At 37.8% G+C, this 288358-nt stretch overlaps 3 protein-coding genes and 1 pseudogene across 15 annotated transcripts; 1 reads left to right on the forward strand and 3 right to left on the reverse strand.

The window, feature by feature from the left end:
* Positions 1-41362: 41362 nt before the first annotated feature.
* Positions 41363-62112, reverse strand: LOC141575412 (ankyrin repeat domain-containing protein 26-like). The gene is made up of 11 exons (XM_074354505.1): positions 61911-62112; positions 59668-59822; positions 59001-59168; positions 56600-56633; positions 56180-56321; positions 53812-54022; positions 52468-52651; positions 51483-51620; positions 49546-50058; positions 47938-48090; positions 41363-41623 (listed from the first exon to the last, which is right to left on the reverse strand). Exons 3-11 carry the CDS (start codon positions 59147-59149, stop codon positions 41510-41512), a joined length of 1638 nt encoding a protein of 545 aa, XP_074210606.1. The 5' UTR covers positions 59150-59168; positions 59668-59822; positions 61911-62112; the 3' UTR covers positions 41363-41509.
* A 3423-nt stretch (positions 62113-65535) lies between these two features.
* On the reverse strand, positions 65536-81135 carry LOC141575414 (ankyrin repeat domain-containing protein 26-like). Of its 8 annotated transcripts, none has more exons than XR_012502958.1 (12): positions 81002-81135; positions 78787-78939; positions 78123-78174; positions 77675-77744; positions 74942-75002; positions 74667-74854; positions 73255-73384; positions 72789-72850; positions 70219-70312; positions 68081-68247; positions 67758-67786; positions 65608-65717 (listed from the first exon to the last, which is right to left on the reverse strand). XR_012502958.1 is itself a non-coding variant. In XM_074354510.1 (12 exons), the coding sequence occupies exons 2-10, from the start codon at positions 78815-78817 to the stop codon at positions 68426-68428; spliced, it is 756 nt and encodes a 251-aa protein (XP_074210611.1). In that variant the 5' UTR covers positions 78818-78939; positions 81002-81135; the 3' UTR covers positions 67560-67574; positions 67758-67786; positions 68412-68425. The 8 variants fall into 8 exon arrangements, 5 of the variants coding, with proteins under 5 accessions (XP_074210612.1, XP_074210611.1, XP_074210610.1 ...); XR_012502957.1 differs by having other exon boundaries at positions 68081-68302; XR_012502956.1 differs by having other exon boundaries at positions 68081-68493.
* A 1397-nt stretch (positions 81136-82532) lies between these two features.
* LOC141575415 (uncharacterized) lies at positions 82533-218597 on the reverse strand. 6 transcript variants are annotated; one of them, XM_074354515.1, is made up of 9 exons: positions 102690-102837; positions 99051-99138; positions 92111-92363; positions 90455-90500; positions 88378-90386; positions 87587-87701; positions 87251-87424; positions 83972-84078; positions 82533-82670 (listed from the first exon to the last, which is right to left on the reverse strand). In XM_074354515.1, exons 5-9 carry the CDS (start codon positions 88590-88592, stop codon positions 82574-82576), a joined length of 708 nt encoding a protein of 235 aa, XP_074210616.1. In that variant the 5' UTR covers positions 88593-90386; positions 90455-90500; positions 92111-92363; positions 99051-99138; positions 102690-102837; the 3' UTR covers positions 82533-82573. The 6 variants fall into 6 exon arrangements, 3 of the variants coding, with proteins under 3 accessions (XP_074210616.1, XP_074210615.1, XP_074210614.1); XR_012502959.1 differs by lacking the exons at positions 82533-82670; positions 83972-84078; positions 87251-87424; positions 87587-87701; positions 92111-92363 and adding exons at positions 104092-104181; positions 112960-113170; positions 116279-116494; ... (1 more) ...; positions 119006-119102; positions 218407-218597 and having other exon boundaries at positions 89454-90500; XM_074354514.1 differs by lacking the exon at positions 92111-92363.
* Positions 218598-229905: 11308 nt separating this feature from the next.
* Positions 229906-236058, forward strand: LOC141575413 (hepatoma-derived growth factor-related protein 3 pseudogene; annotated as a pseudogene).
* Positions 236059-288358: the final 52300 nt, after the last annotated feature.

Below are 288358 nucleotides of genomic sequence, written 5' to 3' on the forward strand. Positions count from 1 at the left end.
CCTGGGTCCTGCACTACAGAGGGTCCCTCTGGTCCTGACACTCCCTCTGGCCAAGCCCTCCATGGGGTGGAGTCAGCAGGGCCAAGGGGACACGCCCATTGGCTCCACCCCTTGCTCTGGAAACCCAGTACACCAAATGCCCTGCCCCAGCAGCCCTTGACCCACTTCTAGTATCTGTACCGGCTCTCCCCGGAGTTCAGGTTCTCAGGGCTCACAGAGAGGCCAATGGGTGGCTGTTGGCATGGAGGTTATGGACAGAGCCCGGATGGGAAGTCTGAGTGTCCCCCTGTGCACATCCAAGGCCCCTTGGGGCATGGGATGGAGCCAGCATTGGGAAGAAAAGGGTCAGGCTAGTGACCAGAGACTGGGAATCGGCTCTCTCCACACTGGCACTTTCTTTGCGGAACTCCCCTGAGTCTGGGAATCCTAAAGTTGAGCCTGGCCTTCCCCCTTAGAATGAATGTGTATTTGTAAAGGCAGGAGTTTAGAACCTACCGCACTTAAAATGTTTACATATGTAGGGTGGGAACTCCCAGGTATGCTCTGGCCCTGCACTTCCAAAGGTACAGAACAGTTATGTTGGCTCTGCTGAGACTGCAAGAGGCAAAGACCATCTCCAGAGAGGAGGGGCTCCTGCTTCATGCTCCGAAGTCAGGAGTTTCTGAGCGGATGAAACAATGGACACTGAGACCCTCGACTGTAAGGACAAGTCATGCTCGGGTAAATGGTAGCATTTTGGTTCCTTTAAGTTTGCTACTGAAGGGCTGGGACATTTCATTGTGCCTTGAAACTCCAGACCTCTTTACTCACATAGGCAGGCAAGTTAGTTGAGCCAGCTCAGCCTTTATTCCAAGTTCCTAACCAGAAGGCTATGAGGTTGAAAGTATATTTCTCAGACTCTTCTGCAGCAAGGGTTCCAGAATTGGCTTTAAAAATGCCCATCAGATATTGAGATTTGCAAATATTAACTACTATATATAAAAATAGCTTAAAAAACTAAATTTCTTCTGTATAGAACAGGGAACTATTTTTAATATCTTGTAATAACCTTTAATGAAAAATAATATGAAAAGGAATTCATACATATATACGTGTATATGAATGACTGGAACATTGTGCTGTACATCAGAAATTGACACATTGTAGCTGAGTATACTTGAATTAAAAAAAAAAAAATATATATATATATATAATGCCCATCAGCAGCATCTGAGTGTCACTGAAAGCAGAAACCCAGGTGAATGGAGGCAGAACTGGGTGGAGGAGCTACGTTAATTTGCTGGGGTGAATGCAGCCGGCATAGCAGAGATGTAGAAGTAATGCTCAAAACTGCACCTCACTGATCTGCAAGTGAGTTAGGGTAACAGCTTCCTGAAATCCTCCCTGCCCCTTCTGATGAACCAGCTGTCTGGCTTTTCTCTGGAAATCACTAGGCGCAGCCTGGAACTCAAAGGTAAAAATTAAAAACTGCAGTCAGGCAGCGAAGAGAGTGGCAGGACGCGTTGGACAAAAGTAGGTCAGAATCAACAAGGAATGGGGAGGGGATAGAACGTGTGCTGAGGACCCTGACTTCAGTGGTGGATTGTCTGTGTTGAGGACTCTGAGTCAGTATGAGTAGATGGATTGGTGTGGACTAAAATCATGGCCATTGTTCAGATAAGTGTGTGATTTGGAATATATTTATTAGAGGAGGGTTTTTCTTTCCCCTTCAACATTGATCATTTCTAGGGAGCAGAAAAATACTCTGCCACACAACATCTAAGTGCAAAAGAGATGCTACGGGATGATGGTGGTATGAAAAATTTCAGTTCTGCAGTTCCAAGATTTCCGTAATGAGGTTCACAGCAGTAGGTACTTAAAATAAAATAAGGTACTTAAAATAAAGACATCATCATATGTACATATCCTTAAAGATACACATATGGTGCTATAAGTGGTCCTGAAATGTGTTCTGCATTCTAAAATCCAATGAAATAAAATCAGTAGCTCAATATGCCTGTCGGCTCTATAAACATGATGTAGCTAATGAGCACAGAATGCAAGATCAGCTAGGAAATTTGAGATTTGTCTTTTCCAGTGTCAAAGTTAATATTTTTTGCTTTACTAAAAAGCTTTTTTTTAATTAAGGCTGTCAGCATCCATTGGTATACGGGGTTCAGTAGATGTGTTCAGATGTTCTAGACAGTGAATCAGAGCAAAGAATGAGGTTTAGACAGTAGTTAAATGCCTCACCCATGTGATCAGCATCCACATATTGCTAAACTGAAAATCCTTAAAAGTGAGAACTTCATCAAAGCAACGAAAAGAGAGGGAAAATAAGAGCCACAGACTAGTGGAAGTTTTGTAACGTGTAAATATGACAAAGGGCTATTCATGAGCATATTTTTAAAAACCCCTACACTTTAATAAGAAAAACAAACTGACAACAGGTTGCACACTGCTCCCTGTAGGAGAAGCCATGCAGATGGACTCTTATGTGAATGGGGCTGGAGCTGTAGAATTAGTTAGTCTTGCAAGTAACTCAGTTAAAAACAAATGCAAATGGGATATACTTCTAGAATATCTGAGTAAAAATCTTGGAAATCTTACTCCTCTATGAAGTAATGACAATGGCAAAATTTGTCAAAATTAACCTTTGCAGAACTCTGGAAATTAAACAAAGGTTTCCAGCAATCCGGGGAGTGTTTATTTAAAAAAATAAATAAATAAATCTCCATAAAGATAGTGAGTTTTGTGGCATTGTAACTTGATCTACCCCCATCTCCGTATCCTCACCTTAAATGGTGGCCTTTAAAAGCAACAGTCTCACAATCAAGGTAGGGGCAGAAGTGATTTGAAGTTACCCAAAAAATCCATCCCCAGAGAGCTGTCACTATTTGACCTAACTGAAACTCATGCTGTGCAAACAGCCTGTCCCCGGAGTGTGTGTGGAAAACAATCAGCAGTGAGTATTTAACATTACAACTGCCTGAGGCAGTGGTACCAGTCGAAGCTAACTAGATGCTGACTAGGAAACTTAGAAAGCAAAATTGAGTAATGAGATGTTCTGGGGGTGGAGGTAGGGTTAAAAACTCCAAAAAATTCTGGGAATTGTAGAAGGCCGTACACATGTGTGGCACATGGCAAGGAAAGATCTGAGAAAATCTTAAGCCTTCAACTCTGGCTGAACTTGAGGTTCTGCATAAGCAAGTACTAAAGGCTACAGAAGAGCTGCAGACTGCCTGCCGGTGCTGAGGGCATCCCTCAGCACGCAGACACACAGCCACCTGGCAACAGCTCAAACGATTGGCTCCAGGCTTTGAAAGAAATCACTGTCCAATCATTATTACAGTGATGACAACTAGGCTTTCTGCACACACACTGATCTCATGGCCATGCATGATAAAGAATACAGACTTTACAGAATTTGTTCAGAAAAGTAACTAAATAAATAGCTGCAGCAGCAATGACAATGGAAGCAATGATAAACCCTGGAGATGAGGAAAGTCTGGCTTTCAGATCTGCCACGTTGTAATATTTTAAATGTCCAGATTTCAACAGAAAAATTACAAGATGTACAAAGAAACAGAAAAGTCTGGCCATAACACAGGGGAAAAAGTAGTCAATAGAAACTCCCTGAGGAAGCCCAGACACTGGACTTACTAGACAAAGACATAAATAAGGAATTACACATATGTTCAAAGAGCTAACCGAAACCATGCCTAAAGAATTAAATTACGTGAAGATCTCATTGTACAGAGAATATCAATAGATAAAATTTATACTAAAAACCAACTAGAAATTCTATAGATACAAATATAATAACTGAAATGAAAAATTCAGTAAGAGGTTTCTCTGTAGATATGAACTTGTTGAAGAAAAAGTCAGTTAACTTAAAACTACTGAGATTATCCAGTCTGTGGAACAGAAAGAAAAAGGAATTAAAAAAAAAATGAACACTGTGTCAGAGATAGGTGGGACATCAACAACAATACCAATACACACATAATGGGAGGGCCAGAAGGAAGGAGACAAAAAAAGGGATAGAAAGAATATATAAAGAAATAATGGCTGAAAACTTCCAAAATTTGATGAAAACATTAATTTGTACATCCCAGCAGCTCAACAAACTACACATGGTATAAACGTAGAGACATCTAAAATAGACACATCAGACTCAGTGTGTCAAAAGACAAGAACAAAGAATCTTGACAGCAGAAAGAGAAAAGTGGCTCAACATATACAAAAGCTCCTCAGTAAGACAGTTGATTTCTCATCAAAAACCATGGAGACCAGAAGGCAGTGGGATGGTATCGTCAAAGTGATAAAAGGAAAAGACTGTCACCAAGTATTTTATAGCCAGCAAAATGATTCTCCAAAAAAATTAAAGGAGAAATTAAGACACAACTACAAAAACAAAATCTGAAAGAATCCATTGCTAGCAGGCCTGCCCTACAAGAAATATTAAGGATAGTCCAGCAGGTGTAAATGAAAGGACACTCACCTGAAAAATAAAGAACACTATTAGAGGTAACTACATGAGTAAAAAACTAGTATAAATAGAGTATTACATGTAAGTGCTTTCTTCTATTTGATGTAAAAGACAACTGCATAAAACAATACTTATGAAACTGTGTAGATGCACTTATAAATGCATAAAGGTGTAATTTGTATGACAGTGACAGCATGAGGAGGGGGAGGGAAAAGATTGATACCAAAGCAAAGTTTTTGTGTACTATTGAAATTAATTTGGCATTCATGTGAACTAGATTGCTTTAAAACAAGATGTTAATTATAATCTCCAGGGCAATGGAGGAGAAGGAGGAGGAGGAAGAGGAGGAGGAGAAGAAAAAGATAAAATAAACAACAAATTATAATGGCACACTTGAAAATGCCTACTTTGTACAAAAAAGTGTAGTAATAGACGAATGGGGAAAAAAAGACATATAGAAATCAGATAGCAGATGTAACTTCAACCTGATAAGAAATTACATTAATGTAAATGAATTAAACATTGTAATCAAAATACTAAAGGCAGAAATAAATGGAATAGACAATAGATGAACAACAGAGAATAATCAACAAAAAGAAAAGTTGGTTCTTTGAAAAGATCAACAAAATTGACAAATTTTTAGCTAGTACTGAAGAAAAAAAGAGAGAAGATTCAAATTACTAAAATGAGAAATGAAAGGAAGGATGTCACTACTGCCCTTACAAAAATAACAAGGAATATAAGGGAATACCATGAATAATTATATAGCTAATAAATGAGATAATGTAGACGAAATGGATAAATTTCTAGAAGGACATAAATGACTGAAGCTAATTCAAGGAGAAATAGAAAACTCAAATAATCCTACAGTAAGTAGTGACTGAAATAGTAATCCAAAACATTCCCACAAGGAAATGCTAGGCCCGTATGGCTTTGCTGGTGAATTCCATCAACTACTTAAAGAGGAAACAAAAACAAAAACAAAAACAAACAAACAAAAAAACAATGCTTCACAAACTCATCTAAAAATAAAGAGGTGGGCACACTTCCCAATTCATTCAATGAGACTAGTATCACACTGATACCAAAACCAGACAAAGGCATCAGAAGAAAACTAAACACTATCTCTTATGAATATAAATGCAAAAGTCCCCAACAAAATACAACAAATCCAATCCAGTAACATATAAAATAGACCACAATTAAGTGGGATATATCCAGGTATACAAAGGCAGTTCAACATACAAAAGTCAATTCATGTAATACACCATATTAATAGAATAATGGATTAAAAACTAGGAATAGAAGAGAACTTCCTCAACTTGACAGACAACATCTATGAAAAACCTGGAGCAAAGATCATACAGAATGGTGAAAGACTGAATGATTTCCTCCCAAAATCAACGTTGTACTAGAGGTTCTAGTCAAAGCAACCAGACAAAGAAAATAAAGCCTCTAGATTAGAAAGAAAGAAATAAAACTATTTCGATTCCAGATGACATGATATTATATATTGAAATCACAAGGCATCCACAAAGAAAAAAAAAGAGAGAGAAAAGAAAAAAAAAACTTATTAGAATTAATAACCAAGTCTGACCAAAGTTGTAAGACACAAATCAATATATAAAAAAGTAATTATATTTCTATACAACAGCAGTGATTAATCTAAAAATAAAATGAAGGAAACATTTTCATTTACAATAGCATCAAAAAGAATAAAATACTTAGGAATATTAAGAAAAATATGTGGAATACTGAGAAAAATGTCTGAAACTTGTATATTGAAAAATGAAATACTACTGATAGAAGTTATAAATGACCTAAAATAAATGGAAAGCTCTTCTGTGTTCATGGATCAGAAGCCTTATTATTGTTAGGATGGTAATTGTCCTAAAAATGACCTACAGATTCAATGCAACTCTGGCTTTTTGGCAGAAATGAACAAGCTGATCCTAAAACTAATATGGAAATGCAAGATACCCAGAATAGTCAAAACAATCTTGAAAAAGAACAAAGTTTTGAAGTTTCCTAATTCAAAACTCACTAACAAAACTGTAATCCATGCAGTGTGGTACTTGCATAAAGGACAGACAAATAGATTGAGAGAAAAGAACTGAGAGTCCATTAACAAACTCTTACACGTAGCCAGTTAATTTTTGACAAAGGTTCCATAACAATCCAATGGGGAAAAAATAATCTTTACCAAAATGATGCTGGGACACCTGAACATACATCTGGAAAGAAAGAAACTGAATTTTTATCTTAACACCATTTATGAAAATTAACTCAAAATAATTCACAGACCTGAAACTATAAAACTTTTAGAAAATGAACAATGAGAAAATCTTCAGGACTTTGGATTACAAATACTTCTAAGATATGACACCAAAAGTACAAACAACAAAAGAAAAAAAATGAAGTAAACTGGACTTCAGTAAAATTAAACACTTCTGTGCTTCAAAGGACTTCATCAAGAAAGTAAGAAGACAATCCACAGGATGGGTGAAAATATTTCCAATATTTTCCCTGATAAGGGATTTTATCGAGAATAGACAAAAAAGACTTAAAACGTGACAATACAAAGACAAATACAATTAAAATGGGCAAAGAATTTGAATAGATGTTTCTCCAAAGAAGACATATGAATGGGAAATAAGCAGATAAAAAGATGTTCAACATCAGTAGGCATTAGGGAAACAGAAATCAAAAGCACAATGACATGCCACTTCATACCAACTAGGATGACAAATATATATGATATATGATATATAAATATGTATCTATAAACCCAGTAATAAAAAGTGTTGATGAGGATGTGGAGAAACTGGACTCCTCATACATTACTACTGGAAATATAAAATGGTGCAGTCACTTTAAAAGGTACTTTAGCAATTCCTGAAAATATTAAAAGTAGAATACATCCCAGCAATTCCATTTTTTGATATATCCTCAAAAGAACTGAAAATATGTGTTCGCACAAAAACTTGTCCATGAGCATTTACAGCAGAATTATTCATCATCAAATGATAAGCAATGTGGAATATTTATAACAATGGCATATTATTTGAACACAAAAAGGAATTTGGGTACTAATATATATGCTACACCATGGATGAGCCTTGACAACGCTGCACTAAATGAAAGATGACAATCAAAAAAGGCAGAATACTGTATGGTTCTAGTTATATGATATGCCCAGAACAGGCAAATCCGTAGAGGCAGAAAGTAGAGTGGTGATTGCTGGGGGCTAAGGGAAAGGAAGGTTAGGGAGTGACTTACTAAAGGGTACTGGTTCCTTTTGGAAGTGATGGCTACAGAACCCTGAAATGTACTTAAAACCCTAATGCACACTTTCAAAGTCTGCATTTTTATGGTATGTGAATTATATCTCCACAAAGATGTTATTCTTGAAGCTGAGCCCACCTATGGAGCAACTGGCACAGCACTGACTGCGGCATCCAGAGGGGGAGTGACCCACCCACCCACTGTGAAGGAGAGCAGCACCTGACCCAGTGTTGGAGGGGCGCGATCTTCTTGCCGACGGACACTGTGAGCAGCACAGACGAGGGGGCCAACAGAGCAAGCTGAGTCCGTGAAACAGGGCAAAGACACAAAGACCTCTCAGTAAAACCATTAAGAGCGCACAGTCTCTAGGAGAACACATCTCTTTTTTTTTTTTAATCTTTTTATATCTGTTTTGTTTTCTATTACATTTTATAGCTTTACTTTTTAAACAGTTCTATATGTTTACAGTTCTCATTTCATTTTTAATTCTCTTGGTTTTGATCTGTTATTGATTATTCACAGGTTTCAAATATTGTGTTTTGATTTTTTTCTTCTTTTTATTAAGGTTTTTAAAAGACATCTCAGCTCGATTCCTAATCTGCTTCAACTTGCTCTTCTATTATAGATTATACACTGTTTTCAAACCTTCTTTTCCTCCATTCTTTTAAAATTCTTTCTCTCTCTCTTGTTTTTAAACTTTATTCCCACATAGGCTTTAGATAGATAAATAAATAAACTCCTTTAAGGACCACAATAGATAACTGATACTCCTTAAGTCACAGTGCCAGAGAGGTATGAGCAGTATGAAGAAGCAGAGGCAGTACTCCCAATTAAAAGAGCAAGAGAAATCCCCTGAAAGAATGACCAATGAAATAGACATTGATGGCCTACTAGATCAAGATTTCAAAAAAGAAGTGATCAAATTACTGAAGGAACTAAAAGAGATAGTGTTTAGAGACATAAAATATGTCAAAAACAAAATAGAAGCTATAAAGAAGAGCCAAGTAGAATTGGTAAATTCATTGGCTGAATTGAGATCTGACCTAAAGGCTGTACAAAGCAGGCTAGATAATGCAGAGGAACGAATAAGTGACCTAGAATACAGGACAACAGAAAGCACCCAATCAGAACAGCTGAGAAAAACAAATAAAAAAACAATGAAAACAATATAAGGAACCTATGGGATAATATAAACATGCCAATCAATGCATAATAGGGGTTCCAGAAGGAGAAGAAAGAACAAAGGGGATGGAAAAGGTATTTAAAGAAATCATGACTGAAAACGTCCCAAACCTAAAGAAGGAATCAGACACCCAAGTACAGGAGGCTCAGAGGTTCCCAAACAGGAAGAGCCCAAAGAGACCCACACCAATACATATCATAATCAAGATGGCCAGACTGAAGGATAAAGAAATGATCCTAAAGACAGCAAGAGAAAAACAAAGAGTGAGTTACAAGAGAAGGCTCTCAGCTGATTTCTCTACAGAAACACTACAGGCCAGAAGGGAGTGGCAAGATATATTCAAAGTCCTCAATGGAAAAAAAGATGCAGCCTAGGATACTTTCTGCAGCAAGGCTATCCTTTAGGATAGAAGGAGAGATAAAAAATTTCACAGAGAAGCAAAATCTAAAAGACTTTAGCAACATTAAACCCATCTTAAAAGAAATATGGAAAGGTCAACTGTAAATAGAAAAGAAGCAGGTTGCTAGAGAAAAGAGAACTCATAACTGGAAAGGTGATAACTACCATGAATTACAAATAGAATAAACATGAAATTGTAAAAGAAGACATCTAAATCATTGAGTGGGAGAGGGAAGCAAGAAAATATAGAGTATTTGTTCTTTCTTCTTCTTTTTTTTAAATGTTTTGTTCTCGGTAGGATGGGTTTAAGATTACATTACTATCTGTTTAGTACACACAGTTACAGTAATTGGTTAACAGACTTACAAAAAAGTGTAACCACAAGTCAAAAACTTACAAGTGAGTCACAAAAACTAAATACAATCCAAGATAATATGAAGGAAAATTACCATAACACAAAAGGAAGAAGAAAGGAACAAAGAAGAAATACCAAATCAACTGCAAAAATAAGTTCAAAATAGCAATAAACACTCATCTATCATTAATTACTGTAAATGTTAATGGACTACATGCTCCAGTCAAAAGACAGAGTGGCAGACTGGATAACAAAGCAAGAACCTTCAATACGCTGCATACAAAAGACACACTGTAGGGAGAAGGACACATATAGATTGAGAGTGAATGGACGGTAAAGGATATTCCATGCAAATGGAAACACCAAAAAAGCAGGTGTAACAGTACTGATTTCAGACAAAATAAACTTTAAAACAAGGGCCATAAAGAAAGATAAATAAAGACATTTTATAATGATTAAAGGAGCAATACAAGATGTGGATATTACAATCATTAATATATATGCACCCAACATGAGCACCTAAGTACATAAAACAACTACTAACAGAGATAAAGGAGGAAATTGATGGGAATACAATCATTGTCAGAAATTTTAACACCACATTAACATCACTAGACAGATCTTCCACACAGAAAATAAATAAGGCAACAGAGAAATTAAATGATATAATAGAAAAATTAGATTTAGTGGATATTTTCAGAGCATTACAACCGCCCAAAATAGGATATACATTCTTTTCAAGTGCACATGGAACATTTTCTAGGATTGATCATGTACTTGGTCACAAAAGAAGCCTCAACAATTTTAAGAGGATAGAAATTATCTCAAGCATCTTTACTGACCACAATGCCATTGAAACTAGAAAGCAACTACAGAGAAACAAAGGAGGAAAAAAAAGGAAAGCATAGAGATTAAACAACATGCTATTAAAAAACCAATGGGTCAATGATGAAGTCAAAGTTGAAATTAAAGTATACTTTGAGACAAATGAAAATGAAAACACAACCACACAATACTTATGGAACGCAGCAAAAGCAGTGCTAAGAGGAAAGTTTAGGGCGATACAGGCCTTCCTCAAAAAAGAAGAACAATATCAAATAAACAATCTAACCCACCAGCTAAAAGAACTAGAAACAGAAGAGCAAAAACACCCAAAAGTCAGCAGAAAGAAGGAAATAATAAAGATCAGGGAGGAAATAAATAAAATAGAGATTAAAAAAATAAGGAAAATAATCAATGAAACCAAAAGCTAGATTTTTGAAAGAATAAATAAAATCGACAAACCTCTGGCAAAACTCACAAAGAAGAAAAAGAGAGAGCACAAATAAGCAAAATAAGAAAGGAAAATGGAGAAATTACAACAAATAACATAGAAATACAGAATATCATATGAGAATATCATGAAAAACTACATGGAAAAAAATGGATAACCTAGAGGAGATGGACAAGTTTCTGGAAACATATAGTCCACCAAGACCGAATCAAGAAGACACTGACCACTTGAACAAACAGATCACTAGGAATGAAATCGAATTAACAATAAAAAAAACCTCCCTACAGATAAAAGTCCAGGACCGGACAGCTTCACCAGGGAATTCTACCTCACATAGAAAGAAGAACTCATACCAGTCCTTCTCAAACTCTTCAAGAAGATTGAAAAGAAGGAATATTCCCAAACTCATTCTATGAAGCCACCATCAACCTGATACCCAAACCAGGCAAAGACACCACCAGAAAAGAGAATTATAGACCAATATCACTGATGAACACAGATGGAAAAAGTCCTTACCAAAATACTAGCAAATAGAATCGTACAGCACATAAAAAAGATTATACATCATGCTCAAATGGGGTTCTTCTCAGGGACACAAGGGTGGTTAAACATACGCAAATCAATGTCATAGTTCACATCAACAAGAGAAAGGGCAAAAACCACATGATCATCTCAATAGATGCAGAAAAGCTTTTGATAAAATTCAACAACCATTTATGATAAAAATTCTCACCCAAGTGGGTATTGAGGGAACATATCTCAGCATCATAAAAGCTATATATGACAAACCTACAGCCAGCATAGCACTCAACAGTGAAAAACTCAAAAGCTTCCCACTAAAATCTGGGACAAGACAAGGACGCCCACTATCACCACTCCTATTCAACATATTCTTGGAAGTCCTAGCCACAGCAATCAGGCAAGTAAGAGAAGTAAAATGGGTCTAAATTGGAAAACAAGAGGTAAAAGTGTCACTATATGCAGATGACACGATACTATATATAGAAAACCCTAAAAGGTCCACACAAAAACTACTAAAGCTGATTGAAGAATTTACCAAGGTAGCAGGTTATAAGATTAATGTTCAAAAATCAGTTGCATTTCTTTACACTAATGATGAATCAACAGAAAAAGAAAGTAAAGAAACAATCCCCTTTAAAATAGCACCCAAATTCATAAAATATCTAGGAATAAATCTAACCACAGAGGTGAGAGAATTATACACAGAAAACTATAAGCCATTGGTGAAGGAAATTAAACAAGAATGTAAAAAATGGAAAGGTATCCCATGCTCTTGGATTGCAAGAATCAAAATTGTTAAAATGGTCACACTGCCCAAGGCCATCTACAGATTTAATGCAATTCCTATCCAATTACCCAGGACATATTTCACAGAACTAGAACAAATCACAATAAAATTTATATGGAACCATCAAAGACATAGAATTTCCAGGGCATTACTGAAGAAAAAAAGAAAGAGTTTGGAGGAATAACTCTCCCAGACTTCAGACAATACTAAAGAGCTACAGTCATCAAGACAGCATGGTATTGGTACGAAAACAGACTATAGACCAATGGAACAGAATAGAGAGCCCAGAAATGAACCCACAAACTTTTGGTCAACTAATCTTCGACAAAGGAGGCAAGAATATACAATGGAATAAAGACAGTCTCTTCAGCAAGATAAACATAAGGCAAGATACAATAAATCTCCTAGAAGAAAATACTGGCAAAATATCTGACATATATCTCAGAAATGTTCCCCTAGGGCAGTCTACACAAGCAATAGAAATAAAAGCAAGAATAAACAAATGGGACCTAATGAAACTTACAAGCTTCTGCACAGCAAAGGACACCATAAGTAAAACAAAAAGACAACCTACACAATGGGAGAACATTTTTGCAAATGAAACTGACAAAGGCTTGATCTGCAGAATATATAAGCAGCTCATATGACTTATTAAGAAACAACCAAATAACCCAATCCAAAAATAGGCAGAAGAGTTAAACAAGCAATTCTCCAAGGAAGACATACAAATGATCAATGGGCACATGAAAAAATGCTCAATATCACTAATTGTCAGAGAAATGCAAATCAAAACTACGATGAGGTATCACCTCAAACCAATCAGAATGGCCATCATTCAAAAATCCACAAATGACAAATGCTAGATTGGCTGTGGAGAAAGGGGCATCTCCTACACTTCTGGTGGGAATGCAGTTTGGTGCAGCCACTGTGGAAAACAGTATTGAGTTTCCCCAAAAGACTAGGAATAGAATTGCCATATGACCCAGGAATCCCACTCCTGGGCATATATCCTGAAGGAACCCTACTTCAGGATGACACCTGCACCCCAATGTTCATAGCAGCACTATTTACAATAGCCAAGACATGGAGACAGCCTAAATGTCCATCAACGGATCACTAAAGAAGTGGTATATTTATACAATGGAATACTACTCAGCCATAAATACTGGCAATATAGGGCCACTTGCAGCAACATGGATGCTCCTGGAGAATGTCATTCTAAGTTAAGTAAGCACGGTAACAAGGAATAAAGAGAAGTTACCTCCAGGTACAGTTATTTTGATTAAAATATCCATACAGAAAGCAAGTCACCCCCACGACTGCTGCCAGGAGGAGCATCTGAGTGTAATAGCCCAGCCAAGGAAAGTAGATTCAGACTTTCTCTCCGTAGAATTTCCTGCAGAAAGACAGAAGGTAGTTTCAGAAGACAAACATAATCAATCTGTAGCTTCATCCTCATGTTAATTTCTTTTTTCTTTGTTTTTTTGGGGGGCATAATAAGGTTTATTTATTTGTTTTTTAAATGGAGGCATTGGGGATTGAACCCAGGACCTCATGCATGCTAGGCATGCACTCTACCACTGAGCCATACCCTCTTTCCTTCATATTAATTTCTGATTCTAAATCAAGGGGGCTTTAAGTTTAAACCTCTGACTCAATTCACACTTAAAACATATGCGTTTTCATAGCAGCCCCCAAATTCTACCGTGAAATAAGAAGTATTTTACGTATCATAGAAGTACAGATCACTGGTTCACCTGCTGAAGAGAGATAAATGAGACCAGAGCAAAGGAGGGGACGAGGCCGACTCCGGAGCAGATGCAGGGGATCATCACCACCCACTGGACAGTCTGGCACATTCAGCAAATCCCCCCAAAGATCATTCTTAACAGGCTTGACACAAGTGGACATCAACAACTGGCTCAGTCATCTTCTCCTGCCTTATCTCGGGAACGTCCCTGGAGCAAATGCATCGTAAACCACAGATAATAAGGAAATGGCTGATAATGATAACAACTGGGAGTGCAATGTCTCTCTGACAAAATATTTACAAAACTCATTGTGGCAATGGGAGAGGGCAGGAGAGATGTGACTGAGGAAGGCACTGCACTGTATTCTTTGTATCTAGCATGCCTGTTGTTCTTAGGTTTTAAAAACTCTTCAATGTTTCTCAGTTAATCTGGAGTAGATGGAACAGGCCAGGGAGGCAAGATTAGAAGAAAGGAGGCAGGGCACGAAGCGGTGCCAGGCTGGTCCTGAAAGGGAGACAGACACAGACAGGCAGACGCAGAGGGCTTAGGAATGAGGCGGAACAATGAGACGGCGGCTCAGGTGTGTTTGCTGTCGCTGATACTTCCCTCAGCTGGCTCACTGCTGACTCGGCAGTGCTGGGTAAAACCTGTGGATTTTCTCAGCTCTGAGTTCTCTCTGAGGCTTCTGGCTCAGTCTGGAGCTGGGCTGAGCTCTGTGGGCTTAGCCTAGAGGGGACTCAGCTCTGAGAACAGCCTGGAGTCCTGGGAAAATTCACGCAGGAACCCCCTTGGGCTGGACCAGCGCTCACAGGGCTGCTGTGAGACCAGCTCCATCGTCAGAGACCTGGGCGTGGACCATTCCATGGGGAAAAGGGCTGAGCCCGATGCCAAATCAGATAGGAGGGGCAAAGTGTGTTCATTCTCATGTGACTGGGCTTTGCGGCCTGGCTCACGGATGGCAGGCTCAGGATGGTGTCTGGCAGAGAAAACCCTGGCAATGGGTTTGAGATGTCTTGGACTCTTTCTTGTTAAGTTTTTTGTAATATATTCTAATCAACTATCCGTCCTGAAAATGCCACATTCAAAACTGAAAGAATGTTAGAAGTTGCCTGCTTCAACTGCCCAATGGTAAACACACCCTGCTACAGTTAGAGAGCTGGTCAGGCAGCCTCTGCCTGCATATTTACAGTGACGGGGAGTTCATTACTTCCAAAGGTTACATGTCGGCAAGAAGGTCAGAAAGAATTTTTGAACCTTAAACAGATGTCTACCCCCTAGTCCTTGCTGAAATGCTAGGAATAACGAGGATCCCTTCAAATGTAGTTTTGTCTGATTGTTATCTCTCTCTGTGAAAAACACCCCAATTCTTAACATCAATTTTTTCAAAATTCAGCTTTGATTTCTTTTTATCAAAGTTATACCATACATTCATTAAAGAGTCAAACAGTTCTCGAACACCAATTGTAAAAAGAAGCAGTTTCCAACAACAGCCCCATTTCCTGGCCAGAAGCAACCACGTTCAGCTCCTACTGCTGACTCTTGAAATAATTACTCCCTTTCTCTGACTAATGTCCTTGTAACACAGCCTACTGACTTTTTCAGCTTTATGTATCACCTATTTAACCTTCTATTTTGGAAAATGAGGATTAAGCTCTCTTTCAAACCCCATCTCATCTACACACGCAAACCTTCATTCTTCCAAGCTTTTGATACAATTACATTATAATTTTGATCAGCTCAGTATCCTTGCTTTACATTATTATGACTCTGTACAGACTGTTCACAGCTGTAGCAAGTTGTCTGCTAGGCTTACTTTTTTCTTCCCTACTTTGTTTTTCCTGGAGTTAATAATTGTCTTGGTGGCTCATAGCTTAGATTTCTGTGCACTTAGCAATTCAACCCCAGAACTTCTCCTAATGAATAAATTTCTCAATACTTTCCAATACATTGTCTACAAATTTCATCTCCTTGAATAAATCTCTTCAGATCTCCTTCAACCTGGATTAACGACATGCTAGTCTTGTCACAGAGCTCAAGGGGCCACTAGTGGGAAGCAACAAAGGGAACACATGGACCAGGAGCAGGGAACAGATCAACATATTTTCCTTAGCAAAACATACTCAAAATAATGGGAAAATTGTTTTCTTTAGAAACACAAACACACACACAAACCCCAAAACCCATAAAGAATGATTAAAGAGCCTTCAGACCCATAGCCCTGCCATCAAATACTGTATAATATAAAATAAAAATAACAAAAGGAAAATACCATATAAATATGAATCTCAAGGGTGATGGGGTACACTCAGTGGCACAGTGTGTGCTCAGCATGCATAAGGACATAGATTCAATCTTCAGTACCCTCACTAGAAAAAAAATTAAAAAGAAAAGAAAAATGTATCAACTTTAAATATTTACATATATACAAACATCCTCTTTTAAAACTGTGTTCTACAGGATAACCCGGGTTAATGAGAAAGTGCCTCTTCATGACTGTGATCCTGCTGATAATTGAGGGAGAAAATTAGAGTATGACCACATCAAATAAAATCCCTTATGAAATAATGATCCCGGGTGACAATCATTATTGGCTGCTGTCATCACAAAAAAGAGAGTCAACTGGACAAAATGTACCTTGTGACAGGAGTACAAAACTTCACATAACAAGTATTCTTGCACAGAGTTGAACCTCAGTCAGATCAAGCTTTTAGGGGAGGATCAAATCACTTAGCTAAAGCCAATACATAGGATGGAGAAACAAGCCTAACACCACAGGGGAGAATGAAATCAGCCACACAGTAAATAGAGAAACCCCTCAGCAATTTCAAGGAAAATGAGAAACAGGAAAATTATAGATTAGAACCCACTTGAGAGATATGCTAGCTGCAATGTGTGAACCTAGTCTGGATCCTGATTTCAACCCCCAAACTACTTAAAAGTGTACTTTTGTGACAATCAGGGAATTATTTTGTAGCCCTAAAAAAAACGGAATATTCCAATTGTATTTGAAAGAGACCTTGTCATTTCACTATTGAAAGGTTAAGCTATGTAGGATTGCCTTCAAAATGATCCCATAGTGGGGGAGGGGAGGAGGTGGCGATGAAAGATGCAACAACAGTGACTCTGAGTTGATAATTCTGGAGCTGGGTGACTGATACAGGCAGGCTGGCTGTGCTGTTCTCTCTACTTCTGTACATGTTGAATCTTTCCATAAAATATGAAACAAACAAAAAGACGTCAGTGTTTTAAAACCCTCACTTTCAAGGTTAAGAGGTTTGCCCAAGTAGGTGGGCACCTGCATGGGGCACTGAGATTAGAAGCAACAGGCACCTGGCTCCAGGCCGACCTGGGGCTACCTTGACCCTCCTCTTCTCCTCACCATCCACAGCCAGCCCATAACTGCATCCTGTCAGCCCCACTCCCCAAACGCATTCCTCCCTGGCTCCCACCATCTCTCATCTGGCCCAGTCCAAGGGCCTCGGACCCGGCCTCCCTGCTTCCTGGGTCCCTGCAATTCATTCTCCACAGTATCTTTGCAAAATGTGAGTGAGAGAAAATTACTTTAGTGCTTAAACTATCATGACTGCTTCTCACTGCACTTAGAGTCTACACTCCTTTCCGTGCTCCTGACGCCCTTCTAAACCTCGCGTCTCGTCACTCTCACCAGCGCTGGCTCCAGTATCTCCTCAAACCTGCTGAGCACATTTGTGCCTCGGGGCCAATGGACAAGCTGCCTCTATTCCTGGGGTGACTTATCCCAGATCCTCAAAGTCCAGCCTCCTTATCGCCATCTCAGCTCACATGTAACCTACTCAAAGATAGCTTTCTTGACTCATTTCCCCCCAAGTCTCCCATCTCAACACTGTGTTATTTCCTTCATTTCAATCTGACATTGTTTCCTTATTCACCCGATTATTTTTATTTGCTCGGTTGTCCTTGGCCTCCCTCCCCCCAGCAGCCTTGCCCAAACACCATAAGCTCCCAGGAAGCAGCCGGCAGTGGTGCTCTGAGAAGACACATGCTGAGCGCGACATTACACTCACCTGGTGTAGTGAAACGGTGTCAAACAGCAGATACAGCAAAGCAGTGAGAATTTCTCTCTTATTTTATTTATTTATTTATTTTTTAGTTGTACAGCATCAAAGTTTTCTTTTTTTAACATTTTTAATGATTTATAATCATTTTACAATGTTGTGTCAAATTCCAGTGTTCAGCACAATTTTTCAGTCATTCATGGACATATACACACCCATTGTCACATTTTTTTCTCTGTGACTTATCATAACATTTTGTGTATATTTCCCTGTGCTATAGAGTGTAATCTTGTTTATCTATTCTACAATTTTGAAATCCCAGTCTATCCCTTCCCACCCTCCACCCCCCTGGTAAACACAAGTCTGTATTCTCTGTCTGTGAGTCTATTTATGTCCAGTATTTATGCTTTGTTTTTGTTTGTTTCTTTTTGTTTTTGTTTTTTAGACTCCACATATGAACAATATCATATGGTACTTTTCTTTCTCTTTCTGGCTTACTTCACTTAGACTGACATTCTCCAGGAGCAACCATGCTGCTGCAAATGGCATTATGTTGTTGGTTTTTATGGCTGAGTAGTACTCCATTGTATAAATATACCACATCTTCTTTATCCAGTGCCCTGTTGATGGACATTTAGGCTGTTTCCATGTCTGGCTATTGTAAATAGTGCTGCTATGAACATTGGGGTGCAGGTGTCATCCTGAAATAGATTTCCTTCTGGATACAAGCCCAGGAGTGGGATTCCTGGGTCATATGGTAAGTCTATTCCTAGTCTTTTGAGGAATCTCCACACTGTTTTCCATAGTGGCTGCACCAAACTGCATTCCCACCAGCAGTGTAGGAGGGTTCTCCTTTCCCCACAGCCTCTCCAGCATTTGTCACTTCTGGATTTTTGAATGACGGCCATTCTGACTAGTGTGAGGTGATACCTCATTGTAGTTTTGATTGGCATTTCTCTGATAATTAGTGATATTGAGCATTTTTTCATGTGCCTTTTGATCATTTGGATGTCTTCCTTGCAGAATTGCTTGTTTAGGTCTTCTGCCCATTTTTGGATTGGGTTGTTTATTTTTTTCTTATTGAGTCGTATGAGCTGCTTATATATTCTGGAGATCAAGCCTTTGTCGGTTTCACTTTCAAAAATTTTCTCCCATTCCGTTTTACTTCTGGTTTCCTTTGCTGTGCAGAAGCTTGTAAGTTTCATTAGGTCCCATTTGTTTATTCTTGCTTTTATTTCTTCTAGGAGAAAATTTTTGAAATGTATGTCAGATAATGTTTTGCCTATGTTTTCCTCTAGGAGGTTTATTGTATCTTGTCTTATGTTTAAGTCTTTAATCCATTTTGAGTTGATTTTTGTATATGGTGTAAGGGAGTGTTCTAGCTTCATTGTTTTACATGCTGCTGTCCAGTTTTCCCAACACCATTTGCTGAAGAGACTGTCTTTATTCCATTGTATATTCTTGCCTCCTTTGTCGAAGATGAGTTGACCAAAAATTTGTGGGTTCATTTCTGGGCTCTCTATTCTGTTCCATTGGTCTATAGTCTGCTTTCGTACCAATACCATGCTGTCTTGATGACTGTAGCTCTTTAGTATTGTCTGAAGTCTGGGAGAGTTATTCCTCCAGACTCTTTCTTTCTCTTCAGTAAAGTTTTGGCAATTCTAGGTCTTTGATGGTTCCATAGAAATTTTATTATGATTTGTTCTAGTTCTGTGAAATATGTCCTGGGTAATTGGATAGGGATTGCATTAAATCTGTAGATTGCCTTGGGCAGTGTGACCATTTTAACAATATTGATTCTTCCAATCCAAGAGCATGGAATATCTTTCCATGTTTAAAGTCTTTTTTAATTTCCTTCATCAGTGGTATATAGTTTTCTGTGTATAATCTTTCACCTCCTTGGTTAGACTTATTCCCAGATATTTTATTACTTTGGGTGCTATTTTAAAGGGGATTGTTTCTTTACTTTCTTTTTCTGTTGATTTATCATTAGTGTAAAGAAATGCAACTGATTTTTGAACGTTAATTTTGTAACCTGCTACCTTGCTGAATTCTTCAATCAGCTCTAGTAGCTTTTGTGTGGACCTTTTAGGGTTTTCTATATATAGAAACAAGTCATCAGCATATAATGATACTTTAACCTCTTCTTTTCCAATTTGGATCCCTTTTATTTCTTTCTCTTGCCTGACTGCTGTGGCTAGGTCTTCCAGGACTATGTTGAATAGGAGTGGTGATAGTGGGCATCCTTGTCTTGTCCCAGATTTTAGTGGGAAGCTTTTGAGTTTTTCACCATTGAGTACTATGCTGGCTGTATGTTTGTCATATATAGCTTTTATGATGCTGAGATATGTTCCCTCTATACCCACTTTGGCGAGAGTTTTTATCATAAATGGGTGTTGAATTTTATCAAATGCTTTTTCTGCATCGATTGAGATCATGTGGTTTTTGTCCTTTCTCTTGTTGATGTGATGTATTAAATTGATTGATTTGCATATGTTTAACCAGCCTTGTGTCCCTGGGATGAACCCCACTTGGTCATGATGTATAATCTTTTTTATGTGTTGTTGGATTCTATTTGCTAAAATTTTGGTGAGGATTTTGGCATCTATGTTCATCAGTGATATTGGCCTATAATTCTCTTTTTTTGTAGTGTCTTTGCCTGGTTTTGGTATCAGGGTGATGGTGGCTTCATAGAATGAGTTTGGGAGTATTCCCTCCTTTTCAATCGTCTGGAAGAGTTTGAGAAGTACTGGTATGAGTTCTTTGTATGTTTGGTAGAATTCCCCGGTGAAGCCGTCCGGTCCTGGACTTTTATTTGTAGGGAAGTTTTTAATTGCTATTTCTATTTCTTTTCTAGTGATCGGAATGTTCAAGTGTTCAGTTTCTTCTTGATTCAGTTTTGGTGGACAGTATGTTTCCAGAAACTTGTCCATCTCCTCTAGGTTATCCAGTTTGGTTCCATATAGTTTTTCATAATAATCTCGTATGATATTCTGCATTTCTATTTTGTTTGTTGTAATTTCTCCATTTTCCTTTCTTATTTTGCTAATTTGTGCTCTCTCTTTTTTCTTCTTTGTGAGTTTGGCCAGAGGTTTGTCGATTTTACTTACTTTTTCAGAAAACCAGCTTTTGGTTTGGTTGATTTTTTTCTATGGTCTTGTTAATCTCTATTGTATTTAATTCCTCTCTGATCTTTATTATTTCCTTCCTTCTGCTGCTTTTTGGGGCTTTTTGTTCTTCTTTTTCTAATTCATTCAGGTGGTCGGTTAACTTGTTTATTTGAGATTGTTCTTCTTTTTTGAGGAAGGCCTGTATCACTATAAACTTCCCTCTTAGCACTGCCTTTGCTGTGTCCCATAGGTTTTGAGTGGTTGTGCTTTCATTACCATTTGTCTCAAGGTATTTTTTAATTATAGCTTTGATTTCCTCATTGATCCATTGTTTTTTTAATAACATATTGTTTAATCTCCATGTTTTCCTTTTTTTCTCCTTTGTTTCTCTGTTGTTGATTTCCAGTTTCATGGCATTGTGGTCAGTAAAGGTGCTTGAGATAATTTCTATCTTCTTAAAATTGTTGAGGTTTCTTTTGTGCCCAAGTACATGATGAATCCTGGAAAATGTTCCATGTGCACTTGAAAAGAATGTATATCCTATTTTTGGGGGGTGTAATGCTCTGAAAATATCCACCAAATCTAGTTTTTCTATTGTAGTATTTAATTTCTCTATTGCCTTGTTTATTTTCTGTCTGGAAGATCTGTCTAGTGATGTTAATGCAGTGTTAAAATCTCCAACTATGATTGTATTCTCATCATTAGCCCCCTTTATCTCTGTTAGTAATTCTTGTATGTACTTAGGTGCTCCTATATTGGGTGCATATACATTAACAAGTGTAATATCCTCATCTTGTAACATTCCTTTAATCGTTATAAAATGTCCTTCTTTATCTTTCTTTATGGCCTTTGTTTTAAAGTCTATTTTGTCTGAAATCAGTACTGCAACACCTGCTTTTTTGGCTTTTCCATTTGCATGGAATATCTTTTCCATCCTTTCACTCTCAATCTATATGTGTCCTTCTCCCTAAAGTGGGTCTCTTGTATGCAGCATATTGAAGGTTCTTGCTTTATTATCCAGTCTGCCACTCTATGTCTTTTGACTGGAACATTTAGTCCATTAACATTTACAGTAATTAATGATAGATGTGTGTTTATTGTCATTTTGAACTTATCTTTGCAGTTGAATTGGTATATCCTCTTTGTTCCTTTCTTCTTCCTTTTGTGGTTTGGTAATTTTCCTTTGTATTATCATGGATTTTATTTAATTTTTGTGACTCCCTTGTAAATTTTTGGCTTGTGGTTACCCTTTTTTGTAAATCTATTAACCCATTACTATAACTGTTTTTATTAAACTGATATTAACATGATCTCAAACCCATCCTACTGTTAAAAATTTTTTTAAAAGAAAGAAAAAAATATTCTATATTTCCCTGCCTCCCTCTCCCACTCTCAGTGATTTGTATGTCTTCTTTTATAATTTCGTGTTTACTTTATTTGTAATTCATGAGTTATCACCTTTCTAGTTGTGAGTTTCTCATTTCTGTAGCATCCTGCTGCTTTTCTATTTAGAAAAGCCCTTTCAATACTTCTTTTAGCATGGGTTTAGTGTTGCTAAATTCCTGCAGCTTTTTTTTTTGTCTGTGAAACTATTTCTTCTTCTATCCTCAAGGATAGCCTTGCTGGATAAAGGATCCTAGGCTGCATCTTTTTTTCATTCAGGGCTTTGAATATATCTTGCCACTCCCTTCTGGCCTGTAGTGTTTGTGTAGAGAAATCAGCTGAGAGCCTTATGGGGGTTCCCTTGTAAATTACTCTTTGCTTTTCTCTTGCTGCTTTTAGAATCATTTCTTTATCCTTGACTCTGGCCATATTGATTATGATATGTCTTGATGTGGGTCTATTTGGGTTCTTCCTGTTTGGGACCCTCTGAGCTTCCTGTATTTGGATATCTGATTCCTTCTTTAAGTTTGGGAAGTTTTCAGTCATGATTTCTTCAAAAACCTTTTCAATCCCCTTTGATCTTTCTTCCCCTTCTGGGACCCCTATTATGCGAAGATTGGGATGCTTTACATTATCCCAAAAGTCCCTTATGCTATTTTCATTATTTTTTATTTGCTTATCTTGTAGTTTTTCTGAATGGGTGCTTTCTATTGCCCTGTCTTCTAGATCACTAATTCGTTCCTCTGCACTATCTAGTCGGCTTTGCACAGCTATTAGATCATTCCTCATCTCTGTCAATGAGTTTACCCATTCTACTTGGCTCTTCTTTATAGCTTCAATTTCATTTTTGACATATTTTATATCTCTAAACACTATCTCTTTTAATTCCTTCAGCAATTTGATCACTCCTTTTTTGAAATCTTGATCTAGTAGGCTATCGATATCTATTTCATTGATCTTTCTTTCAGGGGATTTCTCTTGTTCTTTTAATTGGGAAAGGTTTTTCTGCTTCTTCATCTTGCTCATACCTCTCTGGCACTGTGGTTTATGGAGTATCAGATGTCTATTTTGGTCCTTAAGGGTTTTATCTATCTAATGCCTACTTAGGAATAGAACTTAGGAAAAAGAGAAAAAAATAAGAGAGAAAGAATTTTAAAAGAAGGGAGAAAGAGGGTTTGAAAACAGTGTATAATGAATAATAGAAGAGCGATTTGAAGCAGAGTATTAATCGGGTTGAGACGTCCTTTTAAAACCCTTAAAAAAAGGGGGGGGAGATGAATAGATGTATTTGAAACCTGTGTCTAATCAATAACAGGATATCAAAACCCAAGAGAAATAGAAATGAATTAAGAAGTAAAAATTAAGAGAGTAATAGAAAATAGAACAGGTAAAAACAGATTTAAAAAAAAAAGGGGGGGGGGTTGTCGGTGTTCTCCTGGAGTCTGTGTGCTTTTAATGTGAAGTCTTTTTGTCTTCGTCCTGTTTTGGAAGCTCAGCTTGCTGTTTTCAGAGGCCCTCCGTTGGCGCCCTCTTCTGTGCTGCTCCCAGCACCTGTCTGCAAGCAGATCGCGCCTCCTCCTAACACTGGGTCAGGTGCAGCTCTCTGCTGTGGGCAGGCGGGCCGCTGCCCCTCCGGATGCCGCAGTCAGATGTTGCAGACTGGCCGGGTAGGAGGGAGGGTCTTGCAACCTCCCAGCACCTCGGTCAGGGGCTGTGTTCCTGCCCGGAAGGCGGGAGGGGCGCTCTCCCTCTACCTGCACCGCCGCCGGTAGCTCCGCTGCTCTGTGCGGCTGCACGCTACGCCCTGGTCGGCGCTCCTCCCTGGTCGGCGCTCCGCAGGTGGGCTCGGGGAAGACCGAGGGACAGCCTTGTATCTGCTCCTAGCCAAAACCCAGCTCCTTGTTTGTCTTTGCGGAGCAAGTTCTCTGAGGGACCAGGATGGAAGGATCCTATCTGCCCCGGGCGGCAGGCCAGTCCCAGTCTGGCCTTTGAGGCTGCTAAGCCCTTCCGTGCGGATGCAGGTTTCGCCCCCGCCCCCGCCTGGGTTCTCAGCACGGAGGATATGGCGGCTGTGCCTGAGCCCCGCCTCTCTTCCCCCAAAAACTTTCCGCGGGTTTTCAGAGATGGGGGTGCGCACCCTTCCCCCGAGAGCACATCAACCTTTCTGTTTTATGGCGGGCCCAGGTTGTTCTGCCCTGTGCACCCACAGCCACGGCGCGCAGCCCCTTGTAGTCCCCCAGGGCTGCCTCCGTGCAGCCGCCCCCGTCCTCCGCCCGGCTTGGGCAGCCTGGCCCTGCCCGCCGCTGCCGGCCCGCGTCTCAGGCTGGGTGTCCGGGGGACGCTCTGTGCCCGTTTAACATCGTTCTGTCAGACAAGGGCTGCTCTGTACAGATCCGAGCCTCGGAGGCTCCCCCTCCGTCCCGCTGGCCTCTCAGTTGGAGAGGGGAGACCCAGCGAGCGAGCACCAGTCCTCCTTTGCCGCTCCCTCCCCGCGGGACCCGTCCCATGCTGCTTTGCCTTTTGTTCTTTCTTTTTTCCTTTTCTCCTAACAGATTTTTGGCGTCTTTATCTTTTGAAAAGGGCGATGTTCTGTTGGAGTTCCGCAGGTGCTCTGGTTGGCTGAGTGGGTCTGTAGATGTGGCTCTTGGTGTATTTGTGGGAGAGGGTGAGCTACGAGCGTCCTTCTACTCCGCCATCTTCTCCGTCGGGAGCATCTTTTCATGTATAGTTTAAAAAATAGTGACAATAACAAATACTGGTGATGTAATAGAAAAGAACATATCTGACTCCACATTAGATCTGTTCCTTTTCCTTTAACCCTGTGCCCTGTTCTCTAGGCTTAGTCTTGCTGGCTCTGCACCTTTTGGGAAACAATGTTACCTGTAGCCTGAAATAGACAGGAGAGCCTGTTCTCGGGGCTCTGACCTTTAAGGCTGTCAGCACTTCTGCACTCCTATAACAACAAGCTGCAGACTAGAAAGTAACATTTGTTTTGTTGGAGGTTTTGGAGGAGCACCATGACCTGGCGCACGTGGACAGCTGCGGGAACAAAGAATTCCTACAGCGAGAAGTTTACAACAACTAACACGCACCCCACCCTTTTTTTTTTTTTTTAATAAAATGGGCCTGTATTCTGACTGGGGGATGATGGTTCTCCAAGGCATTAGTCTGCCATCCTCTCAGTCGGCTGGCTTTCCAAATAAAGTTGCCATTCTTTGCCCCAACACCTCATCTTTTGATTTATTGGCCTGTCCTGCAGTGAGCAGAGTTTGGACTCGGTAACAGTTTCACACATACAGCAAAGTGATTCAGTTATACATATAAATATGTATATATTTCTTCTCTTCAGGTTTTTCTCCATTATATGTCATTATATGAAATTGAATATCATTCTTTGTGCTCTACAGTAGGACCTTATTGTTTATATATTTTATATAAAGTCATGTGTGTCTGTTAATCCCAAACTCCTAATTTACCCCTCCCCCACCCTGTGCCTTTGGTAACCATGTTTTGTTTTCTGTGTGCAGTAAGCATTTTTAGAAGCAGATTTCAGTGAGTTATAGGTGATATACATTTAAAATTCTGGTAGATATTGCCAAATGGCTCTTCAGAAAAGACCGTACAACTTTATACACCCACTAACAGCATTTGGTGAGAGTGCCTTGCCAACACTGTACATTATCAACCATTTTTCATTTTTGACAATCTGAGAGGTCAGATTCTCACTGTTGCTTTAATTTGCCTTCCTTTTGTTAGGATTGAGGCTAGGTATCTCTCTGCCTCCCCCTCCCAGAACACATACACATCCTTGTTCACTGGAAAATACACATACAGAAAAAACAAATTTCTACTGTAGAGCACAGGGAACTATATTCAATATCTGGTAGTAACTTATAATGAAAAAATATGAAAAGGAATATACGTATGTACATGTATGACTGAAACATTAGGCTGTGCACCAGAAATTGACACATTATAACTGATTATACTTCAATTAAAATTTTTTTAATTAAAAAAAGAAAATACACATACAGAAATGTGCACAAAGCTTTATTTTACGTGTGTGTATGTGCGTGCATACACACATATTAATGAATAGATACCAAGAAAACACTTGTGCAACCATCACTCAGGTCAAGAAACAGAACATGGAATGTGACCAGCTCCCCAAATCACACCCTGCCACCAAGCTCCTCTCTGATCATAAGCCCCTCCCTCTCGCAGAGGTAACCACTATCTTGTGGTCACACCCAAATAATACAGTCTATTTTGGCCTATATTTGAATTCTCTATGGATGGAATCATATTACACACGTCCTTTTGCCCCATGTTGTGTTTGTGAGATTCATGCCCTGTTGCATGGTGATAGGGTGTCATTTCACACGATTAAAAATCATTTCAAATTCTCTCTGTACTGGGGGCTGGGGATCTTCTCTCTCCCTTCAGTGTCTCATTGGTGTTGTAAAATCTCCCCACATTTCTAGGGAGAAAGATTAAGAAGGTGGGAAGTGGGCTGGGAATTGGGAAGAAGCTGAGGCTCAGAGAAGCCACACAGACAGCAGGTGCCAGCCCAGATTCACATCCACGACTGTCTGACACCGGAGTCCAGCTCACTGCCCCATCCCAAGGAGATGAAGCAGCTTCACACAGACCAAGGGCGTCCAGGGTGATCCGGGCTCCATACAGGGCACACCCCAGACAGTGAGGACTGTAGGGATGCAGAAGAGAGTGAGTTCAGGGAAGACTTCCTGGAGGGGGCAGCAGTTGACCTTTGCTCTGACCCTTCTTCCTCCCCAAGGCCCCTGTGCCCCTAGCCCAGTATGGGGGGGCTCCAGATGCTCTCACCTCTGGGCAGTGTCTTCTTGGAAATGACTTGTCTGGCTCCAGATGGGTCCTGAGACAGGTTAGAAGGTGGAGGCCATGGGCCTGTGCTAGGCTTCTGGGAACCCTGTGGTGACTTACCCTCTGCCCTCCCCTTGCAGACACAGCCCTGGACTGCGACCTGAGCTGTGAAGTCAGGCAGGATAGGGGATTTGTGGACAAGGTAGGGGGTTTTCTGGCTGGACCCAGAATGGGGGATGGAGTTTGGAGCTGCTCTAGGCTGGGTTAAGAGGGATGAGGCCCCTCAGGTGTCCCCCTGCCTCCTGGCTGATGCCGAGGTCGGGGGGGCCAAAGAGGAACCAGGCATGGCTGGGGGCCATTCACTGGGAGAAAAATCATCACCAAGAATTTTCAGGCATACAGGTGCCCAAACCTTCCTTTGAAGGGAAAACTCCTGGATTTTCAGTCTAGACAGGTTCAGCAAACATTTTCTGCAAGAACAAACTAGTAAATATTTGAGGCTTTGAGAGCCATGGTGACTCTGCTGAATTACTTGGTTCTGCCACTGTGGGATGACAGACCGCAGGCAACACGGAAACAAAGGGATGTGACAGTGTTCCAATAAAACTCCACTTAGAAAAAGAGGCAGTGGCTGAGCCAAATGTGGCCCTTGGGCAGTAGTATGTCAAGCCCCTGATGTAGGTGAAAAAGGAAACCTACCAAGGATGAAACTACGAGCTTTGGGCTGGACTGTGCTGGCACTTAATGCCCTGGGAGCTCAGAGAAGGGTCAGGATGGGTTTTGTGAGCAAGGACTCACTTGAAGTCCACTTAAGCTGGGCTCCAGAGCGATGCCAGAAGGACGACATTCCAGGTGCGGGGACAGCAAGGAACAAGACCTGGAAGGAGGAATGGATCTTACAGTCAGGAAGTTGCCTAGGGAAAGAGGATGTTGGTTGGAGACGTAACACGGACATCCATGAAAGACAGCTGTGTAGTTAGACTTGACTGTGTGGGCACTAGGGAGCCATTTCCATTTCTTGAGCAGGAGTGGACCTATCCTCAGAGGGTGGGGTGAAGATGAACAGATGGGGTTCAGAGGCTGGCCAGGGGGACACTGAGGAGGGGTGCTGGTTGGTCTGGGACCTCACCACCAGCTCTGCTCTGCCGTTGGCAGCAGAAGTGGGCCTGGGGGCTTGGTGGGTTTGGAGCCATCCTGCTGATGATCTGTGACAGGGACAATCTGCACTGTGATGACCAGGATAACTGAGAAGCACGTGCACTGCCTGCAAGGAGAGGGGGCAATGGGGAAGCTTGTGGTCCTGGACTTTCAGCATCACTGCTCAGCTACCCTGCAGGGATTCTGACCCACATGAGTGGCTCTGAAGGCAGAGCTCAGGGCCAGAGTTTCAGCTCCTGATACACCGTGATGTTCCTTCAAACCTACCTCAGACTGGCAGCTAGTCCTCCCCAACATCCCCAGTGCCACCAGGCACACACACCAGGGCAGAGCTCTGGACATGAGCTGACTCCCCTTTCTCCCCCTCTAGGGGAGTGGAGAATGCTGACATGACTTAAGTGCCTACTGTGAGCTGGGCCCTTTCCCAGAACTCTCTGACTATTCAAGCCGGAGGGCAGCATCTCCTCACTTCAGAGGTGAGGCTGCTGAGGCCACTGGAGGCACTCCGCCAGTCTGCAGCAGATCCAAGCTTTCCTATTCCAGCACCAAATCCGGCCTCCTCCCTGAGTGCTCTAAGTTCCTTGGCCCTAAGGATCTCAGGGGCTGAGGAGGGTGGTCCGGGGGGGTCCTCAGTTCCTCTCCCCCACTTTTGGCCAAGATCCAAGCAATTGCCTGCGGCGAACATCATTGCTGGGGCTTGGCACATGGGGTCTAATAACCACAGGATTTAGGGGCTCCCAGGACTGAGGGGGGTGTGGCCCCTACAAGCTCCTGAACCTTCTGGCTGAGATGAGCACATCAGAGCCAGAGAGCTGAGGGACACACAGCAGGAGGGAATGGCCGTGTGGAGAGCCGGGGGACACAGGGGCTTTGCTGTCTCTGCCCGGAATTTCTTTCTCATCACCCGCATCTTCAGCCTCACCTCTGGCAGGTACTGGGTGCCTGCTGTGGGCCAGGCACCATGACAGGCATGTCACGTGGTCCTTTCATCCTCATAGCCTGAAATTAACCCTTTGGAAACGTTATCATCCCCACTCTATAGCTAAGGAAACTGAAGCCCGGTGAGAACAGCAACTGAATTCCAGGGATGTCCTCGCCTGGTGGGTTCTGAATCCCAGCGCAGGCTGACTCCTGAGCTCTGCACTGACTCCCTCCACTAACAGGAACTGGGAGTCCTTGGGCAGTTCCTGTGGGATCAGTCTTCTATGTGGATTATTTCAGAGCTGCACGCCCATCCTCTGAGGTAGGGACCTGTGTGATCCCCATTTTGCAGGTGAGGAAACTGAGGCAGCTCAGAAAGTTGAAGGGCCTTGGCCAAGGTCACAGAATCCACATTTCCTGGGCTCAAGTTGAGACTTATCTGAATCCCAGCTTGAAGAGAGAATCCCTAAAGCCTGCCCCATCCAAACCCCTCATCTTATGGCTGGTGAAATGGAGACCCAAATGGGAGCGGAGGCTCACCCAGACCCCACAGTGGTCGTCGGCAGCAACGGGACGCAGGTCTCCATGGAGTCCCTCACATATAGTTTCCATTTTACAGATGGGGCAATTGAGGCGTGGAAAAATAAATGGCACAGAGAAGGCTAAAGGAAGTCAGTGTGGTAAACCCAACTTTAGCGCAATGAGATTCCTGAGGTCTCTTCCCCTACCTGCCAGATCCCCCAAGACCTGTTCGGGGGCAGGGCTCCTGGCTTCAGCCAGCTTGACCCTGGGCCCGCCTCTACAAGTTCAGATTTTCTGCCACTCCAGCCCTGAGCCCCTGCCCCTGGCCTGTGCGGTGCTCTGCCTCACCTGTGCTGGTAAGCTGGGGGACTCGGCCAAGGGCGGTGTGAATTTGGTGCTGTATGCCTTCAACTTATAGTACAGTGCTGCAGGTCAATTAACTCTCAGTAAAACTGGAAGAAATAAATTGCGACTTGGGAGACACAGATTTGGGTAAAACTGAGTGTTTCAAGGACGGGAGTCAGGGGCTTATAAAGACAAAAAGCCAAGAGGCTGTCAAAAGTCGCCTGATGAGGATTGTGACTGACACTGACGTGAGCCAGTCAGGAGACACGTGTCCTTAAGGAATCACAGGTTATTTCAGGATAGTGGCTCAGTATGTAGCTGAAGTTTCTGGCAGGTGTTCCGGATGACTTCATTAGGGCAATGAGTGCTCACAGGGCCGGATTCTCTGTGGGCTGAGATGTGCATAAGTCACACCTCCTTAGTGAGCCCTCTCGAGCAATGCAGACTCCATTTTTATTTTTCTTTCACAAAGGCAGTCTTCTATCTTTCTGTCTTGGAGCAGTGACCCCAGCTCAGCCTGGAGGACATTCAGGTGAGCTTCAGCTCACTGGCTAGTGCTGTAGGAATAGCGGAGTTTGCCATCGATCTCTTCCCTGCAGGCGTGGCAGCGCCCATGCCAGCTGTGAATGAGCACAGCTACCTGTGCTCAGGCTTGTGCTGGGGTGGGGGCGGGGAGCGTCCCTCCACCCTTCTAGGCTCACCTGGCTGGTCTAAGAATTAACCTGGCATAAGGTAGACTAACAGGAGAAAAATAAAAATTGAATAACACGTATACTTCCTGTGTATACCCATGGGAGACAGCCAGGGTAAACTGAGTGAACTCACCAAGAAGGCTGCAGCCCTCACCTTCAACATCATCTTCAGCTAAAGACTAAAGAGGAAGCTGCAGGCAGCGGTCAGTTAGAGGTCAGCTACATGGAATGCCCGGAGGCATGAGAAGTTCAGTTAGACAAGGGTTGGAAAGATGTCACGTTTAGACGTGGGAGTCATCAGACTCGCTGCGTGGGAATGGAGGAAGGGAAGACACACCAGAGTGGGTGGGGACGGACTGCTGGTGGGGAAGCAAGCAGATCTCTCAGGAAGTTTGTCATCAGAAGTAAGACTGGTTCATGTGAGAGGCAAGAAACAGGGAGATGTTTACAGAGAGGGGAATTTGAAATCATCACTGAGGAGGAAGGTGCAAATTAACTAAATAAAAGTAGCAGGATAGCTGGGCAGTGTGACTTTTTTCAGCAGCACTTAGATGCCTAGGGGTACGTAAGGGGGAAAGAATGAGAATCAGTCTGTTGTGTAGTTGGGAGTTTTGCCAAGTACACTGAAAGGATGGGAAAGGGAATAAAGGATCTAAGTAGGAGTTATTAAAATTTTAGCTCCGGGAAATTGTTGAGAAGGAGAGTATTTCCTTTACCGTCTTACATTCAGTGATTGGGAACCTGCAAATTAAATTGACTAAAGCAGATTACTGTGAGAAAAAAATTACGTATGAATACATGCAAGAGTTCACAAAGCAATGGGATTTGAAGGGGTGGCTAGAATTGGGGGCTTACATACAATTTAATACGTGACAGGAAAAGGAGAGAGGCATTTTCTGAAAAACAAATGACTTCTTGGTGAGAGGGGAGAGAAAGGGCACTTATGGTAGAACAAGTGACATTTAGGAAAGATAGATAATGCCTTAGGAGAATGTATGGGAGAGATGGCAGGTCTGTGACAATGTCTGTTTGAGTCTGGTGCTCCGAACTTGTCTCTAATTTTAAGACTGTTTCCAAAAAGTAAGTAAATAAATAGAGAAAATGAAAAGCCTGAGTCAGATTTCATTTCTCCATGAGGAAACATCTGTGAATCAGTGTTTCAGGTAACATACAGAAAATCTGATGGCACTGTAACGATTGTGATCCATTAGAACACTGAAACAGCCACAGCAGATCCAAACGCTGTCCGTCTAAATCTTTAGGTCGACAGTGATTAACACTGGAAAATTCAAAAAAGCTACCAATCAACACGGCTCAATAACAACGACAAATCTGGTCGGTGGTTGGGTGCTGCTTAAACAGCTGGCATCCGGGCTCAGTTTGAGTATATAATACACCAAAGTGCTGAGTTTTATTCCCAAAATCTGCTTAAAAGTCAATGAGATGCAGAGAAACGTGGTTTAAAATACTACATCAGTTTTAATCATGCATATACAATACAAGAATATTTCCCTTTAATAAACATTGTTAGTATCTTACTTAGCGGGAAATAATTAAAATGTTAGGCAAACAGCCCAGAGCAGGTAAATGTTTACTATTTCAGAGCAGGTAAATGTTTACTATTTATCTTGTAGATCAGATACTTTTCTTCAGAATTTCCACATATTCTTCACGTGCTTTTGAAACCAGATCTGGACTTGGACTTGACTCGTCCATCGAGCCTACGAGAGAGTCTGTAGGACTTAGATTCAAGTTCAATAGTAGCTGGGAAGAAAATGAAAGAATTAGATTTACTTAAAATACTTCATAGGTAACTAAATGTCAGTTTATTTTTTAAGAAAAGCTGAGACTCTTCTAAGTTTTAAGAAGAATGAAAAATACCTACATATGATTACAACACAAAATACAAGATTACTACTCTAGACTTTGCCCAGGGCTGCACGTTGAATTAACTGCTCCTGTGGCTAAGGATCAGAGCACCTGGTTTTCTCACTCTTCATTCATTTACTCAGCAACCATGTGCTAAGGCACTGTGACAAGCACTGGAACCACAAGATGAAGATGACAGAGTCCACCCTGAAAGATCTTGTACCATAAACTGGAGAAACAGATAAACAGGCAGTTTAGGTACAGAGACATAAATGCCATGACAGGTATAAAAGAGGGCAGAGTTGGAACACTCAGAAGGGACGTCCAGCTTTGTGTCAATATTGTCCCCTTTGGTGGCCGTGATGTGTAAGCAGATACCTGAAGGAGGAGGAAAAAGTGTGGGAGGGAGAGGCAAGGAGCAAACACAAAGCAGAGGCAGGAAGGGCGCCAGCGGAGCTGGGCGCAGTCTGACCAGCCGCTGGAGCACAGGGGCAGAGCAGGGGAGTAAAGAGATATGGCTGAAGACTTTGGCAAGAGCCAAATCGATGTGGGTGTTTTTCTTCCAAGCTAAGGAATTTGGAATTTTTCCTGAGGGCAAAATGTTAACTAGTGACAAAGTGAATGACAGGAAATTAATTGTCATCCACCAGGGGACAGGTACATGAACTGTGATTGCTTGAGTCTGGGTTTTTTGCCTCAGTCACTACCAAACTCGAGAAGCTGATGACCTCGATTCTTTGTGAGAACAGGTCTGTGTGCACAGGTGACAGGCCCACGGGGACAGCAGGAGAGGAAGGGCACAGCCAGAAATAGAGAACACAGACTTCTTGAGATTTTTTTTAAAGCTGTGGATCATGATGAATAAATGAGGAATAAGTACATTTATCATTATGAATGAAATTATGCTTTCACATTTTTCATTAGCTATGTGTAAGAAAAAATTTAACATAGTATCTGTTATTCAAACAACAGAAAGAGGTGCCATTTACTGTTTACAGTGTATTTCGGAAATCAATGTCTAAATTTAATTCAGAAATGTTGGCAACATACCTTCTTTTAATTCTCTGTCTATATTATTCTCCAACTTCTTCCGCATCTGAAATAAGTCAAATATTATTTTTAATGTTTAAGTTAAATAAGAAACACTATCATAGGAATGACAGCTAGCTTATGAAATGTGGCCTTTAAATAATACTTTTAGAGACTTGACCTAACTTGGGGATTGCTTAAATAGAAAAAATAATCACAGGAATAAAATAAAATAAATTCCTACTCACTTTGATTTTAGATAATAGAGAACATATACGTAAGGCTATTTAGATTCCCCTGATGGAAAGCACAGTAAACACTGCCCTGTCGGATACACATAATCTCAGAGGGTGATGCCTGATCTTATTAGCACAAAGAGTTTAAACAATTCATGTTCTACACTGAATGCATTACTTTGCATTTCTCAGAAAAACTGCCCTTTATAAAAGTTTAGTTTTTTTAACGTTAATGGGTTTTTCCTTAAAATGAGCTTTTCCATTCCAGCACTTTTAGAAAACAAATTTTAAGGTCTGTCCTTGCTAATGGTTTTAGCACAGAATCGTAGATACATAAAATGAAAAAAAGGGCTCTGTTATGATGTCAAGTGAAAATTCTACTGGCAAACAAGTTCAGCAAATGTATTTTGCTCTCTGTATATGACTAAGATATTTCTATCAAAATCTGCTTGAAGAAAAGGAGGCTAGCGCCAGTTTTCAAAGTTGGTTCCTGATTCACAACTTCCTTGAGTTAGAAATAAGGAAAACAATACGTAATTCTTTAACTGTAACTTTGTTTCTGTTCTAGAAGTTGGAGCCAACTATTTGAAACGACTTAATTAGTTATGTATTTAATTATGAAACGTGTGGGGACATTTCAAACTACGTGTCCCCACCTAAAATGTTCTTTTAAAAATCTTTCTTATAAAAGTCACCCGGCTCACTAAACAGGGTCTAAACTAGTACACCAGACATAATAAACACTGTGGTGACAACAGTGACACAAAAGCCGACGCCTTTGTAAATGTTAGGTGCAAAGACAAAATTTGGGGCTACCATTTGCCAGTATTTTCAGAGACTGTTTTCCCTAACACTCTGACAAGAGCATTCTAGAGAGGCCTTCTGCCATCAACAACGTGACATCAGTGCCAGGTGGGTCCTGTGAAGTGAAAAACGCCTAACAGATGAAGGGAGAAGCCCTTACTGAAATAATTTCATATAACCGTTAATAAACACTATGCAAAATGTAGATCACATTTTTACATGAGTTGAATGTAAGATTACTACCTTTTCCTCTGCAAAGCTATTTTCCTAAATAGGTACTTCTGGGACCTTTATGTTTATTTCTAGGTGAGGACCCCCATGTCCCGATGGTGGAAGTGGTCTGAAGTCCAACATTAATAAGGACAAGGCACCTACAGTTTTACTTAAACTTTTCCATTTAACAAAAACACAGAAAGATGAGAAAATTATACACAGGAAGACAATGTATCAGCAAGTTTTAATTCTAATGATTTTTAATTAGGAGGACTCTCTCATAACTGGCAGTTTGCAGACCATGTCCCACAGAAATGGAAGGTCCCACTGGGGACACTGCAGGATTGAGGTCAAAACTGAGGTCACAGGCTGGAAGATAATGCTGCCCTCTCTTTCCGAGATCAAATTGATAAAAAGACACTTGCCTCACACATATACACACAAGTTCATTTCTGAAGTGAATATATTTTCAGATTATTGATACTTTTTAAGTTAAAACTTGGTGTCATTCTTATTTTAAATGTTATAAAAATTAGTACAATTCCAGAAATGTAATAGAATCAAGTCATTTAAACACTCTGATTCATCATCCTGTTGTAAATAGGTTAATGTATGAAGGAAATGACACTTGTCAGTTTATAACTATTAAATACATGTATTTTGCTACAGAGAAAAGAAATGAAAATTTGTTGATCAAGGAGCTGAAAAATTAAGTACAGAGAAAAAAGTGAATGAAAGAAAAAGAACTGGAAGAAGTTGAGTGATTGTCTTTCAAAAGATAACACGCTTCCTCATTTGTCCATTCAGACAAAATGAAATGAGGGCAGGAGGGAGTCCACAGGGCAGAGAGCTGATACCAGAAACAAGGTTACTGAACTCTGCCTCTGCCTCATGAGAAATGAGCTTAACTAATGTGATAGTTTGATTAGAATTAAAATTCAGAGTGGATGTGCCCTGCCTTGGAAGCCTACTTTTAAAAGAAACGTGACCAGATTCTGCTGAGACAGTGCTGTGTCATGTAAAAAGTTAAAGTATTAGAACGTTAACCATTTTAGCTCTGGTGCACTGATATAGTCCCATTTAGAAAAAGGGCTGCTAAACTGAATGGACAATTGAGAAATTTAAAAGTTACTTAAATAAATCATTAGAAAATGTTTGAAAGTGTCAGTAATACACCAGAAGTCCAAAATCAATGAGTGTAAAATGTAGTCTTCCTATTTAAAATAGATTTGAAGGACATTTATTAACTATTGTGGCCATGCTTCATGTTAGGCACACCAACACTTAAAAACTCTTGAACATAAAAAAACCTCTAAAACAGAGAAATTTTGTGTGTTATAATATTGTCTGGAATCCATTTTTAAGTTTTCAATTCTCAGAAAAAAATTCTATGTGCAAGAAAATCTAACAGTGATGTATCTGCTCAGGCTAATTTTAACCTTTTGTATTTTATAGTAATATAGATAACACAACTGAGTAAAACTGTAAAATTGCTTCTGGCATGTAGGACAAAACATCCCAGAAATAAACTAGAATGTGAAATCTGAGGGTAAAAAATTAGCAAAACAGATACGGGGTCCATCTGTTACCACTACAACGATGTCACGTGACAAGGCTGTACGTCAAGCAGCAGTAAGAGAGGCAATAAATCCAAGTGTTATGAACTGGAAAAAACTTGCTTCGACAACCAGCACGACTGAAATCAGACTTAGAGCAATACTTCTGTGAAGTTAGAAGAAAATGCTGAGTAAGCTGGAACTTCACAGTAGGAACAGTCCAAAATGTTAAAATCTTGCACATAAAGGAGAATGTTAAATTCAATCCCAATGCCATTTTTAACATTTTGCTTTCTAGAACCATAGCTGAAAAGCTGTGCAAGTCTGTTGTTTTGTTAAGCCCCATGCAAAAACCCATCCCTTCGTCATTTTAAACAGTATGTTCACACCTCTCATGGCATTACTTTATGTTTTCCCAGCAGAAATAATTACATCCCTAGCAATTCCACAAGGCATCTTCTTTCTCTAAGTCTGACTAAGAAATCTGTAAGCAGTAACTGTACAGTAACTCCTATGAGGCTCCCGGCAGTGCTGAGGGAGACGTGTCTCTGCACCTGGACAGAATGGGGCTTGTTAACCTCCCTGCTAAACCTAGCATGATTCGGCCCCACGGCCCCACAGAACTACGTGTACCTTGGAACTACAACACTGAGTTTAAAATAAATCATTTTCCAGTGTATCTAGAAGTACTAAAAAATAGACACCTCTTTCCTCCAAAAACATCAAAGGAAACAACTGTCCTCAGGAGTCTTCTCCTGCATTGCTTTTGCACTCACACTATTCCACCATCATCCTGTAAAGTGACCCACTGTCGATTTTTTGGTGACAACTAATGAAAACATTTCGAGTTTGCATCATGCTTAGCCACTGACAGAAGTGTTAGCCATGCATTTTTTTTTAACACCATGCAGTCTGGTTTCATGACTCTGAAGCACTTAGACTCAATTTACCCACAACATTGTCTATGAAACCTGAGCTTTTTTCTTCTTCGATTTATTATGACATGAAGCCAAGTGAGAAGAAACAGGTTGACACCTCACTTAACAAGGGCCCGTGCTACCTTTCCCTGCATCAAGAAGATCATGAAAACACCATCAAACCATAAACCAACGCGCACCGATTTAAATGGGTATTTTAACAACAATGATACACAATGAAAACAGGTTGTAATTTAAAGACTCCCTATCACTGCCACCTCGGTATTCCTAGTGAGGGCAAGACAGAGACGTAAGTGAACTTCATTTTAAAAATTTAAGTATTTCCTTTACTTGACTACATACTTAGAAATGTTCTACAATTTCTCAGTAAGATATTTTATAGCAATTAAAATAACAATGCTATAAGTAAAATAGCAATTAAGGATGTACTCTTACAGAAGAAAATGATAAAAATTTTAAACTTAAAAACAGACCTTAATGTTTTTAGTGTTACAAGTTTATTGAATTCATAAAAAGAATATATCTTGGATTCCTTTAAATAAAAAACATCTGCATGTGGTTAAGTAGCTCAATGTCAATCATTTACTTATGCTTAGGGGTAGAAAAACTGGGGTGCAGCAAAACTTGAAAATGACTATGAACCAATGCCAAACCGAAATCAATCAGAAGCTAAGCCAAACATTGGAAGTGGATCTCTAGTTATTTGGCAATAATACTTAATTTCTAAACTAGAGTTTAAAATGGAGCTTTTTAAGAAATTTAAAATTTGTCAGTTCAGTTGCATTTATTGAATAAAGTTAATGACAGGTATCTCTTGAAAATTACAAGTCCAGGGACTTTAAAAAAGATTATAAAATTTGTCTCCTTTATTAACACAATTAATTATGGCTTTTACTTAGTGGGCAGAAGTCAAATAAACAACTCAGAATTTCATCAAATTAAAAACAAGAATTGTATCAGAAATCTGAAAACCAAGGAAAAAAAGATAATATAACTAACCCTGAACAGATCGCTTATGCTAGTCGAAGGGTCTGAAAAATTCCTGAAGTTCCTTCTTCGAGTAAGACTCCTTTCGGTCTCTACGCTAGTACTAGAACTTTCATCAGAAGGCGGTCCGTCAACAGGCCGTGCGGGAACAGAGCCGAGGAGAGAACTCTTGTGCTGCTTCTCCAGCTGAAGCTCAGTGCTCACTGCTGCCAGCCTCTCATTAGCCCTGCGAGGATTGCAAAGCACAGATTTCATTCATTTCATTTTCTTCCTAAGTGATGTGTATTTTTAAAGTTGCTATAATAGTAAACAGATTGTCCCATTAAACTGTTTTGACACCAAAAAATACGACAGCGCAGACCTACTGTAAACAATTACAGTTTAAAACTGTCCTAAAGAAGGACGTATATGCCTGGGGGGCCCTTAAGTAACGAGTACTTCAAAGTGGGGAGAGTCAGAGATGGAGACGCCCCCACAGAGGATCCCCGCTGCCTTCTGCACTGGCTGCATCTAGACATGTTCACCCTCAGGAAACCAATTTAGAAATAAAAACTAAACCATCCCTCAAAGCCATTTTCAAGCATTTGCTTTCACCCCCCTTATACACACATTTCACTCACTACCTGGGAGACATTAAGCATGCGGCACTGAGGAACAGTTTAGAGACACCACCTCTGGGGGGCACCAGGCGGCAGAGTCGATGGTGGGAAAGAACTACGACAGCACCAGGGGCAGTTTCAAGTGTCCCCCAATGTCCCAAAGCTCACTTTGTTACTTCGCTTTTACCAGAGGCCTACATCAGCACCTGTTTTCCATAACCAAAAAAAACCTCAAGCGGATTTTCACTTTTATGAAAAAAAAAAGCAAAAAGCCAGAATAGCACTGGGTGTTTGTTTCAGCCAGAGCCATCAGAGGGGCAATGAGCACCCCGAGCAGCGAGAGAGGCCCCACTGAGCTCCTTCCCCAGAACCACACTCAGTATCCCGGCATCACGCCACCACGGCTTTGGACTGTGTCTGTGAGCGCCTGTGCTTTATGCATATTTATTTTATGCATCCACCAGCAAGATGTGTCCTAAGGTAACTGCCCCTTTGCTTTACACCGACAACTTTCATAGAAACACTCTACTTTTGGATAGCGGGGAGACCTGTAGCTTATACTGTTATTCAGGCACCGGAGGATGGACCTACACTTTCTGTCTTCCACACACCCTCTCGGGCAGGCCACCATATTCTTTTTAGCCACTTTCTGAACCACTATACTGCCCTTCACCCCGATGTTAATTTCCCTGTTTCCCAAGCATGCCTTGACGTAGCGGAGACAAACTTAGAAGGATACAGTACTTCATCTCGATGCCCACGACCGGTGACACCAAATATCACAATCAAGAAAGTAAATTTACCAAACACCAGAATGGGGCCCCTTGGGTTTAAGTTGTACTCTTCCAAAACACAAGTTAATTTTAAACTCATTAACACTTCTATTTATGGGAATTTCAGCTAGAAATTTTGTGATAATATGGCTGTCTAAATTACAAAGTTTGCAAAACCCCTAGCTTAAAGACTAGATCAGGATAAATATATGCAAATATAAAAAATAAAGTCATGTAAAAGCAACAAAAGGCAGCGAGATGCAAACTGCCCTGGACTGACATTTTAAAGGGGAGTTCATTTACTAACACCATTTCCCAAAATGACACTATCTAGTCAGCTCTCACTTGCTACTCACTTCATGAACTTGGCTCAATAAAAATTATGCCTTAGAGGCAAGTTAATGAGCTAAATTGTTTTCTATAATTCTACACTTTAACTTACGAGTTTAGTTGGCTTGCCAATGACATTCCATTTTCTAGCTCTTCCAGGTACAGCTGCCTGTATTTTTCCAATTCTTTTTCATTACAATCAAACTGAAAAGTTTTACTTTTCAGTTCAGTTTCCAGACCTTTAACTCTGTGTTCCACTTGACTTACTGAAGCACGTTTATACTCTCTTAACAAGTCTTCTTGAGATGCTGCTTGGGCCTACAGCAAGTTAAAAGGATACAATTTTAAAAATACTTATAACCTAAGTAATTACAGTACATTTTTTCCCTTTAGTTTTGAGTCAGTGATTCAGAGAGCAACTTTTAAGTGTGAAAAAAAGCTGAACTTTAAAATACTTATCATCAATGTCAAGTGAATTAAATCTGAATTACAAAATTAAAGTTGAATCACTCTTACATTAGTACTCATGTAATGTGATAGTTCAAAGATTAATAGGATCAATTTAAAATTTTAACAGTTGAACAATACAACCTAACAGTAATCCCAGAGTGTGGTACAGTATTTGAGTCACAATATATTCTTTTCCTCCTAGTCGTCTTCATTTACACCAATTGTTCTTAAAAGTGATTCTCTAGTGAGAGATGTTCTGATAGATCAATTTAGTGATAGTAATGATGGAAACTGAATTATTTAAAGGGAGTAACAAATGCGGCCTTCCTTCCAGAAATCTACAAAACAAACCGCTATATGGGAAGTAGAGGAAACACATAAAATCTACACATCTGAACTGTAATTCTCAGCGAAGTGAATTACAGCACGTTACAGATCAATGCTTCACCTGTAAGAACTGGCTGATTTCTTCCAATCTTTCTGCAATATCCTGTCTTGCTTTCTTTTCAGTCTCCTGTTTGTACCGCATGACTTGACTGAGTTCTTTCAGTTTTTCTACTACATCCCATCTTGCTCGCTCCTCAGTCTCCCGTTTGTACTGCTCCACTGGACTGTGTTCCACTGCGTTCATTTCTAGGTGACGCCTGAGGTGCACTACTTCTTCCAACTGCTTTTTCTCCTCCTCCAGTGTGTCAGATTTCTTTTGCAATTCTTTCATAAATAACTCCTTTAGAAAACGTTGTTTCTGCACTCAGATGGAGAAGTACTGAAGATGTAGATTCCACTTTTGCTGGAAGATCAGCATTCTGCATGAAGAACATAAAACTGTTTGGTAATGATGTTAGCAGACTAAGAACAGCCTAACTCTAAACCAGCATCAAAGGTTGAAATAAATTCAGTTACAATAAAATGGTATCTGCCTTGTGGAATGGAGAAACTCAAATTACTCAGAAAGTCAAGAAAAAAGCTCAAACCACCAAGAGTCACAAAACAATACTGTTTACTGTCATCATCTTATACATTTGTACTTGATTTTACACTCTTATTTTTCTGTAATCGGTTCACGTCTTTCCTACATAAAATGACTACAAGGCACCTCTTAGTAGAAAGTCTCTTACCCCTTCCTCCCCCAAGCCTTAACTCTCCATGGCTTTTAAAGTTTTAGGGAGATCACATTGAGTTACTTAGGGCTGAATTAATAAATGCCTCCCAAAACAAGACTTTGAAAAAAAGACTGCAATTAATACATCTTACAAATATGGGTTCTAATGCCATAAGCCTTTCTCTGAACCACAAATATTTTATGCTTATTTGAATTGCATTCCAAGGAGAAATGAGTGATTCGCAGAGTTAAGGAGAAACCCATCTCCTAGTGTAGTGGTTTTAAGGTGATCCATACATTTTTCTAAAGAAAAAAGCCTTAATTCTTGTAATCCTTTGTGGCTCTCCACAAAACAAGACAACATACTCAACAAAGACAAACAGAAATACTTGCTGGATTTTCAGTGACATTGACTTGGAAGAACTACTTTCCTTCAGATAGAAGGATTATTTGGTAAGACAAGGCAGGCAGAGATGGTGGTTGTAAAACAACTCTACAAATTCCTTGGCACTTCCTCTGTGAAATTCCCTCCCCTGAACTATGTACTGGCCTCAGTCAACTGGTTTCTAGGGGACAGATGTGGGGGCACTGCTGTGTGATTTCTAAGGCTAAATGGCTTCTGACTTTCACTCTGTAGGGATGCTCACCCTTAGAACCCAGCCACCATGTTGTGAAGCCCAGGCCACCTACTGAGTCTTTGTACATGCAGCTGTCCCAGCTGATGACCCCAGGGAATGTCCTTAACCAAAGCCAGCTCCAACTTCCAGATATAAGCATGAACAAGCCTTTAGATTATTCTAGTGCCCGCTTGATGCCAAGTGGAGAAGAAATGAGCTGGCTCCACTGAGCCTTGTCTAAACACAGATTTGTGAACCAAGCAGATGCTGTTTTGAGGCAGTTTATTATATAAGTTATTAGCAATAAATAACTGGCACAGACACTGATATTAAAAATGGGGCACAGCCATTAAAAAAGAACCCAAAATGTGGGGATGCCTTTGAACCTGGAGGTAGGTGAAACCTGAACAGATGTAGAGAAGAGTAAGAGTGAAAATCCAAAGTGTCCCCGAGACTGTTAGTGGAAGCCTGAGGGCTCTTGAAGGGCTGAGACTGACGGCTTCTAGGCCAGGGAAGAAAATGACACTGAAACCGGAGGAAACGGGACTCTTGCTACCAAACAGCTGAAAGTAAAATTGATGAGAGAGATAAGCTAAAACAAAAAGATTATTAAATATAAAGGAACCAGGATTCACTGGGTTCAAATATCTGTATCCCATTTAAAGCATCTCCACATGCCCAACTGTCACATAATGGGTAAGCAGAGAAATGGCTTCCGGGCTAAGATCAAATCTAGGCTGCTGCCAGGAAAACAATCTAAAGATGAAGCCAAGACTTTGTTAAGACCTTGGAAAGATTTAAGGTGCCGCCTCAAATTCCTTTAAAGATCTTAAAAGCATAAGAATTTCAAAGGCATGGTCCCACAACAGCTTCACAGGAAGCCCAACGTGAAGTTTATCTCAAAAAGACATGAGAGTAGCTTTTCCAATGGCATGAACCCCAATAAAATTCACAGGAAACTCAAAAGTTTTAAAGAGAACTGTGGTAGCAAAAACACTGCTTGCTAGCTTGGACTGAAAGAGACAAAGACAGTGCAAAACAGGAAGAGGCCTTTGGGTTTTTCTTAGAAGGTCTACAAGGAGGAAGCTGGCTTGAGAGAACTACTCAGCTGCAAACACAGGTCACTGCTCATGAAAGGGACAGAACAAAGAGCTCAGAGAGGGCAGCGAAGGAGAACCCCTCCCAGGGTTAGGACTAAGTCCTAATCAAAGAGCCAGCATCAGGCTGCATTTCAGAACTGCTACGGACCAGTGTGCCTCCCATCTTGCATCTGTGAGTGAGGGAGTCCTTAGCAGTTTAGCAGAATGTTGGGTGTGTGGTGGCTAATAACCCGTGTCTCCTTATCCTCAAGCCTCAGCACTGAGAGGAGTGCACCCAAGGGGCTGCACTCCAGAAACCATGCCCAGGAACCTCACCCCACCTGAATCCGGTGAAGATGGGAAAGTAAGACCTTGGACTGGAGCCTGAGCCTACCACCACAGCGACCGAGACCTGCTCAGGGACTGAGTGGGGTAAACGGATTTCTCGTATGGAAGCAATAAGAAAACATTGTGGCTAGTGAGCAGATTATGCTGGTTTTTGAATGTCTCCATAAATTTTCAAAGTTAATTCCATAAAAAAGGTAGAATGGGGGCCAACCTTAAGTGCCCTCCTTGTAAAGAACAGCAAATGGTGAAAGGGGCACCGAGTGAACTGCAGGGCAGGTCTGAAAAGGCAGTTCAGCTTCTGCCTCGCTCTTAACCCTGGAACCCAGTCTCACGAGGGCAAGCTCAGGCCACAGAGACAGCTTAGGTGTTCCAGGGGAGGTGGTCCACCTGCCCGCCCCACCAAAGCCACAGTCCACCGCCAACATCAACCATCAGACATCAATGGATGAAACTGCACGCGATTCCAGCCCCCCGCCTTCGAGCTGCCCCACCTGGAGCTGAGAGGAATAGAGGCCAGCTGTCTTGGCCACACTTTTCCTAAGTGTAGGTTGTGAACAAAATAAATGCTTACTTAAGCCACTGAACTTTGGGGAGTTTGTTAGGCAAAAACAGATGAACAGAAAAGTGGATAAAAACGATAGTAAGAAATGTAACTTGAATATAGTAGAAATTGGTCTCCCATAAACTGGAATATAACAAACGTTGAGATTAACTTACTAATGACAAAGTGCTGATAAGAAACAGCAGGTAGCTGAAAGAAAGACCTCAGAACTAGTGAGAAGGAAGGTACTTCAGAGTTCCCCCCAATCACAGTTTCTTACAAATTGACATGTATTTCACAATTTTCCCTCAACTTTGAGGGTAAGGAAGACTGGTAAGCAAGGAGACATAGGATTTGAAGTCTAATAACTGAAAAATAACTAGAAACAGTCAGTTTACCAAAATCAGACTTTTTACCTCATTTCAATTAACTGAACTTCTAAGAGACAGGCAGCTTTGAGAATTTATTAATCTAGCACTCACTCTTCATTTTCCTTTCCTCAGAGAGAAAATAAAATATTATGGAACCGTAAGTATAGTGTCCTTTGGCAGTATTTAAATTAAATACAATTTTTCCTTTACCTGACTTCAAAGCTGGTTGGTAAGGGAAGGTAGGACTGTCTCAGCTTCATGTTGTAGCACAATGCTTCTCTGTGTCACACAGAGTGGCTTTGAACTTTTGAAATTCAGACTACTAGTCTGTTATCTGTTTCTGATAAACTGATTGAATATTATCTAATTTTTAACAGCTGTACTCTTGAAAAATTTTCCTTGGATGGGATGAAATACTTATTTCATTAATTATGCATTCAGCTATAGATTACAGCTAGGCATCTCTCTTTTTAAGTAAAAGGAGGTAGACACAGGGAGCTGAGAGTGCAGGATCTACACCAAGAACAAGATCGGCACCAGTGTTACACACAAGAACCAAGCCAAAAGAGGACTTGATCGTGAACCGCAAGATGATGGATTAGAGAGGCTTCCAAAGAGGAAAGTTGAATTAATCTTTTCCAGGCTTAATCTTTTGCCTCTAGATAGTGAAACCTATGGATGAGTCTATGAATTATAATGAGTGCAACATAATGAAGTATATTGCAGACTGAGTGAGCAGATCCTGTGACCATGATTTGATGGAAACTGGAGTGAAGTGGGAGGCAAGGATGAGAAAACAAAGGTCTGAATGGGGGCAGGGATGGACTTTATCTTTGCAAGCCTACTTTCTGTCACACAGTCATGTCAGAGTCAGCAAGGCATAAGCTGGCCACAGGCCCTTTCAGGAAGCAGCAGATCTCCACAGAAGTAGTTACAGATACCCCATGACACTGACTTTTTGTTATTATGTAAAACAACTGGTACTATGCAAGATGACTCAGAAAGAGTTCTCGTAACATCTGACTTGGTACCGGCATAGGACAGACATAGATCAAGGCATCACCACTGAGAATCTAAAAGAAACCCTCACATTTACGATCAACTGATTTTCAATACGAGTGTCAAAATAACTGAATGAGACAATAATAGTCTTTTTAACAAATGGTACTGGGACAACTGGATATCCACAAGCCAAAGAACAAAATTCGACCTCTACCTCATACAATACATACAAAATTAACTCAAAATGAAAGAGCTAAAACTACAAAATTCTTAGAAGAAAACACAGGTGTGTGTCTTCATGACTGGATCTGGCACTTGTTTCTTAGGTAGGACAGTAAAAGACAGAAATAGATTAACTGAACTTCATCAGTATTAAAAACTTCTAGTCTTCAAAAGACACCATCAAGAAGGTAAAAAGGCAATCTCCTGAATAGGAGGAAATAATCGAAAATCCTACATCTGATCAAAGATTTGCACCCAGGATACAAAAAGAACTCTTACAATTCAATCATAAAAAGACAATCCCATTTTAAAATGAGCAAAAACCTGGACAGGCCTTCAAAGAAGATACACAAATGGATAAGCGCATGGAAAGATCCCCAACATTCTCAGTCATCAGAAAGATGCAAATCAAAACACAATGAGATGCCAGTTCACACCCACCAGGAGAGCTAATCACCAGTGTTGACAGGGATGCATAGAAACTGGGAGAATTACACACTGTGGATAAAAATGTTAAATGGTGCAGCCACCCTGGGAAACAGCATGGCAGTTCCTCAAAAGGTTAAACACAGTTACCGTATGACCCATATGACAGCATTTCCATTCTTAAGTCTATTCCCCAAAGAAATGAAAACATGTTTACATCAAAACTTGGACAGAAATGTTCGCAGCAGCATTATTAACAATAGGCAAAAAGCAGAGGCAACCCAAATGTCCATCAACTGATAAATAGATAAACGGTTTAGCCCCACAACCGAGTAATGTTTGACAATAAACAGAAATGGAAATACTGACAAGCGCTATAACATGGATGAACCTTGAAGACGTTCTGTCAAATGAAAAAAGCTAATCATGAAGGACCACACGGCATGTGATTCCATCCATGGGAAACACCCAGAACAGGCACATCTATAAAGACAGAAGTCAGCCTGGTGGCTGCCGGGGGCTGAGGGGGATGGCGGGCTGGGGGTGATGGCCAAGGGATGCAGGCTTTCTTTTTAGGGTGATGGGAATGTTCTAAAATTGACTGTGGTGACAGCTGCACATCTCTGGATATACTAGGAGATACTAACTATGCATCCTAAATGGGTGACTTATATGATATGTGATTTTTTTTTTTTTGGTGCAGGAAAGTAATCAGGTTTTACTTCTTTATTTTTAGAGGAGGTACAGGGGATCGGACTCAGGACCTTGTGTACGCTAAGCATGCACTCTACCACTTGAGTTATGCAATCCCCCCTATAATATGTGAATTATATCTCAATAAAGTTAAAAAAAATCCAAAGGCAGGATCTAGACAATTTTCTTAATTGTCTATTTTGGGTGTACATTCATGATCTGAACTCCTCCATGCTTTGACAACATGTCTAAAACGAAGAGAAAATGAAGGCAATGTCTAACTTCAACTGGTTAGTATAATGACCTTTCTGCACAAGGTATTCTGAAATCCATGAAGTAAATACACACAGATTCTATATCCATTCACAAAAGTGAAGATGCGTTATGACAATTTTCTGGAACATGCCATGAAACATTATCCTCTGATTTTATCTAGCTTGCCTCGTGGTGAGAGATCACTAAAAAATACTGTTTAGTAGGGAAAAAAAGTTAACTTCTGTGGGGAAAGGTGTGTAATTTTCAACTTCTCTAAGGGTAAATATCATAAGAAAAAATATATAAAGAAATGGCAGAATGAAAGTCAAAGTTTAAGAAACAAGTGCATTATAAATAAAAGTGTAATTATAATGAAGATACAAAAGAAAGCTGTCCCTGAAAAGCTAGTGTCCTGCAATGCTCTGCGCTGCACTCACGGCTGACGTGCTAGATTTCACACGTACTGGGTTCGCAGCTTGATGTGACCTCCTCTCTGAGTCCTGTGTCTCATTTTCTGAGTTAGTGTGATGATGTGCTGTCACCTCCAGGGAAGCTTCCAACATGGACACTTTCTTTCGGGTGTCAGTCAGCTCTTGCTGAAGCTGTCTCATACAGGCCTAAAGAGAGAACTCTGTTACTGATTTTTAAGTCACCTTATCATTAAGTTACATTAATAAAATATAACTCCAACATATGGACTTTGAGAACTATCCCCACAGACATCAATTCACCTTCTTTTTCTCACAGGCACACATTCCTGTTTACTAAATTTCATTAAAGACACAGAAGGCATGACCCTCCTGCCTTACTGACAGTAAGTTAACTTAGACAATGGATACAGCCCCACCAGCCATTCCCTGCCCCTCCCAGGAAGTGGCCAAGCTTTACCCCCACTGAAGTCTCAAACAGAAATGGGCGTGTGGGTGGGATGAGTGGTGGTAAGTTCCACACTGTGGAACACTCTCCCTCTTTCTCATTAGAGGCTAAGTTCAGAGTCCTTCACATGTTCAATCTGGTGTTTAAATCCTTCCAACAGACTCCTATCTCACAATAAAAATGAGGTTATTCCAATGGCCTCTGGGCACCCGCGACAACCTGGCCTCCCCTGCCTCCTGGACTGCAGTTCCTACAGCTCCCCCCACCCCTCCCACTCACTCCCTTCCTGCCACTCAGGACTCTTAGCTGCTCCTCCTCAGTCTGAAAATGGGACCCCAATGCCAAACTCGTACATCACAGAGCGCTCCAGTTCCTTTGTACTGGACAAACTTACATCCAAATGACAGTAACTGAGCCTTGAAATGAGAATTGTGAGCAGATTATTTAAAAAAATGTTCAATGTAAATTATAAATAGAACAGGGGAGACTAAGTCAAACAGTTTTGCTAAAATTTACATTTGTCTCAAATTATGACTGAATGAAAAGCAGATGCCTTTAAGGAGTGGCGAGGTCATAACAATACATAATTTGAGATGGAAATATTTCAATTTAATTCCAGCTGACATGTATACAAATAAAATTATATCAACTAAAAATATATGAAAAGCTACTGAATGAAAAGTACTGCAAGATACAGTGTTTACACATCAGTTCATCTGGGAAATCTGGATTTGACTGTCAAGGTAATCCACACAATTGAATCTTTTCTCTCTCTTTTTTTTCTTTTACTTTTTTTGTTCACCCAACTGAATCTTAATTTCAAAATACTCATTTTAGGTCTGAGCATTTCATTTATCTGCTTCATCACGACACTAAAATGTGGTGACAGGAAGATTAAAATGATTTCGGCAGTATAAGAGGAAATTACTAAGACCTCCCTGTATCTGTCAACAACTTACAGCTTAATCTCTTAGAATTTCAGGTGACACGGCATCTTTACTCAAAGTAAAGCACCTCTCAGGCCTAACTTTTGTTTGCTGGATACAAGGCATGCTTTTAGGCTGCTTTACAATGTACATATTTACAGCCCACACATTTTTTATATTCAACTAGTTTCAACACTCAGCTTTCATCGGATACTACTTTGAACTTTCTTTGAGGAAGTCTGAAAATCAGTTCCCTTTCTGGGTACTTACTTCCATTTCTGCTCTGTCCGTTACATACTGATACAGTCTGTCCTTTAAACATCTGGATTCATCGATTAACTCCTTGTTTCCTTCCTCCAGCATCAGAACTCGTCTGCTCATGGCTTCAAGTTTTCCCAGGTGATCCAGAAACGGCGCTGGGATATTAAGTATTGTCTTTTTACTTTTGGCCCCACTTTGAGCAGCTTCCAGTTGCTGTCGAAGCAACACGTTTTCGCTTTCTAGTTCACATACTCTCTCCTCCAAGAACACCTGCTTTCCAATGTATCTGTTGACTTCCCCTTGTTTGCTCTGAGACAAGGATTCAGTTTCCTTGTTTGAACGCTGGGCTTGGCCTCGGTCTCTATGCACACATTCAAATACCAACGTCGTTGGTCTAAGAGCATCTCTCCTGGGATGGAGCTCAATTTCTTGGCCACGGAATTGACGTTCAGCTTCAGGAAGTTGCTGAGGAAGCACCTCGCTGTTATCTTCTGGGTCAGACAGCTCAAAATCCTTTGTGTCCTGTAAGTGAAACCCCTTATCTCTTACTCTGAACTGTACTCAATAAACTGACATATCATAATTTCCTTTGAAGTGAAAGACTAATCTCTAAGTTTATACAACAAAAAGTTTGCAATATCTGGGTATCCAACTGGAAGAACTTAAGGTGGATACAAATCTCAAACTTTAAACAAGCAGAAATCCCCAAAAGTTTAAAAATTTAAAGACAGTGAATCCATGAAAGTAAAAAAGAAACCACAAAAGGATGTTTAAGAAGCTCAGAACTGGGAAGGCCTTTCTCTGAAATACAACAAACCCAAAAGGCTTAAAATAAACAATGAATAAATCTGACTACACTTAAAAATTATATCTGACATCTAACCTTTACAGCTACCCCCAAAGGAAGAGCCTTAGCTCTGTATATATTTGGACAGGTTAAATTTCATAAAAAAATTTTCCTGAGAATACTCCATAAATATTCTCCCTTTCTAACATTTTTAGAGCAAGTTATAAGAATTACATCTACGGATAAGTGATAAATCTAAGCACTGTACTAAGCACGTCTACAAGCATCAGTTAACTCAGCTGTGACAATTCTGGAATAAAGGGTTAAAAACACAAGCAAGCTGCAGGGTTACCCCCAGGTCTTCTGACTCTCTCTTACACCAAACCAACACTACTTCTCTAGGACAAATATATAAACACAAGAGAAGCCTTCTACTTCCCTAATGGTGAATACACTAAAGGTAAAGAAGCTCAAATTTACAGAGCTCTTCTTAGAAAATCAGGAGACTATTTGCTTCTGCAATAATTTTTATTTCTTCTTCATGGTGTTTATAACAGTAATGGATGTGAAGTAGCAGGGAAATACAGTGAACTGTTTTATTAAAAATAAAATACTGATCAATAAATTATCACTAAGTATAGATTATGGTATGTCACTATATTCAAAAGCTCCTTGTACTGAAATCGCATACCACATGGAGCAGAGCATTACTTTTTATCACACGTAGGAGAACGACACCCAGACTATGGTTTCTGAACCGGCTATACTTTTTCCTCCTTACCATCAGTGGAAGTGATAAAGTAACCTCTCCATTCATCTATCAAAGGAGTGAGATCACTGCCAGAAACTAGAATGCCTGCTGTTAGTAGCAACAGTTTTGAGATCATGGAAAGTTCATCAATTCCTATAGGAAATATGAACAGCCTCTCCTCGGATGAGGCCATTGTGAATGTCACTATGTCACTGTTGCAGGCAAATGGATTTGAATTCAAAATATTGCTTTATCCAATGAACCAGAAATGAAACCCCCAGAAAATATATTTACATATATAGGCTTTTAAAACCCTCTATACTTTCTATACCTATAGTATTGGTTTTTAAACTATGTAAGTATACAAATTCATACACACACGTGTTTGAAGATGACTAAAGAAAATACCTCAGCATTCATTTTCTTGTTAGTCTTTTCTGCCTCCTTTTGTTGGGAAAGATGATGGGCCAGGATTTCATCTTGTATTACTCTGGCATTCTGCTCTCGAGAAAGTTGTCTCTGAGCATCATTTTGCTCTTCTAAAACCTGGAGACATATTTCATTAGGTTTGGGGTTTTATACCATGAAAAAAAGTCAAAAAAAGCTTAGGAGGGGAATCTTAAACAAAAATTTTTTTAAACTGTTAAAAAGAAGTAGCCTTTTTAAGCACAGGGATCTTTACTGCACATAAATAACTCAAATTCTAATATATACGACAGCTAAATTTATCACAGAGCAAAAACACAAAGGATGCAGTATCATGAAAGAAAAATTTTTTTAACACTTTTTAAATTGAGTTATAGTCATTTTACAATGTGTCAAATTCCAGTGGAGAGCACAATTTTTCAGTTGTACATGAACATATATATATTCATTGTGACTTTTTTTTTGTTGTGAGCTACCACAAGATCTTGTATATATTTCCCTGTGCTATACAGTATAATCTTGTTTATCTATTCTGCATATTCCTGTCGGTATCTACAAATTTTGAAATCCCAGTGAAAGAAAATTTCTTTATAAGGCATTTAACCAATTCCATCACAGTCTCAAGGCAATTCAGCCTGGATTTTAACTTCAAAAAGCCAGAATTAACACATGGATTTGAATTAGACTTGTTACTCTGTTGAATGGACCAAAACCGTCAATCCTTATGTTAATGATTAAGCTCAATTTAACTTCCATTCCTTCATTCAGAAAAGACACAGAGCATCTATTAGATGCCAAGAACATCAAGAAATTAGTAAGTTAAGCTCTAAATGTCATAGTTCATCTTTAGGATGAGATAACTTTCATTTGTTTTAAATGAAAATACAGATAAATTCAAAAGAATATTATAAATAATATTGATGAAACAGTGTTAGAGATACGCAATTTTCACCTAAGACTAATTTACCTGGTTTGGTTTATTCCTTATGCTCTTCCGTTTGCATTCTAGTGCCCGGGCAGTGCTTTCAAGTTCTTGGTTCGCGGAAACTTGCTCATTGCATTCTTTCTCTTTTCTTTTTAAGTCATCCTTAGTGTTTTCATATAATATATAAGCATTTTTCTTCTTCTTTGTTTCTTGTTCCAATGTTAATCTGCAGTGAAATATGCTTACCTTAAAATTTATTTTGTTAGAAAATAAAAAGTTCATTTTATGATCTGGTTCTTCACAAGCTGATTTATTACCCCAATGGAATTTCTATGTTCTCAATTTTTTTTTCATTTTTAAGTCTCACATTTTAAATTCCTCACTTCAATCTCTTCATAAAGATAGACTATATATATGTATATATATATATATATTTGAAAAGTAGCAATGAAAAGACATAATGCTACTGAGTTTCAGTCAAGAGTAACTCTGGTCAATAGTGTAGGAAAGAAAATTTGCAATTCTTCAGTAAGGTTTGAATTGAAAATTACCCTTCCCCCCCACATAGTCATAAATTACTCCTTCATTAGGACAGAGAATTTAGTCATTAATTAAAAGAGAAGTTACTATTTAGAAACAGGTTTATAATTTCATGAGAAATAAAATTTCAACTTCATGAGATATTACAGGGACTCCTACATGATCTCCAGGGGAAGGTAACATCCGCAGATGTCTTTTCCAGAACACTGACCCACTAATTAGCATAATCCAAGGCGAGGCTGGGGAGTCTACTCCCTGATGCCCTACACTTTATGTTTCTTCTTTTGCAGCACTTTGAACTTACCTTGTTGAATATTATTTATTTTAGTAAATCATTTTTAAATCCCTTTTGGTACAAGGCAGGATCCCTATTAATTAAGAAATAAAGAGTAACCCGTGCTTTCAGCATACACCTTTGAACTGGTCTTATCTCTGTATGAGAGAGATGCTGAATAAACTAACCAGTAATCACTTTCCACTTAACTTTTTAGTCCATCCATTCATATGTTAAGAGTCAAACTGCATAAATTTTTTTAAAGTTTCTGCCTTGAGAAAAATGGTCATTTCATAATTCTGCAAGTGGGAATGTAAAGTAACATAAACTTTCTGGAGGACAATTGAGAGATAAGGACCAAAGATTTTTTTAAAGAAATATAGAATGAGTGTGTGTGTATATATATATAGCTGTTATTTCCAAGAGTCTCATATTCCACAATATTAATGAAATTTTCTCCCCTGTAAAATCCCAAAAGGTAAGTTAGCAATTTTAAGACTTTTCCTACATACCTACAGTATTAAAGTAAACATAGAGTTCAAATATTTCTTTAAAACCAAGAAATTCAGTACCTCATGCTGCAGAGCTGTCGTTCCCACTCCACATTTTGAAGTTTTAACTGTGATTTTGCTTCTCTTGTTTTCAACAGCTCTGCTTGTAGCCAGTTCACCTTATTTTCCATTTCTTTAATTTTTCCTGTAAGTAGTGCACAGTCAGATTCTTTCAGTTCTATTGATCTGAATGAATGAACTGGATCCTCAATTTTCAATAACCTATCAGAATCTGCATTAGGAAGAAAACAAACATAGAAACAAAATATATGAATAATTTTTGTGTATAAAGGACTGTGCATTTTCACATTCATTCATCCATATATTGAACAAATGGATATTGAGCATCTATAACATGGAAGACATTCTTCTAAGCTCTGCAGATATTAAAAGAATGACAAAATAATATTATGAACATTATGCAAATAAATTTGACAATTCAGATGAAGTGGGTAAAATTCCTTGAAAGAGAGAAATTACAAAAGCTCAATTAAGAAAGAGCAAATAAGCTAAAAAGCCCTATATCTTAAAAACCAAAACAAAAGTCCTATTTAAAGACCTTACGACAAAGAAAATTCCAGTCCCAATGGTTACACTGGTGAATTCTACCATATATTTTAGGAAAATTTAATACCAATTCCACACAAAGTCTCCTCGAAAAACGAAGAGGAAGAACTATGTCCTCATTCTATAAAACTAACATTACCCTGAATCCAAAACCAGACAAAGGTATTACAAGAAAGAAAACTAATGTCATGAAAATGGAGGTAAAAATTCTAAACAAAACATTAGCAAATTAAATCCAACAATACAGGAAAATTCATCACGACCAAGTGGGGTGTATCCCAAGAACGCAGGGCTGTTTTAACACGTAAAAATCAATGTTATTCATCATATTAACAAACTAAAAAAGAAACCATATGATCATGTCAGCGGATAAAAAGAGGCACTTGCCAAACCTCAGCATCTATTCCTGATAAAAACTTCCAGCAAACTAGGAACCAAGGGAACGTCTTCACTATGACAAAGATCCGTGCTAACCCTACAGCTGACACCATACACAATGGTGAAAAACGGAATGCTTTTCCCAGAAGGTGAGGAACCGGACAGGAATGGCTTCTCTTACTCCTTCTATTCAGCACTGTACTGGAGCCAGTGCAATCAGGCAAAATAAAGGACCAAAAGACATCTAGATGGGAAATGAAGAGGTAAAAGTGTCTGCTAATCAGCGGGGAATACGATTACATGATGCGAGTCAGCTAACTCCAACCTGTGGGCTGGGTTGCTTGCTTTGGTAAATAAAGTTTTACTGAAATACAGCCACATCCATTAACTTGTGCATTGTCTATGGCTACTCTTGTTGCAACACTGACAGAGCTGATTAGCTGTGACAGAGAATGTATTTATTGGCTGCAAGTCTTAAATGTGAACTCTCTTTAGTAAGACAGTAGTTTAAAGAAGAAAAATCTTGACCACCTTTGGTTACGTAGAAAATCTGAGAGAATCCATAAAAAGGCTACTAGAACTAATAAATGTGTTCAGCCAGGTTGGAGGGCACAGAGTCAGTATACAGAAATCAGCTATATTTCTATCATCAGAAACTAAAATTTAAAATATAGTATTTTGAAACAAACAAATAAGTAAAAATACACTATTTACAGCTGCACTGAAAAATAAGAAATACAGGTAAACATAAAAGACGGAAAGACCCAGACACTAAAAACTCTTAAAATATTACTGAGAAAATCAAGGAAGACCTATATAAATGGAGAAATGAACTTTGTTCAGGGTTAGAAATTCCATTTTGTTAAGAAGTCAATTCTCCCCAAATTAATCTACAGATTCAACATGATCTACATCTCATTTCCAGGACACTAGCAGACTTTTTTTTTTTCACATTGACAAGATGATTCTAAAATTCATGTGGAAAGAAGGGTAATAAAAGGAAACAAGATGAAGCCAGAGGACTGTGGCCTTTAACCATGGAGCTACGAGAAGCAGGAGCTGGATTTTAGGCAAGGAGGTTAACAAAGACCTGAATTTTAAAAACTATCTAGTAATCATGCTGGCGGCGTAGACCAAGGTTCCAGGAGGGGGAACAGCGGAGAAGAAAATCCTGAGGTGATTTCAGCGTTCTAGGAGGGAAGCAGTGATACCCTGACCTTGGGTGAAGGCGTAGGAGCAGCAGAGTCAACAGAAAGCACAGGGAGTGGGAACGGTCACAGCCCCCGGCTGGCAGCGCACAACACATCTGCTTCTGCTTTGACACAAAGCAGGTTTCTGAGACGCAGCGGACTGTAACGGAGCTGTGCTCCCTGGGGCAGTACTAGGTGTGCAAAGGTTACCACGAGATACTTAAAAAGGCTGTGTAGTCATATGGGGGTCCTACCTTTACTCTCCAGGCCAAGTTGTTTGATTAGCCTCAGGGTACTCTTACAATTAGGGGAAAGCGACTTGTGATCCTCAGAAGCTGTTTCCGGTGCCAGAGTTAAGTCATCGAGGTCATCCACAGAATTCACCTGCTCTGTGACCTACAAATAAATAATGCTATTTCACAGTGTCTCCAACATAGTTGTAAAATACGCTCAGTGTACAGAGGTGATAAATATCCATCTTTTTATGAGAGCAAAAACACAGACAATTCTCCAAACAACTGATTTTCGTCAGAAGGCTAACTTTATCAATTATGTTTCTAAGTTATTTTTAAGTAAATGTCTCTACAACAAAGGAGGATTTTGTTTTTCCACTCTATCTTTTATAAATTTTTTTTTACTACAGGAAAATATTTTTGATTAATATTTTACTATACCTTGTCCTTTTTAGTAGACATTTTCTTTGAAGACCTGAAAAAAGAAAAAAGCCATTCCTTTAAGCCAAATACTAAATATTGGAAATACAAGAAGTATGTAAATCTATTTTTTATATAAAACCTTTGCATTGATAATTTTCAATAAAAGGGATTAAACAAAAAATGGAAACAGTAACAATAAAGGACAAAGAAAGCATATCAATTATATTATTAACAAAGTATTAAATTTAAATCAAGCAGACAAGGAAAGGAAAAGGAAGAACATAAAATTACTTGTGTTATTTGATAGGAAAAAATATACCAGGATTTTCTTGTTGTTGTCTTTTTCAATAAAAACTGGCTTTCATGGCAATAAAACCTATTTGGAAAGTATTACTTAAGTCCTTATATGAAAGAAACCGTTTTCTAATAACCATGACATCAGCTTTTTTGAGGACTTAGTGTGCAACTGCTGTGCATTATTATCACCACTTTACGTGTCTTAAAGACATTTTAATCCTCACAACAATCCTGGGAGGTAGGTAATACATCAGGTACTTTACCCAGAAAGAAAATGAGGCACAGAAAGGCTAAGTCATTTGTCGAAGCCCCTATGTCTGCCCAGAATTCCAACCCAGGCAATCTGGCTTCAATACTTGCATTTCACAGTATGCTAAGAAACTAATATTTACTTTTAAGCATTTTTAACTAATGTAGTAAATGAATCTCTATTATTATTCTATGTCTAGGTATAATTATAAGTAATAATTTCTGGGGCATATGTCCAGAAGGAACCCTACTTCAAAATGACACCTGCATCCCAATGTTCATAGCAGCACTATTTACAATAGCCAAGACATGGAAACAGCCTAAATGTCCATCAACAGATGACTCGATAAAGAAGAGGTGGTAGGTGTATTTATACAATGGAATACTATTCAGCCATAAAAACCAACAACATAACGCCATTTGCAGCAACATGGATGCTCCTGGAGAATGTCATTCTAAGTGAAGTAAGCCAGAAAGAGAAAGAAAAAAACTATATGAGATCACTCATATGTGGAATCTAAAAACAAAAGCAAAACAAAACAAATACAAAACAGAAACAGACTTATAGACATAGAATACAAACTTGTGGTTGCCAAGGGGGAGGAGGGTGGGAAGGGACAGACTGGGATTTCAAAATGTAGAATAGATAAACAAGATTATACTCTACAGAACAGGGAAATATACACAAGACCTTGTGGTAGCTCGCAGTGAAAAACATATGTGACAATGAATCTATGTATGTTCATGTATAACTGAAAAATTGTGCTCTACACTGGAATTTGACACAACATTGCAAAACGACTATGATTCAATAAAAAAATGTTAAAATAATAATAATAATTTCTGAATCTTAACACCTATTTTTTAAAAATAAAAAGACTTTAGACCTAGGCAATACTGGAAATCTACTTTTAATAAAGATTTGCTTTTGCTAAAGACATTAATCAGCTGGCATTCATTATCCATTCAGCTGTTTGTTCATGCATCTGACAGGTCCTTATGGAGCATGATGGCTTTTTTAATTTAGAACTTAGTAATCCAAAAGTAATCATCTGTGATAGATTGTTAACAGTTTATTATTCTATCATATATAAACAAAATCTTCCCCTTCTTCCTAGAATCTAAACAAATATTAAGTTAATATAATCTGGTATTTTGTAATAGCATACAAAACCATAGCCACTCATGATGATATTGTCAAGGACACTATAAAATATAGAATCATCAAGGAATGATTAAACCCTATTCAGTATGGCCTAAGTGTTTGTATAGTCATTATGAGTATACAATTTTTAAAAAATCTATGGACAATGGTGTAACTTTAAAGTCATTATCTGCATATTCAATTGCATAAGAATATTACGCTTCAGAACTAATGAATAAGCCTTACAACAATACCATACATGAATACTTTACTACAGTATTTTAAAGATAACAGTACAATCAATACACTTTCTAATATCAGAAATTCAAAGTTAAATTGAAAAACACGTCTTCTATGGAATCTCATCCAACAGCACAGAGACATCCCCTACAAACTATCATCTCATCATTAAAAACAGAAAGGGAACCCCCACGAGCCCCACGTTCCCCTTCAGTTATCACCCAGTCCTCTCCTGCCTTCCCAGGGAATGTCCTCTGAGGGGCTGTTCACACTGATTCCCTGCAGCCCGGCTTCCCTGGGGACGTATTACTGAAACTACTTCCGGTCAAAGGCACTTGTCCTCATCTTAGCCTTTCGGCAGAGTTCCTCCGACACAGGTGAGAATCCTCTTGCTTTGGCCTGTGCACTATATGCTGCTGTTCTATTTCCAGAGAAGGTAATCACTGCTAATACGTCTTCAGCTAGAAATAAAGAATTTGTAGGTTTTACCTGCCACAACCTTGATCTCCTTCACTTAAACTGCTGTTGTCATTCCTGTGTAGGAGACCACCAGCCAGCGAGGCAGTCTTCGCAAATACACGTGAAGTCACAGATGCTTTTAATGTCCGTTTTCCACTTTCATTCTTTACTCCCTTCATGTGCAAGCCAGGACAGCTACTTTAAAACAATCCATAAAAAAGCCTATTTTTAAAATATAATTCTACTGATAAATTAAAAAAAAACCAATTTTTGTAAAATTCCAACTCTTACCCATCTTCAATCATTTATTAATTCACAAAATGGTTAACAAGTGCCAACCATATGCAAGGAAACACAAATTCTTGCTTCAAAGACAGATTTACAATTATGATACAATGTGATACGCAAGAGCTGACATATGAAAGTAAAGTGAGCATGAGGAAGGCTTTACAGAAGAGGGGAAATAAACAGGAATCATGAGCAAAAGAGACAGGAGGAAATTATTCTACTTAAGAGATTAAGAGATTAGAATGTGAGCACAAAGATTAGGCACATGGCATTTAGTTGTGTCCTAGGAACCTGGAAGGAAGAGTACAAAATATATGGAAGCAAGTAGAGAGATGAGTCTGGGAAGAAATTCTGAACAACATCTAGGAAAAGAATAATTACCTACTGCTGAATACTGATATAGGCTTACCTATCAGAATCTCCTTTCTGCAGAGCAGGAAACCGCTGGTCATCAGTTTTTCCCCTCTTCCTCTGCTGAGTTAATCCTTCATGATAGCTGCCATCACATATAGTTTCTGATCCTTTCAGTTCACCACTTTTGCTCCTGTTCTCTTCTACTTCAACCTTCAGTGAAGGTTTCATACAAAGGGTAATTATTACTTTATTCATTATAAAGACTTTGTTATCATTCACTTTATCATTTGACTCAGAGTTTGCCCTGATTTCAATTGATTAAGATATTTTTGTGCTTATTTTAATTTTTATCATTTCAAGTCATTGGAATGTTTGTAAATTCTGCTTCTTTCTGTTTGAGGAAAAGAAACAGAATTTCCAAAATTTCAAAAAGGACTTTCTGAATGTTGTGCTCTTACATCCACTCTTCCCCATGTGAATGGCAGAGACAGAGAAACAGAAAGACAAAGGCATAAAATTTGTCCTCTTCTGTCTTTACCACCAAGATTTTGTATTAAACAGCCAGATTTAGAAGATGTCGAACCTTGGTGCTTCAGTAACAGAAAGGAAACATTCTTCTTTCTGTGCTAAAGCTATCCTTTCCCCACTACTTTTTATAATTCTTGTTTCATTTGGATCCTGGGGTATCAAAATGTGGTGTTTAATAAAACATATAAACCCATGTTTACCGAAAGGAGCAGAGTGAAACTGATGAATTGCCAGTTAGTGTGGAATTCTGCAGAAGGAATAATGCTTCCCAATTTCACATTCAATAACCATGGCCATTTTATAGCTAGACGGCATAGGAGTAATGAGTGATCTACCTTAGCCCCACTGTTTACTGAAAACGGGAACACAACCAAGAAAGGTTAAGTGATTTGTCCAAGTTCCCTAAAGCAGTATTCCCCAGCATTTTACGGTGTCAAAAGAGATGATACAATTCTGTAACACTGAATCTAATAAGCTACCAAATAAATTCATCAAATTGATCAGATAAGTGTGACTTCGGCAAAGTTGGGGGCAGGGCTCATCTCCTTTTTCTATTAAAGGGGAACACCTTCAGATTTCCATCTTTAACACTCTTTGCACCTCACACAAAAGAACACACACATTTTAAAAATCTATTACTAGAACTAAAAAAAATCATTCAGTGCATCTCAAAACTCAAGTTTCTCAAAACTCAAGTTTTCTCCTTTGGAGATAAATACTGAATTTTTTTTGCTGAGGGTTCATACTACCTATATGGTAGAATCATACATGTCAAAACTTCCTACATTTTATTAAATAATATAATGTAAGTGTCTGCCTCAACAGAAACACCCGGAAGTGGTGACTCAAGAGTATGTGGGAGCACATGTATTCTTAAGAATATCTCAAAGTGGCCATGATGGAATTCTAAGTGTCCAGTGATCAGTAAAACAGAGAAGCCTGCACTCATTAACGCACAACACACGGATCAGTTTAGTGAGAGCACGTGCTTATATACCCCTTCTCTCAGTCACTGCTTCCTTCCCATTCTATGGATGTGCAACTTACATTTAAGCCAATAGATTAAAACAAAAAAACAAAACCCTTGAGCTTATATTTCTTAAGCTATTTCACTCGCATTTATTCCGGCTCAGAAGGTCACGTGGCACACAGCTGAATTACTTTCCCACTTCATACGAAAGACTGGCACAGAGACTTAGGTTGATTAAGGAACAAAACCCAGGAAAATGCTTCCCTGAGTTCCTGTTATTTAAATGGCAGAAATAGTCTGTTTCTACACAATTACATATTTAGATGACCCCGTTTTATACTTAGGCTATTTTCCTAAGTGGAAAATCAGATCAAGTACGGATCAGAATGGAAGAGATTATTGATATAGAGAAAAAAAACAAGAGCAGTAGCAAAGGAACCTCTACCTCTTTTTGAAGCTGAATTTTCTTTTTCCAAAGCCAGGAATTCTACTTGTAACATGCCTACCTCATTGTTAAACCTTTCCATATCTTGGTGTAACTCTTTTAGATATACTTTGGATGTTCTGTTACCATTTGATGGAGAAGAACTCACATTTCCTAATTCAGGGTCCATGATTTTAGAATTACTAGCATCACAGTTATCTGCAAGCAATGGCTTCTGGAGCTGGTCTTGTATTGGTTTGGTTTTCTTACAAGTATTTGAAACAGCAGACATATTGTGACTTTCTATTTGAATCATGTGTTTCATCTCACTGGAGAGGTCAAGCCACAAACCAAAAAGGCTTTTTGGGTCACTTACCTGAGGTGCACGTCCAATGTCTGATTTCCAGTGAGTATTTTGGCTCCTTTTCGGTTTTCTTTTTGTAGCCAATTCTTGGTCTTCATTCACTGTAAATGGAACTCGGTTCCTTACTTCATTTTCTCTGTCATTACGAAAACTCTCCTTGGTTTTGTTAAAAACGTGTTCAGTGTCTGGCTTATCGTTTTCATCCAACTTATTTTCATTTAAATAAAGTTTTGAAGATGACTGGCAACCATACTTGACTCAGACTTGGAATAAGATGCAAAAACATTTTCAAGACTGGGCTCTTTGTGTTCAGAGACTGCCTGGAATCCTATAGAGACAGAGGCTCCAGGTGCATCCTTTTCCTCAAAATCAAATGTATTATCTGTCACGTTGGAAGGTAGTTCCTTTAAGTCACCATGTAGTTCAGAGTTGTCAGGAAGCGGCACTACCTTACGATGAAAAGTAATTTTGCCTTTTTCATGGATTTTACTCATTTTCTGGTTTGACTTCTTTGTGATAAATTCTGAATTATGTTTCCAGTCGAATTTTCCTTGTTTGACCCACATGTCCTCATGCTTCTCCACACAAGAATGTTTTGAAGATACAGGTATGTCCTTTCTGTCATTCTCCTTATTCACTTCTGGTTCTCTAGGCGTTTTTTGCAGATGCACAAGTGAAAGATTAATCTGGTTGATTTGATCTTCAGATTTCTTTTCTTTCACAGTACGTGCTTGTGAAACACATTTATCCTTAAGTAGTCAAGTACAGATAAAGAAAAATTAGAAAATAATTAAAATTTAACAAACTTCGTAATCTATGTTGGGCTACTCACAAACTAAGAAGTGAAACATAACTTGCCTTAGCCTTGAAATAGGAGAAAAACAGGAACTCAGAAACCTAACTTTGTCACTGTTTGTTTGAACTAAACAATTCACACGTGTTAAATCTACCAAGAATTAGAGATTAGATTTTTAACATTACAAAGATTTCCTCACTAAAAAATATTTCACCTCTCGTACTTTAAATAGTGAGCCCCTCCAGTGCATGTAAAGATTTTTTTAAAGGACTAATAACTGGAGAATAAGCAAACTGTAAATTATTAGGTGCCAAAATCAATTAACATCAATCAGAAAGAGGAACAAATTCCTGAATTTTAATGCAAACGATATACTATGATAGTGATCTATCTCAGTATGTATTCTCTGCATCCACTGAGTTATATTATACTCTAACATTCACTAGTGAGAGTGAATGAAAGCATTTTTAATAATATTTACTGATTTCCTACCCTGAAATGAAATAAATTAGAAAGTTTTTGTTTCTTCCCTAACAATAAAGGTCCAATCCTGGAAGGTTTGATTCTCTTATTAGGCAGTTGGGTTGACTCTATGACCCCTATTCTCTCCCTGATTGTAGATTCTGAAATCGATGACATAGAGATCACAAGACAGAAGAAATCTTTCATCTTGGCATCAATGACATGCAATTTGAAACTGCAAATTTTGGACCACTGGGAATGACTGTTCCTTACATGAAACTAACTCGGTGGCCATCACTGCTATATTAGTTACAATTTCAACTGCTTATATCACATGATTTAATATTTGATATCACCTTATCATGTGTGGAAGTTATAAAAATGGAAGAAGTAAACAATATTCAGGAAGGTTTTTTGCCTCAATTCCAAGGATAAAGTTTAACTATAAATTGCTATAGATCCTAACAATAAGTTTTGTAATTAGATAAAATGCTATTCAAAACTAAATATTAAATAATTATTTATTGACTCTAAAAGTCTAGTTTGAAAGGCAATGTCTTTTGAATTTGAATAACTGTGTTATTAAAGCACAGAAAACAATATAAACCAGAAGTTTAAATTTACATTTTCACATACCTGTGAGAGGTTATTTTCACTCCCATCAAGTCTTTCTTGCTTTTCCTCAGATGCCCTTTGTAAGTCTAGGTCTGCTGAAAAATGAATATGCTTAGTTAAACTTCACTACTTAGAACAGCTAGATAAAAGGCATCATCTTTATAAAAACATAAACATTTCATCAATTGACAGTCTAAATTAAGTTTAATCTTTAGCTGGATATTTACTTCTTTAAGAACTACTTCTAACTATCTAAAACTTCAACAAACTATTTGGGAAATACTAGATGTTACCAGATAAAGGCATACAAACATCTCAAAGTTTCACTCACAAATTGATTCACCAGACATGAACAAAACAAAGAGAAATAAAACAAAATTTAAAAATACAGTAGAAATATACAAAGTCACAATAGACTCTATTCTCTCCTCCTAACAGTACCTTTTTAACAACATACCAAGCTTCAAGAGCAATGTTATTCATGGTCTCCAAAATTACGGTTACTTTTTATGCTTTTATCTTTCCTTAACCTGAAATGTTTCCCTCTATTGTTCTGACAAATTCCTTTTCCTCTTTGAAGACTCAGCTGCTCTGTGAAGTCCTCCTTGATTGCAGCTGTCTTTCCACAGAGACACAGGGATCTCTTTCCTTGGAGCTACCTTGGTACCTCACAGATTTTTCTAGTGTGTCTTCACCAGCTGAACTGTAAACTATTTCTTTACATGTCTATCCTCTTTGCTCCCATGCTGTAGAGGACAAACTCTTAAAAGTATCTGTGTATAAACAGTATTTATTAGAAAAACTTTGAGTTTAGAGCTTGTAGTCACTACTATAGGAGATAACTGAGAATCTTTTGTAAATACAACATTAATTCTGCAGGTAAGGAAAGAAAAGATAAAACTATAGGAGCAGAAAAAATATTGTATGACTTATTACTACAGCTCTGATTATATCACTGATTAAGGCACTAAATTCATTGGTATATAAAGTAGAACACATATTAAATATGGTTAATCAACAGACTGGGTATCCTAGAAGAATTAGAATTGATATCCCATATATTATTTTTAAGTGATAAAGCACTCCTTAAAAACCAATATCCTTTTCGACCCATCAATCCATTAAAAATAATAAAACAAGCTGATATACTGTGTGGACACAGTTAAGAAGGAGGTCCTGTGTAGCAAAATCCCAATGACTGCCACTACTGCTGGGAAAGCCACTTCTAAAATACAGAAAGGCAGAGAATATACTAGAAATACTTTGATATTTAGTTGCAGAGGTGCTTTTTCAGTTACACTGACTATAGCTATAACAAATATTTATAAATTCAGAGCTAGGTAAAAATAAAGCTAAGAAACCATACTTTGAGAAGGGAATCTTTGGATGTCCACCTAGGTTTCCCAACTACTCACAAAGCTCTAGACATCATCCTCCTACCCACTCTCAGGAGTGTGCTAAATACTACTCAGAACGAACTTACTTTCACCTAATTCTCTTTGCTATTTAATATGTTGCTTTGGTCAGAGGATGAATGTAAATGTCATGCCAAAAGGTATTGTCTGGTTGTAGGTTGCATAAAAGGAGTAAACACAAAGGAGATCCTGCCACAAAATGATTTCTGCAAAGTCGGAGTGTGGTGAAGCCACGCACAGGTAGACTATGGCTAGTTCTCTATGCTGCTTTATTACCTTCTTTGCTGCTTCTCTTCTCTGGCAGCTGTGACTCACACAGGCCACGGAGCGCTGCATTTTCTGACAGAGACATGGCTCCAATATTCACCCGGTCTTTATCTACCAGGGCCGTCTGCCTCAGTTCTGTGGGTGCTGACTGGTTTGTGGTCACTGATTGTGATACCAACGGACATTTCTCAACTTTCAAATGCTCGGCTCTTTGACCAGCCTTATTATTGAGGCTCAGACTAGTAGAATCCCAGTCTGAAGAACCTGAAAACAAAGTTTCCACTTATTAGAATGTGAATAACAATACAAACTTTTACAAATTCTCTTCCCAGAGCAGCAGCCCCACGTCCGCAGCCCCACGCCCTCCTCTCCCCCAAACACACTGCTCCTTCCCAGCTGGTTGTACTTTACATGTCATTGCTGTTCATATAGGGAACCACTGTCTCTTTTTTCTAAGTTTAATTTTCTAGTATTACTAATTTGGATTCACTCATCACTCTCTATAAAACAGTCAATATTCCATAAGAGCTTTAGGAATCATTATGATTCTTCAACATATGAATTTTTTCATTAACAAAATGTATGTCTAACCAGCCATTTACTGGACGTTTAAATATGCATGACTGTATTGAGTCCTAGAGACGTGGGCTTTAAGAAAACTTTTACTGAATGGTACTACTTAAATTACAATGAGACAGTCTTTCCTCAATGTACCAATATCTTCAAAATTCTTACCTTAAGCTGTGGATAAACATCATAAATTTATATAAAAAAGGATAGCCTTGAGTGACTAATTTTTTCCATATAAAAATAGGGTAAATCTAGGTACAAACTAGGTCCAAAGAGTACAGAGTGCCACGAGACAGGAAATATATAACAAAAATGTTTTCCTTTTTTAAAAAGAATTAAGTTGTCAGATTCAAACTTTTTAAGACAAGTTAAAGAAAAAAAGGCAAGAAATGTATAAGTGAACTTTAAAGCCCACTTCATCACAAGGGCCCCTTTATTATTTCACACCCATGAACCCTGTTTAAAACAGCAGTTCTCAAGTGTCATCTGAGAAGCCCTGAAGCCCCATGTTCCCTCCATCTAGGGAGTCCAGGAGGCCAAAACTATTTTCACAATAATACTGAATGCTATTTTCATTCTCATTTTTTGTTAAGTGTGCAGTGGAGGTTTCCAGACACATGACATGTGATAACATCATAGCTCTAATGGCTAATGGAATGTTTGTGTGTGCTTGTTTTTTAAATCTTTCAGTTCTATTTTCTAATATACTAAACATCAATAGATACAACCCACTTAAAAGTTCTTCAGAATTCTCAATAATTTTTAATAGTATAAAAAATATCCTAAATCCAAAAACTTTTAGGATTATTGTTTTAAAAGATCGTATCTACCAAACATTAAGGTAGGACTAATTCCATCATTTTTAATAATCAAAGACACCACACACACACAGAGAGAGAGAGAGAGAGAGGGAGAGAGAGGGAGAGGGAGAGAGAGAGAGCATGCTAATCAAAACATCCAGTTGGCTTAAAACCTTTGGGCTAGGGAAATAACTCTCTGGTAGAGCACATGCTTAGCATGCACAAGGTTCTGGGTTCAATCCCCAGGACCTTCATTAATAAATAAATACAGAAATAAATAAATATCATCAATGTGATAGCACTAGATGAAATAAAGTCAAATATGACTGACATATTAGCAAGTGAAGCTTTACCCTACATAAAGGTCAGAATTCAATTAAGCATTTTAAAACTCTGGAAAAATCTTAGAACCTAATAATCAATCTCTCAGAATCCCTGAGAAGTATAGGGACTCCAAGCTGAGCACTTTAGTGTCTCCCACCCTCAATAGAAACATCCAAGTCAAAGCTGACATTTTAAAAGTCTATTTCTTATGCTTATATATATTTTTCAAACATGGATACCAATAATATCTGCCTTACTTATGTCATCTTTCAATTAAATTTGAAGAAATAAAAGGAATTAGGAATAAGAAGACTGTACTTCTCTTCAGACTTAAATTTGTATTGCAAAATTTACCTGATTTGAATGTTTGTAAATTCTTCATTTCTCCTGTTTTATTAGGAACACAATCTTTCACTCCAACTGCAGGCTGAATGGTTTTTGAAACAAACCGATTAATAATGTACATTTGATACAATCTGTAGTAATAATTTGGGGGGGGGGTCTAGCTCAGTGGTAGAGTGCCTGCTTAGCAGTGCATGAGGTCCTAAGCTAAATTCCCAGTACCCTCATTAAAAAAAAAAAATCAAGATAAAAGTATAAAAGTTTTTACCTTCAAGTGAGGATATTTTTCAGTAGAATCTAAAAGCCAAAAGGGACACATAATCAATTATATGTAAATATGAAAGCCAACTATCCATTCACACAGTTAGTACTGAGTGCAATCCTCATGCTTGCTTTGGAAATGGACACGTTAGGTTTCGGTGTCTTGTTTTTCAGGGGCAGTTAGGACAGCAACAAGACAGAAACATGAGTCCATTATAGACACTCAATGAAGAGCAGGAATACAGGCTTAACAGAACATGCAGTTAAGATCTCAAAAGCACGATTATGTTTCAAGTGACTTATTTATAAAACAGAAACGTGCACATGTACCAGTGTGAACTTGCTGCCTGAGGAGGAGAAACGCGATCTCCAATCACAGGAACAAGTCACGGCTCCAAGAAGACAAATGTGAAAGCTGACGGTAAAACGCAGCAGCACATCTTTCGTGCGCCTGACACCATGAGTCTACAAGTACTTATCATACTCTTCAATTCGTTCTGCGATTTAGGAAGTCCACAGCTGTGACGGCAGTCCATTTGTATGTGCAATTCACTTCTCGTCAGAGAAAGTGATATGAATTGATCGGCTTGGATACACACTTTAGAATACTAGCTCATAAAAATATTTTTCCCATACCCACATGGGCTGTTGGCATGCCTACATTTCTTGGATCCTCTAGCCATCCAAGTTTCTTGATCCACTCATGCAAGAAAGAATGTATACTGAGTTTTCAATATTGAAATCTGGTGATTAAAAAAAAATTTTAATTGCCACAGAATTATTAGATACTAAAAGTCTTTTATATTTCAAAACCTGTGCCGTATTCACTGAAAATAACAACGTTAGCATTTATGGAATGAACCCTATTAATTTCTTTTGTTTCCAAAATTAGTTTGGTTTGGTAAATCAGGCTAATGTTTACAAGGATTTTTGTGAAACAACTATCTTATCAAAAAATTAGGTATCCTGAAACAAACAAAAAAAAAGCAGTCAATGCTTCATGTTCAAGTTAATCTCATTTGAATAACAAATACCAATACAACATATATCTTCGAAGCCTGATAGGAGGAGTGGCTGTGGTTTACCCCAATTCTAGGCCCCCTCCTGATTCCAGTATTCTCTGGAGTGGCAATGATCTAATCTGGCTTCAGTGCAAATACACTGACGCCATCGAAAAGGAGTTCTCTCAAGTTTCCTCCTCAATTCCAAAATCACCTACCTGCTGCCTTTTTTTCCTCCTTCCTTCCTTTCACTTTCCTCTTCAAAGGAACCTCTACATCTGTGGTCTTAATTCTTCCCCTTTTCTATTCTTTTGATGGACGATCCCCACCACTTCTTTTTCCTCTCTGCTTAGCAGCACTATCTTACATCTCTAATTTCTACTTCAACTCTTTGCCTCCCTCTGGCTATGAACGTGCTCAGAAAGAAAAACAAAATCATGCTTTTCCTTGTTGCTGTTGTCTTTAACTCCTCAGTGGCTCTTCTTCCAGACTCCCGTAAACACAAGTCTACCCTCTGAGTGTGATCTGAAGACCAGAAACAAGGGCATCACCTAAGAGCTTGTTAGAAACGCAGACCCACTGCTCAGAATGTGCACTTTTCACTGGGTCCCCAGGTGACTAAAATTTGAGAAACTCCAGTCTATACCGAGTCTGCTTCTACAGCACTCGGACTTAACTCATCCCTCTGAAATCCAGCCGCATGCGTCTCACTGTAACACTTCCCCAAAAGCTGCATCAGGAGTTGCAGACTTTTCGGGGGACTCTTTACCAGGCTCCAGCTCCCCTGACCTCCCCAGAAGGCACCCTGCTCTCTTTCCCTCCTCTTTCCCACTCTTCTGTTGGCCTATGAGACACCATCCTATAAGGCAGCAACACACTGCATGACACAAAGGTCCAGACATTGACAGCTGACCACACACGCCTGTGCTCACCCACAGCAGGCACACCCAGCTCTGCGTGATCAGGTACCCCCGTCCTCGCCGCCTTCCTAATGGTCGGGGGGACGAGGGAGTGAGACATCCTGCTGTGCTTCCCGGACAAGCTTTGGTGCTGGAAGCAGCTCACTTCATACCCGTCTCATTTCAAACACTCTTCTCTTCCTTCTTCTAAAGAACTATTCTACATTACCAACTCCTGCCAGGGACCCCCCCCCTTTTTCCTTCATTTAGTCCCCTCCTCTCTACCTCCCTCATTCTTCACTCCCTCCTTCCCTCCTCCTGGTTTCCTGACTGTCCTCAGGTCACAGAGCATCTTGAAAGAAAGCTAACAACTGAGCTCCTTAAACAGCATTCTAGTTTAATCTGTTGCTGACACCTGGTAAGATATACAATTTACTTCCTTTTCTCCTCTTTTTTCTCACTATATGTTCAACAGGTGATTTTCTTTGGCTGAGAGAATACATCCAAATCCATGTTTTAAATCAACGTTCTGTAAAATGACTTTTTTTAAATAAAATACAGTACTTACTTTCTATTTGTCCATTTAATGTATTTTTTTCTCCTCGACCTGCAGCTCCAGATAAATTATCAACACAGTTCAGAAGTTGAATCTCAGAGATACTCTGTTAAAATTAATATTAATAATGAATTAAAGATTTCCTGATCCCTTTCTAAGAAAATACCTGCGTTTCCTACCTTATTATTCTTTTTTTAATTTCCTACTTTAAAAGCAATTAGACTCGAAAACAAAATAAGCATATCCTGGAAACCCAAACATTTAAATAGAAAATTTCATATACACTCTTCAGATCAAGTCTATCTTTTATCTTCAGTTGGCTTTTGACTCTGTAAACTGAGCATGGAAATCTAGAGCAAATATTTTCACAGACAAAATACTGACTTACATGCAGATTTCAACAAAGAATTAACTTCAAAACACCTAATTCCATTTTGCATTCCTCGACAAAAGAAGAGGACGTTTGAAAAAAATATGTATTTTTATATGTGTAACTGAATTGCTTTGCAGTACAGTTGAAGCTAACATTATAAACTGACTACACTTCAATAAAAAATACAATTAAAAATATACATATTTAAATATTCTTTAATAAATGTGCTATAAATTTAAAATGTTTCTTAGTACACATATTGTGTTTAGTATTAAAATAACACACATGGCATGAAAACAAGCCTTCGAGTCTGTCATGTTGAGTATTAACAGAACACTGTGGAAACTGCTACATTTCAGTAAACAAAGGCTTAGCAGAATCTAACTCTTATTTGATAAAACTTTTATTGATAGGGAAAATAGTTGAATAAAGTACCAAAGTAGAAAGAAAAACATTTGTTTAAATTAACAGCAGAAAAATTTTAAATGTAGCTATGCAGCTCTTCAAAAAAGTACCATAAGCTTTACTTTAACAAGGGAAGAATAAGAACACTGTTTAGCGACCACCCGCATGTGCCAGGCCCTTATGATGCACATTCTTTCTCTACACACAGCAATAACAGTGATTCTAAGGACGGTTACCCACTCACTGCTTCCTGGCCACTCCAAGATGCTGGAGCACCGTGATGAGCAGACGGGACCCGCTGTTCTGTCTGGAACATCCCTCCCCTGGACCTTTGTGTGACTGGCTCCTTCCTGTCCATCATCTGGCAGCTTTGGTCACACTCAGCTCTTGTCTGACTACCTAAATTCCACCCTTACTCCACCCCCGTCCTAACTACAAACTCCCCCACTGTTGTCTAACCTAACGCTCTCCACGTTCCTTATGTGAAGGACTTACTGTCCCTGATAAAGGGTTCCTGTTTATTTGTTCTTCTGTTCCTGCCACTACAGCCTAACCCCTCAACTGCTACATTCAGTGTCTAACTGCCTGGTGCATAGCTGGTGTTCAGGAACAGGAATTTATTTAAGGTCAAAACGTCTAAATTCCCCAGAGGGCTTCAAGTACCAAAGCACTATATACCTATCGGAGATGTCCGATAATAGTCTACCGACACTCAACATAGCCCAAATGAGAAATCCCCGCACCCACTCTAACTTTCCCATTTTATTGTCCTTCAGATTTTAAAAAAGTGTCCTCAGCATTTCACTAGGTCCCTAGTGGCCACTGTGCTCATTCTCTTACATTTCTATAGCACCCTTTACAGTTGACAACGTGTTTTCACATTTGTTACCAGTTTTGTTCATGACATAACCTGAGAGGTAGGTATCAGTACCATGTTTTTGAACGAGGTCACTGACATTCAAATAAGTCAGACAAGTTTTTCCAAGATCCCACAGTGGGTCAGAACCAGGATGCTACGTCTGCTGACTTCAAATACAGTGCTGTGCCACTAGGCAGGAGCTGCCGAGATCCAAGAGTTCAGGCTCTTCTTACCTCTTTCCATGGCTGTCACCTTGGAATAGGTCATCACTACCCTGCACTTAGCTTCCTTCAAGTCCGGTCACCATAGAGGTACTCAGTGCACGCTATTTTCCCTACCCAAAATGCGCTGTCCTCAGTAAAACATCACTAAACCAAACTGCTGGTATTTTAACCCCACATATTTATTACTATTCCCCATGCTTTTGCTTCTCCTGAAATGTTCATTGCAGATCTACTTGACAATCCAAATATAATAGTACTTTCAAGTCACAGGCACTGTCTTTTCAAGGACAAAGTGGTTAAACAAACAAAAACACCGTGTTTTTTTTTTTAGTACAACCTGTTTCTCTCTCAATCTCACTAGGAGTTTTACACATTCATTTATAACAAAGAAACAAACATCTGGTCACAGGCTGACCAAGAATTATTTTTAGTTTTTAGAAAAGGTAACTTCAGAACCCAAACCGATTCCCTGTGACTTCTAAGCCTTGGCTTTTGCACTACATACACCAGTTTCATTATGTGAGTCTGGAAAATTAACACAAGTGCACTCTGCAGTGGTATGACATGTAGCACGGAATGACTTTACTAAGTGTGGGTTAAAATGAGGAAAAAATTTTGCTGGGAAAATGCAGAAGTGAGAAAGTGAAGTCAGAACATCCCTCCATTTATGTTTTAATATCACGCAATGCTTATATCTGAAAATAATAATAGAAGGCAGCACCTCAGAATCCAAGGGTGATTTGACATCTTCCTTTTCTTCTAGTCCTAAAGCTGAAGTTGTGCCTACAAAATGCAGTCACGAATACATTAATGAGAACACATACCACTGGGAAGTTTAAATATATATATAAGTCTATCTTGATTCATGAATATGTCAATAAATTAAAGTGGCAGAAAAGAATTTCAGAAGGTTGAAGCATTTTCTGGAAGAAAACTTGGTCGTAGTTGGGGTATTTATGAAAGAAGACGGCAAAAGAAAAACACTTAAGAAATGGATATCATATTTGGATCTACACACTTTAGATTTTTTACACTAGCTTTTTTGTTTTTTTCATGGCGGCACTGGGAATTGAACCCAGGACCTCGTGCATGCTAGGCATGCGCTCTCCCATTGAGCTATACCCTCCCCCCTCCAACCACATTAGTTTTAAACAGAGAAGAAAATCCATAGATGCTCACTGACTTACCACCTCTGTCACTTTTGTGTACTCCATCAACAGAAATCAATTTGCTATGATTTGCTTGCTCCTTTACAACACTGTTGATAGTCTGAGTGCCATTCTCTTTTCCCCCAGTTTTCGGCTTTGTTGTTTCTTCCTATAAAAACAAAACAAAATGTAACAAAAACCCAACTTCAGAAAACATCATATCCTACACTTGGTCATTCAGTCAGGAAGACAACATATATTTACTGTATGCATCAGATCATAGGCATTACCCTGGGAGAAGCTGGCAATCTACATAAAAGACAGATTCTGCTCTATATTCTAGGGGAGGTAGAGACACATGAAAATGAATCAACACAGACAAGTATCATTCAACAGCTCTACACCTGCAGTGAACAGACACAGTAAGGGCACAAAGGAGAGAAGAGACTTGCTGCGTGTCAATAGCTCCGGGAACGCTGGGAAGACCAGACTGTGTCTTAAACGACAGACCCAGTGCAAAGAGCAGACGTGAAGGGGGTTCTAAAAAGGGCAGCCTGAGCCGAAGGTCGAGGTGTGAAACAGCATGAGAAGTCACATGGAAAACTAGAACTCAGTTACTGGGGACAGAATGGAAAGACAAAATTTGCTGGATTAAATATAAGACATCACTTCATCAATTTAAATGTGAGGATTTCTAAAAAAAGAAATAACTTCAAGTTAAAACTAACTTCCATTGGGAACTATATTCAATATCTCACAAACAACTACAATGGAAAAGAAAGAAAAAGAATTAGATATATACATAGGTATGTATAACCAGATCACTTTACTGCACACCTGTAACTCATACAATACTGTACAACAACTACATTTGAATTAAAAAACAAACTTCTATAACCAAAAAGAAAAAAGGTGAGGATCAACTTTTCTTTCTGCTGTTCATAAAATCAGCTATATGTCCTTCAGAAGAGTCTGAGCACTTTTTTCCATGAGCTGACTTTTCCTTCTCTTAATTTGAATTTGAGACAATTTCTATCATAATTTGTACTATAGAGTTCCTGCTCTCACTTAACCCCACTATTTCTGCTGTTTTTTTTGTATAATCATCTCTCTCATTTTGACACTCATTTATCTTGTCCTTATTAGATGAATCTTTCCCCTTTGTACCCCTACCCATCTTCATATTCATCCAGCCGTTCTTTCCTCCAGCCGTTCTTTCCAGTTGCTTTCTTATTCTTTCTTTTCTTAATGGCATATTTGAGAACTGTTTATTGCCACCAACCTTTACAAATCTCAGTCCTGCACGTGTACCTCTCTTGTTATCACACTGTTTTCTATTGTGATCTTGAGGACTTCCATTCCTGTGTAGGATCCTTTTCATCCCCATGAGAATCAGGGGGACGGTAAGTGAAAAAGCACAGGAAGGAAAAGTTAAAAACAAAACGACTTACCTCTGTAACACCAAGGACTGCTGAAGACGTGAGAGGTTCCGGTGCTGGGAAGGCAGGATGAGAAAAGCCTGAAACTTCACTTGATGGTTGGGAAAAGGTTCTAACCGCATCTTCATTTTCATTATTAGAATTATTGTCCTCAAAGAAGGTGCTAGTTCCTGGTTTCAAAACACCATCTTCTGCCTCTGCTGTAGTGAAAACAAGGTATGGTAGATGGAATTATCTGTAATTTCTCATCAGTGAAAACACAAAAAGACAGTCTTCAAATAACTTACTGTTTATCATGGGTTCTTCCCAGGCCTGAATTAGCTTTGCGAATCTTGGATGCCGGACTTTCTAGAGAAGAAAATAGCAGCTTTAAGAACAACAAATACGAAATTGAAAAAAGTAACTGTAACATTCCCCATTCCTAGATGATCTAACACAAAGAGCGCTGGCTTTGGAGTCATTCAGATATGGATTCAAGTCCTGGGTCTGTCAGTTACCAACCTACATCTTCTCATGGGGTGAGGATGATGAGAGATGACCTCAGGGGTAACAAAATGTTACTTTCTTTACCCCTCATTGATTATTATACAAACACTATGGTATCCATTAGATGACTTTCTTGACCAAAATGATCTAGAACAAAAACTTATCCCTCATAGTTTACAGTCCTATTGAAAAAACTAACATTAAGAAATTTAAAGTAATTGTTATATTTTGAAATATGCTTGCATGATTTATATATGTGTGAATGATCTCTCATGGGGGAAATATGAGAGTTTACTTTTTAGCAGTATCTTATTTGGATGAGTTAGAACAACAAACAGTATAAGCTACTTCTATTCCATTCGCCAAAAAGCTAAAGACAAATGATTGTTCAAATTCAGTTACTTCTAAGAAAGAGGAATAAAAACAAAACTAATTCTGAGGGGCAATGACTCATGAGTGAAAGCCACACACATAGTAAACAGAAAACTGTCACTAAATATGTTCACAGAGGCAGAGTGAGATGGACTGAAAGAACAGACACTGAAGAAGTGTTTTCTGCAAAGAAATATTAGCTTTGGGACAAACCATTAAAAAAAAAAAGTGGGGAGGAGGAAGAAAAGAAAAAATGAGACATGACTAGTCAAGTACAAACTTAAGGCAAGAAAAAAAGGAAAATGTAAGTATAACAAGGCATGTGGAGAAATATATATATTTTAGCATTTATATATAATAGATCAGGAATGTATCAGTATTGTTAGGGATATACCATGAGTGAAAGCCTCTGTTTTACCTTTTTATTACATATATAAAAACATATGAATTATATACGCAAGTATATTCTTCAACAAATTTTATAAAAATATCAAAATACATGATATATGAAACATATATATAAAACAAAGGCCTTTGTTCATAGTGTATCCCCAATAATGCTGACCTGTATTACTCTACAACTGTTTGTTTGTAAATACTACTATAAGTGAGAGTTAAATTTTGTCACTCTCAGACACTCAATTGAACATGGTCGTCTCTCACTACCTGAATGCTGCAAATTATTACTAGAGAGAGAGAAAAATAGATTTTAGAAAGTTCCTAACATATCAAATTTCCACCTAGACAAAGAACTGGTAATCAGGATTCTAAGGATAATATATAGCTTGAAAAGATATATTTAATGGAACATGAGAGGGGGCTAAAAGAAGGTTAAAAAGTTTTCATCTCAAATTCTAAGCTCACAGTTGGTGGATACTGAAAAACAGACTGTAACCTTTTCCTACTTATCATATACTTCTTATCTACTTCCTTGGCATTTATGACATACTTCCTCTCATAACAACTGAACTTTTACAGCCTAAATAAAGGGAAGAGAAATTTAAGTCATATTTTTAAAATTTGAATAGATTTCACTATGACATAGTACGCATATTATATTACCTGTACCATCAAACATTTCATTATGATAGAGTGTGCATGTTACAGTACGTGCAGCATGATGCAGAATTCCATGTCTCTTCATGCATTCACATTCCAAAAATAATAAAATGCTTCTTACATTTAAGACCTCATTCTCGGTGCTCCAGGAAATGCACAATTATGTTCCCTAATCTCTAGCGGTGTATACTGATGCAGGGGCTATAAGATGAATATGTAAATAACTATACTACAAAATGTCTGAAACTTGAAATTTTAGAATGGGACACGAGGACTGGACACACTTTTTAAAACTGTAATACAAAAGAATTCTGAAATAGGTTTCATCATATGGTTGTTATTAAGAATCTACTTTTAAAGCTGGCTGTTATTTTAGGAAAAACATGTATTCTTCAGTTAGATGCAGAGTTTTGAATATACTTGTAATGGGATAATTTAGAAAACACAGAGGAATCTCTTTATAATACGGATTTTGAGAAACAGAATTTTAATTTCTAAATTTCTAGAATTTCAACTATTATTTTAGTCTTAATGCAGAACCAGAGATAGAAATAAAGTAAACAAAAAACAAAAACAAAAAACAAAAACAAACCCTCTTTCCTCACAACTCTCTGATACCAAAATAAAAAGTGTCCAAGGGGGAAAAAAAAAAAAGATACATGCTATGTAAGTTTTGGAACTGAAAGGCCCCAGGAAGAGGCCATGATTATCACAGTAAGTAGCTGTGTGCACTGAAGATGTCCCTGAGGCACGAGTATTATACAAGTGCTGTCAGTGTGGTTTGAAAGTCAAAGAATCCTTAGCCTTGGCCAAGCTTCACACCTCCTCTGTTGTGGGAAACCTTTCCACAATACAATTTTCCTGTCACGATCTATTTTCTAGTCCATTTTGCTTCAGCCTCATCTTCAGTATTTATCAAAGTAAAAAAAAAAAAAAAGAAAAAAAAAAAACCTGCCATATTTTCATAAAATGGTTTACTCTGACCAACTTTCTCATACAAACATAAAACAATGATAAGCAGAACACTGCTAAATTTTAAGAGAAAATACTACACAGAACTAAATTCAGAGCAGAAAAATTAATTTCACAAGAAAACACTTTACCTTGGGAGCAAGATCTAAGTTACCATCTGATGGAGGCCGTGAATCATCAATACCATGTTTGGGTGAAATACTTTGGAGAAAAATACACATCAAAAATGAGTGAGTTCATTTCTTTAAACAAACAAGTCACACAAGTCTATGCTGAGGGATGAGAAAGCAGATTTGGGAGCCAGGCTGCCTGATGGTTAAGTCACAGGTCAACTACTTGTTAACCATGGAATCATGGGTCAACTAGTCAACCTCCTTAAACTACAGTTGCCTAATTAACTACAAGTAAGCTATAACAGCACAGCTACTCTGCAAAGCTGTTGTGGGGACTGTATGAGGTAACAAATGCTAAGTACATAATACGGTGTCTAACCCACAGTAGGACACTCAAGAAGCCTTGTTTCTTTTCTCTGTGTTCCCTTAGTCAACATGTAATTTTTAAAAATCCATAAAATCCTACCTGCTTACAGAGATGTCTTCAAACCTTGGTGCAACCTTAGTCACTGAAATCTCTATTAAAGAAGAAAGTAAAATAGTTTATACGGGCAATAGAAAAACACAGAATATTAAAAGTATAAGACCAATGTTTTTGTTAAAAAGCATTCCATTGGGACCACACCTGGAGACTACACACTTGAGTGAATACTGGTATACTCCTGGTAGGTAATTAATGCATAAAAACCACTTCCCCTCCTTTATATTTATCAAAAAAAAAAGAGGGTGTTTATCCAAATTTGATATTTTAAAGTGAACTGCTGTTTTCAAGGACCAAAATCCCAACCAAACTTTATGAGACTCACAAAAGAATGATAATCATTAGTAGAATCAGTATCATAAACTGACAGTGTCAAGCTTACATAGCGTGGTGTTTCTGGACGACACCCACGGGACAAACCCACCCCACCATTTGGCTTTGTCAGCCTCGTGTTATCTGGGCACGGTCATCCCTATTCGCTCACATACGGTCTAGGGCTGCTTTCACACTGCAATGGCAGACATGAGTGGATGTGACAGACATCACATGGCCTAAAATATTGACTCTCTGGCCCTTTACAGAAAAAGCTTGTGCATCCCTGCTTTATGTCATAACAGGAAACCCTAAGACTCAAATCGAATCTTCTTACTCTTCTGCTCAACATTCTTCACTGAATCCATGCAGCTGCCATTGCTGGTTCCCAACTCGACAAACACTTCTTCTTCATTGTCCTTGCTGGACAATTGCAACTTTTCTTGGATATTTTCTGCCCCAGGATGAGAAGAAGGTAAACTCTCCTTAGCTGCAGAAAGAGAAATGATTGTTTTACGGTCATCACAGTAACTGCATTTCCTTTCCCAGTGGCTGCTTTAGGAATGAGCATGTGATGTAGCCCAGCCAATAAGATGCTAGGGGAAGTCTACGGAAGCGTCTGTTTCCTTCCTAGTTACAGAAAACATGCAGAGAGAAGCAGCCCTCCTCGCCTGCGGATATTGTCATGTGAGAAGATGATGCTTGGAGCTGCTGCTAATCAGCAGACCAGGAAAGGCGACATCAAACACCAGCAGCCTCACAGCTGAAGGAGGGACAGCATCTGGGATCCTGATTTCATCACCGAACCTTCTAAACAATCCTGACTCCTGTTGCTGTAGCCACTGTTACTTAGGGCTCCTATTATTATTTGCAGCTAAAAGCATTCTGACAAATTTCCCAAGGTCTACAGCAGACCTCCTCCTTTCTATACTACTAGAAAGGCTTTCAGAAGCATGCCTGAGCTAGGTAGTCACCTCGTTCCCAATCACTCCTACAGCATCCTTTCTGCACCAACAAAATGAAACTCATAGATCCTGCAAAGTTCACTGGCACATCTTAGCCTTTGCACCGCTGTCCTTTCTGCCAAATGTAATCTTCAAAGATGTTCCACCCACCAAACACTGCCCTTCTGCCTCCTTCCCTGGCAAACTTCTACTCGCTCTGCATGGCTTACCTGACATCCTACACACTTTTAAAAAACTTCTTTCCTCACCATGGACTTGAAGTATTTGGCACATGTTAAATACCAATAAAAAATACATAAAGACAGTTACAAAGTCCTCGTGGGCTCTGGGACACAGTAAGCACAGAATAAAGTAAAGCCAATCATAAAAATGGTGATGACAGTAACAAGCTCCCGGAGGCCAGGAACTGTGCTTTTGACCTGTTTGCATTCTGTAACGTCAGAGTGGTGCTTACTACCTAAAACACACTTGATAGTCATCTGTTAAGTGGATGAATTAACAGATAAGAATGTTTTCTTTGAAAGTCCTGTTAAAAAAAAACAGACATTAACCAGGGGCAACTCTGTTGTGCTATGAGCACCTTGAAGACCAAAACTCTGTCTTTTACATCTTTGTATTTCCTACAACAGAAGTTCTTTGCTTGATCAAGGTCTACCAAGTTAAAGGTGCCCTCATACAGTTCAGACTGAACAGCACGTGAGGGGTCACACCTAGGCAACAGTCGTCTTTTTTTTTTTTTATGTGAAGCACTTCTATGCTTTTATTACAATTTGTTGAGTCCTGAGTTGTGCTATTTGAATACTTATAATGACAATCCTTCAACTAATGGCAATAGAAAATCTTGTTCTAACAAAATATAGTTTCATGACAAGTATCCCCAAAAAAGAAGAAAACATCTGACTCTCATGAAGGCAGCATATCTCATTGTTTGCACTTCTGAGGAATGAAATTGGTGAGAGAGCCCTTGTTCGTGTAATGATGTGAAAAGTAACCAGTGCTTCTCAACAAGGCACTGCTTTCCTGACTTCTGCCCTATCACTAGGTACCTTTAAAAAACAATCTCTTATTAGCATGCTGCACACTGGCCCAGCTGTGCAGTTCTAATTGTTGGCCATTTGTTTACAGCACCGGGAAGGTATTGCCGAGCTCCCAGTTTTAAAGACAATCACTTTTTAGTGAGACTAATCACTATGCAATAACTAGCATTCATTTACCCAATGTAATCCATTTGCTGTAAAAATTAAAGATCCAGTTCTGTAACAAGGCCAACTTGTTATAATGTTACAGGAAATGTACAACAAAGTAAAAAACCTATTTTTCTTATTTACACAAAGATATAATACGGGATTTCAGGGGCCATGATTAAACAAATGAATTTCTTTTAAGACAATATTGTCTCAGATTTTAAATTACCTACAATTAACTTCTTAAATACTTCTGAATACTAGACCATTAAGAAAAAATTAATTAAAAAAATAAAAACACATGAAATTTACACACTGGCTTTCATCACTGCCCTTTCATTATCAAAATTTCCTCAATCTTACTTCCGTATCTACGGTGGGCCCAACAACAGTAACTTATTACCAGAACTCTGTCCTAGGTCGCTATTTTGAGGGGAAGTATTCGGTATCTTTCCGGCTCTGTAGTCGACAATCAGTTGGTAAAGGCTATGTATAAAGTGATAAATAAATATTAGTACTTGAATGCTAATATGAAAAACAATTACCAAATATATTAAGTTCTTAGATTATTTCAGACAATATCAGAGGTAATATCAAAACTTCAATTGTCCCATATATTTCAAATTTGTACAATCTACACTTTTAAATTTAGGATGTATACTTAAAAAGGAAAAAAAGTAAGGTGAAGTAGTCATGAACTGAGGGCAGTACAGCTCAGTAAAAGTTAACTAGAGCGACCCTGACATACGGAAAGTATCTCGAACTCAGAAGTCCCAGCTCTATAACCAACAGCTGTTTGTTCCTGGACAAGGTGCTTCTCTTCAGCTCAAAGTCTCCCTTTATAAAACTGGGATCTTACTGTCAGGCAGTTAGTTATTAATACTCGTAAGAGTATTATGAAGATTTAATGAGATAATGTATCCCCCAGATGCTCAGAGAAACAGTGGAAGAATGGAATAATTTGTTCTTGAACTTTAATGCTGGAACTATTTGAGAATCCCAAATAAAACCCAATGTGTGTTTTTTTCATAGGTGTAACATCTAAATGTGGCAGTTTTCAGAAAATGTTACAAATTACGGTGACTAGCTGTTCTTCGTGGTTTATAATTCAGGGCACCTCAGCTACTATATAACTTGTAGTTAAACTTATTTATACATATATGACCTCATACAAGCATATGTATGAGAACTAAACAAGCTGTCACTCTTAAGTTTACGTGTCCATCGCCACGAAGACCGCGGAAACTGGATCAGCACAGGCATCCCGGGAGCAGAGGTCAATCATGACCCGACTGCAGGACCAGTTTCTTTTTCCTTTTCTTCTTTTAAAAATTTTATTAAAGGTCTTTAGAGAGCAACATCCAGACCCCAGACCCAGCTGCCGAAGAGATCCTGTTAAAACCAGTTTTAGTACCAATGCTGCAGCAACAGAATCAAGGGAAACAAGAGAACGATTAGAATGCCCTCGCCCTGCCCCAATGCCTTGTGGGAGAGGACTGTCACTGTGATCTTAGGCAATCCCTTAGGTTCTTGGAAAATTCAACAGCAAGATTACAGAAGAAAGTCCCCAAAGGAAAATACAGGATTTTCTGCTCTACTAAACATTTTAAGACCCAAACAACTAGTTAGAAAAATCAGATATGTGACATTATTTGTACCCCATGCATTGGGGTTACACTGGAATGAAATGGAGAACAGCAGGACCCTAAGGATAAACACCTTACAAACCCTGAGATAAAGAACCCTGTGCCCACTGCTCCATCTCACTAGTCTGGCCTTTTGCTGGTTTCCAGCTGATGATGTGGAGGGTCTCACTGCCATCCCCAAAGTGCCTGCTCCCAACTAGGAACTCTCACCTGTCACGTAACAAGTAACCGTTAGGTCATTTTCAACCTCAGTTTAGAGAGAACTGGCACTTTAATGTAAACACTTACTGTTCAAAACCATTACAATAAGCATATTCTTCAGCAGTCCGTCAGTGTGAATCTAGCGAATCGGCATTAACACGTTTCTCAAGAAGCAGCTTGACTATGTCCGGTGAGTCATGATACACAGCAAGTGTGAGTGCTGATCTAAAATAAAAGAGACAACTTCACCCTTAGGAACTTAGTTAGCTTAACTTAAACAGTTAATTTGATCTATTTTACCAAGTTAATATCCTGCCCACCCCTGGAGAACTGACCATTTACATGCTTGAGTGCTCATCTTTGCAAACTACCTCCAAGGCTAAAACAGAGGGACAAAAAAGAAGCCTCCTGTCCTACTTGGGTAGCACATAGTAAAAGTTGCTAATTTAAAGTCCTCTGATGGAGAAGGATGCTGAGGTCACTTATCTGAAGTAGGTAAAGATTTAAATAAAGGATTCCCCATTTCTTCCCTCGTCTGAAATACAATACTTTAAAATCAGCTAGAGGTCAGGTAAGGAGAAGCTGTTTGCAGGCTGAAAACAGTAATATGAATAAAAAAGGCAATAAAAATAGTCACGGCTGCAGTTAATCACGCTGAGAAGCATGTGCCCGGCACTAACCTGAACAGTCTACGCATGGTCTTTCTTAGGCACAACCCCCCTTGAAGGATGTACTACGACCCTCCTTTACGTGACAGGAAACATACTGGTTGGTGATAAGTCATGTCCCCCAGGTAACACACCTGGCCAGCCGGAGAGCTGGGAATTCAACCTCGTCTGACTCTAAAGCCCAGCTCTTTCCTCTTTATCATCCACCTAAGACTTGTCTTCTTTAAAGGGAATGTTTATTCAATAATTAAAGCGATTTTTCTTCCTTCTACCATTATCAATTAAAAATAAAAACATCAAACTGTACTAGAAATGAAAAAGGATAAAAACTGACGAGCCCACAGTATCTGGTCATAGTTACTCTCTTAGTGATACTCAGTGATAACCTAATAACATCAGTATCCTTCAAAGAAAGTAATTTAAAGCAGAGTCATCCAAAAAGCAAAACAAACTCCTCTTTGTTTAGTATGCATCTTTTAAGAAAAAAATATATACCAAGAAGAGGTTAAAACAAATTATAAAAGAATGAAGAAATTCAACAGTCTCATAAGGTAAATAAAAACTAGAGTCCATACTAATAAAACTAAAATGAAACCCCTGAACTATTTTAAGACTGTATGACCAAAAAAATCAGGTTGCAAATTACATCAGTCACTATCATAAAGGAAGATGAATCCTGCTGCATACTGTTCTTTGTGACACCAGGCAGAATAATTGCTTTTCTACCTAACTGATGATGTGTTGATTCTAACTTCATCCTCTTCTTATTAAGTTAATCTTTCTGATTGGCTGTTACTATTCTAGAACAACATTAACATTAAACAAAAAGAGAGAGAGAGAGAGAACAAACTATTGTACCTTTGCAGCTTGTCAACTGCATGTACATTTGCCCCGTTCTCCATCAAAAATTTGACCATTTCTTCTTTGTTCTTCCTGACGGCGAGTAAAAATGGTGTCATGTTATACTGTAAAACAGTAAAAACAGTTGACAATGTACAAAATTACATATAAATTTCAAAACTGAACTTAAAAACTTAAATCTTTGAACTTAAACATACACTATAAAGTAAATAAAAAGTAGCCCCTTCTTCCTCGCCGCTCTGTGCTCCTTCTCTTTAAAAGGTTCCTCCTTGACCTCATCCAAAGTTTCCCTGTGAAGTCACTCTCTGAAACCCACTTCAGACATTTGCTGGTTCCAAGAACCTTCGCTTCTATTGCAGCGTGTGTCAGGCATTCTCTAGTTACCTTACTGCTCAACTACTACTCCCGACACTAAACACTGCTCCAGAGAGAGAACCATTTAGCTGCCGAATCAACTACATTTCTAAGGAGCCACGCTGAGGAGAAAGATACCATACTGTCTGCAACATGCATAACCTATCCAATTACAACTACGACTGATCTCATAAAGCTTGCAGACATTCCAATGGGAATATGACTACTTGCATGTAAAGAAAAAGTTTTTCTTAAACCAACTTATAAATTCTAATTTGAAAAATTCCATCCCACTCTTAGGGATTATTATAAAATATGAAGTAGACTATAAATTAATATAGACTATCTTTAAAATCTTGAAATATTTATCAAAATATACAACAGGAATTGTAAATTCAAATGCTTACAGAGGCAACATAGGTGGCCCGAGTAAGTGAAGGTCACAAGTGAGGACAGCAAACTGGAGAACACACGCCCCACCGAGAAGGGGCCACCTCTGCAGAGCAGACCACACAGGCCTGGGCTCAAGGGGGACCAGATTTGATTCTTTAGGAGAAGTTCTGAAGTGTAGATTTCTGCACAAGTCTCCTAAATTTTAAATGTTGACTCAATGTGTGGAGACAAACTGAACATATCCAGGGCCATGTTTAGTCTATAGCACACTTGTGTTTTTATGTTTGCTGTGTTTCCAAACAGTTGGGTATAAATCAACTATTTGTATGTAAAACCTTGCCTTTCTTTAGAATCATACGTCTTACACACAAAAACACTGGGCCCCAACATGTAATAAAGATTGTGATTAAGACTCATAATACCCACTTCAAGAATGTTTCCAATGCCTACTAAAACTACAATCTACCTGTATCTAATTCTCCCCAATTGTTAATCAAATGGATAATTAGTTCATGAGATGGCCGAAACTAAATTATTAGAACAATTCCAATTTGTTACTAATGTCATGGGTCTTGATGTTTAAAACTGCCATCTTGCATGGTATACTTATATATAATGCAATACAACTCAGCCATAAAAAAGAATGAAATAATGCCATTTGCAGCAACATGGAAGGACCTAGAGATTATCATACTGAGTGAGGTAAGTCAGAGAGTGAAAGAGAAATCCCATAGGATATCACTTAACGTGTGGATTCTAAAAATGCGATACAAATCAACTTATTTACAAAACAGAAATAGACTCACAGACATAGAAAACAAACTGATGGTTACCGAAGGGAAAAGGGGGTGGGAGAGGAATAAATTAGCAGTTTTGGACTAGCAGATACAAATTACTACATATAAAATAGATGAACAACAAAGTCCTACTGTATATACTACAGGGAACTATACTCAATATCCTGTAATAAACCATAACGGAAAAGAATATGTGTGTGTGTGTGTGTGTGTGTATATCTGACTAAGAATGTATAATAACTGAATAATATATATAACTGAGTAACTATATATATAACTGAATGAGAATATACATAACTGAGTAAGAATATATATATAACTGAACAACAATAAATATATAACTAAGAATGTATATATAACTGAATAAGGATATATATAACTGGATAAGAATATATATGTAACTAAGAATGTATCTACAACTGAATAAGAATATATATATAACTGAATAAGAATATATATATATAACTGAATCACTTTGTTGTACACCAGAAACTATCACAACACTGTAAATCAATTAGACTTTAATTTAAAAAAAGCTGTCATCTTGATTATGCTAGGGCTCACTGAATCTAACAGATATATTGCAAGAGTCCGTCACACAGCTTTAACCAAAAGAAGGCTCATGATTTCCTATTATTGCAATCAGAAAAACCCTGTTGACCTAATGACCTGGATGGGAACAAAAGGTGCAAAATCTTTAAAGGGTCCGACTCTACTTATTGAATCCCTCACCACAAGCAAGTTTCTAAGACTGTCTGAGAGCCACTGAATGATCAGTGGTTAGAAAGGAAAAGGAGCTATTCTTCCAGGCAATAGATACTGCCAGTAATATTGCCAATAAACTCCTCAATCACAGAGGAAGAGACGGATAAAAGTCAGGCTAACATGGCTGCAAAGCAGAGCACTGAAAGCAGTAGCATCTATCAAACCCCCGCTCTTCCAGAGATGTCTTATTTTTGAGATCTGTGAATTTACATGTATTACATGAATCCATTCAATAGTCCTTAACCAAGGCTTGTATCAGAATCTCAGGGAAGTATTTCTAAATACCTGCGTCTAGACCTGAGTACATTTACTCAATCAAAATCTTCAGGGGTGAGCCAGGAGAAAAAGCAGGAGGACCAGCTGCGCCATCACTTGCTCCCCACCTACAGCCACAGCCCCGCAGGGGAGCTGCACCAGGCTGAGCGTGGAAGACCCCAAGGTGAAGGTGTACGTGGAGGGCCACGTGGCCACCAGCACAAGCGAATGCCCCTGCTGGCTGTCAAACAGGACCTGACCTCACTTGCCCAGATTCGAGAACCTGGGATCCTGGGGTGCTCAGGGCCTGTGGCTTGCTGCCTCCCCTGCCCAGGTGCAGTCACCCAGCTCCCCCTGCTGGGTACTGGGTTCCTTCCTCCTCCCACCCATCCCCAGGCAGGCACCCAGCCCCTGCCATCACTTCACTCCCCGCAAGCCTTCATCTTCTGTAGGCTCTGAGCCTACCACCCACTCCCAGGCACTTCCTAATGGGAAGTTGTTCCTTCTGGGGTACAAGTGTGGCTGGGAGACAGAGCTCTGCCCTTTCTGTGGGCACTACCTCTAGCCTCTGGCCTTGGCTTTGGAGTTGTTTCCATGATAACAGGGCCTGATGTACTGTATTCAGTAAACATATTACTATAAATAAAACACCTGTAGCTAGAAAAGACCCTGTATTCCAAATATCTTGTAAATAAAGTCAGTTGAGCTATACCTCGTTTATCGCCTCAATATTTGCATCATAGCGGAGCAGCTCTGCTGCAACTGATGTATTTCCAGCCAAGACGGCGTAATGCAGAGCAGTGTTTTGAAAGTCGTCCGCAAGATTTGGGTCAGCACCCTGTTCCAGCAGGATACTGACACACGCTTCTTTCCGGCATTGTACAGCCTGTTGGTATCGCAGCAAGAAACAGACTGTAAGTGCCAGGCATTCCAAGTTAACATTCCTCAAGTTCCAACAGTTCATTATATTTAAAACAGGTAAATTCATTTTTATTCTAAGTAATTAAATCAAATCCATCTCACGTGGACACGGTTGGCTGCTACACACCTTGATGAGAGCTGTCTTGCCTTCCTTGTCACGAGCATTCAGATCACAACGCCACCCTATAAGGAAAGTCACCACTGGTGACTGGCCGCTCGTGCAGGCTAAGTGTAGGGCAGTCCTGCGAACGTAAGAGGACTGTTTAGGAAATTAGAGCATACTAGTTCAAAGATAGTTACTCACGTAATTGTAAACATTCAACAGCATGCTATTCCTACCCCTTTAAAACTAACATTTAGTCTTCTTATCTTAGTTCTTTCTATGGGGAAAGAACAGTATTTATTAGCTCTTATTACTCACCACATTAATGGAAGAACTACCTGTTTGAATAGAAAGGGCATGCCGTTGAGATTCAGCTCAGCTTGGGTCTGACTTCTACTTTAACACTGTCACTTATTAGCTCTCAATTAGCCTGTCTGTGTCTCAATTTCCTCATCAACAAAATGGGCATGAAGTAGTAGTTATCTTACAGGACCCCACTGCGATGCTTAAATGAAAAGCTATGCAAAATGTCTGGCAGTTCCTTGCACAAAATAACAGCTCAATAATTGTTAGGTAATATTATAATTGTTACCATTACTATTTTACAAAGACAACATTTCAATTCAGTAAAATGACAGTATATCTACTTTGCTGCTGCAAAGATGCGAGAGTACACTGTACTTCAATGATTCTAACATGCTCATTGTCTCACACTTCAACATCTCTGACATGGGAAGGCAATTTAAAATTCATGTCTTACAACCTTATTTGGCAGCTCCTCCCAGGCCCGCCCCGCCCTGCCCCGCCGCTGTTACCTGTTGTTCCTGTCTCTGCTGTGCACGAAATTCTTCTTACGTAACAGCAACACCTCCACTGTGTCCAGATCGCCAAGATATGCGGCTTTGTGGAACTTCTTTAGTTCGTGCTTACGGATGGGATACCTAGGCACGGGGTGCTCATGATCCCTGCGCTCTCTCTGACGGGCGCTGAAGCCCACCCAGCTCACAAACTTAGCGAGTCTCTTCTTCATTTGGCTTATCGCCTTCCGACACCGCTCACTTCCCTCCTGGCCTCTTGCCGCCTCCCGATCTCAGCGCTGGCGCTACAGAAGAGCCACAGAGGTCTCGCTTCCACACCTTGGCTGCAAAGCTCAACGGCTTGGAATGTTTCGTCCGGAACAGTCGTAGCCTAGCAACAGCACTGACCCTCAACTGTCCCTCAACTGTCCCTCCAGAGCCAGTGTCCCTGTGAGTGCGCACAGAGGCCCAGAGGCCCGGTGCGCACGTGGGAGCCTAATGCATTTCAAATCTCTCCAATTGCTTGTGGGCCATTTTGGATTCCTTTCAAATGTTGGTGCTAGGTGGCTGAGTGTTTTGGGACATTTCCAGAAGTGAGGCTTGCCCCTGAGAAAGTCATGTTTGTATGCAACTGTGGTTAGAGTGGGGTGGAACCACAGGATGCTGAAGGCCTAGTCCCCCAGAGAGCTCCCCACCAAAAATCTCTATCTCCTTATCCCTCAGTTTATTCCTTTCCCCATCCCTCTGGGCCCCAGCCAGTCTCCAGGGAACTTAGCAGATGCAAACAGCAGAAAGCTGTTTTCATGGTTTCAGAGACTGTGGCAATATGTATCATTAAGTACAAACTTGAGAAACCAACACACGCTCTTGATGAAATGAGAACGTGTTTCCGCACGCCTGCTGACCCTGCTCTGTGGCTCAGCCTTATGTTTACATGCTTTCTTCACTTTATTTTATTTTTTGCTTTTATTTCCACCAATTAAATCTTGAATCAATCCAAGGCTTATTTGGGAGCATGGTATAACATTTGAGAACTTTTTAACCACATAACTATGAAAACACCATGTCAGTTACTCAGCGAGGCCATGCTGCTGGCTGACCACTGGCAGGAGGAGTGGAAGGCAGGGCAGGCCTCTTCTTCCTGCCAAACTCCATCCTTCCTCCCTCAGCTGGCTAATTATGATTTCTGGCCCTGCCAGGATTAAAACTGCAGGGGGCAGTAGAGTTCCTAAGTGGCTGACACTCCTGGGAGCTGGTCTTGAGTGGACTCAACCTGGCAAGTGTTTTGAAGCTGACTCTCTCAGGGGCATTTCTGGACCCACACCTGCCGTCACCTGCAACTCCCCTGACCTAAGTGAATGTGGTGTTACTAATTTACCCTTTTAATCTATCTTTTCTATTAACATACACTGTTATTTCCTTCGTCTTAAAAAAAAAAAATGCGTTCACCTTCCAGCTGTGGCCCCATCTCTCTGCTCTCCGGTACACACGCCTCCTGCCCCTGCAAAGGAGCTGTTCCCATTTGCTTCCTCTGATTCCTCTCATTTTCCATCCAAGCAAGCATGTCCACTGACTGCAACTGCTCATGACAGGGTCACCCACCACCCACCAGGTGCTGACTCCACGGGGAACTCTGTCCTCTCCTTGCATGGCCCGGCAGCCACACTTCCCACCGTTGCTCTCCCCGACTTCCTCAAGCCCTTTCCTCACGGGGCTTCCCAGGCCTCAGGCTGCTCTGGTTTCCTCCCACAGCCCTGGCCAGTCTTCTCAGTCCCAGGCCCTGAATGCTGGCACACAGCACCCCTGAGGCTGTCTTCTGGCCTCTACTACTTTCTGCTGCTGCCCCCATCGGCCTTAGGGCTTTATGTATTCTCTAGAAGTTGACAACTTCCAAACTGCTATTTCCAATCTAGACCTCCCTCCTGTATTCCAGACTCAAATACCCATTGCCTCTCAACGTCATCTCTTGGAAGTTTAATAGGACTTCTCCTAGGCCGGCCCTCTCATGTTCCTGCCCTCATCAGGGCCTGCCCTCACCTGGTCCTCCCCACTATCTCCTGGGCTTCCCCTCACCTGGGCCTGCCCTTTCCTGGGCCTGCCCTCTCCTGGGCCTGCCCTTTCCTCGTCTTGCCCTCTTCCTCCTGGGGAAGTAAGCCAGAAAGAGAAAGAAAAATACAGTATGAGATCACTCATTTGTGGAATCTTAAAAAAATAAGACAAAATAAATACGAAACAGTAACAGACTCATAGACATAGAGTACAAACTTGTGGTTGCCAAGGGGGTGGGGGGTGGGAAAGGACAGACTGGGAGTTTGAAATTTGCAGATACTGACAGGCATATGCAAAATAGATAAACAAGATTATAAAGCATAGCACAGGGAAATATATACAAGATCTTATGGTAGCTCAGGACGAAAAAGAATTTGACAATATATGTATGTTCATGTGTAAGTGAAAAATTGTGCTCTGCACTGGAAATTGACACAATACTGTAAACTGACTAACTCAATGAAAAAAAGGTTAAAAAAAAAAAAGAGTGCTCCATTCAGAGCTATGGTTACGTGCTGATCTTTCAGGGACAAAGACTAGGTTGGAACTAAATGTACAGACTGGGAGATAAAGGGATTTCAACTACTCTAACCACTTCCTATTGAATGAAACAGAGAAGCCAAGCCCTCACATTTCAAAGGGTGACAGGGAGTCAGGGGCCCGGTACGCCCTCTCCCACCTAGGCCTGGGTGGGAACAGTGGGCAGCCCCGGCCAGGGCCACAGGCAACAGTAGCCTCAGCTGTGCCCATCTGGACAGACAGACTGGCATGGCCCCACGGGCTCTGGGACTGCAAGCCCCATGGTGGCCATGGGGGTCATTACCATTCTGGGCCTCTGTGGCCTCTCTAAACTCACCCCTCCCCAATCCCATCTTTCAGGGAAGGATCTACAAACCCAGCCAGAGGGGATGCAGGACAGTGGGGCAGAGGAGAAAAGTCATTCCAGGCATCTCCCAGCCTCCCTGCAGCCCCACTCTCTGAACCTGGGCCCATGTCAGTGCAGAGACCCCTCCCACCTCTGCCTCCTCACATCAAGAGTGACCTATTCGTTGGAGGATGAGGGTGGGGTCAGACCTCAGTCTCTGGCTGTGACTTTGACATCCAACTGCCTCCTCTCTGCCCCACCCACCATGCTGCCTGTCACATGGCCCCTCAGGTGCCCCTTCAGTCTCCCACCTGCACTCCTGCCAGGAAGCTCCCTTCCTCCCTTAACCCCTCCAGACTCTCCTGGAGCTAAAGCCTGGACCCACCTCTGCCTCCTGCCTTGGCCAGGCCGGCACTGTTACCCTCCCCCCATTTCAAGGTGAAGAAACAGGCTCAGACAGGGTCACAGTGAGGAGGCGGGAGTACCCACCCCTGAACTCACAGACTGACCCTAATCTCATGACCCTGGGGTGACCTGCCCTGCTCAAGGAGAGGGTGCTGGCCGTGTGCCAACTGCTCACACCGGGAGGGCGGGCGCTCCTGGCCCGGGTGAGCGGGGATGCAACAGAGCTGTCCTGGCCTCAGGAAGCCAGCACAGCCCACCCTGGACTCACCCCCACGTGAACCCTGGGAAGTTCCTTCTGCCTCTAACTTCACTTTTTCCATCCTTCCTAAAGCCTCTGGCTGGCCATCGCCCCACGCAGAGCTAGGCCAGTGGGTGGAGAAGGGAGATTGAAGTCTGCACCCCAGTGCCCACCCGGACTCCTGGTGCCAGCACCTCTGCTCTGCTGTCCGTGCACATGCCGGCCTCCTGCCCACAGGGACTCATTGCTTCTTGTTGCCTGGGCCCAGCAGTGACCCAAGGTCGGTCACTGTTCTGCAGTCCCCTCCTGGTGTCCTTCCTGACAGGCCTTCTAGGCACAGCAGGAGCTGGGCATGGGTGGCCTCCTGGTTAAGAAGGCACCATGAACATCTCCTTTCTTTTCTAATAGAAAGGCAGTGACTTCAAGAAATTGATACTTCCGGGTAATCTAGGAAATAAAAGATAAACCTTCACAAATCCTGTTCCTGGAGTCTCAAGATCCTGGTTAAGATGGGGGAAAAAAGCTTGATAATAAACAATGAATTCAAACCCTAGTTGTACGCTACTTTACAGTATCACGTGCAAACATCTGACTTTCCAGTCTTGGAGTGGCCCATTTGGGACACTAACTGAACCAGGGTCACCATTTTTTTCCACTTTATAAGTTGTTATGCACCTGAATTATGTGTATCCACGACACAAAAGGTAACATGAACATGTAAACAATAATAGTATACTCCAGAAACTGACAAGCGTAACTATACACAAAATATTTAGAACAAAATGACAATGACACCACTACACATTAGCTTGTGGAACCTCAAACTGAGAATATCTAGTGAGTAAACAAGAAATATCAACTAAGCTACGATAAAACAAAAGTAGTACAGAAATGAATGTCGTACAAAGAAACAAGAGACAGAAGTTTTAAAAAATCCTCAATTCGTCTCTGAAAAGATTAATAAAGTAGAATAATACTTTCCTACTAAGAAAAAAGAGAAGCACACATAACATATTAACAGGTTAACACTTTAAATCAGCCAGTTTATAAATCTCCGCCATCTGTGACGCCTTCCTGTCTGCCCCTCACCTGCACGTTCAGACAAACTGTTCATGCTGTTACTTCTACCACCGTGTTCTCATACGCCCACTCCTTTCACCCCGGGGGCCCTTCCACACCTCGACGGCCCTTACACACCTCGACTGCACTCCAGCAGCCGCCCCTTCGTTACACTGTCCAAATCTTGCCTTCCTCATTCCCTTTTATACCAATACTAGAGCTCTCTTCAACACAAAGCCAAACACATCAGTCTCACTCACAAAAGCCATCAAAGACGCCTATTTTTTTAAAAGCAGAAAGTCAGCCAACCTCTGACCCTAAGTAAACACAGGAAACAGTCCGCTACACCTTCTCACCTCCCACTCCTGTATCACTGGGTCATCTCCTGCTCCCCGAGGGGACCAGCCAGGTGCTTTCATGATCATGTTCCCCCCAGCCTACAGGACACTTCCCTTGCTTCTGCCTCTCAAATTCCTATTCATAATTCCAGTCTTAAGTTTCAATGCCACATCTTCCATGAAAGTACCTCTGATCCATCAGTTACAGTAATTCCCTAATTCCCAACAATCCTTTGTCACTCTCACTGTACCTCTTTTGTAAAACACAATTCTACCTGCATTGGAACTTTTAATTTACATTATCTGTCTCCTTCAAGAGACTACAGTTCTTTGGGTGATGACTGTGTTTTAGCCATCTGTGCGTAACCTTTAGGAACTAGGACAGTGTCCTGTAATAAGCAAATACTCCAGAACTCTTAAGTGTACAGTCAGAATTGAATCTGACAGTAAATGGTAATTATGAGACTACTACTGAGAAATTTATCTTCACTAGAATTCAATGAACTGACTTCTCCAGACACATCACCCACAAATCACTACAGTGACCTTGGGGAAGCATTCTTCCTACGTTTTCCTCAATCTTTCACGTAATGTCTGCAGAAATTACTTTCATAACAATAAATTGAAAAATAAAAATGCAATAAATGCAACAAACCTAACAGTCAAATTGGCTGAACACATTCTGACACTACAAAAATAGTAGTAAAGGTTTAGCTGAACTAAATATGAAAAAGCCAATCAAGCATTTACAGAAGTTCCAAAAACAGATAATCTACACAGAATTAGGGTAAAGGTATTTAAAGGAATGTGTGGGCTAAGGAGTCCAAGAAATGCGTCAGTGTGTTAAAAGGGTAAAACAATCTAAAAATCACCTACCAAGTGATTCTCTGAACCTCAGAAGGGCTATTGGAAAACATCAAGTCATAGGAAAACAATCCAATTCAAAAGTGGGCAAAGGATTTTAATGGACCCTTCTCCAAAGACATACAAATGGCCAGTAAGGCCAAGAAAAGATGCTCAGCATCACTAATCATTAGGGAAATGCCTATCAAAACTACACTGAGATGCTACCGCACGCCCACTAGGCTGGGCACTATCAAGAAAACAGACTATGACAAGTGTCAGTGAAGACGTAGAGCCTTGCAACCCTTTGTGCACTGCTGGCAAGGATGTCAAATGATACACCACTATGGAAAATGATACGGCAGTTCCTTAAAAAATTAAAAATAGAATTACCACTTAATCCAGCAATCCCACTTCTCAGTGTATACCCAGAATTGAAAGCAGGGACTCAAAACATATTTGCACACTCATGTTTCTAACAGTATTATTCATAATAGTCAAAAGGTGGAAGCAACCCACAGATGGATGAATGAATGGATAAACAAAATGTGGTATATACATAAAACAGATTATTTAACCTTAAAAATGAATGAAATTCATTTACAAAAATGAACTTATTTACGAAACAGAGAAAGACACACAGACAGAAAACACATTTATGGTTGCCAAGGGGGAAAAGCGGTGGGAAGGGATAAGCTGGGAGTCTGAGACTTGCAGATACTAACTACTCGATAAATAGAATAAATACCAAGATTCTTCCGTAGAGCACAGGGAGCTATATTCGGTATCTTGTAGTCATGTATAATGAAAAAGTATGAAAAATAACCTATCTATGTATATGTATGACTGAAACATTACGCTATATACCAGAAATTGACACAATATTGTAAACTGGCTATCTTTCCATTTAAAAGAACAAAAAGGATGAAATTCTGACATGCGCCACAACATGGACCAATCTTGAAGACGTAATACTAAATGTAGTAAGCTAGACAAAAAGGGACAAATGTGGCTTGATTCCACTTATACAAGATACACAGAATAATCAAATTCAGAAAGGAGAATGCTTAACGGGGCTGCGTCGGGAGGAGGGATGGGGAGTAACTGTCTAACGGGCACAGAGTTTCAGTTTGGGAAGCTGACATGGTTCTGGAGATGGATGGTGGTGGATCGCACAACAATGTGAATGTACTTATCGCCACTGAACTGAATACTTAAAAATGGCTACAACAGTGAATTTTATGTTATGTATATTGTACCACAATTTTGTAAGTTCAGTAATTTTTTACTATCAAGGAATGTCATGGAAACTATGTATCTGTGACAAAGACTTAAAATTCTAAACTGTCAAACTTTGCTGCATTGTGCTAAAATTATATAAATTCAACACAGAAAAACTGGCTACTACTTACTGACTAGAAGCCCACTTTGCTGTTGTTCAGCACATTATAGTAATTTTTAGGGTGTTAGTAGGTAACTCATTTATAATAACCAAAACACAAGTACAAAAACATAGCCAAAAAATTCATCAGGATCAGTGAAGAGCACCTAAGTTCCTGTACAATGACCTCTCCTGACAATTAGCAGCACAAAATCACAACGGTCTCTCTCACTTCCTACTAGAAGCCCTTGAAAACTAAGACAAAATTGGGATCACTATTAAAGTGGACAAACTAATTATGCAGGTCAATGTAATTACTATTTAACAGATACAGTTATCATTCAACATTTTTTAAAACGTGGGGTCCACGGAAAAACAAATCGTCAATTATACTCAAGAACTGACGTTCATCTTGATGTGCTCTCTCTGGAAGCTTGCTTTGCAGTCTCTAGGAGGTGAAAGGAACACTTTGTATCTCCCATCCATCAATATCTGAATTAACATATTTTAAAGATAAAACCCAAGAAACAACAAAGTTATTAAGAGTGATCTCTGTCATTTAGATGAGACTTGCTCTGTATACAGAAAGCATCACTAGTTGCACTGGAACAGATTCAAAATACCAAATATCACCATTTGTGCCCCACTTTCGCTTCCGTTGTGCCACCACAGTCAATCATGATGTTCTTTAGGCAAAGCAATCAAGTTTACGATTAATCCAAACTTACAGTAAGGGAGTAAAATTCATACTGGGTTATGAGAAAGAGGGATGGGTGGGAATAAAAAGGACATAACAGGTCTATCGCGACAGCATAGTGCACAGCCTCGGGTGTGGCCTCTCCTCAACACGCAGCTGCAGGATCCCCTACTCTGCTGAATTCTGGATTCTTACACCCCCTTAACTGATGTTCCAAAGGCTTCTTAATACAAGCTGAAGCTGATCTTCATCTACCCCTTCTATCCAAATCTGCTCCTTTCCCTGAGGTTCCTCACAGGCTCATGTCAACCTGAAGTTCAGAGTCATCATTAATCCCCTCTCCTTCACCCCGTACCACATTCAAATGATCAGTAAGTTCTCAAATCCACCTCCTCTCACTCCACGACCACTGCCACGCCCAGCTCATGTCCTCACTGAGTCACACCTGTACTACTGCAGTACCCCCCAAGTGCTTCTCTGCTTCCGGTGTTCCCTCCTTCTTCTCCACCCTCCTCTCATAGATCCTCCTTGGGTCCACAGAGCAGTCTTTATGAAACATAGTATCACATCAGCTCCTTGTTTAGAAACCTTCAGTTGATCCTGTGTGAAATCATAACCAGTCCCAATTCTTTATAGCACGTCTTACAAAATCTTTCCAAATCTGGACCTAACGTCTGTCTCTAGCCTCACCTGCCTATACATGGACAGTTGTGCCCCCGTAGGGCTGCCGGTTCCTCTCCTACAGGCTCGCATTCCTTCACATCCCTGTGCCTTTGCAAATGGCCATCTCACTCCCTGAGAAGACCTCCCGCTTCCCCACTCCCTATCCATGCCACGAGTACTTTTACTTACCCTTTAAAATTAGGTTCACGATATCATCAACAAAGAAATTGCAAGGGAAAAAAGAGATGTCGGGGTAATGCAGAGACTAAAAGAGGGTAAGAGCCTACACAAATGCTCTGTGGAATAGTGTTCCTGGCCTGTTTCACAATCATACGGCTAGAAAAAAACAAGAAGCCAATAGGAACCATTTTTTTAAATTAAAAATAGGACACCCCTTATCTATTCCTAGCTAGGTGACAGTGTTTAAAAGCTGATACGTAACATTTCACACCCACGACGATGGCTACCGTCAAGAAAACAGGAAACAACATGTGTTGGTGAGGATGTGGAGAAGCTGAAACCCTGGTGCACTGCCGGTGAGAATGTAAAGTGATGCAGCCATTATGGAAAATGGTACGGTGGTCCCTGAGACAATTAAAAATACAATTACCATTTAACCCAGCAATATCATTTCTCAGTATATATCCCGAAAAATTGTAAGTAAAGACTCAAAAAGTATTTGCACTCATGTTCGTAACAGCGTTATTCACACGAGTCAAAAGGTGGGAGCAACCCAAGTGTCCGTGGATGGATGAACGTAAAAACTAAATGTGGTGTATAGTTAAAATGGAGTGTTACTTAGCTTTAAAAAAATTAATGAAATTCTGTTATGTGCCACAACACGGATAAATCTTGAAGATCTTATGGTTTAAGTGCAGTAAGCTAGAAACAAAGAGGACAAATACTGGGGAGGGTATAGCCCAGTGGTAGAGCGCACGCCTAGCATACACAAGGTCCTGGGTTCAATCCCCAGGAACTTCTCTAAAAATAAACAAACATACCTAATTACCTATCACCACCAAAAAAAACCAAAAAAACAAAAACAAAAAAAAACAAACACTGTTCGATTCCTCTTATATGAAGTATCTAGACTCATCAAATGCATAGAGTCTAAAGTAGAATGGTGGTTGCCAGGGGCAGGGAAGAATGGGAGTAATTACCTAATGAGTTTGGGAAGTTCAAAAAGATCTGGAGATGGAAGGTGGTGATGGCTGCAGAACAATGTGAATGTACTTAATGGTAATAAATTTTATTTTACAACAATTGAATAGAAAAAAATTTTTGAAAAACTGATAGGACAAACTGTTGGCGAGAATGAGGAACAACCACAACTCTCATACATCACTGGTGGAACGTGAAATGCCACAATCTGGGAAAATGCCTGCTAATTGCTTACAAAACTGAACCGATGCCTACCCTGCGATATCCCAGCCCCACTCCTTGGCAGTGACTGCAGGGGAAGGAGAGCATTTCCGTACAAGCGTGGTCACAGCAACTGTGCTCGGAATAATCAGAAGCTGGAACTAACCCGGGTGTCAGTCACCAGGAGAACGGCGAAGCGGTGGTGTCTTCCTACAGTTAAACAGCGGGCAGCAGTAACAGGCACAAAGACTGACACGTGCAGTGACAGAGATAAGCCTCAAAACGATTACGCTGAGTGAAAGGAGAATTCTACTAGAGTAGCTACTGAATGATTCCACTGATATGAATGAATAAAACAGGCAAAACTCATCCACAATGGAAAAAAAATCGGAAGTGTGGTTATCTCTGGGGGATGGAAGTGGGGACTGACTGTGAAAGAAAGGACTTCCTGGGTTGAAGGTGATGTTCTCTATTTTGTTGGGGACTAGGGTTACACAGATGTATGCATTTGTTAAAACCCAATAAATGCCACAATTAACACTTGTGCATTGCATATGGTTATTTTACCTCCAAAAAATGCCACAAAGAAAGCAACTCTAGTTAATGACACATGTGATAGAAATACTTACAGATAAAATGTACCCTGTCTGCAACTTACTTTGAGACATAAGAAATTAAGATGGAATGATGAAAACTTACAGTTTTATACATCAAATAAAAAAAGATGGGACTGATAAAATGGATAGGGGGCTAGACAGAAACATGACAAAGCACACAGAGTAAAATCTTACCTCTAGTATTAAAAAAGGCACCATGAATATCTCCTTTCTTTTCAAATAGTTAGGCAGTGACTTCTTGAAGCTGATACTTCTGAGTAATCTAGGAAAAAGGAAATGACAAACCTTCACAGATCTTTTTCATGGAGTCAGAAGATTCTATTAAGAATGAAAAAAAAACCCTGGATAATAAAAAAGGAATTCAAACCCTAGAAGTATGTTACTTTACAGTATAACATGCAAGTATTTGACTTTCTAGTCTTGGAGTGGCCCATTTGGGACTCTAACTGAACCAAGGTCATTCATTTTTTTCTACTTTTTATTTTAAAAGTTGTTTGTGAACCTGAATTATGCATATCCATGACACAAAAGGTAACATGAATATATAAATAGTAATATACACCAGAAATTGACCAGTGTAACTACACACAAAATACTTAGAACAAAATGACAATGAAACCACTACACATTCGCTTGTGGGATCTCAATAAAAATTCATAAACTAATTTTCTAGGGAGTAAATGAAAAACAGCAATTAAGCTACGATAAAACAAAGAAAAGTAGTACAGAAGAGAATGTCACAGAATCAACAGAGAAACAACAGAGGTTTTTAAAAATCCCCAGTTAGTCTTTGGAAAGACTAATAGAGTAGAATAATACTTTCTTACTAAGGAAAAAGAGAAGCACAAATAACACATTAACAGGTTAACAGATCAAAGAAGGAAAATATGTGATCATCTCAATAAATAGAGAAAAAAATCATTTGATAAAATGCAGCACAGCACCCGTTCCTGACAAAAATAAAAACAATATAAAACACTCTAATCCAAACTGGGAATGGAACTTTTGTAATTTAATAAAAAAAAAAAAGCTGTTAAAATCCTACAATAAAAGCCGTATTTAATATAAAATGATAGACACATTCACTTTTAAATCAGGAACGACAGTGCACACTGTCATTGCCTCTTTTCAGTAAAACCCCAGAGCTCCTAGACCTCTGACAGGAGACTGAGAAAAGCATAAGATTGGAAAGGAAAAAAACTACCATGGTTCTCACAAATATTATGGTCGTAATAAAAATCTAGACACTATTTGAATGAAAAAATACTTCAGCCTCGTTGCTAGATATAAAACAACATGCTAAACTTAGTAACATGCACCAAAAGTAATCAGTAAAAAATGTCATTTCAAAAAATTTTCTTTAGAATGTTAACAAGAAGTTTAAGTATCTGGGAACAAATTTAAGAAAATATGCAAGAGACAAGTAAGATGTTATATTAAGTGACAAAACCTCACCAAAGAGCACAAAGGGCATTTTTAAAAGGCAACCATGGTGCTGGATGTGAAAACAATACCATAAAATATCAATTCTCCTGGAATGAATCTATAAATTCAATGCATTTCTTCATCAAAATCCTAGAAAATGTATTATTTATAAAGGTATGTGACAATGTGATTCCTAAACTGATATGAAATAGTAAGAGGCCAAGAACAGCCAAAGGGTTTCAAAGAAAAAGAATGACGAGGGAAGAATTTTCTTTCAACTAGTAAATCTTATTCTAAAGCTGTTTTCATTAAAATCTGTGCTATTAGTATAAGGAAAGAAAAATGACCAAAAAAGAGAGAACAGAATCCGCAGAAACATCTACGTATATTTGGGAGTTTGGTGTATGGCATTAAAAATAAGGGAAGAAAGGACAAAATGACACGTGGATCATCAGTCATCCACATGGAAATAATATATAAATCCCTCTCTTGGTCTGTTTACAAAAATAAATTCCAGATAAAATGTAAAAAACCAAACTATAAAACTCATGTAAGAGGATATCCTTTATGCCATTAAAGTAGGAATGGAAATAAAAGTCACACACACAAAAACTTAACTTTAAAGGAAAATACTGATAATTAAAATGGAAATCACTGAAAACGAATTTAAAAAATATGCCATAACAGCATGGAAGGAGGCACCTCCAACATAAAAGAGCGCTTAGCATCAGAAACCCAGAAATAACAAGAACTTTGAGAAATCAGTGCAAAGGGCAAATCCTTACTAGGAAAACGGGCCAGTGATGTGAACAGATAGTTCAGGGACAAGAAAACCCAAAGTGTCATTGAACACATGGAAAGCGACGAAGAGTCACGAGTGATCAATGAGAACCATCAGAACTGGCAGAAATTAAGAGTCTAAAACAACAAGGCTACGTGTCATGCTCTATCAAATAAAAAAAGACGTAAGACGTCTAAATATTAGGAACATGCAAGGATGTGGAAAAACAGCAAACTAAAAACACGGATGAGGAGAATGGAAACAACTAAGAAATCAACTTGGCAAAAACCAATGGAATTAAGCTACTCTAGTCTAAAGAATCCCACTTCCGGGGATATTAAGGCACATTACTTAGAGAAACCTCACCTGAGTACCTAGGAGATACGCACAAAGATGTCCCATGGAGCAGTTTGTAACGGCCAAGGACTGCAGACAATCGGAACGTCCACGAATAGGGAAATACATGAACTGTGGCGGGTCAGTCAGTAGACTGCTTTTATTTATTTACTTTTTTTATTGAAGTATAGTCAGTGTACAATGTTGTGGTCAGTCAATAGACTACTGTATAAAGGTTAAAATGAATGAACTAGATCTATACATATAAAGATAGATAAAAATTAATAAAAAACAATTTGCATTTGGATACATACAGTATATCATTATACAAATTTTTAAAATATATAAAACTGTATCTTGTGTTCCTTAGGTAAATGCACATATAGGAAAAATAAACATGGATGGGAAGGAGAAACTGCCCAACTTCACGTGGGTGATAAGCTCAGGGGGACATAACAGGTAATGGGTGCTTTATTTCTAAAACAAACAACAAAACAACAAAGATAGAAGCCAGTACAGCAGAGTGTTCACATTTATAAAATTGGGTTGGTGGGTATACATGTACCTGATGTTCTGTACATTTCTATACATTTGAAATATTTCATAATTAAAAATTTTTAAGTGTGTGGGCAGTTCAGGAGGTGGATGTGGAAAACGCAGTTTACCGTTTCATGAGTACTGACAGCAGAGGAAAGGAGACCTGATGGAGGCTTAAAAACAAATTTTAAACAGGGAATGTGCTACCTCTTCTCCTAGACTACAGTTCACGTGTATATGCGTATACACACAGGTACGCACGTATGTGTGTGCACATTCATTTTCATTTGGAAACAGGAGAATACGAGGAAAAGAGGATCCAGGGAACACCTGCGCTAAGGCTCCTGGCTGCCATTCAGCCTGTAGGTCCCAGCACAGCAGGACCATGTGACATCAGTGCCTGCAAGTTAGAGTGTGTTTTGTTCTTAGTATTTTTATGGTATTCCTTTTTCTACATTTATCAAGTTGGCTATAATGGCTGTGAACCTTGACTAATAACAATGATGGACACGTGCTGTTTCTGATTTTACTGGAATAAACAAAGAAGAACTTTATCACAGCAATGGAGCCCATGCACCATGGAGTCAGACTGTCTGGGTTTAATCTCAGGTGCTAGCACTTACCAGGTATAAACTTAAGCAGATAATTTAATATGAGTCTCCCTTTGCTCATTTATACAATGGTGAATGATTAAGGGAAGTTGACTCTTGCCTCCTCTACACCATTGGTCTCACCTGAATGCTTTCTTCCAGGCGGCAGCACTCCAGGCCTGGCAGCATCTCTATAACCCGGTTGGGGCTGAACGGACACAACAGCTCAGTGAACTGCTCTGCGACACACGGAGACGTTTGCGGCAATTCTTGATTTACAACAACATCTTCTCTAAAACAAAAAGCATTATGTAATCACATCTATAATTAAAGCTACAGGTAAAAAGTACGTTACCAAGACTGCTTTTTGGCCAGGTAAAACTGCAAATTACATCAGAGACCTTCTAAAGCATGGTATTTCTCATTTAAGTGGAAAAACAATCTTCAGTAACAATATTCAGCGGTGGCGCCTCTAAGTCATACTCACACTACAGGGTTAACTTTCTATAAATTGAATCTAATGGTATAGTTCCCTTGCGTAAAACACTTAGTAATTCTCCAGCACACAGAAGATTCAGTATATTATTTCTTAGCTTTACATATTAAACTGTTCACTGTAAGCCCCCAAACCCTATTTTCCAGTCTCTATACTTCTAACTCTTCCCCCCGACATATTTATAGCTTCATCTTCTGCTGTCGCCCCCACGTCATCCTCTGAAAATGCATGACGCTTTGTGCCTTTAAGTCTCTGCACACCCAGGACACTTTATCTAGAACTCCTGCCCAATTCTCTGCCTAGACAACTGATACCAATTATTTAAGCCCAGTTCGTGCGTATCTAGGAACTCCTGTCTGACTCTCTCACACAGTCGATCCCTCTCTCCTCTTGTTCCTGCAGCACTTTTTTACTATGTCTGGTGTAGAGCTTTTAACACTGTACTGTGCTTATACAAGTGCTTCTCAGCTCCTATGAAAAAATTAAAGAAAACAATGTACACTTATCTGTGCCCCCCAGAGACTACCATACTGTGGGAGGTGGGGGGTGGGGGGCACAGTAGTGGGAAAATGAAGCGTGTCAGTGAATGAACTCCGCATCTCTGTCTCTTATGCCAGCTGCCTCCCACTCACTGCTGTGGTTTCCATCCTGTGTACGTGTCTCCTACTACTATTACTGCCACGTGGGGACCCTGGGTTGTGCTACATGTCCCTGTCACCGTCCTGTTCCCTATCTCTACCACTCAGTGGCCATAAAGGTAGTGAGCAAAGCACTCTCCCAGCAGTGCCGTGGTGATGACGAGTGGAATACTAGCTGCATGATACATACAGTACTTCCAACTGAGCATCTCAGTATTCAACATTAATACAGCTATATTCCAATTAAGATTTTCCAAGAAAAATTCTAGTCATCATTAACACAATGTGAGGATGACAGAAGTCTGAATAAATTACATGAAACCCAAAGAGAATACCGTTGCAGCTACTACAGCAGAAGATATGGGGTGGGGGCTTCTGTGGTTATGATGTCTAGGGTGAGTGCAAAATTTACCTGAAGTTTTTTAAGGACTGTTTCAATCTGTTTAGAAAAGTGAGTAGCAACCAGCTCTGCAGCTTTACCAGGCTTCAGGGACACAAGTTCCTGGAATGAAAGGCAAAGATGAAATGATCTTTAACATTAAATTTAAATAGAATTTCCACAGATGTGAAGCATGATCACCTCCTTCAAAATTTTCATGGGCTTCTACACTGCCTTTCAGGAGACCTCAACACAGGGCCTCAATTTTAATTAAAGGCATATTTAGCAAAATTTTAAAAGTACCATGTGAAAAACCTGATTTTGATATAAAAGGTGTAATTCAGAATTCTTAGAAAATGAAAGCACTAAACATTCAGGACTTAGATGACGACACCTACAGGATGAAAAGGAAAAAACACCTCCCCAAACTCCCCTCAGGGAATTTCATCCTTGATCTTAGAGCCCTAAATTTAAACAAATGAAAAAAAGGAATATAGCTGCAATTTCTCTGGCTAAGAATTCTGAAATTTTACTTCTGATGCCTGGTGGATTTTGAAATCAGAAGTGTCTTAAGAAAGGAACTTAAGGTCGTAACTCTAAGAGGTTGACCGCTCTTGGTAAGGCCAATTTCTGTTGAATCTAAGACCTCCAATCTGCCCTCTCTTTGAACCTTCCTCAGTACCACTGGCTCTTCTTTTCTTCTTGAAACTCTTTTCGTGCTTGGTTTCTGTGACCCTGTTACACCTTTTCAATTGCATTTTCTATTGCTAAAATGCAAAGATTGGCTACAGATCAACATATTATATTGCCAAATAAAAATAAGTTATTATGACTGCAAAATTTATGATATATCTAGTAATTTTATGATAGTATTTGTAGATGAATAATAATTAGCTGATAGAAATAACTAGTTTATACCACTTTATACATCTCAAAACAGAGAAGGTAGTATCACAAATAAAAAAGAAAATGTTACTACTGATCTTCAGACATTAAGAAGAAAGTATTATGAATTAATGTTGAGAATCTGAATGGGTAAATTCCTGGAAAAGTATAATTTACTAAGCTGATGTAAGAAATGGAAAAGCTGCGCTGATTTTTAACCACTAAAGAAGTTGAATAAATAGTCAAAAATCTTCCCATATGGAACACTCTAGGCCCAAATAGCTTCACTCTAAGTCCTAGCAATCATTTAAGGGAGAACTATTCCCAACATTAAATCTCATAAAGAACAGAAAAGAGGGAAACTTCCTCAGCTCACTGTATAAGGCTAACAAAATTCTGATACCTAAACCCAACAGAAGATAAGAAAGAAAAGGAAAATCACAGATCAATCTTATCGTGAACACTGATACAAACAAACATCCTAAATAAAAACAAAACACAAAATGTATAAAAAGGATAATATACTAGGATCAAGTTACGGTTATCCAGAGTTCAAGGGTGCTTTAACATCAATAAAATTTATAACGACAACATAACGCCATTTGCAGCAACATGGATGCTCCTGGAGAATGTCATTCTAAGTGAAGTAAGCCAGAAAGAGAAAGAAAAATACCATATGAGATTGCTCATATGTGGAATCTAAAAAACAAAAACAAAAACAAACAAACAAACAAAAGCAAAGCGTAAATACAGGACAGAAATAGACTCATAGACAGAGAATACAGACTTGTGGTTGCCAGGGGGGTGGAGGGTGGGAAGGGATAGACTGGGATTTCAAAATTGTAGAATAGATAAACAAGATTACACTGTATAGCACAGGGAAATATACACAAAATGTTATGATAATTCAGAGAAAAAAATGAGACAATGAGTGTGTATATGTCCATGAATGACTGAAAAATTGTGAACACTGGAATTTGACACATTGTAAAATGATTATGAATCAATAAAAAATGTTTAAAAAAATTTATAACGAAAATATAAGGGAGAAAAGGTAATAAAATTTATTCTTGAGAAAAACTGTTAGCATACTAGAAATAAAAGCCTTCCATAAAAATTTTATTGTAAATATTGCACACGTTAGAAATAAAAAATTTTTAATTATTAACAATAGCACTACTGTGCTAAAAAATATACAGTTGTGACAGTAAATCTAACAATCTAGAGATGAAAAATCTCTACAGAGAAAATTTAAAAACTTTATAGAAAGACAACTGAATAAAGGGTTATGCCAAATGGTCACTAAAAAGAAGAGTCATGATGTAAAGATGTCAATTTAAACTGACATTGAATGACAGATTCAGTGCAACCCCTATTAGAATCAGAAGGTTAAAAACGTTTTGGGGTGGAATTTGACAAGTTGATTCTAAAGTGTATTTGGAAGTATCAAAGGTCAAGAATAGTCAATACTCTCTTAAAGATATCAATAAAGTAACAATATTTAGGACAGTGTGGTACTGATGTAGAGACGAAGATCAATCAAACAGAAGAGGGCCCAGAAAAACAGACCAAGCATATAGACCCTTGCTACACTCATGGTAAGGCCACACTGCTGAGCATGGGGAAAGGCAACCTTTCAAAATAACTGCTGCTGGGAGAGCTAGGCATCCATATTTTTTAAAATTAGATGACTCTCCACCTCAAACCATATACAAAAACTGCTTTCAGATGGATGTAAGATTTAAAGATGGAAAAAAAAAACTTCTAGATAATAATATAGGAGTACTTTTCCTTTGATATGGAAAGAAAAAATTATTTTGACTACTTGAGAAAAAAAAAGTTTTTATTAAAAAAGAACCATAGAAAAAAGCCAGAGAGAATATTTACAACAGGTATCACTGACAAAAAGACTTAACATCCAGCTACATAAAGAACTCCTACAGATCAGTTAAGACAAGAGACATTCCACCAGAATTTTTGAGCAGAAGACTTGAACAAGCACAGAAAGGAAATTTAAATGGCCAACAAACATAACAAGGCTACCAATCTCATGAATAATTAAGAATACATAAACTTAAAACATAATGAAATATTACACATACACTAGATTGACAAAATTTTAAAATCCAGCAAAAATACACAGCTAATGGCAAGGGGAGGAGGGTTGCCCTGGGGAAGCCTTTGGTTTTGCCCCAGGCTTCCCTGTCTCCCCAACACCTGGCTTGTGGGCACCCTTTGCTGTCCCCGGTGGCAGGACACATATTTCCCAGTTTACTTAGTGGGGGTTGGTAAGATGAGGTCAGCTGGTACTGGTCAGGTGACCCCCACCCCCCCGCCCACCTGTGGCAGCAGAGGCCACCCCCAAGCCAGGCCGCAAGGGAGACTGGAGCAAACAGGCCAGCTTCTCCAAAGCAGGCCCCCTCCCCCAGCTGCCCCCTGCTCCCTGACTACACCACACCCACCTCCTGAGAGCTGGCTGACCTGGGGACCTGCCTAGAGTGAACCTGGGGTAGCAGAGGCCGCTCCCAGGCCAGGCCAGGCCAGGCCACAGGGAGATGGGAGCAAATGACTGGCTTGGAAGGGGCAGCCCCCCTCCTCCCGTCGCTGCTGCCTCCGCTGCTACCATCCTCCCAGCCCCCTGACTGCACTGAGCCCATGGTATTACCAAAGTGGGTCCAGAGGGAACATATCTCAACATAGTAAAAGCTATTTGTAACAAACCTATAGCCAGCATAATACTCTACGGTGAAAAGCTGAAAGCCTTTCCACTAAAACCTGGAACAAGACAAGGATGCTCACTCTCACCAGCTCTATTCAATACAGTATCAAAAATCCTAGCATAGCAATTAGACAACAAAAAGAAAGAAAAGGGATCCAAGTTGGAAGACAAGAGGTAAAATTGTCATTCCATGCGGATGACATGGTACTATACACAGAAAACCCTAAAGGCTCCGCACGAAAACTGTAAGAGCTACTGAAAGAATTCAGCAAGGTAGCAGGACACAGCAACAACATACAGAAATGAGTGGCATTTCTCTACACGAAAGTAATAATCCCTTTTAAAACCACCCAAAAACATAAAATACGTAGGAATAAATCTGACCAAGGAAGTGAAACACATCTGCAAAGGCCTACAAAACACTGACTAAGGAAATTAGAAAGGACTTAAAGAAATGGAAATATATCCCATGTTCTTGCATTGGAAGAATTAATATTGCTAAAATGGCCATACTACCCAAAGCAATCTACAGATTTAATCAGATTCCTATCAAATTACCCAGGACATTTTTCACAGAATTAGAACAAATCATCCTAAAATTTATATGGAATAATAAAAGATTCAGAATTACCAAAGCATTATGGAAGAAAAAGAACGAAGCTGGAGGAGTAACCCTCCCAGACTGCACACAATACTACAGAGCTACAATCAAAACAGCATGGTATTCATACAAAAACAGACATACGGATCAATGGAACCGAATGGAGAGCCCAAAAGTAAACCCACAAACTTCTGGTCAATTAATCTTTGACAAAGGAGGCAAGAATATACAGTGGAGTAAAGACAGTCTCTTCAACAAACGGTGTAGGGAAAACTGGACAGCTGCATGCAAATCAATGAAGTTAGACTACTCCCTCACACCATACACAAATATAAATTCAAAAATGGCTAAAAGACTTAAACATATAGACAAGATACTATAAACCTCTTAGAAAAAAACATAGGCAAAACATTACCTGATATATAATACCTCAGCAACATTCTCCTATGCCAGTCTACCCAAGCAACAGAAAAAAAAAAAAAAAGCAAAAATAACCAAATGGGACCTAACTAAACTTATAAGCTTTTGCATACCAAAGGAAACTATAAGCAAAACAAAACAACAGTCTATGGAATGGGAGAAAATAATTATAAATAATTCAACTGGCAAAGCCTAAATTTCCAGAATATATAAGCAGCTCATAAAACTTAATAACAAAACACAAACAGCCCAATCCAAAAATGGGCAGAAGACCTAAACAAGCAATTCTCCAAGGAAGAAATACAAATGATCAATAGACACATGAAAAAATGCTTAATATCACTAATTATCATAGAAATGCAAATCAAAACTACAAAACCCCAGTCCGAACAGCCATCATGCAAAAGTTCATGAATGATAAATGCTGGAGAGGGTGTGGAGAAAAGGGAACCCTCTTATACTGCTGCTGGGAATGCAGTTTGGTGTAACCATTACGGAAAACAGTATGGAAATTCCTCAAAACACTAAAAATAGACTTACCCTGTGATCCAACAATCCCACTTCTGGGTATATATCTGGACAGAACTCCAGTGCGAAAAGATACCTGCACCCCAGTATTCATAACCCCACTATAATATAACAGCCAAGACATGGAAGCAACCTGAATGAAGCAACAGATGACTGCATAAAGAAATCGTGGTATATTTATACAATAGACTACTACTCTGCCATAAAAAAGGATAAAATGATGCCATTTGCAGCAACATGAATGGACCCAGAGATCATTATTCTAAATGAAGTGAGCCAGAAAGAGAAAGAAAACTATCACATGATATCACTTATATGTGCAACTTAAAAAAAAAAAACAAACCACTATGAGCTCATCTACAAAACATGAACAGACTTGCAGACTTAGTAAACAATCTAATGGTTACCAGGGAAATGGGGTGGGAAGGGAGATTTAAAAATGTTTGCCACTATATGTAAAAGACTTTTTTTTTAATTTCTTCTGCATAGCACAGAAACCTATGTTCAATACCTGGTAATAACCTAAAATGGAAAAGTTGCTACAGCCACCAACTGAGGAAGAAAGAGAAGAAAGGAGATGTAGTTATCCTGGGCTAGAGCCCAGTCCTGGGAAAAACTCATGCACCCCAATGTTCACAGCAGCACTATTTACGATAGCCAAGATACGGAAACAACCCAACTGTCCGTCAACAGATAACTGGATAAGGAACATGTACATATACACAACGGAACACTACTCAAACACACAAGAAGAATAAAACAATACCACTTGCAGAAATACGGATGGATCCGAAGACTGTCATTCTAAGTGAAGTGGGCCAGGAAGACGAAAAAAAAAAAAAAAGCCATATGACATCATTCATATGAGGAATCTAAAAAATAGTAACAGTAATAATAAGGCCACAAATGGACTTAATTATCATTTTGACTTCTTGAATATGTGTAAGCACATCGGACTGTCCATGATTAGATCACCACATTCTGTTGATTCTTACTTTGTAGTTGGCTTTATTCCTTTAATAACTATGTAAGTTTGAAAATCTAACCTCTTCCTAACAATGATAAATAGTACATGTACGTAAACTAAAAAATAGTGCAGTATAGCGTATGTACGTATCTACATGCAATATAATGTGTACGTGTGGTTGAACTGTAGCAATTCTACCTAATAAAACTGGAAAAGGGGGTGGGGGGGAAACAGACATACAGAACAATGGAACAGAATAGAGCGCCCAGAATTAAACCCACAAACTTCTGGTCAATCAATCTTCGACGAAGAACACGCAGTGAGTAAAGACAGTCTCTTCAGCAAAAGATGTAGCAAAAATTGGACAGCTGCATGTAAATCAATGAAGTCAGGCTACTCCCTCAGACCATACACAGAAATAAATTCAAAGTGGCTTAAAGACTTAAACATGCAGACAAGACACTATAAATATCTTAGAAGAAAACCAACGGCAAAACATTACCTGGCATAAGCTCTCAGCCATGTTCTCCTAGGGCAGTCTACCCAAGCAACAGAAATAAAAGCAAAAATAAAGAAGCAAACAGGACCTAACTGAACTTACAAGCTTTTGCACAGCAAAGGAAACCATAAGCAAAGCAAAATGACAGCCTACAGGATGGAAGAAAATATCTGTAAATGATTCGACTGACAAAAGGCTTAATTTCCAGAATATATTAAAAGCTCATAAAACTTAGTAACAAAAAACAAACAACTCAATCCAAAAATGGGCAGAAAACCTGAACAAGCATTTCTCCAATGAAGACCACAAATGGCCAACGGGCACACAAAAAAATGCTCGAGTATCGCTAATTATCAGAGAAATGCAGATCAAAACTACAAAACCCCAGTCAGAATGGCCCTCACTCAAAAGTTCATGAATGATAAATGCTGGAGAAGGTGTGGAGAAAACGGAACCCTCTTACACTGCTGGTGGGAATGTAGTCTGGTGTAGCCATTATGGAAAACAGGATAGAAATCCCTCAAAAAACTAAAAATATCCAGCAATCCCACTTCTGGGTATGTATTCAGAGGGAACTCCAATGCAGAAAGATAACCTACGCCCCAGTATATACAGCACCACTACACAGATTAGCTAAGACGTGGAAGCAACTGAAATGAAGCAATAGGTGACTGTAAGTTCTGATATTATTTATACAACGGAATACTACTCTGCCGTAAAAAGGATAAAACAATGCCATTTGCAGCAGTATGGATGAACCTAGAGACTGTCATTCTAAGAGAAGTGAGCCAGAAAGAGAAAAATGCCATATGGTATCACTAATACGCGCCATCTTAAACAAAAAAGAAGACACTGTGAACTCCTCTGCAAAAGAGAATAAGATTCAGACTTGGTAAACAATCTTACGGTTACAAGGGAAAGGGGGTGGGAAGGGATAAATTTGGGAGATGGAGATTTACAGATGTTAGCTACTGTATAAAAACGGATTTTTTTTTAAAGTTTCTTCTGTATAGCACACAAGCCTACGTTCAATACCTGCTGATAACCTAAAATGGAGAAGTCGCTACAGCCACCAACTGAGGAAGCAAGAGAAAAAAGGTGAGTCAGTTATACTGGACTAGAGCCCAGTCCTGGGAAAGTCCTTGCCAGCCACTGAGACTGTCCACTGACCGCACTGCGCCCTCCTCCCAGGAGCAGGCTGACACGAAGACAGGATTCCTATGTGAATTTCGGGCAGCAAAGGCCGCCCCAGGACAGGCCTCTGGGGAAATGGGAGCAAGTCCCTCCCCCTCCCATCGGAGCGCAGCAACCCCTCCCCGCCGCCTCCCCCTAACAGCACCACGCCTGCCTCCCTGGAACCCACTGACTTGGAAACAAGTGTCCAGCGAACCTGGGGTAGCAGCGAGAGGGGCGCTGCCCCCGGCGAGCTGATCAATTTGCCCTTATCTCCCCCCGCGGCAGGGCCTGAGGACTGCCTCTGCTGCCCAAGGCACTTCCCGAGGTCAGCCTGCCCCTGGGAGGCGGGCGCGGTGTGGTTGGCAGCAGCGGCAGCGGCAGGTTTAGGGGTCCGCCTCTGCGAGCCTGTGGATTGCTTCAAACTGCCCACCGGCGTGTCCTGGCCTTGACCTCTGCTGCCCCAGGTTTGCAGGGCTCAAGTTTCAGGTCACCCTGCTCCTGGAAGGGAGACCTGTGCTTGTGCTGTCAGGGGGCAGCGGCGGTGGCGGGATTGGGGCTGCCACATGCTAGCGCGGGGATTTGCTCCCATTTCCCGCTGTCGCTGCCGCCGACCCCCGACAGCACCTCCTCGTCTCCCAGGGGCAGAAATGACCTGCAACATAGGCCCTGCAAATCTGGACAGCAAAAGCTGCCCCCAGGACAGGACGCAGGAGAGACGGGACCAAATTCACAGGCTCCCAAGGGTAGACCCCTCTCGCCGCCCCCGCCGCCCCCGCCGCCTGACAGCACCGCACCGGCCTCCTGGGAACAGGCCATGGTCCGAGGGCCAGTCGGACGTGCTCCCTTGCCATTCAGTGCCCTCCCACCTCCTGGGGTGGCGGCATCCGCTATCCCCTGTGTATAAGCGGCAACGAAGAGGCGCCCGTACTACTACTGAGCGGGAAGGACAAGTGGGCACCACGAACCACGCGGTGGCCCCCGACACACCTCAGGATCCTAACGGGTCGCGAGGCCCGGGCCTCAGCTACGCACCGCTACCCGCGAGCGCAGCCCAGGCTTCACCCGCCGGCTCCCGACCTGCCCGCACACACCAAGCGCCCCCTTACCGGCTCGGCGGCGGCAGCGGAGGCAGCAGCAAGCGGCGGCCCAGACCCCAGGCAGCGTTCCTCCTCCAGGAGCTGGTCCGGGAGCACTCGGCTCCCGCCCGGCTTTCACACGCTCCGGGCGGGTCCTGTCGGCGCGTCTGTGCGTCCACGCGCATGTGCGCCCCTCCTCCTCCCGCCCGCAGCGCGGACGCTCGGGCTGGAAATCCTGTTCCTGGGGAGGTGGGGACTGGTGCCAGGCTGGGGGCAAGGGCCTGGCAGTGGGGCGGGGGGGCCCATCCCTTTACCCGCCCCACCGGGTCTCCATCCTTAACACCTCCATCCCGTCACCTACCGGTCCTGGCACCCAACCAAAACCACGACCAGCTCAGGGCCAGGCCACATCCCCTAGCCCCCACTCCCCCTGCTCGCCTTCCCTCCCAAAACCTGTGACTGCCCCCCCCACCTACAGCCAAGCCCCCAAGTCTCCCACCGGACCCACGAAATGGGACTTCCTCTTACACCGAGATCCCCGCCCCGACACTCCACCACGCTAGTAACCTATGGCCCCCACGCCACAAGCTCACCCCTCATGCCTCACTGCAGGACTCCCAACATCCCAAGATGATCCCCCTCACCCCTCAGTGGGGTCAGTTCCTCTCTGAGCGGCCCCTCACCCCTCAGCGTGTCCCCCCTCACCGTGGGATCCCCCCCACTCCTAGTGCATCCCTCCCCCAGGTGACCCCTTCACCCATCACCTTGCGTGTGGGGCGTGGAGGTCTGGGCTCTGGTCCCCATGGGGACTGCCACCAGCGGGGATCCAGCCTAGTGTGCTGCTGCACAGCTAGTGTTGGAGGCTACAGGGTGTGGCGGGTGAGGCTGGAGGCGGTTCCAATACCTGCCCCTGCACCCTGACCCCTGCTCTGTGCTCTGTGCCTCCTCTGAGCCAGCGGGTCAGGGTGGTCCTAGGCTGCCCACCACTGGCAGGTGGGTCATGGTTCGTTGATGGCCCTGATGATCATCAGGACCCCTAGGGCGGAGACATTGGGCACGTGGACCTGCAGGGGTGAGGGTGGTGCGGAGGGTGCAGCTGAACCTGGGGACCGGTAGCAGGCAGGTGGGCTATGTGCATGGCCTGGGCTCAATCCTGGTGGGTTCAGGGACCCTGTTTATTCACGCCAGGGCAGAGGGAAGAGGGATGGGAGCTTCGAAAGTGTCCAAGCCAAGGCTAGAGAGCAAAGCAGGCAACTGCACTGGCCAGGCCACCTTGGAACCCTCCACAACCCTGGTCTTTGCCTACGGAGAGACTGACCTTCACCTGCCAATGAGACGTCGCCTCCCCCTCCCCCCATATAGTTTACAGGCAATTGAAGGGACTTTGATAGGTAATTATAATAGGAGATCAGGTCCACAGTTATGGTGAACCTGGCAGGGCTCCTGCGTGAACCCCAGCCTGAGGCAGAGGAAGCCCCACTCAGAAATATCCTCTTACCTCTTACCAAGGCACTACGTAGTAGAAAAAATCTGACTCCGTATTAGATCTGTTCCTTTTATTTTAACACTCTGTCCTGTTTTCTAGGCTCAGTCTTGCCAGCTCTGCACCTTGTGTAAAACAATGTTGCCTTTAGCCTGAAATACACAGGAGAGCCTATTCTCAAGGCTCTGACCTTTAAGGATATTAACACTTTTGCACTCCTATAAAGATAACAAGTTGCAAAATAGAAAATAACCTTTGTTTTGTTGGAGGTTGTACAGGGGCACCTTGACCTGACCCATGTGGACAGCTGCAAAGGATTCCAAGAACATGAAAAGTCCTACACCAAGAAGTTTGCACCAACCAACCACATCCCCTCCCCCTTTTACTAGAAAAGGAGCCTGAAGTCTGACTTGGGGAAGATGGTTCTCCAGGACGTCAGTCTGCCATTAACTTGGTCTGCAGCTGTCCACGTTGGTCAGGTCATGCTGGCCCTGTAAAACCTCTAACAAAATAAATGTTATTTTCTATTCTGTAAATGGTTGTCTTTATGTTGGTGCAAAAGGGTTAATATCCTTAAAGGTCAGAGCCTTGAGAATAGGCTCTCCTGTCTATTTCAGGCTAAAGGCAACATTGTTTTACAAAAGGTGCAGAGCTAGCAAGACTAAGCCTAGAAAACAAGGCAGCGTTTAAGCCAAAAGAGCATATCTAATATGGAGTCAATTTCTTATTTTCTTTTACAGTATATTCTATTTTTATGGTTTAAGTTTACAATTATGAAGTTCAGCCTTTTTCCATTTTAAATTGTGCAATTCAAGAGCATTAAATGCATTTACAATGCTGTGAGACCAACACCACTGTCTGGTTTCAGACTACTTCCTTCCTCAACGTAAAAGCTTGTATCCAAAGCACAACCCATGTCCTCCCTCCCCCAGCCCAAGACAAGGCCTAATCCCCATTCTCTTTCTCTCTCTCTCTCCACCCATCCTGGAGATTCCCTATCAAAGAATTCATAAAAAAGGTGGCTTTTTGTGTCTGCCTACATATCTGAAGCAGGGACTGGTGAATTATTTTTTACATGAATTCGCATTTTTGTATTGAGAGGAAAATCCAGATGGATTAAAGATGAGATGCACAAAATGAAGCCCTTTTAGTAACTATACTAACTCTGTGCATAATCTTGGGGTAGGCACTGCTGTTCTAAGTGTGAAGCCACAGCCAGAAGGGAGACGCTTAGCTCTTCCTATGTCAAAACAAAACCAAAAGCAATGTTACAGAGGCCACAGGGAGGTAGGCACCGTGCAGTCAGAGGGTGGCTACAGGGAGGGGTGCTGCCCTCCCTCAGCAGGTGGACTAGCTCCCATCTGTCCTAGGGCCTGTCCTGGGGGCGGCCTCTGCTGCCCCAGGTTCACAGGATGCATGTCTTCATGTCAGCCTGCTCCTGGGAGGAGGGCGCAGTGCATTGAGGGGGCAGCATCAGCAGCAGTCAAGGACTTTCCCAGGACTGGGCTCTAGCCCGGGATAACTACCTCTCCTTTCTTGCTTCCTCAGTTGGTGGTTGTAGCAGCTTTTCCATTACAGGTTACTACCAGATACTGAACATATGTTTCTGTGCTATACATAAGAAGCATTTTTTTAATCTATTTTTATATATAGTGGTTAACATGTGTAAATGTTAGCCACCATACATAAAAACTCCCAAATTTATCCCTTCCCACCTCCTTTCCCTGGTGACCATACAACCATACAATTATTTACTAAGTCTGCAAGTCTCTTTCTGTTTTGTAGATGAATTCCTAGTGTCTTTTTTTTTAACATTGCACATATCGGTAGTATCATACAGTATTTTTCTTTCTCTTTATGGCTCACTTCACTTAGAATGACGATCTCTATGTCCATCCATGTTGCTGCAAATGGCATTATTTTATCCCTTTTTATGGCAGAGTAGTATTCCATTGTAGAAATACGCCACATCTTCTTTATCCAGTCATCTGTTGCTTCTATAGTTTGCTTCCATGTCTTGACTGTTGTATATAGTGGTGCTATGAATACTGGGATGCAGGTATCCTTTCGCACTGGAGTTTCCTACGGATACATATCCAGAAGTGGGATTGCTGGATCATAGGGTAAGTCTATTTTTAGTTTTCTGATGAATTTCCATACTATCTTCCATAATGGCTACACCAAACTACATACCCCCAACAGTGTAGGAGAGTTCCCTTTTCTCCACACCCTCTCCAGCATTTATCATTCATGAACTTTTGAGTGATGGCCATTCTGACTGGTGTGAGCTGATACCTCATTGTACTTTTGATTTGCATTTCTCTGATAATTAGTGATATTAAACATTTTTTCATGTGTCTATTGGCCATTTATAGTCTTCATTGGAGAAATGCTTGTTTAGGTTTTCTGCCCATTTTTGGATTGGGTTTTTTTTTGTTATTAAATTTTATCAGCTGTTTGTATTTTCTGTAAATTAAGCCTTTGTCAGTCAAATCATTTACAGGTATTTTCTCCCATTCCATAGGGTGTCGTTTTACTTTGCTTATTGTTTCCTTTGCTGTGCAAAAGCTCGTAAGTTCAGTTAGGTCCCATTTGTGCATTTATTTGTGCTTTTATTTCTAATGTGTGGGTAGACTGCCCTAGGAAAACATGGCTGAGGTGTATGTCAGGTAATGTTTTGCCTATGTTTTCTTCTAAAAGGTTTATAGTGTATTGTCTACATGTTTAAGTCTTTAAGCTGGCCATCAGCGTGGCCATTTTACACAAAAGCACAAGAGCAGTGGAAGCACTCTGCACCCTCAGAGCATGGGATGCACCAAGCTCTACTTACGCAACCCTCAGTGTCTCCAGCCTCCACAGGGAACGTGCGTGAACAGATACAGCACCAACTTCGTAGTGAACACTTCTGTTAAAACAAAACAAAACAAAACAAAATGTTAACTTTTCATTCTTGGACTCTATTTATTCAAGCCAATTAAAGAGAGGAACAAATGGGAAGTCTTTGGATAAACAGTAAAAGCTATACTTTTTGGTAGGAGAGAATATAACTGGAAATAAAAATAGCAAAATAATAACAACAGTGATCTGAATACACATTTGATTTAAACACATCCTCTCCTCTTTTATTCCCTCTAATCCCGTTCATTCCCTCTCCCTCCCCCTGGGCCTTCTCTCCCTCCCCTCTCCTCTCCCTCCCTGCCTCCCCCCTCCCTCACTCTCTTTCTCTCCCTCTCCCCTCCCTCCAGTGAACACATTCACCTTACCCATCTAATTTCAGTCCACAGAAGCACTCAGCTATGAGTTCAGGTGTAGTTTAATATATTATATTTCAACACATGCATATGGTTATTTGAAGTTCTAAATTCTATTCCAGATATTTAAAACATTTAGAAGAAATGTAAGAACCCATTAATTTTAATGTTTTAATATAACAATTTGCTAAATGGTGAGACAGAAAAATATAAATATCAACAGAACAGTCTCACACACACAAAGAGAAACTTCTCTGGATGTGCATCACACACACCCAAGTTCCAAAGCTCTCATTACAACAGGCTGTTAATATGCCAAACGTGATGCTAAGTAATGTACATACTTAAACCTAAACTGGTCTCTGTACCAATCCCTTAAGGTTCCTTTAAGGAAACCAAAGCTTGTGCATGTACCGCTTACTTCCCGAGGACCCACTGCCTCCCTCTCCACTGGGCCTCACACTTCATCCTCTTCACAGGGGCTTTTACAGAACAAAACTTTCTCATTTTGATGAGATCCAGCTTATCAATATTTTCCTTTCATGGACATGTTTTTTATGTCAAGTTTTAAAACTGTGATCTCCAAGAGTTTTTCTAAATGTTCTATAGTTTTGTGTTTTACATTTACACAAATGACCCATCTGAATTAGGGTTTGTATAAAGTGTGAGGCTTAGGCTGCGGTTCTTTTGATCTTTTCATTTTGTTCTTTTTTCCTCCTATGGGCATCCATTTGCTCCATAAGAATGTCTTTTAAGTCTAGGGGAAAAAATCTCTTCTTATCTTCTTTTCCAGTCACTTTGTGCACTTTCCCCCATGATCCAGACCCCTGCAGTCTTGGTCCAATGCCAAATGAGATTAACATGAGAGAGGAATTAAAATCACATAAACTACTAGGGACAGTGGTCAATTTTATCTTCTATGTCAGTAAATAGAAGACAACATAAAAAGGACCTGAACCTCTGGGCCATTTGAGAACTCTGATTTTGAAACTGAGTATGAGACTGAACATTCCAGAAAGAAGATTAATTGAAACTAATGAACATTTAATGAGGTTTTAAGTAGCTGAATGTTTCACTCCTCCCACTTAGTTTACTTCATTCAATGCTTCTTACCATGTTTTAATTGGACAAAAATTTTCATCAATTCTATTGACAGGGAATCAAAACATAACATGAGTAAAAACTTCAGAGGAGGCCAGCAAATGGATCACTTTAGTGGACAGATAATGTTAGTGGCCCACTCTCTATTATGCAAATGGCCTGACGAGACACATCCTGAACTTAAGGAACTGTGTCAAGGCAAGAAGGTGCGAGGCTCCAGGCTCTGGGCTCAGGTACCAACCTCCGCTGCTCTTCGCCATGTTCTCCTGAGGGGACAGTGAGGCACTCGTCCATGTGTCCATGAAGCAACCTGAGGACGTCACTGCCGATGAGATACCCTGGAAAGATCAAAACCAGTCACACTAGAACAGTCATGGTCAGATGCTGACAGATGGACAGATCACCTGGTTCAGCCTTCTATTTTCATAGTCAAAGATCCAGAAGCCTAGTGAGGCTTAGGTAACTGGGAAAAATCGCAGACACAGGTGCTGCCACCTGCCTTCTATCTCTGAGCCCTGGGCTCCCAAGTCTAGAATCCATGACTGTAGCCTCAAAAGACCCTCCACTGAACAGACAAGCCTGGATAGGCTCAATTCTGGACCATCTAAGTGAGAATGATCAGAACAGAGCTATTTCCCTGGAAACCCTGAAGCGCAGGCACTACTGTGCTCCGGGTCTAAGTCCCGCACCCCGGAGGATGAGACATCTCGACGTTAGCCTAAATGAGCAATATCCTGAGGCCAGAACATTGGAGAAAATAACCCCTAGAAAGCTCACGTGTAAAATACACACAAATAAACAGAAATGTAAAAATAAGGAAGGACAGATCTTAACACAAACTTCACTTTTAAGTAACAATTTACATGAGAGTCTTTAATGTCATGCATCTGCGTTACAGGCTACTTTGACACAAAGAGATCTAATGCATTTGCTCGTTATCATCATCCCTATCATCATTAGGGATGACTGTCAACTCTGCATCAAGGGAACAGCCTCCTCACTGCTGTGGTGTCTTTACTTTGGGCTGCTTCGCTTCCTGAGCTGATGGGGGCCACACTCCAGAGGGTCTGCTGGAAGGCGGCATCCACGTGCAAGCTGCTATTGCCGTAGGACAAAGTGCTGCATTGGAGGCAAAACGAGGCATCACTTCAGGCTCAGGGTGACTCTTCACACGTAAGTGCTCCTGGCAACTCTAACCGAACATCACAGATTTGGAAATGTCCATAGACAACATCTATTTCAATCCCGTCCCTCAAAAATTAAGAGACTGGTCAAAAAAAATTAGTTTATATTTGATATTATGTATTTTTCAGCTTCATTCTAAGAGTTACTACTTAAGCCACTAACAGAAAACACACAAATGAATCACCTCACACCATTCAGAATGACCATGATTAAAAAGTTCACAAAGGAGAAATGCTGAAGAGAGTGTGGAGAAAAGGGAACCCCCTTATGCTGTAGGTGGGAATACAGTTTGGTGTAGCCACTATGGAAAACAGTGTGGAGATTACTTAAAAAATAAAAATAGAGTTACCATACGATCTAGCAATCCCACTCCTGAGCATATGTCTGGAAAAAACTCTAATCTGAAAAGATACATGTACCCCAATGTTCACAGCAGCACTATTTACGATAGCCAAGACATGGAAACAACCTAAATGTCCACTGACAGATGACTGGATAAGGAAACTGTGGTGTATTTATACAATGGAATCCTACTCAGCAATAAAAAAAGAAAAAAATAATGCCATTTGCAGGAACACAGATGAACCTGGAAACTGTCATACTAAGTGAAGTAAGCCAGACAAAGTAAGCAAAATACTATATGATATCACTTATATGTGGAATCCAGAAAAAGTGATACAAATGAACTTATTTACAAAACAGAAATAGACTCACAGACAAAGAGAACGAACTTAAGGTTCCCAAAGGGGAAAGGTGGGGAGGGATAAATTAGGAGTTCACGATTTGTAGATACACACTACTATACATAAAATAGATAAACAGCAAGGTCCTACTATATACAGCCCAGGGAACTACATTCAGTATCTTATAATTCCCTATAATGAAAAAGAATGCATATTTATAATTGAATCACTATGCCATATGACACTGCAAATCAATACTTCAAGTAAAAAAGAAAACACATAAATGAATGTACTATCATACATTTATTTGTTAAAACAGACTATTTTGTTTTAGAGGCTTAAGTTTTCTACATATCACGGTGTGACACTGTTTTGACAATGAAATAGGTAAAATCTTCTGGACTGATGTCTTAATTTTATAGGGTTCTTTGGGAACTTTTATCTACAATTTGATGTAACAGTCATTAGATGGCAATACTGCCCAAGAGGTATCAAAACTGAGGCCAATAAATTTCCTTCAAAATTCAGATATTGCCAATTTCAGATGTTCCTTCTTAAAAACAAATGTATTAAAAGAATATATTTTGTATCTTTGAGAGCCATAATACATGAGTTCTGAAATGATAAGTAAAGAAAAACAAAACGATGAGTAACACCAAACGCTGTGCTTATTTCACTATTACCTGACCACTGCAAGAGTTTCAGACACTCTGAGCACAACCACCTGTTTCCTTGGAGTCATCTCAGTAAACATCACCACCACTCCTACAGTGTTCCTACAACACTTTCCAATGCCGATGGTTGCCTAAGCTCTTAAAGACTAACTGCGCCAGAACTTTCCCAGAAATCTGACTTCCTAGTTAGATGAAGGGCAGTCACAGCATGAAGAGTCATCCTGGTTCCCGCTACAGGCCTTTCAACTCCAACGGTCTCTTCTGCCTAAATATGCTAACCTCAAGGCACCAGCAAATATGGGGGTTTCATTTTCTTTCTCTTAAAAACAAGACCAAAGAAGTTTCTGACAGTTGACATACATACCATTATCTTATCAATAATTTTTCCAATCAATAAGATTGAAAGTTTGCCAGTGGATGCATGAGATTTAGCAACAACCGGCTCTTCCACCTCCTCCTCTCAACCAGCTCTCTGCCTCTTCACAACATCCCCTTCACCTCGGCCTGTCAATCCTGTGCAAATCCCGGCTGAGATGCCTTTATTGAATTAATTTCTTTCCAATATGCTAAAACTCTTTAACTACTTACAAATTAATCATATGCCATCTGCTTCCACAAATAACAAAACACATTCTCCTTCATGGCCCTCATTACACAACGTGATTGTTGAGTGTCTTTTTCTTGCTGCCTCTTGTAAGTTATCTGACACAGGCTCACAACTGAACTCCCAGCACCAAGCAGGGTACTCAATAAACAAGGATGTAGAGGAGTTAACACAACCTTTAAAATCAAAGGAGCATAAGCTTTAAAAATATATTTTAAGTTGTTCCATAAATATTCCTATTTCAATGACCTAACACAAGCGCACACACGTACAAACCTGTAAAACCATATGGATTTCACTAAACCATCAGAGAAGATGACTCAAAATACCAGCGTTTATATTTTTACTACTGAATTCAGGTGAAAGCTCATGCCATGTTATGATAAACAGATTTGTTAATTCATCCTGGTTCCCTGAATATACTACGTGTAAAGCATGTGCTGAATATTAATAGAGCACAATCCCCATCCCAAGGGGGCTTGTTATCAAGAAAGGTAAAATACATCCACAAAATGCTGTGAGAGTCAGTATTTTGGAAACGCCAGCTGAACTGTAATCAAAGTGCTGTAAGAACTGGGAGAACAGATCACTTCAGCCAGCCTAACTGGAACAGAGTTCACTGTTTTGGGCCGTGAGGACAGGTGGTAGTTCCCCAGCAGATGTGGGATTCCTGTGGGGTGAGGCATGCGAGAAGCCAGTAGGACCCTTTGGCCTGGGCCTCACAGTTACATACTCAGAGATGCTGTCTCCAAGTAAATCTGTATGTACATTGGGTTTGAGGTTAACAATATTAATGATGTTAAGGGGCTAAGTGTAAGTATTTAAGACATATCAAAACTTTTAGAAACTAGTTTGGAGATTTTCATTTTTAATATACCAGAAACCTCATAACTGGAAGTGGCCTGGGCCTCCCTGGCCCTCTAAGAGGGAATGGTCCCCCTAATTAAGGGAATGGTACCCAAAGGGGCAGAGATATGGGAACATCAAGTACAGCAGAGTTTCCTCTTTGAGGCTTATAGCATAAACTCAGAAAGAGAGTGAGAGACAGGCCCTCAGACAAGAGAGGTGTCAGACCAAGGACTGTATACTTCAGGCAATAAGGAGCTTACTGCAGTGAGAACATAATAGGAGGAGAAGGAGGGTTAAAATGCAATTTTCAAATCATATCTAAGCTTAAAGATAAATAATAAATATGGAACTGTAAAAGTAGGAAAACTTCAGTCTGTCGGAGAAAGTAAAAAAAAAAGTCCTTAAGATCATATTACACCATTTAAAGTTATCTGCACCATGTCCACTCTTCTCAAGAAAACATCCTCTGGGCAAAACTATTTTGGATGCTTCTACCGAATTTTGCCACTTAAACAACAAAGGAAATCTGAAGAATCTCATTACTGTCATTGTTTTGACCTCATAATGCAGCTGGCAAATAGTTTGGGGAAATAAAAATATCAGCTATTTTAATTTCTTCTTTTTTTCATTTGTACTTACATTACTAGCACAGTTACTGATCTGCGTGTCTCTGAAGAACATCTTAATGCCAGCTGCTCACTTTTTGAGCTAATTTAGATAGAGCTAGAGTATTTATAGTAGTAGTAATAATAATAATATATATGGTATTAAACCATATTTAGCACTTGGAGGAATATTTATCAAGATTTGGATAAATATAAGAAATAGAACAGACTCCAGGGTTAAAGTACTGAGTATTTCAGGAGCCATGAAATTCGACAGTATGCTAGTAAATATGGAAAACAAGAACAAAGTTCAAATGAGTTTAACAAATAAGATAAGTGGCAAAGCTCAATAAGGAAATAAACCAACAAATATTCATAAAAACTAAAATCATACTAAATATATTCATGATAGTGATTTCATAATTACTGTAGAAGTTCTACTTCTGTTCTTTAAAACATTCTCACTAGAGTACTATGAAAATCTGGACCAGCATTTTCTGATGCCTTTCAGTTTAAGAACACCTGAAAATTCGCTACAGTCAAATGCTTAGTTCATGCTAAGGATGGTTTATCACATCTTTAGAAAGAACTGGGTAGAATCCTGGCCCTGTTTACTCAGCTGTTGTGTGATCTTGGGTAAATCACCTAAACTCTCTGAACTTCAGATCCTCCTAAGGATGAAAAGATTAAGTGAAAGAAAGCGTGTGTGATATCTAGCAGCATCTCTATGTGAATATTAAAAAGTGGTAATGATGTTACTATTCTAAAGCTTTAAGGTAGAAAAGAAAATACTGGCTTGATTCAAGTACAGTAGACAAAATGGTATATTATGATGGGGAACATACAGTAAAGGAAAGAGACTGAATGTGACTCACAGTATTGCTATTTTCTTGGCTAGAGGTTACTGAAAGTGTTGGGATATAAGTGCATCTCATAAGGGTTAGGTGATTAAACTGTATTATTTCTATTGTAATGAGTTATCATATTAAGGCAGAATGGATCCAAAAGAAATGATAGCCAAATTTTAGTCTTGACTTCATCAATAAAAGGACCAACTTTTGTTAAGTTACTGAACCCGAATGCCCCAAATTCCTCAAGAGGAACCAAGCAGAAGGGGTAAAATCACTTCTAAAGTGTCTCCAAGTTCATTTTCTAAACAGTATCCATGGTGACCACCTTGCTTGCTTTGATCACATCCATAACACGTGTTTCTGCAGTTTTTAATGCAACAAAAACAATTTAAGTCATGGAAACAAAAACCCACACAGGAAAGCCAAAGCATTAGAGGAAAGAAAAGAGTGGAAATTCTTATTGCTCCACACTCTTACCGATTATAATACTCCCAATCTGTGAAATAATAACTTTACTGTGCTTTTAGTTTTCATTTCCCCAATTAATAATCAGGGTTGACAATGTTTTACTTCTATAATGGCCCATTTGTATTTCCTCTTTTATGAAAAGCCTATTCTTGGGTATCTCTCTTTTTTCTCTTTGGTTGTCATTCTCATGTTGATTGATAGGAATACACTATGTATTCAGGATACTTCTAGGTCTTAAATTTTATGTTTTGGTGTGCAATAATCCAAGTAATAAAATTTGGTTTTCCTTTGATGGTCTATACTTTTTAATTTGTCGTTAAAATACATTTTCATAAAGTACATGGCTCTTTAATGACATTATTCCCCTTTTTGGTTTTATTTATATATATATGAATAATACATATATAAGCAAATACCAAGAGAAACTCTTCAACGCTTTTATTTTGAAACTTGATCCCAAGTTCCCCACATCTAGAAGTGGAAGATGGCATAAGATAACAGCCAGGTAAACTTAAGGGTGCATAGAAACGTCTATTAATAAGTAGCCTTTGAAATAGGAAGCCCAAGTGGCAGAGCACATATACATTCTTCTGGACACTGAGTTATGCACAGAGGTTAAGAATAATCAGAACAGAGATTTTTCTCTTTTCTTAACAGCAACTTACATTTGTGTAGCATATTAGATACTTTCACTGTACTTTACACACTTTATATGATGCTCAACACAACTATAATGAACAGGGAAAAGAAAATATTATTGTCACTTCAGAACTAAAAAAATATAGGAGGTGCAAGATTTGCCTAAATTGAGAAAAGCTTGGAGGCAAGCCCAAGTCTCCTGCCCTCTAGTCTGGGACGCCTTCCTCAACATCACACTACTTTCAAAGATAAGGAATAAACACTGCCAAAACTGAGAAGATGGCATTTTTTAAAACTGTGACTCATGGATGTAGTCATGTACTTACTGCTTATAAAAGAACTGTTATTATATTCAGGAAGAATTCTATTGAAGAGTGAGGGCCATGACAGGCACAGAGACAGAACTAGAGTACAGTAATCTGCGTCCCCCCCACACTACTCATTTTCTTCTAAGTCAAGATTATCCCTAAGCACAGATCTCTTACCCTCACAGAAGACTTGCACAAAAGAGAAAAGCATGGCTATGGTGATGGGAATTACTGGATTACCTGATAACTAGGAATATCTACTCAGGTAAAAGATGCTTAGATTTGGGCTCGTAAATCTATATTCCCAAGCGATACAATAACCATATAAAGTAGAGTACACTCAAGTGTATCTGAATCACCGCCAAAACAGTTCTTAAAACTTGTGACAAAGAATGTCACCTGACACATCAGTAGACAAAGGTTGTTGTAGTCATCAAGCCCTCAGCCACTGCAGCCACCCACTAACTCTGATGGTGCACCCTGAGGATGGAGAAAACAACATACTGGCCCTAGACAGCTAACGTGCACATCAAAGGAATGACTTCAATGAGCCCAGACTCTTGCATCTTCCCATACCTAGATTTGCAAAGCACTAAATCCCATAACTTGAGATATCTGGTTTTTAATGAACAGTAATCTTCTGGTGTTCCAACTACCTGATTTTTGTTGCCAAAACTCCTACATATCCCGACTCCTCCCCTACCTCTTCCCTCAGAGCTATCTGAGAAGCTGTCACCCACACTTAAGTCCTCAGCAGGTCGGCTGAATAAAACGTAATTCTCAATTTTAGATTGTGCATTTTTTTTTCAGTTGACAAACTGGAGAAAATCTTTATACTTGACATGGTTGCAAAAACTATCATAATTTACATGATGGGCAGGAAAAAGTAAGAAGTAGATACATATGTATTTAATATCACTAATGCGTAAGGCTTTCAGGTAATATAAACAATAGCTTTTATTATTTAAAAATAAAATTTAAAAGGACAACCACAGGGCTATTTTCGTACTAGTACATACAAGAAAATAATTATTAATGAAGTAAACTCTTTGGAACTTTAATATAGCTTTGTTTGTATTAGTCAGGGTTAGGAGGAAGACTCTAACTGTATCTTTCGAATTTTGCCACACGTAAATGTATCACCTATTCAAAAAATATATATAATTCAAAACCCCTATGTTTTATATCAAAATTAACTCCATAAAGATTAAGAACACAAGAAAACTATGAAAGTACTAGAAGAAAACATCAATAGATATTTTTATAATTACGTGGTAGGATTTTCTAAAGACATTCCTAAAGGCAGAAATACAAAGAACAAAAATAAATAGCTTACTAAATACATTTTTTAAGCTTCAACATAACAAAAACACTTTAACCAAAGCAAATGTTAACAAGAAAACTGGGAATTCTATTTATTTTTTTAAATTTATTTCTTATTTTACTTAATTTTTGAGGGGGGAGGTAACTAGGCTTATTCACTTATTTACATTTAGAGGAGGTACTGGGGATTGAACCCAGAGCCTTGTGCATGCTAAGCATGCACTCTATCACTTGAGCTATATATACCCTCCCCACTGGAAATTTTAATATATACATGATAGTGTGTGTTTGTGTATATGTGTTTAAATGACAGCTATATGTCAAAAAAGACAAATATTCTAATAGAAAAGAGGGCCACGGATATAAACAAGGAATTCACACAAACACAGTAAACATGAGAAATGGTCATCCTCATCAGTAATCAAAGAAGTACAATTTTTCCAAAACAAAGAACTTTGCCTTTCAGAATAGCAGGCTTCTTATTTTAAATAAAAATGCCTGGTGTGGATGAGAGAATGGGAAAATGACTCTCAAAAACATGGCTCATGGGATTGTAAACTATTCTAGACGGTAATATGGCAGTAAATATCAAAAGCCCTAAAAATTATATGCCTTTAGCTTAGAAGTTCCATTTGTAGTAGTTTATTCGAAGGAAATAACAACACTGCTCAGAAAGAGCTGCACGTAGATGTTCACTCCAGTGCTGCTTATAACAGAAAAAATTACTGAAAACTAACAAACACATAAATAACAGAGCTGGGATTTTAACTGCAGGCCTTTCTGCCTTCAGTGTCTGTGCCCCTGATGAATCTAGAGTGAATGTTCTTAGTCTAACAGTCTTCCTGTTAACCTCCTAACCCTGTAGCAACCAATGTACGATGCAAGTACATTCTGAGGGAGACTTGAGCTGACCACCCTGTAGCAGGAAACAAGCTGCACAACCAAGGGACACCAGTTAACCAACACAACTAATGTTCATGATTCTAAGCAAGACTTAGAATCTGCTAGTGTAATAAATGCACCTGGATCCAAATTTCTGTTAAAGGATATGCTTTATGTATTTCTTACCATAACTGCGAGTCACTGACACATTTTCTATCACATCAAAAAGTTATGTTAAGCTATTAAATTGGTGATAAAGGAAAGTCAAATATATGAAAGCTTCTGATTCTTAATTCTGTATTTACTAGCTTGACAGCAGATAAACTTATCAGTTGGTAAAATAAGAGAAAAGCTTTTGAGCAGAAGCTTGAGGCCTGGTATTTTTAAAGATGTATTACCAATTATCACTAAAAATTTCATGAATCAAGTAAAAACATAAAGCAATAATACATTTATATTTCCATTAAGTTAAGCCTGGGTTACAATGGTATGAGTCAGTTTGTTTTTCAGAAAGCAGCTTCAAAGGATGGAATAACAACATTACCAACAACTAAATAATCCCACTCTAGCTTAAGACATTCTTTAGATGGATAGGCCTTAACAGGTGAGGTTACTGGTTTTATCAGGATCATCTTATCTCTTGAGAAACTCTTTCTCTAAGGTAATAATTAGATTGCTTTTGTCTTTTGTCATTGGAAAGATACAAAAGTCATCAGACTAGCCTACGTTTTATGAACTTCATTACTAAGAAATTTATTAATACCAAGACAGAAAAAACCTAAATAAAATTTCTAGTTGTAACTGGAAGCTCTGTTTTTAGTAAAGAGGACTATTTAACATTTTAAAACACGTTGACTTGGAGAGCTCTGGAATTAACTGGATTACCAATTCTTTCAGTGAATTAAAACCCTTTCTACCATCTTTATTAAATGGAGTTTCTGCACTCTGCGCCTCACAACTTTTTTGTCTTCAATTCTTCAACAGGTAGTATGCTACAAACAGTATTTACATCTTTCATGAAAACACAAGAAACTACGTATTCTAGCTTTTGCAACCGTGCATCTTACAGAGATGAGAAGTGATTCAATGAGGAAGATCTTGAGTGAGGCTAAGGTGGAGAATAGGTATTTCTTCAGTTTCCAAGCAGAATTTTAATTATATATTTAAAAATTTTAAATTTTATTATAATTTTATAATATTATAACTATAAAACAATATTATATTATAATTTTTTAAACCTGCTAATTAAATATTTATTTCAATTTACTGGTGTTTAAAGAACAGATGCAATTGGCTGGTTACTACAAAGTTAGTGAGTAACTGTTCGGTGCCAGGAGCTCTACTTTTCCACTAAATTTACTGCAATTATTATAAAACAGTTACAAAGACCTGGTTACACCTCGGACGGATTGGCAGGAAACTCAACAGATTTCACTGGTGCCTTTATGTCTTCAGCATGGAAGGAATCTCTCCAAAAACTGGGTCTCTCTAGCAACTGCATGAGTATTTATCAAAAATGTGGAAAAGTCACATGTATCCCTGCTAGCATCAAGTCACTCTCTATCATCACTGTAACTACTATCTAATAACAAACTGTAGGAGCATTATCAGGCAAATTAGGAGAGAAGTGCTTTGCCCACCTCAGCACTGAAGATCTCATTTTGTTTTGTGAATTTCCAGCAACTCATGGCAGTCAGTGAACACACAGGATCACTTAAAAGTTTACAGTGGATCAGGCCACACTCAGTATGTCAGCAACAAGAGTATCCTTCAAGCCTCTCCCATTTTCAGAACAGATCAAATACCAAAATGAACATATACCTACATGTCAACTGGGAAACAAAAGGAAGTACAGCTAACCCCAGGTAGCCATGTTAACAGACTAAGGGACTGCAGAAAATTAAATGAGTAGGACAGTAACCAGAGGGGGAAAACATTAGCTAAAGTAACCAGATTGCCAACTGGGCAGAGAGCTCCTACTGCAGGGAAGAGATCGCTCAAATATTCACTGCCTGTATACCATCTTATTATGACCTCTCAGTAATCCTCAGGAGGCCTCCCGTATGGGATGGCTCTCCCCTACTTTACAGCTAAGGCAAATGAAGTGCTTCTTGTCAGGTGACTTGTTCAAATCCCAACAGAGGAAGTGAAAACCCTCACCTAGAATCTGGGTCACCCAAAGTCAAGAGCGACACTTCCTCTGTTTCCACCACGTGGATGTGAACGCCACCAGTCAACTGTACTCTTCAACTTGAGAAACAAAACTGAGAGGTGGCATCTTAGCAAAGGAAATTACTTTCCAGACATGATTCCAGGTGAAACCTTTGGTTTGTGCTCTTCCTCCCAGCAATTTAAAACACATTATGAATTTGTCAGCAGCGCCAAGGCCCACCACCCTTAGCATAATTAAAACCCACTAGGTTGGCTCACTGTGTAATGGCACCACGTGTGCTGTGAGAACATATTCACCTAAAAGCCCCCTGGAGGACACTAAACATTCACAAGCCACAATAAAACTTAGCAGAACATGTCAAATGATAAAACTTTTTATTAGCAGACGTTGTAACTCACCACTCAGGAATACTGTACTTAGATTCAGCCCCTACTGCTTTATGACTTTGAATTCTTAGGTGAGGAAAGTATCTACGGTGCATCAGAAAATCTCTTCTGGCTCAGAAGCCCATCACCCCAAAAGTGTCATTCCAGCCCTGAGGATTTTCTACTGCAGAATTCTGAGAGAAGCTGCATGTTCAAAGCCCCCGCCCCCAACCTAATAATCTTATTTTGCATGCTTCTCCTTATTGTTAACCTTTTAAGACTCAAATCCTATGTTTCTTCTTCTCTCCTGAAATACGGTAAGTTTGCTCCCCTCTTCAGCTTCTTCCCTCCAGCAGGTCACCTGCTGAAAGCCACATGCGGGCAAAAACTATCTGGTCAACGATAACTCAATTCCACCAGCAGAATAAAGAGGAGGAAATAGAAAAGGAAAAAAATAAAAAATAAAAAGAATTTACGACGAACTCCGAGCTGAGAGCAAAACCTATGTAGATCCAGGCAACCAAAATCAGAACTCTAAGAACTCTAAGGTAACACTTGTTTAAATGTTGCCCATTTTGCCCACGAGAAGTGTCTCCGAGGTCCTCATACCCGTACTGACCAGTCCGTCAGAGTCGCACACATGACACAAAACGAGCCCGCAGTGCTCTTACCAAACCGTCCTCCGTCCTCCGAACAGAAAGCTGGCCCCACTCACCCCGAGCGCGCCGGCGGCACCTCCTCCGAGGCTAACGCAGGCCCAGGGGGCCAGCGGAACGAAGCCGGCCAGGCCCGGGTCAGGAAGGCCGCGCCCTCTGGGACCCGAAGACTGGAGAGGAGGTCCCAAGACGGGGTGGGGGGGGACCTGAAGATGCGGGAGGACCAAAGACTGGGGAGGGGACCCGAAGACGGGGGAGGAGGACCGAAGACGGGGGAGGGGACCCGAAGACGGGGGAGGAGGACCGAAGACAGCGGAGGGGACCCAAAGATGGGGGAGGAGGATGGAAGCTGGAGCCACAGCAGGCCCACGGCGCTTCCGCTCACCACATCTGTAGAGCCCAGAACACCGCTCCTCGCCTCCGGCACCGCCCTTACCTTTAACATGAGGGAAATGCGTATCCACATATCCACGACTGCGGCAACACCTCCAGCGCCGGCGACAGTCCTGTCAGAATCCGCACGCTCCCCAGGTCGGGACGCGCCTTCTCGGTCTTTCCACATCTGAGGCGAGCACCGCACCGGCGGCCAGAAGGCGGCAGAGTCCCCCCCCCCCATGAGAACGCGTGTCCGCTGTCAGGTGACCGCAAGGACTCATCTGATTGGTTAAGGGAAGGGCCGCCTTTCTTCTGAAGGAGCGGAGGACTCAAATGCGTCAGAAGTAGCGCTGTTACTTGTGTTAAAACCTGTAAAGAAAAATGGTTTCTTTTCTGGCCTTTTAAAGGAAGCCAACTACAAAGTTAATACTTGAGGGCTTCCAAGGTATTATGAATACTCTCTCACAGTGAAATTCTCGATAGGAGTTCTAGAATACTTTTTTTAAACTAAGAAACAAATGAGTTTACATGATAGAGCATTTGAAGATCTGTCCCTACCTGGAAAAGTGCAATAGTCTAGATGGACAAAACTTTTTCCTCAAATGCTCTTGCATTCTCTAAGCATACTCAGAATTAACCTAATAGTCATAAATAGAATTGAGTCAGTGCTTAGTACAGTGATTTGTTATGCTTAATATAATGCAGGTCATTCTGTAACTAACTGTTGCCTTCTCCCCTAGTAAATGAAAAATAATTTGAATGTAAAGACCCAAAGAGAAGCTAGCATTCACAATGAAAACCAAACTTTAGGTTTTAATAAATCTTTAATAAACATTCAGGTAAGTAAAGAAGATGAAGTCTACCTAAGTAGAAAAAATCTGAAAGAAGTTAATTAATGATATTGCCCTGGCTCTTTTGAAAGATACATATTCAATTAGGAAAAAACAAAAATGAACTACAACATCTTATTCTGTGGAGAACTTAATGATATGCAATTTAGCTCCTAAATCTAGATTTTATTCCAAACTAAAAAGATTTTATTCCCAATTTAACTTTATCATCTAAGATATCTGAGAGAAACATGCAAAGGTTTCAGTGCTGTCCTTGAATTTTCCATTTTTCTTAAATTCAAGAAAAGAAAGCAACATATAAATAGATAAAATAATCCTAATTGTTATATATAACTCTATATAACTCCCATAATTGTGACCATTTTGTTTTCAATGTATTTCAATCTAAATGAGAGCCTCTCATGTAGATTCAAATAATATTTTGTTTCCTAATATTCTAGCTGAAGTTATTCACAAATATAATTTCAAAAAATATTCTTGGTTAACCAGCAATTTTTATTCCATATATTTTCTTGGGTAATACTTTCTCAAGAATATTATGAAAATATATAATTTTGTTAATATTTACCCTAACTTCAAAATTTTAGCTAAGATAAGTTTAAAGTTTTTAGTTTCTTAAAGATTCTCCAAGAGATTTAGATGGAAAAATAAATCCTTTTTGATATAGTATGTTTTTTGTGGTAATTAATGTTTATAAATGCAATGACCACCTCACCTCCAAAAAAGGTGTTTTATTTTTTTTTTTAATCAAAGATTTCCTGTGTCTGGTAATAATATAGCTCATTTTTCTATTTTTTCCTTTCTTATCCTCATTAATAAAAAACTAGTAAGTTTTGGACCCCATGCCATTTTGACATGTAGTTACAGCTTGTCCTTTTATAAAAGAAAATTAGAAACCGCTGAGTGTTGTAGATATTAATGGTTGTTAGAAATGTATAATAAAAGACTCTCTTTCCAGAGCATAGCTAAGCTTTTATGTCACTATTCATGAATGACTAACGCATTCAAAGGAGAAGAGCACTGATCTCCAAGGCTAGGATGATGGGCAGCGAAGAGGGAAAGAGAGGCTAAAAGAAAGCTGTTTGTCATACGTGAAGATCTAGTAACAGGCTTGCCGATAATGAGGTATTTTAGCTGAATTTAGAAAAAGAAACTTTTACTAAGTGTGAGGTTATCATTCATGGCATCTCCAATCACCAAGGACAAATCTGCTGGATACCTTTAGACAACTGAATATTTTAAAAGCCCATTAACAATCCAAATTCCAGAAGGTAATAAATAGGATCTTAGGTAATGCCACAAAACTACACTTTTATTATTTCCTTTCTCCTACCTGCTCATATATATGTTACTCAAGTTGCAGGCACTAAAAGAATCATAGGTCTCTGCATTTGTTTTTGTCCTTTAACTACAAGTAAAGGAATCAAGCTCTGTGTTTAATAAAATATAGCATGAGCTTATTACAAGCATATGGAGTAGCTTCCAGAAACCCAGGGAAGACTGAAAATCAAGACTGACAAGATCCAAGAGTTTCTGGTATTGTGATAGGAGGAACTAATGGGCAGTCTCATTAAGATAACCTCGTAAGTAAGAATCAGTTCCTGATATTTTTGTTTAAATGTTTTTCAGTTCAAAATTCAAGTTCTGGAGAGAAAAAGCCATGTGATTATCAGAGGAAAGTGTGTGCATGACCTTATTTGTAAGGTTGCATGAAAAGGTGGACAGGTGTAATTACCCAAGGGGAATATGGAAGTAGTATTAAAAAAAAAAAAAGAAAAAAAAATGAATCTTGGGAAGAAAAAAAGAAAGTTATGAGCATCCTTCAGATCTCTTTGAGTGTGTGTGTGTAATAATTTCAAATGCACAATGACTATTTACATACCGTCCCTGAAGCTGTGCATCTCAAACTGATACTGATTTGAACATGGCCTTTATAGAATATTTGTACCATCTTTGATCTAGCAGTACCTTAATATCATGTAGAAATATACTAATTTACCAGGATAGACTGTATGCTTTTCAGATTGAGATGATCTATCAATACATTAATCCCAAGCATATCATTGCTGAACTAAGATGAGTGTGGAATTTGGACACAAATTAATTACCAAGTAAATGCTTGAGGAATCTTTGCTGTCACTAGGCTGGCTTAGAGATACAGCCTAAGTATAGAAAGATTATAAAAGAAAGCAATTTTGTTCTTTGGGACTAAAATTATAGTTCTGCTTCTTTAGAATAATTTAAGAATTTGTATTATGACTGGAGAATCAAATTTTGCTTTTTTAAAATAGATTTGTAATTTACAGAGGGAATGAGATTCTCCAAACAATATTGCTTAAAATGTAAATAAATAAGAGTCCATAAAATAATCACCCTACAAGCCTGTTAGATGTATCAGTCATTCATCTATGCATTTAAGAATTAATGAGTCTTTTTTATGTTCCAAGTAGTGTTCTAAAAACAGGGGATATATTTGGTGGTGGTGGTGGGAGGGCACTCTGCCTTCATGAAACTTTAGTTCTACTGGAGGAAATAAGAAATAAGTGCACCCAGGAATATATGGTATAGTGCCAGCTAGTTGTATGTACCATGAAATAAAAAGAAGGTAAGGAGATAGGAAAAAAATAGGGTTGGAGGTGATAATGTGGAGGACAGATATTCTAGATGGAGTGATTAGGAAAGTCATCTCTAATTATCATTTGAATAGAGAGTACAATAAAGAGAACAGACAAGCACCTAAATCACAAAGATATTACCTAAACTGAAAGAATTGGTCAATTAGCATCTGATATGGCTTTGTTATTCTTTAAGAATTCTATCACCCAGGATCCTATTGGCTTATTTCTTTTGTTACCCTATAAGCTTTTCCTGGGATTTCTTATCCACTCAGATATTAATGATGATAAAGACAATGATGTGCAAATCCCTATCTGGTATCCTGAACTTCCTTCCGAAACTTCAGACTTTATATTCAACTAACTGATAGCTCAACAGGAATGTTCCAGAGACACCTGTTACACATCCTATTAATGCTAAAATAGACTATTCTCAACATCCTTCTCATACTCCTCTATGCAGTAACCAAATAAACCTGTAGCCATCCATGACTGTTTTTCTTCATGGAACTCTAAGCCTCTATTTATTTGCTCTTAAATATTTCTTAAATAAAAGAGTAAATTCTGTCCACTCCTACTTACCTTAAGTCTTTTTAATGTCTTACTTGAACTTTTGCAACAGCTTCCAAAATGGTTAATACGCTTCAATTGAATATCCTCGAGTGCGTTCTTACACTGCCCTCATTGAGGTAATTATCCATGTGACATTGTTATGCTCCTTCTTAAAACCATTCAGTGGCTTCTTATTGTCTAAAGGATAAAGTCCAAGCTTCTTATATGACATGTTCATATAAGCAAGCCTAAATTTAGGCATGCTATTTTGATCAAATCTAATAAATACCTATTTTTTCAGAGTTCATCTTAAACTCTCAAAGACTTGTAGCAAAATCTGCCATGTCTTGAAACTTCCTTTTTGGATTCTATGATTTCGTATTTAGCAGACACTTAGAAGTGCTATATCCAGATTCCTTCTGATGGCTTTTATCATTTCTGTATACCATGCCTCCCTCTCCCATTATTCTTGCTGCTAACTTCCTTCACGTGCAATTATAATTTTAGACTTGCTTGCAGTCAATTGCAGCTTTGACAGAGAACAGGAAGTACCTAGGAGTCAATAACCTCGGGGAGCAGAGTTTGGTGAATACCGTGGGGAAGTATAAATGTCAAACTTATTTGCATTGAGTAGGGAACAATTCTGAGGAGCAATTCACCTTCAGATCTTTCCTAAGGAGTCAGGCTATAGTAAGACTGCCTGAAATTGCACACTTGCTTGATTTCTTCCCTACTTCCTCACCAGTTTCTCCAGGAGCACTTTTCTAATAAATTACTAGAACATGAATCATTATCTAAGGTTGGCTTCTGAAGACATAACCTATGACACCATCTTCTCCTGTTTTCCCTCACATCACCTGGCTCTTCTTCGTTGTTCTCTATTGCCAGCTTTCCCTTCTCCATCCAACATATAAAGGCTGAGCTCCTCAGCACTTAATCTCAGATGCTTTTCTCACTGCACAATATGTCCTCTCCCTAGGCAATTTCATCTACCCCTACAGCTAATACTATGAGCAATTTTTTTTTTCCTTTTTCAACTTATACTTTCCTCTGAGCTTTAGACAATGTATTTAGCACTCCCTTCAATATTCCCACTTGGATGTCTCATAGGCAACTCAAATACACATTGGAATGAAAAAATAATCTCAACTCCCACATATAGGGGATCACACTGTGGAAGAAAATCAACCAGAGAATTGCTAGCATAAGAATCTATTAACAAAAATGATAGGCATGAGAAGGCTCCACAGGGGCAGTCAAACCTCGGGGAACAGGGTGGAAAGTTTTATGGAGCTAGTTTCAAGAACAGACAAACTTTTTACATGAATGAGCAGCCATTGAACAATCTGGTTTATATCAAGAGGGGTGGAAAGAAATGGGTAGAAGCTAATTTATGTGTGAGAGGACACGAAAGAAGGGCTGAATGATCAAATATATGCAAAGGCCACAACGGGAAGGTCTCAGTGTTTCAGTCTCCCACAGCATCCTCCCTCCTCGGTCCTCATGACTTCCCTCCATCGTGTTTGCCTCAGTCTAGAGCTGTTAGAGCAGGCAGATAGCTAGATGTGAGCAGAGAAAGGGGGATGCAGGCCAAATGGCAGGAACTGGGCAAAAAGGCAGGGAACAGGCCAAATGAAGAAAATCATACATCATGTAAACAACAGGGTTCCCTGAGCAGAATCCCTCCTCCCTTCAGGAAGGTGGCGCTGGGATGAAAACCAGGGAATATGACCCCCAAACCCTTCCCTCCCCAATTAATATTCTGCTCATTCATTTTTACACTCTGTGTAACCAACTTGCCAAGGAAACTCAGGGCAGCTGCTCACCTAAGACTGCCCGCTCTCCCCTTGAGAGTGAACTATCCATCCCTTAATAGATCCTCACTTTACTTTCTGATAATCTCCATGTCTCGCCTCTGAATCCTTTCTGCAATGGGACAAGAACCTAGGCAGTAGAGCAATCCACTGTATTTCTCCTGATTTACACTAATAATCTTCAGACGGGTCTATACATACTCTGAATCTTCTATGATTTATTTTTATAATGTTTCATTAAGTATTTAGTAATTATAAGATATTATAAAAGGCTAAGAAACAGATAAAGCTGAAATACTAAACCACTCATTTCTCCATCAGCTAGCTTAAGGAACCTCGATGTGCTTCTTCCTGATCCTATTCAATTTTATCTTCAGCTCGACATGACCATTATCTTGACTTTTAGTTTTAACATTTATTCCCATGCTGTCCTTAAAACATCATCATTTATGTCTGTATCTCTAAAGTATATTGTTTATTTTTCCTATGCTTAACTATAAAATAACACTTTGAGTATTATTCTATGACTTGCCTTTTTCAATCAAAATAGTATTCCTGATATGCATATATGTCATGCAAAACTGTTGTATAATATCCCATTGTACATAAATATAACATAACTTACCTATCTATTTTAATGTTGGCAGATTCGGGGGCATTGTTCCTTTTTAAAAATTAACTAATAAATTAATGAATTACTATTTAAAGATGTCATTTCAAAGAACATTTCTACATATGTCTTCTGATATGCACATGTAAGGGTTTCTTCAAATACAAGAGTAGAAACACTAGGTTGTTGGGGATCTAAGTCTTCAGCTTTACTAGTGATGTCAAATCCAAAGCATGTTACCAATTTCATATTTATAATCGTACCAATAATGCATGAGAAATTCAGCTGCTCTCATTTTCTTCAAGATTTGATAGTGTGATCTAATCCATTCCTCATCTAGCAGCTACTATGATGACCTTTTTACAAATGCAAATCTGATTAAGTCACCCAAACCCTGCCTAAAATCCTTTAATGGTTTTTCATTGACCCTAGAATAAACTCCAAAAGTTTAACATGTCAAAGGATTCTTTTTGTTCTGTCCTCTCCATCATTCAGTATTTTATAACACTCCCCCATGCCTTTTATCACCACACTGGTCTTAAGTTTCTTTTTATTGCCCCAAGACCTTCAAACATAATACTTTTTCCTGGAATTCTTTTTCTCTACCTCTTTACTTTGCTCCTTTAGTCTTATGTTAAATGTCACTCTCTCAAGGAAGCTTTTCTTGACTTCTTAGAATTTATTAGGCCCTCTCATCAACTGCCATTATTATTCACTGTGCTGTCAAAATACAGTATTTATCACAAAAATAATTAAGAAATGTCATGTGTATTTTTTTAATGTGCCTGCTAATAACCTTTAGGATCAAATGAGGTCAATTAAAGTCTCTGGTTCTGTGGTTCACAAAATTATTTGGAGCAACCAGCAAATGCTTTCAATAGTCACTGCCCACTATACATGGTGAATGGGAACGACTATTCTCTACACACACACACACACACACACACACACACACACACACACCACACACACACACACACACATTATACTTCATGTGAATTTTCATTCCAGAGTGTTGGGTTATTATTCAGCAAATATGCATGTCCTCTTTACATTCTCGATTCCCCTAATGTATACATGAGGAGGATATTCTTCTGTGCCATCGATATTGATGTTGGTCATGATCCACTTTGACCCATGGAGTGTGAAAGGTATGATGGAAGCTGAAACATGAAATGTGCTTGCCCTTTTAGGCATGCTGTCTTGCCTTCTACCATCACCATGAAAAGGATATGCTTTAGCTAGCTTGCTAGTCCCTTAAGAATATGCTTGTCACACAAGGCAGAACTGAGGCAAGTGCAGATCAGGCAAATACTATCTGATTCAAAGCCTGAGATATGAGTGATTCTTTTTTGTAAGCCACTGAGATTTGGTGGTTAACTGCAGGCAGCAAATGTTAACAGATGTACTAGATAAATTCTTAAAAGAGATGAAACTCTTGAAAGGACATAAAATTAACAGATTTAAGTTTTCTCAAGTAATTATCAATAACATAAAATAAATCCAATTTAAGTTAAGATAGAAATAGCTGCTCAGACCCTTTTCCCCAAAATAACTTAGATGAGAATAAAACACAAATTTAAACATTAGAAAATTTAAGTGGAGGACTTCTTTTAGACTCTGATTATCCTTTTACCTTATAAATCCTTTCATGCACGTGAGTATAAAACAATGAACCACAGCCATTGTGAGCTAGCTATAACTGACAATTTCTCTTAACATTTTAAGGGCTCGCTTTAAACTGAACATTTTCCATTAGATGTACAGAAAAGGTTATATAACCTTTTTTTGTGATGACCCTTACTTTTCAGAACGGAAATATAAAATACTTTTAACCAATTACCAGCTATTCCTAATGTCCAGATTTAGCTTTTTAGTCATAAAGAAAAAATGTCATTTAAATTTCACAGGTAGTCAGTATATCATAACTAAAAGCATATAGTTTAGGTCATGCAGATGACACAATTCAAATGCAAGATATATCTGCTAAGACTATTCCTGGTTAAAGTAACTTCTGCAGTCTGAAAGCTCCAAACTCTTAGGCCAAGGAGAGTAACATTAGAAAAAGCAGTCTTTCTACCTCATCACAATATTAGGTTTATGCCAAAATTTGCCTGCTTTATTAGGAGAGTCAGCATCCCCTTTTCACAGGGTGGTGGTCTTCTGCTAGGATCCAAACAACCCTCACATGCAGAAATAGGGGATTTAACGAACCCTCATAAATGTTATGACCAGTCCTCCTGGCTATACTCAGTCCTTCTAGGAACAAACTTTTTACTCATGCCAGGCTGATTCTGTAATCTGATTCCAAATTAGGATTGGAATTCAGGGACAGATAATTAGATCTACTGTCTACACCTAGAAGTCAAGTGATGCAAACATGAGCAGTTTAAGGTGGTCATGTGGATTCTGAAGATGGAAAATGAGGTCATGTGCACAGAAGAAAGTAAAGGCAGTAAAGCAGATATGCAGAGACTGCAGATGGAGCTTCCGAAAGGCTTCTCAGGTCCTTTCACACCTTTACTAAGAAGCCTATGCACACGTATTTCTTTTCATATAATGGAAGGAGGAGAGATTCCAATACTAGGTTGTCCATTTGTCCATCTAACTTACCTGTGATCAAGTGAGCTATTTCACATCTAAACCTAACATCTGCCATCTCAACAACAGTCCATGAGAAAATGCCTCTAAGGATTCCAATTCTGGTTTTTTTCCTCCAAGCTGACATTCCCATGCAAAAACCTCACCTTTCTCAGCTGAATGTGCATTAGGAGATTGTGTACTGATGGTTATAACTATGTTGGTAGAGATGGAGAGAAGCATTGTAGTACATTTTATTGTGGATGTATACTGGGGGGGGTAATTATTAAAACTAAAGATGTTTTTTATTTCTTTTTATAACCAGAAGATATTGCTATTGGACTGAACTGTATCCCTCTCCCACCCACCCAATCCATATATTGAAGGTCTAACTCCCATTGTGATGGTATTTATGGTGTTTGGAGATAAGGCCTATCAGGAGATAATGAAGGAAATAGGGTCTATAGGAGATCATATGGGCAGGGCACTGATCCTACAGAATTAGTGTCCTTATAACGAAAGACAGCAGGAAGCGCTCTCTCTCCATATATCCAAGAATAAAGGCCATGTGAAGATGCAAGCAAGAAGATGGCCATCAGAAACCCAGGAAGACAGTTCTCCCATCAGAAACCAGATTTACAGTCTCCTGGATCATAGACTTTCCAACCCCCAGGATTGTGAGAAAATAAATTTCTCTTGTCTAAGCCACCCACTATCTGATATTTTGTTGAGGCAGCCCACACTGACTGATACAGATATTTAACAAATTCCATGTGTAATAAAGGCTTATTTCTACCTGCTAGTCCCAATATTCACAGTGAAGCTGGGTAACTGAACAACTTTTAAGTTGCTATAGCTCATGGCACATCTCCACTGAGATACATATTTTCCATGAAAAAACACACTGCTTCCATGGCATGCTTAAGGATGACATTTTTCTTGGACAAAGTCAACTTACACTGAATATATTACTGTGCAGAATTATGTCTGCCATACTAACCTGGAAGGTACTGTCATGCAGAAAGAGAGAGAAACTCACAGACAGCAAGGTATAACAGCATAATGGGTGTGCTAATAGAGATATGGGTAACTTCCTATGGGAAGACAAAAAAGCAATTGATTAGAAATAAAGGGAAACTTTAAAGAGTTTTGTTTTTAATTTAACCTCCCTTGTCTGAAAAATAGGATTTGATGGCATTTAAAGTCCTCTGCTATTCTGAGATTTGTATTTTATTTATTACATCAGTGTTCATTTGCTAGAGAGAAGAACCAAAGAACAAATTAAGATACCCAGTAAAAAGCACATCTGAAAACCTGGGCAGAAGAAAACAGAGGTAAGAAGAAAAGGAAGAAACAAAGTATCTTTAACAGAAATTTTAATTACTAAATATGCTGTTACAGCATATTGTAGGTTGTAGACCCCAGCACATGAAGGCAGCAGGAACAAGTAGGGGGAGGGGGAAGAAATTGAAAAAAGTCATAGAGAAAGGATCTCTTGTGATAGTAAGTGGTTTATGTGTCTTGTTCCCATGGCGGCCTTTTCCAGGATGGAAACCATGTTGACTTCTTTTTTATGATCTCTGCCCCTAGGATAGTACCTGGCACATAATACGTATTAAATAAAATTCCAGCGACAAAATAATGAGTATAATAAAGTCCAACTACAGGGTTAGCTGAAGAGGGAGCCACTAAGATGAACTGTGCATCCAGATGAGACCATCAGGGGATGTAGATAGGAAAGCCCTTGCATGTACTTACTCTAAAGTCTACTCTACATAGTGATGATGGTCTGGTCCACATTATGCTTAGAATTCATGGTTTTAATTTCAGCTTTAATATACAGTCTTTGTAGGTCATGCTAATGAGTGTTCTTTTATTTCAACAAGTGAAATGTTTCTTTTACCAGGAAACCTATGTGCAGGAAAATGTTGATAGCTTCCTCTAATCGAAATTACATTGCTGGTTACACACTGAAGTACAGGTCTTACATCTACTTTTTCTATGATGCTAAGAATCATGACACTATTATTAAAATAGAGACAAAAGATTCTTCAGGTCAGAAAAAAACTGGTGTATGTGACTGAGGCAATTATGTATTACATTTCATCACCGAGTTGTCACTCTTGTAATATACTGGAGAGCACTAAAAGCTATTGTTCCCATGAATTATAACCCCAAATACCTCCACTCTGAAGATTCATTTTATCAGGGATCACAGTATTATACATCACCACTGTAATGCGTAACATATTTTCAGTGACATATCTTTATGGTATGCTATAGGCTAAAGTAGAGTAATTATCATTATAGGAAGGTTTTACAAGAGCTTTTATATTTTAGTTCCTATGTTCAAAGTTATCTAAGTTGTCTCTGTAATGAGAACGTTAAAAATGCTCATAGGTTATATTGAAAAATCAGTCCCTAGGGATTTTAAGCTATTTTCAAATTTTAAGGTCTTTCATGAGAAAAAAAAAATCATCAATAAAACAGTAAACACTTTCAATGGATGCTCTTCACTTTATGTTGTTGCTTCAGCTTGGGCCAAGTGGCTATATAACAGAAAACAAAATAAAGGAAGAAAAATCTTAAAGATTCAGTTTTGCTACACTAAAGTAAATCATAAGCAACTGCAGAAGCAGCTGTTTAAATGCAAAAAAACTTATTAAATTCTCTATCAGGCCATACAACATTTAAACAGTGTCTAAATATTTTAAACATAGTAAGAAATAGATTTCAATAACTTATATGGATGGGCATCTCTAGCTTCTGAGTTAAATTCTGGCCTGGCTAGCCGTTAGTGGTTAATGAGAAGCGACGTGAGAGAGCCAACGTTCAGCACAGACTTGCTGTTTGGGGCTCAAGAGCCCAGTCACTTTATGCAGGTTGGTAGGAGACCATTATTATGCAGCCCTGGCAATCAGTGTTTAATCTGTTGATAGCCTTGACAGTTGTGGCCGAAGTATAATTGGCATGGGCCCTGGTGCAAAAAATAAATAAACTGGGTTGTGCACAAAACTAAACAACATAATTACCAACAATTAGACATTAATTATGAGGTAGCAGATTCTCAAACCTTTCTGAATCTGGCCAAAGCTAGACTTCATTATATTTTAATGTTGTGAACGCATCCATGTTCCTGAGATAATCAGGTATTCAGAAGGTGCTTCCTGTAGGTTTTGTGTTTCATAACGGATTATCATATCAGGAAATTAAATGTTTATATTTGGCAATGATCTAATAATTACAAAAAAGTGAGTGAGGTGGGATTCATGTTAATTTGGTAGTAATTTATCTACTTGATTTTATTGATCACTTATTAAACCACTGGTATACAAAGAAATTAAAAATTATTTTAGGAGTATATAAAACAAATCAAGTCTCATTGATGATTACGTTAAGAAGACAGGAACAGGTAGAGAAGCTCAGGACAAAAACAAGAGTTCAAGCCACGAGGAAACAGAAAATATGCATAGGACAACTACCAATACTGAAACTGAATCAATGAACTCTCAACAAACAGAAGTCCAGGACCAGACAGCTTCACAGGTGAATTCTACCAAACACTTAGAGAAGAGTTAACACCTATCCTTTTGAAACCATTCCAAAAAATTGCAGAGGAAGGAACACTTTCAGACTATGAGGCCACCATCACCCTGATACCAAAATTAGACAAAGATATCACAAAGAAAGAAAATTACAGGCCAATGTCACTTGAATATAGATGCAAAATCTTCAACAAAATACTAGCAAACCAACTCCAACAAGGCATTAAAATGATCACACACCATGAGCAAGTGGGATTTATCCTAGGGATGCAAGGATTTTTCACTGTCCACCAATCAGTCAATGTGCTATATATACCACATTACCAAATTGAAGAATAAAAACCATACGATCATCTCAATAGATGCAGAAAAGCTTGTGATAAAATTCAATACTGACTTATGATAAAAACTCTCCAGAAAGTGGGCATAGAGGGAACATACCTACAGAATGGGAAAAAATATTTGCAAATGATGCAACTGACAAGGGGACTAATTTCCAAAATATACAAACAGCTCATACAGCTTAATATCAAAAAAACAAGGAGCTCAATCAAAAAATAGGCAGAAGACCTAAACAGACATCTCTCCAAAGAACACATACAGATGGCCAACAGCCACATGAAAGGATGCTCCACATCACTAATTATTAGAGAAATGCAAATTAAAACTACGATGAGGAATCACCTCACACCAGTCTGAATGGCCGTCATTAAAAAGTCCACAAATAATAAACATTGGAGAGGGTGTGGAGAAAAAGGAACCCTCCTACAATGTTGGTGAAAATATAAATTGATGCAGCCACTATGGAGGACAGTATGGAGGTTCCTTATAAAACTGAAAATAGACTTACCATATGATCCAGCAATCCCACTCCTGGGCATATATCTGGAGAAAACTATAACTCAAAAAGACACATGCACCCCAATGTTCACAGCAGCAATATTTACAATTGCCAAGACATGGTAACAACCTAAATGCCCATTGACAGATGACTGGATAAAGAAATTGTGGTATATTTACACAATGGAATACTACTCAGCCGTAAGAAAGAATAAGGTAATGCCATTTGCAGCAACAATGGATGGACCTGGAGGTCATCATTCTAAGTGAAGCCAGAAAGAGAAAGAAAAATAGTGTATGATATTGCTTATATGTGGAATCTAAAAATAAAAAAGACACAAATGAGCTTAGTTACAAAACAGAAACAGACTCACAGACATGGAGAACAAACTTAAGGTTACTAGGTGATTAAAAAGGGTAGGAAGGGATAAATTGGGAGTTTGAGATTTGTAGATACTAATTAACCACATACAAAACAGATAAACAAGTTTATACTGTATAGCACATGGAACTATATTCAATATCTTACAGTAACCTATAATGAAAAAGAATATGAAAATTAATATATGTATGTGTATGTATGACTGAAACATTCTGTACATCAGAATTTGATACAACATTGTAAACCAACTATACATTAAATAAATAAATAAACAGGACTAATGGGTCACCCTTTCGATTGCCATTTGTGATAATGGAGTTTGGAATTTACTCAAGAAATATTCAACATTGTAAAAGGGCTACACTTCAGTAAAACTTAGAAGGCAAAAAATATTGATTATCAATTCTCTATGGATTGCCTTTATACATTTTATTATTGACTTCTAATTTATTTGACTTGTGGTCAGAGAATATACTCCGTGTGATTTCAGTTTTTGAAATTCACTGAGATTTATTTTATTGCTTAGCATACAGTCTTTCTTGATGAATGTTCTGTAAATGCTTGAAAAGAATATGTATTCTTCATTTTGGGGATATAGTGTTCTATAAACATCTGCTAAATAAAAAAAATAGAGTTCGAGTACCTTCTACCATAACCAAGAAACCTTGCCTACATTAGACCCCAGAGAACTGTCACAGCACACTGCCAGCCACAGCCTTGATACTAAGTTTATACTATTAGATGGGCATGAAAAAGTATTCACATGAAAAATATTTTTACATATGAAATATTTCATTATTAATTTTAAATGTCCACAGCATCCCTTTGGGACATGAAGTGTGTTAACAGACTTTCCTCCTGCTTAGAAAACACAGCAGAAGAACATTAGCAAATTTCCACAGCTTAGCTGTATATGAATAAACATTTCCTTATCCTATTTCCTCTGATCTGAAGACCTGAGACAGTGATCTGTGAGTTCTCCCATCAGCCAGTCATGGTACAACCCACCTGTTCTATTGGCGTGTATTCTAACTACTTGTGACTACAGGTTATTCTGTGCAGAAGACCACAGGTAAAACGAACATCCATGCTTGCCTGAAGGAACCCACCTGTTCTATTTTATTTTTCACTTCAGTGCATATTAATTTGTTCAATTACCTAGGGAGTGTGCACCCTATTCTCTGAGGGAAATAAGATACACTTTTTAAAATATCTTAGTCCTTCTGATTTCTCCACCTCACATTCACTCTTCTGGATTGATAATTAGTAATTACATTTATCTATTTACTGAAGCTATTTTTAAAAGTATTTGAAGTGGAATATTATTTTCTGACTTCTGTTTCAGGTTCTCTTATTCTATTTAAGTCTCAGAACTTGCAAGTTATATAACATAACGTCCCTATTTGAGTCCTCATCCTAGACAAGGCAGCACTGGATATTTGTGAGCATTTCCCATTCCTTGGAAGCTTCTCTTCCCATGAATTCCACAACACTATATTATTCATTGGATAAAAATTGGGTGACTTATCAATAGTTACCAGCATAACTGATGGGTCGTTATCATTAGATTCAGAGCCTTTCAATTTGACAATAATCTACCTTATTTGATACTTTCTTTGTGCATTCTAATCTTATTTTTTCCAGATTGTTGCATGCACTTTTATATTCGTTTGCATTTAACCTTGCTGTTTCCAAATCTGGCAATATCTTACTTATCTTAAACTTTATTTACTCTGTTAAAGTCTACTCCATACCTACTATACAGCACTCAGCAGACAGACTAAGCCACTGGCCCATGGAAACAACAGAGAATGGATTCTTTGTCTCTATAATGCCTAGCAAAGAAGTTTTGGCATACTAGAAATTATGAAATGTGTGTTTGTATAATTTTTTAATTTGATTTCAACTTAAAGTGCATATGTGTCTCGGATCTAGAGAAAAGTGGGTCTAAATACTGAGGTGTCTGAGGCTGAGTAAGATACAGGTAAAAGAAGCAAGATAGCAGAAACAGACAACAAAAATCATGTCTCCCTATTGTTTAAGATGGTTTTTTCCTCATAAATAGCATATACCTGGGTTAAGGACAATCCTCATTTGAATGGGGTATCCAAGGTGTTTACAGAAGGAAACCTGCCTCTCCTTCAAAGTTAGAGAAACTACTAAATCACATTGAATCACCAGAGAAGGGGAAAGATGCAGATCATCTTGAGTGAAACTGTTCATACTTAAGGGTTTAAGCCACTAGTACAATTTCATATGATTACACTGAAATTAGTGACGCAGGGAGGAAACGGTGTGGATTATAATATACAGGCAGGCTACCCATTATTAGGACAGTGTAGAAGCAGGTACAGAAAACTAAATTGGTTCTTATAAGACAATATCTGAGAGACAAAACTAAGGCTAAATCTCAAGTCTCCGGATTTCACAGCCTTATTTCCCAACAGAATAGTTATTGGGTTCCAGTGAGAGCAAAACAAAGGAAAGAGAAATATTTGAAGAACTGAGCTAAAAAATATATAGTAAACAATGACAACAAAATTCATTTTGAAGCCTTTCATGTGTATTCATACCAATTTAAGAGAATGATAAAGTGAATGACTAATTAAACAGTATGCTTTTCAAAGGCTTATTGGAAACACTCCTTTTTTGGCATTAAAAAATTGTGCTCTTCTGAAAATGTATAGAAACAAATTATATATGCAAATCAGTGTCTCAGTGACTGCTTAAAATCAGCAGCACTGACCACTTGTGTTCCCAGAAGGAAAGGCACAGAGCTAATTCACTCTGCCTGAGACTGAGTGCACCTACTGTGTTTCAATTTGGGGTGCAATTATATGTCTGTGCAAGTCTTCACATGCCAATTATTGCACTTCAAAAGACCTGCATATTACTAGCAACTCTGAAACTGAAGAGGAAAAGGACAGTACTCTCTAAACAATGCAATTAGAACAGTATAGGCAATCAACTTTGCTATTTAGTATAAAGTTGAAAGCACTAAAGACTGAAGTAATAAATATTCACAAACACTTCATCATCATACAGAATTGCAGAACAGCGACACATTTTTAATACACAATGCAGGCATTCATCTCATTAAACTTAATGGCATCTGAGAAATGATGAAACGCTCATAGCCTTGAGCTTGTAATGAGATAAGCTTGTAGCCTGATCAGCTTGCATACAAATCATCTCATCTGAATAAAATTAATGTTCAATTTTTATATCTTTCCTCAAGCACTGCTGAGCCCCCCTTTTTATTTTATGAACAATTATAGAAAGGAAAATAAAAGTGTAGCCATAGCCATGATATGATTTATCAGTGGGAGGGTCTATAATACGTGACATTTTAAGTTCTTATATCTGGTACTAAATGTAAGATTTCTTAGGTACTAAAAAAATAAATAATGAATTCCTTATGTTAAATATAATGTGAGAAATCTTTTAAAGCTTCCATGTTAATATAAAAATGTTTATGCTTTAAAGTATGTTTTCACATTCCAAAATAATAATAACATACTAATATTTAATGTTAAAATGATTGACATTCATAAATTTAATTGGATTTTTCTGAAAATTGATATTCCCTCAAATCCTAATTTTAAAATTATAACATTAAAGGAGATATGCCCTTTCAAATCAGTCAAAATAGGAATACTTGATTTTCATTTTGTGACTAAAATTTGCATTCAGTATTTTCAATTCCAAAGTAAGTCATTTCCTTACATGCTTTTTGAAGTGAATTAACTGTTACAGGTTTTACTTAAAACAGCTTGCAGGACACTGCTCTCTTCCCTGAACATTTCCTACTAGTAACATTTAGCATCCCATAGCTATGAAAGTGCAAAAAGCACAAAATCTCAATTTCCATTTCAAACCTGTACTGGGAAAGAAAACTGCAAAAAGCTAAAGTAGAAACTCCTTGTGGGATAATTATCTTAGACCATAATTCTTGAACAGGGGCCTCAAATTGTGTTCCGTTCCCTCAATACATGACTTGTAGTTATTTACAACATCAATATCAAATTGTACCTCCAAAAGTAAAATTATCAAGAACGACCACAGTTCTCAATAAAATGGAGATTTAAAGCATTCATAAATTGAGAGTATTCAGGAAAAATATTTAGTTAGTAAGCTAAGTTAAAAACTCAACACTTCTTTCTCAAGTCCTCCTACTTACTAACAGATATTCACCTCATTTTCTCCATGCAGACGTCTCCTAAATGACAAACTTGAGGACTGAGGTAAAACATAAGCTGTACACAATAAGGCCTGGCAAATAATACATGTTCAGTAAGTGCTGGTTATTACTCAGAAGTATCCCTGCACTTCAACTCCCTCTTGCCAACCAAGAGTCTACGTGTTACTTTTCATACGTGTTTTTGCAAGTGGAATTCCTTTAATTCAAAAATCATACAATTTACAAAGATTTGCAGTCAGAATTCCAATGTTATTCGGTCCCCCTTCTTCTTCAAAGAAATTCCAGAAATCATAGATATGGCTTAGGTAGGTTGTGGCTTATATAGGTTGTGTCAGAGGTCCCCAAGACAGCCTGATAATTGTCTAACAGGACTCACAGGACTATTCAAAGCTGTTATTCTGGTTATGGTGTATTACAGAGAAGGGATGCAGCTTAAAACCAGCAAAGGGAAAAGGCATATGGGGCAAGGTCCAGGAGAAATCAGATGGATCTCCAGGCGCCCCTCTTAGTTCAGTCACAGTCTCCCACCAGTGATGTGTGACAGCACGGACAAAATGCTACCACTCTGGGAAGCTCACCCGGGCAGTTGGGAGGGGGGTGGTATCTATACTTTTAATGGGGGTCAGTAATGCAGCATGTGGTACCTACAAGACTGATACAGAGTGGCCCAAGGCCTCAGACATATAAAAACATTCTTATCAAATAGATTTTCCAAGGGTTCAGAGTTACGTCTCAAGAGCCAGCCAAAGGCCAATGCTGAAGATTTCTTTGTAATGCACAGGTTCTGCGAAATCCAGGCCTGCTGAGTTAACCCTATTCTGCCCTGAAATATCAAATGGAATTCAAATCAGGGGACCAGGACACAGAGAAAAAAATTTTGGCACCATATGAAAAGACTGGTGAATGAATACATCTATGCATTTTATTAAAATAAAACCATGTTTTACCTAATTATAACTTTTTCATAATATTGTTTTAATTTGCTTTTCTGATTAATTGACCAATTTTCATGATTCAGTTGCCTTGTTCAATAGTAGGCATAACTGATAGTTCTGGCTTATGCCCTGGTTTATGAGTTGATGCTCTGGTTCCCTGAATGGAGCCTCACTTTGTTCCTGCCACTAAGACTATTCTGTAACCTTTTCTCCAAATTCCTGCGTGAAAATCATGAAAATTCTAGGCCGCCCCAGCTCTGTGCCCTGACTAACAGGATCCTGCCTGTTTCCTAGGCTCACGGCTCCTAACAGGTTCACACAGGTCAGGTTCAGCAATCCTGCTAACACCGACCTCCTGCTTGGACTCCCGAGAGCCCGCCTGCACTGCCTCTCCAACTTAAGCCTCTCCATCTCCTGCCACATCAGATGGGACTTTTTTCAACTCCATGTATCTTTCCCTGAAGCATATGCCCTACAATAGTAAGTTTATTTTGTTTCTAGGTCTTTCCATGGCTTCTGTCATGGTAGATCTCACAGGGTTACTCTGTTTAGAAAGAAATTTATTTCTTATTCACATAACATCCATTCAAGAAGTATTTAGGGGTTTAGTGAGTGGTCAGGTGCTCTTCTAGTGCCAGGAAATATGTGAATATGTAGTTCTCGAGCAGTTGAATGTCTATGTTGACATATACATTTGCATTAAGACGTATGCACACACAAGCAGTCCCAGTCTTTTTTCAGTTAAGAGAAAAAAAAAATCAGTATGTTAGAATTGACTTTCTCATTAGCACTTCAGCCATTGTCATTGCCATCATTCGTCTTTTTACAGTCTCCCATGGGTCTTACAGTGCTTTGCCAGCTCAGATCACGTTTCAGTCCTGTTAAAGATACCATACCCTAATTCTGACAGTACAAACTATTACATTTCCCACCTACAGTTTCTAATCTGCACCAGTGACTGTAGAACTAATACTTTTTGCCCCTGCAAGCTCCTAAGTATGGTGGAGAATACCATATGGTTCTAGCCTCTCTGACACTAAAAACAAAGAATAAAAAAAAATGAATTGTCCTCTCTCAATACAAACAGCTTAAATGCAACAAGTACAGGACCTTTAGTTCTCCTACTCCTGGAGGGAATCTCATGAATTCACTGATATTTAGATCACTAGAGAAAAAAAAAAAATCCAACCTTGAATTAATATATCAGCACACACTAGACAAATATAACCCCAAAAAGCATTTAATAGATTGTCCATGAAGTAAATCATGGAAGTATAAAGCTAAAAATTATGAAACATAGTACTAAATCTTCTGAAGACTCAGTTTACATTCTACCTTCCATGTTTAATTAAAAGTCACAAAGATAGTTATTTCTAAAATCATTGCTAAAGAGTCAAAACACTCAGGGACATTGTGCTGTAAATCAGAAACTGACACATTGTAACTGACTGGATGTCAATAAAAAAAAAAAACTCAACATGCTGTGTTTTCAGTATGAGCGTTCTTCCTTTTTCTGAGAATAAACATTATAGACTAGAACAGATTCTGATGCAGGTTAAAACATTTTATTGATGTAGAATAACATCCATGTATGTTGAAAAGAAAAATGTCTTAAATAATAGGGATTCATATTTTAAATTTAAAAAATTTTTTTAATTCAGCCCATTTACTAGTACTTACTAGTAAGTACTTACTGATGAAGTACTTACTGATGTTGAGTATTTCTTGAGTAAATTTCAAACTCCATTATCACAAATCGTAATTGAGAGAGTGACCCATTAATTCTGACAATACATTTAAATGTAATTGCAATTGTAGTCACAGCCAGAGAACCAGGAAAAATAAACAAATGAATTGAGTATTTTAGTGGACCCAGCTATTTCTGCAAGAAATTCACTTTTTTGAGAGCTTAGCTTATCTAGCATTTCTTCTGTGTCACTCATTCATTCTTTCTGTAAATGTATGTTGAGTATTTACCATGTGCCTGGTCCTTTTCTGGACACTGAGGACACTGATAGATTAGACAGATAAAACAACTGTTCTTATGGAGCCTGTATTTCAGTAGAAGCAGGACCAACTAGTTAAAAAAGTGTGTTGAGTTCTGAAGAAAATAAAGTGGAATGGTGGTGATAGAGAGTAATTAAAGAGTGCTAATTTAAACTGAGTGGTCAGGGAAGGCTTCAAAGATCCAAATAAAAGATGATCCTGGGATGGATATTATGGGAAGAGGGATGAACTATTGTCAAGGTGGGGAAGATTTTAGGGAATTCAGGGAACAGAAAGATCAATGTGACTCAAGGGCAGTGAGTGTGTAGTAGAGATTGTATGAGGTGAACTTGGCAAGTTAGTCCCGAGCCAGATCACAGAACCTTCTAGACAGGAGTGAGGATTTTGTATCTAAGTGTAATGGGTAGCAACTGGATGGTTTCGTGGGATGTGTGTAGAAATGGGATGGTAAGGAGTTAATGCTGGAAGCAACGGTGACTAGTTAGGCAGTCATATCAGCGATATAGGTGGGAGGTGATGGTACCACGGAATAGAGGTAGTATTAGAAATAGTGTGAAATGGAGTCATTTATAATATTGTTTAACTACTCTAAACAGAAAATGATGGTGGTAGTATGTTAATACAGAGGAAAAGGAATAATCAAAGGATCAATAATGCCTAGATCTGAGGCTTGAATATATGAAGAAATGATTAGCATTATTTACTGATGTAGAAAGCCAGGAAGGAACAGGTTAAGTGCACATGTGTGTGTTTCAGATAGGTTAACTCTGATGAAACTATTAGACAGTCAACTGGAAATGCTAACTTGGTTAAAAAAAATGTATTTAAATAATTATATATTATCATGTTAAATAATAAAAATTACTTATACTACATATGTGAATGTGTATGTGTGTGTGCATTCCAAATTTGATGAAAAAGGTGACAGGAAAATTGTCCCAGACATAAAACAGACAAAAGAGATTATTTTGTTTTCTCAGTGTGGTACAGACTTTATCTTCCTATTAATTAGCCTATTTTCCAACTCTGTAGGGACAGAGATTAACATGCAGATTTGTTGTTATTGCTGTTGTTGAGTATATATGAATATAATTTGTCTAGTGGAATAGAAAAAAATAATTTTTTGCCTTTTAAGACATTTATCAGTTTTGACTCTAATTCAGAAATATGATCCTAACATTCCTCTATTAAATTGCATATTATATATACATTCATATACACATACTTAAACATAAGCATTCAGCTATTTTTCATATGCTCTTTGGACCAACTTTAACATCCTGTCATTAGTTAATACGCAAATAGAATCTTTGGCATGTGTTTATTTTATATTTGCATGAGGTTATTAAATTTATCTTTTTGAAAATTATAATTAATAGATGTAGTGGTTAAGGTTACATAGCTGGAAACCATTGGCATATAGATGATCACTATAAAATGGGTGAGACTATGCAGAAATAATAAAGAAAAATATGTGAGAATGGTTCTGATTCCAGAGTATAGGGGGAATACATAGATATATGTGTGTGTGTGTGTGTATATATATACACATCTCATTAAATGCTCAAAAAAAGCTATGAGATTTTGATATCTTCATTTTTAACTGAGTAAATTATGGTTCCAAAAAGCTTGAGTAACACTCTCAGAATTTCACAACTAAAAATGTTAGCAAATGTAGCCCTGGTTAGTATGACTTAAAATTTCATTCTTTTTTTTCCCCACAAGAGCAAGATAATTCACCAGACGAAAATAGCTTAATTTGTTATAGAGCTAATGGGCAATTTAGTCAATATCCCTTTTCTTTATTCCCATCCCCCTCCTGGTGTGTATGATTGCTGTAATTTTGGCTCTGCATACTGCAAAACTATCTCTTAACCTGTATTATCTTATCCAAAGGAGTTCCTTCAAAACTGGTTTAAATACAGATCATGTTGGAAATGCAAATACTATCATGGCATGAGGTAATTTAGTCCAGGCAAAACATGAAAAACAAGCTTACATATATTGCAAGATTTTTAACATGTATAACTGTAAGTTTTTTTTTAACTAAAATAATATTCATGAACTAAGTAGGATGATTAAATTGCCCTCCTTATGATTTATGACTTTTCTTTATATAAGTATATGCATCATAACCACTGATTAATCCTAAATCTAAAATTATAATTAATTATATCCATGTAGGATTTAAAACATGATAATTTTAAAGTGTTACTTCTTCAAATGAAAAAAATCAATTCACAATGAGATTAAAGGCAATGAATAAATAATATACTATATAATACAAATTAAATAAATGTCACTATTGCTTTCATATTCACTATGCTCTTTAATATGCATGCTCCTGTTATGCAGGTAGACAAAAATGATTTAAGAAGCTTAGGAAAATGATAAATCTACTTAAATGGCTTTAATAATTCAGTGATAAAGAATATCAAACAGAGGAAAAAATTTTTGAAGGGGCAAGAATAGTTAAAGGTGATTGAAAATGATAATGAACTCATCACTCATATTGCTCAAATGAAAGTTTAAAATATAATATAAATTTTACTGACAGTGGTACATTTATGGTACCTGCTGGATCACTGAGCATACATAAATATCTCCTTCTGGTAAACCACAACTGCTTGAGGGCGAGGATCATGATATTATTCAACTATGCATTTCCAGAGCATATGGTGAGCCCCTCAAACACACATTAATGTATTATTTTCAGTATCTGTGTCTTATACATCATGACCATCACCTTCTAAATCTTATTAGAATTAAAAAAAATATAAAATTCATAACAGGATAAAATGAGAATTTTGACCATTTTTACCTGCTATAGATATCTACTAAATGATATTTGAAACAGTTCTGTAATAGGAAAATAAAGCAACTTCATTGTGGAATTTGGCTGCTCTAAACTAAGAATAAAATATTAAAATGTATTCATTGAAAGTATTGAAAAAGTGAATGTTTAAAACAAATAAAATGGAAAAAATTATATATTTCTTGGTACAATTATTTTACAATTATTTTATTTTAAAATAATCAACAACATAGAACCAGATACTGAGGGTCTGCAATCCTTTATGCCCATTTAAGAGAATCGTAAACAGCTACATAAAATGTAAAAAAATAAAAATTCAGCAAATTTTATGGAAACAATGAATGCAATATGTAAACCATATCATTAAAGAATACTAAATATTTTAAATTTATTACATTCATTCACAAAAATATAATGGAAGATTTTAAGGTTTTTAATGTAAGATGCTAGGTCAATTAATATTATGGACAGCGAATCGTGTTATTTTAATGCTATGAACTGGAAAAGTAATTATTGGTAAAAAATAAATTAAAATTGCATAAAGGCTAAACGAATTATTTGTCTAAATGGCTTTTTCACACTAACAATAATTACCTGTCCTACATGTTTCATAATTTTTGGGATAGTCTACTCGGATTTCCCACAAATGTAGAAATCAAACTTCCTATTTTGTTCTTAAACATCGTGTTCTTAATCCTTAGGGAAAGTGTTTTATAGCTATCTAAAATGGCTTCATGTCTGCCATTCATCCTGAGGTTCTGATTCAGCAGATAGGCCCTGACTGAGATAGGCCCTAGTAATCTTCATTTTAATAAACATCTCAGACAAATTTGATTCAGAATTTGTGTGGCACCCTCTGTAAGATCTCTACAATTAGTGCCTAAATCCTGCCAATCGCCCTTTGTAATACTTTTTCATCTCTAGCTCATAGTCAATATCTTCATAATGTAACTCCATTTCAATGCAGTAACTGTCAACTCTTACCAGAATTTCTGCAGCCTTTCCCTATGACATTCTAGACTGAAAATTAATATTAATTACCTTTAAGATTGACCATTCTTAGAGATCCAAACACTGTCACAACTTCACAATCTTTCACACCCTTAGCATTGATCCTTTGAATGGAACATTAACATTTGTTTATTGAATTATTAAAGAAATCCATGTTATCAATGTATCAATCCTGAAAAATCACTGTTTTTAATCAGATCACCCTCCACATAAGAATGGTTAATGGCTGTCGATCAGAAAAATGAAAACTTCCTGAAGGCCTAACTTGATAATATGAAATGCCTTTGATATAGATGGACTAAGACAGCATACCAAACCACTGACCTGGCATTTGTACCAAGACTATATTACATAATCTATTAATTTCAATCCTTACTTCCTGAATTTCAATTCATCAATTAATTAATTAATTAATCAATAAGGTTTCTGCAAATCCTTATTAGGATACAGTTTTTTATAAAAAAGACTCTTGCTCATATGTTATTTTCAAAAGTAACTGCAAGAGACATATACACACATAAAACAGGAACGTGTACATGACAGTAAATAGCAAATACAATATATACACACAGCAGAAAACAATTAACATTCCCCTTAGGTAACACTTTGTAGAGCTGAAGGGCCTTGAGTAGGTTTTAATGGATATTTAGGAATTAGATAAGCAAAGAGGTAAGAAGGGGTTTTTTAGACATGAAATAGAAGAATGTGGGATGCCTCTGAAAGATAAAGAGTGTATCAACTTGGCAAAAGCAGAGCAGCTAGAGACAGTTAAAGTATGAAATAACTTTTAAAGGATAGCTATGTTTCAAGAGACTTAAGTCTGTCAGGCCAAAGGATTTGTAGTTTATCCTGTAGGCTCTGTGTTAACATGATGATTCTGGTGAAGGTAAGTGGCCAGCAGAGTGATACGAATTAGATGATATCCAATGTCTTTAAAATCGAAAATAAAATACTTTGGAAAACTGAGATGCCTATATCTTGCTATTCAATCATTTATTCAATCAATGAGTAATTAACTCTATGCCAGGCACTCTGATAGGTAGTGGGAATACAATGTTGAGCAAAAACACATGGATCAGGTGGTTTAAATTCTAAAGGGAGAGATAGACACTAATCAAATAGTAACACAACAGTTTATGACTGAAAACTGTGACTTCTGTGCAAAAGTGCAAGATGTTTTATGAATGTATATTAGGATTCCAGAGATGGTTTGGCTGAGTAAGTGGAAATGTAGGGTTGGGGAGAGAGTTTTACAGACCAAATAAGAACATGTGCATTTCTAGGGAGCAGAATACTTTTGGGAATATAAAAGAAAGCTAGTGTAGCAGAGAGGGAGAGAATAAGATACGTAAGCCACGTAGCTAGAGAGGGAGGCAGGAGCTAGATTAAGCAGGGCTGGTTGGGATCTTGTAATGGCTTTATCTTAAAAAGAGCAATAGTGGTGAGTCATTGCAGAATGTTAACAGAAGACTGACACTGAACTTAAAACAGTTCAATTAGGCTACCACATGGCAAGGGCATATTGAATGTCTGGGACATGTAATTACCAAAATGAGTTATCCATCCAGGTAAAAATATTAAATTTAGGATTATGATTTGGTAGATAGGAGGAAAAGGGCAGATTTAAGGGGTATTTAGAATAAAACTTAGCCAGACTGGATACTGAAAGTAAGAAAAAAAGATTTAAATTACGACAAGTAGATTTTTAGACAGACTGATTAGATGGATGAAGGCTCCTTCATTAAGACAGCTCTCTCTCTATATATATATATTCAATATGCATTAATAAGTATCTATCTCAATTATAATTATACATATCTTAATGTCTCTCTATACAGCAATGCACAAAGATTTAAACATAAATATAAAGAATATATTATTGCAAATATCACATATATAGTTAATATACTTAAAAAATTAAAATGCCATAGATTCATAAATTATGGGTTCTGTTTTTTTTATTATATATACTCTAAGCATAATTTTAGAACAGTCCTTTTTTTCACATATTTTTATTGACCTATTATCCTGCAATGAATAAATATTAAATGAACTGAAAATGAAAGGCTATCGGTGTCAAAAGACCAAATATTTTGCTCCTTTAAAAGTATTTCTACATGTGGATTAGCTCACAAAGTGAACTGTTTAATTGAAGCTTTATAATGTTTTTATATATGTGGTAGAGCAATTCTTTTTTCACTATTTGTCCTTCTCAAAATATTTTGTTTTCTTAAGCTCTTTCATTATTTGAATCACTTGAAACATTTTAGAATTATATCGTCAAGTGCTGTAAAATTCTAAGATTTGATTCAAATCAAATTAAAACTATGATACAAATCTGGGACATTTATTCCTTTTTAATATTCCATTTTATAAACTCATTTTGATAGCAAGAATACTATAATTACAAAATGTAACGATGAAGTCATATCCATTATTTAATTAAAACGATAGATAGCCACTTCATCTAGTTTTCTAAGTGTCTCACATTGGCCATAGTTGAGTTGATTCTGGCCTCATAAATATCAGGGTTTGAAAAAACAAAGCTCAGTGCTTACAGATTATTGCATATGTCAAAGTTAGTCATTTCAAAAGTTCAGTAATATCTAAATTAAACAGTTTAATTTGAAGGCGCACTATGTATGCAAGGAAAAATAATATGCTTAAAAGACCTATATGCTGCTTTGCTGTCTGCAGCTTCCTTATTTTTATTACCTTTGTACCACAGCCAAAATTATCTAAATGTATTGGAGGTTGAGAAGCAAGGGCACACAGACATAGAATTACAGTCAACAATCATGGATTAGGTACTCAACTGAGCAAAAGTATATCTTTTGACAGGCTGCAAACCTTTACAAAATTATTAAAGTACTAAAATGCAACTTAAACCCAAACATGATATAACATTTTCAAGGATGAGTTTTGTTTTTGAGGGGAAAAAAAACAACTATGTACTTGGAATAAAATTTGACTATGGAACCTTAATTCAAAAAGATACATGCACCCCAATATTCACAGCAGCACTATTTACAATAGCCAAGACATGGAAACAACGTCAACGTCCATTGACAGATGACTGGATAAAGTTGTGGCATATTTATATAATGGAATACTATTCAGCCATAAAAAATAATAAAATGATGCCATTTGCAGCAACATGGATGGACCTAGAGATGGTCATTTTAAGTTAAGCAAGCCAGAAAGAGAAAGAAAAATACCACATGATATCACTTACATGTGGAATCTAAAAAACAAAAAAAAATGACAAACTTATTTACAAAACAGAAACAGACTCACAGACATAGAAAACAAACATGGTTACCAGGCGGGGAAGGTGGGAAGAAGGGATACACTGGGAGTTCAAGATTTATTTAGAAACACTTATCAGCTAAGTCTTGATAAAACAGTGTATAAGGTGTATTATCTGCCCTCAATGAGCTTACAATCTTTTCCAAATATGTTTAGTGTTTTGGTGAAGCATTGCATAGGAAGCTGTCAGAACCAGTGTGGCTGTTTATGTGATACAATTGTAATTGAATTTAGTCAAAACTTAGTGGTATCTTTAATAAATATCACTTCAGGTAATGAATTTGGAGGTTATTCAAGAAATGTTCATCCTCATACTAGTGCTGCTTCATGGTTGTAAATACATTTTAAGTATAAACGCCTATGAGTTATCTCTTCTTTCTAATGTGTGCATGAAAAGTACAAATTAATCCAAATTTAGTCTTATTAACTGAAAAATTTAAACTTATCAGCCATAGCTTTACCATGCTAAATTATTTTGTTGGCTTATTTAATTCCTTTTTTAACAATTATCATCAGTAATGAAACAAATCCACAATGTGTGTCTTCCTATACAATGCACAACATCCTTATGAAGTATTTGTCAAAAGACAGAAACTTATTGTGAGGTAACAAAACATCACACAAACCCCAACTGAGGGATATTTTACAAAATAACTCTGAACTCTGTGAACTCTTTAAAAATAACAGCATCAAATAACCAAAAAGAGAGAGAGAGAAAGACAAAGTCAGGAAGTATGCCAGATTAAAGGATGTCTGACAACTGAATGCAATGCGTAATTCTGGATTTTCTTTTGCAAAAAAAGGACATTATTGAGACAACTGAGGATACGAATAAAATCTACAGATTAGATAACAATGCTGTAAAGTGTTAATTTCCTGACACTCACAGTTGTACAGTGATTAGTGTTTTCCACTGTTCCTGCTGCTTGGATCACGAGAGGAATGAAATCACATGTGGAAGTGGTAAATACAAACACCCTGAAATGCAGTGTTTGATGTAATGGCTTCTTAATGTAAGCCTTTTTTTTTCCCTGCTACTGCCCAGGCCCTGTATCACTATGGCTTCGCTCTCAGTGCCTTCTCCTTGTTGAGTGCAATCCTGTACAATCGAAGCAGCATCCAGAACACCTCAACTCAGGATCTTTGGCACTACTTTTTTCTATTCTGCTTTATTTTGTTTTTAAACTAATTTTATGATATAGATTAGATTGCAAAAAGATATGAAAAAGTTCAGAAATATGTTAGTCAAAGAATAAACATAGCTGCCAGCAGTTTTCACCATTTTTTTTTTACTACCTGTGTCATAATTATTGATTCTTAGTGATGACAGGAAAAAAAGTGCATCACTTTCTTCTAATTCCACTCAACTTTTAAACTTGAAGGCCACAAATGAATAAGCAGATAAGTACAGTAAAGAGGCAAACAGAGAAGAGAGTACTGCTGTCCATGCCTTGGGTTTTCATAGAAGACCCTTGACCCAGCCTAATTTCTAGCTTACTATCTGGTTGAGTCTTACTTTTCCCCTAATTGTATTCTCTGTTTTGAACCACTTGCTCTGAACACACCAAAATGTTTTATAACTTCCATATGGTTCTCTCTACCTAGAGATAATCATTTCTACTCCCTAAACTTCTTCTAATTGAAGAACAGTTATTCTTTTTCCAAATCAAGCTCAAGCTTCACCTCTATGTAAAGCCTCTCTTACTCTTTTTCCCGCACAGGAAGACTCAACCATAATAAATTATTCTACCATTTCTTACTTGCTTATTGGCAGTCTCATTACCAACGTTCCATTAGTTGCTCATATCTACACCACCTACACCTAACAAAGAGGTGAGCACACAGTCGATGCTCAATGAATAGTTCAGTAAATGAAGTAGGGATAAAAATACACATAAGTAATTCAGGTCAAATTTTTCTGATCTACTCTTACCTTTGGGGAGAAAAACTGGAGTGTATTTCACGTTCAAAAAACACCAAAGCTAAGAAATAAAAAGGATATAGAGAAGCAGAATGAACACATAGTTCACAGAATGAAAACATCCAAAAGAGAAATAAAAGAAGTTGCAGACCTAATGATCTCCCCACTTTGCAACCTTTTCTCCTGCCAGAACCCAGCCAAGGATATGTAGACAGCAAAACCTGGTGCAGTTAATAACTAGGCCAGAAGTGTTCCACGTGAACTTAATTCTTCCAACACCAACACGTGATTTAGAAGTGAAGAAGAGATGGGAGATGTTTTTACTCTCTGATGTGTTACAGAAAGCAGAAGAGACAGTATCATCAGTTGCTAGGCTAGAGGATTCCTGTTTGACTAGATTTCTTTGAACATTGGTGACTAAATGTAAATAAATAGTTAAGATATTACTGAAAATTTCCATAGCATTATGCTGTGCAGAGCCCTTTCCACAATTAAGTCAATCAACTATTCTAATAGATCATTGAAGCAAGCATATCAAGTTTATAAACCATACTTAACGGATCAAGAGTCTGAGGTTTAGATTAACTAAATGACCATGCAGTGCCTATTGTTATTGTATCTGATACAACCCAAGGCACTTTTTCTCATAGCCTAGTCTTCATTTTACTTTACTGTGCCACTTCAAACAATTACCTTGTAATAACTACATTACAAGAATTTCCCTTGGGACTGTGAATTTCAGTAATCTTTGTTATCTGCTAACCCCAGTCCCACTGTGTGGTTTAAACTTCATAAATGTTTGCTGGACAAATGAATTTGCATTTCTAGAGTATTTACTTATTTACTCCACATCCAATAATTATTTGGATTCACACAGGGACAAAATTGTTTCATAAACAGAAATGGTCATCCCGAAAAACTGTAAAGCTTAAGTGTCTAAAAGAAAGACTCTCAGACCAGACAGACTTTGCAATCCCAGCTGCTGAACTCACTCCCTAACTGCAGACTATGTGGAGATTACTTATCATAACACCCTTTTGGGCCTCACTTTGCCCTCTGGTAAATAAGACCTATATCCTCCCTATCTCAAGGATGTTAGATGCATTAAGTGAGTTGATACAGATAAGACCTTAGAACAGAATCTAGCATTTAGTAAGCATTACATGTTTTAGCCCCTGTTATTATCATGGTATTATTACTATTATTTTACTTAGAAAATTTTGACTGCATACAGACTCAGCCACTTGATCTTGAAAATACTGTTTTATAACACTACGCTCAAGTTTTTCATCTGTATTATTGGATCACATTTTCCAAATAACACACTGAAAATACTTAGAATTTAACATGTGTCCAATGAAATTTATATTTTTTATTTCATTTTATTTAATAAATATTGAATAACTATAGTGTATCAGGTCCTTTGTTGTTCTCTTAGGATGAAAGATTTTAAAACAGGTAAAATGACTGTCTTATATTTTAATGGGGAATAGAGACATAATAAACTATTTTCACAAATACATAGTTACACATAGTGAATTCATACTTAGCCAGAAAAACACTCAGTTAGAGCTAATATCTGCAACACATAATTTACCATCCACTTAACTTTTGATTTATGTAGTTTATCAGTTTTCTGTATATTCTTTAAGTTTGTTAAGGGCATGCCTTAGATTTTCAGCTCCAGGCAAAATGACCATCCTCCATATATACTACCAATCATATTTTTTTAAATAATTAGGATTTATTTGATTTTCTTCTTAGATTAGTGGTGATAAAACAAATGAAAATGAGATCATCTCTAATGAAGCTGACGGAATTCTAAACCCAGGTGTTCTAACTCAATGTACTCTACATATCTTTCAATAATTAATACTAATGATTCAATTTATTAAAGTTATTAGAATCATTGATGACTTTTCCAGGTATAAAATTACAGAGTCATTACACTTTAAACCATAACCGTAAAATTATATGCCTAGATGGCCATGCATATACAATTTTGAATATGAAACTGTCACAGAGAAAAATGTTAGCTAGCAAAATCTACATTAATGCAAGCATTAATGTTCTGCGGGAGACTTCCAGTTTAGGCTGGGATAAATTGTGATCATGGTGGTTGCTTACTATAGGAGAGAGAATAACCTAAACAGGATTCTACAGTATTTCTTAGGAAAGCTGCCTGTTACCCCTCACCTAATCGTGATTTTTATTGCTATGAACACTTAGTTTAACTCTGTATCAGCAACTTTCATATTGAGCAACTCTATTATATGCGAATATTTATATATTCAAAAGATCACTAAAACAATGACTTTCTTATCAATTTACTAAATTAGGAGAATATATTTTTAGAAATGCAAATTTGTGTTTTGTAATTATTATCAATCGCAAGCAGTGATGCCCATAATGGGACAATTATTTAAGGATATCTTAATTAGCTATTTTATTTTTGTTCAAAATGTTGTTTTGTTTTAAAAATAACATGCATCAGATCAGCAGAAATTGGTCACAATGAGCTACAGTGTTTTACATAATTATGAGCGTATCGTATTTGCACCTCCAAAAACACATTTTTGTTCAAAATAGTGATCCAATACTTAGTTTGACCTTCCATGGTGTTATTTCTAAACAGTGTTATTAGATAGAGAAAAGTTAACATATAATTTAATGATACTTCATGTATGTGTGTAGGGAGATGTGGACACTAGGATAAATTTTTCTTAAATATAATCAGCCTGAGAAAAAGCAAAAAAAAAAGAGGGAGTTTCACTGATATTTCTTCTTTGAGCCCCTTTCCTATTTATGACTTCTCTACATTTTATTTTTGAAGGCTGAATTGTATTTTATGATCTATAATACTGTATTAGTTTTTCCCCTTCTTTCTCCTTTTTTGTGTTTATGCTTGCTTGTATTGTGATATAATTTTTTTGCCTCCAATAAACAATGTTGTCATTGTGTGTTCAGCTAGAGAAATACTGTCACATTCATATATGGAAAGAAAAATAGCCTACGGTACAGTATTTAATAGATATTCCAATGCCATGATCTATGTTTTTCACAATAAAATTAGAAGTTGGTTATTTTCACCAAGTAACACACACACACACACATACACACACACACAGAGCTGAGTAAGTTCACCTTCATTTGGGATATTTCTATTTCTTTGTTTTCATTATTACACTGAATTTACCTTGATCTTTATGTACCTTCCTAGTCATTTCTTTCCCATCTTCTTTTTCACATGGTAGTAAAGCATAGTTCTTGAGGACCCATAAGAAGACACAGCTGGATATAAATTCTGTCTTTTTTATTTTATCAGTTGTATGAATTGAGTAAGTTACTTAAATCCTAATTTTGTCATCTGCAAAATTTAGATAATATTGTCTCCTAATTGGTAGTCCACTGGAATTTTAAATGAGATGACGCATATGACACTTTAACAGTGCTCGGCAAGATGTCACTAGATATATGTATTATCATTGAAGTGTGACTCTCCTTCCACTGTTGAAAACCAAGCTTTCCTTAAAATTCTATCCTTTATTACACTTTTCCATTTCCATGTCTCAGGTGTGTGGTTCCACTTATTGTGAAAGTGTTAGTGATTCCTATAATTTAAACGTTCTGGATGGAGTGATATAAAAACAAGCTTTATAAAGCTTCATCGTAGGATAAAAATAACATTATTGAGTTTAAAGGGTTGGGAAGTAATAATGAATTTATTATTTTGGAAATAAAAAATAAAGGAAAAGAAAATGCATTGCCCAGTCCTAACTCTCATCGACATTTTCTGTAATATGCTTAGAACTCGTATTAGTACAGTTACTTTAAAAGCATGTTAACAGTAGATTACTCGGTACTTGGAATTAGCAGCATATTAATGCTTTTATATTGCCACAAAACACATTCCAAGGTATTTCAGCTGGTAAGTACAATTTACTATATATAAGTTCCTGTAAATAGCAAACTCAGTTGTCACTTAAATTTTTGTAGATGTATTTGGCTCAAACCAAAAAAAAAAAAAAAAAAAAAGAATGTGCACAAATTTAGTTAGAATGTAATCAAGCATTTAAAGAAAGATCTTGTAAACTGATGATACATACCAATAATACCTGGCAGTATATTAAACAACTGGATATATAATATGTTTGGTTTACTTAGTTCACAAAGCTAGAAAATGAGAAATCAATCAAAACTTACCCCCTTTACCTTATGCTTCTATGTGTTGTTGTTCGTCAAATCCCAGTTTTCCACTTCAAATTTCTCTTAAATGTGTTCCAACTTCTATATCACCATATTCAGTATGTTATTTCAGAACCTCCTCAGTTCTCACCTGACCTGCCAAAATGTTCTTGAATTTCATCTTCTTGCTTTCATTACTGTCTCCTTCCAATGAATCTGCCAATGGAGTATTCTAAAGTACTTATCCAGGCTTCTCCCTCACCTTTGTAAGTGCATGGCTTTGCAATGCCAGACGATTAGCAAATGTTCTAGTGCAGTGGTTCTCAAACTTTGAAGTGCACAGGATCACCTGAAGGGCTTGTTAAAACTAAGTTTCCCAGGACTCTACCTCAGTTTCTGCTTCAGCAGTTTTGAGTGGGACTTGACAAGTCACATCTCTAACAAATTGTTAAGTGATGCTGATATAGCTGGTCTTGGGATCATGCTTTAAGATCTTTATTATGACCTAAAATGTTTTCATAATGCTTTATTCTCGGAACTGATCTCTCACCCTATTCTCTAACATTCATCTTCCACAGAGGCCTAAACACTGTGAGCTCTCGTACATTTCCATGCAAGATCATGTGCCCATTCCTCTGGAGCATCCTTTATTTCTCTACTTCATTTTTCTGAAATCTTGTTTACTTGGCTTCCTGACGATCACAATTCAAGACTCAACTCAGTTTTTTGGCTGGGAAGCATTGCCAAGCTCTTTTCTTGCATAGGTCAGATAGTACCCATGTGTCACACAGTAACTTTGCATTCCTTTCCATACACTCACCCACATGTAATTGTTTTTTTCTCTTTTGCATCCTATTCTTGTGAGCACTTCATCTCATTTCTCTATCTATTCAGAAACATGTCTGGGTTTTAGCTCCATAAATGTTTATCATAAAGTGAAAAATGCACATGCCAATCATTGGAAAAAAATAGGAAAAACAACAAATAAAAATATGTCTATTAGGTTAATAGTACTTTTGAGAGCTTCTATTCTAAAGCTCCTTTAAAGTTACTGTTTCCATAAATAAGAATACTGTACTGTGTGCTGTGAATCTTAACAATTACATAAAATATTGGTAAAATTATATATTATATTCTACACAATTCTTTTGTAAGGATGAATCACAATCCATGTTTGCTATTTTTATTTTATCTAGAATGTACTGAAAGGGTAAGAAGAGATAATGTTTATAATACATTAAGTGATTGTTCATTATTTAATTAAATTAAGGAATATGTATGGAGAGCTTACTATGAGCAAGCACTGTTCCAGTTTATGCAATTTCCCCAAACTCAGAGATAACAGTGAAGTAGAAGGTACAGTTGTCTGACCCATTTACTATTCCATCATCTGTTCTACATTCCATGTAGTGTGGCTGGTTAAAATTGTGTGAAAATATCAGCTTACTAGTCAACCAAATTGACCTGAGCTCTCCCAAGATATATTTGTGCCAACTGTAGGTTCTAGCAAGGGAATGAAGCTACTGAGGAATTCTCATCAATGCTGAAGGTACGATGGAAGACACAATTGGGCAGCCTAATTAGCAAAGTAACCATGATATTCAGCATGATGATCAATATTATGGTGGAATTACCTTCACTGGGATATTCCCTGAGACTAGTCCATGAGATTCTTTTTATCCCCTGGTTTTGTTGAGGTGTAAGTGCCAAATAAAAATTGTGTCCACTTAAGGTGTGCAATGTGATGATTTGATATAATGTATACATTGTAAAATGACCACCACAATCAGGCTAATTATAACACCTATTATCTTGTACAGTTATCTTTTTCTGTGTGTGTGGTGGCAACACTTAAGGTCTATTCTTTCAGTAAGTTTCAAGTACACAATACAGTATTATTAACTATAGTCACCATGCTGTACATCAGATTCCTATAACTTACCAATCTTTTAACTGAGAATTTGTATCCTTTGACTGGCATCTCCCTATTTTCCCTACCCCTAGCCTCTGGTAACCACCATTCTACACTTTGTGACCATTAGCTCAACATTTTTAGATATTTTAGATCACATATAAATGAGATCATGCTATATTTGTTTTTCTCTAACTGGCTTATTTCACTTTGATTAATGTCCTTCAGTTTCATCTATGTTGTAAATGGCAGGATTTTCTACTATTTAAGGCTGAAGATTTTCCCATTGTATATGCATGTTACACATTCTTTATTCATTCATCAAGTGATAAACAGGTGGTTTCTATACCTTGGCTATTGTGAATAAAGCTGCAATGAACACGTGAGTGCAAATATCACTTTAACACACTGATTTCACTCCCTTCATATGTAAACTTAGAAGGGGGATTGCTGGATCTATGGTATCTCTATTTTTAACTATTTTCAGGAAACTCCATACTGTTTCCCATAATGGCTATATTAATTTACATTGCCAAAATAATGCACAAGCAACCCTTGATATTTCAAAAGATTAACAGGTTTTTGTTTTAACTTTCTTTAACCAGAACTGATGCACAAACTGTTATTTACAAAAACAGAAAAATCTTCAATGTATACATTTAAAAAACATGTTGATTCCATGTCTTGGCTACTGTAAATACTGCTGCTCTGAACACTGGGGTGTATGTATCTTTTTGTATTAAGGTTCCCTCTGGATATATGCCCAGGAGTGGGATTGTTGGATCTTATGGTAAGTCAAAGTTTAGTCTTTTGAGGAATCTCCATATCGTTTTCCATAATGGCTGCACCAAACTACATTCCCCCCAACAGTGTAGAAGGGTTCCCTTTTCGCTATACCCTTTCCAGCATTTAAACGTACATCAACAAATGACTGCATAAAGAAGCTGTGGTATATTTATACAGTGGAATACTACTCAGCCATAAAAAAAGAATAGAATAATGCCATTTGCAGCAACATGGATGGACCTGAAGTTCATCATACTAAGTGAAGTAAGCCAGAAAGAGAAAGAAAAATACCATTTGATATCACTTATATGTGGAATCTTAAAAAAAAAAAAAAGGCAAACGATCTTATTTACAAAACAGAAACAGACTCACAGGCATAGAAAACAAACTTATGGTTATCAGTGGGGGAAGAGGGTGGAAAGGAGTAAATTGGGGGTTCAAGATAAGCAGATACTAATATATATAAAATAAACAATTTCATACTACATAGCACAGGAACTATATTCAGTATCTTATAGTAACTTATGGTGAAAAAGAATATGAAAATGAATATATATACATATGTTCATGTATGACTGAAGCATTATGCTCTACACCAGAAACTGACACATTGTAAACTGACTATATTTCAATTATATATATATATATATATATATATACACATACACAAAAAATGCTGAAACAGGAACCATTTTAAAACATGCAAATAAATTCTTTCCAGTACACCTGCAAACTAGAACCAAATTATCTTAATGATTATTAGATTTTCCCCAATATCTGATAAACAGAGGTGGGACATGAACTATGTATTGAAAATTCATAAAAATAATTTATTCACTAAGTCACCAACACCCTAATATATAACAGATATAGAGGTAAAAATGATTTTTTGAGAAAAAGAAAGTATTATTTACAAAATAATCAATATTCTGGGGAAGAATCTACAAAGGAAGTTACTCTGTGATTACAGTGTCCAGTACAATCTATTTTGGGATGTATCCTTCTTACTAATCATTTGCATCTGAATCTTAGTTTTCCACTGTTAGGCTTACAAGAACAGATTCTTATTACATTGGGCTGAATCCACTAGACTGAGTCATTCTATTTATAATATTGAGTAAGAATTCTAGTTTATTAGGAGCAGTCATATTTAAAACATTTAATTTCCACTAATGATGTAGAAGGCAGTTTCCTTATACTTATCATCATTTAGTATTTAAGATGATTTGAGAATGTGAAAATCGAATGTAAATACAGTAAATATATTGACAGAAAGAAGATGAACTTGACAATCTGCACAGAGCATACTCGCTGGGTAGAGCATTTGTACTCCCTGGTTGAAGGCATGGATGTTCACAGTTATGCTGAGAATTTAATTAAGAGCAGAATGTTGGCTTTTTAATCCTTCTTGCTTTTATTATTCTCAGAAGATTAAAATGACATTTCTTGCCCTACCACACCTTGTCATTCAACATTTTTTTGTTCCTGTCTTTGTTTATAGTTAAACAACTTTGTCAGAAATTTCCCTCCCAGACTGCTCTCCCTTAATCGGAAATGCCTGTTCATTTTCATTGCGGTGATTAGTTAAGCCAATGGCAGTCTTTCACTAGATCTGGACCCAGAGATAAACACATGGGAAACACTAGTTTCAAAATCATTACATTAATATTAAGATGCTTACATTAGTATTAGGACTAGCTTGTCACTTCATTGCTTAGTCATAGTCTGAGCTTTTTCTTTCTAGCCAGATTGTCCCTCAATAATGCCTAGCTTACCCGACTCATAGATCCCTACATGTTTTGGATCAATACCCTTGAATTCTGCTCTGACCTTTATGATCTCACCTCTGTTATGAGCCTGCTCTCTGACTTTCTCCAGAATTCTTAGATCTGACCTGTTCCCTTGTTACTTGCTCTTTCCCATCCAGTACTCTTCACATTTTAGGATTACACTTGTTTCTAGACTGAAGGCTGTATTGACAGTTACTTAAAACTTACCCTGCCTCACCAGAAGTAGCTACCCAATTCTGACACTGATACTGATATCAGTTTAAGGTTTGGAGGAGACAGAGTTATGGTAATACTTTGCGATGAGGAATGACAACACTTGGAAAGAATTCAACAGATAAGTAGTCAATTAGCACATTTAACTACAGTAGTTCCCCTCTACCCCACCCAACTTTATCTGTAGTTTCCATTTTCTTGGTTTCAGTTACTCACTGTCAATTATGGTCCAGAAATATTAAATGGAAAATTTCAGAAATAAATACATCATAAATTTTAAATTGAACACCCTTCAGAGGAGCATGATGAAACCCAGCACCGTTCCTCTCTGGTTAGCCCAGGACATAAGTCATCCCTTTGTCCGGCATGTCCACTCTATATACACCACCTGCCCACTAGTCACTTAGTACCTGTCTCAGTTACGAGGTAGACTATAGGGTGTCCAGTGTTTGTGTTCAAGTAACCTTTATTTTACTTAATAATACTCCAAAGTGCAAAAGAAGTAATGCTGGAAATTGGAATATCCTTTCACTGTGTGTAATTCATAAACTAACTTTATGATAAGTGTGTCTGTACAGGAAAAAACATAGTATATATAGGGTTTGGTACTATCTGAAATTTCAGGCATCTACTGCATGTCTTGGAACAGATCGCCTGCAGATAAGGGAGGACTACAGATCACGGATGTAATTATTTATATTAATTAATATGTTTTGTTATTAATTAATTTTTCAATGAAATCTTGCAGATAATAAATGCTTCATGAATCCTAAATCATTAACTTATGCAAATCTGAACAACTTATCTGAACAATTCTCCTAATCATCAGGAACTTCCATCACGACGAATAACTCTTCTACGATGAACACTAGAGTTAGCTAAACTCTGATTAATCGAGAACTAGATTGTGGAAGAATTTTTATAACAAAAGCAATTTGAGGGAATTTTTGCTCCTACATTTTTGGTAGCAAATGAAAGCAATGTGTCTTCTTTTTTCTTTTCAGTGTTCAGTGTTTTTCATTGACTTTTATTACTTGTGAGTTATTTTTCTAATAAAAAATTTCTTAAACTGTTGTCAATATTCCAACTGTACTTCTATATTCTTTTAATCCATGATACTCAACATTAGCTTAGTTCATCCACTTTTAGTTCAACCACTATTTGAACATCTTTAAAAATGGGAATAACATTCTTCCTACTGCATTGTATGACAATGGATTTCATGTTGACAATTTTAATGCACAAGATAGCCTAATTCATACAACTGAATTCTTCTAAAGATTCTCCCTGATGTTGCTCTAATTTAATTCCATACGGCTGGAGCCTTCCATTAATATGAGCTTAATGTTTTAATTTTTATTTTTTGCTTATTGAAGTAATATTTCTGTATATTAAAAATCATCCTTTTTGGGTGTACAATTCAGTGAATTTTGACAAACTTATAAAGTGGTATAACCATCACCACAATAAAGATAAAAAATATTTCCATTGTCCAAAAAGATGTTTTCATTACCTTGTATTGTCTCCTTTTTCCTTATCCCTGCAAACCCTGGTAACCACTAATATGATTACCAACAGACTTCCCTTTTCTAGAATGTCATATAATAAATCTTTCCCTTTTTATAGGAATGACTTCACCTGTTATTTAATGAGAACCTATAATTGGTCACACACATAAAAATTATTGTAGTGAGATAGAGTATTACTACTTTGACCCTAGATTTTGTGTCTTCCTGCCTTTCAACTGCAAAGAAAATGCCATTTCTCAGGGCTTCTCCAGATATGAAAATGTTTAAAAAAAAAAAAAGAAGTTATTTATTTAAGTTATATCTCATTAAGAATACTTCACACAATTTGAGAATGAGGGATCTCCAGAAATCCAAAGATATTCTTGAATTAGGAGAAAACTACCTTGGCAAATCAAATGGCAATTTTATCTGATGGTTCCCAAGTGAGATACCCAGTGCATTCACGTCCACAGCGTACTGCTGTGGAAGACGAGGCATATGTCCTGCTGAGATGAGGACTTGTTAAGCCTTTGCCTGTCTAAAATACTGCTACTTCAGTGAGCAGAGACTGGATTTCCTCTTTTATGCTCAGTTTTATGCTGGAGAAGTATTTTTCAAAGAGGAGCATGAAACAGCTAAATAGAATGACAACAAGAAATGACTGAAAATTCCAGTGATTTTAGGGGAATGGAGTTTACGTTGCCTAGTCAAGCACAGTGATGATTTTCTAGTGGGAAAATAGAACTGGAAATTGCATACGTTGTAATAGCTTGGTGGCAGAACAAAAGAAATTCTTTGAAGCAGCATTTAAAATTTTCCCAGGTATATAAACATTATATCTTCCTTACTTGTGGGCAACCAGGTGTAGCATATAGAACATAAGTACAATATGAAGGAAACCTGCCAAATAGGTGAAAACAGACTAATTCCCTCTCTGTGATCCCAATTTCATCTGTAGAGTTTTAGGCACCATCCCTACACTATACAAGCTGAAGATAGATTTTGAATGCATAAACATATACAGTAGAGGAACACCCCCAGAAGAATCTGAAAGCTCACAAGAAATGAGAAGTCATGCAACCTCAAATTCTACAGAGAAGGAAAAATAATTCTCTCTACAATTTGTTTCAGATATGACATTTAGGAAGTTGGAGGTAATTAGTTTGTATATTGTCATTTATAGTTATATTCCTATGGAGAACTAATTAACTACCATAATTTTAAAATCCCATTACCAGTGTAAAAGAGCAAGGGACACTGAAGACTTTACATTCACTTGAATTTACTGAAGGAAAAAAAGTCACTAAAAGTTCATTATAATAAAATTATTGGATGACTACTGAATATCATAATAATACATTCTAAATTTTATAAATTCTAAGTTTTAAATGTAAGTAAGTAAATTTATAAATAAATAACTTTAAATAAATTTGAAAGAATATGATTTGAAAGAAGTCAGGTTAGGATGGCTGTACAGGATTTGATAGCTTTTATGTGGAGAAAGAGGAACACATTTTAGAAACCAGTGACTTAACTCTTTAAATGTGGGTCCAGTGACAACTTCAACTTTTTCTTCTTTCGATGAAGATCCATACTTTTCTACTTCTAGAATTAGGGGTGATTTTAGCTGTCTTTTCTATTTGAAAAATAGCACTCCAAAGAGAACTTCCAACTCCCCAATCCATTTTAGAGAGAAAAATTGGTATGGCAAAATTGGTTTCTCATAAAGTTATTTTTCACATTTTGTTAGTGTTGGAATCTCATCAACAATATTTTAAATGTAAACAATTTATTAAAGTAACTCAAATTTCCAAGAGTGTAATATATTCATTTCCAACCTGCAGCTTTTCATATGTTGCATATGTAATAACATACTACAGTAGCCACCCACCTAAAAATATATCACAACCAGCTGTACAAAAACTACACAGGGAAGTTAGTCTTGTGACAGTGAGAGCAAGGAATATTAGGAAAAACATGAAGTCAAAAGATGCTCAAAAATATCACAATGATTCTTTTTAATTAAAAGTTGTTTTTCTTTTAGCCCTTCTTAGCATAAGTAGAAATTACAATGTGAAAATGAATATATGTATGTATATGCATGACTGGAACACTGTGCTGTACACCAGAAATTGACACATTGTAACTGACTGCGCTTCAATAAAAAATAAATAAAATTGAAAAGAAATTAACATCATTGATTTCTTATTAAAAGGTAACAAAAATAGTCTTTTCTAAGGGCTCTTGCCAACTGAAAAAATTTTTATTTCCTGAAAGCTTATCATCCTTGAATACATCTTTCTATGCAAGCATGTAAATCCCATATTTCAAATCATAAATCCAGTTCCTTCCTTTGAAAGCAAAAAACCAAACAGAGTAGTGAAGTTGTGGAAAACACTTGCAGTTCACTTTTTAAGCCCTTTTGTATTCTCTCCAAAGCCATTCTTTGTGTTCATGGAAAGATAGTTAAGTACACTCAGGCAGCCAATCATGTGCTCCTTTTGATGGTGCAAAGTAGCAGATCTCTAAAAGAATTTCAGCTCTCTCTTTTTCATATTTGCATTTATGCAATTACCTGGACCTTTAAATGCTCGACACATTTATTTCAAAGAAAAGACTAAATGTTTAATTCTCAGGGGATTTCACTTGGTTGTAATTCTGACTCTGAGGGACACTGATGACAACTTTTCTTTTCACATCCAAATTGCAGTTTATCAATGAATTCTATTTAGCTCTCATTATATTTGGAGAAAATGCAGAAACAGGGCCAAAATTAAAGATATTAAAAGTCCTAAAAGTTTTATACGGAGGGAGGTGGGGGAAGGGGAGAAATAGGTGAGGGAGATTAAGAGGTACAAACTTCTAGTTATGAAGAAAATGAGTCACAGGTATGAAATGTACAGTGTGGGGAATATAGTCAATTACTATGTAGTATCTTTGTATGGTAACAGATGACAACTAGACTTATTATGGTGATCATTCTAAAACGTATAGAAACAGCAAGTCACTATGTTGTATACCAGGAACTAACTCAGTATCATAGGTCAATTTTATTTCCAAAAAACAAACAAACGTGGAGAAAAAGACATCAGGTTTGTGGCTACCAGAGGCACAAGTTTGGGGCAGAGAAGCCAGATAAAGGTTGTCAAAAATTACAAACTTTCAGTTATAAGATAAATAGGTACTAGAGATGTACCACATGATAAAGATAATTAACACTGCTGAATATTATGTATGAAAGTTAAAATAGGGTATCCTAAGAGTTCTCATCACTAGGAAAAGAATTGTTTTCTATTTCTTTAATGTTGTATCCATATGAGATGATGGATGTTCACTAAACCTATTGTGGTAACTATTTCATGAGGTATGTAAGTCAGTTCATCACACTGTATCTCAAAGTTATACAGTGTTGTATGTCAATTATATCTGAATAAAATGGGGAAAAAATTAATAGTCACTTATTTGTTACAACAGGAATTATTGAAAGAAGGCACTTCTTTTCTCCATTTTCTAAGTCTTTACTTGCTGCTGTGGTTTAAGGAGGTTTACTCTTAGAAAATATAATATACTTTCTTGACAATATATTTAGTATGGTAAATAATTTTAGTATACTTTTACCATCTTAAACATCATAAGGATTTTAGAATCCCTATCTACACTTACCCCTACTACTTATCTTTTCTGCTTCCCTCTAGCTTTAGGGACGCCTTGTTATGCATTTTAATCCTCTGTAGATTTACCCTTCTCATTGGTACTTACTCCCCCCCATACTTCTGTGCTTCCAACTGTAATTATTTCCCTCTGCATGAAAAACTCACATTAGTGGGAACAGCTGATAAAAAAAATTCCCTGTTTTTCCTTTCATAAAAAGCCTTTATTATATTTTCATTTTTGAAGAATATTTCACTGGATATAGAATTCTAGGTTGGCAGTAATCTTTTGCAGGTTTTAAATAACATACTATTATAGTTTCCATTATTTGTTATGAAGTCCACTATAAGTGATATAGTTTGTCATTTGAAGAAAAATTTCTTTTTAAAAATGAGAATTTCTTTTTTTTTGTTTGGTTTTTTTGTTTGTTTTGCATTTTTTTTTTTAGCAATTTGAGGTTTTATTTGTATATATTCCACTTCCGGTACGTAGCCTTTCTTAACTCTGGAGGGTTTTGTTTTCTCATTTGTTTGGGGTAATTCTCAGCTTCTGTAGCTTTTGTTTTGTATCTTCTCTTCCCTCATATTTCCTCATATCACCTCACCTTTTCTTGCCTCCTTTCTTGCTCTCTTTTATTCTGAAGATCTAGAATATATGCTAGAACTTCTCATCACATATGCATCTTATATGCTCTTTACTGTATTTTCAATGTATGTTTCTCTTTGTGGTTCAGACTATATCTTAATGATGTTTCTGTCTCCCTATTCACTAACCCTTACTGTAGCTGTATCTTAAACTGGTTCTTAATGTTAATTTTAGAATTACTACATGATTCATTTCATAAATTCCAATTATCTGCTGAAATTATCTATCTTACAATACATATAATATACATTTTTGTGCATATTAATCATTGTTACTTAAATATCCACATCTAATAATTCCAACGATTATTGTCTTTTAATCTCTTGGTTTTCAATCATTTAGTTCTTCTTCCTATAAGTCTGCTAATTTTTGACAGAATGTTGAATGCTGTGTTTGAAAAATTAAAGATAATTTGAGATTCTGCATGTAGTTATATTCAGCCAGAGAGATTTTTTTGTTGTTTTTTTAATTTCTGGCAGGCAGTAGAGTAGGGACAGATTGATTTAATCAGGCTGGGATAGAACTGATTCAAATCTGATTTTCTGCCTTTAGGAGAGGATTTATTTGGATTTGCTCTCACTACACTTGAAGCTGACATATTTACCAGAGACCATCTTCTTCGGCAAGTTCTGAACTAAACACTTGTCTCCCTTGCCCATGAAGTTGGCAAACGCTCCCTTTAGCTTCTTAGCATTTTGACTAAAGTTTGAAAATCAGCAAATGCTTACGAAGGGGCCAAGTGTGAGGCTCCGCTCTCTGCATTCTTCCTTCTTTCTGTGATCTTGGCACCTCAAGTTCTGGCTACCCTGAGAGACATCAATCCTGGTTTTCACCTTTCTAGTCCTAAGAGACTGTCCAAAGCTCTGAGCAACACCTTGATGTTTTGCACAAACCAGTAAGAAAAAATTGGACAGGAATTTGGTCTTTGCCCAGTGCAGTTCCCTTCTCTGCAGGATCTTGGTTCAAGCGTTGGCTGCTAATATCTTTTAAAGTATTTTTTAAGTAGTGTTTTATAAGGGGAATATTGGATACTACAAATTATATATAAAAGGAATTCTTCTGATTAATTTCTTGTGAATTAATATATTTCGGCTCTTAGCACAATAGTCATCTTAGAATATAATAGGTATTTTAGAAATGAAAAGATTGAAGTATTTATGATTTATTGGTTCTATCTTCTGAAAGGATATCATCTAGTCTACTCTACCTAGATATAGGTACCTATCTTCACTGATACATGAGAAGGTTGACAATAATAACAGAAAACAAATAACTGAAATTGTTCTAATTTCTGTCTAATGTGTATTACAGGAACTAGAAAGCTATGGCCAGGTGCAAATCTTTATGCTATTTCAGTTGTCTCCCATCTTATTCTCACCTCTGTCTGTCTGTCTGTCTATGCGTATATGTATATGCATATGCATACAAAACCCATATATAGCAATAGTATGTAAGTGTGTACACTGACTACGCACACACATACATACACACATACATACACATACATACCAACAAGATTGATATAAAGGATAAAAAAGCAATTATGTGCAACAAGCATTTTCATCTGAATAAAGACCATTTTTGTAATGGCTCCTCAAACCAATATTGCCTGTTCTTTTGTCTCTTTACTCTAGACTACCTGCTTAATTTAAGGAGTTTTTTTGAATGCCTGATGCCATGTTCTTACACATTGTGTGTTGATATTGTGCATTGATTTTACCTGTATCATCAAGCACCCTAATTTCACATTATTTAAATAGCTCCATTGTTAACTCTATTTATATGACCTGAAACAGTTTACAAGCTCAAGGAAGCCAAAAGATAAAAATGAAACTGAGAAAATATTTGAGAATATATAACATTTTCAAATATATGGGCATTAGAGAAGAAAGACAGCAAAATGGTTTTAGGTGTTTAAATAATTTGGGCATGCAAAATCTGATCATATATCTTTATTGACCATGATCTTGTCTAACACAGGAATTGGAAGAAATTTGGAGATAACATATTGACTAAGTTACACACAATTCAGTGAAAAGTGCACTGAGAAAGTCTACCAATTATTGTATTAGACAAGTTCTCTGACAGATTATGGACAGCTTCTGATAAGTTGAAATTGTTCTATCCATGCAATTGTTTCCAATTATTTCAAACAATTGAACATTTGGTTAATTTTTAACATGACTCAAGATGTGCAAACTTCAGCACTTTGTACACATGAATGTTTAGTAAAAAAGAAAATACTAAAATGATGTTTTGAATAAACTGTCTAATCAAAACATTCAGTAAAGTAGGTTTAATGAATTTCGTTAGTACAAACTGCTGTTTAAGGAAATTGTCAATTATGAGTGTTGTCATCATTCAAACAATTGTGAACTGATATAACTTGAAACAAAAACCTATTACATAGAAAATCAGTGTGTTTAATTCAGTTATTAACATGATCTAGGACCTAAAGAGTGAGACAATGTTTTATGAGCTTTTTCCTAAATAATAAAGTTGTGACTTATACCATTCACTGATATTGACAATAATCTTTTTTTGGTAACTGAAAGTTTTATATAAAGTTAGCTAAATTATTCTAGACTACAACTTTCTATATATCACACACAAATACACATACACTCATTAAAAAGCAACCCATACTTTATAATTCATAAGGAATTGTTACGAATTTACATCTCCTTACTTTGCAAATCAAGTATTTTTAACCCCCAAGAATATATAATGGGCATATATTCACAATGCCTATGTAAATACAAAATATATGTTGGATGGGATATTTGGTTCTTCTCTTTTTGTAAAGTAGAGGTGATAGATGATGCTACATTTTTTAGTAGAAATATTATAACCTATTTTGACTGAAAAAAGATGATGGCATCTTAGAATTACTGTTAAGCATAGGTAGGACACCTTGTTGTATTAATTGAAATGTGTAAGCATTGAGAAAAATCTGGTAAACATTAAACATAATTTATTGTTTGAGAAATATACCTTTTTTGTTGACAGTTGACCAGAAATAAAGATCAAAAATAGGTAAATTAAAATACTGTTAGAATAGGTAGCTCAAGTAAGTAGGAATTATGAAGCTCAGAGTATGACTCCATGTTTCATTTAAATAGGATCAGAATTTTATAGGAAACTTTGTGTCAAATGATGCATATTCAGAACAGTGGCTAATGCAATTAGGTTTGGTGAAATATTTTTAAACATGAAATTTCCAGCATGTTGTCACGGTGAGACATTCAAAATCAATCAACAAGTATTTAATTGGATTACATAGTCTAAGTGGATGTATAAATACTTAACCAATCACAAAATTCAGCAGCCAACATTGTTTCCTTTTGTCAGTAGGGTCTAAAGTCCATTAAGGCACTTTTTTTTTCTTTTACAGCGCCTTCTTTATCATAAAAATCCCAAATGAGTATTTTCCATGGTCTAACTTTCTGTTTACCATGACTATGGTGTTTGACTTTCTGATTTGTCCTTTTTTTGTTTGTTTATAAACTTCTCTACAGTTAGAAAGAATTATGTTTTTAAATGAGTTTATTATGAAAATTACTTTGATGAATATGTGTGATGTGCCTTTCTCACATTTTTACTGTTCATGTGCACAGAAAGGAGGACCTTTTCCATCAGTTCTTCTCATTTTACTGCAATATTTGAGTCAGTCTTAGTAACAGCTTATAAACTTTTCTATCAGTTGTGACACTCACGGGTAGAATTTATTCTTTGATTATGAATGGTGGTTCACCATGGACTGATGCTTTTCTGATGCTTTCATAGTTATGATTTGAGAGCATTTCTCTGCATATTAGCTTTAACTCCACCCATTTGTCTCTCTGTAATACTCAAGATCGAAATTTCCTGTTTCCAAGGGATCAGGGATATACTACAGAATATGCCACAAAGAACATTGGACTTTTGTAAGCCTGGCTATCACAAATGTGTAGCAAATTCTCAATTCTGTGCCAGAATCTGCTCATTTTACTTCACTGGGACTTTCAAAGAACAAATGCCAGCTGTGTGAAATGAACCACTACTGAGGGATTTAAGAGCATAACTCGTAATGGTTATATCTTAATGATCATGCCAAATTGATCTGTTCCAAAATTTATTCAAGATTAAAACATGCTGATAGACTGCTGCTGTTGCTGCATTTCCAGATATTTCCTTCATGTGCTATTATTTTTGATATGCCAATAGAAACCATATCATTAACAGGAGTGAGAATGCTCATGGGAACTTCAGGGATAAAGGAGAAATGAGTGGCAGTTGGAGCATCAAGGCTTATGACAGAAGCAGCAGGGAGTGGACGCAGAGAGAAAAGGAAGGATCCAGGAGAGGAATTAATCAGTGGTAGAGATGATAGTGTTAAGGGACAGGTTAGAAAGGAAGATGGAATTTTACTCTGAATGAACTGCATGTTCTGAATTCAGTGCAGAAGCCACTGTAATTTTGTAAAAAGATTTAAGAAATTTTCAAAGTTATATTTCATTTCATCATTCATCCTGTCATTCATTCAGCATGTATTTAATGTGTGTTTATTATATCACTTGGTCCATTGTAGACATTGGAGATACACTGGTAAAAACTAAATGCATGTATTTTTAAATAGCTTCCTTTATGGAGTTGCCTTCTGGTCTGTAAAATTAGTATGTTATACAACAGGTTTCTGATCTGTCATAATTACTAATAGGATGCATGCAAAATACTTAAAGTACAAAAGATATAAATGTTAATTTCTAAATAAATATAACATTGGTGTTTTTGGAAAACAGATATCATTAGTGTTATATCAGAAAGCTACAAACTCAAACTCAGATATGACCTGATAAAACTTACTGCTGAATATTAAAAGAAAGTTTTAAAATTGAAGTTAAAGTTTACATACAGTAAAATGTATAGCTCGTAAGTGTTTTTGAAGATAAGTTTTTTCATATTTATACATCACACAACTAATCACCAAATCAGGGTATAGAAATTTTCCATCACAGAGTTTCATTATGGTCCCTTCCTATCAAACTCTTCTCTGTATAGATTTGTTTTTATTTCTAGCTCATAAATTAATCTGGCCGGTTTCTAAACCTCATAAAAATGGTATTTATAGTACATACTCTTCTATATCTGGCTTCCTATGCTCACATAGTACAATGGATATCCACTGTTGACATACGCATAGTTCACTGCTGCAAATACTGCAGTGTTAAATTTCATGAATATATTACAATTTATCCATTATCCCTGTTAATGGACATTTGGTAGTTTCCAGTTTTTTGTTATTAACTATAAACCTCTCTAAACATCCTTATACAAGTAATTTTGCAGACTTTTTTTTATTCATTTCTCTCTGGTAAAAATTTAGCTACACTGTGGTGTCTATAAGAAACACTAAATACTTTTCCAAAATAGTTGAAAATTTTATACACCACCAGCAAATTATGACAGTTTCTATCCACAATTTTGCCTGTTGTCAGTCATTTTAATTTTAGACATTCTAGTAGACATGAAGTCATATCTCATTGTAATTTCAATTGTATTTCCTAGTGACAAAGTTGAGCATTACACAAATTTATTCAAGATTTGTGTAGATTTCACCCATTTTTCATCACATTTGACATTTCTTCATGTGTTTTAGATACAATTTTCTTTGTCAAGAGAGATGCATATCAAATATTTTCTTTGAGGCTGTGGTTTGTATTTTCAAGGAGGTAAAGTTCTTTTTTTCTATATTTTCTCTTAGAAACTTTAAGAGTTTAAAAACTTTACATTTACATATAATTTAGTTCAAAATAATTTTTGTGTGTAAAGTAAGATTTTGTGTGTCCCACTGAACTGTCTTGGCACCTTTGTAGAAAACCACTTGGCTACGTAGTGTGTATCTACTATAGTCTACTATGTGTAGACTCTGTTCCATTGTTTTATTTGCTAATTTTTATGTCAATAACACATTTACTTGGTGAATGAAGCCATATAGTAAGTCTTGAAATCAGGCAGTGTATGACATTCAAATTTATGTTAGGTTTTAGTATGGTTCTGACTATTCTAGGTCCTTTCCAATTTCAGAGTAATTTGAGAATCAGTCGATTTGTAACAATTCTTAAAAAATGAAAAAAAAAAAAAAAAGAACAACAAAACGGAGTGGTATGCCAGTAAACTGAAATAAATACTGATGACATAAGGCAATACACATCGTATCTTTTGGAGTTTAAGAAAAAGAAAGAATAAAATAGAATTAAGATAAAAATAGTCATTGCAAATAAGTTGTGGAAGTGAATGATGTTAAAATGTTCTAATATACTAAATTATGCAGGAGGAGGAAAAATGATAGACATTGGACTTTAAAATTAAACATGTGTATTTAAATTACTAGAGTAATATCTAAACTATTTGAAACAGAGCATATAACTTTCCAACTCATTGAAGGGAATTACTAGTGGATCCATTTCAATGAGCTATAGTTCCTGCTGCATCCTGTTCAAGACATTTTATTTCCTGTATGCTGAGTACTTTAACTTTGAACTGTTCATTTTTCTTGTGATTTTACTTGTATGAATATTTAAGGTTCAGGATGTTGGTAGGTGTCTCCAGGGAGGATGTGTAAATGTTTCTGCCATTTGCCATTGTAATAACAGGATATGTGGACATACGTAAAATGCCAGCAAAATAAATATATGCCATATGTGAAATCTTTTAAGTAAAAAATTATTGAGAGCTAGAGAACAAATAAAAACACATCTTACTCAAGGAAGACAACTATAATTCAAAACACAGCCTTTACAGTAAGAGTTACTACATTTATAAAGTTACTTATGTGTTAGGTATTATATATAACAAAAAATAATTGAAAAGCTGTTATATAATGGCACAGAGACAAATAAAAATGTTAATCTTTGTACATATAGTGTAGTAACTCTATTTTAAAAGTATATAAAAATCAAAATATAAAAATCTGTATTTAAAATTTTTCATTAAAGCTATAAATAATTCTCAAAGCAGGAAGTTAAAAAAATCAACACTTTGTATAACCCATGGTAAAATTTTAATCAAACAGTACTGTTTCATTATGAAACCCTGAGATGCTAGAAATTAAAAGTGATTAAAATATTTCAGATAAAGTCAAAATTTATTTTCATAAAGGCACTGAAAAATTAGTCTTTTTTCTAAGTTTGATTATTGAGGATTATAATTAGTGGTATTTTAAACTATTTTAGAGTAATTTTCTAATATTAAAAATCCTCCCTTAAGAATGTTTTCTTGAAGCGCAATATTTAAGTATAAAATGTGAAGAGTAATATATAATTTATCTTTTGATCAGTGATAAAATATACAGTAGCCAACATTTCCTTAGTGTCTACATGTATTTTAATCATCTAAAAACAGTATTTCCATTCTCACTAAAAATTAAATATTCATAAGGCTAATATATTTTATATTGTATAGTTATAAATGCACATGACTATTTGAGTAATATTTTAAGTGTATGAGAGTACCTATAAAATTGATTCTTAAACTCTTTAAATACCAGTAGCATTTAATATGTACCAATAAATTTGTATTTAACCTAAGTAATAATAACCATCATATAATCACATTTTTTACTTAACTATCTTTAAAATGTTAATTTGGTTTTCATCTGAATGAGAAAATTATTTACTTCCACAATAAAATTAATTTGAAATTTCCTAGTTTTCCCTTGAACTTCACACTTTGATTTATTTCAGTTTTTTACAGTTGTGTACCTGTATTTTAAAGGTAGATTATTTTCTTCCATCTGTGCTGTTTAGTTCAGCACATGTCTATAAAAACATATTTAGACAATTACTGCTTTCTTTCCCTTAGAAAAAGTGGACAGGTCCATGAGACAGTAAAAGTTATGTCTTCCTTGGTCCCTTCTCTCAAACATAAATAGGAGGCTAGTCCTAGATAACTATGGTGGAAGAGTCATTGAATACTGTAAATTCCATGACTCCATGTAGTGTCTACAGAGAGCATAATATGTATCAAAGTGCCCAAAAAACATCTGTGTTTAATATGGAAAGAAGGAAAGTGAGAGTAGAGAATATAATGAATTGTTCAGTTAATCATAAGATATTTAAATTGAACTGTACTAACCATTCACTGTAATCATCAAAATATCTATAATCTTGTCTTATTTAGTTTTGGCTGTTATAACAAAATATACTCTGGGTAACTTAAACGAGCAGATATTTATTTCTCACAGTTCTGGAAGCTGGGAAGTCCTAAATCAAAGTACCAGCAGATTCAGTTTCTCATGAGAACAGTTTTCCTGGCATATAGAAAGCCACCTTCTCATTATGTCCTCCCATGGCAGAGTGAAAGAGTTCTGGTCTAGCTTCTTCTTATTATATGAACACTAATCCCATGGTGGGTAAGGGTCACCCTCATGACCTCATCTAAACCTAATTACTTCCCAGAGGCCCCACTGCCAAATAACATCACACTGGCAGTTAGGCTTTCAACATATGTATTTGGGGCGACATAAACATTCAGTCTATCATGCTACTAATTTTTAAATTATCTACAAAATATTCATTCTATTTGGACAATGTAGAAATAAACTAGATTATGCAAAAGTAACCAAATAGACTGATTTCTCTCAGTCAAAAAGAGATTATTAAATTGTAAAATTCTCAAAATTATTATGGTTTAGTAGTGTTTAATTCAAGTCATATTCAGGACAATCTTGAGACAAACATTTAGTAGATTTGGAAATTTATTTTAAACACTGGAAGTCGAATTTATCAATGAGAAGTTTTTAATTTAAATGCACTTGTGTCTCTTATATGTAAAATACACATTGTATATAAAAATATACATACCAAATGACAATTACAATTGTTTGCATGTGACATTGTGTGTATTAACTGGTTAATTAATTAAAAGTCTAGGAGGGTGCACATACTTACTGGTACCAACCATTAAAATTACAACTATTTATATGAATAATTATAATTTTTATTTTATGTTACATTTTTTAAAGAATGACAGGGTATGGGACAGGCAGAGGAAAGACACAATGTGTTTAAGAGATTCACAAAAGTGTATTTAGATTACAAAAATTTTACAATAGCTTGAGAAACTTCTGAAAAAAAGGTTGGTCAGAAAGAGATGTGTTAAAAAAGCAGACATAAGAATATTTGATAACTAACAAGAAAGAACTAAGTTAGACAAGTAAGAAAAATAATAGTTACCAAATGGGTGCTTTATCTTGAACTGTAATTCTACACTGGACCATTGTTAACAGCAAGCTAAAGGCTGACTAGGCTGAACAGCTAACAGATGGCAGGCGTCAGTCTTTTGGGGCAGAAGTCTTGACAGGTGCACTGAGTTTATCATAGAGGAAGGTAATAAATTTAAGTGGAAAAGTCCTGATTTTTCTTCTTTTTCTCTTCTTCCTTTCCTCTCCCCTCCCCTTCCTTCTCTTTTACTCTCCTCATCTTGTCTTTGGACTTTCTTCTCTTTCTTTTATTCCTTATCTTTTCTTCTCTCTCTTCTCTTGCTTCTCTGTCTCTTTCCATTCTACATTCCCTCTCTCCCTTACCCCATCCCCTTTGGGAATCTTTATTAACATTACATTACGTGAAAGGTATAAGTAATTCACGAATACCATATTTTAAGCTCCATATTGGCATATCCAATGTTCGTATCAAGAAATGGGCAGAGTGCTCCTAAAATACATGTTCAAAGCATAAATTAAAAAGTAAATGATTCCTTTTAAATCCTCTAGCCCTGTTTCAGCAGAGCTGATTTCATACTGCATTCTAACTGTATCCCCACTGTAACAGCCTAGAATAAAGTCTTCCTTACATATTTAACTTTGCTTAGTGAAATTTTTGATTTGGCATAAATTTCCTCAAACTCTGAAGGTAGTTAATATTTTGGAGTGCAAACCCCTAGATTCAATTTAATCCAAAAAAAAAAATCAAAATTTTAACTATGTAGTTAAAGCTCTTAAGTGACACCCCACTAGGTCAAGTAGCTAATAAGAGGCCATGCAAATAGAAAATAACTTGATAAGGACCTATTTAAGATTCACTATTTGCTTGATAAAGACCTATATGTTCACTATTTGCTTCTTTAACAAACTTCATGTGCTAACCTCAAAATTACGTTCCATTTTTCATTTGTATGGATCTTTTAAATCTATATTTTGCATTAAAATGACATTATGTTATTCCAGTGAGAGAATTACTATTGGCATGCATGACAACTTTGCATTAACAGATTTAGTAGACCCCACCTAAAATTAAAGAAAATATAGCTTAGTAAGAAATGATGACATTCTGTGCATATAATTCTAAGATATCTTTCAGAAAAAACAAATTTACAAAGCTTAATAAGATAATTCTACATTATCATTTATCATTAGTAATACTTTCTAAGTCATAATCTTATCAGTGTTCCTTAGACTTTGGAATTATTTTCTTCTAGGGAAAAGATGAGTTAAAAGATATTATAAACGTTGACAGTTACTTTACATATGACTGTTGTATTTTGTTCTAAATCACAATACTTTTAGCAACTTTAAACATTCTTAATATGCTTAGCATCAGCATCAGATTTTAGGAAACAGGAAATTCTTCCCACCCTCATGCTTAATTTAACTGATCTTAAGCAAATCAATCTTTATTTCTCAACTTGACTGTAATAAAAATGGTCTATATTTTCCATCTTCCTCTGGCAGAAGATTCAGAAGCAAGACTAGACCTTAGAAGGGAGAAAGGCATGAGAATAAGGACTCTAGCTTGACTGACACAAATGAGAAGGTGAAGTTTCTTTTTCACTGTACCATACGTAACTCCCGCCATTTCTCAGTTCTCTATTCCACAGTCACCAGAGATGAAGGTGAGAAAGAGCTTTATCATTCTACAAACAACAAAAAAATTCTCTTGGGTAAAAATTTTGGAATATCATTTCTATGCTAAGATAGACATTCTAATACTCACTCATCTGCCTTCTGTTTTGCCTTTTAATAGTAATACAGATTGGGATTCTGTTATTCTCTTAAAGGTGAAGTCCAAAAACTTAAGCTCAACTTTCTCACTTTTCTGTTTTCTTGAAACTCTTTTCACTTCCCACTTAATCTACCTAGCCCATTAATTGCCATCTCCTCTAGATTTCAGAATATTTATTTGAATCAAGGATTTTATACACAGATAAATATACTTAAGATAAATATAGCAATTGGTTTAACTTAGGTGTCTCTACTTTTCTTCAATGGATACTTCCTAATCAAGTTGTGACGTTAATCTTTACCTTCAGTATAAGCCTCTTCCAAATGTCCGAATTCACCTTGGGGCAAACACTGATTTGTGGGTGTGATGTTCCCCAACTCTCCTTAGTGCTTTCCCTTGCAACTATGTAAAAAGAATGGTCAGTAATAAATCAGTTAACTTTAAAGAACTGTGATGTGAGATGGCAGCCTGTCGTTTTCCAAGGTTGGCAGATTTCCTATCTTGAGAGAGGATCATCTAATATTCATCCATAAACTCAGCTTTAGTCTAGGTCCAGAAACACTCCAGACCTCAGCTCTCCTGGATTTCTTGAGTTCTAGCTCACTAGAGTCCAACTAGGGATCAATTAATAAGCAGAAGCATTAATAAACTATTTTCAATATTTTAAAATTCCTAAAGTACAATTAACATTTGTCTATAAATCATTATTTACATATAGGCTAAACAGTATTAAGTGTCTTTGCATGTAATTGGAACTGTATCAACTGTGTGTGCTTCCGTATCATTTCAGATTTTACTCTAGAGTAATACTTATTTTGGTTTTGGATGTTTACTTGATTATTTTGTCTCTCTCAGGATCATAGTACTAAATCTGGCTCACTCATTTGACAGATAGTTGATAAACAGTATATTCCAGATCTTGTGCTAAGCACTGAGGATAAAGAAGTAACAGACTTCATGTTGCTTTCAGTCTGCTCCTAATTTGACTGGAGAGGGAGGTAAGCCAATAACATGATGTGAAGTGGAAAGTACACCAACATAGTTCTATTAGAACATAGAGGACAGGCACCTAACTCAGAAGGAGCAGAGAGACTGTCATTTTGGTGACCATCGGTATTGGTAATGGTGTTTGAAATTTCTTAACTGAATAATGGTTTAAAGGGCTCTTCTCATTCTTTTGCTGACCAGGGTTAGGCTGGAGAGGAGGGAGGGACTTGGGTGATCTGCCCATTCCCCTCATTTTGCTCCCGATACCTCAGAAACAGCAGTTGAGTGTTTTGTGAACCTTGTTGACCATAACTCGCCCCAACTGTGCATGTCTGCAGCTATTTTTAGCTTCTTGTAGTTTCTTTGTATTCTGTTTTTCCAGGTGCAATCCCAGCCTATGCAAACACCACAGCAAGAGGTCCCAAGGCTCAGCCTGCCCAAAATAACAGAAGCATGTATCAACCTGACTTTAAACTGCCCAAGTTTTTCTCTAGAGCACTTTTCCACAGACCCCTTTCCTAAGCACTCTTTGTTCTAGGCACAAGAATATTAGAAGAGTTCCAAAGTTGGAGGTGAACATCACACCCAGCAGAAGAAAAGGGATCACTGCCAACTGCAAAAATAAGGACAACACAACAAATTGTTACCCTGCATGTGATCTCTATGGAAACCAGTGCCACCTCTTGAACCCTTACTATGAAGCCCTCTACCTTCTCTCCCCCACAGGTTCACAGTCTTGGAGGTATTAGCCCACTGTGACCTCCTTTGCCTGGCAAAGAAATAAAGCTGCCTTTTCTACTTCATCCAAAACTCTGTCCTTGAGTCTCAATGTGGTAAGTGGGGTATGGAAGCCAAGTTTCAGCAACAAGACTGGGAATAACATGTGGCAATATGCCTCTTTGCTTCCACTGTCTTTGTAAGAAAAAATGTTTTGTAGCTAATTTTTATCTTAACTTGATCTTCAACTGCTTGTCTCTTCAACATCTTTCCAACTCCTTCTACTAGTTTCTTTTGCTATTCACATCCTCCCTCCAGAGGAGCTGACCTAGACAAGAGTTTCTTCTCTTACCTGACTTTATTTTTTTGCCTGTTGAAGTGAATCCTGTTGCTGTGATCTTGTAACAGAAGAGAACAAATCTGACTCCATATTGATCTGTTCCTTTGGCTCTAACCCTGTGCTCTGTTTCCTGGGCTTAGTCATGCTGGTTCTGCACCTTTTATAAAAGAATGTTGTCTATAGCTTGAAATATAGCCTATTCTCAAGGCTCTGACCTCAAGGGTATTAACACTTTTCCATTTATATAAAGATAAAAAGTTGCAGAATAGAAAATAACATTTGGTGGTTTACAGGGACACCATGACCTGACCCATGCTGACAGCTGTAAGAACAAAGGATTCCAACATCAACAAGTTTGCAACAACCACGCCACCTCTCCTTTTTAGTATAAAAGGAGCCTGAATTCTGATGTGGGGAAGACGATTCTCAAGGACTTTAGTCTGCCAAGTCAGCCAGCTTTCCCAATAGTCATTATTCCTTGCCCCAACACCTTTGTCTCCCGATTTATTGGCCTGTTGTGCAGCAAGCAGAATGAGTTTGGACTCAGTAACAATCTCAGTCATTTTCTTAGGTTACCAAGGTAGAATTATTTCAGAGATTATCCTCAACTCCATATTTATTCCTTGAATTTTTGAGCTGTTGTCTGGTTTACGGGTTAATAGTCCAGATACCTTTTCAGAGCTTTGGTCTTCCCCAAAGAGAAAAAAATCTTATGCTACCTCCTAACATTCCCATTAAAGAAAGATGCTAACTGACTTCACAAATTCAAAGATTGTAGCTGTAGCATTCTAATTTCTTTATGGCTAGTATGGAGGTGAGGAAGTAAAAGGACGAATAGCTATCTCATTTGCATATGCACGAAACCATCGTTTCCTAATAAGTATAGGTTTTCCTCTAATGAAATACCATTTCATCAAATTACCCAAGAAATAACTCTACTCCACCCAAGGATAGGGAGTATTATATTAAATTTCTTATAAAATAATTCTTTTGTTATCACAGTTTTTGAATGCAGGGCATGTATTTCTTTGAACAAAGCAGAATCATTGAAAAGTAAGTATAGCCATTCTCTTATGTAAGAGAAAAAGTTACTATGACATTATTATACGAGAACCAAAGATTTTTTTAAAAATGGGGACAGCAGAAATTTTAATAATTGTATTTGTTTATTGAATTTTACTTTCCTCACCTAATTACCATTTGATATTTTAATATCAACTCACATTGCAGATAATTACATGAAATCTTCAGTTACCAAAAAAGAAAGGCAAAGATAGACAAGTATTAGTACAGTGAGATTTTTACTTTTATAAATTGCAGTAAAAGTTCCTTCCATGCACTGTGTCTTTAAAAGTAAGTATAAAATAGTGTGTTCTGTGGATTCAGCTTGACATGGTTCCCCATGGACTTCAGGGTGTGACAATCTCCTTTACCAGCTCAATAGCTAAACTCCTGGAACATTAGCTTTGTGTGCTGAAGGATAAGAGAATTTGTGGCTGGAGGATATCCTTCTAATTTACTTGAGATTTTCTGATAACTTTGCCTTTCTGGTTTTTGGCATCAGTGATCTAAACTGACACATCAACTGGGGGCAGAAACATGCAGTTGTCAGGTTCTTTCCAAAAGTGAGTCTGAGACCTAATGCTGCTTCCCAAGAGCTGCTGCTGCTCTTCCTATTCGAGGCCACCCTCCCTGAGATTGCTGCAGTAGACTGAAGGGTTCACAGATGGGGGGAAAAAGGATTCTGTAGTGGTAAAGTCATGGCAGGACCATACGGTAAGTCAAAAATGTAAATACCTTTTTTTTCCACTTCATAGAACAGTCTTAAATCTCACAGTGAACAGAAGTAATGGATAATACCATATTCACCATGAAATTTAATGTATTAAACAAGCCTACTTAGTTTGATATTTTTCTTTTAAAAGGAGAGAGAACACATTTTTTGAGATGTTTCAGGGGCCCTCTGGAAAATTCTAGTTAGTTTAAGGTTCAGAATTTGATTTGGGGGAATTTTGTTAAAAATATTAAAAGGTTTTACAATACTTGATTAAATAGTACCATAATTTACTATGAAACAATATTTAGTTATCCATTTAACCAAAGAGACAACTGAAGATTTCAAAGGCAAAAGTAGGGAGTTATATAGTTGCAAAAAACAAACCAACCATAGCTCTTTTACTAGAGAAGGCTTGGTTTTCTTAAGTAGTAAAAGATCTGATAAAAAAAAAAATGAAGCACAGGAAATTATTTTGATAAAACACGGAATCTTTGTTTTCTAGGCAGATTACTTGTTAAGTAAAGAAAAACCTTTTATATTCCTATCAAGAACAAACCAACAACCCAAGAAAACCTCACCTTTTTTAGCATATGAAAGAACGTTCAGTTCAGTTTTACATAAATACAGTACTGATAGTAAAGCTTAGTGTGCTCTTTAAGTCAATGAAGTAGAGCTCTTTTATAAATTAATTTTGGCAAAACCCTCTGAAAGTAGAAAAACATTGAATGTCCATAATATATATCCATAGACATATACAGAGAGACAGACACAAACAGAAACCCCATGGCTTTTATTTCAAAACTTTAGCCCTTGGTCACTGCAAACTAGATTTTGGACAAGAGAGCTTTTAGAGCAGTCTGTATTTTAAAAAACCTCTCCTCTCCTTTTTTTTTTTTTTTTTTTCCCCTCAAGCAATGGTAGGTAGTGTTTACAATTTATAGATGTGATAAGATTTACAACTTCAAGGGACAGAGAAAGTGCAAGTTTTCTCATAGGAGTTTTGGGGTATATTTTTCTATTATCAGAAATCTAGGATAATCACTATTTAAATTTTTCCTTTGTATTAAGGGTTGGATGGAATGGGACACTCTGTTTCATTATCAATCTCACAGCCTCTTCCCTTTTGCTCTCCTCACTCCCCCAGAGTCTACCTCTTAATGTCCTAAGCAGGTTTGGTCATAAGCACTTGAACGTTAATTTGCAGTAGTCCGTAAACTTCCAGGTCTCTAACTTATTATTCTATTCTCCCATCTTGCTTGCTAGCCGCGAAGCTAACAGAATGGTGGGAAACCACATGTCCCCCTATAACTTCAGCTCTTCTTCCAACTTTCCAACTCAAGCTTCAGCCTTAAACTGGGCATTGGTGGCTGGCCAAACTGTCCATAGTAGCGGCCAGACCCCTGCAGAAGTCATTTGTTTTCCTTTTTTGCCACAGTGCAAACGTGCAGTTACTCAAAAAAGCGTATCAAAGCAGCCAGAGTTTTGGGGGCATCCCTGTACCCATGCAGCTGCCCACAAACATCTAACATATGGGCCACCCTCCTCACAACATAGAGCTCAAAGGCCAGCTCAGAATTTTCCCCATGGATGCCTCTTTCCCAAGACTCATTACTTTGCTCTCCAGGATGGCCCTCCAATTGTTGGTTTAAAAATTGGCCCCACACACAGAGGGCAGGGAGAGACCGAAGAAAGAGGTGGACAACTCTTTCTTGCTTTAATAAGCAAGAAAATTTACTTGCAAGGCTTGTCTTGGGCAGCCAAAAGATGAGTAGATCTCTACACCCACTCACCAGCATGTTAGATGTTTATACAGAGGCCCTAACTATCTGGCTTCAGTCATGTATACCATCCAGGTGGCATCAAAACTACATTATGCTCTCAAAGCTGTGTCCTTGGGCAGCTTCCAGTACAGGGAGTACAAGCAAACATACTCCAAAGACAGAGGAGGGGATGAAGAGCTCTGATTATCTGGTACAGTTCATGGGTCAACCAGCAGACATGTCCTCTTGATTACCTCTTCCAACAGTAAGATGAGGTTATCTCACTTTCTACTTAAAATAATTCTATTTAAATTTATTATTTTCAGATGTTCTTTAGAATTCATATATATAAATATATTAACATATTTCATATGTATACAATGTAATTCATAAATGTACATATATTTTTATGAAAACTAAACTAGATGATTTTTCAAAGTGAATTGTATGTGCTAAACAAGAAATTTCTGTATTGGTCAACTTCCATGCCTTTTTACTGTTACTGCTTTTGCTACAAAGATGACATACATTAGTTTGAATACTTGATAATAATTACTTGAATACAGCAAATAATTATTATTAAGTATCAAGTGATAGTAACATGTCCAGGCTCAGATAAGAGTGCTTCATCAATTATAAAATATGTCTGATAAACCTGCATATATTAGAAAATAAATCACAAACTGTTAAAGCCATAATAGAATCAAAAACATAGCCGAGTTGCCTTTAAATGATAGTAATAAATGCTAGTTATAGAATTTATACATATACTTACTAAAATTTTATTTCACAGAGAAAATTTGTTATAAAAGATTATATGAAGTTCCAAAGGAAAAAAATAAAGTTTTTTTCTTGTTATTTAAATCAAATTTATGAATATTGTTAGATACTCATACCATACATGCTTAGAGAGACAACTCCTAATCACAACAAAAAGGACAAACTATAAAGTAAATGAAATTGTAGTTCTGCCTTGCCATTATCAAGAATACTTGATTTACCCTTCGCTCTAATCATAGTGGAAACAAATTGTCCTGGAATTGAGCAAAAAAACTTTAAGGCCGTGGTGATACAACTGTGAAACCTAACAACTTGGAGGGAGATTAGAAGTTCCACTCCTTGAAACACAGCAAGACTGTCACCTATCAAAGGCTGCACCTTTGGAGTCCTGGTAATAAAAGTCTGAGGAGTAATCTAATGTGCCATTAACATCAAAGTGTCTGCCAGCCTACAATATTGCTTTTGCTTTAAATGTGTTGAGTACTAACCACCTGGCTTGCTTCCAGATTCCTAGTTGCTTATGGGGTAAGCACTGAAACTTCATCATAGAAATTCAGCTCTTTGAAAACAGACTTGCATATAAGCAGCTCATGGAGAAAACTGTTTCCTGTAACATATCGCTTTCTTTTCTAAAGCATATTTAATTCACATTGGGCATCAAAGGCATTAGCTGTGCAAAATTCTGAAGATTGTACCACCTATGATAGAACAGAGTAAATCTAGATCTAAAAATCTAAAATAGAGTAACCTGGATTCCTCGGTCATTTCAGAGTCCCTACTCCATGGCTGGCTGATTAGAGCTGTTTGTCCAGAGTTTATTAGATCCTTATCTATCATTTACCATAATAGTTAAGTCCACATGTTGATTGCTGTGTGGCATCAGGGAATGTTTCTCTACGTAACATCAAAGAACATTCCACAGGGGTCAGTCAAGGGTGTTCTGTATCGGTGAATGATGACATTCCAAAAAAAAAAAAACCCCTCAAATCCTCGCCTTCTCACTTTGAAACACACTATCTCCTTATCCAGCTGCCAATCATTTATTTTGCTTTCCTCTTTGATGCACATAAGTGTGCACACACATATTCACTGACTGAATACCAGACAGGCAGGGGATTACTCTTTATTTGGCCTATTTTTCCCCACTAGATTAAAATATCAAATAGGTAGGCACTCATCTAAACTTTGTTCATGTTTTATTTCACTCATTCACACCATAGCCCCCTGAAGGTATAATTTTTCCCATATTTGTAATGAAAAAAACTGAAGAGCGGAGAGAATAAATAGTCCAAGAACATACTATTAGTAGCTTAGTCAGGGTTCAGTCCAAGACACACTAGACTCAGATCCTGCGCGCTCAAATACTCTGCCTCACTGCCTTCCTTCCAAATCTGACCACACTTTAGGCACTTGGTGATACTTCTTGCGTTAATTTACTTGAGAAGAAACTTCTTGAACCTATTTGTGAATTCTGTCTTAGTCGAGCATCAAAAAAAGAATGGATACTCACCTAATACTGATTTGTTAAAAAAAACATGCAGAATTCTTAACTTTAAAAATTTTCCACAAAGAGAACTAATCAGAGAAGTGGGTTTGTCTTGTTCAAACTGGCAAACTTTAGCAAGTCATTTAATTTAACCTCTTTAAGCTTTAACTTCCTAACTTCTCACATTTGTCTTTGTTAGAAGGTTTTTGTTTGGGATTAAATCATATAACTGATGTGCATACTCAATGTCAACTAAAAATTCCCACACAAATGCAAAAAAGTACTGTTATTATGTTACTAAGATGAAAACGAGAAATTCTACAGTTTATGTGAGTTGAATAAATCTAACAGAATTTTAAATAAGAAATATATAAATACCCTTTCAATCACTTATCACATGTTCAGAAGTCAAATATTTGGATTCTGAGGTTTTTCATTTAATAACATAAAGGCATTACTTATCAACATTTAGATTATATTGATTTGAGTATACATATGATTTCCAGAATTAGATTCTTCTTTGGTTAGTTAAAACTTTGCTTCACAATAACCCAGTTCCGTTCTAAATGTTACATAGGTGATTAGATAGGCAGAAAGGGAAATGTAACCCACCTGTTAGGTACACCTATGATAACCAAGCAGGAGTTTTGCATATAATCCAAGTCTATGAGAATTCACACAGACACAAAAAAATCAAAATATTTTTAATGGAACTTGCTTAAAGATAAATTACATCTTTTAGCTTAAAAATTGCTTGGAGCCAGAAAAATTCTCTTTTCAACTGGGTGGAAAATATCATCTCTGTCTCTTATTAAGCAAATAATTTGCTTAAAGAGGATGTTTTAGAAGTTTCTATTAGTGGGAAAAATCTGATTTACAATCTCTGTAGATTTCTAGCACGTTATATCTGATTACCAGGGCCATGAATGATACGGGAACTGCAGGCATGCATTTTCAGATAGGGGTTTATTTCTATTTGAAAGGCTCTTCTAACTCTTCACCCACAGTAGACACCCATTACTGCTCATGATTGTGTTGACCCTGAGAAAATGCAGTAAGGGAGGGGATGACCTGTTCAAAATGTAACGGAAATTACTTTTCCCATTTGGCACATAAATTAGGAAGAAAGTAAGGAAAGAAGAGTGTTTGAAGTAGATAGTCATCTGCTAAAGGTCAAATTTCCAGAGACATCTTTGCTATAAATCTGGGGAGAGAAATTTTTCAAAATCCTTTGCTTCATCCTGTAGATGGCAAAGGTGAAATTCTTTTTGTGTTGCTCAGAATTTTTTCTTTTGAAGTGTTCCCAAATAAACACATAAAAGGGAAGTTTACTGTGTTTTCCTGTCTTTTCTTGATCAAATTTTGTGACAAATTCTGATTTTCTACTACATAATTACATCAACTGACACGGGATACGTTTTGTTTTCTCCCAAAGTTAACTAGTTCAACTGAAATTCATTTACACAAGCATTGTAATTTAAGTCTAATAATGCCTTTGTGTTAAAGGATGGGTGAAATTGAAAAGGTCAAAACCTATTTGACTTCCTTTAAATGTTTGATAGCTTGTTTACTTAAATTAATTCTATTCAAAATGCCAAGATATTTGCCCTTTTCATGTAGCTTGTGGGGCTCTTCATTAATATTTTTTTGACATCCAATCATTCCAAAACATTAAACATTTTCCAGTACATCTACATGCTTATAAAATTCAATTAAGAAGTAGTTTCTACCTTCAAAGAGTAGGCAGTCTGACAGATGAAAACCACCACTTAAAAACATACCATAGTCACCATTTTTAGTGCCTTTTCATCCATTCAATACACATTTATAAGTACCTATTAGATACCAGGCACTGTTGTAGGGTTTAGACACACATCAGTAAATACAACCTACAGAATCCCTGCCCTCGTGAGGAGCTTTCATCCTAATGAGGAGTAATTAAAATGTTTTACATCCTGATCATAAAATTAACATCTTCCCTCCCCATAGGAATTTTTCAGGGCATGGATAGGCAGAAATGGAGGTAAAAGAGTGGAAGTGTTCTCTCATCTCTATAAGAAGAACAATATTTTGTATTGCTTATCTTGAAAATACTTCTACATGATCATACTATGCTTATTTAATACCACAGTATTTCTTTTCTACAAATTATATATAAGCTGATATTTTTCTTACAGAAGTAAAGCATAATCTATTTCCTACTGTATAAAATAAGTTGTCCTGAATTCTCTCAAGTACATAAACTGAACTATAAAAATTATGAACATTACATTAAAATACACACCTATGAAAGATACTAATTATGTAATGCTAAGTAAAAACAATCAGGATAATATACTATGATCATAACTATATTTAGCAAGAACCTAGATTTTAAATCTATTCCATATACATGTTAAAAAACTGAAATCTGATGCACGACAGAAGAACTGCCATCTTGGACCTATTAAGAATTCTTGTACACGAGAGGCTAAGTCACTTGATATATGAACTATTTTATCCTGAAGAAATCTGTGCCTGAGTCCAAATGGAAAGATACTACCATAAAGCAGGAACATTTATGAAATCTTCTAATGAGGCACTGGGTGCACAGGATACGTTAACATTTAGAAGAGTGTGGCTGTGGTGGTGATGACCAGAACATCACGTCTCGACCTAGAGTTACTATTAGTGCTCACTGGGATATGAAATAGGCACTCTCTGAGCTGTGAGAGGGAATTGTTCCTAGGAGAGGTATATTTAGAGGATATCACAGCAGGATCTCAGCTTTATTAGTGCCTAAGGCAGGCTTCAGAAGCCACGGGAATGAAAACAACAGTGGCAGAGGCAAATTCAGAAAGTATCAAAATTATCAGCCAGTACTGGGAAGGGAGAAAATGACAGAAGCCCAATGGCAGCAAGAAGACTACTTCATACATACATTTCCTGAGGAAAACAGAACAGGATAGGAAGGGATTTGAGGAGACCAGAGGTCCTAAATGAGTAGTCAGAGGTGATCCACAGAAAAGTATTTTGATACATCATTCTAACATTAGCACAAAACAAACAAACATAACTTATACATGTCTTTAAAATGCATGGGAAATAAAGACAATTTGGAATTACCTAAAACAATAACAGTATATATATGTCATGGTGTTAAATTTACATTTCTTTTTTCTGTTTTTCAAATTTCTCTGTCCTGTAATGGATTTTGTCATTTTAAGAAATGTACATTCCTGCCTGTATTCTATTTTTTAAAGGAAACCAAGAAAGGTAGTCAAAATTTCTCTGGTCCAGATAATTTATTCCCACCACTTCTGCATCTCATTTCTATTTATTTGTTTCTCCTTAGCCTTAAAGGATGATTCCTGAGCATATGATGGCTTTGAAATCCTAAATGTGAACTTTGGAACAGATTCAAGATACAAAGTATACATTCATTTTTTTGATTGATGGTAGGGAAATGATCACTGTCTGGTAGTCAAACTTCTATCCAAAAACTAAACATGCCCTGGGCTCCAGTCAGAGCATAGATATCTCTTTTAGATCCCTTTTTGAACTTCCTCTGCCCTCTCTACATATTAGCCATCATCCTGTTTGGGCCTACAAGGATGGATTTAGTTTTTAATATTTATACTGAGTCTGCTCATTCCACTTTTAATTTTTAAATGCAAGGTCTGAAATTAATTTCAGTTATTTTAACACATATGAAGTTATGCAAATGACACTTTCTTTTAATACAAAGGAAGCAATGCCTGTCTGGTTAAAGTAAAGATGCAGAAGATTTATTTATTTCTTTGGGGTTTTTTGGGGGGGGAGAGGTAATTAGGTTTATTTATTTGTTTATTCATTTATTATTTTTTTTAATGGAAGCACTGAAGAAGGATTCAGGAGATTTAATATGAGTGCATGAACCTTGTCATCAAGTGATTCAGAACATTTAAAACAACTATGTGTGTGTGTATATGTCAGAGGGGTGAGGTTATGTCTGTGTGGGTGGGGGAAAGGATGAGAAGTTGGAGAAATAGATATTGAAGATGTTACATGTTGTGCCTAAAACACTTCCCCATCAAGAATGTATTTTCAAAACTAGGAAGGTCCCAACTGCCATCCTTGTTGTAGTTAAAGAAAAATTCAGTTTAGCAAAAGAAAAATAGGTAAATCCAACATAATTTCTGAGGACTGTGGATTTTTTAATAATTTATTAGAATCTCAACACAGTAAATTCAACTACATGCAAAAGCTGTTTCATTTTCAGTTTTATGCTCCAGGATTTTTTTCCCACCTCTTTTGGAGTACCAAATCATCTTCCTCACTCCTGAATCAAATTTTGTGAGACTTAGGGGATAATTTAATCAGAAATTTTCAGTAGCAACTCTGTTCTAGGCAGAATTTAAATCTCTGGGGATATATCAGAAAACAAAAGCAAGACTGCTCCTGTGGTGCTTTGCAATCTCGTGAGTACAGGTGGGAAATAAATGAATAACTACATCAAGTCATGACAAGTGCTAGAAAGAAAATAAAGCAGCATAAGGGGAGAGAATGGTAATTTTAGGTAGTATGTTATATCAAGATCTCTCTGCCATGGTGACTTTTGATCAGAGATGTGAAAGAAGTAATACCCAAGCATCAAGGTAAAAATATTTTAGGTACAGAGAGCTAATTGTCTTGATGTAGGCACATGCTGAACTAGAAGGCCATAGTGAATGCAGTGAGAAGAGTAAGGGCAAAAGTAGTTGATCAGGTGAAAGGTGACCATGGCTTGGAGTAAGATTAGAGAAATGGAAGTGACGTGAAGGACCTGAATTCTAGATGTAGTGCGTAGGTCCCGCTTCTAGCTGAAGACTTAGCACTGGGCCACTCCATTATTCAGAGGTTGGGGAAATGAGGAAGAATCAGAAAAAGGAGACTAAAAATTAGTATTCATTGAGAGAGGAAGAAAATGACATCTTTGATGCTGAGTAAAGAAAACAAGAAGGAGGTAGCGATCAAATGTATCAAAAGCTGAAGAGTTTATCAAAGATTGGAAAAGTAGACCTGGAGACCACTAGATGCTTTGACAAAAGAGCTTTCACTGGAGCAACAGGAACAAAGCTGATTTTCAAGGAGTTTTAAAAAGAGTATGAGAAGATGATGGAAAGTGATGATAGAAGATAAGGAATATAGACCACCTTGTGAAAGAGAGCTGAGAGAGAGAGGGTGTGTGTGTATGTAAATGACAGCAGAAATGGAGCACTAGTTAGTGGATTGTGGAGTCAAAAGAGGTTTCCTTTTGAGGCTGGAGACATTACATAATATTTACATTCTTTTGTGAACATTACAGTGGAAATGGAAAAAAATCACCAACAACCTTGGAAAGAGCAAAGCCAATTACAAAATAAATGTCCAGAAGTGTGTGTAAGGGGATGAAACCCAGACCATTAAGTAGTAGGTCTTGGGCATATATGATCCCTTCACCTTAACAGGAGGAAAGACAGATATGTGGTTGAGTATGTAGGTAGGCTGGTAGATCTGGTGGTTGGGGTTGAGGTGGGAGAGTGGTAATCTAAAAGTTCTCATCTGATTTCTCCTATTTTCTCAGTGAAATAAAGAACAAAGATAGCAGGTGAGTCTGACAGGAAAGAGGAAATTTTGGATGCTTAAGGAGATAGAATTATAGCTTTTACCAGAATTGAATTATTTCCAGGTGTTAGGAAGGAAGGAAATTGAGCAAAGGAGTTGACAGAGTTCCTCGCCAGTAAATACAGATTCCCAGAAAGGGCTCTTCAAGTCCTGTATTCCAGCCATACAGAATTTTTTTCTTACTCTTCAAATATAACTCATATTCAAGGTCTTTGAAAATTCTGTTGTTCTGATGTGAGAACTATATAACTTTTAATCATTCTTTAAATCTCAATTTAAATTTCAGGAAGTCATCCTGTACAAACCCTAACTTGTTTCTTCCATAGCACTTATCATAGCCTATTGTGTACACTTCTTTCCTTCCTGTCAACAGACTGTGTATTCCTCATAAGATGGTGTTATATCTCCAGTAGCTATGCGGAAATACTGCATATTACATATATCTATTGTTGACGCATGTGCTTTTGTTTTGTTTTGTTTTCTCCCTCCGACCAAAATTTAATTCAGTGAGTACCTAAAGGTTTGCATCGTAAAGCTGTATTTAGAATTATATATTGTATTTAGAATTGAAAACTATTAGAAGTACTTTAATTTTATTTCAGCCCCATGTTAACATCTGCACAAAGGAGAGTACAAGTAGAAATAGCCAGTTTAAAAATGCCACTCTCCACTGTGGCATATACAGATTTTAGAAAACAGTAAGAACAATAATAACAACTAAAACTAGGACGTAAGAACGGAATAATAACGGTAATTTCATTCCAAAATCTTAAAAGTTCCTTTTGTTTTTAATTATTTCTGAAGAGATTAAAATTGAGTACAATTCATCTTCTATCTACCTGAGGTTTTTTTTAAGTGTTGCATAATGAACTCAAGCATGTTATTCAAACTTTGACTTCCATACAAATGTAAGAGTATAATTTAGATGGATAGAAACAGGCTTTGCAGTAGAACAATGCAACAATAAGAGACACTTTTTCTTCCTTCATTCAATGTCAGAAAAATAGAACAGAAAAATCTGTCACTTTTGATGGAGAATGGAGTGTAGTTAAATTTAGTCTTACTTGAGTACTTTGTTTCAATTTGATTTGCAGTTAACCAAAGCTCATTGTTCAGTTTAAAAGCTTGTAAATTTGGTTGTCTTATCTGCACAAAGGGATACATTTGAAGTACCACACCTGATTTTTAAATATATTTTCAGTTCTCTGTGACCTAAATTACATTTTTTGTTAAATTAGAGCTGATTCTCTTTTTAAAAGGAGAATTATATTTCTGATCTGTTACGTTCTTTTCTCCTATATTTTGGGTTTTTATACTGTGGGTTTTGCCTGTATGACAAGAGTTTTTTGAAGATTCCTATTTCTAACTTATACATTCTTTATTACAAATTTGTATCCAACAACAGTCTCTAATGAACTAAGTTTATTGCAAATACTCTTTGCAGGTGTGTGTATGTGTGTGTGTATTGTTGAACAAGAGGGAGGATGCTGAGATATGCCATTTGTTGTTGAAGGATCTTGCTTTTTTCATTATGAGACAAACCATAAATGGGCCAGAAATTGATTTAAAAAAAAAAAACACATGGAATTAAGTCATACAAACTTACATATACAAAATGCAGTTTTCAGGAAAAGGAATGACAGAGATGACACCCATATTTCTATGGATTATTTATAATTTGAAATATATTTATACCTTAACTTACTCCAGAATGCATTGTAGGGGAACCTTATAAATCAGCATTCTCATGAAAAACAACCCCTATCCCATTATTCAAAATCTAGTATGGAGTTCTTCCTGGTTTAGGAAATCAAGGTAAATCATGAAGACCCTTTGAAGTCACAGAATCTAGTCACAAGAAACCAATATGATGCAATTTGATCCAACATTAGAATCAGACACCACTGGGTTCAAATGAAAGAAATGTGCATTTGTCACTTAGCAAATATTCACTGTGCATATACTGTGTTTCAAATATTGCTCTAGACACTGGGAATAAAGCAATGAACAAGACAGACAAGGTTCCTACTCTCATAAAACTTTCAAAAGGTGGATAGAGATGGACTATAAATAAAAATCAGATAGTGACAAGTATTTTGAAGAAAATAATACAGGATAATGTGATAAGAACTGACTAGAATAGGGGATCTAGATGGGGGTTGCTAGGGGAAGGCTTCTCTGGTATTTGATGTGAACAGAGAATGACAAATGCAACGCAGAAGGAAAAGGGTCTATGGCAAAGGATACAAGAAATGCAAAGATACAGAGATGAGAGAGAACTTGGAGAGTTACAGAAACAGAGAGAAATTCCATATATTTGGAATAGAGAGAGTAATTGGAAGATGAGTCAGAAATGAGATCACAGAAGTGGGGCCAAGAGTAGAGGATGTAGATCCTGGGAGCCTGTGGAAGACTGGGTTACAACACAGGATGCACCGGGAACATAAGAAGGGATGCAACACAACCTGATTAATTTCTGCAAAGATCACTCAAACCCCTAGGAGGGGAATGGCTTACATGGGCAGGTAATAAAGGCAGGAAAACTATTTAGAGTAGTCAACTGAAGGAGTGACGGGAATTTGATTTTAGGCAGCCACAGAGAGATGCAAAGAAACTTGAAACATGCTTTTAAAAAATTTCTTTATCACCACATAATCTTATTTCTCTTATTTTCAAACTGCTACTATGGGTCTATCTCTTCCACTTTTAACTTTGATTTGGATAGGCAAAAGGTCTTGTCTAATATATACTATACAATCCAACGTATGTATGAATATATGCATACTGATGCATGTAACTTGTGAATAAGAAATGCTTAGTGTCTTAGTGCAATTTTGGGTTGATATACTGGTTTCTTTTAATTAATCTGTGCTAGGGGACCCTTAAACATAAACTCTTCTGATGGCTGTTCTTTTAAGTTTGGAGAAAAATGACATAACTATTAACATATAACAGTGAAATTACATGATGAATATTGTTAAATAAGAATAATGCTAAACTTTCTTTAGAATATATATAAAATTCCTAAAAATCTGGTATATCCTGGTATTATGTTATCAGTCATAATTTTAAAATGTAGGTCATAGGAAAAAAATCAGATTCCCTGGTCAATTGCATTATAATGAACCTTCAGGAGATCTTTAACCATGGCCATTTTTAAGTCTTTTGTCATTTACAGACAGTTAGTGTTTTACTCTGATACTTTTGAAAAGCATTCCTACAAAAGTGCTTCATCTTCAAGGAGACTCAAGGAAAAGATTCTGGCAAGTTTAAGTCTCTAAAATCTAAGATCATGTGACAGAGACAGCAATGGACCATTCAATCACTTCCCCAGGGCTACCTACACAGTCTCACGGTAAGTCATGGGATGGGTACCCAAGATCTCACCCTGTTCTTCTCCACATCCAACAAAAGGGCCCATAACACTGATGATATAATGCTAACAGGTGAAGACTTGCCTCTGCTGCAGGTCATGCTGCAGACTTTGCTGGAATATCTTTGTTTGATGTGTCTGTGACTCTGGAAGGTATGGATTGGACACTGTGACAGAGACAACGAAAGGAGAGGGCACCCCTAAGATTCTGCTTTCAGCTTTGGTAGGTGACAAAACCCCAACATACCCCATACAGCAACAGCTCCTAGCAGGGTACACAGTGCTCCTCCAGGTAGAGTCTCTCCCAAAGGAGCAGCGTATCATGGTAAGAACTTCCCTTCTCATCATTTAAGAATATATTCCATTGACTCACTTCTGCCATGGCCCAAACTCCCAGTTTGACTAAGCGGCATGCCAACTTGCAGCAAAGGAGTATTTTGTCCACCAGCTCATTCTCTCTAAAACTGTGGGTGCTACTAGGCCCTGAAGAGTATGTAGAGCCTCCAAATGCCCCCATCCTTATTCCTGTGGCAGCCCCTATGGCCTACAGAGAGAGAATGGGAGAAATCCTCACTGATGCCTGATATATAGATGCCTGGAAGAAAGAAGGAAACACAACAGCCAACGGGCTGAACTCAGAGCAGTTTAGCTGGTGATCACTCATGAGCCCTGGCCATTAACCCCTAGCACTGATGAGCTGTTCTAAAAGGATTAATCCTATGGCCTAGACAATGAAAAGGTGAAGGGTGGATAATCATGAATAAGCCCTGGTGGGGTCAGGATATATGTAAAGGCATTTGGGTTCACCTGCAAGAGCCTAAAGCAGTCCTCACTGTCTTCAACATACTGGCTCATAAGGCAATGACAGCCCCTGGCAATCAGGAAGCTGATGCCCTCGCCTGGCTATGAACCCTAGCAACCGACTCTCCACTAGATACAGCAGATTGGGAGCACAGGCCAAATGGCCACTCTAGTGCCTGGATAGAATCGTGAATTCGAAGGTGGACAGATTGCCCTTAAAACAGTATCTTGGTTAATGCAGTAACAGCATGCCCTGTGTGTTCTAAACAACATACAAGATAACTGCCAAAGGAGTATGGCTATTCATTGGAGTTCCCAACTGGAGAGGGACTGGCATATTGAATAGATTGTCCTCTGTTCTCTGATGGAGGGTTCTAAACATGCCCTGGTTTGTGTGCAAAGTTTAGGGTGAGCCGCCGTATCTGACTTAACGCAAACTTTCCCCTGTTGCCACACAAACCAGGCTACCACTACTACAAGACTAGACTTGCTAAGTACTATGTACAGAAAACTTCATCAAATAGACAATAATCTGGGGTCACGTTTCAAAGGTCATAATACGCAAGATAGGGCAGAAAAACATGACACTGAATGGAGGTTCCATCTCTCCTGTAATTTGCAAGCAGTAGGGTTAGTGCAAAGAAAAATGGACTCTTAAAGCAGCAGACTGAATTAATAACAGGTACAGGCACTTTGGCCAAGTAGACTAAAGTACTGTCCCAGGCTTTAGTACATCTGAATGATCAGCCAGTGGGACCTGTTGAACCATATGCCAGACTGGGGGCCCCTGCCAAAACATCCACTGCCATAAAGGTATGGAAATCATCCAAAAACAGACATTGCCCCAACTCTGACCATGGATCAACGTGCTATGCTGCTGAAAACACCAAGCCCCACCCTGCCTGAGAGACATTATCCACTGGAATTTATGACAAGACATCCCAGTAAGATGAGTGAGTTACTTTGCACCCCCGGGTGAGAGGAAACCACTCATTCTTCACTGGTATCCCATTGTCCTGCTGCAAGCCAGACCAGTTAAAATGCATTACACTGGAAACTTGGAACATGCACTACTGAAAGAGAGGAGAAAATGAAGGTCCCGGCCTGATCAACAGTCCTGCCTCCACCGGCCAACATTTATAATATGCACAACCAAGTCAAGTTCCTAAAGCTGCCAACCGCCCTCTCCTCAAGGACAGGTGGACATATTCAGTTCTCCACTGGTACAATCATTTAGCTGCTGTTTTGGTCCCCTCCGTTGGCCTGCAGGACATTTCCGACCACAAGCAAGCCTTTACTAACCTCCCTCAGCAAGCCTCAAGTGACAGCCAACAAAGCCTGCTCACACTGCACATTGAGATGTCACTAGTTAAAAAAAAAAAAAAAAAAGCTTTCCTCCTAAATAAAATGGCCTTGGACATTATTACTACCTCACAAGGGGGCACCTGTGCCATTATCCAAAGAGAATATTATCTGTTCATGCCTGATAAGTCTGCTAATGTATCATCTTTATAAACCACATGAAAATCCAAATAAATGCCATGAGTGGTCTGACCCCCAGCCTAAGAGACTTAGTAAGTCAGCGGTTTGGGTCGTGGGGCTCTTGGAGGAACAATGTCGGTGCTTAGTCTGACAGTCTTTACCTAGATGTGCTTACTCTTAGTGTGTCTACACTGTTGCCGTGACGTCTGCCTCCAAGACAGCCAGACAGTTCTACAAACTGAGCCACCTCCGTGCTAGCAAAAGCCCCTGCTGACAGCTCAGGGCACACGGCGGAAGAGGGGGCCATACACAAGTGTAAGAGCCGATCCTGAGGGGTAAAGTGTTGGAGGAGGTCATCGAGAGGACATGACTGCCAGCTGACCCTCAAGCGGGACCCAGACAATCAGAGGCTCCTCATCGCCTCCCCTGTCCTTGGAGTGTGCATTCACTTGCCTTCCCTAGTTAGCACCGGCCCAAAGATGCAGCCTTGAGAGCACTGTGGTGCTGAGTCCATTCAGACGATATACAAGACTCAGCCCAGTTAAGGCTTTTATACAAACGCGTAAGATTCTGGCAGGTGAGAACGGAGATCTACGTGTCTTATGGCCACCCAAGACAAGCCGTGTAAGTAAGTTCCCTTGCTTATTAAAACTGCCACTACCAATCTGGAGTGGTCTGACTCTTTCTTCACTCTCTCCCATTCCTCTGTGTAAGAGAGCAGTTTACAAACCAACACTTACACGGCTAGAGACACATCACTTGGGAAAAAAAATTACAAGCAAAGAAAACCAAAGATGCAAATTGATTTTCACAAAGCGATAGGCAACCTAAGATGAATAGACCCGGTCCTTTAACCGTGTCAGGTGAATGTTTATTGAAGAATGACTGGGCGCCTAATGTGGCACTTTGTGTGCACACTTGAGGGCAACTCTCCATCAAGTATGAATCACTTTGCTGAGTCAGCACGCTGCTGTGGTTTAAGTATCACTCTAAATGCAAAATAGGCACCAATCTGTGTCTGGTAAACAGTATATGTAAGCATAAGTCCCAGTTCATGCTGACAGTTCTTGGGTACACAGTCAGAGCTCTTGACAGCACATACATCAGTCCAGAGCTCTTGGCAGACACCAGTTGTCCCCTCTACTTAACTCCCTCTCTTTCTCCCTTCACATTAGTTGCTTCAGTTTTGTCTCCCCTAATTTACTTCTAATTCATTCCTAAACCCCTGCTAATCTGTATTCTTCCCACAAGACTCCACTAAAACTGCTATTCCCAAGGTCACCAATGACCTCCTTTTTGCTAAAACTGACAGGCACTTCCCAGTTTGTGTGTTTGTTATTTTTTTCCTCTCACATGAACGGGTACTACACCGACACCATCGCCTCCTCCCACCTTCATGAACTATTCTTTTCTCTTAACTCCAATTATATGACTCTTCTCTTAGGTTTTTTTTTTTTTCCTATCTCCTCATTTGGGCTGTCTGTTTATTTCCTTCTGCCTTTCCTAAGTGTTGATATTTTTCAAAAACCAGTTCTTAGTTCTTTTCTCAAATTGCTGTGGTATATAATCCATTTCCAGAGGTTTATTAATATCCTTTTGACTCCCAGGACAGCTCTTTCTCATGCACTCCAGTTCATGTGAATAGTGCATATCCTTCTGACCCTTCTTGCTAGAATTTACCTACTTCTCTACTCCTTCCGGCCCCACACCACATGCCATAAAGGTTCAGACCACATCACCTGTTTCCTCCGTAACTCTGAACATACACTTGACTGGCATCTCTGTTCTAAACTTGTCTACTTGTATTGCAGTAACAGTGAATCAAACAGGATTTTTCCCCTAAAACCTAAACATCTCTCACTCCTTTAATAAAACTAAAACTCTCCAGTGACTTCTTCCTTCATATGGATGACAACACATAGTTCATACAGGGCTTTACAAGGTGCATTTTGTAATATTTTCTCTCCTCCTTGCCAAAGCTCCAGCCTCATCTTTCCCCTGCCGCCTTGTTCCCAGCCTCTGTCACTGAACGATACGATGTACTGGCAGAAGATGAGCAAGCCTCTTCATTGGGAAGCTAGCAATTCTTTATCAGGATAACCATACTTCTTAGACTCATGCCTCCAGGATAAATTTGCTCCTATTAAACTGACCACTTCTGTTACCTCTGACATTCAACCTTCACGTTCAAGTAATTAGTTAAGTAATTACTTATGTGATTAAGTAATACAAAAGTCTGGACACAGAAGAGATGCTTTGAGCTATTTGAAAAGAATAATCCACGATTGAAAGAATTTAGTTGTCTTGAGTTACTGTTACCTTGTGTTATTTTATACATCTTCATAATTTCCCTGTTTATTTTGCTACAGTATTGGGTGTTTTCTATTCCAATCTTCAAATTTTCCAAAACATAAAAAAGGCAAATATGGACGCATGCATTTTACACTGTTACAGAGTTTATTTGAGGTCAGCTTATGCGGTTTTAGGGTCAGTAGTTACAAAGCTATTGCTGAAGGGACAGCTCTAATTGTGAGGGAAAACCTGGACAGCATAGATACAGCTTGGTAGTAGATCTATATTTGTATCATATGCCATCTTTGAATTTTTAAGCCTTTATGCTCAATAATCAATATTCTATCTAGCACAATAATAACACATAGAATTATTTATGGTTACAATTAAGGTGTACTTTTCAGTCACAAGAGGAATGAAAAAGTTATTAGAGAGATGATGTGATTTAATGAAAAGGCCATTGAACAAGCAGCAAAGGCTCTCAAATGAGGTAATAAATGTGAAAGTCTTTGAGAAAAAAAAAGTATTATGCAAGCATAGGGTTAATAGTAAAAGTCTAAAATATTCATTTCTAGTAGACCTCATGCTTTCTGGGGCTATCAGAATAACATTAAAAAATTGATCCAGAAGGAAATCTACTTCAGGATGACACCTGCACCCCAGTGTTCATAGCAGCACTATTTACAATAGCCAAAACATGGAAACAGCCTAAATGTCCATCAACAGGTGACTGGATAAAGAAGATGTGGTATATTTATACAATGGAATACTACTCAGCCATAAAAACTGACAACATAATGCCATTTGCAACAACATGGATGCTCCTGGAGAATGTCATTCTAAGTGAAGTAAGCCAGAAAGAGAAAGAAAAATACCATATGAGATCGCTCATATGTGGAATCTAAAAAACAAAAACAAAAACAAACAAAAACAAAGCATAAATAAAGGACAGAAATAGACTCACAGACAGAGAACACAGACTTGTGGTTACCAGGGGGGTGGAGTGTGGGAAGGGATAGACTGGGATTTCAAAATTGTAGAATAGACTACACTGTATAGCACAGGCAAATATACACAAAAGGTTATGATAACTCACAGAGAAAAAAATGTGACAATGAGTGTGTATATGTCCATGAATAACTGAAAAATTGTGCTGAACACTGGAATTTGACACAACATTGTAAAATGATTATAAATCAATAAAAAATGTTAAAAAAAAAAGCACGAAATGTAAAAAAAAAAAAAAAACAAAAAAACCATGTTTCAACACTCAGCTAAAAAACAAATTATTACATACATAAGTGAATTCAACCAGGTGGGTGCCCAGCCCTGATTTTATTCTGTTTGCTTCCCCAAAACAGTAGTAACCATTCTGCTGAATTTACAATTTCTCATTCAAGGGCACTTTTTCACAACAATATTACACGTCTATATTCTAATGCTAATTACAGAATTGCTTTTCATATTGTAAAATGATATAAATGGTATCATAATACATGTTTGTAATTTTTAACTTTTGCCCAAAACTATGTTCTTGGAATTTATTCTTGTTGATATGTATGTTTATATTTTCACTGTGTGCAGTATAACCTTGTTTGAATATAGTACAATTTGATTATTAATTTCCCTACTGACAAAATTTTGAGATCCTTTTTTGTTTGTATGTGTTTTAAATAGAGTTTACTTTTTAGAATGGTTTTAGGTTCAAAGCAAAATGGAGTGGAAAGTACACAGAGTTCCCATATACCCCCTACCACACACACATACACACACACTCACACCCACACAGAGCCTTCCACACCAGAGTGGTACATTTGTTACAATCAGTGAACCTACACTGAAACATTATTATTACCACCCAAAGCCCATAGCTTACGTTAGAGTTCACTCTTGGTGCTGTCCATTCTACGGGTTTCACCAAATGTACAATGATGTGTATCCACCATTATAATATTACACAGAATAGTTTCACTGCCCTAAAAATCTCTGTGCTCCACCTCTTCATCCCACCTTCCCTGTAACACCTGGTAACCACTGATCTTTTTACTGTCTCCATAGTTTTGCATTTTCCAGAATGTCAGAGTTGGAATTCTATAGTAGGTAGCCTTTTCATATTGCCTTTATTCTTAACAAAAAGTAGTAAATTAACTATCACTGAAAATGCATGGGACCAATTCCACCTTCAATCTGTATAGGATTAAACATTATTACAGTCACAAATATGAATACTTACTCTGGAACATTAAAGACATTAAATTAATTTCTTGAAGCAGGAAGACAATGCCTGTGCATTCATTGGAAGATACAGCAGGAATTTTTTTTAAAGCCAAATTAATTAGCACACTATCAAAACTGACACATCAATATTAATTAGGTCATCATTCCAAAGGAGGAAAATCAGTCAAAAGTCAACCAACATTTATTAATCATCTACTTCCCTCGAAAGTGTTACTATGCACTTGAGATACAAGACAGATGAGATGCCGCCTCTGCCTGCAGGTGCTTTCCTGCTTATTATTTCATAATAGTTTCAGAAAGTAAATTTAAAGGGTCATGCGATTTAGCAACAAGAGATGCAGTAGAAAAAGCAATTCATTATGCTTGAATGGGGGGAAGGGAGGAGGGGGATGCAAATAAATGCAGGAGGGCCTCGCAAAGGAAGAGATATTTGACAGCTGCCTAGAGGGTGAGCAGGCTTCCCTCAGAAGCAAAAACTATACAAGGGCGTTTCAGGAAGGGAGAGAACAGTGCACACCCAAAAGCAAGCTACCTCTCAGTAAACTCAATCAGGCTGGACTGACTGTACCCCCAGGGAAGTTTATGCATGTCCAAATACACAAACCAGCATGGGAGGACAAAGATTCACTCCCTGATCAAATTCTCACCAGGCTCCTCCAAATCCTCTTCTCCATGAGGCCTCAACCTTGGCCTAAAAAAACCCACAGACTCTCAACAAAAATGATTTTGCCCATCCCTGACCCCTACCCAATTCACATTAAAAGACTTAAACACTAACATGTTTTCTAATAGCTGAAGGCCACATCCTTAGAATGACTCTAACAAATCCCCAACCAGAAAGGGCCTGTATGAGAAAGCTGAAGGCTGCCAAGAGAATTTCATTTGCCTTAGCATTTACTAAAAAGGCCTGACAACTGTGACTCCTTCCTCTGTCCCTTTCAGATAGACTAGTATCTCCTACAACTCAAGAGTGTCTTTCCTAAGTACCTGAAAGCCATGCCTTTGAAATGTGATCACCAGGAAGGATGGAGCCCCTGTCTCCAACTCCCTTCAATACTTGCCAGCCAGCAGACCCAGCTGGCCTCATCAGCATTTACACTGAGGACCCCTTTGTAATGTTCCACTTCTTGGATGCTGACAATTGTTTCTGAGTTCACTTTATGCTGGGCTCTCTTCCCCACTGCAATAGTATAGTACTGATTAAAATCTGTCCTGACCATTTTAACTGGTGTCTGGCTTTGCTTACCTTTGATAGTAACAGAACAGGAAATAATGCAATCCATAGTCCTAAAGTCTTCAGTAGCGCTCTTTGCCTTTCAAATACAGTCCTGCTGATTGCTTGGCATTTGAAGCCCTGTCTGAGCTCAGCAGAACAATTGGGAATTCCCAGAGGCTGCTTCTTCTCTGTCCTTTGTCCTCATCCTCCTTATGACATGAGTCCTTCCACATCACACTCTATTCACCTATTTTTATACTGAACTCATTTATTCTCCCCCTCATTCATATGTCAAACACATTCATTAACTGATTAACTACCATCTGTCAAGACTTCCCACTCAAAGTCCATGCCTCTACTTTCATAAACCTTCACTAATAGCTCCAGCCAGAGTATCTTCTTTCCCAACTGAGGATAGGGTAAGTACATTTAACCTACACGCAGAATTTTTTTTCTCCTATTATATCTTTGACTATTGCTACTATAGTATGCATTCTAGCAATTTCATCAGGAACATATTTTCCATATATAATATTACGGATAGACCACATGATAGTCCACAGGCCAAATCTGGCCCACTGCCTGTTTCTGTACAGCATGAACTAAGAGTGTCTTTTACATATTTTAATGGTTGAAAAAATCATAAGAAGAATATTTTATAAACATAAAAATCAAGAAATTCAAATTTCAGTGTCCATAAATAACACTTTTTTGGAATAAAGCCATGCTCATTCGTTTACATACTAGCTATAGCTGTTTTCATGCTACAATGTTTCAAGAGTAACTAGCTCTAACAAAAAAATGTATTACCCACAAAGCTGAAAGTATTTGCTATTTGGCTCTTTACAGACAAAGCATGACAACCCCTGTATTAGATAACTATTTGCTGCAGTGTGTTCATTCCAGTGATGGTTAAATAAGAAAAGTATCATATGATATCACTCATATGTGTAATCTGAAAAAAAAAAAAGAAAGAAAGAAAGGAAAAAGAAGACACTATTGAACTCATCTATAAAACAGAACTAGACTCGCACACAGGTAAACAAATCTTATGGTTACCTGGGGAAAGGGGGCAGAAAGGATAATTTGGGAGTTTGAGATTTGTAAATGTTAACCACTATATATAAAAAGATAAAAAAGATTTCCAGTCAAGATGGTAGAGTGGTAGGACCACGAGCTCGCCTCTCCTCGTGACTACAACGAATCCATGATGGAATGCTAAACAACCATCAAAAAAAAAGACTGGAACCTAGCAAAAAAGATCTTCTGCAACTGGAAACATAAAGAGGGAACCACAGCAGGAAGGTAGGAGGGGTGTGCTCACCATATAATCAGTCTCCATGCACCCTGGGTGGGGTGACCCACAAGCTGAAGATTTGTGAAGTCCCAGAGGCCCTCCCACAGGAGTGAGAGCTCTAAGCCCCACGTCAAGCTCCCCAGTCTAGGTCTTGTATTGGGAAGAGGAGGAGACCCCAGGACAAATGGTTTCAAAGGCCAGTGGAGCTTGGCTCCAGAAGCCCCACGAGACTCAGGAAAATGGAAACTCCATTCACTTAGGAAGTGTACACGAAAACTCACGTGCGCCGTGCGCCAGGTCCAAGGGCAGTGGCAGTGATTTCGTAAGAACCTGGGCCAGGCCTGCCTGCTGGATTTGGAGGGTCTCCTGGGGATGTGGGGAATGGCTGTGGCTCACCCAGAGGACATAAAAGCTGGTGATGGACATTATGGGAGTGTTCATCTACATGAGCTTTCCTGGAGGCTGACATCTTGATCGGATCATTAGCACCAAGACCTGGCCCCACCCAACAGCCTGGAGGGAAGACTCAGGCCAAGCAACATATAGGGTGGGAACACAGGCCCACCCATCAGCAGACTTCCTGAGCTGCAAAGGCCTCTAGACATAGTTCTACCCACCAGAGGCCCAGGACCAGGCTTCACTCAGCAGTGGGCAGGCACCAGCTCCTCCTGCCAGGAAACCTGCATAAGCCTCTAGTCCAGCATCACCCACCAGGGGCAGATACTAAAAATAAGAAAACAACAATCCCAAAGCCTGTGGAAGGAGCCCACAAACACACAGAAAAATAGATGATGGGGTGGCAGAGGAACATCTCCCAGGCCAAGGAACAAGATAAATTCCCAGTAGGAGAAATAAGTGATGAGGAGATAGGCAATTTATCTGAGAAACAGTTTAAAGTAATGATGGCCAAGATGTTCAGAGAACTCAAGAGGAGTACAGATGCACAGAGCAAAGTTTTTAGTAGAGTAGGAAAAGATAAAGAATACCCAAACAGAGTTGAAGAATAAAATCACTGAAATGAACAATATACTAGAAGGAACCAAGAATAGACTAAATGAAGTAGAAGAACGGATCAGTGAACTGGAAGACAGATTAGTGGAAATCACTACTTCAGAACAGAAAAAAGAAAAAAGAATGAAAAGAAATGAGGATAGTTTAAGAGAACTCTGGGACAACATGAAGTGCTCTAATATTTGCATTATAGGGGTCCCAGGAAGAGAAGAGAGAGAGAAAGGACCTGAGAAAATTTTTGGAGAGATAATCACTGAAAACTTTCCCAACTTGGGAAAGGAAACAGTCACCCAAGTCCAGGAAGCAGAGAGGACCACATAGGGTCAACACAAAGAGGAACACACCAAGGCACATAGTCATCAAATTGACAACAATTAAGGATAAGGAGAAAATATTAAAATCAGCAAGAGAAAAGCAACAAATAACATACAAGGGAATTCCCATAAGTTTATCAGCTGATTTTTCAGCAGAAACTCTACAGGACAGAAAGAAGTGGCATGATATATTTAATGTGATGAAAGGGGTAAACTTACAACCAAGAACACTCTATCCAGCAAGGCTCTGGTTCAGACTTGATGGAGAAGTCAAAAGGTTCACAGATAAACAAAAGCTACAAGAATTCAGCACCACAAAACCAGCTTTACAACAGATGTTACAACTTCTCTCGTCATCAAACCATAAGAAAAGAGAACAAAAAGAAGAAAGAGGGAAAAAAAAAAAAAGACCTACAAAAAATTGCCTTGGTTGTTCGGGGTCTTTTGTGGTTCCTTATAAATTCTGGAATTCTTTGTTCTAGTTCTGTGAGGAATGTTGTAAGTATTTTGATGGGGGTTGCATTGGATCTATGGATTGCTTTGGGTAGTGTGGCCATTTTGATAGTGTTGATTCTTCCAATCCAGGAGCACAAGAAATCTTTTCATTTCTTTGTGTCATTTTGGTGTTTGGAGTATAGGGAACCTCCTTCCTTAAGTTTATTTTTAGGTATTTTGATGTTTTTGATGTAATGGAAATGTTCATGCTGGTTATACAATTCTCGTTTTTGAGGTGAAAAAAAAAAAGGTGAATGAAGGGCTGCAAATGACAAAATATCCTTCTTTTCTATGGGTGAGTTGTATTCCATTACATACATACATACATATATATATACATATTTCTTACATTACATTCATCATATAGATATAGATATATATACATGCTGCATCTTCATTATCAATTCAACTACTCATGTGCACTTACGATGCTTCCATATCTTGGCAATCATAAATAATGTTGCTGCTAATAGCAAGGTCTGTCTATCTTTTTTAAATAATTTTTATTTTGTGGTTGGCTTTATTCCTTTGATAACTATATAAATTTAAAAAGCTAAAGCTCTAAACATCCTTAGAAATAATGAACAGCACATATATGTAAATTTAAAACATATATGGGCAGTAAAAAAAAAAAAATGAGCTATCAAGCCATGAAAGATATGGAAGAAACTTAAAAACTCTATTACTAAATGAAAAAAGTGAGTCTGAAAAGGCTACAAACTGTACGAGTCCAACCAAATGACATTCTAGAAAAGGAACAGCTACAGAAACAATAAAAAGATCGTGGTTTCCAGGAGTTTAGGGAGAGGGAGGGAGGGAGGAATGAACAGATGGAGCACAAGGGATTTTTAGGGTGATTAAACTCTTCTATGTGATACTATAGTGGCTAAATGTCATTATCCATTTGTCAAATGTACAACATCAAGAGTGAACATTAATGTAAACTACGGACTTTGGTTTATAATAGTGTGTCCATCTTGGTTCATCGCTTATACCAAATATGCCACACTGATGAGGGATGTTGAGGGTAGGTGAGTATATATATGTGGGTGGAGAGGGTTATGTGTGAACTCTGTATTTTCTGCTCAACTCTGCGGTGAACCTGAAACTGCTCTAAAAAAATTGTCTATTAATTTAGGAAAAGATATAAAAAAAAACCCACATTACTTCTGGATAGCACATGGAACTATATTCAATATCCTATAATAACCTTTAACGAAGAAGAATATGAAAATGAATATATGTACATATACGCATGACCGGGACATTAAGCTGTAGACCACAGACTGACACACTGTAACTGACTATCTTCAATAAAAATAAATCACATTCTCAGATCTAGAAAGGAAAGTGGTGTTCAGATTTCAGTTCTTTGCAGGTATTCACTTAATTCAGCTCTGATCCACCTCAGGGTCCTAACGGGTCGCGAGGCCCGGGACTCACCTACGCACCACTACACGCGAGCGCAGCCCAGGAATCACCCGACGGCTCCCGACCTGCGCGCTCCTACCAAGCGCCCCCTTATCGGCTCGGCGGCGGCGGCAGCGGAGGCGGCAGCAAGCGGCGACCCATAACCCAGGCCGCGTTCCTCCTCCAGGAGCTGGTCCGGGAGCACTAGGCTCCCGCCCAGCTTTCACACGCTCCGGGCGGGTCCGGTCGGCGCGTCTGTGCGTCCACGCGCATGCGCGCCCCTCCTCCTCCCGCACGCAGCGCGGACGCTCGGGCTGGAACTCCTGTTCTTCGCGAGGTGGGGACTGGCGCCGGGCTGGGGGTTGGGGGTTGGGGGCAAGGGCCTGGCAGTGGGGCGGGGGGGCCCATCCCTTTACCCGCCCCCACCGGGTCTCCATCCTTAACACTCCCATCCCATCACCTACCGGTCCTGACACAACCAAAACCACGACCAGCTCAGGGCCAGGCCACACCCCCTAGCTCCACTCCCCCTGCTCGCCTTCCCTCCCAAACCCTGTGAATGCCCCCCCCACCTACAGCCAAGCCCCCAAGTCTCCCACAGGACCCCCGAAACGGGACTTCCTCTCACACCGAGGTACCCGCCCCGACACTCCACCACGCTAGTAACCTATGGCCCCCACGCCACAAGCTCACCCCTCATGCCTCACTGCAGGACCCCCAACATCCCAAGATGGTCCCCCTCACCCCTCAGCCGGGTCAATTCCACTCCCAGAGATTCCTCACCCCTCAGCCTGTGCCCACTCACCGCGGGATCCTCCCACACCCGGAGTGCAACCTTACCCCCAGCTGACCCCCCTCACCCCTCAACCAGCGGGGGCAGGATGGTCTGGGCTCCCATCACCATGGCGACAGCCAGCCAGCCAGGGATCCCGGGCAGAGTGCTGGCACACAGCCCTGTGTCCCAGGCTCCTGGGCCCGGGCGGGGGTTGGAGGCAGTGCCAATTCTCGCCCGGGCGCCCTGCCCCCACCCCTACTCCACCCCACTTCTCCCCCCACCACCCAGTGCCTCGTCTGAGCTGATGGGTCAGGGTGGTACCAGGGTGCACACCACTCGCCAGTGGGCCTTGGGTGGTTGATGGTGCTGCCGGCAGGGAGGGGGCAGCCCCGCCCAGAATGGACAGCAGGCAGCAGCAGAGGCAGAGGCAGAGGCGAGGAGGGGGGCTGCCCTGGGAGAGCCAGTCAACTTCCTCCCAACTCCCCCGCTGCCTGGCCTGCGGGGCAGCCTCTGCTGCCCTGGCTTCCTGGAAAGAATCTCCCTGTCAGCCTGCTCCTGGGAGGTAGGCAGGGTGTGGTGGTCGGGGGTGGGGGGGGGGCTCAGCAGCAGCAATGGCAGGATTGGGGCTGCCTATGCTAGAGCGGGGATTTGCTCCCATTTCCCGCTGTCGCTGCCGCCGCCCCCGCACCCTGACAGCACCTCCTCGTCTCCCAGGGGCAGAAATGACCTGCAACATAGGCCCTGCAAATCTGGACAGCAAAAGCTGCCCCCAGGACAGGACGCAGGAGAGATGGGAGCAAATTCACAGGCTCCCAAGGGTAGACCCCTCTCCCCGCTGCCGCCGAGCCGCCGCCCCGCACCCTGACAGCACCGCACCCGCCTCCTGGGAACAGGCCATGGCCTGAGGGCCAGTCGGACGTGCTCCCTGGCCGTCCGGTGCCCTCCCACCTCCTGGGGTGGCGGCATCCGCTACCCACCCCGGGTATAAGCGGCAACGAACAGGCGCCCGTACTAATAATGAGCGGGAAGGAGAAGTGGGCACCACGAACCACGCGGTGGCCCCCGACCCACCTCAGGGTCCTAACGGGTCGCGAGGCCCGGGCCTTACCTACGCACCGCTACCCGCGAGCGCAGCCCAAGCTTCACTCGCCGGCTCCCGACCTGCGCGCCCCCACCATGCGCCCCCTTACCGGCTCGGCGACGGCAGCAAGCGGCGGCAGCAAGCGGCGGCCCAGACCCCACGTCGCGTTCCTCCTCCAGGAGCTGGTCCGGGAACAGTTGGCTCCCGCCCGTCTTCTTCAAGCTTCTGGCTGTTCCGCGTCTGCGCAGGCGCATCGGCGCGTGCGTACGCGCCCCTCCTCCTCCCGCCGGAAGCGTGGACCCTCGTGCTCGTGCTCCTGCTGCTCGGGTTGTGGCGAGTGGGGCCGAGCGGAACCGATCGGGGTCTGGCGGCGGGCGTGGCGGTGGGGCATTAGCCCTGGGACAGAGAGAAGACGGATGGAAGAGTTAAAAATAAATCTCTTATTTCAGGATTTCTTAAAAAGTTATCTTGGTGCTAGTCAGTGCACAGCGAATAAAAACCAGATAATTGTTCGAAACTTTCTATCTACAAGTTGGCCACTTTACAGACAATAAGTTCAAATCATCAAGATCAGGGAAACTCAAGCGATGCATTTAACTCAGCCTACTGATAAATGAAGAGGTACAGAGTGTGAGGTTTCAACCATCTAGTCAGAGTTCCAGAAGAAGGGGAGAGATAGAATGGAGGCCATTGTTTGAGGTTATAATATTTCAAATATTAGTGGCGATAACAGTTAAGAATTGTACAGAATTCTATTTAGAGACTATCATCTGGGTGTTTGGGGTGCTTGTCTTTCTGGGTTGCCATTGCTTGTAGGACACTTCAATGAATAAAGTTGGAGATATGCATTTTTTAGAGAACCTTGAAATTCAACATTGTAAAATTTATTTGACTACTTAGATTTTATAATTGTACCTCTTTTCCACTTGAAAAATTAATTCCTAAGACATTAAAAGGAACACAGTAACTAATTCATTTTATTTCAATTTACTGATATCTACGTACCCACACATGAATACTAATACTTCAACATAGCCATATTCATAATACTTAAATAATGAGTTTAATATGTGAAACTTAAGATTTATCTAAAGGTTTGTTTTTTAACTGCAGGCTATACATTACTAGCAACAGAGCCAAAATATTGTAGGTTTATTGCACAAATATGATTACTCATAGTGGGATTATGCCACCAAGTTTATACACAGATAGGTTTCATTTCATTATTTTCAATTTTAATAATTGTTATATTAGGTTATTTTATTTATTTCACTTTGAATTATGTAAAATATATACATGATTCCAAGTTCAAAATTATAAAGCAGAATTTTTACTTGCATCCACATGCTTGTTTTTAATTTTTTTGTATAATAAAGATGAAATATAACATTTTATGTTCATGCCATTGTATCTTTGGACAGATTATTAGAAATAGGATTCCTGAATTTATAAGATGACCGTGTGTATACTTTCACTAGGTATTGCAAAATCCCCTCCATAGTGTTGTACCATTTTTCATTCCCATCAGCAATGCTTGAGAATGCATCATTATTTAGAGGCTGGCCAACAGAATATGTTGTCAGACATTTCATTTGTTGATAATTTGGTAGCTGAATAATGTTTTTGCAGTATATTATTTTGAAATCCTTTATTATAAGGATTTATATATAATAAAGGATTTCAAAATAGGTTTAAGCTTTTTTCATATATTTAAGGGTCACATTTATTTATTTTTATGTGAAAATACTACATAAATATCATTAATGTTTCTATTAATTTGTTGGCCATTTTCTTCTCAATTTTTGGAAGTTTAAACAGAATTGTAAAGGAATTAACTTTAGGCCGAAGGAATGTTATTCTAGCTAGGGAGTCTGAAATAGAACAAAAAAAGGAAATTAAAGAAAGACATCCATGAACAAAGCAAGTAAACACTATATTCAAGTCACACTTCATAGTAATAAAATGTCTTGTGATTAAATAAAATATAATTTTAAAACATGAAAACAGCAAAAAGGTTGGAGTGGTAAATGCATTGACATTGATCGAAGGTCTTTGTTAGCTAAAAGGAAAGCAAAAGATTGAATTAAATTTATATGTTGAAATGTTAACAATGCTTAATATAAATTATAGGTTAACCATTAAACAAACAGAGTGTATAATTTTGAATTTAGTGGAAGGGAATATAAAACTGGGTTCAATCCCCAGTACCTCCATTAACAAAACAAACAAAAATCTTTTTTAAAAGTCCATAAAAAATAGATATATTTGAACAAGTAAAACTTGATAATATTTACTGCCCAAATGCCCTCACTGATGGAATTCTAAAGGTTATACTTCACAAAAATAAACTGATCTTAGCTGAAGATTTGAGGGAAGCAAGGAATCAAGGATAAAAACAAACATCTGTTTATAAAACAGGAATGACAGTGTCAACTTTCTTGACGTTAAAAATTCAAGATAAAACTAAAATATGCAATCGGTTGTGAAGTAACAAAATGATCATTAAAACTATATTGAAATACATTCATATCAATGAATTTTATATTTAAATTAAAATATAAATTAAATCTTAAGATAGAAAATATAATAAAGTACTAATAAGTGGTTGGCAAAATTGTATCTGTCAAATATAAAGAAAAATAATATTGAAAATGCAAAAGTAATATCAAGACAAAGGAGATATTTACCAAATTAAAGGGAAACGTGCATGACGATGAAAGGCACACCTTTATAAGAAATAAACTTGTATGAACAAACAATATAGCAGATAAATAATGCAGAAGCAATGAACATGAAAGAACAGATAAAAAATGAAGTTATAAAGAAATATCAATGCATTAAATTTGTATTCATACATATCTAAAACAAAGTATAATTATGGATATAGACTAATTGATTAATATAACCAACATACTGAATTATTTATGTGTTTACTCAAAATCTATAGCTGTTTCAAGAAGTATTTTCCCCAGTTCAATCTTCTGCTTCAAATCTCAACTATACAACTCAGATATATAAATTAATCACAAAGTTGCAAAAAATGAGTATCTTGGGCAAAGATTTGAATTGTGTTATTAAGATACCATGTTGTCCCTCCAGCAATTAAAATGTGTATTTCAGTTGTTTTCTTTGCTTTGAATCTTATATTTAAGTACCTATCTCATTCCTTTTTATTTTTTACATTAATTGGATAGCTGTCAAATTCTTAACTAGATTTTTAATAAGGTATGTTAAAAATTTGAGCATTTTCAAAGGCAATTTACCTTTTTTGACCTGTTTTATATTATTAATTTAATTCTTCTGTGATTCTCTTCTAAACCCCATCTACAGATACCTGTAGCAATATGCTTATTACATGTTTCCTTTTTCACTAATCTTCATGGTGTCATGAATCAATGTAAAATACACTCTGATGCTCATAATTAAAAGCATTCACTTTATATTAAATTGATCATTCCCTGTGCCCCTCAAAAGAACACACTTTTAATAAAATATTTATTATATTTGTTGCTTTGTTAAGAGTAAATATTAAAAGAATATGGTTGGGGTGAAGGGTTAGTGTTTAGGATATAAGGAGTTTAGTGGTGAAAATACAAGCAAAAGAAGTAAAACTTCATCTGGCTCATTAGATATATACATAATATTCTTGGCCCATGTATGTATATGTTTATGGGCCAGGAGTTTGCAGACTATCATGGTAACTATGAGGAAAGTTAAAAATAAGAAAGAAAGAAAGAAAGAAAGAAAGAAAGAAAGAAAGAAAGAAAGAAAGAAAGAAAGAAAGAAAGAAAGAAAGAAAGAAAGAAAGAAAGAAAGAAAGAAAGAAAGAAAGAAAGAAAGAAAGAAAGAAAGAAAGAAAACGAAAGAAAGAAAGAGAGAGAGAGAGAGAAAGAGAGAGAGAGAGAGAAAGAGAGAAAGGAAGGAAGGAAGGAAGGAAGGAAGGAAGGAAGGAAGGAAGGAAGAAAGAAAGAAAGGAAGAAAGAAAGAAAGAAAGAAAGAAAGAAAGAAAGAAAGAAAGAAAGAAAGAAAGAAAGAAAGAAAGAAAGAAAGAAAGAAAGAAAAGCATAAAGGTGTACCTAATGATGACTGGGCTTCCTTAGAAAGGGAACAGAGAGCTGGAGACAGCGACAGTCTCCAAAAACACATGAGAAAACTGGAGACAGCGACAGTCTCCAAAAACACATGAGAAAACGTTTACTCTTGTTTTGTACATGTTGTTTCCTTCTGTACCTGTACTGTATGTAAAATTAAGGAAGAAAAGAAGCAGAAATAAAAGGGAAAAAAAGGAAGGAGAAAAGAAAGGAACCTGGCCATTTATTCTTTAAATATATAGCTAGTATTATCTCCTGTGAGCCAGAGATCTTTCAGAACCCCTCTTAGGACTCAAAGACACCTAAATGGCAGTTCTCTTCCAAATGCTCCTAATCCTGTATCTCTGTAGCTTTATAACAGTAAAGATGGTCTCAAGCAGATACAAATCAACTCCAAAATCTAAATGTATACAAGGTATACCTGTAACAAATTATATATTTTCATATATATTATATACATATATAACATATATAAGCATACATGTAGATATATACTCAGACATAATGTATATGTAGATATTTTTTAAAGAGATATATCCCCTAAAGTTTCTTCAGAACACTGTATTCCTTTAGTATGATTATCTTGGAAAAGACCTCCAGGCTCTAATAAAATAACCAGGGCATTCCCAGGACAACTCCAGTACAAACTTCAATCTAAAGGGTAAGAGATCCTAAGCCACACTTTTCCTAGGATTTCTGGTACTAGGGTGAGAACAAACTGATAAGTCAGCCACCAAAGCTTTTTTAGAATTGCCTTGAATGTAACCCAAAGAGCCCATAGATCTATTCACTCCACTGTCTAACTGTAACTTATTTTGTGTCTGTTATGTGCCAGGTTCTCGGTGAACAGCTGATCTGCCTAACTGAATAGTACAACAAACTTGCCTTCTGTCAACGTATGCACTACAGTCAAATGGACTCAAAGTCTATCTTTCCTGAGACTCAGGTGTCATAGCAAGGAAAAAACAAGAGCAAAAATCCATCTACTCCCACTTTTCAGCACTCCTGGCACTATATACAAAAGAACTCAATATTAAGAGACCTTGTTTCATATAATCCATTATTGTCAATATCTTCTTCTAATGAAAGATGGAAAGTTGATACCAGAAACATTTCTATAACTTTATACATTTGCGATTTTTAAGCTTTATTGATTGTATCCTATTTTCAAGATTGTAAAATGACCTGAACCTTTCAAAAGATTCAAAATAAAAAAGCAACTATAGATATCTCATTTATTTTTCATTTAAAGGTATCTTTTCTTCTTCAACTTAAGATTTCCTTCCTTTATGATTTATTAGCTAAACACACACACAAACACACAAATACAAATATTTTGAAGCAATATCTGTGTGTATGTTTTGTAATAATGAGAGCAATTTAATTACCCACAGTAATTGAATGAAAATGTTTAATTCTTAAAAAATTGTATTAACTCAAAAGGCAAGTCTTTTTCTTTTACATTATATCTTTTTGACCCAGGGAATGTCATTTAATCATTATTACTCAAGCATATTAGTAATTTATTCTTTGACTTTTAAAATCATATTAATAAAATAATTATTTATTAACTCATGAAAGTGTTTTAAGTACTATGAAGTTTCAAATAATATAGTTTTCCTGGAAAGAATATACATTTTAAAGATAAAATCCCTGTCCAAAGAGGTATTTTGATATTTGATACACAATCAATAGCACATAAAGTTACTTGGATGTTTAAGCATTTTTAAAATGATATTTTAAGTGGAAACATTGCAGAAACTTGCAGAAGCATTTTCCTTGTTTCTCATTTTAAGAATTTTGAAATTTTTCTATCTAGAGGTAGATGCTTAATTACTGATTATTATTCAATCAATATGTTCTTTATACAACCACACACAAAAGTTCACTTTTCCAATTTTCTATCATATGAACCCAGGTATGAATTTCTTTAGCTGGAAATAATTTTATAAAGCATCAGAAAATTGTTTAAGATCATTTAATGTTACATTAAGGTTGGACCACATATCTAAATAAGATGCTGGTGGAAATTAATTCGATATGTTTTACATGCTATTAATTAAGTAAATAAAGCACCATGGTAGAGTCTTTTATACATTGTGTATTGTTGTCTATTGTGCTGCACAAAATTTAAGTTGTGGATTCAGTCCACTTTCTTCTATTATTTAAAAGTTCAAGAATGTCATAAAAATACATATGCCATTCTTTCTAATTAAAAACTATGCATATTTCATTAAGACGTTCTTATGACTTGCCTAGATTGCATGTTATGACACTCTTAACTGAGAAGGAAAGGCCAAGCAGATGACACAGCACACTTAAACATTATCCTCTGTGGATTTGCCCACATTAATCGTGCTCTTTATGAACCAAGAAGACATTCGATAATATTAGGTATTGTGGCAGTTTGAGAATACTATTAAAAAAGTGAATTATTAGGCTTGCCTATCTTTGGAGAAAAATTATTTTATTCCAATAGGAAGCATAAACACAAAATGATACTGACTTTCCTGTCTGCAGTAACCCCACCCCCACCATCTTAGCAGGCCCTCTCTTTTGGAGGAAGGATTAAATTATCTTATTAGTGCATTTATTATTATCTTTTTACACATTCAATTCACCAAACAGTGAAAAGTTGTTCATTGAGACTGACTACACTTAAAAAGCACAAATAGAAATATATTATAGTTAATCAGTCTATCTACCCACCTGTCTATTTTTTCTCCCTATCTCATCTTTCCTTCTCTCCCCCCACACCCTTTCTCTCTCTCACACACACACACACACACACACACAAACCACATTGCCTGTGGGCAGTTTCATGTCCTTCCCTGGGCCCCTGGAATCATGGGTTGTTCCAGTTCCCTAGTCTTGCTCTGCAACATTACCCATTCTTCTATCTGTGAAATCTATTCTCTCTGCACTTGTCTCTTTTACTTAAGGGCATTAAAACTCCCTCTTTGTAGGTATACAGATCTTGTCTATTTCTCTGCTGAACCAAAAAAAGAAAAAAAAAAGAAATATAAATTATTAAAAGTCATATAATACCTAGAGCAAAAAAAGTATCTTAAAACAGGAGAAAGTGAATAAAACATTGATGAATATAATATTTGGGAAACTTGAAAGCTGAGAGGTTGGAGAACTGTACAGCTAACAATGTTAAGATAGATTTCATGTCAATAGGGTAAAGATTAAATGATTTTATGAATAATAGTTAATCTGGAAATGGTTAATAGGATTATGTAAGCAAAATCAGAAAGGACTGTAAGCCTAACTCATTAGAATAATAAGACAATTTATCCTGGAATTTGTTAGATCAAAGAATAGAGACATGGCTGATGATTAAAATATTACAGCAGAGGATTTCATTATGAATATGGTATTAGACTTGTAGCAAAAATACTCCTAGAATAAAATCTTAATGGCTTCCAAAATAATATTTTTTTCTCCTAACTTTCCACGTTTGCCCCTTTAGACCTCTTCTCACAGGCAGATTGTGTTTGCATGGAGTTTATGATTTGCTAATCATTCTTTTTTTTTTTAATCAAGTTTTTGTCAGTCTTTAGAGAAAATGATTTAATTTGGTCATTTTCATGTTCAGATGTACCTGAAAAGGACTGGCTTACATTCAACTCATTTAAATAGAAGTTGTGAAAACTCTGTGGAATAGGAGAACTGTTTTCCAAGCAAAATAATTTAGAACATACTTGTGATAACTGGCAGCTTATTTTTTCCATCTAAATTTATAGACCTAAATCCGAGTATTAGGCAGACTTTCATTTATTTCACATCCAGCTATGCTTCAAGGACTTGGAATCAATTCTGCATAGTGTGGATCTGAAGGAAAACGTGATCCCTGAGATGCAAGACACAGCAATGACAGTCAATTTAGATTTATAAAGTGAGCAGAACAAGAAACATCACAAAATACTATCATGTAAAATTGGTAATTTTTGCTAATTTTTCAAACACAAAAGTGTTACATACATTGATTTAAAGTGAAGACATACAAACAAATTAAAATATACCAGAAAGTTTTGATGTATGAGCTGGTGACTATGAGACTGACATTAATAATTTGCATATGGACAATTAAGAATTGACTGGTTGGTAAATTTTATAAAATACTGGAAAAATCACAGGATTTAGAGTCTGTATTTAGAGACCTGGATTTCAAATTCACTGTCATCACTTACTACCTATGCAACCTCAAGCATTTTGCATCAATTATCTCAACTATCAAAAACCACACCAAAAGTATACCTACCTCATGAAATAGTTGAATGGGTTAACTAACCTACAATGCATGGCAGCACATTATGATTCCTAAAGCTTGGTGTAGTTGTGTCTGGGCTTAAGTGTGCTTTTCATGCTTCCTCTACGTTTACCACAATGACATGTCCCCACGTGCATAGGTTTATGTCTCTCTTACTATACAGAACTACAGAGGAAATTGATGTACTGTTTATTTATTATGTATATGTATATATATCTATACTTGTATCTTTAAATTCACCTTATTTTTAGCTGTTATAAATAAACATATATGCACACATGTGCACACACAGACATGTATACAAACACATGCATTCACACACACATATATAGTCATAATAAACTGAAGAGGTCAATTGTAATCCCTAACACAACCACTAATAAAATACCAAAAAAAAAAAAAAATACAGAAATGGAAATTTTAAAAGAACAAAAATGGCACACTGCAAAATAAAATTAAACACAAAAAGGGAGTAATAGAAAATTTGAGAATCAAAAAAGGTACAATATTTGGAAAACAATTAGAAAAATGACAGAAGTAAATACTTTCATTTGTGTAATTACTTTAAATATAAATGGACTAACTGCTCTAATAAAAAAACTTAGACAACATGGACACCCAAGACGGAGGTTATTCATCAACACGAGAAATGAACATCAGCCGAAGATACGTAAGATGGACAATGGGAGTTCAAGCCTTTCCTGGAGGAGGGTTGGCAGTTTTATATTATATCTGAGATAATTTCCCTGCACTAGGTGGAGACACAAAGTGTATTGCTGTCTTTAATCGGGAAGCTTAACGTGGTCCACGGTGGCCGACAAGCAGTGGGTTGTGCTGTTCTTGTTCTACGTCAGGTTAGCTAAGCCATAAGCAGCTTTCTTAGCGTTCCCTTCCCTTTGTGTGTCTCTAGGTTAGGGTTGTTCAGAAGAGAAGTTTACACCTGTTGGAGAGCAAACTGAAGGAGCAGTCCTTTGGCTGGGGGGCTGTGCTACAGCCGTGCACGTTGTCACTGACCTGCACCCTCACACCGTCAGTGTGGAGAAGCTGCTCCTCCGGCGCCCGCCGGCCTCCGCAGGGGGTCCAGCCCTGGGCCAGGCAGGTGTGCAGCTCCATCCTGCTGCCACCGGTTTCTTCCACAGGGAGAGACACAGGCTCCAGGTCTTCCTGAAGGCGTTCAGATTTTATTGAATGGGTTAGATTTCTCCTGCTTAAAAGGTTTTTTTATTGTGGTAAAAGAATAGGATTTGCCCCTAAGGAAGTGTACCATGTTAAACCTCTCTCCGGGTTTTGGGGACAGTAAATACATTCATACAGTGCAATCACGACCACCTGTGTCTCCATAACTCTCCCCGTCTTTACGTGTGAAACCCTATGCCCGTAAACAACAACCCCCCGTTCTCCCCCGGCTGCAGCCACTTCTGTGTTTCCTCTTTCTGGGAATGCGGCCACTCCTAATCGCTCACACAAGTGGAATCGTACACGATTCACCGTCTTGCCCCTGGCTCACGGTACGCGTTCCGATGTCCCCCAGGTGCCCCCGTGCTGTCACACACGTCACAATGTTCTTCTTTCTTCAGGGGCAGTACTGTTCCATTGTACGCTCAGCCCACATCGTGCTCATCTGTCCATCCACGGAAGGACACTCGAGTTCCTGCCTCGTGGTAGGTATTGTCAACGGAGCTGCTGTGAAGTGGGTGTTCAAGTGCCTCTTTAAGACCTGTTGTATGTTTGCTCGGGGTTATTCTAAGCAGTGAGATTGCTGCAAGTGTGGTAGTTGTTTCTGAAATTTCTCTGAGGGGCTTCCAAACGGTTTTGCACAACAGTAATGCCATTTTATGTCCTCACCAACAGTGCACAAGGGTTTCTTTTCTCCACATCCACGGACACCACACACGGACAGCAATCCAGGTATTCAAGGCTCAGACTGGCAGACGTTCCCCTTGGAGGGCGGGAGGAGGGGGGACCTGGTGGGGGCCCAGGAGCGCAGTGGGGTGGCAGCCCAGGGTGTGTGTGTGTGTGTGTGTGTGTGTGTGTGTGTGTAAGATGTGGATGGGGGTGCGGGCAGGAGAGGTGAGACACGGACAGGAGTGTGTCGGAGGTCTTGCCCGGGGCAGGGCCCCGAGGGGTCAGGAGCAGCAGGAGGCTGACCTCAGGCTCACACCGGTGCTGACACAGGGGCTCAAGGGAAGGCGTCGGCCACTTCGCTTCCAGGGGCCCAGGAGGGGTTGTGCATGGGGGACGTGCTGTGGCCTGGTGTTGCCCCAGGGTCAGGACGGGGCCCTCAGGCCTGGTGGGGGCAGCTGTTCTGGGACTGGTGCTCCTCAAGGACCCATGGGGCCAGCCCGGTATCGACCGTCCTGGGGTCCCCATGGGAATGTCTGGCTGGAGGCAGATCTGTGGTCCAGGGGACGGAGGTGAGGGGCAGGGCCTGGGGCCGGGCAGGCTGCAGGGACCATTCGCAGGTTCAGCTTGTTGGTTAGGTGTTCCGTGTGAGGGAGATTGCGAGTGGGGGAGACCCCCAGGATGGTTTCTGGAGCCCCGATGGAGCCCTGGAGGCAGAGGGTGCCCAGTGTCCTCACGCCTGGAAGGGTCCCTGAGGGCCGGTGATGCCCCTGGACCCAGCTGCCTGCCCCAAGGCCTCACCCTCTTTTGTGTAGAGCCCACTGGAGAGAGCTGTCCCTTTCCTACATAAAATTCTCTGTCTTCCTCTGTCTCTGTGTCTGTCTGTCTGGCTGGCTGTCCCCCACAGGAAGCTGGAATGACCCTTTCCAATGGCCCTAGGGTGCTATGGCTTTACTGACAGACACTCAGTGCTGGTCCCAGCTCCCCTCCAGGAGCCTGTACTGCTGGCCTCCCCTGGGGCCGTGGAGCCACAGACTCGGCACATTGATTTCGCCCCCTCTGCCCTGACACACTGAAAAGCTCACACAGACACTTGGACAATGTCCAGCCGCCCAGGGCCGCGTCCCGTGGGTGACTGAGATCTCCTGAAGTGCTGGCCTCGATCGCCCAGCAGAGCCAGCCCCGACCAGGCGCTGGCCTCCATTTCCTGGAGTGTTTCCTGTGAAGGGCAGACAGCTGTGGCTCCTGTGTCTGCCCTCTGGGGAGTGCTGTGTCTCCTACAACCCGGGACCTGAGACTGTTCCTTTGAGATGGAACCACCAGGAGGGACTGGAGCTCAGGGTCTGGCCTCCTGGGAGGACCGAGTCCGGACTCCGTCCCTGCACCCTTGGCAGCCGGTGGGCACAGTGGCCTTCACGCTCCTCGACCTGGGACGTGCTGCTCCAGGATGGGAGACAATAATTTCTGTGGTTCCAACCCGACTGTGCTGCGTGTTACAGCAGCCGTGCTGACCAGGAGTCCGACACCTGGGATTTGCTGCTGACTCCGCACCCCCAGGGAACCCCAGGGATGGGTGTGGTGGGGGGAGAGCTGGGGCCTGGGGCTGGGAGGGTGTGGAGGGCGGCCAGGCTGTGGAGTCACCAGGGGAGGGGCTGCAACATAGAGCGATTCCCAGAGAGCTATGGAATGGTAAAGGATGCTTTATTGTCTCCACAACCCAAAACATGACAAGCCAGAGTCTCCCAACAAAAAACCCAAACCAAAGATAAACAGCGCAGAAAGTTCATGGGCGCCAGACGTTTAGAAAGGATGCACAGCTTCCCAAGCCAGGCCTGGCGTGACCTCTGGCTGTAGCGCGCCCCCCCTCCCCTGCCACCACCCGGCAGTGGGGCCTGCCCCTCCCCATCCAGGGACAAGACAGGAGAGGCCCAGGGGTCTCGGGCCGGGACGCCAGGCTGTCGGGCTCCCTCCTCCCGGGGCTCACCTCTCACCCCACCGCCCAGTGCAGGGGAGCTCCTGCTGAAGGTGTCTCAGGCCGCTGGCCACAGGACAGGCTGGCTGCGGCCACTGCCCTGTTTTGCCAGTGTCCCTCTTGCTCTGTCCAGCGAGGCCGTGTCCTGCCCTTGGGGGACCCGGTCACCAGGCTCGTCTCTGGGAAGCTGGAGTGGGGAGACCTCACCCCCTTCCTGGCAGGCCTGGCTCCTGTAGGGGCCATGGGCCCTGGCCCTTCTCAGAGCTGAGTACTTGGCTGACCGTTTGTGGCACATCCAGAAGCTACCCTCCTGCGAGAGGTCAGCCGGGGCAGCACTGTTCCACCAAACATCTCACACAGTGCGCCTCCTTTTTGGAACCGTCCTTGGTCACCAGGCCTGATGGTGTCCACAGAGAGCGGGCCATGCAACTGCCCCGGGATGCCAGTTTCCTTCTCATCCAGACGAACCCTAGGGTGCCCCAGGCACTCCCGTTGAGGACAGGCAGACCCCTCGCCTCAGGCTGGTGGTAGCACCTGAAGGTGGGCAGGGTGCAGGGTGTGGTAGGTGGTTGTGTCTTTCTTTCCCCCAAACACAACCATCTAGTCAGAGTTCCAGAAGGAGAAGGGGAGGGAGAGAATGGAGGCCATTCTTTGAGATTATAATATAATATTTGAATAATATTTCAAATATTTGTAGGGATAACAGTTAAGAATTGTACAGAATTCTATTTAGAGACTATCATCTGGTTTTGTTGGATTTAAGATTCTTGGTTGAGAGTTTTTACTTTCATTTTATTAATGCCATGTATCACATTTATTATTTTGCACATAGTGGATGACCCTTGTACGACTGGAATAAATCCAACATGCTCATGGTGTATGATCATTTTAATGTACTGATGAATTCAGTTTGCCAACATTTTGTTGAGGATTTTTGAGTCTATGTTTAGCAGGATCTTGGTCTATAATTTTCTTTTCTTGTCTGATTTTGGTATCAAAGTAATGCTGGCCTCATAAAATAAATTGCGAAGTGCTCCCACCTCTTCTACTTCTTAGAAGATTTTGTAAAGGATTGATATGAATTCTTCTTTAACTGTTTTGTAGAATTCAACAGTGAAGTCATTTGGTCCTGGACTTTTCTTTGTTATGAGGTTTTTGATTAATAATTAAATCTTCTTGCTACTATTCGATCTGTTCAAATTTTCTATTTGTTCATGATTCAGTCAGGTAGGTTGTACATTTCTAAGAATTTACCCTTTTCTACTAGGTTATTAACTTGTTGGTGTATAATTCTTTATAGCAGCTTTTTAATGATCCTTAGTATTTCTGTGACATCAGTTGTGATATCTGATTTTATTACTGATTTGTATAATTTATTTTATCTTTCTTTTTTTCTTAATGTGTAGAAGTTTAATATGAAGTCCAGGAGAACAGGTTCTTCTTTAGTTCAAGGATATATTTTCAATGTGTAGAAGAATGCTTGGTACCTAGTAGATTACATATAATAAATATACACATCATATATTATACAAATGTTTACTATAAAAAAGAGAAACTGAGTGAGTTCTAACTCAGATGATAATTATCTTTTCTGCAAAGCAAGCTATGCAAGCTATAACAATAGGTACATTGTAGAGTCTTGGGTTAGAGATCTGAAAATATTAAAACAATATGTTTATCAATATCCCCAACTGGAAGAAAGGGACAGTAGCTTCGATCCCTATTGCCAGCTAACATCTAGCCCATGGTAGTGGTTCTCACAATATTTGCTGATGGTACAGTCATGGAAAGAAACTGGAGCATGACTATTTACATTCCCATTTATTCTTGTCCTATTTAATCTATTCTCTATAGTACAAACAGAGTGATCTTTTCAATTGTAATTCTTATTTTATTTCCTTACTTAAAACTATTTCATTATTTCTCACTTTTCTTAAGCAAAGGCAGTACCCCCTCAGATTGCTGACGAGAACCTACATAGTCTGGCTTTTATGCATCTTGCTTAAATTATCTCCTTCCATACTCAACATTTTATTTATTTTATTTATTGTGTCCTCTTTCTTTTCTTCTTGGTGGGCCTGGCCAGCGGTTTGTCAATTTTGTTTACTCTTTCAAAAAAACAGCTTCTTGTTTGATTAATTTTTTTCTATTTTTTAATCTGTTTTCTTTCTTTCCTCCCTGATAGTTATTATTTATTTTCTCTGCTGACTTTGGGTTTTGTTTGATTGTTCTTTTTCTAATTCTTTGAGGTGGTAGGTTTGAGCTTGTTCTTGTTTTTTGTGTAAGAACCCTATTGCTATGAACATCTTAGGGCTGATTTTGCTGCATCCCATGCAATTTTAGTGGTTGTGTTTTCATTCTCATTTATCTCAAGGTATTTTTTTAAATTTCCTTTTTGATTTCATCATTGACTTAATTTTTTTTTTTTTTTTTAGTAACATGTTGTTTAGTCTCCATGTAGTCTTTTTTCCCCTCGTTTTTCATTCTGTGGTTGATTTTTATTTTCATGCCATTGTGGTCAGAAAATATGCTTGAAATAATTTCTATCCTCTTAAATTTGTTGAGGCTTCTTTTGTGTCCAAGTATGTGATCTATCCCAGAGAATGTTCCATGTGCATTTGAAAAGAATGTATATTTTGTTTTGGGGGGATGTAATGTCCTGAAAATATCCATTTAGTCTAACTGCTCTATTGTGTAATTTAGTATCTCAATTGCCTTATTGATTTTATGTCTGGAATATCTGTCCAATGATGTGAATGGGGTGTTAAAGTCTCCTACTATCATTGCATTCCCATCAATTTCTCCGTTTGTCTGTTAGTATCTGTTTTATACATTTCGGCGTTCCTATATTGGGTGCAAATATGTTAATAAGTGTAATATCCTCATTTTGTATTGCTCCTTTGATCATTATATAGTGTCCTTTATCTTTTTTTATGGCCTTTGTTTTAAAGTCTATTTTGTCTGATATGAGTAGTGCTACCCTCACTTTCTTGTCTTTTCCATTTTGCAGGAAATGTCTTTTTCCATCCTCTCACTTTCACTCTATGAATGTCCTTTACTTTAAAGTAGGTTTCTTGTAGGGAGCACGTTGTTAGTTCTTGTTTCATTATCCAGTCTGCCATTCTGTGTCTTTTCATTGGAACATTTAGTCCATTGACATTTAAAGTGATGATTGATAGACGTGTGTTCATACTCAGTATTTTCGAATAATGCTGATAGTCATCTTTAAAAATCATATTGGACTTCTACTAAAATTTTATTAAACTTGTTTCATAAGTTCTTGTTATATGAATAAATGGTTTCATTCTCCTCTTTCCCCTCCTGTTAAGGGAACAATTATTTTGACATAAATACACTGAATAATTAACCAGCCAATCAATTTTAAAAAAGAAGAAGAAAGAGGAGACAAGATCAAAGACTTGGGGAAAGAAAGGACTATAGTTACATTCACAGAAGAATTCAAGTAAGAGCGAGCTGTGTCACCCACTTTATTTCTTCTTCCCTTTGTCTCCTATGAGGAAGAGGAAAATACAGATGCTGCCAAAATGTTCAAGACTTTCAAAAATCTAATCAGTTTGATATTTTCTGAAATAAAAATTTTCATTGGAAAAGTAAATTATTTTGTATTATAAAGAAGGCGACTTTGAAAACCATTTATATACTAATTAGAACTATAATGATTTTTCTATAATAACAAATATGTGATGAAAATTTTATTTCTCCAAGGATTGTCTAAGAATATCAGTAAGAAGTTAGTTTAGAAGCAACAGTCAATTAAGACTCTTACTTTGGATCGAAAAATAAGCATAAAAAGCATTTTGCATAGCTATCTCTTTTGAAATAAAACTAAAGACAGATGATTGTGAGAAAAAAAAAAAGAAATACCTCTGCAGTGATTTTCACTTTTTTCTAATTTAGAATATAGCACCAAGAAATGAGGATGATACGGTTTTTCTGCTACCAGATTAAGCCCATTTTTCCTACATATATTTAACCCACAACCCTCTCCCAACTTTTTTTTTTTTAATACTAATTGCTTCCCTAGGTTCTCATCTATTTTTGATCTACCTACAGGCTACAGTTGAATTTGTATTCCATATGGGGGAAACCGCATTCAGATTAACAGTTCACACATCATTAGACAATGGAGGCAGTGGGAAAACATATGCAAAACTTTAAAAACTCTCAACCAAGAATCTTAAATCCAACAAAACCATATTTCAAAAATAAAAAAAAAAATACATTCCAAACTTATAAAACAAACAAAAAGTAGAATTTATTGCTAGCAGACTTATCTTAAAAGAAATGCTAATGGAAGCGCTTCAGTCTAAAAGCAAGTGATCTCAGAAACTACTGTTAGAAATCTTGGAAGAGTTTGGAAAGCATGAATGATACCAAAGTCCTGTGGAAAAATAAATAAAACTGCTAACTTAAAAAGAGGAAAGGGGAACTCGGTGGAGCCCGGGAGCCCGGGAGGGAGGCAGGCGGTGGCGCCTGTGAGCAGCAAGCGCGCGGCGGCGGCGGAGGCGGCGGGCGAGAGCGAGAGCCGAGCGGCCGGGGGCTCCCGTCCCTGCTGCCAGGTGGCGATCTGCCGGGCTTGCCGCGCCCACCCCCCCCCCCCCCGACCTCAGCCTCCGCCTCGCCGCTTCCCCTCGTCCAAGCGGCCGCTTGTCTGCCCGCTAGCCGGCTCCAGGCCGGAGGGGAGCGCGGCGCAGTCCGCGGACGAGGTGGGGGGAGGCGGGGAGAGACGGGGGTGGGGGGACTCCCAGCATCTTCGCGGCTCCCAAAGACGACCCAGAAGGGGAGCGGCCGGGGAGGCACGTCCGCGGCCCCGCGAGGAAGAGGCGTGCGACCTGGTCTTCACCAAGATGAAGGGCTACCCGCACTGGCCGCCCGGATTGATGAACTCCCAGAGGGAGCTGTGAGGCCTCCGGCAAATAAGTATCCTCTTATTTTTTTGGCACCCATGAAACTCCCATTTCTAGATCCCAAAGACCTTTTCCCTTACAAGAAAAACTAAGGCAAGTTTGCAAAGTCAAACAAATGGAAAGGGTTTAATGAGGGGTTATGGGAAATAGAAAACAGCCCAGGAGTAGAGTTTCCTGCACATCAGGCAGTTCAGCACCAGAGCTCCTCAGAAACTGAGGAGAAGGCGGGATCCCGCAGCTGCAGGCCGTGAGGAAGAAGGTGATAGAGTAGAAGATGGACAAAACAAAAGAAAGAGTGAAAAACCAGGGTCAAAACGGAAGAAGTCATATACTTCAAAGAAATTCTCTAAACAATCCTGGAAATCTCCAGCATATGAAGATGACAAGGACTGCAAAGAGGAAAATAAAAGCAGCTCTGAGGGTGGAGATGCTGGCGATGACACGAGAAACACTTTAGACTTGCAGAAAACCAGTGAAGGGACCTAACTACCACAAGGAATGCTGCATGTAAAGAAAGCCACAAGAAGGTTATACGTTTGGTTGTCTAATATTCTTGGATTTGCTATGAAGCAACACATAGTCTTCGTTGTCATTGACAGAACCCCAGTTTGTATGTCATTATTCACATTCCTCTCCGTTGTGTTTGGGGGAAAGAAAGACATTTTAGCCTTTTTTAAAAGTTATTGATTTAATTTCATATTATTTGGTTGCATGAAGTTGCCCTTAACTATTAAGTATTATCAAGATTTTTGCACAAGCTTGTACATGTCTAGGACTCTTTATCAAGGCAGTTACATTCATCAGCCCTGCCTTTATTCCGCCATCACCAAACACTCAGTTAAATACGAATTAGCATTTTTTTTGAAATGACCACTCAACATCATGCTTAAGGGATTTATTCTCTGTGACAGAACCCAGGAACCAATTCCTAGATATATAACGTTGGCATATTGAAGATAAACTTAAAATTGTCCTTCAGTTTTGAGGCCATGTGTAAAGTTTAATCATACTGTAAAATATCTACTCCGTATTAGAAATAGCTAGTTGACCGCTCATACTTCTCCAAACTCATGTCCTTACGCACACAGACTCAGTTTCTATATGTGAAGTTAGTGAGTCATTTTGTGTTACTCCAAAATAAAGATGATGATTTTTTTTCCCCATGCCAAGACAAGCTGAGCTAATCACTCAAGGTGGATACTTTACATTTTGAAGCTGGAATCAGCAGTAGCCCTATGGGAAATCAGACAGAGTGTTGACTTTTAAAATAGACTTTTAAATGAACTGTTTTCTTTTGGAATTAGAGTTAGAATAGTTAATATTCACCCACAAACCATTATTCTGTGTACATTACTGTTGCTATTGTGATAATAGAGAATTTTACTTATTTTTATGCCAGTTCATATTGTGAGAACACGTTTAGTCAGTTGGGTTTTATCAGTCCTGTCATGCTTGTCCTTGGATTATCTTTCATGTATTCGAGGTTTGTAGTTGAAAAGTTTACTGTAATAAAACAAAATCAAAAACAAAAAAAAGTATTGCTTTTACAGAATAAATTTATTGGAATGTGTACTGGGAGTAAGATTTGAGGCTGTAAACAACTAAGTTAGTGTAATTTGGCTTCATATATGTCATGCGAGGTATTAATGTATTCCATATATTAAAGCAAAAATTGCTAACAGAAAGTTTACAATAGAAAATAAATAAATAAATAAAGGACAGAGATTTCCAGTCAAGATGGTGGAATAGTAGGACCACCAGCTCACCTGTCCTCACAACTACAACAAAAGCACAACTGACTACTAAACAACCATCAGGGAAGAAAAAGACTAAAACCTAGCAAAAAAAACCCCTCTTCAACTGGAAGCATAAAGAGGGACTCTTAGTGGGATGGTAGGAGGGGTGTGCTCATGATACAATCAGGCCCCATAGCCCCTGGATAGGCTGCCCATGAGCTGAAGAATAATTAAGTTACAGAGGCCCTTCCACAGGAGTGAGAGTTCTGAGCCCCACATAAGGCTCCCCAGTCCAGGGTTTTGGCATTGGAAGACGGAAACACCAGAGTATCTGGTTTTCAAGGCTAGCAGAGCTCATCTCCAGGAGCTCCACAGGAATGGGGAAAAAAGAGACTTCACTCTCTTGAGACACGAACAAAGAATTTCACATGGACCATGTCCAAGGGCACAGGCAGTGACTTCGTAGGAAACTGGGCCAGACCTGCCTGCTCAATTTGAAAGGTCTTCTGAGAAAAGGGGTGGCTATGGCTCACCTTGGGGACACAAAAGCTGGTGGCAGATATTTGGGGAGTGTTCAACTACACGAATTTTCTAGAAGACTGACATCTTGCTTAAATCATTAACACCAAGACCTAGCCCCAACCAACAGCTGGAAGGCTTAAGTGTTCCGAAGCCTCAGGCCCAACAACAAACTGGGTAGGAACTCAGCCCCACCTATCAGCAGTATTCCTGAGTGCACAGCCACCTTTAGACATGCAACTAAGCATGGCCCTATCCATCCAAAAGCCAGAACTAAACTCCACCTAGCAGTGAGCAGACACCATGTCCTCCTGCCAGGAAACCTACAGAAGCCTGTAGTTCAGCTTTATCCACCAGGGAACACATACCAGAAATAAGAAAACAACAATCCCAAATTTGTGGGAGAAATCTGCAAACACAAGCCAGACTCTACCTAGGGCCCAGCTGGACCCTGGTCCTTGAGAGACGTGTACTGCTGGGATGCATAGGGTTTCTCCCAAAAAGGGCCACTTCTCCAAGGTCAAGAAATGAAACTGACTTACCTAAAAATACAAATAGAAAGTTAGACAGTATGAGGCAGCAGAGGAATATTTCCCAGGCCAAGGCACAAGATAAAATCCCAGAAGAAAAAATAAGTGTTAAAGAGACAGGCAATCTAGCCAAGTAAGAGTTTAGAATAATGATGGAGAAGATGTTCAGGGAACTCAGGAGGAGTATAGATGCACAGAGGGTAGTTTTTAGTAAAGAGTTAGAAAACATAAAGAATATCCAAACAGAGTTGAAGAATACAACTGCTGAAGTGAAAAATAGACTAGAAGGAACCAAGAAAAGACTAAAAATGAGGGAGAAGAGCAGATCAATAAGCTAGAATACAGATTAGTGGAAATCACTACAACAGAACATAACAAAAAAAAAAAAAGAGAGAGAGAGAGAAAGAAAAAATGAATAGTTTAAGAGAACTCTGGGACAACATGAAGTACACTAATATTTACATTATAAGGGTACCAGGAAAAGAAGAGAGAAAGGACCTGAGAAAATATTTGATGAGATAATAGCTGAAAACTTCTCTAACTTGTGGGGAAAAAATGTCACCCAAGTCCAGGAAGCTCAGAGAATTCCACACAAGATTAACCCAAATTGACATAGATTAAGGATAAGGAGAAAATACTATACTCAGCAAGAGAAAAGCAACACATAACATACAAGGGAACTCCCTTAAGGTTCTCAGCTGATTACTCAGCAGAAACTCCACAGGCTAGAAGGAAGTGGTGTGATACATTTAAAATGATGAAAGGGAAAAACTTACAACCAACAATGCTCTATCCAGCAAGGCTCTCCTACAGATTTGATGGAGAAATCAAAATTGAATCGGTAATTTAAAAACTCCCAACAAACAAAAGTCCAGGACCAGATGACTTCACAGGTGAATTCTACCAAATATTTAGGGAAGAAGTAACTCCTATCCCTCTGAAACTATTCCAAAAAATTGCAGAGGAAGGAGCACTTCCAAACCCATTCTATGAGGTAAACATCACCCTTACAACAAAACCAAATATATCATGCACACAAAAAGAAAATTGCAGGCCAATATCACTTATGAATATAAATTTAAAAATCCTCAACAAAATGCTGGCAAACTGACACCAGCAATGCATTAAAAGCATCCTACCCCATGGTCAAATAGGGTTTATCCCGGGGGTGCAAGGAGTTTTCCTCACATTAATGTGACACACCATGTTAACAAACTGACGAACAGAAAACATATGATCATTTCAATAGATGTGGAAAAAGCATTTGATAAAATTCAACATCGATTTATGATGAAAACTCTCCAGAAAGTGGGATAGAGGTAATATACCCCAATATAATAAAGGCCATATATGACAGACCCATAGCTAACATCATAATGGTCAAAAGCTGAAAGTGTTTCCTCTAAGGTCAGGAAAAAGACAACGATGCTCACTCTTGCTACTTTTATTCAACATAGTTTTGGAAGTCCTAGCCATAGCAATCAGAGGAGAAAAAGAAATAAAAGGAATCCAGATCTGAAAAAGAAAAAAATAAAATAAAACTGTCACTGTTCAAGGCTGACATGATACTATGCATGGAAGACCTTAAAGAAGCAACCGGAAAACTACTAGAGCTCATCAATGAATTTGGTAAAGTTGCAGAATACAAAATTAATATACAGAAATCAGTTGCATTTTTATACACTAACAAGACAGCAGAAAAAGAAATTAAGGAAACAATCCTATTTATCATCACACCAAAAAGAATGAAATACCTAGGAATAAGCCTATCCAAGGAGGCATAGTTCTGACAGCTATAAGACACTGAAGAAAGAAATTGAAGATGACATCAAAAGATGAAAAGATATACAGTGTTCTTGGATTGGAAGAATCAATATTGCTAACATAAGCATACTACCCAAGGCAATATATAGATTCAATGCAATCACTATCATATTATTAATGACATTTTTCACACAGTTGGAGCAAAAATGTTCAGAATTGTCCAGAAACACAAATGACTCCAAATAGCCAAAACAGTCTTGAAAAAGGAGAACAGAGCTGGAGAAATTATGCTCTTTGACTTCAAACTATATTACAAAGCTACAGTAATCAAAACAGTATGGTATGGCACAAAACAGACACATAGATCAATGGAACAGGATAGAAAGGCCAGAAATAAACCCACGCACCTATGGTCAATTAATCTATGACAAAGGAGGCAAGAATATACAATGGAGAAAAGACAGTCTCTTCAATAAGTCGTGCTGGGAAAGCTGGACAGCTGCATGTAAAAGACTGAAATTAGAACATTCCCTAACCATGTACAAAAATAAACTCAAAATTGATTAAAGACTTAAATTTGAGACCAGATACTAAAAATTTCCTAGAGAAAAACAGGCAGAACACTCCTTGACATAAATCACAGCAATAGGTTTTTAGAATCAGATTCTAGAGGAATGGACATAAAAGGAAAAGTAAACAAAGAGCATCTAATTAAACTTAAAAGCTTTTGCACATTTAAGGATACCATCAACAAAATGAAAAAAGACCCACAGAATGGGAGAAGATATTTGTGACAAGGGACTAATTTTCAGATATGCAAACAGGTCATACACCTTAATATCAAAAAAAGAAGCAACCCAATGGAAAAATGAGTAGAAGACCTAAATAGACATCTTTCCACAGAAGACACACAGATGGCCATACAAATGGTTGAGCATGAAAAGATGCTCAGCATCACTAACTGCTAGAGAAATGCAAATCAAAACTACAATGAGATATCACCTCATACCAGTCACAATGGCCATCATTAAAAAGTCCACAAATGATAAATGCTGGAGAGGCTGTGGAGGAAAAGGAACCCTCTTACACTGCTGATGGAAATGCAGATTGGTGCAGCCAGTATGGAGGACAGTGTGAAGATTCCTCAAAAAACTAAAAATAGACTTACTATAGAATCCAGCAATCTCACTTTTGGACATATAGCTGGAGGAAAATACAACCTGAAAAGACACATGCTCCCCAGTGTTCACAGCAGCTCTATTTACTATAGCCCCAACACGGGAACAACCCCAATGTCCATCAACAGATGACTGGATAAAGAAGATGTGATTATATATATATTACACACACACACACAATGGAATACTACTCAGACATAAAAAGTGATCAATGCCATTTGCAGCAATATGAATGGACCTGGAGATTGTCATTCTAAGTGAAGTAAATCAGAATGAGGAAGAAAAATACCACATGTGATACTGCTTATATGTGAAAGCAAAACAAAAAACAAAAAATAAAAAAACACAAATGAACTTATCTACCAAATAGAAACAGAGTCACAGATATAGAGAAACAAATACTTATGGTTATCAGGGGATAAAGGGTTGGGAATGGAAAAATAGGGAATTCAAAATGTGCACCCCTTTGGGAGTGATGGAAATGTTAGCTGTCTTGATTGTATTGTTAGTTTCACTGCTATATATTTATCAACATTCATCAAATTGTACATCTGAAATATGTATAGTTTACTGTATAGTAGCCATACCACAATAAAGGTGGTTAAAAAGTAAAAATAGGGAAAAAATTAAAAAGTAAAAGCAAGTGACAATAATTCAAGCCACAAAAGGAAAGAGTGCCAATAAAATTAAGCATGTATGTAATTACAAAATGCCATATAATTGCGTATTTCTTCTTCTTACTTCTCCTGACACTTCTCCTGATTTCAAAAATGAATTGCCTAAAATGATAGACACATAATTGCATTAATAATTCTATAGTATATTTGACAACAAGACAAAGGAGATGGGTGGGGGAAAATTGGATGGGAGTAAGAAAACAAAATCAGTTGTTAACATAGATCCACAGGGATAAATGAAGAGAATCAGAATGGGGGAATAAGAACTTTAATATAACAAACTCCACAAAACTAACTTGGCTTCATTTATTCTCTCAGCATTATTAAAAGATACATAAGGGAAACTGGACAGCTACATGTTAAATAATAAAATTAGAACACTCTCTAACACCATATACAAAAATAAACTCAAATTGGGTTAGAGACCTAAGTGTAAGACTTTTCAAAAGGAAAACATAGGCAGAACACTCTTTCACACAAATCACAGCACTATTTTTTGGATCTGTCTCCTAAATCAAAGGAAATAAGAGTAAAAATAAACAAATGAGACCTAATTATTCTTAAAAGTTTTTGTACAGTGAAGGAAACCACCTGCAACATAAAAAGACAAGCTACACAATGGGAAACAATGTCTGCAAGTGATGTGACTGGTAAGGGTGTAATACCCAAAATATGTAAAGAGCTCATATAATTCAACATCAAAAGCAAGAGTACAACCTAATTTAAAAATAGGCAGTAAAACTGAATAAACATTTTTTCCCAAAGAATACATACAGATGGTGAAGAGGCACATGAAAATATGCTAAAACATCAATAATCATCACATAAATGCAAATAAAAACCACAATGAGATATTACTTCACACTTGTCAGAATGCTTATCATCAAAAAGAAACACAAATAACAAATGTTGGCAAGGATGTAGAGACAAGGGAACCCTCATATGCTGTTGGTGAGAATCAAAATTGTTGCAGCCACTGTGGAAAACAGTATGGAGGGTTCTCAAGAAAACCAAAAATAGAATTATCATATGAGCCAGCAATTCCACTCTTGGATATATATCAAAAATAAACAAACCAACATAATATGAAAAAGTACATTTACCCAATGTTCATAGCAGTATTATTTCCATTTACCATGATATGGAAGCCACCTAAGTGCCTATCAACAGATAAATGGATAAAGAAGATGTATGTATCTTTACATATACGTATATCACAATAATATATATGTGTGTGTCTCTCTGTGTGTGTATACACACACACACACATTACAATGGAATACTACTCAGCCATAAAAAGAATGACATTTTTATCATTTGCAGCAATGTGGAAAAACTTGGAGGGCATTATGCTAAATGAAATAAGTCAGATAAAGAAAGAGAATTATTGTATTACAACACCTACGTGTAGAATCTAAAAAATACAACAAACTAGTGAATATACCAAAAAAAGAAGCATACTTACAGATATAGGGAACAAACGAGTGGTTATCAGTGGGGAGAAGGAAGGTGGGAGGGGGAAATACAGGGGCAGAGAACTAAAAGGTACAAATGATTAGGTATAAAATAAGTTACAAAAATATACTGTACAACACAGGAAATATAGCCAATATATTACAATAACTATAAATGCAGTGTGACCTATAAGAATTATGAATGATTATATTGTACTCTTGTAACTTATATAATAAAAATGATACATGATTATTATTTTAGTTGGTTTGGACTATTGTAACAAATTGCCATAGACTGAGTTACTTAAAAGCCAAATATTTATTTCTCATATTTCAGGGGACAAAGAAGTCCAAAATTAAAATGCTAGTATATCTGGTGTCTAGTGAGAGCCTGCTTCCTGGCTTGCAGATGGAAATCTCATTGTATCTTCACATGGCAGAAAACAGAGAAAAAGTAAGCAAGCTCTTTTGTGTCTCTTATATTAATTCAATCACGAGGACTCCATCCTCAAAATCTAATTACCTCCAAAATGCCTCATATCCAAATATCATCACATTGAGGATTAAGATTTCAACACGTGAATTTGGGGGAGGGGGGTGGATAAAATCATTCAATCTATAGCAAGTATATAAATTAATAATTTTAACAATGCATTATTGGGTTTAAATTTTATAAATTTTGTATATATAATTGGCCCTTGAAAAATGCAGCAGTTAACTGTGCCAAGCCCCCAAGCAGTTGAAAATCCATCTATAAATTTGGATCCCAATAACTTAACTATGAAAAGCCTACTGTTCACCGGAAGTCTTACTGATAACATACATAGTTGATTAACACGTATTTTGTAAGTTGTGTATTTTGTATTGTATTTATGCAATAAAGTAAGCTTGAGAAAAGAATGTAGTAAGAAAATCATAAGGAGGAGAAAATACATTTAAGGCACTGTACTGTGTTTATCAATACTGTATGTTTATGTCTGTTTACAAGATGAGTCTTTGTCAGTACCCGAGTCAATGTTGCCTTATATGATATAAAGCACTATAAATAGTATACATATTACTAACACTAGACATGAAAAATGAAAAGATAATGTGTAGAGGAAGTTCATAAATACTTACAGGTATATGAAGTTTATGCATCAATAATGAAGAAACAGCAATATGGTTGCTTTATAGTTGCTTAGTGTAGTCAATTGGATTTCTTCACGTGGCTTGCCTATAGACTAATGAAAGAATTATAAACTTTTTTATGGCATACAGAATTACACTTATATTTGTAATACACTATTAAAAATACATTTTAAAATAAACATTTACCTGTGATAATAGACTCACAGCTTCTCCAATTATAAGAAAGACATACTATATGATAATCTAATTCTTTGGAGACAAAGATATAAGAAGTAAGAAAATTAACACATAATTAATTTTATATTATATATCACTTACCTGATGCCTATGTTAATATATACTAATATCTACATGTATTTTATACACTCATGACATCTAAATTAAATAATATTTTAAAATATTTCTAGGCCATTGTGGTTCATCTGTGAATTTTCTCAAACTGTTGCAAATCTGTAAAAAAGTTTCCAGTATACTTTTTGAAAAAAAAATGTATAAATGGACCCATGCAATTCAAACCTGTGCTATTCAAGAGTCATTGAGCTAATATATGTATTATATATAGTATATTTATTGTATATAAATATAATTCTATTTTTAATATTTAATATAATATATATAAAATATTAGTACCAAAAAGAGGGGAAAGGGACTGGAGATCTATGGAATTAAACTTCTTATTTTTACAAGAATTAATTCAGTATAAATTTGAGGTTGACTCTGATTAGTTAAGATATATATTGTAAGCCATACAACACCCACTAAGAATAAAGAAAACTTAAAAAATAAATTTTAATAAATTATGGAAAAAATTGAACGTTATACTAGAGAATATCCACTTAATAAAAAGAAGGCAATAGAAGAGAAATAGAGCAACAGAAATGCCATGAAACATGTAGAAAACAAACAAACAAAAAGTGTTAGATGTAAATCCAACCTTATCAGCAATATTAAATGTTAATGGATTAAACAACTCAACTGAAGACAAAAATAGATTGGATAACTGGCCCTCCTCCCATTAAAAAAAGAAATCCAACGTTATGCTATCTATAAGAGACATATTTTACATTAAAAATACTAATAGGTTGAAAGTAAAATAATGGAAAATGATATGCCATACAACCAGTAATTATAAAGGAGAGCTAGAGTGGCCAGGTAAATATCGAAATAAAACAGATTTTAAAACAAAAAGTTACTAAAGATAAAGAGGCATATCTCTAAATGGTAAAAGGATCAATCTGCCAAGAAGATACAACGTTTGTAAATCTACATATATCTATAAGAAGAACTCCAGAATCCATGAAGGAAAAATGGGTGTAATTGAAGGGAATAATAGATAACTTAACAATAACAAAGATTTTAATATTTCTCTTTCATTAATGGAAAGAAACAACTAGGTAGAAGATCAACAAAACACTTGAGCAGCACCATAAAATAGCTAGACTTCACAGGAGTCTATCAAACACTCTACTCAACAGCAGCAGAATGTATATTCTTACCAAGCACACAAGGAGCCTCTCCAAGACAGGTTGTATGCTAGGCTATAAAAAAACTAACAATAATTTTTAAAGAATTGAAGTATAAAATATGTCCCTTGACCATAATGCAATTACAAATAGAAATTCTTTAAAACATGTGTTATTTCATAAATTCATAAATATGAAGAAATTAAAAGACACACTATTAAATAACCAATGTGCCAAAAAAGAAATCACAAAGGAAATAAGAAAATACTTTGAAGTAAATAAAAATAAAACATATGAAATCATATTGGATGAAGCTAAAGCAGCATTCAGAGGCATATTTTTAGCTGTAAATATCTGTATTCAAAAAGAAGAAAGATGTCAAATCAATAACACTCTTACTTAAAAAAAAAAAAAACAAGAAAAAGAGGAAACTAAGCCCAAAGAAAGCAGAAAGAAAGTAATACTAATGCATAAAGTGGAAATAAATATTGATAAAGAATATTAGCAGATCTTTAGTTCAGTTGACCAAGGGAAACAAGAGAGAGAAATGAGGTGAAATTCTTAAAATTAAGCTTAAGATAGGGGCATAGGTACGAACTTTACAGAAATTATAAAGATCGTTAGCGAATGCTGTTGACAACAGTATGTATGCAAAAAACAAGATAATAGTTAAAATGGACAAATTCTATAAAGAAATGAATTAAGGAAAATTATTTAAAAAGAACTAGAAAATATAGATAGATCTATAGCAAGTAAAGAAATTAAATTCATAATTAAAAGTTTCTCACAAAGAAAAATCCAGATTTAGAAGGCTTTACTGTTGAATTCTACCAGACTTTCAAAGAATAATACCAATCTTTTACCAAATCATCCAAAAAAAAAAAAGATAGGGAATATTTCCCAACTCACTCTATGGAGTCAGAAATTCTCTAATACTAAAAACAGACAATAATGTCTCAGAAAAAAAAAAGCTGGAGTCTAAGATTTTTTATGCATACAGACACAAAATTTCTCAGTGAAATACTAGCAAACTGATATATCAACATATAAAAAGGATTATACACTATGACCAACTGGGATTTGGAAGGCACGTATCTTGATTTCAAAACTTACAACAAAGCTCCAATAATCAAGACACTGCTGTACTGACATAAACATAATATACATATTTAAGAATATAATTGAGAGTCTATAAATAAACTCTTACATTTATGGCTAATAATTTTAACAAGAATCTCAAGACAATTTATTTGGGGAAAGTGCAGTCTTTGCAACAATGGTGCTGAGACAAGTCAATGTACACATGGAAAAGAATGATGTTTGATCTCTATCTCACACTATGCATAAAAAAGTATCTCAAAATGAATCATAAACTCACATATAATAGATAAACCCCATGAAACTATTAGAAGAAAATATGGGCATAAATATTTACTGGCTTGCAGTAGTCACAAAATCTTAGATAATCATATCAAAAATACAAGTGACAAATGAACATTTTACTGTATCCAGCTTTAAATTTTTACTTTGTTGAAAATACTGTAAGTAAGTGAAAAGACAACCTGTAGAATTAGAGAATATATTTGAGTATCATTTTTCAGATAAGAGACTTGTGTCCAGAATATATAAAGCATCCATACAACTCATAAACAAAAAGACAATTAACTCAATTTAAGAAGGTACAAAGCATTTGAGTATACAGTTCTTCAAAGAAGATATTCAAATGGCCAGTAACACAAGAAAAACTGTTCAACGTCATTAGTCATAGGAAAATTCAATCAAATTACAATGAGACTTCACTTCACTAGGATGTGGACAAAACGTACTATGAAGCGCTGACAAAGATTTGGAGAAATCAGAGCTTTTATGCCCTGTTATTGGGAATGTAAAATGGTGAAGCCACTTCGGAAAACAGTGTAACAGTTCTTCAAGATGTTAAACAGGGTTACCACATGATGTGTGAATTCCACTACTAGGTGTATATCCAAGATAACTAAAAATATGTGTCTAAAAATACTGTACATAAATATTCATAAGAGCCTTTTTCACAGTAACCAAAAAATGAAAACAACCTAAATGCCCATCAACTGGTGAGTGGATTAAAAAAATGTGTCATGTACATACAACAATGCTGAATAATATTCTGAGTAACATTCAGCAGTAAAAAGGGACAAAACTGATACATGCAATAACCTGGACAGAAATTGAGAGAGCTACGCTAAGTGAAAAAAGCAAATCCATAGAAACAGAGGGTTGATGGTTGCTAAGGACTTGGAGAGAGGAAAGCAGAGAAAGGGGCAATGAGTGACTGCGAATTTTTCTTTTTCTGAAAACAAAAATTCTATAAAATTAGATTGTGCTGATGGTTGTGCAACCCTATAATAATTTAAAAATCATTAAATTGTGCGTTTTGAATGGGTGAATTGTATGGTGTATTATTTACTTCAACAACACTTAAACGTTCACATCATGTTATGCTTTTGCTTCAAATTTTTCAATAACATCTTATTTTATTAAAAGTAAAATCAAAGTGCTTACATTTATCAGTAGGACCCCCCATAATATGGTCTCCATGTTACCTTCTCTGTCATCATCTGCCATTACTCTCCTTGTTTGCTCAGCTTTGCTCACCACCTTGCAGGTTCTCAACATGCCAGCCTACTCTTGTTTCAGGGACAACGGGCTTGCTGCTTTCCCCACCTAGGACATTATGTTCCCCAGATACCGTGCGCTGTGTTAGAGAGCACTTCTGAGCTCAACCTGCATCTTTGCTCAGCAAAGCCATTATGAGACCGGTTGAATTTAAAGCTCCCTCCACTAAAATTCTCATCTCCTTTTCTATGTCTTTTTTTTTTTTTTATGTTGTTTATTATGGTTAGGCCTCCTCTGTTTGTTTTGTGTTTTACTAACTTCATTCACTAAAATATAAATTCAAAAAAGACATGATGTCATCTGTTTTGTTCACTGTGGTTTCTCCAACACTTAGAAGAGTAGATTATTACATGGTAGGCATAAAATAAGTATTTGCTTAATATATTATTTACAGTGTATGGCAAATACCTTTAATTTTATAACTCAAGAAATGTAACCTCATAGAGCTTAAAGATTTTGCATGAAAATAAAAGTATTTAACCTTTTTAAAATGAGTATTTGAAATATATTGAATTTAAAAAGTCACACAACGTATTTTCCCAGTGGAAGTTAAGGCATGAACATCTAATAAGTCATATCAAATGTGTAAAGTAAGGTTCAAATAATTGACTTTTGTAGCAAATACAAATTATAATTTAGTCTCATATCGCAGGTCTGACATCATCATTTAATTTTTGGCTGCCATTTCTGGAAATATCTGCTCTGGGTTGAAGAGATTTAATCAGTTTTGGCCTGACCACAGCGACATCAGGGGGTGACGGTCCATAAGAGAGACAGGATGATGGGAATAAGCCTTTTCCTCCACAGACCTCTAGAGTAACCAGAGGAATAGTGCTTGGCCTCATTGACATTGCAGATAATGAGGTTCAAAGATTTGTTGGGGGACCCATGAGGGACTGGCATCATGGGTGGTGTGGATGCTGTATATTGCCTCTCTCGTGAATATTTTGGATTTTCGTGCACATGCTACAGGATAGAAATCTTTCAGAAGTGTTTTGACAAGCTGTTTTGAAGACATCAATATAATGTATTATTTAGGATTTTAATTTAGGTTCTCTAACTTATGTAATGTATATAGAAAGAATTATATGTATCTGGGCTATTAAGCTATAGATCTCTTTTTTTAAAGCATTTCTTGTCATGTAGAAAGAAACCTATTAGTAGGCTTGGAATTAACTTAGAGTTAAATAAAACTGATTATTTTACCCCCTTCACTTTTTTTCCTGCCAGTAGCATTAAATTTTAGTGATAGTGTATTGAATAGCGTTGGTTAAAACAAAATTGAATTGACCCCCAAGAGAGAATTAATGAGGTATTTTGTCAAGAACTAGTTCTAAGAATTGAAGTATGTCCCAGTTAAATTCCCAGATTTTAAATTAACTTAAAATTTTCTAGGAGTCTTCTTTCTGAAAGATGTTGTAGGTTATTTTTCATCGCGGTTACGAGTGAACACACAGTGCACAGTGCTCAGTGCCCTGTAGCCTGTGGCTGACAGAGGCTAATAACCAACCTCAGAGGAAGACTTGGGTGTTTCATTTTTGTAGCTCCTTCTGTCCTGGAATCTAAGTGGTTTGCAAACACTGCCCTGAGCATAAACTCAGTGAAATGTAGCCATTTGTGAGGTAGAACATGGCTACTGTTTTGTGCCAGCGTCCCCCACACATGAGCTACCCTGTTAACCACCAACAAAAGGGTATTTGCCTGTCTGACAGCTGGGGAGAGAGCACGTCTCAAAGTCACATTGCCTGAGACTCTCTGCTGTCTTTCACTATGAATTTTTTGGTTGGATGTTTGCCAACTTATAACTGATTGTACTTACAGACCTCGCTTGCATTAGTCTTCCTTCTTACAGATTGCACTTACACAGCAAAGTATATGTTATTATGATTATTATATAGCTTTATGATTTAATTCATTTCTGTATGTAATTAAAAACTAAAGAAGATTATTGTACAAATCGGGGGGAAATATCTGCATTTTGGAAATAGGGAAACTCTCATTTTGGGGGAAGGTTAATTCTGTGTAGTGTATCTGTTAAATTTAAGAACTAAATTTGTGAAATACCTTATACTATGGTTCTGTTGTCACACTGTTTGTTCCTTCAAGACTGCTATCAGTTATTCCTTTGAAAATGGTATCCAGTTGATTTACTGACTCATGCTTATTAGATATGGTGATAAGTTAAATAGATGAAAATAAAGTACTACATAATATTATGTAAAATTTATTAAAAGTCTTGAGGCTTATAAGCAGAAGAGGTATCATCTTGGAATTACAGGGGGGGGGAGTGAAATTAAGGCATAGAAAATAGAGGCAGCTTTTAATGAAGAATTTGAGGATATAGAAGGACTTATTAAACTTGAAGTCTGATTTCCACAAGTCATGGCAAAAAGATTTAGGAAGAAGAGAAGCAGTTGGAGAATAAATTAGGAAGAGGAAGCACAGGGCAGTATGGGGGTGAAGACATAGGAGAAGGACAAATGGTGGACAGATCGGTGATGAAGAGGGTATCAGAGACATGAGACACGGTGATGGGTGTAGACGGCCACCGGACTGCCAAGAGACAATCATTTCTAGCGGTTTCCAGTAGATTCTTCTCAGACTTCAGTCGTTGCCAACATGTGTTGCATTTCTGAGGGAGTTATACTTTCTGACAGTTTTCTGGAAGGAGTCAAGAGGTCTGGATTGACTGATGCTTTGAGGGCACTTAAGTTACAGTCTCCCAAAGAGGTGAGCACTTAGAGGTCTGGCTTCGGTGTGCTGGAGCTGGGGAGTCGAGGCCCTGGGAGTTGGTGGCTGCTTGTATGAGTTTTGGTAGTTTGTGTGTGTTTCAAAGAATTGATTCATCTGTGTTATCAAATTTTTGGCTGTAGAGTTGTTCATATTATTCCTTTACTATCCTTTTATTGTCTATGGAATCAGTAGTCATGACCTGTTATTAATTTGTACCTTCTCTTTCTCTCTCTCTCTCTGTCTCTGACTCTGACTCTTGTCTCTGTCTTTGACCGTCTCGATCTCTCTCCCTCTCCCTGTCTCTTGTCTCTCTCTCTTTTTTTGGTTAACCCGGCTAGAGCTTTGCCAGCTTTTGGTTTTGTTAATTTTCTCTATTGTTTTCCTCTTTTCAATTTCATTGATCTCTGCTCTAATTATTTTTTCTTCTGCTTGCACTAAGTTTAAATTGCTCTTCTTCCTCAGTTTCCTAAAGCAGAAATTTAGATTAGTGATGTTTCTTCTCTTCTAATGTATTTGTTCGATGTTATACATTTTTCTCTAAGCTCTGTTTTTGCTGTATCCTCAAGTTTTGATAGATTGTATTTTTATTTGCTTAAGATATTTTAAACTTTTCTTGAGACTTCTTTTTTGATCCATGTGTTATTTAGAAGTATGTTGTTTAATCTCCAAATATTTTGAGCTTTTCCAACTGTCTTTCTATTATTGATTTCTAGTTTAATCCCATTGTAATCTAAGAATAAGCTTGATATGATTTCTATTCTTATAAATTTGTTAACATATGTTTTATGGCCCAGAATGTAGTCTATCATAGCAAATGTTTTGTATTAGCTTGAGAAGAGTGTAAATTTTCTTGCTGTTGGAGGGACTGTTTTATAAATGTCAGTTAGATGAAGCTGATTGTTACTGTTAGCCAGGTCAGCTTACTGATTTTCTGCTTGCTTGATGTATCAATTAATGAAAAAGCTGTTGAAATCTCCATCTATACTGGTGGACCTGTGGATTTTGAATTCCTTACAGTTCTATCAATTTTAGCACCACATATTTTGATACTCTGTTGTTAAGTGTGTAGACACAAAGGATTGTTATGTCTTCTTAGAGAATTAACCCCTTTATCATTATGCTAATCTTGATATCTCATGATTTCCCTTATTCTGAAGTCTGCTTTGTCTGAAATATGGCTACTGTAGCTTTCTTTTCATTAGTGTTAGCATGATATTTCTCTATCCCTTGATGTTCAACCCATGTCTTTATATATAAAAGGTGTTACCTGTAGAAAACATATAGTTGAGTCTTGGTTTTTCATTCATTCTGACAATGTCTTTTAGTTGGTACATTTAGACCATTCACATTTAAAGTGATTATTGATATAGTTGGTTTCTTTGTTTTCTGTTCTTTGTGCTTCCCAGCCCCTTTCTCTTTCCCATGGTTTTAGCCTGTAAATTATACTTAAAACATTTTTTAAGTAATTGCTCTAGAGTTTTCAATACACATTTTAAACTAATCTAAGTTCACCTTCATATGATACTGTATTGCTTCCTGTGTAGTTCTTAAAATATTTAATGAAAGAATGTTCTCAGTTCATTCCTCCTGCCCCTGATGGCACCACTGTCAATTATTTCACTTATTTGTATGCTATAATCACTCAGTACATTGTTACTTTTATGAAATAATTATATTTAGGTTAATTAAGAATAAGAAAAATGATTTTATTTTATCTTTACTGGTTCCTTCTCTGATATGCTTCCTTTCTTTATGTAGAACTGAGTTTCTGAACTTTATCATTTCCTTCTCCTTGAAGAATCTCTTTTAACATTTCTTCTAGGGCAGGTCTTCTAGCTATGAATTTTCTCAGTTTTTGTTTATCTGAGAAAGTCTTATTTCTTCTTATTCATGAAAGATAATTTTACATATAGAATTTTAGATTGGCCCTTTTCTTCCTTTCAACACTTTAAATATTTCACTCCATTATTCTCTTAATTGCATGGTTTCTGATGAGACATTATCTATAATTCTTAACCCTTGTTCCTCTTACATAGGATATTCCTTCAATCCTTTTGGCTTCCACCCCTTGCCTTTGCTCCAGATTTTCTCTTTGTGTTTTGTTTTGTGCAGTCCAAATTCTAAGTACATGACGTTCCTAAGTGTAGATGTTCCGGTATTTATCCTACTTGATACTCTCTGAGATTCTTGGATCTGTGGTTTCGTGTCTTAATTTTGTCAGTTTCTTGGCTACTATTACTTCAAGTATTTCTTAAGTTCCATTCTCTCATCTCCTTCTGGTATTCCGGTTCCATGTATGACACACCATTCAGAATTGTCCCATAATCCTTCGATGTTTTGTTTTCTTTTTTCATTTTTCTCTTTGCATTTCAGTTTTGGAAGTTTGCATTGTCTTATTTTTAAGCTCAGTGATTCTTTTCTAGGTTGTGTCCAGTCTACTGATGAGCCTCAATGATGTTCTTTATTTCTGTTATAGTATATTTTTGATGTCTTGTGTTTCCTTTTATTATTCCTTAAAGTGTCCGTCTCTTTGTGTCTGTTGCCCACCTGCTGTTTCATGTTGTCTGCCTTTTCCATTAGAGTCACTGAAATATTAATCACAGTTATTTTAAATTCCTGGTCTGATCATTCTAAAATCTGTCTCATATTTGAATGTGGTTCTAATGCTTATTTTCTTATTGAAAACTAGACATGATGTATCAAGCAATATGCATTCAAATAGATAGGTCTTTAGTGTGAAGTGTGCCATTAATTTGAACAGGAATTGGTTTATGTTTAATGTTTGCTGAAGCTTTAGATGTTAGAGGCATCAGACTCCTCTAGCGTGCTTGTTTTCTCTTTCCTCCCTTGTGTTTTTGACCATCACAGAGAGCTCTTCCTTAGTTGCAGTTTGTGTCTTGCAGCTCTCTCACATGTAATCTGCTGCTATTATACTGGAGCCTTATGGTGTGTGGTGAAGCATGGAGGAGGGGGAACAGTCTATACGCTAATGATTAAATCATAGCCTTTCAGTGCATATGTGTCCCTAGGCTGTGACCTTCACAGATATTTCTTGTCTTTTCCCACTTAAGTGAGACAGGATGGCTAGAAGGGGCTGGAGTTTGGAACTGCCCTTCTCCCATGTGATAGAAGACTCTAACTAGGCTTTTTTCTGGAGAGTATGCCTTTTTATGAATAATGCTTGGGTGTATTTTACAGTGGTTACTTTCTCCCTCCCCATGGCCAGAGCCATGAGGGGATTTTTCTTGACTCTTTACCAGGAGGATCTTGTAGGTTCCTAAAGGTAAAGCCCATGAAAGTATGTCCAAAGGCCCTCTCCCCTCGGAGTTTCTCACTCTCAAACTAGACCACACTCAGCCTCCAGCAGTTCACCAAAATTACCATTTAAATATTTCTATTTACTGACTCTAGTGTCTTTTGTTTCAAGTAAGCAGATATTGGTTATGACTCTGGATTCACCTGTCTCTCCAGATTTCAGGGTAGCAATTTGCTACGCAAACTTAATTCTCTGTTGTGTCCAAGAAAAGTCATTGATTTTCAGTTTGTCCAGCTTCTTTCTTACTATAAGGACAGATGTGATGACTTTTGAGCTCTCAACATGAAACCAAAAGTCCTAGTACTTCTTTTGTATTTTAAGGTCTTCGGTTTTCTCATTTTCCCTTCTCAGATTTTCACCACATTGATCAAAACTGGTGCAAAATTGTCATGTTAGGAGCAAAGATAAAATCATAATTTTTACATTAGACAGTACTGAGAAAGGGATATATAAACTGATAGGTGTTCGGGTTGGTAGATAGACAGATTTATGAAAAGATGTTATCCTTCTTTCTTATGAGTCCTGGACAACTTCTAAGTGTCACTGACTGAAGAGTATTGGGACACATTGGTTTAGATCAAAAATTGGCCAACTTTTCCTTAAAGAGTCAAATAGAAAATATTTTAGGTTTTGCAAGTCAGCCTGTCTCTGCTATCATAGTGCAAAAGCAGTCATTAATAATACTTAAGCAAGTGACTATGACTATATTTCAACAAAAGTTTATTTATAAATACAGGCTATGAGCTGGATTTGACCTGGGGGCCACAGTTTACCAACTCCTGGTCTAGATCAGCGGTATGTAATTTTTATTGTATAGCTCTTGTCTAGTACTGATTATCAAGAGATGCTGGCTTTGTTTTATTTGCATACATTTCATTACATTCAGATATTAACCCATGTTTTGTTGATGGATATTTTAATATGTTGGTAGAAGGGTTCTAAAATTTTTAAGCTTTAAGAGGCACCATCAAGGCTCAATTTATGACAGTAAAAACTACCTCAAAGTTGCCTTGAAATGTGATTCATATTCATTCAGAATAATCTGAAAAGTTCTCAGCAATTGTGTAGCATGTTAAGTTTTAAAATAAGTCTATTTTTATTACTTTACTTAATCATTTAGGCATGACAGGTATTATAATAGTGGATGACAGAGGCGTGGCCCAAGATTGGTGATCTGACTTCCAGGGCAGAGCTCTTTTAACATAATATATTGTACCACTCATGTCAACTGGAGGTCGAGTCAATAGATTAAATATTAGCTTTGTTCAGAGGCCATTTCGGGTGTGTTACTCTTAATGAGAAAAGTGGGATTATGCTCATTATTTCAAATAATTCTGTACTGAGCATTATTGCAAAGCATTTAGGAAGACACACAGAAATAGATGTATAAGTTACTGAAATAAGCCAGACAAGCGATTTTGCTATAAATTATAGAATAATTATACTGCCAGGGATCTTAGAGACTGTTTAATTCAACAGGCAAACAACCTGAGATCCAGAGGGGCTAAGTGGCTTAGGATTCAGTGTAATTAGTAACAAAAGACTGTGCAATATATGTAAATGAAACCATCATGCTGTATGACTTAAACTTGTCCAGTGATGCATGTCAGTTATTTCTCAATAAAACTGGAGGAAAAAAAAAAAGCATAGTACTGGAAGGTCATAATGGTAGTAAGCTAGAGCCAGACTGGGAGAGTCAACTGTGAAATTTTGAGGAATTTTTGTGAGCGTGTTGTTGAATACATTCATGAATAAAAATTACATGTAAACTCAAATTATATTAAAAACAAAGATTTATATAAGCAAAATGCTTCACTTACTAATTATTTTACTGTGTATTTCTGTTCTCTGTGCTCTTGCTACGTATAGTGGTGTCCTCCACAACTCAGTTGAGTAAAGTGACATGAATAGCTTGAAAATGGCCACAGAGGAGCATTTGCACTACAGAAACTGACAAATGTTACAGACAACACTCTCTTCCCTACCCCTGACATGCTGGAGCTGGTTGACTAATATTTACCTGCATGTGATTAGCCATGACTTCTGTGTTACATACTTGTCTGTTTATGTGCCTGGCTTTGCTGCAAGACTGTGAGTTCCCTGAGGTTGGGATTTTTATCCTTAGTACCCAGCACAATGCTTGGCTTCCAGTTGACAGACAAATGTTTTTAGAATGAATGAGTGGGCTTTATATTCATGCAGTCCTTGATTCAAACCCTGGCTCTATGTTACTTTGTGTTTTGACCACTATGTATTAGTAAAATGAGGGTAGTAATACCAGTCTTGCATGACTTTTGTGAAGATTAATATGTGTCTGGTACATAGTAGGTGTAAAATAGTAGTCAGAAGGAGACTAAATGCTATTAGGGTCCGGACATACTATATGCAGGGTTTTGTATTAAGTGTTTAACCACAAATTGGATGAGAATCAAGAATGTGGCACTGTTATTTGTGTGTGTGTACACACTTCTCCTTCCCACACAAAATAATGGCAAATATATGCCATAATATTAAAAGGAATATGATATATAAGAGGCAGGAAGCAATTCCTCTGTTACGTTTGGCTTTGTTCAGGCTCTTAGTACAGTATCATGCCCAGTTTTACTTTGCTCACTTTAAAGAGGATGTCAAAAAGCTGTATGTAGCATGCCCTGGGAAGAACCAACAATTATGATCGAAGGGAGAGAAAATAGGTCCTTTGAGGCAAGTTTAAGGAATTGAGATGGTTTATTCTGGAGAGGAGATGGTAAAGGAGTCACTTAGCTCAAGTACATGAAGGGTTATTATAAGGAGGACACTCTCACGCTGTTCTCCAGATGCACTGAGGACCAAAAGAGGAAGTTGACTTATTTCATTTAAAGAAAATTGTGTCAAACACTGAAATTGACTATCAAGGGATGTCATGGAATCTCCATTTTTGAAAATATTTAAAAAGAGAGCAGAGCCGATGGTTATTTATCGGAAAGTTGAAATGTTTGACCTCATGAAAGTGACAGGCAGACTTGTGGACCTTACAGTTTTTTTCCACCTTTGTGATATGATCCACCTTTTCTTATATTTATTGTAACTTACCAAACATGTCCCAGACATTTCATTGGGAAGCCACTTACAGAGAGATAAAATTATTATTTAGCTTGCATTGTATTTTAATTGCTGGATTTATCTTAAATGAAAATATTTAGTGTTATCTGTCTGCTAAGAACTAAGCTGAAGTCAGATACAAACAGTCCACGTTTGTATTTTGACACTCTGCTAGACGACTAGTAGTATGTATTGCTTAAGCACATTTGGTATTAATATTTTTTCAAGTATTGTGTTACAAATATTCTGTAACTCTTTTGTGACAGGGAATCCTCTTGGTAAATGATTCTACAAATTATCAAAGCTTTGAGAACTTAGAAGATTGGTGACCTGTCGTGAAGAAAGTGAGTGAGGAGTCAGAAACTCAGCCTCTGGTTGCCTTGGTGGGCAATAAAAGTAAGTTATTAATGTTTATTTACCTATAGTAAAGTTTATTTGCCTATCTTATAGTTTTTATTCCTAAAAAAAATTCGTGTTTGGAAACATAAATAGATACCACTTTCCCGGAGTGAGCAAGTTGCTTGAGGAGAAGATTCCTAAAGATGCGCAGTCTTTTCAATAACAGTTTTGACGCTTGATCTGTCGTAACTCCTCTCCTGCTTTGGCCAATTCCTTGATAAGGTGAGTTCTGTTCTGTGTGTTTCAGCTTCCTGTGGTCTAAGGAAGCAGTGTGGACTGTTAACAACAGCAACACAGCTGCAGATACTGCACAACAGCTTCCGCCCTGCCCCCAGGATTCTGAGAGACACATTTCATTAAATGATGCCCTGTCCTAGGGAAGAGAGCAGCGTCCGTGTGGAGTTCTGTGTGCATTGTTCCTTGCTCTTCTCTCATAAGCCTTCCTTTCTAAATTTCTGAAGTTTGTTCTTAAAGATTTTTTTTCTTTTCGAGAAAGAGTGTATTATATTGGGTGAGGAGTGGTGCTTGGTAAAAATGATGGATGAGTAATTTTTGAGATCTGTCTCTTGGGCTATGATATACAGCACATAAAAATTCTACGACTGAATTCAGTACAGGATTCTTATTTGGTTCATAGTTCTACAATGCAGTTACCCTGGAAAAGGAGACCTTAATAAGGGTTTTCAAATACATAAAATATTATGATATGACCTAATCTTCTACAACTTATTTGAGGTCAGAAAAAGAGAAAATGAATTAAATTGTACCATGGAGAATTCAGGTCAGGAACTGTTTCCTGGCTATAAACATTGTTAAATCAATACCCAAGTATACTACCAAGAGAATTACCTTCTCCAAAAGTCTTTAAAATTATAGTGAATTTTTTGTCTGTAATTGTTTAGGAAATAGTACTTCCTGAAGGACTAAACCACGATTTTTTCATGATGTGGTTTTTCACATTTAGTTGAACATTTAATAAATCCAAGGCTTACGTTAAAACCATTACAAAACAGGTGTGAATATAATTCCTCTGAAGAGTTAAAAATATGAATTTTATAATACTTCCTAGAAAACAGTATTACATTTCACAAAATAGATGGCTTGGGTACAAGATGAACTTTTTTTTTTTTAGCTTTAGTTAAATTTTGCTCATCTCTTGTATGGATCTAATTGAGTGAATCAGAAGTTTTCAATTCATTGACATCCCCCTTTACAAATCATAAGTTTTGATGAGCTTAGGTTCTATTTTCTGAGTGCAGCTTTTCATTTTAGGAGATCATTTCTTGGTCATTTGTCATGTCACCAAAGCACTGGCTTATATTATATGCTTTACTGGAGGTTTCCCATCACCTTTTGGGAAATTGTAGAATAGGAATGGGGGTTGGGATTTGCTTTCATTTTTTTTTAGAATATAATCTTACTACCATCTGGAGCACTTGTGCATAATTATATACATTATGTTATGTGTTTGTGCTATCCTGTGAGGCAGCCACCATTGGTCCCTGTCTAAGACAGGATGTCAGACTAGGTGGGCTATTGAACTATACTGGTGATGCCATTCTTAGGTTTTAAAAACAAACATTTATATAAGTTATATGAATTTATGCAAAAAAAATGAATACAGTGTTATGTTTAAGACTTAACAGCATGAAAGTCAAAAGAACTTTTTTGCTTTTGGCTTAGCCCTAACCCCTTTCTCATATTTATAATACTCTCTTTCAGAATGAGATCATATAACAGAGTTTGCAGTGACACAGAATGTTATATATATATATAAAAAATTAAGTGATTATAGATGAACATTTTCCTGGATATTATTTACCATAATGTCAGTGGCCCAATTTCATATAATCAATATGATCATGTAGTGTTGTGTTTCTTACTTTCTTTCTTTAATTTCTTACTTTTCTTACTTTACTTACTTTCTTACAATTTGTGTTTCCAACTTGATGTTACATTAGTATAGTAGTATGCATTCATTTTCTTTTTGAGGGATATAATTATATTAAAAGGCAAAGACTTTACATACTGGTTAAAGGCAAAGCAAAAGAAACATTGTGGAAAAACATTTGAAATTAGATTATGATGATCATTATCTATACAGAGTCATCTTCTGCCTAAATATGCTTTTAAAAATTCATCATTGTGTACTATTCTTTGCAACTTAAATAGAAAGCATATGTTGAACAGAAATATGTGTAGGCTGTGAAAATACTGGCAGCAATAGCCAACTTTTAGCCCAAAGTTTAGCAAAAGGATGAGATAGAAAGTTTCTATACAAAGAGTGTGTGTGTGTGAATTTGTTACACAGCACGAGCTTATAATGAGTAAGTTATAAAATCGTTTGCTTTTTATTAAAATACAGCAAACTCTCAGAAATTGGGTTGAGTCTTAGATAAAGATGAATTATGGGTTTATTTTTATGAAAATTATATATTATTACAGCTAAATACAGAGATCAACTAGAGAAGGTAAAAGATATAGCCAGCAGAGGAGGCAACTTGCTTTAATGAAAGAGAATTGATAATTAGTAAGTTAATTATTTCAGCATTAATACTTAAAAACATGTAATACATTTGACCCTTGAATAACACAGGAGTTAGGAGCAAGTTTCCTTTCCGCAATCAAAAATCTGTGTATAACTTACAGTCAGTCCTTGTAAACCCAGTTCCTCTTTATCCATGATTCTGTAGCCGTGGGTCGGATCAGCTTGGGGTCACGTACTGCTGCAGGGTCACTATTGCAAGGATCATGATGTAAGTGGACCTGCGCAGTTCTAACCCGTGTTGTTTGAGGGCCAGCTGTGCTTACAACAGATTAGTTTAGTTACTTCTATACTCTACTCTAAAGGCTATAAAGTGCTAGTCAGTGTTCTTAGTTGGTGCTATTTAAGGTTTTAAATGAAGCACCGCGTTGTGGTTAACATCACTGGGCCTTAACTTTAGACAGACTTTGCTTATAAGCCCAAGCAGGGTGATAGCTGACAAGTTACTTTATGCCCTTAAGCCTCAATTTCTTCATTTGAAAATAAGGATAATAGTTTCTGTCTGATAAAGTTGCTTTAAAGATTAAATGAAGTATTACATGCAAAATACTTAGTATGCGGTCTTATATACCATAAATGCTCAATAAACTATTAGTTATTATTAATCATAATAGCCTTTTAAAAGCACTGACTATAGATTCAGTTTGAAAGGTCACAAATTAGAAATGAGTAGAGCTGAACTAGTTATTTGACAAAAGTAGCCTGAAGGGAATGGTTCCTAGAGAATTCCTTTGTCTCGGTCTTATTCCTTATTTATTTATTTATTTATTTATTTATTTATTTATTTATTTATTTATTTATTTATTTGCCATGGGAAGGGCAACTCATTCAGCAAATATTCTTGAGTGCCAACTATGTATATTCAGTTAGCCATTGTCAATTTGTGCACAGGTTGAACCAAAAGGAGTGCTTAAGGAGTAATTGGGACCTGCTAACCTAAGTCTTAATTTTATTGTTTTTCTCTACCATCTTCAAGTTTTCTGAAATTTTAGCTTTCTTTGGCTTTGTCTGGTTGTTGGGATTAAGAAATACAATTATGTTCAAATCTCCACGGAAGGCCCTACTTTTCCCTGGCGAGGTTAAAAACAAAATTCCTGGTAGGTAATTTTCAAGACGGGAAAGAGAGTAGGTCATCTACTTACTCTGTGTTCCAGGGAAGTTCTGTTGAAGTTTGATGAGATCTGTAGCCCAAGCGCAGTGCGACGTCTCACAGGCTACGGTCCCGGCTTCCTGGCCGTGAGGGTCTTGCTCCCCCAGCAGTGGGCCCCTCTCACTTGATCAGAGCCTGCCCTGCAGCGCCTGTGGGTTTTCACCTTATGTCCACTTACTATGGGCTTATTACGGGGTGGACCTAACCACAGCCTGACACGCTGTCATCATCCCTCATGTGAGCTATGGCACTAGCTTCCTAACTGCTCCTCCTGCTCCGAGCTTTGCTCTCCTACAATCCAGTTCCCAGATGGTAAGTCATATTGTACGACTTTTATTCTTAAAATCCTCTAGTGCGTTCTCATTATATTTAGAATAAGATCCAAACTCCTCATCCAAGTTTATCAAGCACTAGGTGATCTGGCTCCTACCTTCCTCTCAGATCGCATGTTCTACTAAATGTTCTCTTGTCCATAATGTATGTAAGGCACATTTGTCTTTTTTTCTATTCCTAAAACATTCCAAGTTAATTTGGAATTTAGGGTTTCTTCTGCTCAAAATGGTTTTCCCTCCAGTCTTACTTGGCTGGATCTACTTTGTCATCTGGGCAAATGTTATCTTCTCAGATTTGGGGTCCTGGACCACTCACATCTAAATAAGTCATCAAGTCCCTTTCTGTCAGGATGTTCTGTTTCAGATATCTGCATAGTCTCATTGTCATCTGATACTGTTTTTTGTTTCTTGTACGTCTTCCCCACTAAAATCTAAGCTCTGTGAAAGCGAAGGACCTCATCGCTTAGAGCAGTGCCTGAAAGAATGACTACTGAATGAATGAATAAAAGCCTTTTCATGAAGACTGTTGAAATTAGAAGTGTTTATGGCCTGGGATGTGTTATTCAGGGAAAACGGTTTTCTTAATGAGGAAAAATACATGTGTAGATACAGGGAACCTATTAGATGGCCTTTGGGCCCTACTAGCCTACTGAATTCCACTCTGGTGAATGGCGTCAGAGTTTCTTAGGAAACAAATCGAAGATATTTTATGCTGGATCATCTTTGAGATTAAATGTTATAGATTTTATGTTACGATTTTAGGTTAAATAAATCTAAAAAAGTTAAGAATTTTGCTTCATTTTCTTAACTTGTGACTTTTATAATTGTAGAAACCTATACTTTCAACTTTTTATTTACAAAATTTTAATTTCTCTGTTTAATTTAACAAATCATAATCTGTAGTCGAATATCATTTTAATTTTTCTTTTAGTGTTTCACAGAAGGTTCAAATTAAAATGAAGTGAACATTCAGGAATATTAATTTTTAAAGGTTAATTTTGTATTCAACCCGTGTTTTATAACAACATGGTGTTTTAATTTGTCATTGTGTTATTTTCTGTCTTTAAGCTGTTACATTTTCCTACTATCTGACCCATCACCTGGTTTCTCCCCTGACTGGCTAACGTTCTCAGCTGGATAGGTTGTAAACAGAAATCAACAGGGTTGCACGGGAGCTGCCCACTTCCTGATTTATAGCCTTTAAGTTCGTGGAGGTTATCAGTAACTTGCATGGGGAGTAGGAATTATCACGCTCCAGTGTAGAGTGTATGGATGAATGATTTCTACTCTTAAAGATATTAAACAGATCCTTTCCCAAATAAAGACTAATAACTCAGATTTTTAAACAATCTTCAGGACAGATGAGGGCATGAAGAGTGCGCCAACACTAATGAGCAATGTCGAGTGTGTGTTCTCTTTAACAGTGACTGACTATTCCTGGAGTGCCATCTCTGCCCAGGAAGTGATGTTTCACACTGTTACGTTCGAAGGTTACATTTTAATGTGCCCTGTTAGTTGTGTTCCCTGAACTCAGAGGAAATGGAGTAGTAAAACAAGTAAATTTTAAGTTGAAAATTTTACTGATGTTCTCAGTAAAACTATCACAAGCCTTTTAAAGACTATTCTTTATTCTTAGTAACAGAGGAGCATGAGATGCTTGTATGTCCAGCTCCAAGAATGTCATGGAAATTTACATGGAAGTACTTGCCTACACTGTGCCTCTTCTGAGTCTTCAAAAATTCTTATTTCATCTGGAGAGTGGACCTGTGACATGTAGGTAACATTTACTTTGATTCCCTCTTGGAAGGATTCACATCAGCTTCTATAAAATCTATCATCTACAATATTATAACAAAGTGAACAAGTGAGTCATAATACCAATTTGCTTAAGAGAGGTTACAGTTTATAAAGCATAAGCAAAGACTTGCAGATTTGAAAAGTTCATTCTGTTTATACATTCTAAATTAAAATATTCTACCCTTTACCCATTTGTTTTAATACTTTAGTTCTTTATGTTCTGGAAATAGTAAACCAAATATCAGATCCAAGCGTCTTTTTCAGATTGACCTAATATTTGTTTCTGTTGCTTCATTTTCCCCTTCCCCTCCACCCCTTTGAATGTAAATTTGCCAAATAGAGCTGTGACTATTTCCTTACTGGTGGATGCTGATCGTCCTACTCTGATACTGATAGCGTCAGTACTCCTTATACTTGGAGAGTGTTTAATATATACACTTAAAGCTCTTCTTGTGTGTGATGCTTCACACACCTATCATGCTATAAGAATATCTTGCTAGTATTTCAAGTTGAATTGGCTGAGTAGTTTCCTCAAATTAAATGCATAAGCTTGCATTCAGACTGGTGTTGTGACTGACATTGGGGAAGAAAATGTCAAACGAGTGCTTTTTTCACAATACTAATCAAAAACCATTTTTCACCTGATGGCTGTTGCAGTGATGTTACTGTGTCATTTCAGGGTTACTTTTTTTAGATGACCTACTGCAAACCATTTTGACAGTATTACAGTTTACTTAGCTTGAGAAGTATTATGGCTTTTGTGGTTTGGTTTTGTTTGTTTTGGAGGAATTGTGCAAGCATTTCAATCATAGCAATCTGTTTATATGATTTCAGTCTATCTTTTCATTGTCTTGATAGAGAAGGTTTATTAAATGATAAAGAAAGCATAATCCACCTTTTGTTTCTTTTATGATGAATCTCTGATTTTAAATTTTAGAAGAAATTAATTATTAAATATAATATTAAATAGAATGCTAAATAAAATAACACAGCTATCAGGTTTTTTTGTGAAAAGGTTTGAAATTTTCATTAATGTAATTTAAGCCCCTTAAATAGTTTATTTTAATTCTATTGGCAGTGATTGTGGAATAAATCCAATATTAGATTAAAAGAACACTACAGTGGGGATCAGAAAACTTTGTCCTGCTACTGTCATTTTATCTAGCTATGTTACCTCAGCAATTTGTTCAAGCAATTGATATGATCCTCGTGTATAAAATGAGGGCAATCTGTACTGGGCAATCATAAGCACCTTCTACTCCTAAAACATGATGACCCAAACTATGTTTAGTTAAAGTTGTGCTTAATTGAACATATTTATTGCCATGCAATTTTAAGAGAGTTTTTCATTTTAGCTTTATGTGTAATTGAAATTCTGTCTAATCTTCAGAGATGGTTTCTTAGGCTCACTTTATCATTCATTTGTTAGGTTATTTGGAGACCATTTTCTGTGTACAAGGGTTCCCTTTTCTCCACATCCTTGCCAACATTTATTTGTAGACTTTTTTCATAATGGCCATTCTGACCAGTGATAGCTCATTGAGGTTTTCATTTGCATTTCCTTGATGATTAGCAGTGTTGAACATCTTTTCATGTGTCTTCTTTGGAAAATTGTCTATTCAGGTCTTCTGCCCATTTTTAAATCAGATCTTTGCTTTTTTGATATTGAGTTGTATGAGCTGATTATATATTTTGGCTATTAATCCTTTTATTGGTCTTATCATTTGGAAATATCTTGCATTCAGTGTTTTGTTTTGTTTTGTTTTGTTGGTTTTGTCTGTGGTTTCCTTTGCCGTGCAAAAACTTTTAAGTTTAATTAGGTACCATTTGTTTATTTTTGCCTTTATTTCCTTTGATGTAGGAGACAAACCCCTCAAAATATTGTTGTGATTTATGTCAAAAAGTGTTCTGCCTATGTTTTCTTCTAGGAGTTTTATGGTTTCAGGTCTTACATTTAGGTCTTTAATCCATTTTGAGTTTATCTTTGTGTGTGGTGTGAGAAAATGTACTAATTTCATCTGTTACAGTTTTTCCAGTGCCACTTATTGAAGAGACTATTCTCTCCACTGTATATTCTTGCTGCATTTGTCATAGATTAACTGACCATAGGTGTATGGGTTTATTTGGGGGCTCTCTCTTCTGTTCGATTGATCTAGGTGTCTTTTTTTTTTTTTTGGTGCCAATACCATGCTGTTTTGATTACTGTAGCTTTGTAGTATAATCTGAAGTCAGGGCGCATGATAAAAATAGCATTTTTTTAACTTAAATTTGTTCTTGACTTCAGAATTCAGTTAGTTTTCCTTTTCTGTGACATTATTTTCTAAAATACCAGATGAATGTCTAGTTTTGCAGTATAAATAAAGCAATTCAGCAAGCATTTTCTTTGTTTGCTTTCTTATGTCATGTCTTACTCATTTATTTCATTCATTCAACAAATAGTCATTAAGCACCTACCTACCTAGGTATTTCACTAGAGAAATATAGGCAATAAATAAATAAGCAAACATGTAAAATGTTAAATAGTGATGTGTTGTATAGATAGATTAAGCAGGAAAGGAGAAAAGGGAAGTCTGAGAGGAGAGTGTTAAGAATTTAGATATAAAAGGGAAAGTCTGGGAAGATGTCATTTGAGCAGAGACATAAAGGAGATGAGAGAAGGTGCCACACAGGTATCTGGAAGAAGAGTTATCCGAGTAGGAGGCGGAGAGCAGGTGCAAGGGTCTCCATCTAGTATTTAGAAACATATGAAACCACGAGGAGGCGTACGTGTGTTTGTGTATAGTGAGAGAGAGCGAGAGGGAGCATGTTCGTAGCCGTGTGTGCAGCTGCGTGTGGGGAAGAGTGACTAAATGAATAGTGTCGGAGCTGAAGAAATAAAGAGAGAAGGATCTAGGAAGAGGAGAGAACAGGAAAGACTCTGTAGGCCATCGTAAGGGCTTTGACTTTTACTCTGTGTGAGATGTGAAGCCACCAAGGGATCTGAGCAGAGTGAAGTGACTTAACTTGAAGGGATCACTGCAGTTCCTGTTTTGAGAATATACCATAGTGGATAAAGTGGAAGCAAGGTAAACAGACAGGACACTTTCGGCAATCTGGGCGAGAAACAATGGTGATGTGATCCATGGTGATAATAGTGAAGTGGTGAGAAGTGGCTGGATATATTTTGAAGGTGGGGGTGATGGATTTTCTCATAGGTTGGTTGTAGAGTAGAGACGAGAAGAAGCAAGATAATGCCAGGAGTTTTGGTCTCAGTGTCCGGAAGGCTGACGCTCAGTTTACTGAGGTCAGGAAGGGTGTGGGAAGAACAGATTTTGGATAAGTGTCAAAAGTTTGGTTTTGGACATGTTCGGTTTGAGATACTAAGCCTCTAGGTGGAGATGTCTAGTAGGAAGTTGGATATATGAGTTTATAATTCAGGGGCAAGATGAAGTCTAGAGATAAAATTCTGGGAGTCAACAGCCCATTGCTAATATTTAGGTCTTTGAGACTGAGTGAGCTTTACATAGGAATGAGTAGAAGAAGAGAAGCAAGAGGTCCAAAGATTAATCCTTGGGTTATGGCCATGTTTTAAAGTTTGGGGAAGTGAAGAGAGATCAGCAGAGGAATTAAAACATGGCCAGTGGCGGAAAATCAGGAGAGTGAAGTATCCTGGAAGCCGAATGTATAGGAGTTTTAAGGAGAAGGGTGTGATCAGCAGAGGAGTCTGAGAATGGTTAGATTAAGCAGTACAGAGACAACTGGTGGTGACCTTGGTGAGTGGGCTCACCAGAGCGCTGGGGGTGAAAGCTTAGTAGAATGAGTTCAAGGGAGAAGGTGAATTGTAGACAATGAATAGAGGCAACACGTATACATGACGCTGCTGAACAAGGGAGTCCATAAGTGGGGTAGCAGCTGGAGGGAATCTGAGTCAGAGCTCTTGGTGTTTTTAAAGGAGAGATATTGCAGCGCGCTTTATGTTAACTGGAAAAGAGAGAGAGAGACATGGGATGGGTGGGTGTTGTGCAAACCCCTGATGATGTAAGATGCATGTCTTTTTAAATGTTTTGAACTGGTTCTGTTTTTAGACATAGTTTTGAATGAGTCATCTCCATTCTTCACTCTTTAGTTTATTGTATTGATTCTAATTAAGTAAAAAGGTAGAACTTGGGGGGGTCTGTGAGAACTTCCCCAATTCCTAAACTCCTCCTTAGAGGGTTGAGGGGAATAAACAAGTAGAAAAGGACCAGGACAGAATACTGGATAGTTTCTCACTTGATTTTAATATTTACTAGCTATTTTTTGCTTTTTAAATTGTCTGATTCTTCCAGAAAAGTCACCCTTTTTAAAGCAAAGTGCTTCATTTTGTTTTTGATGTTGATTTGGAATCATGCGGGTGTGCTGTAACTGCAGCTCCATGCAGGCAGGGGCCTGCTGCCTTGGCCGCTGCTGTCTCTCTAGCACCCAGCTCGGTCCCTGGCACACAGAAGGTACTCAATAAATCCTGGTTACTAGTGACCAGAAGGTTATTAATTCTCTACTCAGTAAAAGATGGAACTGTGGAAGTTTTGAGATAATAAAGTGAAAATAATTTTTTGAAGCTTCTGTAATACTCTGAAGCCAGGTTTTTCATCTGGAAAAGGAATCTAATAGCAGCCTCACGTGGTGCTCATGAGTTACTGCCACATAAGATCATGTCAAAAGCCTTTCATATTGCACACGTATTTATTGTGAGAACTAAACTTTTAGCCCTGATCTCTTAATTTTTATTCAAAACTTTAATTTTACAAAGATGAGAAGTTGTGTTTCCCCTGTAGGCATTTATTTCACGGTGTATTCTAGCACTCTAATATTTTTAATGTAGAGTCAGAAACACAAACTTCTAAGTAAGACCACTTAGGTTCAGATATGGGCTCACTTATTTAAATGTATGACCTCGTTCAGGTGCTCAGCCACTTTGTACCTTAGTTTTGTCATCTGTAAAATGGGAATAATCATAGTACCTACCTTATAAGGAGGTTGTTACAGGAATTAAATGCATATAACATTCCTAGAACCATGCCTGGTACATAATAGGCACTATATGTGTTAGTCGATGTTATTATATTTCCCACTCTCTCTCCAAATCCTGTCTTCTAGTTACGGGTAGTGAGAGGAGCAATTGCTAAGTCTATGTATGTTTCAAATTTAAGGATTTAAAGATTGAAAACATTAAAAGTTTTGTGAAATATCTTTAGAATACCTAAATAATGATTAAACTTTGGGTTATAATTATTTGGAAGCCAACCTTCACTTGTAGTTTAGAAGTATATTTCTCTGGAAAATATTTAAATTCAATTAATTGATGGAGGTAATTTAATTTTGATATTCAGTCTGAGTGGTGTACAGTTGCCATGAATTTTTATCCCAAGTTTATTTTGCTATGTACATGTGTCTAGTGAAAAAAAGATGCTGCATAAATCATCATTTGAGTTTGAATGTGCTTCTGTTTTTGGCTGAGGTATAAATGTTATTTCTGGCTGTGTCCTTCATACTTAGCTCTTCTTACAGCAAATGGAAAGGCCTTAATTGTACCTAAGGGAATAGTTAATCCACAGTGGATGTATGTGGACAGAAGCCGAGTCTAGTAGATGAAATAAAGTTATAAATGGTAAACCTGTGAATGCTTACAAAGTCTGGCAGCTATAAAAGATAGCGTATAGTTTCAGATTAGCAAATTCTGTGTGCAGCACAATAATAATAATTCTTTTCTTGGCACGTTTGTGTTGTATATGTATATGTAAATTAAATTAAAAGGCGTACTCTGAACTATGTATGAAGTGTATTTGTCTTTTTTTATTGTTCATTAAGCTTTGTGATGTGCTTTTGACGTCAACAATAGAAGCTGAAGATCTCACATTTTTGGAAAGTTGCCTCTCTTTGATTGGGGGCAGTTAATCAGCATTAACCCAGAACAGTGCCTGGGCTTTGTGGATTTGAGCGTTCTATGCGGTTGCACTGCTCCAGCAAAAGGTTAAGTATTAATGGAAAATGGCCACAGCCCTTTCACTTAGAGAAAACGTGTTACTTGTAAGCTTTCTTTTGATTTTACTTTTACAGTTACATTGAATGTCTTCATTCATTTAGCCACCCATAAAGCAAATACTGCTGCACACGCGGTGGGTACTAAGCCTTCTAAGGACTGTGTGGCGTGCCACAGATCATTAACTGCAAGTAACCACCTGACTTGAGGGAAGCCTGGAAGCATCATTATAGTGAAATAAGCTTTTATTTAGGTGTCACTGCAGTACACTGATTTATTGAAATGTCACCAACTGCTACTGGGAAAATATATTCTCATTATTATTCAGGGAATGGAAAGATTAACCACTATATACTGTAAAAGAGATATATTTCTAACAGTGGAAAAAATAAGAATAAATATTAGTGTGGTTGGTATTTTGCTAATAATCACTCTTTTAGAATTAATTAGGTGATTAATTAGGCTAAATTAGGTGATTCCTTTAGGATGCTTTCAAATCTGTGTGTGATTCTATATATGTGTTAAATTAAGGGCATGTTCTGAGTTCTCTCTAATTTGAAAAACCTTAAACTTAAGCAGCATAGAAAGACAATAGCAGACTTACTATAAATGTTTAACATAGTCAATTCAGAAAGTAGTAAGTTCTTTCTGTGAGCACATGGCTGCTTCCAGGCACATGTAAGTAAATCCAGCCTCTTTGAAACTTGTTGTGGAAGCAAGATTGACATAGTGGACAAAAAGCACAGAAGAAAGACAACCTATGCGCTACTGCATCAATGGGAGGGAGAAACTGTCAGCTAAGGATTAAGAGGAATGTGTGACTCCAACTGAGTCTTTGCAAAATTAGTAGGGTTTGGGTATATAAATTCAAAGACTGAATTTCAGGCAAAATGTAGCATTTTAAGGTGAAGTATTTTTAGAGAGAAGTTGACAGAAATCTTGAGTCCTTTTTAAGTATTTGATTCATTAGAGTCTGTACCATCTATTTACTATTTTTTAAAGCAATATAAGCTGTTGTGTGAATTTAGATTTTATTTGTGCTTTATCAGGTAAATTATAATAAGATAGTAAAAATTATATAATAGCACTTGGGCACATTGCTGCTGTTTTTTTGTTTGTTTGTTTGTTTGTTTGTTTGTTTGTTTCTTTCTTTCTTTCTTTCTGTTGTGCTTAGGTGGATAGATTGCTGTTTCTCTTGGGCCAGTACTGAGTTCTTTAAATATGGTAATAAAATGATGTCCCTTTTATACGGCATCTGTCATGTGCCAGGCTTCATGCTAAGTGACCTCCTTTTGCAAGAATGAGAACATTGAGTCTCAGAGAGTGACTTGCCAGTTGTTAAACAGCTAGTAGGAGACAGATCCAGATTTGAACCCAGCTGCTTTCTGCCAAAGCACCTCCACTTCTTTTCATCTTGTTATAGATATGTCTTAAGCCTATTCAAGGATAACTTTCCATTTGGAATTTAATGTTAGCTTTTGTTTTTGCAATTAAAAAAATCTCTTAATAACTCATTTTAACATTTCTTGAAATATGAGTTCCACTCCCATATTTTGGTGTTTGTTTCCACGCTGAGATGATCTAAATAACAGAAAAATATTAGAGCTGTATTAGCTTGCCAGGGCTACCAAAACAAGGTGCCTTAGACTTGGTGGTTTAAACTATGGAAATTCATTTTCTCACCTTTCTAGAGGCTAGAAGTCTGAGATCAAGGTGCCCGCAGAGTTGATTCATGGATGCCTGCCTTCTCCCTTCGTCTTCACATGGTCTTTCCTTCGTGCAGGTCAGTCTGAATCTCCTCTTAGAAGGACACCCTTCATACCGGATTAGGGCCCATCCATATGACCTCAATTTGACCTTAATTGCTTCTTTAAAGATAATTGCTGTCTTCAAGTCAAGTCACATTCTGAGCAACTGGGGGTTAGAACTTCAACATATAAATTTGAGGGTGGCAGGGTTGACACAGTTCAGCCCAGAGCAGAACCATTATGGTTTAAGACATTAGAAGTAAATCTCAAAGAATCATTGAAGTCAGAGCTAGAATAATCTAGAAATCTTCTAATTTTTTAATTTACTAATGAAGAAACAGAAATAAGAGCTCTTTTGAATACATTATGAAACTCAGTGGGAATTAAATTTTAGACCATCTTTAAATATTTACTGTATAAAAATGTGGATTACTGTGTGTCAGATAATATACTTGAATGATTTTTTTTTTTGTTATTGGAAGCAGCAAATACACATACTATGCAAATTAGGGAAGAATGCTTCTAAAAGTAAATGATGTCCTTATTTCTGTTCTCTTCTAGTACTTCTAAAGTTACAATGGAAGCCAAAGGAAGGGTGAAAGTGAGTTGATTTACACAAATAGAATATCACAGGTGACTTTTAGAGCCATACGGGCTGTACGTTGGAGATACTGTGGGCTCTGTTCCAGACCACCACAATAAAACGAGTCATACAAATTTTTTAGTTTCCCAGTGCATATCAAAGTTATGTTTATACTACACTGTAGTCTGTTAAGTGTGCAATAGTATTATGCCTAAAAAAATGTACATACCTTAATTAAAATATTGTATTGCTAAAAATGCTAATTATCATCTGAGCCTTCAGGAAGTCACAACCTTTTTGCTACTGGAAGACCTTGCCTCATAGCTGATGGCTGCTGACTAATCAGAGTGGTGGTTGCTGAAGGCTGGGGTGCCTGTGGCAATTTCTTAAAATAAGGCAAGAATGAAGTTTGCCTCATTGATTGACTCTTCTTTTCAAAAAGGATCTCTCTGTTGTATGCAATGCTGTTTGATAGGATTTTACCAACAGTAGAACTTCTTTCCTCAGCCACAAACAAAGAATGAGATGCTGTCATTTGCAGCAACATGGATGGAGAATATTATGCTTAGTGAAATAAGTCAGACAGAGAAAGACAAATAAATACTATATGATATCACTTACATAGGGAGGGAATGTTAAAAATAATACAAATAAATGTATATGTGAAACATAAACAGACTCACAGATACAGAAAACAAACTTGTGTTTAACAAAGGGGAGAGGGAAGGGAGGAGTGACAAATTAAGGATATGGGGTTAACAGATACAAATTACTATATATAAAATAAAGAAGCAACAAGGATTTACTGTATAGCACTGGGAATTATACCCATTATCTTATAATAACCTATGATGGAATATAATCTGTCTGCAAAAATACTGAATTACTGGGCTTACACATGAAACTTACACAATATTGTAAATCAGCTGTATATCAATAAAAACAATAACAACAACAACATAAAGTTAGTTACCTGACCCCCCCCCCATAAAAAAATGAAGTCAATTCTCTCAAACCTGGCTTTATCAACTCGGTTTGTGTAATGTTGTAAATCCTTTGTTACCATTTCAACGGTCTTCACAGCATCTTCCCCAGGGGTACATTATATCTTAGTTTTATGAAGAGAGTTTCAAATATTAGAAATAATTAGAAAAACTCAATAATGGATCAGTTCATTCAGAATATCAGATCTATGGGGAATTCTGATCATTTGGATCATGAGGCTGAGCCATTTCCTTACACCATGCACATCTTTTTTTTTTAATTAAAGTATAGTCAGTTTATAATGTTATTTTATAGTGTCCTTTCCTGGTGTACAGCATAATAGTTCAGTCATACATACATATATTTGTTTTCAAATCCTTTTCATTATAGGTTACTACAAGATATTGACTATAGTTCCCTGTGCAACACAGTATGAACTTGTTTATCTAGTTTATATATAGTAATTAGTATCAGCAAATCTCGAACTCCCAATTTATCCCTTCTCACCTTCTTCTCCCCAGTAACCAGAAGTTTATTTTCTATGTCTGTGAGTCCCTTTCTGTTTTGTAAATAAGTAGTTTGTCTTTTTTTTTTTTTTCGGTTCCACATATAAGTGATATCATATGGTACTTTTCTTTCTCTTTCTGGCTTACTTCACTTAGAATGACAATCTCCAGGTCCATCTGTGTTGCTGCAAATGGCATTATTTTGTTCTTTTTTTAAGGCAAAGTAGTATTGTATTGTATAAATACACCACAACTTCTTTATCCAGTTATCTGTCGGTGGACATTTAAGTTGTTTCCGTGTTTCGGCTACCATAAATAGTGCTGCTGTGAACACTGGGGTGCATGTGTCTCTCTGAATTAAAGTTCCCTCAGGAGTGGGATTGTCGATCATATGGTAAGTTTATTTTTAGTGTTTTGAGGAATCTCCATACTGTTTTCCATAACGCCTGCACCAAACTGCCTTCCCACTCACAGTGCAGGAGGGCTCCCTTTTCTCCACACTCTCTCCAGCATTTATTATTTGTGGCCTTTTTCATGATGGCCATTCTGACTGGTGTGAGCTGATACCTCATGGTAGTTTAGATTTGCATTTCTCTGATAATTAGTGATATTGGGCATTTTTTCACGTCCCTATTCACCATTTGTACACCGTCCATATCACTTCATGCAAAGCAATGAAGATAAGGACAATGCTGATTAAAAAACACACAAACTGAAATTTTCTCTTTAGAGACTGGTCTTGAAAATCCAAACGTCTGCAGTACGTGTTGTGCCCATAGGTTGAAAACATTCTCATTAGTCATAATCTTGAGAGTAAAGGTTACCAAGACTAAAACTAACACTAAAATATTTTAAAGGTCAGCCAAATGTTTTGATTAATGCTGTTGAATACCATGAGCATAATCTCATCAATGCAAGTAAAGTAGTGTGTTTATTTAGCAAACATGTATTGAGGGCCTGTTTTGTCCGGGAATGGTGCTAACTACTAGGAATACAAAAATAATGACAAGGTCCCTACCCTTAAAGACCAGATAGTTTTCAAGAGAAAGCCATTAAATTATGAGGTAGGTTGGATATATGAAATTAAAAATGGATAGTGGCCGTTTTATGCACAGGCACGGGAAGGTAAGGTATTAAATGGGAATCAAGTTCAAGGAGCAGCACCACGTGCAGATATGTGGAGTAAAAGTCAGCGTCATAGATGTGGGTGAAGCATCATCATGTGGGGTCTTATGAAAGCATTTAATTTTCATCCTCATGATTCTCATTGTATTATGGTCTCAATTCACATTCCCCTCCTTAGAGATTCTTTCCCAAGGCTGCATCCTCATTTGTGCACAGAGCCTATCAGATTGGGTGAGACTAGGTGGTAACCTGAGGTGAAGAAGAAGATGAATTCTATTCTGCTCCTCTCTTCCCCAGTAAGATGTTTTTCATTGAATCTTTGTGCAAGTCTTACAGGATTTTTTCTTCAAAAGATGGGAATATCAGAGGGGTTCTCTAGGTTGGAGCTAAGCAATCAGACACATGTGTGTCCTCTTCAGTTTGAATATTATCTCAAGTTTAAATCACCAGAGAGAATAAATTTGAAAATAATATGATGGTTATAAAACTTGAGTTAAAGTTGTCAGTGTGACATTTTAAATCAAATCTCTCCTTTAACCCAAGCTTTAATTTCCTTTTCTTTTATGTTTCACTGTTATAATACAGGCAGGTGTTGAGAGGGAATGGAAGGGGAAAGTAGTACCTCAGAGTGATAATCCTATGAGGGGAAACATTTGTGTATTGTTAAGAACTGATGCTGCTCCAAAGTATGACTGTCAAGTTTTTCTTGCCACAGAACTCTGTGTACATGTGTTAAGTTTAAACAAACAAACAAACAAAATGTCCTTAACTACCAGGAGCTATATAAAAGCCAAGGACTTTGCCAGAGGTTAAAAGTTTCTATTAATTCTCCTAAAAATGCCAAATTCATCATTGAGAAAGATATAGAGAGACCAAATTTGGCTTTGTCCAAGAATTCCTCCAGCTCATTTGCAGACAAACACACACATGCACTCTGCTCTAAAGTAGGGTCTTGAGCGCTTTTCGTGATGCTAGAGATTGAATTTGCTAATGTCGGAGTTTCTGAAATATAAAAGTCTGTATTAAGTTACTATTAAGGATTGAAGGATTTGAGGAAAACATCATTTGTTGACATAGTTTTATACAGGATTTAGTCCTTAATTTTAGTAATAGCCAAAGGAACTTAATTCTGGGACCAGCTGCCTGCTTGTTGATATTCTTTAAAAAAATTTTTCATTGGAACTGTAATTTTTTTTAGAGCAGTTTAATGCTCACTACAAAATCGAGGTGGAGGTACAGAGATTTCCTGTGTACTTCTGCCCTCACAGATGCATAGCCCTCTCCCTAATTAGTAACAACCCCCCACCACCAGGATGGTACAATTGTTACAATTGTGAACCTTTAGTGGTTCATCGTGATCACCCAGGGTCCATAGTTTACATTAGGATTCACTCTTGTTGTTACACATTCTAAACATCTGGGTAAATATATAATAGCGTGTATCCACCATTGTGATGTCATATGGAGTATTTTTACCGCCCTAGAAATCCTGTGTTCCCACCTATCCATCCCCTCATCATGGCTTAATGGCTCTTTTTTTAGTGCAGTTTATTTATCTACTCACCTACTGAAGGACATCTTGGTTGCTTCTAAGTTTTGGCAGTTATAAATAAAGCTGCTATAAACATCGGTGTGTAGGTTTTTGTGTGGATATACATTTTCAGGTCACTTAGGTAACTGATGAAGAGTGCAATTGCTGCATCCTATGGTAAGAGTATATTTAGTTTTCTAAGAAACTGCCTGTCTTCCAAAAGGGCTACACCAGTTTGCATTTCCACCAACATTGTATGAGAGTTCCTGGCACTCTGCAGTCTTGCTGGCATTTGCTGTTGTCAGTGTTCCAGATTTTGGCCATTCTGGTAGGTTGTGGTGGCATGTCATTGTTGTTTTCATTCCCATTTCTCTGATGACAGGGAACATCTTTTCATATGCTGTTTGCCATCTGTAAATCTTTGATAAGATCTGGCTTGTCTTCTCATTCTCTTGACCTTGTCTTTCCCAGAGCAAAAGTTAATTTTTAACAAAGTCTAGCTTATCAACTTTTTTCTCTCATGGATTGGGCCTTTGGTGTTATATCTAAAAAGGTATCACCATATCCAAGTTTATCTAGGTTTTTTCCTGTTATCTTCCAAGAGTTTTATATTTTTGCATTTTACATTCAGTTCCACAATCCATTTTGAGTTAATTTTTGTGAAAGTTGTAAAGATCTGTGTCTAGATTCATTTTTTCTTTTCTTTTCTTTTCTTTTTTTGCATATAAATGTCTAGTTTTTCCATCACCAATAATTGAAAAGACTATCTTTGCTCCATTGTATTATCTTTGCTCCATTGTCAAAGATCAGTTGATGGTATTTATTTGGGTCTATTTCTGGTCTCTACATTCTGTTCTGTTCATCCATTTGCTGTTATGCAGCACCACATGATCTTGATTACTGGAGTTTTTATAGTAAGACTTGAGGTTGGTTAGTGCCAGTTCTCTTTGTTTTTCTCTTTCTGTATTGTTTTGGCTATTCTGAGTTTCTTGCTTCTCTATATACACTTTAGAATAAGTTTGTCAATATCCACAAAATAACATGTTGGGATTTGGGGATTGCATTGAATCTATAGCTCACGCTGGATAGAACTGATGTCTTGACAATATTGAGTCTTCTTATCCATGAACATGGAATAGCTCACCATTTACTTAGTTCTTTCCATTTATTTAGTTATTCTTTGATTTTGTTTATCAGAGTTTTGTATATATTGTATATATATTTTGTATATATATCTACGTGTATATTTCCTTAAAGATGTAGATCTTGCACATATTTTGTTAGATTTATACCATGGCATTTCATTTTTTTGATGTATTCATGTAAATGGCTTAATGTTTTTAATTTCAAATTTTAATTGTTCATTGCTAGTATATAGGAATAGATTGTTTTTTATATATTAATCTTGTATCCTGTGACCTTGCTGATATTCTTGATGATGAAATTGAAGTAATTTCAAAGAATGTCTTGAAAGTAATGTATCTTATTGTACCTATAAACATTTCATAGAATATTACTCGCCTGGCTTTAGCACTGAGTATGATATTCTGGAAGCTAGTTGAAGAGAATGTTCCAAGGAGGGAGGAACTCAACTATGTCAAATGCTGTTGGTAGGTAAGTAGAAAGAGGAACAATACTTATTATTGGCTTTAGCAACAATTCATTGTTTATCTTTATAAGATCAATTCTGGTGAAGTTGTGAGGACCAAAGTGAGATTAGGATTAATAAGGATAGATGATTCTTCTGAGGAATGTGCTATAAAGAAAGCAGAGAAATGGAAGGGGGAGTGGGGTCAAGAGTTTTTAAATTGTTTTTACTTTTTACTTGTATGATGGGAGAAATATGTTCGTATGCTGATAGAAATGAAATAGTAGCATGAGCAAAATTGATGATATAGGAGAGAGATGTTAGAATAGCTGGAGTGACATCATTAAGTAGTTGAGAGAGGATAGGATTTTGTATACAAATAAATGGTTTGACTTGAAGTAGGAACATGGATTCATACTAACAGGAGTATAGACAACTGCCTGCACTATGTTTGATGCATAGATCTGGTGACATGTAGAAGGTCTTTTGACTGTTTCTAGTTTCTCAGTGAAATGGGAAGCACAGTCTTTGTGTAGGTTAAGTTGTTTCCCCCTAAAATGTATGTTGAAATCCTAACCTCCAGTACCTGTGAGTGTGACCTTATCTGGAAACAGAGTCTTTGCTGATGTAATCAAGTTAAGATAAGTCATACTTAATTAGGGTTGACTGATATCCGTATTAGGAGAGAGAAATTTGGACAGAGACACAGACACTTAAAAAAGAAAGCCATTGAGAATGGAGGCAGAGATCGGAGTGATGGAGCTACAAGCCAAGGAATGCCAAGGTTTGCTGGCAGCCGTAAGAAACTAGGAGGCAAAAAAGGATTCTTTTCAAGAGCCTTCAGAGGGCACATGGCCCTGCCAACACTTTGATTTCTGGCTTCCAGCCTCCAGAACTGAGAGAGAATAAATTTCTATTGTTTTAAGCCACCTATCTTGTGGTACTTTGAGAAGCCCTTGGAAACTAATACCAGTCTTCAACTAGGAGTGAGAATGGGGGAAGGCTTGATGTTTTGATTTCTCATGGATGTTTCTTAAACTTTTCTTTCTTTGACTTAAGACTTCTTATAATATCAGGCTTCCTTGACACTTCTATTGGCTGGTGGGTAGAATGTTTCTAGGCTGTCTTTTAATGGACAGAGCATTTCTTGTTTCTAGTTTTCTGACCTTGCAATTCCTGCCAGCAGGACTTAGAAAAGCTGGTTGCAGCACTCAGAGCTGATGGACCCTCCCCTCCCCTACCATGGGCCACTGTAGAATCAGTTTATGATTATTGCTCCTTTTTTTAAAGCATTCTTATAAAAATTGTTTAACGTACAGAAAAGTTGAAAGAATTTTATAGTAAACACCTGTGTATACTGTCTGAAGCAGAAGTTCAACAAACTTTTCTGAAAAGAGCCAGATAGTAAGTATTTCATGACTTACAAGACATACAGCATCTGTTGTAACTATTTACCTGTCCCATTACAGTAATCAGTCCAGCCATGGACAGTATGTAAATAAAGGAATGTGGTTGTGTTCCAATAAAACTGTATTTATAGATAATGAAATTTGAATTTTGTATTTCATATGTCATGATTTATTCTTCTTTTCATTTAGTTTCAACTTTTTAAAAATGTAAAAACTATTCTTAGCTCATGGGATGTAAGAAGGTGACACACCAGATCTGGCCCACAGGCTGTAGTTTGCTGACCTCTGATCTAGAGATTACAGTGGACATTCTGCTATGTTTGCATTATCACATATCTGTCCATTTATCTATCCCTCTGTTGTCTAACAGTTCACCTACATTTTGATGCATTTCAAAGTTATTTGCAGACAGTACACTCTACACCTAAATTCTTCATTGTACGTATCATTACTTAGAGTTCAATTTTTGTGTGTGTGGTAAAATTTACTTACAGTGAAATTAAAAAAAATATTAAGTGTACCTTTTGTTGATTTTGACAAGTCATGCACCTATATAACCTGTATCCTTATCAAGATATTGAATATCACCATCCCAGAGGAGCCCAGTCTTCCTCAGTGCCCTCCAAAGCCTACCGCAGCCTCCGCCGCAGCCACGAGGCTGAAATGAAACAGAATGAGCAGCAGCTGTTGCCCCCACCGCAGCCCCCACCGCCGGTGTGGGAAGAGATCGGAGACGCCATGAATGGGATGCTTGCGCTTTCTTCCTTGTCCTTGATCGTCTTTATTGACTATTTTCTTGAGGGTTAACAGCTCTATGGCCTCACAGTCATGTTTTTGATTTCTTAAGATCTATAGACTCTTATTCCTCTTTAGATGTAAAGACAGAATTTAATAGTATTAGTAACTGATCTAGATTTTAAAATTTATGAGAAAGGTTGTTGTTGGATTTTCTTAGCCACTCTTACCTTGAATTTGAGGACAAACGTCACGTTTGCAGTAGGTTTCACCCTGGCCGTAGTGTTGGTAGCAAACTGACCATCAGTCTTCCCACATGGTACACAGACCAGCAGTAACTGAGACCCCGTCCGTGGTAGAAGCTGGGAAGGAGTTTATCACTGTACACCTGCTCATTCTTCTTCTCTTTCTACCTTTACGACAGCTTAAGGTTATAGGAGGGCACTGACCTGTTTCTCTCTGTGGTGACATTGTGCCAGGTCAGCGTTGCTAACCAGAAATACGCTGCCCAGAGTTTCCTTCCCTGTATTGTTCAGGTAGCATTGGCCACCAAAGGCATTTTGTGGAAGACTGTTAAGAGGGAAGTGAGGGGGCCAGCAGGCTTTTTGACTCTCTGAGGGGCAGTGCTGAGTGCCAGGCACTGTGGCAGCTCTCACGCCGCGCCACTGATTTGCTGGCTCACTTGGTAGGTGTTGGGCAGCACGTGGACTGCAGTTTCTTCAGCTCCTCCCAGCTTCCCCCCTTCGGCATCTCTGAATGCTTGCCCTGCGTGTATAGCTCCCAGGTGAAGGGTGCATGCTTCTCCTGTAGGTCACCCTTGGTGTCAGGGTTGGGTTGGTGATAGACAGGTGCCAAGTTCGGTTTGTCGTTGCCAGTTCCTGTCATCCGCACAGGTCCCAGTCTGCCCTTGCTCTTCTCCTCATCCAGTTCCCTTGCTGCCTGCTGGCCTGGCTGACCTGTAGTGACTTCAGGCTCAAGACTAGATGCAGAGGCAACAGCCTGCACCTGCCACCCCTGGGACGCTCACAGCTGAGTGAGGTCTGACCGCTGTGATAAATCTCTCTTCTTTATCACCCATACTGGTTCTGCCTCTTAGAACTGAACCCTAATTGATACACCCTACCTATTCCAGGGTTCATACTAGAAACTTTTCATATTTGATCATGTATTTAGAAAGTTATTTCTACCAGCTCATTTTATCTTCCAGAAATTTTTATTTCTCTTCTAATCTTGGCACCTTTTTCTTATTTATTTTTTTTTAATGCTGCTGTGTATGCTCATGTTTAGTATTTGATCTGACACATCAGTGGTATTTTGAACCTTTAATAGTTTGGATTAAAAATCCTAACTGTGCTTAAATACTAGTTTTAAAAACATTTCAGTAGACATAGCAATCTTTTAAAAATAGTTGAACTCTTTTTACCATAAAGACCTACCTAACAAAACAGTGAGCTGGGAGTATACAGAAAACCCAAAGAAGTTTTTGCATCCAAATGGCCTAGAGTGAGACAGAAGTGTCAGAAATTGGCATTGTGACAGAAGCACCGTGAGACATGTGTGACAACCAACAGTGAGACGTATTTTCACATTATGCTCTAGTTGTGTAATGTAATATGATGTGATCGGTTATAAAGTAAGGTCCTGAACTTTTCTTTTCAGCAACTTTAAAGTTTGAACACCTGTTTCAGTGGCATGCATTTTTTCCCATTGAAATTGGTTTGTGTATGTTTTGTTTTTAGCATGTTTATTTAATATCAAAGGTAGCATATTTTTTACTTTTGCAATTGACTTTTTTGTTGGCAATAGACAGGATTACTTAACCATTCAGGTTAACTGATGCCACTTTTGGCTGTACATGAGATTTTGTTATAATGTTTTATTTTCTCCTGAGACACTTATATATAAAAGACAGCATAATAAAAAATTGTTGAATGAATTGTGCCAAATAAAGAAGTCCAAAACTATTATTACCTTTTAGCAAAATAGATTTTAAATATTAGTGAAGTAATTTCATAACTTTGTAAAGTACAAAATTATCATCGATATGGTTGTTTAAAAAAAACCACTTTTATTTCCATGCATTTGTACTGTGTATTGAAGTCTCAACACAGGGAACTGCTTCAACTATGTCACTTGTGTCACGCATCGTAAGACACTGGTTTAAAGCCGAATACCAAAGGTGGTTGTGTAATCATGCTTCTTTCTGTATTCCATCGTCTTCCCTACCCCTGCCATTTGTACCCATAGAGTTATAATTTGATATGTTAATATATTGAGACTATGAGCTGAATTCTTTGGTAGTGGAAATTAATGTTTTCTAGGTTTGCAATTAAGCTCATTCTTAGGGTCTCTTTTTTAACCATTAAAGATTATTGATTGCTATTCTATATTTTAATAAGAATTGGTAAAATTGATTAAACTTTGTGTTTTTAGTCTTAGGTTCATGAATGAAGTTTTCCTCTTTCAAAAGAAGGTTTTTGTCAGGAATTATCTGCACTTGTGCCTTTTCCTTAAGACGTTTCATTTTTTTTTTTTTTAGAGGAAGATTTTTGGGGGGTCAGTTGCCTTATTATTTATTTTTTGGCTTATTGACATATTGGGCTAGCACCATCTTCTGAGAGTTTGTTACATTACAGTTTAATATTAAAGTCTAAGTGATATTTTATAATTAAGAAAATGCTTTTAGTTTTTATGAGAATTTTAAAAAATGTCTATAATCAGTTTGGTTAAAATGTCTTTTGATAACCAAAAAAGCAAAACTACCTGTTAGAACTTGACTTTGTTCTTACTATTGTAAACATTTGCACACATTCCGTTTCCTCTTATATTTGAAGTATTCATTCATTCATGCATGCATGCATGTGTGAGTGCCTTTGATGTACCAAGCACAGTGCTAGGAGAGACAGTGTGACGGTGTTGTCCTAGAGTAATGTACTTGGTATACAGGGGGACTTTACAGTAGAAGTAAATGCTTAAACAGACTCTTAGTGTGCAGAAATGTGCCATGCAGAGAAGGACAAGACATAACAGTTCAGAAAGAAGTAAAAAAGAATCAATAATGCCTCAGAAGCTAGGAAATAGTCTAAAATATAAGAGAAACTTATATTTGTCACAGCTGGAGCATAGGGTACAAGGCAGAAGGAGTTGAGAAACAGAGACAATATTCTAAGGAGTTTGGACTTTCTCTTAAGAGCTATACAGAAAGCGGCTAAGGGACTTTAAACAGAAGAACCATTTGAGCAGTGCTGTAGAGGAAGGGTCAGCAGACTACAAGCTGCTTGTTTTGAGTGGCCAACTGCCTAAGAAAGGTTTTTACATTTTTAAATGGTTAGAAGAAAATCAAAAGAAGGATAATATTTCCTGACACCTGAAAATTATATGAAAATCAAATTTTAGTGTCCATAAATGGTTTTATTGCAACAGAGCCACACTCATCTGTTTGCATCTTGTCTGTAGCTGCTTTTTCACTACAGCGGCAGAGCTGAGCAGCTGCTGTGAAGAATCTGTGACCTGCAAAGCCTGAAATATTTCCTCTCGGGCCCTTTACAGAGAACATTTGCCAAAGCCTGGTTTAAATACACCAATTAAAATGCAGAGATAGAATGGCTAGAAAAGCAAGAGTCTACTCTATGCTGCCTATAAGAAACTCACTTTACTTTTTTAATTTCTAAATTTTTATTATTTTTAATTGAAATATAGTCGATTTACAATGTGTTAGTTTCTGGTGTGCAGCATAGTGATTCAGTTCATACATATATAAGTTATTTTTCATATTAGGACCTTATTATTTATTCTGTGTATAGCAGCTTCCCTCTGCTAATCCCACATTCCCAATTTATGCCTCCCCTTGCCCTCTCCCCTCTGGTGATCGTAAGTTTGTTTTCTATGTCTGTGAGTCTGTTTCTGTTTTGTAAGGAAGTTCATTTGTGCCATTTTTTTCAGATTTGACATGCGATACGGTACTTGTCTTTCTCGGTCTGGCTTAACTGCCCTTTCACTTAGTATGATGACCTCTAGGTCTGTCCAGGTTTCTGCAAATGGCATTACTTCACCCTTTTTAATGGCTGAGTAGCATCTCACTGTATATACATATACCACAGCTTCTTTAGAAACTCACTTTAAAAATGAAGATACAGATAGGTTAAAAGTAAAAGGATGGAAAAAGATACATTCTGCAAATACTAATCAAAAGAAAGTTGAAGTACCTGTATTATTACCAGAAACAAGGAATTTATCAGGGATAAAGAAAGACATTAAATAATGATCAAAGGGTCAATTCACAAAAAAGGCATCACAATCCTAAATGTATATAAACTCAGCAGCAGAACTTTAAACTACTTAGAGCAGAAACTGATAGAACAGAGAAGAGAAATAGACAAATTTACCATTGCAGTTGAGACTTCAAGACTCCCCTCAGTACTGGCAGGACATGTAGAAACTAATGAATAAGGATATAGAGACAGCAACCAATGGGACCTAGCTGGCATTCACAGTACATTTAATCTGATGACAGCAGAATATTCATCACTTGCAGGTGCACGTGGAACAAGAGAGACCATATTCTGGCCTAAAAAAGAAGCCTTAACAAAGTTAAAAGAATTGAATATGTTCTCTGACGATAATGGAATTAAACTAGAAATCAATAACATAAAGATACTTGTAATATCCCCAGTTAGTTGAAAATTAAACAGCTCACTTCTAAATAACCTGTGGCTCACTGAGGAAGTCACAAAAATTAAATATTTTGAATTGAACAAAAATGAAAATGCTACATGTCAAAATTTGTGAGAAGCAGCTAAGCAGTGTTTAGAGAGAAATGTTTAGCATTATTAAATGCTTATGTTCAAAAAGAAAAAAATTCTCAAAATCAGTGACCTAAATAAGCTTTCACCTCGAGAAAATAGAAGATGAAGGGCAAATTAAACCTAAAGCAAGCAGAAGAAAAGGGAAAGGAAAGCTAAAAGTAGAACGAAAAATCAGCAGAGAAATCAGTGAGATCAAAAGCGAGTCCTTTGAAAAGATAAATAAAATTGATAAACTTCTAGCCAAACTGACTGAAAAAAAGAAGATTCAAATTACAGTATCAGGAACGAAAGAGGGGAATTTACAGCAAATCCTGTCTGCATTGAAAGGAGAATAGGGAACATAATGAAAAGTTTTACTTCCATAAGTCTAAACTGATTAAATGAACAAATTCCTTTAATGATGAAACTGCCAGAGTTTACTCAAAAAGAAATAGATAACCTGAATACTGCTGTATTTATGAGAAAAAAAAAACCCTGAATCTATTATTTTAAATGTTCCCACAAAGAAAACTACAGGCCCAGATGATTTTCCTGGTGAATTCTACCAAACATGCATGGGAGGAATAACATCAATTCTATACATATCCTCCCAGAACATGAAAGAGGAAGGAACACTTCTCAACTCATTTTATAACAGCAGCATTAATCTGATACTAAACCCAGAAAAAGACACTGGGAGGAAAGAATACTGCAGACTAACATTTCTCATGAACATAGACAGAAAATCCTTAATGAAACATTACCAACTTGAATTTAGCAAGATATGAAAAGGATACTACATCGTGATCAACTGGGGTCTATCCTAGAAATATAAGGCTGGTTCAGTATTCAAAATCAATTAATAGAATTTACTCTATCAATAGGCTGAAGAAGAAAAGCCATGTGATGGTCTCAATAAATACATGAAAACATTTGATAAAGTTTAATATTCATTCATGGCATTAAAAAAAAATCCTCTGAGCAAACTAGAAATAAGAAGTAACTTCTTCAACCTGATGAATGGCATCTATGAATAACCTACAGTTAACATCATACTTGATAGTGAATTAGTGAATTCTTTCCTGTGAACATCAGATACAAGGCAAGGATGTTCACTCGCAGCACTCCTGTATTCAGCATCATTCTTGAAGTCCTAGCTATTGTAAAAAAGTAAGAAAAAAGCTATATAAGACGTACATATTAAAAAGAAAGAAATAAAACTACTACCAGATTCTCAGATGGCATGAATAGCTACATTGAAAGTCCCTGTGTGAGAAAATGACATAATTTTAACATAAGACCCAAATAAAAGAAGACAACTTCGTGCTCAGGGACACAGTGGCTCAGTATTGTAGAGATGGCAGCTCATCTCTAGCTGATTTACCAGTTCAGCGTAATTTCCATCAAAGCCCAGTGCTATTTGTGTCTGGTATTTAAGCAAACTGGGTCTAACATGTATACCGATGGATAAAGGGCCAAGGACAGTCAGTATGTTCCTAATGTACAATGTGAGGAGCATGTGCCAGGCCAGTGATCAGATCTGTATATAAATAGCTTGTAATAAAGACAATGTGGAATTTCCTCAAGGAAACAGAACAGAGATGCTGGAAACAAACCCTCACGTAAGGCAACTTTGATGTTATAGTGAAAATCCTGTTCAGATCTTCAAGAAGGAAGAGAATGTTTGGTAAGTAGCTCTGGGATAGTTGCTTATATTTACAGAGAAAAAGAAAATAGTGCCTGTATTACTGCCACACACAGAAGTTAGTTCCAAATGGATTAAAGGCTGAAATGTTAATGGTACAACGTTTTTAGAAGGAAAAAATGAAAAATGACTTTCCTACCTTGGGATGTGGAAGGATTTCTTAAGCAAGATGTAATGGCTGAATTTTAATGTTGAATATATCAACCACTTAAGAGAAACACTTTTGTTTCTATCAAGTGATGTATTAAATGATTCAAAAAGATAAACCACAAACTGGGAGAAGGTATGTGTAACACAGATAACTGACAAAAGACTAGTGCACTTTCACAAATCTGCAAGAAAGACCATTCAGTAGAAAAAAAGGACATAAAACATGAATAGGAATTTCACAGAAGAAGAACAAATAGCCCAGAGATGTGTGAAAATAAGTGCAGGCTCATCACGGGTCAAGGAAATGTGAAATAAGGCCACAGGTAAGTAGTAAGATGCAAATCAAGAAACCTGAGAAGGGATAAGAGACACAGTGTGAATCTACAGTAATTCATATCCACTGCTGGATGGGTTACAAATTGGTACAACCACTTTGAAAATAATCTGACATTATTCTGTAAAATTGAACATTCATAGACCCTATGATTCAACAGTTTTCCTCCGCTGAATGTCAGACTCCTACGCATAGGTATCAGGTGACAGGGCGTGTATAAGGACGTCACGGTGCTTCCCTGAGGGTAATGGCTAACCGCAGGGGACAATTCAAGTGTGCCAGTTGGAGAACAGATGTATAAAATGTGATCTGTTCGTATAAAGGTATGTTATATGGCAACGCAAGTGAGTGAACTGTTCCACTTGGGATGACACGAGTGACACAATGTTGTGTGAAAAAAAGTCAGTCCCAAACACTGCATAACGAGGAGACAGCTGTGTGAGAGCTACGATGCAGACTCCGGAGCTGGAGGGCCCGGGGCTTGAGTTCTGGCTCCGCCCTCACTAGGTGTGTGTCCTTGTGTAAGTCACTTCTCCTGTCTATGCTTTAGTTTCTCACCTGTCAGTGATGGTTGTTGTGAGGGTTAAAAGATTTAATACGTATAAAGTGCCTATAAAATAGTGTGGTGCTACATACACGTTAGCTATTCTTGCCCCTCTGAATTCCACTTCTATTAGGCAGTTTTGTCTTTATTATTTGCTTTTTGTTGTTATTTTAAATTATGTGTTATTATTTGCCATCCCCCACTGGATCTAATATATGGTTTCCAATTGAGGGCAATTGGAAAATAGAGAGAAATATAAAAAAATAATTAAATAACTGTAATACAATTGCTGATTGAAGCAATCCTTACTACGGATTCCGTTCCTTGCAAGATCCTAGGATATACTAGTCTCTAAGGAAGGCAAATACACTTTTCTTCCCCCATACAATTCTACGTATAGAAGGCATAACTGAACTTGGACCTTATTATGCTATCTATCTATCATGGACAACTTTGCAAATAAACCTGTGTAGTCCTGTGCCAGTATGAAACCTCTAGGAAGAATTCCTATGGAGACTGCCTGAAACATGATTTAAAAAAAGAAGTCAGTAAGCAATGAAAGTTAATAGACAGACTCAAATATAGAAAGATTTACTTACTTACTCCTTGGTGTTATGTCCTCATTTAGACCTATAATTATATTTTATCCTGAAGTTAGAGAAGTTAATTATCCATTATCTATCACCCGAGGGAATTTAGGGAATCCAGTGAATGGTACTAAATAAGTGGAAATAATATGAATTTTACATACTCCCCTTCCTGCCCTCTTGC

This window comes from Camelus bactrianus, chromosome 28 (genome assembly GCF_048773025.1).
Source record: "Camelus bactrianus isolate YW-2024 breed Bactrian camel chromosome 28, ASM4877302v1, whole genome shotgun sequence".
NCBI classification, from domain to species: Eukaryota; Metazoa; Chordata; class Mammalia; order Artiodactyla; family Camelidae; genus Camelus; species Camelus bactrianus.

Coding starts and splice junctions, on each gene's coding strand:
- LOC141575415 (XM_074354514.1), bottom strand. CDS start 88,592: ATGAAGAAGAGACTCGCTAAGTTTGTGAGCTGGGTGGGCTTCAGCGCC. Junction 87,702..88,377: donor AGCAGAGACAGGAACAACAG/GTAACAGCGGCG, acceptor TTACGTTCGCAG/GACTGCCCTACACTTAGCCT. Junction 82,671..83,971: donor GCAGTTGACAAGCTGCAAAG/GTACAATAGTTT, acceptor CTTTTATTTTAG/ATCAGCACTCACACTTGCTG.
- LOC141575412 (XM_074354505.1), bottom strand. CDS start 59,149: ATGAAGGGAGTAAAGAATGAAAGTGGAAAACGGACATTAAAAGCATCT. Junction 56,322..56,599: donor TGTCTACTAAAAAGGACAAG/GTATAGTAAAAT, acceptor ATTTATTTGTAG/GTCACAGAGCAGGTGAATTC. Junction 50,059..51,482: donor ACAAGAAAATGAATGCTGAG/GTATTTTCTTTA, acceptor TTTCACTTACAG/GACACAAAGGATTTTGAGCT.
- LOC141575414 (XM_074354510.1), bottom strand. CDS start 78,817: ATGGATTCAGTGAAGAATGTTGAGCAGAAGA. Junction 75,003..77,674: donor ACTTAGATCTTGCTCCCAAG/GTAAAGTGTTTT, acceptor TTTCTTCTCTAG/AAAGTCCGGCATCCAAGATT. Junction 74,855..74,941: donor GGAAGAACCCATGATAAACA/GTAAGTTATTTG, acceptor TTTTCACTACAG/CAGAGGCAGAAGATGGTGTT.